General features: G+C 48.3%; 6 protein-coding genes across 15 annotated transcripts; 3 read left to right on the top strand and 3 right to left on the bottom strand.

The window, feature by feature from the left end:
* The first annotated feature begins 84,841 nt into the window (after positions 1-84,841).
* TOP1 (DNA topoisomerase I) lies at positions 84,842-151,150 on the top strand. 2 transcript variants are annotated; one of them, XM_014884016.2, is made up of 21 exons: positions 84,842-84,983; positions 85,482-85,506; positions 113,933-114,035; positions 123,566-123,692; positions 124,225-124,283; positions 126,943-127,038; positions 129,965-130,040; positions 130,996-131,093; positions 135,438-135,553; positions 138,805-138,926; positions 139,625-139,747; positions 141,154-141,341; positions 141,968-142,112; positions 143,143-143,286; positions 144,306-144,491; positions 146,008-146,076; positions 146,678-146,792; positions 147,496-147,623; positions 148,685-148,779; positions 149,465-149,614; positions 149,748-151,150. In XM_014884016.2, exons 1-21 carry the CDS (start codon positions 84,951-84,953, stop codon positions 149,848-149,850), a joined length of 2,301 nt encoding a protein of 766 aa, XP_014739502.1. In that variant the 5' UTR covers positions 84,842-84,950; the 3' UTR covers positions 149,851-151,150. The 2 variants fall into 2 exon arrangements, with proteins under 2 accessions (XP_014739502.1, XP_088031188.1); XM_088175062.1 differs by lacking the exons at positions 84,842-84,983; positions 85,482-85,506; positions 113,933-114,035; ... (1 more) ...; positions 124,225-124,283; positions 126,943-127,038 and adding an exon at positions 127,958-128,149.
* Positions 151,151-155,727: 4,577 nt separating this feature from the next.
* Positions 155,728-197,139, top strand: PLCG1 (phospholipase C gamma 1). Of its 4 annotated transcripts, none has more exons than XM_014884006.2 (32): positions 155,728-155,944; positions 173,523-173,675; positions 174,011-174,104; positions 174,530-174,577; positions 178,915-178,999; positions 180,051-180,134; positions 180,305-180,327; positions 181,401-181,473; positions 182,462-182,563; positions 183,230-183,348; positions 184,084-184,169; positions 184,506-184,626; positions 184,994-185,162; positions 185,580-185,702; positions 186,580-186,681; positions 186,910-187,097; positions 187,394-187,594; positions 187,972-188,091; positions 188,385-188,565; positions 188,835-188,912; positions 189,346-189,449; positions 189,650-189,746; positions 189,839-189,908; positions 190,130-190,287; positions 190,793-190,889; positions 191,296-191,520; positions 192,323-192,471; positions 194,219-194,333; positions 194,603-194,764; positions 195,260-195,348; positions 195,956-196,140; positions 196,462-197,139. In XM_014884006.2, exons 1-32 carry the CDS (start codon positions 155,743-155,745, stop codon positions 196,502-196,504), a joined length of 3,846 nt encoding a protein of 1,281 aa, XP_014739492.2. In that variant the 5' UTR covers positions 155,728-155,742; the 3' UTR covers positions 196,505-197,139. The 4 variants fall into 4 exon arrangements, with proteins under 4 accessions (XP_014739492.2, XP_088031181.1, XP_088031180.1 ...); XM_088175055.1 differs by having other exon boundaries at positions 195,953-196,140; XM_088175054.1 differs by having other exon boundaries at positions 189,836-189,908.
* Positions 197,140-197,553: 414 nt separating this feature from the next.
* ZHX3 (zinc fingers and homeoboxes 3) lies at positions 197,554-244,408 on the bottom strand. 6 transcript variants are annotated; one of them, XM_088175056.1, is made up of 4 exons: positions 244,323-244,408; positions 226,857-226,963; positions 204,451-207,352; positions 197,554-203,154 (listed from the first exon to the last, which is right to left on the bottom strand). In XM_088175056.1, the coding sequence occupies exons 3-4, from the start codon at positions 207,200-207,202 to the stop codon at positions 203,144-203,146; spliced, it is 2,763 nt and encodes a 920-aa protein (XP_088031182.1). In that variant the 5' UTR covers positions 207,203-207,352; positions 226,857-226,963; positions 244,323-244,408; the 3' UTR covers positions 197,554-203,143. The 6 variants fall into 6 exon arrangements, with proteins under 6 accessions (XP_088031182.1, XP_088031183.1, XP_088031187.1 ...); XM_088175057.1 differs by lacking the exon at positions 244,323-244,408 and adding an exon at positions 243,713-243,916; XM_088175061.1 differs by lacking the exon at positions 226,857-226,963 and having other exon boundaries at positions 244,323-244,365.
* Positions 244,409-244,532: 124 nt separating this feature from the next.
* On the top strand, positions 244,533-261,511 carry LPIN3 (lipin 3). Its single transcript, XM_088175051.1, is given in 21 exon segments — positions 244,533-248,538; positions 252,683-252,883; positions 253,223-253,318; positions 254,071-254,306; positions 255,073-255,190; positions 255,351-255,777; positions 256,359-256,458; positions 256,577-256,740; positions 256,823-256,916; positions 257,093-257,162; positions 257,267-257,359; positions 257,930-257,991; positions 258,130-258,234; positions 258,428-258,557; positions 258,798-258,946; positions 259,085-259,171; positions 260,081-260,233; positions 260,509-260,620; positions 260,700-260,803; positions 260,915-260,983; positions 260,985-261,511. Coding segments are annotated over 20 exon segments (2,646 nt in total). The 5' UTR covers positions 244,533-248,538; positions 252,683-252,691; the 3' UTR covers positions 261,070-261,511.
* A 2,086-nt stretch (positions 261,512-263,597) lies between these two features.
* On the bottom strand, positions 263,598-266,672 carry LOC148221824 (uncharacterized). The gene is made up of 2 exons (XM_088175050.1): positions 264,441-266,672; positions 263,598-264,352 (listed from the first exon to the last, which is right to left on the bottom strand). Exons 1-2 carry the CDS (start codon positions 264,531-264,533, stop codon positions 263,654-263,656), a joined length of 792 nt encoding a protein of 263 aa, XP_088031176.1. The 5' UTR covers positions 264,534-266,672; the 3' UTR covers positions 263,598-263,653.
* Positions 266,673-266,810: 138 nt separating this feature from the next.
* On the bottom strand, positions 266,811-278,189 carry EMILIN3 (elastin microfibril interfacer 3). The gene is made up of 5 exons (XM_088175224.1): positions 277,993-278,189; positions 275,424-275,702; positions 274,864-274,986; positions 271,752-271,999; positions 266,811-271,258 (listed from the first exon to the last, which is right to left on the bottom strand). Exons 1-5 carry the CDS (start codon positions 278,187-278,189, stop codon positions 269,364-269,366), a joined length of 2,742 nt encoding a protein of 913 aa, XP_088031350.1. The 3' UTR covers positions 266,811-269,363.
* Positions 278,190-283,593: the final 5,404 nt, after the last annotated feature.

The raw sequence follows: 283,593 nt of genomic DNA, 5'->3' as shown, positions 1-283,593 counted from the left end.
ATATTACCAAGCACCCTGCAGGAAGAGCCTCGGCAGGCTGAGATGAGAGCTTATCTGCCTGGTTTCTGTGTGTGCATGTCTCTCTCTGAGAAAATCTCTTGCAAAACTGATGCAACAAATGTCTTTTCCCATTCTTGTGAACTTCTTCAGCATATTAAAAACAAAAGGTGCAGACTACTAATCAGAGATTGACTTTCCAAGTGCCATTTGTTTGGGAAGAGAATCAAACCTGCCGTTAAAATCTCATCCTGTTCCTTCCTGGGGCTGCTGGGAGATGTAGTCTTCCTCTCTGGCACTCTGGAGAGAGCTGCAGGGTATTTCTGCTCATAGGGAGCAGAAATAGAGCCATAGAGAATAAACCCATAGAGCCTCATCAGCCTGCTAGGACTGCAAGAAGGCTCAGACCTCATAGAAAAGTCATCATCCAAAATGCAGACTATTGCAAGAGCTGATGATACTTCCTATGTCAACAAGTCTGGGTGGATGGAAGGGGAAAATACTATATGAAAGCAAGAATTGCTTCTTCTCTATGAATTGTGTGGCTTGTACATCACAGTCTGTATGGGACTGTGTCTCAGGGTATGATCCTCTTTCTGAAGCAGATTACCCAGGCATTCACACTTGAACCCCACATGAAATCCTTTGTCCTTCATGAAAGCCCTTCAGATCCCAAAAAGGCCCTGCCTATGGGACTGGTTGGCTGGTCCAAGCCCGGGGGTGTTGGCCATCACTTTTATCCCCTCACAGCAAAAGTTCCAGTGATGGCAAGGATATTAAATTCTTTAAAGCAGCAATCTGCACACTCCATGGAAAGAATGGCCCAGCAGAGCACAGGTACCAATTCTTCATGTGCTTTTCTGCAGAACTGGTGGGGATGTGTCTGCCCACCACAACTTCCTTCTCTGCCCAGCATCTGGTGACAGCGTGCAGCATCTTCCTCACATTATGCCTCATTCAAAGAGGAACTGATGTGTACCAGCCCTTTTTTGTACAAACCTATTAAAATTCCAATGCAAATGACCGGATTCATAATCTGGGCTTCATTGAGAAACACAGTTTCCTGCTTTCCCCAGTAATGAAATTATTGGTTGTGCAGATGCTCCATTTCTAAGCTAATTCAATCTCTGACTGTTTTTTTTCAGACGGGATGTGCGAGGGCAGGGGAGTGAGGATGTGCAGGCTTGTGTGTGTGTGCACACAGCCCAACACATCTGCACAGCGTGTCTCCCAGCACACAGATCCACAGGCTATTTAGTTAGATAGCCAATTATAATTATAAATGCAATGGGAATACCAGCAGTATATTGTATAGACACGATTAAAAATAAACTGGGAAAGCTAAAAGCAGCTTAGTCGCCAGAAACTAATACACTACTGGGGCAAGTTGTGGAAATGCCTGATTATTCTCTCTTGCTCACTCCATCCCTGGGGGATCTTCCTGAACTGTTACTTTAACTGCTCAACTTGCCTTTTCCACTGTGATAGTCAGCAGATGAAGCCCTTCACATTTAAGTGTAATAGTGCCAGAGAGACCAACTGCTCCTAAGAGTTACGACCTATAAATGTCGCTTCTGTGTCAGAATGAGAATGGGCCACTGAAGATGCTGAAGTCTGCAGAGGGTTTGCTTGACAATTCATGCAGGCCATTAAACTTACTCCTCCCCTTGTCCACCCAGCATTGTGTGTGCTGGGATTTCTTGCTTGCTTTCACAGCTTTCTGAGCGGCTCTTCCAAAACTGGCAACAACTGAGCAATTTATCCCTAGGACAGAGTGTACGGCACAGCATTTGTTCAAGCTGCACTTCTCTTCACCTGTCACGGCTAATGAGAGCTCCAGGACACTGCACTGGCCTGTATCACATGTGGGTATCCTTACCCAGGGCAGAGAGAAAACGGAGATGGACTTTAAGTGATGCCAGGATGAGACAGGGAGCCCTGTAAAGCAGATATAAATAATCCCCCCATCCCAGAGGACTGCCAGGTGCAGGTGGTACTGCCCTTTCCCTTTGCATAGGAACACACACACAGCCTTCTCCACCCAGTCTCACTCTTTCCTGGAGGTGTTGTGGGAGGTCTGTAGGGGGAACAAGAACTATTTATATTTCTCCACCTTACCGAGATGTTTCTGGCCAGCTGAATAAGAGAGATCTCAGTCTGACTTGGTCAGGAGCATGTGATTACATTTTTGGCTGAAATGTACAGCAAGAATAACAATAACTGAGCACAGGGTTGGGGATTTTTTACTTATAACCCAGTTCTGGCCCTAGCTGAAAGTCCAACTCACCACAGCCATAAGCACAACTCAGAAGAAATGCAGGAGTTCACACCACGTTAACATTTAGCCCAGTATCGACATTTACACAGGTACAAGATAGAGATATTTAATATTTACTTATTTTGATTATCACTTAGACCCTGACAGCTGGTCCCCAAGGCAGGTTCAGGTACATCATGGTGTGCACAAGCAGTGTAGGGCATGGACAACACAGCTCCATACACTCACTAGTGCTCCTGCCCCTTTTCCTTCCAAGAAAAGAGAGTTTTTGAGACCTTGGGAAAGGAGGAAAAGCACCTCTCTGAGAGGAATGATGGTGCAGAAAACCCCATGGCTTGGTGTTGCTCACTGTTGGGGGTGGCAGGGCAGAAAGGAAAGGCAGGGACAGCAAAGGGGATGAGGTTGGGGTGAGTGAGGAGCCCTCTCTGTGGAGCAGGCCCAGGCAGGGCTGTGCAGAAAGGCTGGACCACAGGGACAGTCTGGAGAGGGTGACAGACCCTCTACAGCAAATGGAGGTGGATCATATGGACAGCTGCTCTCTGGATGGGAAAGAGAGTAGCACAGAGTACTGAAAGGCTGACAGGCAGGACTGGCTCCACTTGGGCTGTTGTTATGCTCCATATCAGCTTGAAATCTGCAGGAACGAGGTTGTCACAGACCCCCCTGGGGATGGTCAGATGCTGCCATCCCCACTCCCACTGCCTCCCATCCCAGGGTCCCCATGGGGCTCCCTGCCCTCCCCAGCACCTCTCCCACCCCTACCTCCATCCCCATCCCCATCCCCATCCCCACCTCCATCCCCATCCCCATCCCCATCCCCATCCCCATCCCCATCCCCATCCCCTGCCCATCCCCATCCCCATCCCCATCCCCATCCCCATCCCCATCCCCATCCCCATCCCCATCCCCATCCCCATCCCCTGCCCATCCCAGCACCTCTCCCATCCCCATCCCCTCGGTTCCAGCGATGCCTGCCAGTGCCACCAGCTCACAGGGAGGAGGCAGCAGCTGATTTTGCAGCCACTTGACCAGAGATGTTGGTTGAATCCGAGCCGGGGAGGGGGAAGAGCTGAGGATCCTTTTGAGGCCGCCACCTGGGACTGGCGGCACTTCTACTAATGCACAGTGAACAGCTAAATCATACATTATTGATTTGTCAGACGTATTTGCATATAAATAAGCATGATCATTCATACAAACCTTAATGTTGTTGTTCTCCCTTTAGTGTTGTGATCACAGATGAATGACTCTAGTTAGACACAATTCAGGAAAGCTTGTACCACTGCAGCAAAGTAAGCTGCTGATTTAAAACTACATTTATTGGAGCATGTAAGTGTGACAGTCTATTGGTGAATTTGGAGATAATTAGTCTAAAAGACAAGATAAATGAATCCTGAAAGTGGTATTGTGATGAAGAAATGATCCCTCCATGCTAGTAAAGCTTTGATGCCAGAAATATTGTAAATGATAATTAACAGGGAAACACAGAGGAATTATATTTCAATTGTGTTTTCAAAAGGACTTAGAATTTTACAGGCAAATTGATTCGGTTCTCCCCCTCCCCCAGCTCTGTGATTATGAAAGATTGTCTAATTTACAACATGAACTATGAAGCATATGACAAATCACTGGCTTGCTTTTATGCATCTTGTTTGTACATTTCTCCCTGGTAGATATCTGCTTATTGTTTTTAAGCAAACCAAGACATGTATTTTTCAATTAGTCTTTCCCTAGGCCTAATCTAGACAGATCTGCAGGCCAGCACAACACAGTGACCCATGAAAATTATATCTGCTGTATTAATTCATTAAGCATTGCAGGATCAAGCTGCAAGATCTCACTCCCTGATAACATCAGCAGCGTGAGCAGGGTTAGTCTGCATCCCTCCCCTGAAAAGAAAATATTATAGATTGTGCAATGCAGGGGAAACATTGCTTGCTAACACTTCATTTTAATTGTCCTAAATTAGAGCTGAAGACTTACAAAACTGTGCGTGACAGCCAATGAATACCAAATGAATTCATTAGGATCAAGGCTGTTACAATGAATAACTAACGAATCTATAACAACAGCTACATCCTTTACACCTCGGCTGGGCTGCAGCAGGCAGCCCTGGAGGGAGCCACCCTGACCCCGAGCCAGCACCCTGTGCCCCATGCCAGCCTCTAATTGCAGCTCTAAGGGACGCTGGTGTCACTTGGGCTGCTCGGGGTTAGGGGAACAGTGCAGGTGAATGGAAAAGGGAAACAAACAGGACTTTGCAGGTGAATTGCAGGGGCAGGGCACAGCCACCAGCCCCTGAGCTTCAGAACATCCTGTCTGGACTCCACAGGGCCAAAATGCAGCTTGAGTCACATCCTGCCACTTGTTCCAGGGTATCCCAGCATTGCTGCTACTGAGTCCAGCCTGTCTGATGGTATTAGCAGAGTGAAACCCATCTATTATCACCCATAACTGCTGCATCGAGCTCAGCACATGCACTCTGATCCACCCCAGAGGATGCTAGTGTCCTGTGGGACACATATTGAGAAAATAAGAAAATTACAGCCTGAAAAATATTCCAGGCTGGAGCTTTTCAGCTCTGTTCCCAGCCGATAAGCTGGTCCAGCTCAAGGCTAGGGAGAGTTTCTCCCAGGGTGATAATCTGGTCAAAATAAAAAGGAATTAATAACAAAGATAGAACCCCTGTTGTGGTGTGTGCCCAGGCCCTGGCAATGGGGTGTCTTCTCTCTGAACCAATCACCTTTTCTCTACTCTTGGAGTTATGAGTCATGCTATAAAAAATCAAGTGTGTTTCTGAATAAACTTGTCTCTTTCTTCCTGTCATGAAAGACGACCATGTAGCTGTGCATCTTATTTCCACTGCACTTAAAGGATTAAAACCCCTTTCCACGGCTACAGTGTCCCATGATGGTTTGGTCTGTTCCTGTCTGTGCTCTGGGGCAGTGTGTCCCTGCTGAACACAGAAAGGTGTTGTTGAAGGAGGGAAAAAAAGAGGAGAAGCACCTTCATCTGCAAGGAGTTTGCACCTTGTGTTTCACTGGTGGGACTCACCATAACTCATACAAGATTCAGTGAGTTGGGATTGTGAAAGAAGTGGGGAAAAGGGGCTTTTATTACTGCGGAGAGGTTTTATATGGCATTGTCTTCCTTAGCAGAGGATGTTAAATTTTTGGGTGGCTATTCAATGAAAGAAAATACAAAAGACAATGACTCAGCTAAGTGGCCTCTCAAACCACTGCAGCTGTGTCAGGGAAGAGAGCCTTGGAGCAGGAAGGCATGAAGACCACCCTGCCAGGGAGCATCTCAGGACACTGCAGATGATACCAAACCATCACCAGGTTTCTATCAACAAGAAAGATGAAAACACTGTACCAAAGAATTTCTGCTAATTGGATGCTCAAGGAATCACACGGAGAACCAGGGGAAAGCTTTGTTCTACATTGCTACATCAATGCTGTTTGTCCCCGAGGGATGCTGAATTCCTCTTCCTCTGGTCAGGGTTCCCATATATTTTTGCAGAGACTCGGTGGTTGTGAGGAGGAAGGAATATTTCTGAGTTGAGGAAAGATCTCCAAGGAGCCCAGAAATTTGCCAAAGGTCTCAAGCTAAGGGCATTTATTTCTTTCAAAAAAAGTGTCCCAGTGTAAGTAGAAAGGTGTTCAGCCTCCCTGCCCCTCTGGGCTCAGGGCAGCCTTACAGGTGGAGGTGATGAAAGCTGGCAGGTGAACTTGTCCCATTGCCTCCAGCTTTCTGCCCCACTCCCTAAACAATGGCTCCTGTCCTCAAAAGGGAACAATTTTCTGACATGAACTCCAAAATACCTTCACCAGCACTTTCCATTTCCCATTTGCAGGGAAGCTGCAGGGATTGGGAGACAAGTGTCTGTTGCTTGGAAGTGGAGCAGGACAGACAGCAAGGGGCAACTGCTTCCTAACCTGACTACAGCAAAGCTTCTTGAGCCAGCACATCTTGGACAATGCTCCCAAGTAATTTTGAGGTCTTGGAACAAAAAGCCTGGGTTTTGTATGAAAAATTGTTTGGATTGTAAGGAAGAAAGTATTGGAACCGTGGGGAATGAGTTCTAGACAGGAGACAAGCAGAGCTGGGAAAAGCAGGGACAAGCAGTAATCATTCTTTGAAGTCCAAATAGCAGGAGCAGGGCCCCTGGCCTTGCTGATGTGCTTTTGGGAAATGTAGCTCATCCTGGAAAGAGAAAGCAAAAGCCCAGCATGTGCAGGGAGCCTCTCTGGTGTGCAGCCTCTGCCTCCGTTCAGGCTGTTTGCAAACTCTCTCTATGCTTATCATCATGTAATTGAAATAACATGTATTGACAGAGACTTGAAAACAACTGCTCAATTTTCCTGAAAATTCAATTAAACTTCGTTTATTCTGGGGATCGATCCAATTAAAAGGGGGGAAATTTCAGATGGTCCAAGCCTTACAATCCATCTTAACACACTGTGTCTATCACCATGATGTAATAATTCCCCCAATCAATGCTTTAAAAGCATTTAGCAGTCTTGATAATGAACTTTTGTCAAAATAGCCTTACAAAGCAATAAATGAGAGCAGATTAATATGTAGTCATAAAGCTATGAATGGTTTAACGCTTTGAAAGGTTTGCTTCATAAATTAGACTTCTTTATTTATTTCTTTATCATAATCTCTCTCTCTGATACTATTGCCCAAGGTTTTGGTAGGCAAGAGGGACCTGGGGTGAGTCCTTGTTATGAGAGGATGGATGGGTATGAACTAAGGATGTCATATCCAGGCCTGGTTTATTGGCATTACAGACAACTCCCATGGCCACCATGGGCAAAACCAGAGCAGCTGTAAGTAAACTTGCCACAGCACTGATTTTCAAATCCTGAACAAAAGGATCTCTGTTCAAACTTCCAGCAAGGCTCGTTCCCACCCATTCAAGAAGGTCCATCTGACTGCCCCAGGACTACCATAACTGCATGAGTCTTTTCACAGCCACTGAGGATTGAGAAACAAGCCCCATTCTGACACTGGGAGGGGTTGTGCAATGGCTCTTAACTGTGGAACTTTTGTAGGAAATGCTCAGTTTCAATATCTGCCTTCCCTGGTACTGATTTAAGATATTAAATCATCTTCCTAATGTTGTAGCTTCAGGCTGACCCCAGCAACTCCCATCCTGCTTTATAACATCTGTGGATGCCATGCATTTTCATTCTCAGCTAGGATTAGTTCTTGAACAGTTTTCTGCTTCTTGTACATAACTGTGCTTAGGAGAGTTACCCATCTCCCCTGCTGCACTCTCAGTGTGCTGTTCACAACAAGCAGGTTTTCTTAAATGTCTGGTATTCACTAGAAGAACCAAAATTAGTAAAGACACAGTTTAGAAATGGGAACCTCAAAGAGTACATTACTGCTGGAGACAGGAGCAGGGAAAATGCATCTTCTCCAAAAGAGGGCATGAGGTCCTAGTTTAGAAATGCAGATTTACATTTTAATATTAATTTTTAGTGCCCTGGCTAAAACTCTTTCCTGGCAAAGTCTAATAGAAAGTAACCTGGGTGCAAGACCCCGTTGCTGGAGAGGGCAGATGGTTTCAATCATTTTTATTCTACTCAAGTGCCACGAAAAGTTGCCTGCAGTGTGTGTGTGTGGTGTTGGAGGGTGACAGCTCTCAGGAGACAGGCAGAGAGCAGCTTTGCCCCTTCCTCCTCGGGCTCTTTTAGCACATTGTTAATGCCCTGGGCAAGCTGCCAGCTTCTGGAGAAGAACCCAAGGGTCACAGACCTTCAGCTGCACTGAGGGTTTCAGTCCTCAGTGTCCCTCTGGAGATGAAAACACTGTGAGGAGAACTGGTCTGCAGAGACCTCACCAAATTTTAGCAGCATTCCACATTAGAAAGAGAACTGATGTGGTTTTCAGGGATGCTCTAGCCACTCTGCACTCACTGCACTTGCTGTGAAAACGCAGTTCTCCTCCTCCCATGAAATGTGCCCTTCTCTGCAGGAGCACAGCAGCCCTTCTGCACCTCAGAGCAGCAGCTCGGTATTTTTGGAGACACCAAGTGCAGGGAGAAAAACCCATTGCACTGAGTGGGAGCTGCAGGGAGAGCAGAACCTGCATCCATCTCCCCCATGCTGTCAGTCAAACAGGTCCCAAACTATTCCATTAATCCCTGTGACTTGCTAGTTCCTGCAAACTGGATGTATGCCGAATCCATACAGGGTTGATTTACAGACATTTTGCCAGGGCTCAATAACTGTAAAGCACACCAGCATTGCATGAAAAATGCTATCTGCAAGAAACCTTTTAGCTCAGCAGAGATGGTAGTAAGTGGCAGCATTTCCCTTTCTGCAAACTTCCAGTGGAAACATTTCATTTGCATATGATATTAATTGCAGGAGAAACAGGCATGCTCCTTCCCATCTAATCCACACAGTTTTTTATGTGCTCTTTTCCTACAAGAGTGAGGAGCTGGGATGAATAGTGTAGGTGCAGCCCATTCCTGAGCAATCTGCAAAGGAGGTGACCTGCTCAAATTGTTGCTTTCTGAAATAAAATGTGCTAATTGCACCCAGTGCCCCGCTTTTTGGCTCACTTTAGACAGCAGGTTTTTCTACTGCATCAGAAAAATGTGTGTCTTTTTCTCAGCATGACCTGGAGTTATGCAGATACTCGGTTGAACAGCTCCTAAGTACGTGCCCAAAATTAATGTGGGGAAAATATAACCCAGGGAAGATCATGGCAGAGATACGTGGCCTGTTGACCTGGATGGATCTGACAAAAGTCCTGCTATGCCCTTGGTATGTAGAGGATTGACATTTATGAGATATTTCATTATTTTTTCTGACCACCCAAACCTATAGCTGGGCCCTTCACACAGAAAAAACTGCAAGGTAAATATCTCCCAGGTTTATCTCACCAACCAAGACAGCCACTTTTCCCCCAGGCTTGTTTTCTCTACAGCCTGGCCATGCCCCATGTCATTCCCTCAAGACCTATTTCTCCCTAGGGATTTCCACCAGCTCCCCTTCCTTTTCCTGTGCCCCCAGCTGAGGCACCAGCCCAGGTGTTCTCCAAGGGCACCACTGCAGCTGCAGTGGCAGGGCTCACAGAATCCTGCAGCAGCTCACTGCCACAGCACTGACTTTGCTCTTGGGCCCTTCCTTCCTTCACCTCAAAGAGTTTCTATTTCATATTTTCATTTCCAGTGCCTTGGTATTTTGGGGGAGGATAAGGGAGGACTACAGCATGTTTCCTATTCCTCAGCATTTAGTCCCTCTTGTCTCTTCTGCTGGTCCTTTGAAATAAAGTATTATTCAAGCAGAAGAGAAGAAAAAAAATTATGAAAGAATCCTACTAAATCCCGGATAAACATATGTAAAAAAAATAATTCCAGGTGGAGCCATTACAGGTTAAAATTAAACTTATTTCTTCTGAGTGTCACTAAAAAAAAATTACCTCTCCTTCCTGGCCCCCCCCACCCTTAATAAAAAAGAGATCATTTTGATACTAAAGGTATAGCAGCAGCTTTAAGGGACTCACAGATCAAACATCATTTGGGAAATTTCAAAGGGTTGTTTCAACAGTATCACTTTCTACCATTTCCCACTCTGAATCCCTTCTTCTTATATTTTGGTTCCTGATGAAGTTTCAGCTGCTCCTGAAGTCAGTCCTTGTGTTCTCGGCTATCAAAGAGCATTGCAACATCAACGTCAGAGTTAAACTAAAAAAAAAAAAGAACCTCTAAAAAAAAAAAAGCATCCCTTTTCCTTTGGAGATCAGAAAGTCAAATAAAAAGGATGCTGATTTGTGGAATAAAGGGTGGGATTCCCTGCTGAGACGATAGGAATCTTCTGACTTAACTCAGTTAAGATTTGAATACATTTGGCCCAGACAAGGAGAGAAAAAAAAAATCCATTAGTTTTGAGAAAAGCCTCACACAGTTTCAAAAGGAAATATGTTAATATAAAAATATTTTTTTTTAAGGGGAAAAAAAAAGATATTTGTGTGTGTGTTTCGGAGGCCAGGAGTTTAATATTATCAGCCAGAAGCAAAGAGAGAAATTAAATTACATGAGTAGCACAAAGTCTTGTCTGCTGCTGCCAGGACATGGATGATGGAACAAGAGACTCCTCTGCAGCCCTGCTGGATCCAGGCCCTGTGGCCACTGGAAAACCACCCTGGCCACTGTGACCTGCCACCAGTGGGGCACTGTCCAGGCTCCATGGCAAGAGCTGGCAGCTGCTCCTTGCTTTGGCTCTGCCAGTGCCTGGGTCCCAAAGCTGCCCACACTGACAGGATTTGAGCCTCTCCCACCTGTGCCTCAGTTTCCCCCTCTCTGCAGGGAGCCCAAACTGCTGCTCTCTACTGTGCAACACCCCAGAACCTCTGATCCCACTGGGAATTTTTGTTCCCCCTAACACCACAACCTGATTTCCACTAGCCAGACTGCCCATCCCTCAGAATCCCCATGGCAAATGAACAAGAAACCCCTGACTTCATGGAGCATTTCTGATGGTCCAGGTGCTTATTCCTCTGGCATATCCCTGGTGAGAACAATGAATTCTCTACATCCAAGGGGAGCTGGCAGGGGAGCTGTTCTGCATCACAAAACACTGCTGCCATTGCTGTCCAGGAGCAGGGCAGGAGGCTCCCACAGCCACTTCTGGCTCCAAAAAATGGGAATTTTCTCCCCTGCAGCAGCCAAGGAGAGCAGACAGCAATTCATGCTGGTTGTGGCTGCATAGCTCTTGAAATGTCCCACGTTCATCAGCAGCCTGGGAGAGATATAGGTGCCATGTCCTTTCCTCCCCACAGAACTTTCCTGTTCCTCCATGCCTGAGCAGTGCTAAGACATGTGAGAACTCACCCAAAAATAACCATAATAGCCTGAGACTGCCCTTCTTAATGAGATCCTGGGAAAAGCTGGTGGCTGGGGAAAGCTTCAGTCCAGCCATGGAGTGGCTGCAGGCTGTAACGTGGGGCTGTCAGAAGAGCAGCTCAGTATTAAATCCTTTTGATGGTTCTCCTGCTGAGAGAAGAGATGATATCTCATCATTAATGGAGTTGAATTAATATAAATTAGCCGAACAGCTCCTCACTGCTTCCGTTCAGGCAGAGAAAAGGGGTTTATTGGGGAGGCAAAAGCAACGATCCCTTTCACCTCACATTCACTCTGCCATCCATAAAGATGCTGCTGACCTCGCAGTCTCATCCCTCCTCCTCCCCTCCCCTGGCAGGGCCGAGGCAATGTAAAATAAAATGATTATGTGACATCCCCAGAACGTGGGGACTGTCCACGGCACAGACCTCTGGTGACCTTTACACAAGTGACAGGTGACCTCTCTAAATCAGCCCTGGGGAGACTTGAGATTGCCAGGAGGGCTGGAGCATCCACGAGCTCTGCAGCAGCAGCACTGCCAGCTCAAAGACTGTAACTCATGGGCAGACCAGCCTGGGGAACAGGGGACACATCTCTGGAGTTCCAGGTAGGGCTCTGAGGGCTATTTCATCTCCTCTCTGCCTTCTATCCTCCTTCTTCTTCCACCTGGACTGTGAGTTTCATCCTTTTACACCCCTCACACGGAGCAGTTTCTGCAGCCCTGTCCAGATTTACTCACAGGTTTCCAGCCTGCGTGGCCAGAAATGAACTGCAGAGAAACAGCCGGGGAACTGCCCAGCTCCTGAGAAACAAAGACTAAGAAATTACTAGTGCAAGGTTTTGAAGGCAAAAAGGGTTATTTCTTTATTGCATGGGTGATAATTATTTAAGAGCCAGTGTAAACCTTACAGGGTGTTTCAGCAAGTGCAGGGAGGTGGCAGAGTGTCTGTCTGTGTGTTGGGGTGGAATGGATCCATATGTCAGAGCATATACCTGATCCATTTTTTAAAGCTATAAAAGACAGACAGGATAGACAATGTATATTATATTACTCACTTTTAAAAGCTACATTAAAAGAACATCATTAAGGCTGCAGAGCCAAGCACTCAGACAGTAGCTATGTCATGCTCAAGGCTGCCTGCCCAGGTTCATTTGAATCCCTCCAGCCTGTGAATGTGTCATGGCACAGGCTGATAGTATATTGTCCAGGTATTTTCTCCTTCTCCCCATGCTGGACATGGAATGGATGACTTGTTCCATCTTAGAGCTTTCTCTAGCCTGTTATTGTCTTATTGCTGTAGCCATGGACTCGTTCAACCACAGCCCAGCAGCAGCTGCAGCCCTGGCTGGAGTGGATGTCTGTGCCACCTCCACACCTCCACAGGAGCCAGGAACTCTCCTCTGTAAGCAACTCCACTGCCTGCCCTGTGAGCCCAGGCCTGGGGCAAGCCCCCTGGCAGAGGACCCTGGCCGGGCACCCATCCTGCAGTCTCCAGAGGCAGAGACACAAATTCCTGCTGGTGCCACAAGCCGGTGTGAAATCACCTGCACGGTACCAGAGGAGGGAGAGCTGTTGCTGCCTGGCTTGAAGAAGGAAAAGAGAGAGAGAGGGAGAATTCAAATGAACTAATTTCTTGTTCTAAGACCTTTTTCCCCCTTTGCAGCTGCTTCTGATACAAAGGCAGAACCTTATCTCGCTGCTGCACGGATCCAGCGCTACAAACAACTGCCTCGTTGTAATGCACAGAATGTGTGGCATCTGAGGCAGCCTACACAGAGCCAGCCACGTTCCCGTCCCATTTCTGACCAGCTTTTTATTTTCATTCCTGCTTCCTCTTCCTCCTGGAGCCTGCAGTGAGCTGGTTTGTGTTCAGCATCCTCCCCCTGCACCCTGCTGAGGCACAGCCCCACGGTGTGTGTAGGCAGCAGCAGTGGAAGGAGCCTCATCTTCCACTCTGCCAAACCTGCTCTTGTCCCATGCCAGGCACAGCAAACAGCCCCTTCCACCCTGATCCCAGCAGGGAACAGAATGCACATCTCTTCCCACATCACTGGCCTAGGTTCAGGCAGTGCTAGGGAAGGAGGGGGATGACAAGGTTACAATCCATCCCAAAAAGCAGATTCTAATCAAAGGTGTTGACATTTGAGCCTGGACTCTGGAGTCCTACCCTAGCAGCTCTGCTGTCCAGGCCTCTAGCACTGAATTATAAGGTGTCTCTAAGGCCCCTGTCACCACCTCACCATCTTTACAATTTTCAATGTGCTTATATTCAAGTTTCACTTTGAGGCAGAAAAGGACTACTTTAAAACAGAGGGGAAGAGTTTTGTCAACCCCAGATGTCCAAAGTAGAGTCTGAGCCTCCCTGTATGCACTTTACCTGAGCAGAAGACAAATAGCTATTTTTACTCTATTTTTACAATCTGAGTTTTGTTTACTATCCATACTGTCCCACAAAAACTACTGTAGTTCACTGAGGAAACAGAGTATTTTTTAAAAAGAGAGAAGGAATACAAGAACCTAGACAAATATAGGAAATTTATTGAAATTTTGCAGTTGTGCAAGGCCTTAGAAGAAAGTTTGGAGGAGAGAATAAGTTAATACTGGAGGTAAATGAGAAGTTCAGACAAATTCAACATGATTTTATGCTGCAGTAAGAAGGAAAGGAAATGTGTTAGAAATTGGATGGATTCCAGGACTACTAATAGTGAGAGCTTCAAATTTAACCCAGCAGTTATCCATGGAGGGGAGAACTGGGCTCTAGAGCTGACCCTACAGGGCAATGCAGAGACTGAATGGGGGGAATTCCCACTAGAAAAAAGCTGGAATGTACATAAATTTACACAGCATTTCAAACCTCATCAGTTACTGCTATTCAAGAAGAGAAAATGAAGCAGAGACAGAAGAAGAAAAGTTTACTGGGATGCTGAGAGCCATCAGGAACATTTCTAGACAAACACAAAGAGGTTGGTTTGCTCAACCAGGATTTTAAAAAAGAGACTGAGAAGTGATACAAGTATCCCAGGACCTATCTACCCAGGCGGGAAAAGAATTAATTAAATTGAAGGGGAAACCTGGCAAAGATCATCTCCACAGGAACTGGATATGAATACATGTAGAGCTGGCTTCCAGCCATCAGAACAGGGATGCTTTTGAAGACCTTTCAAACATAAATAGTAGAAGAGAGAAAACATGCTGCTCACACTTAGTTTGAAGCCAAAGCCTCTGTAATACTGGGGCTCAGGCAGAACATCCCTCTGTGGGACCAGCAGGGCTGCAGGTCACAGCACTGCACAGAAAACCCTGTGATCTGGCCAACATGTGGTCCAGGAATGCAATGGGATCCAAGATCTCCATGCCTGCTGAAGAGGGAAACACTCACAGGAGGTATCTGGATAGATCCTCCTGAGCATCCCTTCACTCCTGGCATGAGAACTCTTTAAGGAGTTAAACTGGAGCTGGTCACCACCACCTCCTCAAACACCAACATCAAGCTCCCACAATTTACAAGCTGGTGATTGTAAGACAGGAGATGGGAGGCATTTTTCTCCTCTAAGGGAAGGGAAAGTTTTTTTGAGTTCACTTTTTCCAGGTAGTTTGGTAAAATTGTCGCTTTTCCTGCCAAAATCCCACAGCTGCCACAAATACCTTTCATGCCACACAAAATTCTTCCTAAATGCCCCAGATCTGTGTAGTGGGGGGAAACAGAGAGAGGGAGAAGGAGACAATCATAGCTCCAGCCCACTCCTCTGCATTGCAGGAGCAGGAATTTGCTTTCCAACTGGAATGTGGTTGCTTATTAGGGCCACAGAAGCGAAAAGTCTGCATCTGTAATGTTTCTGTCAAAGCAAATGAGGTCATTAACAGACGAGTTCAGTGATGGAATTGTCTCTTGTAGTATTTATTATATGGTCCTTTTCCTGACACCTCCCACTGAGAGAATATTAAATATTTAATGCACACCAAGGCTCTGCTCATTTTTCATTCCCACTTCAGCATTTCAAGTTGGCTCCAATCTGCTGCTAGCTATAAAGTTGACTGGACAATGGACCATAATGAATTAACTCTTTGGAAGCCACTGTAGCATTTACAGGACTGCCAAAAGACTGGGTGCTTTATCATCTCTGACTCAAGTGTGTGCTCCAGAATTCAATCCTCAATTCATTAAGACAAAGTAGGGGAAGGAGGGTGAGGGTGGAGAATTTGGGAAATAGGTTTCAGGAACCATACATAAATAAATAATGAAGGGGGAGATGGAAATGTTAGCCTGTCAAGGTGACAGGGTTTATTTACTCATTATTTCAGGAGACACTATCTTCAAAAATGAAGGCTGCTCCTGTGCAACAGTCTTCAAAATCCTGAATGAGCCACTGACCCTGAGATAAAGTGGAAGCAAGAGCTTTGAGAAACAGCCCATGGTCATTACAAATCTAAAACAGATCAGCCAGAAAAGCAGAGCAGGATGTTTCCCAGTGTATGGTGGTTGCTGCCCATCTGGTCAAGCAAAGACAAAGTTGGTCTTGCCTGGTAGCAGAACTCTCCCAGGATGTCTATACCTCAAAATGTCTAAACTTCCAATTGTGTCTCCAAAAATCCATGTTTGAAAGTTTCCTTAGGTGGTGCATCAAGAGGAGAAGGTCTCTGTCTACTGAGGACATGCTGCTCTGTGCAGTTTTCATTAGATGGTTCTGGTAGTTAGAACTCTTTACCAGCCCTTTTCCCAAAAAGGGAAAGTCTAAGTATAAAACTATATGGACATCATGTCTACAGGCTGCTGGAGATTCAGTTATGTGTGGAAGGGACCATCGAGGTGCCCTCTGTCAGGGCTTCAGCTGTGAGATGAGGCTCCAGCACCTCAATTCCCTCCCAGATAAAGCCATTTACAGGTAATATTTTTCCAGGACAAATATTGCATTTATTTACTGCTCCTCTTCCAACTTCCTACACCATCAGCAGGTCTGTAGAAACTCTCATCCCTGTGGTACCAGGACCACACTGGGCAGGGAAAGACACAAAAGCACAGTCAGGCTGTTTTCATCCACAGGGTAGAAATGTCAAAGAAATCCAACCACCACTTTTCCTTGAAAAGAGATCCCCTAGCAAATTAGTCCTGGTTTTAGGCTTCCAGGCTCCCATTTCCTTATCTGGTTAACACTATCTAGCACTTTTACTGAGATACCAGGAAATCTGATTCCCACTCATGGTGTGAAAGCAACCTGTATGTGCTTGACCTTTCTAATGTTTTTTAATTTGATTGGGTGGCTATTCCCATATTTCCTTGTCACCAGCCTTAGTAATCTGAGAGGCAGAAGTGTAAAAGACAGCCAGTAAAAATACAAGCAAACACAAGTGGGAATTACTTGAGGTCTTAGGATCGCAGAATTACTCAAGGCTACATCCTTGCTCAAAGCCAAAGCTCAGCTCAGCTCACAGCCAGGGCTCTCCACAGTGACCTTTCCTTGTCACCCCAGTATTCATTCCAGGCTCAGATCCTGGGTTCAGGTTCGGGCTCTTTGCTAATGAGCTTTCAGAAGTGTAATTTTTAATTTTTTTAATTTTTTTTTTTACTGTTGCTCTGTCCAGTATGAGCACAGTTACACCAGTATAACCCTGTGCATTCCTCACCTTAGGGATTAATCCCATAGGAAAAGCTACACTGTGCATTGGTAGCAGCATCCTAATACAACAAACTTCCAATGACAGAAGTGCCTTAGGCCTGGCTTCTGACCATTCTGCCTTTAAACTGGGACTATTTAAAGGAGTAAAACAAACTTGGACAGGAACAGGTATGTCAGTAAAACCACTTCTAGGCTGCTCTTGTTCTGCCTCCATGTGCTGAAGGAAGCTTGAACAAGTGCACAGTCCTTCTGCAGAGATATTGCTCTTCCTCACCAATGGACTAGGAACAGTGATGAGGGGAAAGTAGAACTTGGTACCTGAAGGCACAAATGACAAGTTCATAGAGAGCAAGGTAAATTTAGAAAGTTTATTTCTGAACTTTCTTGTAAGTGCTTTCTGCTCTCCAAAACTCGAATTCCTTGTGTGACTTTGTGCTGAATAAACCAGTTCTCTACAATTAACATTGTTTTAGTTCCTGCACCAGGAATCCAAGTGAAATGCCACACAGGTATTTCACTTCTTACAGCCACAGGCTCTGGGTCTGTGTTTAAAGCATCTCCTGCTGCCCCTGCCAAGGGAAACATAACCAGCTGTTCCTGACAACTGAGCAGTGTCATCCCAGAAGCAGAAGCCCCATTTGTTTTTGTTTCCTTTTCAGCAAACCTATCCCCACAGATCGATTCCAGCCAGGCTCAGAGTGCTGGTAAATAAGCCTGCAGTGGCTGTAGCAGTTGGCATTTTCAAATATTCATCTTTTCAGATGATGGCTTTTTCTCCCCCAGCCCCTTAGCAGAGAGATTTGCTCTTCCCTGTACCCAAATTGTCTGCCATAGATACTCAGTTTCTGACTTAAAATATCTCCTTTTCATTCCAGTGACTGTACACAGAGAGACAGCAACACAGAACCACCCAAATTAGTGCACATCATGGCAGCCATTCAGTTTTATTTATTTATGTGGATTTGGCCATTTCTTTCTCCAGTCATTAATAAAGTGCAGTGAATTTGAATGTGTGCAACTGAAAACGGCTCCTAAAGGGAATCTTCTGCTGGTGGAGAGGCTGCTGGGCTTCCATTGCCTTTCACTCAATGCTTAGAGTGAAAGAGTAGTGAAAAGGCTTCTTGTCCTATGGAGACAGGATGAGAGTAGGAATTGTTCAGCCTGCAGAAGAGAAGGCTCCAGGGAGAACTTAGAGCCCCTTCCAGGGCCTAAAGGGGCTCCAAGAGAGCTGGAGAGGGACTTTGGACAAAGACAGGGAGTGACAGGACAGGGGCAGTGACTTTAAACTGCCAGAGGGCAGGGCTGGATGGGATATTGGGCAGGAATTGTTCCCTGGCAGGGTGGGCAGGCCCTGGCACAGGGTGCCCAGAGCAGCTGTGGCTGCCCCTGGATCCCTGGCAGTGTCCAGGGCCAGGCTGGACATTGGGGCTGGGAGCAACCTGGGACAGTGCAAGGTGTCCCTGCCATGGCAGGGGGTGGAACAAGATGAGCTTTGAGGTCTTTTCCAACCACTCTATGATTCTATGACAAGTAAGTATTCTTCATTTCACCCCAAAATAGCTTCTAGATCAGTCCTGCCAAGGAGGGGCAGGGAAGTGACCTGTTCTCACACAGATCAGCAGCACATCTTTCCTCCTCTCTTTCCCCAACCCCTTTTTTGCTTTTTTCTTTTTCTTTCTGGCTCTTGAGCACTGATGCAAGAATTTCAAGCAACATCAACCCTGATGCAACTGCATTTGATTTACTGGCAGCTGGAGGCTATTCTTTGCCTGCCATCATCTGAATGGCAGATGTTATGAAGGTTCTGTTCCTGCCTTGACAAATCTCAGGTTAAAATAAAGGTGGTAGAGACCTTTAGACACAAGAGCAAGTCAACAGGAAGGAAGAACCTAGAAAGTTCCTTTTGAATTTAAACATTAGGGACATTTACCATGGGCTGTATTTTAGTAAATAACAGCACTCGTTTAGTAAAAGTTATTAAAACTTGGCATAAATTTTGACCCAAATATAAAAGTCCACATTTAAGGGAGTAAATGAACAATCTTTAATTAAAGACAAGAATGTTTCCACCTAAAATACTCTGGCTTACCTGCTAACAGGCTTGCTCCTTGATACTCCCTTTCACAAGTAACCTTATTCATGATCAGCCCTTCCCAGCTCAATGTTTATACCGTTTGCCAATGGTTTCTGGCAGGATCAGTGCTGAAGAAACACAGATTTGTTACTAAATATTGTTCCTGCTTTTTTCCCCACATAAACCTGCAAAACACTTTGCAGGACTCATTTTCCTTGGGTGTCTGTAACAGAGACAACAACCAGGGGCTGTGATGCTTGGATTTTCATCCTGTTTGAGGAATCTCAGTATTGTCCTCACTGAAACAGTTGCATTTGGAAGCTGGCTTCTCTTTCTGTTTCATTTGGACAGCACCAGGTCAGCTGGTGTTAATGGTCAGAGCTCCACTCCAAACCTCAGCTGGTGTGGTGCTGGCTGAGGATCCTCTCCTACATCTGCTCTCTGGTTTCTCAGCATCCTAAAGCATTGCATGGAAAGGTGGCCAAGTACAGAACATGTGACAGAGCATCATAAAATGATTTGTGACTTCTGGAGAGCCCTTCCAGGACCTCAGGGCTGTGGCTGAAACCTTTGATCAGCTGTATCACTTCTCAGAAAAGAGGGACTGGTGCAGAGGTGGGGACGGTGGCAGCTCCAGTGCTCCCAGTCCCTTGGCTCCACATTGACCTTGTCTGAGTCAGACCTCAGTTGTGATGGCTGTAAAAGACTGATAAGAGTATTTACTGCGAGGTGCTTGTGTATGGAAAGTGTCAAGGATCACATTGATTAATGACAGGGTGATGTCAGAGGGGATATCACTGCATATAATAAATCTGATTTTTTGCATGGGTTCATTTGGGTTACAAGCTGCAACTTGGCAGAGCCCTTTTGTGATTTTACGTGACAGGAAGTGCACTTTGAGCTGCTGAGCTTTATAGAACAGGTGCTTAGTCCACTGAATTGGAGAAAAACATATTGGGACATCAGATGTGGCAGGAGACTGCCCAGGGGTCTGCACACCCAATCCCCTTTGGTTCCTTGTAGAGTCAGGTGGACAGAGAACACCTTCCCGTGACTGAGAGATGAAGCTTTGGAACACCAGGCAACCAGCTCAGCCTGGGTCAGCAAATGGAGTGTGGGGATGAGCTGTAAGTAAATCAAACAGCTTTTACAAAAACCAGCTGTGGTCCAGATGCAAAGCAGGGCATTTCTGCTGGGAGCCCAGGCTGGCACTGGCTACAGTGCAGCTCAGCTGGACACCTCGTCTGTAAGAAAACTTGCAGACCTGCTCTCCCCAGCCCCAGTGAGATGTGATGTTTGAGTTGACCTTGCCTTGGTTTTCCTGCTGTTCCCACTGCCATTTGTACCTGGAGCGAGTGGAGGCAGGACACCACCGGGGTGGTGCAGCAGCATTTTGCATCATCCTTTGCGAGGATGCACAAAGTGTTTTACAGTTTCACCCACCCAAACCCAAACCTGGGGACTTGTCAGAGGGGATGTGGGAACAGTACTTGGTCAGAGCTTCCTGAAAACCAGTTAAACTGTCCAAATGTATTGGAAGGGAGGAACAAACCCACCCAGAGCATGAGCCCATAAGAGCTTGCAGGAAGAGCAAGTAATTATTTTAAGTCCAGCTGATATTATCAGAGAAAACTTTCAGGAGCACAACTGCTTCTATTGTGCACAAAGCAGAAAATGGGAGGCTTTAGGCAATGGAATCAAACCTTATCCTTAGGGCAGGATTGGGCCCCTGAGCACCCTGCTGTGCTCTGAACTGGCTGTGTGATGGTTCATTGTTTGCCTCAGGATCCCAGTATAACTCAGGGAACCATTTGGCTTTGCAGACTGAGAAGGGAATCAAAGAGTTGAACTCTTAGTAAACATGAAAACACAACTGGTTGTCTTTGATGATTTGTTAGCTTGGACCTGAGCCAGTAGACCTGGGGATTGCAGTCCAAGTTCCTAGAGCTCCACAGCTGACATGCAGAGCAGCAGATCACAGTTGGGATGAGTGAAACTTGCTATCAGTCGGAGAGGCAGCCAGCAGGTGGAATCTCCCTAAAATATCTCTTGCTCATTTCCAATCTGGCAATCTTGGCTGAACCTGAGTCACCTACTTAATAAAAATTCCATATTCAGTCCATAGAAATGCTTCTAGCACACTTAGATCAATTTCCTCTAAGCAGCAATAAATGTGTTTTCCTTTAAAAGGCCAACACAAGCACATTATCACAGCCTATAATCCCCATTCTCTCTATTAGCTCAAAGTACATCCTAAAGGCCAAGGGTCGCAGCTAAAGACTAATCAGTCTCATTAGCCTGTCTAATTTATCTTAACTAGGGGGACACAAACACACTAAAACTGTTAGGGAGACTTTTTGATCAGGATATGGGAGTCATTCATCAGGGTCCTGTAGCTTCCAGAGACAGGAGGGAGAGAAACAACCCGGGGACAAAGCCATTCTCCAGGGAAGCTCTGCACCACACCCAAGCAGGGAGGATGGGGCAGAAACCCTTCCAGGGGCTCCTGCTGTCCCACCAGGCAACATCACAGCAGGATAGGGGGAGAGATATGGAAAAGCATCTCCTTCTTGTTCTCACCCACACACCATCCAGCAGCTCAGCATCTTCCTTGCTCGACTCCGCTTTGGCACTGCAGGCACTCGCTGGCCCTGGGGAGGGTTTGAGCCCAGCTGGTTAAAGTTTAACATCTGCCCAGCTGTGTCAGGCAGCTCTGTGGCTTGGGAACACGAGCTGCCCCTCCTTCTCCCATGTGCATCACTGTCCTGACAGCTCCCAGCTCATCCCCTCCCTGCTGCCCTGCCAGGCTGGAGAAGGGTGACAAGAGACACAGTGCTCAAATCCAGCAGGAAGCAGCATGAAAAGGAAGGAAAATGAAGCAAAAATGAAGTCCTGTGGAATTGGTTTTGTCTCTGGTTATCCAGATAGGTGTTTTAGATGCTCCAACAACAGAGTCCTGTTCCTGAACCTCACAGTGACCATTAGTGGACAATGCAAATGTCCTTGCAAACAGTGCCCAGAATTATTGCCCAGACTCTGGGCTTTGGTAGCCCAAAGCAACAAAGCAAGCCCTGAGGCTAATTCCAGCCCCAAGACTCCAAGCCACACTCTCATCCTGGAGGCTCCTGGCTGAGAGGAATTTCAGAATTTGTTCTGCTTGAACATCTTCATTGGCTATTAAAAGACAAGAAGATTTTCTGCTAAGAAAAGAAGGAAAAGTAGATTACTAAAGAGCTTTCAGTATGAGGAAGCTGGCCAAACTCTAAATCAAAATCACCTCTTGAGACTCTTCTGAGAGAAAGGAAAAGGTTATACCTCAGATCCCTACTTCTGTCTTGGAAATGTGCCTCCAGAATAGTCCCATTTCCAGAGACAACCAGCCATAGAAAAGAAAGCATTGCCATTGCAAGCCCTTTTCCTGATGCACAACCCTTGTTTTCATATCACATGTGTGTCCCTACCCTGCCCTTTGTGTCACTGTGATGTCACAGCGCTTGGGACACAGAGCTGAGCTGATTAAACTCAATCCAGCTTCGAAAGTGCAAACTTTTCCTCACCCAGCCCAGGGGATGCTGCCAAGGACAGCAGGCATGGCAGAACCTCCAGGGCACCCACGTCCCTCCCTCTGCATGGATGACCTGCCATGCATGGGTCACAACTGGGGGAGCTCAGGGGCTGCCAAAAGGTTCATGGGCTGGGATTTCCCCTGGGGAGGGAAGTTTGAGGCGTGTATCATACAAACAGGTTAAATTTTGAAGGTGAAATGACTCCAACAATAGGATTTATAAAGTGTCACAGTTCATCAAAGCAATCGAACACATGTTTAGTTTTCATCACAAACATGCACCTGGTTAAGCCCAACACTAATGAATAAGTGAGACTTGAGTGGTCATTTAAACCTGTATTTCAAATGTTTATGAATGTTGTGTCTGTGTTTTCTCTTTTTTTGTTTTTCTTAAGACAATTGTGTGACAAAAACCATAAGTTTTTGACAAGGAAGATTTAGGTCAGTCTCACTCACATGGCCAAGCTCCTTTGAGCAGGTTCAACTCACCTCACATAACATGTCCAGGCTGGACACCTTGTCTAAGTTGGCAGCTCCAGTTTCTTCTGTAATCAGGATCAGAAATGGCCACCTCTGAGGGAGGATTCATCCTTTCTGTCTGGGGCAAGCATTTTAGGGCAGATGAATCAGTTTGTGGAGAATCTTGCCTTTTTCCCAGGGCAGCTGAGGAAGTCTAGACTGTAAGCTTGGATTAGTCACTTAACTTCTCAGCAGCAAAAAACATTGCACTCTCGACATTTTTCAGACCGTAAGGGTGGGTGAGATGAATCCAGGTCTCACTCTCAGAGCCACACAAGCTTTGCAGTGAGTTATTGGGCAGTTATTTCCCAAGAACCAGGATGGGAAGTGCCCACCCTTGTAGCCAAGCTCTGCTCACAGCCATCCATACATCACTAAAGACACAGCTGTGGAATTAGAAGAAATACACGGTCAGGTCCTTGTTTCCCCCACAGGCAGAAACTTACAGGGACAGATTTCCAGCTGAAGGTCCTGTACCCCAACTCTCAGGCAGATTTATTCCAGCATTAATCAGAAGGTTGGGTAGAAGCATTCACAATAAGGCAATAAGGAGAAGTGGAGGAGATGGAGGGGAGGGAGGGAAATTCATTTGTAGGGATGATGGAGTGACTCCTTCAAACAAAAAATTACTAATGATTAAAACAATGCTTGAGACTGTCTGTTTACATTTTAAAGGTGCATTATCCCAACCAGAGGGGTTCAGTGCTCGGCACCTCTTCCTACTGATTACCATCTAGCTTTCTATTTTCATATAACCTTGAAATAAAGTAAAGTCAATGTATGCACAGGGATTCTCTTTTTCTGATGGCTCAAGTGATGCAAATAGATTTTTTTTCTCTTTACCATTCTTTACCTATAATCTAAGTCCCACCCTGCACCATTTCCCCTTCAGAGGAAGACAGTGTGTCCACCCTGTGTGTTTTGTGTATCTGTCATCAGAGGTAAATCACAGAATTACAGACAAGTTTGGGTTGGAAGGGACATTTAAGGGTCAGCCAGTCCAACCCACCTGCAGTGAGCAGCAACTTCTTCCACCAGATCAGGCTGCTCAGAGCCCCATTCAACCTGACTTTGAATGTTCCCAGGGACAGGGCATCCACAGCTCTCTGGGAAATCTGTTCTGCTGTTCCACCGAGCTCACTGTAAAAAATTACTTCCTTGTGTCTAGTCTATCTATTGGGATATCTTCCACCCCACCTTCTGATTATCCTTATATCCAGACTATCCCTATTCCTAGTCTCCATCTAGTTTATCTCTAGTCTAAATCTAATGAGAACAGGAAAACATGAAAGAGATTCCTCTTTCTTTGATGTTATGTCTGACTTGGTAGCCGGGAATGTGCAAAACTCTCGACTCCTTCTCTGAATGAAGATGTTTTATAGCCCTGAATTCCCAGAGCAGCAACTGATGGCTCAATTCTGCCCCCTCCTCCTCCCCCTCATGGCACCCACGCTGTTCTTTCTACAGCAGCACTGCAGCATTTCCTGTGCTGGAGATCACACTGGCCACTTACTTTGCAATGCAGATAAACCTTCCCTGCATTATTTCCAGGGGAGAGAAAGAGAATAGAAGATCCCCTTTTGGAAATCAGCTTTTTCTCTTCTTTCATGCTGCTTTCCACCCTCACAAAAACATTGCACACCCTATCCTTCCATTCCAGATCTTATATCCAATAAGCTTTTGCTGACTACATAACCTTCACTAACCTGAAATTCCTGAGTAGTCCCAGGAGTTCAATGCATCTTGGAATAAAATTTTTGTAATGTCATTTAAGGGTATTCCTAATCCAGAATTATTGAGGAGGCCTGGGTCATGGGAATTGAGTTTGACACTTGACAAATACTTGGCTTTGTGTAAATGGACAGGCCACTGAAATAACTGCCTTTGGATGTCACATGAAGAGAAATTAATTCTTTATTAACTTCCGCAATGATAATCTAATAAACTCATTTGGTCTACTAGTTTCAGCACTTAAAGAGCTCAGTCGATTGGATGCAAATAGATTTTTTTTTCTTCCCCTCTGGAGCACTGCCTCTGTGGTGTGCAAAGGGACATCAGTGTGAAAAGTCAGGTCTGCATGTCAGGACATGGTGTCCATGTCCAGGGCCTGCTGCTGCTTAGCATGAGAGAGGCAGGCACAGCAGAAGGACAAATAGCAGGGGCTAGAAAAATACTCTATTAGGAAAGAAAATGGGGTTTTATTAAAAATTTATATTTTAAACAAATTTGCTATAACTTGAATTCAGATCCCTTTTCTTCTTAATCAGGTATTTTAAAATAATATACAAGGGACCAGTATATTAGCTGTTTCCTTTTAGAATTATAGCACAAAAAATTAGTCCAAGCCATGTTAGGACACTTGGCTGAGCACTGTACAAACACAACAAAAGCTGGAGCTCCCACCCTAAAATTTTACTGGCAAATGCTAAAAATAAAAATGGAACTATGTGGACGAAGCAAGCCTCTAATTCTAGGAGCCAACTGTGTCCAACAAGAAAATAAGGCTGTCATATGTGACCTAAGTATCCAATCAACCCAGCCATAGGCACTTAGAGGTTGAATTTCAAATGTCAAGCCACAGGCTGCTGCAGATGGACCAGGAGCCATGTGCAAAATAAACAAACAAAAAGGCTCTACAACACAGAGAGAAACACGACCTCACTGTGCTCATTTCAGAGCTCCCCACCAAGAGAAGAGTGACACAGCTGATCAGTCCAATTTCAGGGTCATATTTCTATATATCAGACTGTCCAAGTCTACTGCTCTGCCCATCAATAAGTTCATGCCACTGTGATCTTTTTCATGTTAGTGCAGACTGGAACCACCAATAAACCTGGCTTTGATGGGAATATTTATACCACACCACTGCTGCTCGTCCTACACCCACACAGCACATCCCACCAGCCATGCAGCCCAATGGGAGGCAGATTTAAAAGCCAAACGGGGCATGTTCCTGCCAGCAGGCATTTCTTACCCTGCCTGATGGTGCACACATAAAAGATGTTTCATTTGCAAAAGCCAAATATTTATTAGCATTTGCTAACTGAGTTGCTCCATAATGACATGAAAAATGGTGATGTCCAAGTCTGTCAGCTCCATGTAAATATATAATTTGCACAGGAATGTATAAATATATGTATGCATGTTTACTTCTGATTAGTGGCAATTATCCTATGCAAGAGATGCTGGAAATAGAGCATGGGTTTTCTAGATTGCTTTAAGTATCTGTGTCCTTTCTGCTGCTCTCTTTTCAGAGGCAATGTGGGGCAGAGCTCACTGGGGCCTCCTCTCTGCCTTCCCCTTGGAGCTTCCAGGGAAGTCAGGTCATGGTCCAAAATCACCAAATGGGCTGATCCCTCTGAGGGCTTACACAAATGATGGAAAAACAGATTCAGGAAGATCCAGAGTGCCCAGATGAGCTTCCAGCTCTGAATCAGCCTCAGTAATAATAACATCAGCTCTGCTTCCTGAATATTTCTGAGATCTAAGTAATCAGCTGCCTTTATTTTGGGAATCATTCTCACAGGTAGTCAGATACCCTAGAGGACTTGAGCCTTGTTATCCACATAGCTTCAGAAATGGGATTTTGGCTTCTTCATGGAAAGAAAAGTCTTTTCAAATCCACCATGGTGAGTGGTGTGCTGGAGATGCTCCCTAGGCAGCTTCCCTGCCCTCACTGCAGAGAGCAGCTCTGCATCCTGGGCTGCTCCCCCACCACCTATTCTTCAGAGTTTGGCACTGAACCTAATTCATAGGTGCAAGTTGAACAGATTCCCAGAGTCACAGAAAATAACCTGGAAGGCATCACCAAAGGTCCTACAGTCCTTTCCTCCTTGCCACACTGTCAATTCTGCCCCTGCTGCTCTCAGCAGACATTTGTCCAGTCTAAAATCAATGCTGCATCTGTTAATGCTCCAGAGGAATGCCCTGCAGTCCACAGATGTGGGCTCTACCCAGAAGCCAGTTTGTGCTTCTGTCAGGGTGGCAAACAAGGGTGTGTGACACGTTCCACTGTGAGCTGAGCTCTGGCTTGCTGCAACCTCAGCCAAGTGAAGAGCAGCTGTTATTTATAGGCCACTCTCCATTTCCTCCTGATGTTGGATCCAGAAGCAATGAAGAGGTAGGGACCATCCCCCTGTTTATGATATATTTTCATGTGTCTCTCCAGCAGCAGCTGATGGGGAGGGACACCTCAGACGAGAAGTGAGAATCTGCTCATCTCACTCACAGCCCTGCTGTTACTGCTCCCCAGCACTGAGATATTCTTGACATATAGCAGTGGGGATGGTGGATGCTGAGCTCTGCAAAGGCCATAAATATGCTGGCAGGTTTGGCGAGTTGTTTGGGTTTTTATTTCACGTTGCAGAACTTCTTACAGAAGTAACAGAACGATGATGTTCCCCTCAGCTGTACAGTTTGCTGCTCATTCCTCCTGGATGGACACCTGGTTCCAGCGACCATCTGCTGCTTTCTCCAAAGCTGATGCCAGAAATATCTCTCCAGCTGAGAAGTGGGTGGGTGCCTGAAGTCAGCCTGCAGGTAAAGAGCCAGGACATGGGCCAGGTACAACTGCTGGCTGCAGTGACATCTTTGGCTGGTGTGCAGGAGCACAGTCCTGTCCTTTCCCAGAGAACTGAGGACACTCAGCCCTTCTGGGGAGCAGGGGTATGGCCATGGGCTCTGGAGACTCCCCAAACCAAGCTGGCACTGTGCTGCTGTGCAGACCTCCTGCTTTTGTCCACCACCTAAAGAGCATTTCAGAGAAGAAATTCCAGGCTGGCAATACTTTTCAGAGCTCAGTTAGTTTTGCAATCCTCTGGGAAGCAGTTTAAGTGTATGAAAATCATTTTACCAAGTGAATCAGGACATGGGCATAGCAACAGCTTAGCTTAAGCAATGTAATGTACCAGGGAGAGTGCAGATTTACAACATTGCCATGAAAGCAACATTAACTTCCATGGAAGTAGCCTGAGCTCTTTCCAGTTCAAGAGGCACCACCCCAGCACCTCCCCAGTGGCTGGACAGTGTGACAAACCTGCTCCATTACCGGAACACTCTTGTTGTCACAAAGACTAATGAGAATCAGAACAGCATTAAAATCAAGAGCAAAATTCTCTTGCATTAGTAAAATAAACTGCTTCCTCCAGGCCCAGAGAACACTCATTCGTTACCGGGTCTTGTTTGCAAAGAAATTTTAAGCAAATGTTGGTAATAACACGACACAATGGAAAATGATGGTCCTGCACGGTTTTCATATTGCATTAGTTCAGATCTACTTGCAACACCTGCTTCATTTCACCTTTCTCCCATTGATATCTCCTGGAGATTTCAGGACTACCTCCCTACATCTATTTTTGGGTATAATTTGAGTGTAATTTGATACGTAATTAGGGTAGAATAGAAGACCGAGTATTTAACTACCCATACATCTCTCCCTAATTTAAATAATTCCTGATCTATCTAACTAGTTTGCCTCATCCTGCACTGATGTGTATTGAACTGGGGATAATGAAATAAGAAATGTGAGGGGGGAAAAAATGTTATTTCAGAGTCGGAAGATCACCAATTAATGACATGAGAGGCCTGGTGGGAATATTTGTACATTTAATGCCCCTTCTGCTTCCCGTTCTGCACGGTCACTGTGCGTGCTGTGAGGGCTCTCAGAACAGTCCTCAGGACAACCTTTGTTTCTCTGAGCTGTCCCAAAGTGATCAGCAGCTTTTGGACAGGACTTAAACATACAGAGTGTAAGAAATAAAATTAATTTAATTCTCAGCTAGCTTCAGCCATGACTTAGACCTTGTGTAGCAGAGGGGAAGAAAGTCTCTCTTGCAGTCGTATCTCCCTCTTTCCCTCTCTTATGTGCAGAGAGGAATCAGATTGTTGGCTTAAAAAAGAAGCTTAAATTTGAAATGGTTTGAGATAGGTGAGTTCAGCTCTTTGGCATGTGACTGCACATCCCTTGCAGCTCAGTGTGCCGTGTCACACTCAGGGAATTGTTTAGCTGTCAAACAAGGGTGGCTGGATTTTGTTCGGGTGAAACAGCACTGCTGGATTTTGTTCTGAAACGTGGGAAATATTTTAGCACATTCCTCTTTTTAATAATACAAATTGTCCCACTCGTGCTTCAACAGGGACGAGTGCTGATGGATGCACAGGCAGGGAATGTCAGATGTGGTTGCTCATCTGAGATTTCAAAATATCATCCTATCTTCATCAAGGGAGGGGGAAATGGGAAATTCTGAAGTTTTTGATGGGAAGAAAAGGTTTTATTATGATATTGGTTTGTTTCTTTCACACAATGTAAAATACAGCCACTTAAATAGCATAATTTTATCTTGCAAAATATTGAAAATACAGTACAATTTAGCCTAATACCAGCTAGTTATTGGGGAAAAAGCATAGCTGTGGAAGCTGTTAACTACTCCATTGAAAATTTCAATGAAATCCACTCTTTGTGGTGAAATGCTTTAATTTAGATAGATCATTATTCTCAGCAGAAAATTATTTCTTCAGGGAATTGTCAATCCACTCAGGAGTATGGCAAAAAACAACCTGTGCACAGGGTCCTGGCCAGCCTGGCTCCTGCCTGCCATGAGCTGGTGCAGAACCAGCACCTTTCCCCATAACAAATTGGGACAAAAGAATAATATCTCAGCTGAATGTTGCTGGGGGATATTTTCATGGGGTTTTTTTCCCTTATCATAATCTCTTCTGTTTCTCCCAAACAATCTATAGGGATGCCAACACCAGCTCTTGCTGTGTCCTGCACCACAATACTGCATTTTCCACTTCTTTCCATATCCACTGCTGCCCACCCTCCGTGCACACCCCAGAATGTCAAGTCACCTCTGTGTCCAGCTCAGGAGCATTGCTCCACGGACTTTCACACTTCCAGCGTGAAAGCAGCAGCTAAGGGTGGGTGGTGAGATCCCCAGTGCTAATTTCCAGCCTCTCCTGGGGGGCAGCTCCCAGCCCTGCTCCCATCCCATCTCCCCATGGCTGTTATCAATCCGGGAGCCCCCAGCCTGCTGGCTCACACGCTCCCTCCCCCTGCCTTGTCAGGCCTTCTTTCTGTGCAGAACAGATGGGCACAAGCTGTTTGGGAACCACGTCCCTTCCCTCCCCCAGCCCCATGGAAAGATGCATCACCGGAGCAGGGAGCAGTCCCCTCCCGGCTGTGTGCTGCTCCCTTTTCAGAGGGGCAGGTAAAAGTTTAACCAGGCTGTCTTTCAGCGCTGGAGGCAGAGCCGCCTTTCATAGCCATGATAAATTGCTCCTGTCAAAACTACATGAATGCTCATATTGAAAAGCTCTTCTTTCTTTCTTTTTAACTTTCCCCCCTCTCCAGTCTCACGGTGTCTCTCGGTTGTTAGCCAACATTTAATGCCCGCTTAGTCAAAGGGCACTTCCACTCCTCGTCTCTCTGTCCTGTCCCCTGGGGCTGCTGGGGCTGAGTTGTCACAGAAATACTGATGGTGAATAAAATAAAAAAAAAAAAAAAAAAAAAAAGACAGGGTGAGGAAGAAACCCTTTTAGTGTTTTTAGGGCTTTTGATTTCAGCCAGGTCGTTCTACCAGCAGCTCCTAACCAAAGCAATTGTAGGATGGAGGTGGACAGACAGATGTCTTTCAAGGAAGTTTCCAATTGTTTATATTTCCTAAGTTTATAATAGATTAGCTAAAATTTGTAATATTTTTCAAAGGCGAAAATTAACACTTAACATAAAACAATCCACTCCACCCCTCTCCAGCAGTTGAGCAGCAAGGCCAAAATGTGCTGTAGATGCTCTAGGGAAATAGAACTTGCCCAGCTCTCAATACAGTCTGAAGACTGAAGACCCTTCCTCACCTGTCAGCGAGGGCTTTCACCCCATGGGTGCCACAGAGAAGGAGCCATGGCTGGTAAAATCAGGGCCAGGTGCTTTGGCCATGGAATTGCCCCTGCTTCATCCAAAATTGCCTGGTTTTGTCAGTCTCCCAGCCCTGCTGCAGGACTTCCCTGCTGGGGCTGGTCCCATGACTGCAGTGGTCATGGAGCCCTAAACCATGTACACTGATCATAAAGGAATGGATGGGAGCATAGCTGTCACCAAGAAAATCCTGTGAACAAATTGTCTATTCTAGGGTTTGAGATGAGTGGAAAGCTTAAATTCAAAATGGTTTAGGGTGCCTGGTGAGGACCAGGCCAGCTAAGCCCAGCCTGGCCAGTCAGTAAGACCCTCAGAGCTGCACCTCCAGGAGAGGCATTGAAGTCCAACATGCAGAAAATTGATCTGAGCACCCACCCAGAGCACCATGAGCTGGCGTTGGTGCCATATTTGCACATGTTGTGGTCACAAGCTCCTCATCCCCTCCCTGGAAGTTTGCTGGCAGGACCTTGCCCTGTCCCCAGCTGTGCTGCTCTGATGCCTGTCCCTGGCCAAACCCAGAGTCTGAGGGGATGGGGACACTCAGCACACCCAGCTCCCTGTGCTTCACCCAACCTGGCTGCAGGAAATACCCAAAACTTGCAGTGCTGCTCCCATTTCAGAACATCTCTCCTCCTCCACAGCACTACGTGGTAAAAGCTCCCCACAAATCAAGGCAGGCATTCAATGCACATCTCCCAAGAAGAGGTTTCAGACCTGTTCCCACACTGCACTCTAATTCCTCTCTCTCCTGTTTTTCTGTCCATGCTGATATCCAGCCACCACCCAGTGCTCCCAATATATCCTGCAGACTGTAAATGTCACAATGTACAGCAGGCAGTGACAGCAGTGCCTGGCACACACACACTGATCTGCCTGGGGTGCATCTTCCCAGTGACAAATATTTCTGCTACAGTCCTTGTAGCTGGTTGCAGTGTCACTGCCCTTATCACTATCAGCCTCCCTTAGGGTTCAGCACTGTCCACATCTATATATGTATTTTGGGATATTAATACCTTCAGGGCACTCTTGTTATCCCACTCATTAACCCTTGTTACACCTATACATACATAGTACACAGGCGAGGGAGGCTGCACAGCTCTGACTCTGTTTCCACTTACCTGTACTCCCAGATATTTTAATAAAGCTCTGTGGCTGAAGAAGATTGAGATTTTCCCATATGTGCAAATAATTTTAAGGGCTGCATTTATTCTGGCTGCAACAGAGTCACTGGAAAAGATTTATCCTCCATTGAGCAAAAGAAAAGGGATGTTTAAAGAACAAACTGAGTACTCTCCAGAGGCTCCTGCTTAAGTACCATATCAGCACAGTCTGAAAGTCAGGCCTGATCCTTCCTCCTGCCAGCTGCCCTCTCTCTCCCTGGCTCTGGAAGTGGTCTGCTGACATGTCATCCATCATTTTCTCTCTCACTGCCTCAGTTTCTCCTATCCATGTGCTGGGAAGCTTGCTGTTGATCCTCCTTTGCAGAGGGCTTCCCAGTGCACCACCAGCAGTGTTGGAGGGACTAAGCACTGGTGCTACCAGCCTTGCTGATGCTGTGTGTGCTGGTCCCTGCTTGCACAGAGCCTCTGCAGAGCTGCCTGGGGGGCTCCTGCACTGCTGCAGCTGGCAAGGGTCAAGCCCAGCAGCTTTGCTGCAGCCAGCTCTTCCCCCCTCCATGTAGCACTTCAAATCAGCCACGTTGCACTACAGTTACTAACTGGTTTTGACTGACTTCTTAAGTTAATTATAATTTCACAGTGTAATATCAAGCATGATTAAAACAATTAGGTTTTCCACCCCCTTGCAATGCCTCCCTCCCCCTGCTTTCCTTTTTTCTTTCCCTTCCTTCCCCTGCCTCCCTTCACCCTTGAAGTTTTTAGATATGCTTCTGCACCACTGCAACAAATTGTGTGGTAGGATCTGAAATTATTACCTTCTTAAATGCATTAAACTGTTCATAAAGCAATTTGCAATGCCAGTTACCAAACTGTGGTGAGCCTCCCAGCCTGACACCTCCCAAATGCAGGAGGATTCTTGGCAGCCGTGCCCTGCTGCAATGCTCTCTCACTCACCAGAGTCAATGCCTGAAACTTAGGAGAAATCAATGCAATTATAGATATGAAGGTCCAATTACTGCGTAATGTGATCAGTCTTTATCTCTGAGCCCCTTCAAGAAAATCAGGGAGGCCTTTTCTTTTTTCCCTTGTGAAAGGAGTTGCAATATAATGCAAAATTATCTTTGAAGAGAGGGCCAAAAGTGAGGGATGCCCATCACTCAGTAATCAATCCCAGTGTTGGCCAGTACTGATTTCCCCTTCATGCTGGTGAGGTTATTCCTGATTTACACCTCGGTGCATCCATTGTGTCTGATGAAATCAGTCCCTGTTGATGCTACTATCAGGTTGCCAGCCCAGTACCATGCATGCAGCCCCTCTAGATTCCTTGGGTAATTTTTCCATTCGCTGCCAATTGTGGCTGCTCGCCCCTCACTCCTCCCTGTGGATCTGAGGGAGGGAGCAGGATGTGGAAAAAATTTATCCTCCATGCCTGGCTGCCCCATCAGCACCTAGAGCTCATCCCTGCAGCTGGGTCATGCCCCAACATGGAGGAGTGACTGGGCTCCTCAAGGGATTGAAAGAGCCTTCCAAAGAAAATAATTTGCAATCCCTTCTGGGCAAGAGTTGATCCTTGTACCTGCCCAGATGGGCTGATAAACACCTGGAGGGGGCAGGCCCAAGGAATCCTCATTTTCTTGGCACATATAGGCTGGTTTCAACATTCCCAACAACCAGAGAGGATGGGCTGCACTCACCATGTCTGGGCTGGTGGAGGGTGTCCCTGTCCATGGCAAGGAATTAGAACCAGATGAGCTTTAAGGTCCCTCCCAACCCAAACCGTTCTGGGATTCTGCAATAAGGTTCTGCTCAGTCACACACACCCCAATAAGGTGATTTTAACAGAAAAACTATCACTCCAAAGAGCTGAGTTCTGTCACAGATCAACGAGAGGGACTTGTGTTTCTCTGTGCTTTACCTCTTTACCTTTTATCCAGCAGAGCAGGATCCAGATCAAAGCCAGGACATGACTGTAATTATACAAGTAGAAATAAGTAACCAGCTGCACTAATAAGGAATACAATCCTTTATCTATGTTAATTAGAAATAAATTGGAGAGAAAAAAGATATACACATTAGCTAATAGTTAATTACTGCAAGTATATTGAGAATTACATGCATATATAAAGTAAAAACTATATTCCAAATTAACAGAATATTGAGGTTTATTTCTAGAACTTCAGAATAGCAATGTGTTTGAGACCACATCCTAGTGTGAGGAAGGCCATTAATCACAAGCCTCAGAACACCTTGTCCAAGGATCCCAAAGTGCTCAGCAAACACTGATAAATAGACCTTGATGTATTCCCAAGGGGAACCATTATCATCATGGTACAGCAGTGCCAGGCAGGAGCTCAGGAGTCTCTGTTCCTGCCTGCAGAGCTCCAGTTCAACTTCCACTTCCCCAAACCTCTAGTTTGCAGCCAAAATCTGTAGGAGCCAGATTGTCACCAAGCTAAGATTTGGGGACAGTAGATCTATCACAGAGTCATTAAGGTTGGAAAAGAACTCTAAGATCATCAAGTTCATCTGGGCTGGCTTCAAGCTGTTCAGCAGAGCTGACCCTCAGCACTTGGACTCCTGCCTTTGCCCTCTGATATCCCCCCATAAACACACAGACACATCCAGGACAGCACCAAAGGGAGGAGAAAATGATGGGAACACGGTGCTGCAATGTCCATGTGGTCCTTGGGTGTCTGCTGCCCTCTCACTGCTTTGTCATTTGAGGAGAGAGGAAGATCCCTGAGTGAGCAGGGATCCATGGAGCCACCTCCCCACATTGCCCTCAGGTGTTTGTCCCCCTCCAGCTGCCCTTCTTTAATAGGGAATCTTAAATGGGCTCTGTCCTCTTTGAAACAAAGTTCCTGTTGCATCTTACCTGGGGAGTGGACAAGGAGCTGCAGAGCAGGTTGGAATGTGCTCGTGTGGGCAGGAGACATCTCCGTGCTGGCAGTTCCCAGGTGCTGCAGCATCCTGGTGGGGATGGAGGCAGCTGAACACGTGCTGCCTGTCAGCACTCGCTGCTGCTGGCCCAACACAGCTCCTCACAGCCCAAAACGTGTGAAGAAATCCCAAGAATGCTCTCCACACACTGGGACATGGACTTCAGAGGCCTGAGAAAATAAATAGTCATAATATATCTGAAAGTGGGTTTATTTTCTTTCTGTATTCTGGACCTGACTCCACATTCCCAAGGGTTTCCAATCACTATTTCCTTCTCCTACCTTTGGTTTTCCATTCAAATTTCACATGTATTTTCTTTCCTCACTCTGCCACAAGAATTACAATACGTAATTTGCTTATCTGGGGGTACAAAAATTGTGTTACTGTACAGACTGGTTTTGCAACACAGAATGAGTATTGCCTGCTAGGGGTGTAAACACAGAGTTAATCCTGCCTTTCATGGCCTGCACTTTCCCTGTACTTGTTTATTCCACATTTTGTGTCTGCCCCAGGACGGATCAAACAGTTTAACCTTTGACAGCAAAGTCAGAAGAATGATTCACTTGGAAGCTAAAATGTAAATATATATATGCATTGCTAAATAAATCAACCGCTAATGTCCTAATGCAAGGCTGATAAATATCCTGATTGAAACCATACTTAAATAAATGGGGCAAATTATCAAACAGGGGGTTTAAAAATTATAATTTCAGGGCATAACTCAGCACAGCACCAGCCATAATTATAAAATTGTTTTAATCTTTGATTTTTCTGTGCTGTATAGAGTGAAATCTTTTCTACAGCTGTTTAGTGAACCCTGGTATTATCACAAATGTTGCAAAAGGAGACAGAATATGGTTGATTAATTGATAAATTTAAAAAATTCTCCTTGCTTCCATTGACTGAAAAATGCTCCAAAGCTCTTCAACCTTCCACAGCACAGAAAAGTGTGGAACTGCCAAGTGATCTCCCCTTTTACCTGTATTCCTGCCATAACTCTGTGTGCCCACAGAAAAAAAGTTCATCTCCCATGCAGGTACCTTCCCCTCGGGCACTGAATCACTACCCCGGTTACAGTCTCTAAATCCATTAGCAGTTCAGAGAAAATAATCCCTGCAATTTGTGCAGCAGTCAGTGTTCTGTACGACGGAGGAATATGCAAAGAGCAGAGTGTGGATGTGCCAGAGGACGAGCCTCAGCTCAGGACTGCCACCTCCCTGCTCCTCACAACGCACAGAGCTGCTCCCAGGAAACCTCTTCATTTCATTTCTTTATTTTATATTTCGTTCCAGCCCGTCCTTACGGAACAGCCTCAGCACGGCGAGCCTGTCTGCAAGGGCTCGCTAGCACATGTCATTTTTTGGCTCCCTGAAGGAAAAGGAGGTGTTTGACTCCCACGTTGGATGGAGCCCTCTGAACCCAGTGTTTCCACATTCCTGATTGCCCTGCTGTGTGTGAATCTCATACCTACTTTAGAGGAGTCCTTTAGATCGCCTTCTGAGCTCGGTTTTTTTACCCCCACATGCTGACTGAAAAGCAAATGAATTTTTTTTTTCAACCACCAGTTTCCTCTCTTCATGTACCTGCCTGCACTTCTTATTTCTGAGGAATTTTATCAAAGGAGCAACAGGTTGCTGAAGTGATGGTTTGGCCCCCAGATGATACCAGTGGCTGACAATTTACTAAGGGTTGTCTGCTAGAGGAAAATTGCTCTGAAGTGCTTTGAGCTGGGCACACTAGAGGGGATGGAACAGAGAGCATCCTCCCCTGCCAGCCCAACCCAGGCATGGCTCAGAGGAGCAGGGTCTTCTGGAACCCACCAGCAAGATTTTGGCCTTCTCAGATCAGACACTCAGCTGTTCTGCTTGTCAGCCTGGGATTCTCCAAAGAGCAGCTGTGGTGATGTGTTCTCCTGGCAGTGCAGCTTCTGTGTAAAGCAGCCCCTGTGTTTCAGACACTCATCTGACACTGACCCTTCAGACTCTCAGAGATGAGGACAGAAACTGATGAACCAGGGTCCTAGAATTCAACCTGGATCCATCATGGAGTCATGCCAGTGATGCAAAGGCCTGAAGTGAAAAAAGGAGGATCTGTAACACCCTAAACATTGCAAGAGGAAGGCAAGGATTCAGGCATATACTTGAATTTTATTGGAGTGGTGCAATCCTGGATCGACATGCATTATAAGTAGGAGGCCTAAATAACTTGTATTTACTGATAAACCCTTCCCCTCACTGCCCTTGTACATGTAGGATGTGATCAAGGCAGCTTCCAAAATTGCAAAATTTTGAGACTAAATTCCAAACCACACCAACGTTCTTCCCAGTGAAGACACTGGGGTTTGGCAGAAGAGTTTTACTGAGTTTTCTCATCCCAAATCTTGCCTTTTCAAATACACGTGTGCTGATACTGACACCAAGAGACAACTTCATTTTGGAGACCTTCTGTTTCACCTGCTGCTGCCAGCCCATGAAAAGAAGATTATCCTTCAGCAGGACAATTCCAATGGTATAAAAATGGATTTCTTTTTGTCAGCAATTAGCTAGAAAGGTTTACATTCCCTACTGGAGTTATCTAAATAGAATAGATTGTGTTGCCTGCACAATGTTATTGCCTCCCATCCAAAGCCAGTCACCCACACCCTCCCTGAAGCTGAAAAAGTTTTCCCACCCTCCTCTCAGCCTTCAAACTTTGATCACAATCCCAACAGATGCAAAATATTTGCAGTAAGAGGTGCCAGTGCCGTCAGCTCACCACGGTAGCTCCCAGTCAAAATGTTTGCACGCACACTTCAGAGCATCATTTATCTTGAGGGATGTCAGCTCTAAAAATGTTAGCACGTGTCACTGTCAAAGCAAATGCCAGAAATTAGCTTTCTTTCATCTCAGAGAAGAATAATTAACTTTGCAACTGTTTCCAAAAGTGCTAATTAATGGGTTTCAACAACTTGACTTGTCAGGATACATCTTGATTGGAACAACAGCTTGCTCTTCCCCTTGAGGATTATGGCTCTTCTTTTGGATTCTTTTCCTCATCCACCAGTTTAGTGAGTTGGGGGAAATGGATGTCATTTATAACACAAAAATAAACATGTGGAAAGAGGAAAACCGTGGGGACTAGTTAACATTTATTAATTATTGGTGTGCTTTATTAGCAATAATGTAAAAACACAACCTCCCACTTAAACTGAATAATCTTTAAACAAGATGGGATTTTGTTTGAGGTTTATGTTCTTGAAAAAACAAGACAAATTTTCACCTTCATGTCTCTGCATGGGTATGGCTTGGGCTGGGCTGAACAGTGCATCTCCCTCTCTTGCCTTGAAATTTCCTTCTGAACCCAAGTCCACACTGCCTGGAGATCCACTCTCTCTCCACTGCTTCGACTGCTTAAGTTCTTCCAGCAGTTTACAGAATGCATTTTCTTCTCCCAGCTTTCTTTGAGGCAAGAAGTTGCCTGACTCTCAATACTGAGCTCCTTCCCTGGTACTTCACGTCACTGTTTGGATGCATTCCCTCCTCCCACCAGGATGAGATCTGCACTTTAGCTGCCCAGGCTGAGATGAAAAGTAAAATGCCAAAAAAGTGTTTGACAATGGGATTCAGCTATCCCCATCCCACAGCAAGTATGTGGAAGTCATGTCACATAGCCAAAATCTCTAAGACCCCTTGAAAACCCAAAAGCTTGGATGCATCTAACAATTTAAAACACTCTGGCCTGAAGAACCAGAGAAGGTCATGGTCAGACTTCATCTAAATAGCCTGGTGAAGTCTCAGACCCTTATAAGTGCTCCTGGAAATATAAAGCAAATCAGGAAATCAAGTGGAAAATCCAGGAGGTTGTTATTAAAAACCCACAGCTCAATTATCATTACAATAAACCTTACACCAGAGGTCATTTACATTCATGGCAATTAGGGAGGGAGGTTATGGTTTGAGAATAAGGGCATATCAACTAAAGAAGAGTTTTTGTGCAGGAAACCTGTCCTTAATGCTGCCACCTAAACTGGCCATGCCAGGCTGGAATTGTGCTCACCTGGGGTGGGCAGAGCTCCTGCAGACACCCCAACACCCCCCATCAGCTGCTCCCAGGAGGTTTCCTGCCCCTTCCAGGTGAACAGAGGACAGGGATGATGTTAAAGGAGTTCATGGAGCAGGAGGAGCTGGTTTGTCTCGGGGAGCAGCTGGAGGAAGGACAGACCTTCAGGAGAGCCAAGTGTTTGTGGGATGCTGCTCTCTGCAAGGCTGAGGGGGTCTGAGGGCTGTGTGTCCCCTCTGGTTTCTTTGGAATGAGGTGCCTCCTCTTGTCTGAAAGCAGGAAAAGGGGAGGATATTTAGCAGAGCTATGGCCGTGCTGGCTGATTGCTTTCCCAGAGACTTGTGCCTGGTTTTTGGAGTGAGGAAAGGAAGTCTCTGAGCTTGTGTACCCTCTGAGAGGGCTCAGGCAATGATCCCTGCCTTGTGTTTGTGCAGGACTTGATGGTGGCAGCTCTTCTAAAATTTCCTGTAAGAACCTGGGGGGATGTGACCTGAATTCAGTCAAGAGTAGTGGATCTCCTTCATGGGCTGGTGGCTCCCCAGCTTGGCTTTTGCTGAGCTGTGCCTTGTGTTCAAGCTCTGGTAATACAGGGTTAATAAATTACTACCTCTGGTTACAAACACCTCAAGACTTAGGGAATAAGTGATTATCTGTGCTTAAAAGCACACCTAGGAGTAGGTGAGGTGGCTACAAACCATGTGTTAGTGCTTTAAGTTCCCAATACCTGATAGATTGGTAAATTTTAAGCAACTTCAAGTTTTTGAGCTGTTCATAATTTCTCAGTTGCTGTGTCTGTAGCCTGAGCAGAGTTTTGCACTGTCCTCTCATGGTAGTAAACCCTAGGAAATGTTTCGCCTGGCATTTTTATTGTAGGGGACTGAAAAGGGGAGAAGTGACCTTTGGCAGAAGAGGACAAATAGTGTCACTTGCTGGGAATGTCACCAGAAGGAAATCCATTATGATGGTTAAATTAAGTCTTCCTGCCACTAGTCAGAGAGCAGCCTGTAAGAGTTAAACATGAAGGAACTTCACTTTCAGAGTGTCAACATTATTTAATAGGTAGTTCTACTTAATTTGTTACTATATTTACACTTACAGTAGAGGTTAAAATCTTGTGTTGCTCCATGCTTATGTGGCATTTATTTTTATCCATGAAGGAAGGGAAGAATTTTGGTATTTACTGGAAGGTGTGGGGTCATCACAGCTCTGGAAGAATAAATATCCTGAAAAAATGAAAAAAATGAAAAAATGATCTCTCATCTACTTATTGTACTCTTAGAATTTCACTTGTAGAGCCCAGGCAATTCACTAGATTAAATTTAGAGCAAGGGAAAAAAATGTTTAGGACACAAATTTATATTGGTTTTCTATTTCAAATGACCTTTTATTCTAAGAAGTTGATGGGAGCACATTTTGCTGGTTCCTCATTCACCTGGTGCTGAATATGGAAGAATTTCTGCAAAAGTTGGCCAAAAGGCTAGTGGTAAGAATATTTGTGCAATAAAAATGAGGAAGAAAAAGTCCTTTATACAGAAATCAGTATTGTGTTTAGGTGCATACCAGGGCAATTCAGGTGTTAGAGTAAGGACTGGAAATGGCAGAGAGCTGAGCTTGAGTCTGCAGTGAGGTCAAAGGAGTCTTTGAAGGAAAGCCTGTGGTGGTTTTCTGCTTGTTTGTAAATGTGAGGGGAGCTTTTTCAAGTCCTTCGAGGTCTGATGAGAAGAACAGCCCAGAATATTTCAAACCTGGGTTGTATATGGATCTCTCAGTGGTACATTAAAGCACTGGCTCTGGCAAAGGCTGCTGCCACATGCTTTTTGTCTTCAAAAAAATCTGGTGGAAGGGAGAAACCTTCAAGGTTTGAAAGAAGGAGGGTGGATAGGAAGAGGAGGTGGTAGCTGTTCATGCACATGTGGACTGGTGTCCTTGCTGTAAGGCATGGGCTCCTGGCTGCCAGCATCCCCTGGACAGGGGAGTGAGCAGCTGGGAAAAGAAGGGACTGGGGCACAGGAGGAGTGGGACAACAGCTCCAAGCCAGCAGGATCTGAGGGAAGTGCAGGACTCGTGGGCAGTGTCATTGCCCACCCTGTGCACCTGATGAGTTATGACATGAAAACCTCTCTGCTGCAGGTGGGACAGGCTGCAAGTCCTTCAACTCCTCTTTATTCTGTTTTCAGGTCCCCCCACAAATGCTATGGCAGCATTTAGGGGAAAATAAACACTGTCTGCATGCAGAGGCTTGGCATCTTCTCCCAGCAGCACCTGGTCGGGCTGCCCTGGGCTCTCCTGTGCATGTCCCCAGCCCTGTTGTCCCCGTGTCCCGGGGCAGGGGACACCAGCCCTGCTGGGTGCAGAGCAGCTCCTGTGCAGGTGCCAGCAGCCAGGGTGGCAGTGTGGGCTGTGCCCAGGGGCCGCTGTGCCGATGATGGCTTTGTCTCTGTTCACTGGAGTGCATCCTGTACCCAGAGTCCTCCCCAGTGCATCTCCCCCTTCCCACCTCCCCACTGCCAACCCCTCCGGATTGGGCTCCTTCACTAAAAATTGGTTGGGAATGAAGGAGGGGGGAGAAACTTTATTAGTGTTATACATTATTTTCCTTCTCTGCCTTCTCCCCCCTCCCTTCCTGCATGATGAATTGCCTGGTACTGAGCTGGTAGCTCCAGCCCAGGCACTTAGCAATCTCCTCCTGGTCCCTTGCACAGACAGATGGGACGGCCCATGTCTTGACCGTGATTGATTAGCTGGAGAAAGCCTGTTGAGTGGAGTTCCATGAAGATTGATGCTTTCTCCTTCTAACAGCATTGCCAAAAAGTTTCTATTACATTTTGATTATGTTTATAGAATCTCACTGGTCTCCAGGAAGATTCAATCTTCTTTTTCCCCCTCTCCCCTCTGTGCAATGTGTGTAACTTCCCTCCTGTGCATATGCTGTTCATCCATCTCTTACCTTTATTCTTTTAGGGGTGCTCCCAGAGGCCTCTCAGGACATTTCCCTTCCCATGTCCCTCCTGTCCTTGCTAGTTAGTGCCCTCTGACTTGTGGAGGCCACAGGCAAAGCAGGAGCTCCCCAGCACGAGGCCTCTCAAAGCTGCAGAGCAGGAGGAAGGAGTGTTGTTATCTGGGATAGTTTGCTGGAGAACTGAAAGGTGAAGAGCCCTTGTTTCCCAGCACAGGAGGCTGTGGCTCCTACCTGCTCACAAATCCCTGCTTTGCTCTTGATTTCTTGCAGCTGGAGGGCTCTGCCTGTCCCAACTCAGTTCATATCAACTCAGATGAAAGTCTTTAAAAGCTGTAGGACCCTTTGAACCTGGGGATTAGTGTGTTTGGCTATGGAGGGGGTCAGAAAGATGAGCTATTTCAGCATTGCAAAGTGCCCTGTTGCAGCTGGGTGTGTGGAGAGGGCAGAGCATTTGCTAGTGCTGGCTGGACTTCAGCATCACTGTAAGAAGAGAATTTTGTTATACAAGGGAGGCTGAAGTCCTGGCTCTGGGGTTGCCCATCTGGGAAGGCTGATATATGTTTTCAGTAGCTCCACCGCATGTGTGCGTGATTTTTAAGTAGTAACTACAGTACAGTGCTGAAAAATGTGCTCCCTGCTGCACAGAAGCAAAGATAACTCTGATCCCTGGCATTAGACAAATGAACTTTCAAATGCTGGGCTTCTCCAAAGTGCTAGCAAGGAACCTTTTCAGTTGGTTCCTAATTGTAGCAAACAATTATATTACCAAAGCCTTTTAAGGAACTGGCTCTTCTGGTCTGTCTTTCTTATTTAATTAAACATAGAGCTTCTTTGTGGAACAAGTCTCGGGCAGCCACCTTGCCTGCACTCTGGTGTCCTCTCTAGGAAGCAGAGCTGCTTCCCTTGGGCCACCTCAGCAGGAGTGGCATGTCCTGAGCAGTGGGAAGAGTCCCCTGCAGCAGCCCCAGGGCTGTGTGGGTTTACCTGTGTGGGCTGGGCACACCTGCAGCCTGGGGAAGCTGCTTGTGGCTGCCTGTCTGCTGCTGTCCATGGGGAGGAGGAGGATGCAATCTGCTGCCTGCTGCTCTCTCTGTCTCCAGGGACCGTGGGTCTGTGTCACAAAACCTGGGATTTAGGAGTGAGAGAAGCAGGAGCATCTCCCAGGAGGTGTAGGTGTGATGCTGTGACCACTGTCACCTCACAGAGACCCCTCCCCAGCTGGCATGGCACAGTTCCCTGGGGCAGGTAAATACAGACAGAGAGCACCAAGCCGGGGGTGCAGGCGGAGCCCCGATGTTTGGGGTAACCCGGGAGAGGGCAGAGGCTCCCTAAAGCTCTGGGAGGGAGAGATGCAGGGGATGGGACTGCCTAAGGCTGTGTGGCTGCTGTGATAGCAGGAATTACTAGCACAGGTGTTTATTCATGTCCTGGTGAGCTTCTCAGGGCTGGACAGGAACTGTGACCTTGTTTACACCTGAGAAATTGGGCTCAAAGGAATAATAAACAGTAGCTTTATACTCAGCTTGGTCTCTGCTTAAATGTCCCTGGCTGTGTGCTGAGGTGGCAGCTCTGCTGGGCAACCTTGTCAAGGCAATGCAGGGACTAACCTGCAGCTTGGGGGTTTTGTTCCTTGGTGGGGTCAGCTCGTCCCAGCTAAGCTTCATCCCCATCCCACAGGCTGGAGCTTGGCAAAGCTGGCTCAGGTGTTCCCCTGCTGCTCAGCAGGACAGACACAGCCTGCACGGCTCTTGCAGAGGGGATTTTGGACCCCCATCATGAGCAGGGAGGCCACAGGCCATGCAAGATGTCAGCTGGGCTCCCAGTCCCACACACTGGGGGTGCTGAGTGCCAGGGTTAGTGCAAGCACTTCTGCTGTCATTTCTTGTGCCCCTTCTCCTTGTGTAAAATCTGCCTGGGCAGGCAGCCCGTGATGTGTGCAGGGGAAGCCTGTGTGTGTTTCCCCTCCCTGTGCAGGAGGATGTGGTGCCCTGGGATGCAGCCCTCAAACCCCTGAGAGTTCTCCCTCCCCATTAGCTCGCCTGCCTGCCCCTGCCATACCAGGCTATTCTTTAAAATATGGCCCCCATTTTTTATTCCTGCATTTATTACAAATGCAAATTACAGATGAAAGCATCAACTACACAAACCATTACTCAGAGCAGCATCTTTCCAACTGCTGGACTTGGACTGAACAGCTTGTGGTTAATTTGCTATATAATCACTGCCTGCAACAGGAAAGCAAGTGCTTCAACTGTGCTAATATTATGAAAGGGGAAGTTAACCATAGAGATAAATTCTGAGGAGCTGCAGCTGGGATGAAAGAGGGAAATAAATGTAGCTGGAGTCCAGGCTTCAGGCTTGCTAAAGTGGCCGCTTGGATATTTAAAGGGATAAAAGATAAGAGTTCAGGTTAAACATGTGGGTTTTTGAAGTTGCTTTTAGCCTGGATATATTTTCCCAGAGGCAGAGGATCCCTGCAGCTCCCACTGACCCATGATTCAAGCAGTGGCCTGGCCTGTGCACAGGCATGCCAGTGGAACACAGTGCCTGCACTGCCCCACTGCTGGGAGGCTTCCCAGGGCAGCTGCTGTTGGGAAGCAGGCACTGGGATACAAAGGAGATGAACACACAACAATTTAGCTGGCAAAGATTTTTACTGGGGAGGGGGTGGCTCTTCCCTGTCACTCAGGTCAGGTTTTTGCCTCTTGCACAGAAGGCAGGGACACTCTGTGGGCTGGTAGAAGTGTGTCCCCACTGCATGGCCCTGTGGAAAGGGGTTGGTGTATCTCCAGGAGCAACCTGTAGTAGATAACAACACGTCCCCCTGGCAGAGGGATGTTGAACTCACTGCAGCAGAGCCCTGGCTGCAGTCTGTTCTGCCCTGGGACTGAAAGTGTTCCTGTGTTGTGCTGTGGCAGTGCTCTGTGAGTGCACTGGCTTCACCAGAGCTGCCCTAATACCCTATGCACAATCCTGAAATGATATTTGAACTTTCCCAAGAACACAAACCTCCTCACCCTCTCATTCCAGTGCCTCCAATGTAATTGCAGTACAACACTCATGCTGTTTTGCAAAGTGCTCTAGGGATTAAAAAAACGTTCCTGGAGATTATCTTTAGGGACAAATCTGAAGTCTTGTCTAATTCTTTTCTCTGGAGGCTTGGAGAGGCAAGAGCTATAGATTATCAGGGATAGGAGTGGGAGAGTGAATCAGCTTAAGATGGGTGAGCTGGCTCTTATGAAGCAAGAGCTCCAGCAACTCTGCAAATTTACATCCACTGCAGACACCTTTTCTGACTCTGAAATGTTTGTTTGATTGCTTTTCACTGTTTCCCAGGTCTGGAACAAAATCCTGGGGTTGGGGAGAGGGCATGAATTGTCAGGGGATGATTTGTACCTGGGAGAAGCTGTCTGAGGTTACTGCTGAGGGAGCTGCAGGGCTCCCTGCAGCAGACCCCATGGCACAGGGATGCTGGGGGGGTGCTCAAGCCCCCTTTCAGTCCCACCACTATGAATAAATTTTGCTGGCAGTGCAATACACTTGGCAGTGGCAAGAGCCTGCTCTTGCCAGAAATTTGGCAAAACAACACCAGTAGAAATTGCCACTTAGCTTCCCTGTGCTGGGAATTGATTTTCAGACCATGAGGGCATGTTCCAAAGCTGTGATGCTCAGTGTAGATGGTGTTAGCCCCAAAAACTGGAATTTTGAATGACTATAACAGGGGTTTTTTTCCAGTTCTGAGTTTGATTTCTGGACCTTCTTAATCTTAGAACAATATCCATTGATGTTTTATTTTTAAATAGACAACATTTTATCCAGCCTTTGAGAGAGGAGCATTTCTCTTAAGCTGATGGCTAAAAGCGTTTTGCTCATCCCCTGGTTATTTACTACAGGACAGGGGTAACTCCCAGCTCTAAGAACTGCAGCTCCAGGAGTTAACCATTGAACAGGCAGGATGGGGTGCACATGTAAAGAACAGCAGGGCCAGAGCCCCGTGTGGGCAGGGGAGTGGGAAGGGGGAGCTATTTGGGGAGAGAGGGAAGAGAGAGCATGGGTGTCTGGACAATGGCAGGACTGTTGCATCAGTGCTGGCCTTGCAGTTTGGCTCCCCAGTCAAAACAGATGAGCCATGGAGCTTTGTGCTCAGTCAGGAGAGGATGCTAGGAGGGGATATCACAGCAGGGATCACCAAGGCTCAGTCTAGCAGAGACCATTCTGAGCTGTGTGTTATGGTACATGGTGTGCAGTGGTGTTACCTGCTTGGGTTAGGTTATGCCAGCTCAGCTTGACACAGCAAAAACTGTAGGGGAAAAGCACTCCCAGCAATAAAGCCCCGTTCCCCCTGAGAACACCTCAAGGATGGGGTGCATTTCTTGAAGGGAGCATTGCTGGAATTACTTATTAGCCTGGTACTCAAAGAGCTACAGCTGGACAGAGCAGGGGCTGGCCCCACCTCCCTGTGCTCAGACCCCCCCAGTTCCCTTCCCCTGCCATGCAGGAAACCCTCCTGCCCTGCTGCTGCTCGCTGTGGGCAGCCCTGAGCAGGGGGAGGCTGGTGTGCACAGGGATGTGCAGCACTGCCTGGTGGGACCACGGCAAGAAACCCAGAGTTTGTTCGGGCAGCTCACCCTGAGACTGACACGCAGAAGACAGGGATGGGGGAGAGATGCTCTGAGGAAGGCATTGCAGGAGGCTGCTGGCTGCTGTTGTCAACCTCTGCAAAGAGCTGCCCAAAGCTGCAACCGGGGAAATTCCCAGTGCAGCTGTCAGCAAAGCAGGGCTGTGCACAGGCTGATCCCGGAGCATCCTGCTGCCAGGGGAAGGGAAGGAGCTGCAGACAAAGCAAAGCAGCTGAGAGGCTGCTGGTAATGCCAGAGCCTCCAGAGCTGTTGGTGTGACTTGGGCACCCCAAGGTGGTGTTTCCAGTGCTGAATTTTGGGGCACAGATCTCCAAATGGTTTCAGAGAAACTTCAGTGCATAGCAAAGATGCTCCAGGCTACCCTTGCAGCAGCACAGCAGGAGCATATCTGCCTTCTCCAGCATGGGAAATGAATGCAGAGGCACTTGGAACACAGATCTTGTTCTTGGAGTGTGAACTTGCAGTGCTTTTCAGTTTAAAGCTCCTTTTCCTTCAGCCCTTGTAGAGCTAAAACTCTTAGGACTGAGAGAAAAAGATTGCAAACACCTCACAGATTGGAAGAGCCAAAAAGATGTGAAGAGAGGGATCATTTATTTTAAACTATTCACTCTGCAGTCCTATAATGGGCAACTGCACAACCTGGATGCATTGTATATTAAGTTTTTGTTGGCTTTCATAAGTATTTGTTTTGCCCCAGCCTTTCAGAGGTGCTAATTTGCTTTGTCACCAGGCCCTTTGGTGAAAGTAGCTTGTTACTTTAGGGTAACCTGCCAAAACTCCCTTCTAGGAGGAGAAATAAGTTGTGGTTAGGACACGGGCTCTTCTGTGCACAGCTCTAAGTGCTTGGGTGCTAGCATTAGAAAATTCAATAGTGTTCTAGTGAATAAAAGGGAAAATACAATAAGCCATTAAATAACTTTCTAATGTTTCAAAAGAGAAGGAAAGCCCGTGGTTGACAAGGTTCCTCCATCAGCTTTGCACATAAGGTGAATCAAACAATCAAATTCCAAAAAAGGGAAGAATTAATCAATGTATGGGACATGTAAGGGACAATTTCTAAAAGCAATTCAAATTTCCTGGAATTTTTGCATTTAAAAATTGCTTTTACTGGTGTAGAAAAAAGGCAGGGGCTGTTCAGACTATGAATTGCTGAAGCAAAAATTGCAGCCATAAATTGAGAAGCTGCTTTTGGTACCTTTGCCCAAAGACTAAATGCTTCAGAGCAAGATCAAAATAAGTGATTTAAAGAATAATCAATAACATTAAAATGAACTGGCAAAGAAAAGACCCTGCATCTATAATGTATTTTCTAGATATTTTTAAATAATACATCACAAGCAAACTCCTGAGTGATGAATTTGGCAGCTGTTTGCAGCAGGTGGTAAACCCAGGTGCTCTCCAGCCTCTGCTTTCCTCCTGGGGAGGAGATTCCCTGTGGAATGAGTCTCCTTCCTCATGGAAAATGGTTGTTAGGCAGACCCTAAGGGTGTTTTGATGCCAAAGGCACATCTTTCAAATGTGGCTGAGCCTTGGGGTCATGCTGGTCTGCAGGAAGGCACTAACCAGGCAGATTTTCTTATCTCACCCTGAAGGGCTGTGTCTGTAGGGTGCTTGGTGCCTCCCTGCTCTGGAGGGGCTCAGCTGGATCCTGGGGAGCAAAAAGCCCCTGCCTGAGAAAGCAAGGGGGCTGGAACAGAGCTCCAGGGCATGGAAGGCTGGTGTGGAGGAGCAGGATGGGGTTTGTGGCTGCAGCAGCTCAGCCCCTGCTTGTCCCAGTGCTGTGCTCCGTGCTCAGAGCTGGGGCTTTTGGATCTACCAAAGTGTGGGCTGAGATCTTCATCTCCCTGAGCACATGGATTTTGCTGCATCCTCTGCCTCTTATCTGAGTGGAATAGGAGTTTTTAAAAACTACCATTTCAAGTTGTCCCCTTAAAAGTGGGAGTAGTGGTATCCAGACAGGCAGAGCTGCTGTTAGTCTGCCAGGGGACAGTCTGGCAGTGAGGGGGGAGGAAAGGCATTTGTCTGGTTATTCCCTTTTATCTAGTTACACTTCACCTATCAAAGAAAAGCCTTTCAACATAAAAATTCGAGAGATACTCACAGTTTTGTGCCTTTGTTTTAAAACTGAGGCAATTTTTTTTTTGCCTAGGGATACGACTGATCTTTTACCTTTGGTTGGGCTGTTTGTTAAAGGGAAGACAAAACAGGCTGTCCATTGATCTGTCCTGGCCCTGGACTGCAGAGTTAGTGAGGAGGGCAGGATTAACTGTTGGAGAGCAGCATTTCCAATCCCAGTGCATGGACTGGTTTTTTCCAGGCACCACACTGCTCTTGCAAAGCAATTCCTGTGCTAGACCTGGCAGCTCTGGCACCTTCTTAGCCTGCAGTAAGTGAGCTGAAGGTCCCAGCCATGTCCCCAGCCCTGCATGTTGGGGAGATGGATTGTGGGGTGCTGCCTTCCTCCAGAGACTGAGCTGGGGCTGGTGGAGCTCAGCCCAGCTCAGCTCCCTAACCACGGTGGCCACTTAGGAAGCTTCCAAATGCAATTAGACAAATGCATGGGAGAAATAGCCAGCCATGTCCATTAAATAAAATGATCCTTTCTGGCTCAGGGAGGAGTCCCTGAGCTGCAGAGCTGGAGGCTGGAAGGATTGCTAACTTTGTATTCTATAAGCAACTTCTGCTTGCCACAGTTGTGGAAGGCTCACTGGTGAGGTGTAATGGGCTTGAATTTGTCTTTGTGTCCTTACTTGGTGCACGAGTGTTTGTAACCAACAATCAGAAGTTGCAAAGCTCTGTAAATTGTCATTAACCAGCTTTACTCTGATAGACTCAAAGAAATATTTCTACTCTGATTTTGAGTGAGCTGCAGTAACAGAGTGTAATTTTGTTTTGGTAGATGCTTGTGTGGTTGAAATCTGGTTGACAAGTTTGCTCAAACTTAGCTGTGAGTGCTCTTTGAAGTTTAGGCTTCCTTTCCAGCACACCTGGAGAGGAGTCAGCAATACAGAGATACTGGCAGAGGTGGGATCAAAGCCAGGCTGTTTTAAAGGGAAAAAAATTGCAAATAAGGAAGGGAAGCTACACACCAACTTCCTTTTAACAGAGGAAAGCACATGACTGTTCAACAGCCACTGCTGTTGTATTGAGAAATTATTGTATCTGCCCTTAAGACTAGACATATTTGAAATAACCACCAAATGATGCACGATAGCATCAGTGTCTTCTGTGAATAATGGTTGATCACTATTTCAACCGTTCCTGCCTTGATATGAAATATCTTGGATATGCAGGCAGCAGGAAAAGCCCAAGACCCATTTCAGTTTCTGCACTTGAGGGTACCTTGGACACCATAGTACCACCATCTTGGATATGCTTAGAAACTGTGCAGTTAGGTCACTGGACCCCTAAATTTTAAGACTTTGGTTTTTAAGACTTTAGTTCATTTTAGCAGCTTTCGGTACTTTGTTCCAGTTTTCAATTTCTTGGTCTTTAGCAGTAGAATCTGACTCCACAGGAGCAACAAATTCAGGTGATGGGTAAAATATGACTCATTTGCTTCACACGTTTGCAGTAGGACAACATCACCAAAGCTTCATGTGGAACTGTCACTGCAACACCTAAGGGCGCTTTCTGCAGTGGCCTGCTTGGAACTATTTCTCAGACAAGAGTAAAGGATACATTTCAGCTGGATGTGACCCTTAATAAAATAAAAAGGTGTCTTTAACACTCCTGAAGGGGACCATGGGCTATGTTGGCACTTCCCTTTAGGTGATACCTGGGTTACTCTGAGCAACTCCCTGGATGCAGAAAGGAAAGATGGGAAAAGAGCAGGGTTTAGAGAATGGGGTTGGATCCTCTTCTCCAGGAACATAATCACAGCTATGGTCTGCAAACTAAAGCACTGCAGGCACTTCTCCTTGCATGCACTCTCCTAGGCTTGGCTGGTGGCTGCAGAGGGAGCAGAGCTGGCTGGTGAGAGCATCACTCTGAGCAGGCTCTGTGCCCAGACACCATACACCAGTCTGACAGACCCTGCATGGAGAATAGACCTAAACTCTCTCCTCAAAGTACTCATGGAACAGAAGCTGAAGTGCTCCTCAGTGTGGTCACTCCAGCCTGTGCATTGCACAGACTTATACTGGAGGCCTGGTGTTCAGCTCTGCAATAAATTTGTCAGTATAGACACACTGGACATTCTGGGAACTGGTTAGATTCCACTGTTGTTAAGTTTTATAACACACCAGAATCTTACCTGACTTATAGGAAGAGAACAACAATTGGTGGCTATAGGTTCAGGACTTTCTAACAAGACAAGTGCTCTCTCCTGTGCTGCAACCATCCTGAAAGCTGCTTCTTATGTGGTCACCTTGGTTTTCTAATATTTCATAGAGAAAATGGTTTAAGTGATAGCAGCAGCTGCTGAGGGAGCAGATGGTGCCACCTGCATCATCAGATGTTTTATCACATTCTCTGTTTTATCCCACAAAGAGTGGCTGGAAAGCAGAGGAGAGCGTGGGAGCTGGTGTAGGTTGTGAAGGTGTGAAGAATCACAGGTAGCTGCACTGCTTCCCTGCCAGGCTGCTGCTTCCCTCAGTGCTGGGTTCAGAAAGTGCTTGTGCTTATGGGAAGGCCTGTGCCCACCTGTGCTGGAGGCTGCAAGGCTGCATTTGGGAAGCACAAGGCTCTGGAGCAAGCTGGCTACCCCTGCTGCCAGCCAGGAATCAGGATCCAAAGTAAAGCTCCAGGCAGGTTTGGATCACGGGCAGATTTGTAGATTCACCTCTGCCATGACCAGCCTGGATACTGCTTTCTAATCACATCTCAAAGAAAGCTGAGACTTGTGACTGTATTTGGTAGAAGCCCAACCTGTGAGCAACACAAGGGCTGGGTCTTGGGTCTGCAGGAGGCAGAGGATTTATTCTCTTGGTATGTGCACTGCACAAACCCAAGGAGCAAACTAGTCCAACAGAGCAGCTTTTAATGTCCTTTCTTGTAAAAGACCTGCACCAGAGCCCAGCAGCAGCACTTGTGAGTAGAATAAATACTAAAATATAGTAACCCCTAACTGCTGTACTCAAGGGAGCACAGCTGGGCAGGGGGGGCAGTAGTTTGCAAGGAACACAGGAAAAGGAGTCAATAATGATGTTTGATCCAGCAAAAATGACAGGGCAGCAAGTGGAGTGGCAGGGTGGGCTGACGAAGACCTGCTACCCATGGCCATTTCTTCCCCTCAGCTTTGCTCCAGCTCCTGTTCTCAGTTTTTCTCCTCTTTGCTAGCAGCTCTGTCTGTCCATTTCCCTGCTGTCCCAGCAGTCTCTGAGGGGGGATAACATTCAGATGTAAACAGGGCTGATGCTGTGGCAGAGCGGGAGCTGCACAACACTTGTTTATGTATCAGTCAGCAAAGCCATTCACCAGCTCAGGTTAATATTTCAACAGAGGGGATGGATGGGAGGGTGGGGTGGCAGGAGGGTGGGTGAGGAGGCTGGAAGTGATCAAGCCCAGGAGGAAGAGGAACGTGTGTGACTACAAAAGGGGAGGAAGCCCATTGTGTGGGAAACAAGATGGAAGATGCCACCCAACGACGCCGGGTAACTGGTGATTAATTAGAGGCACGCTTTGAATTCTGAGCCTGGTTTAGCATTAACAGCATTTCCGTGTCATGCAGTGAGTTGTCTTGCTTGGTGGTTTCATTGTCTGGGCCCATGTGGGGCAGGGAGTGGTTTTCTCCAAAAAAACTTCGGGAATTGAGAGAATAAATGCAACTATCAGCTTCCGTTGGAGGCAAAAAAATAAGGAAAAGAAAAATCCCAGAAAGCAGAACAAGTTCCTGAATTTCACAGATGAAAAGGGGATGAATAGAAAATAAGCTTGGCTTTGTCTGAGGTATGGAGGAGACTCATGGTTTTGAACGCTGTAGTAGTTGTATTGCATTAGTCTGGACTTTGTGAGCCCAGCCCAGCCCCTGGCAGTGTCTGAGAGGTGTGGGTTGTATTCCAGGCATGTCTGCAGGTCTGTGGCTCTGTATTAGTGTTTATAGGAAGTCAATGAGATGGAACTCAATAGAGAAAAGGAAGACTTAAGAGTCACTGGAAGACAAATGTGAAGGCCTGGCACTCAATAACTTTACTGAATCATATTGTTTGTTGCTGTATGTTTCTGGGCAGCAGGATTGCAAGAAGGGAGAGCGGGGCTGTGTGTTTCAATAGGCTGTTCACCTTCCCTGTTGGAGAGAGGTTTATTTCTCTTGATAAAGAGATATCCATCCTCTGCTTGATATGAAGTCAAGCAACACCATGAATCAGGAGGAAGGCGCCAATGGAGATGAAGACTGGACTGCTGGAGGCAGAGGAGGGAAAATGGGACATTGCAAATAAACTGCACAAGTGTCTGTGTGCAGCCCAGCTGGGATGCTGGAGCAGACTCTAAAGAGTTGGTCTAGGCTGACTCAGCTTGCAGCTCTGGTCTAAGGAGAAAAGGTGTTTTGTCTGAATGGCCTGAGCATCCCCATGAGTGTGTCCTTGGCAGATGCAGGGAGGGCTCAGTGCAGGCTGAGTTTCCAGCTGAAGCTGTGAAGCCTTTCCCACCTCCTCTGTCTTATGAAAAGGGTGATAAGATGGACAAGCCTTTGGTGACAATTATGAGGTACAGTAGCCAAAGACTTTGTCACACCAGAGGTGGATAGGGCCTGCTCAGCTGCAAAGTTATGCAAAATTCTAGTAATTTCATTTTTTTTCTTTAAATAGGGAAATACTTCTCAAGTGGCTTTAGTTGCTAAATGAAGCTTGAATTTATTAGTGCAAATGTAACAAAAGTGCAAAGCAAAAGGCATAGAGTTGGCTACCCAGCCTGGGATGGATTCCTGGAAGAGGCAGGAGTGCTTGAGCACAGGTGCCTTTCTGAATTTTCACAGAATTTCACTGAAACTTGTCACTAAACGTATGAAAACACGGAAAATGGCAGTATTAGAAAGCTGCTTTGTTAATTGATAAATATAATTAAGGGTACCATATTAGTATGAATTTATATGGCTAATTAACTGAAGCAATTTATACTAATGCATAGTTTTGTTATAACCCTGGGTAGCTCTGCTTCCTGAACAGTACATTTTTGGATACTAACCCTGTGTGGATTAAGCAAACACTTCTGAGCACCTAAGTACCAAGTCTCTTGGAACTGCAAGACAGGTCAGCAGAGATGATTTGGGGACATTTGGGTGTCACAGCCGTGTAGGGAGGACAGTGTGGCTCCCATCTGAGGATCTGGGCTGTTCCCCTGCTGGGGGGGAGGATGGATGGCTGTTCTTCTCCCAGTCCAGCAGCCTAATCCAGGAGGATGTGTGAGTGCTCTGACCTCTTGCAGATGCTTTGAACAACACGAGCCGTGTGCTTGGGAAAGCCCAGATTGCAGCGAGTGCTCACCCAACAACTTCCCCCCTGCAGGCTGTGGCAGTGGCACTTTGCCACTGAATTCCCAAACCAAGCAGATCTGGGCTGGTTTCCCTCCTGCCAGAGGAAACACGAGCTGCATTGCTTCCTCCTGCAGGCTGGCTCTGCTCCAGCTCCAGAGCCCTCCTCTGCCCTGGTTCACAGGCACTTGTGGGCTTGTAGTCGCCAGGGGATCACTCCCTCAGAGCGTGGAATTCTGCTGAATCCTGCATTTTACAGGGAGCAGGCCATAGGCACAGTGCAGGTGTGGATATGGTCACATCCACACTGATGTGGCTGAACTCCCAGGGCAGGAGATTCATCCCCTGCTCCCACAGAGGCTGGAGCACCAGCCCAAAGCCCAGCTACAAACCCAGACCTGCATCCCAACGCTCCAAAGGGACCCTCTCTGTGCACACCCCCACTGATAGGTGCTGAGCTGGCACTAATTACAATTCTGCTAATTGCTCCAAGCTCCATTGCCTTGCTGCTTTCCACAGGCAACGTTTGGCCACAGCTTTTGCTGAAGTGAGGGCTCTGCTTGGAAGCTTGATAAAATCTGCAGGGAGACACCTGCCAATCTTCACACACAACATCTTTATTTTAATTTATTGGCAGCATTTAGAGAAATTGGCTTCTATGAAGCATCAGTTGAACTTCATTAAAATAATAAGAGAGCTAAGTTAGTAAAAACAAACCTGGCCAGCTGGCAACCTCAGACTTTTGTCAGGACTGATCTATGCTGGAAGATAGAGATTTAGTCCATCTACAGTAATAAAGTCCCATGATCCCATGGTTAAAATGTCTTTTTCCCTGATAGCCGATGCAATTCATTAATTATATGACATTTCCACAATGATTTCTCCAGAAGACAACCCTGGATGCCAAGGTTTACATTACATTTTCAATTACAGAGACATCCATATGGTGACTCTGCAGTATGTACAACTGCTTAACATGCATCCAAGCCCTGCTGCAATGCTAGAAGGGCTTGTGATCTGCTGGAAAATCCCTTTTGGGACATGGGGCTCTTGCTGGGTTCCCAAACTGATTGTGGGATGGGAGTGGCATTTAGGTGTGCCCCATAGGAAAATTCCTGGAAATTGAAACACAAATCCTTGTCGGTTTTTTTAGGCCACCAGGCTTTTTTAATAACCTCTTGAGCTGTAAAGATGAGTTTAAATCAGTATTACAGACCACTAGTGGCCTGAAATCCAGCAGTGACATGAGCAAGTTTTAAACTGAGGCAAAAGGGCTCAGCCCAAGCACGGATGTTCCAGGCAGGTCTGAGGAGCTGGTGAAGGTCAGAGCCCATCTCCTGCTCCCTGCTGGGATGTGTGTGCTGCCACTGGCACAACTTTTGCTCCACACAACAGGATCAGGCACACAGACACCCCAAGGAGGGGCAAAGCTGCAGGGTGAGGTGCTGCCACAGGCACACAGGAAGGGGTCCAGGGCTGCATTGATGTTTTTTTCATAGGAGCAGCTGGTGCTGTAGAAGCTGCTTAACCAACCCTCAATTTAAAAAGTACAAGTTGTGATTCAAGTACTACATGGTGTGAGGGAATATACTGATTTTCTCCAAGGGACAGAACCTTGGAGACAACCTCACTCACAGTTCTCAGGTGGTGTGCAGAGGTTTGATGTTCAGCCAGCACCAAGCTCCTGCCTGCCCCAAACATTGTGATCACACAGCTGGGCCCAGAAGGGAAAGGTTTTCCTTTGACAGCACTGGTGTGTCAAACAGCAGAATTTCAGGTTTCTTTTTCCCAGCTCTGGGCAGGGGATGTGTCCATGGCTTGTGCTTTGCTTCTCCCTGCTCTGAGGATGCTCCCTGCAGCACCAGAGTCAGGAGTCAATGCTGTTTGCACAGCTCACTCTGATTATCTCTGCAGTGCCTGTGCCCTCAGAGCAGTAAACCAGTGGCATATATATAGTTGAACAATTATATGTATTGTGACTAAATTTCCCCCAAAGATCTCATTCAGGATGTTAGAGTGAAAGGATCATAAAATGAATTAATAGCTGATTCACTGTATAATTTCCTAGTTCAATATACTTTAGTGTACCAGCTAAATGAGCCATACACAGCATTCAGCTCAGCCAGTTAACAGCTTTATCATTGAGATCTCAGGCTTAGAAATAAAAGCAATTCTTCTGAAGTAATTGCGTCTAATTAAAAGAAACATTTAAAAAGTGTAACCAAAAGGAATTCATTTCAAATGGAAAATTAATGCTGAAAAATAGCCCTGAGCTCTCTTGTCTTTGCTAATAGCTAAGCATTCTCAGAATAATTAAACTGTTTTGAGATGTTGATACCTTTCCCTGTTCAAAATTATAGCCATGGCCTGGCACAGAGTGAACCCTGAGCGTGGCCCTGGCTGGAGAGGAGCGTGGGGTTGGGGTGGGCAGGGGAGGAGGATTCCCACCCTGGGGCTGCCTTACCCTGCCATGAAGCAGGGTCTTTGCAGCCTCCTTTGAAAAAGCAGGATTGCCCAGCCAGAGGAGCTGAACTCAGCATGGCACAGGGCTGGGAGGCTCTGCCAGATGCTGGGACTCCCCATAAAACAGAGGAATTAAAAGAAAATAGCTCTCTTTAAAAGTGTGTGGATTTTGTTAAGATATTTGCTCATCTCTGCAGCACCCAGTTAACTGATGGGTCAGGGTGCATTCCCAGGTGAAACCTCCTCGCTGCTCCTCTGCTCCTTTTTCTGTGAGCAGAAACTGCAGCATTTTAACTGCACCCAGAAAGGTACCACAGTAAATACCCACAGTCAGTTCCTGGATGGTGTCTGTGCTGTGTGTGTGCCAGCCTGCCTGCCCCTGACAGAGATGATCCTAATTCCTGCGGGTTCTTCACCTGCTTCTTCATCACTTACTCCTTTCCTTGGGCTTGTTTTGGCAGAGCTGGCTGTGCTGTGAAACCCCCCCTTAGAGGTTTCTGCAGCTTCCCATCCCTCCACCTAAGGATTTGTTGGTGTTGGAGCAATAAATGTTCCTCCTGTGAAACTGGGGATGAGCACAAAACCCCCACTTTGAGCTGGAGCTGTTTTTAACCCCCTGTGCTGGGCTGGGAGGGCTGCTCTGATTGAGAGCCTGTCTGGGTGCACCAGGAGACCCAAAGGGTGCTTGTTGGGGTGGTGAGGATGTTTGGGGCCTGAAATAATTGTTATAATGCCTCATTTGCATGGATTGAACGGCCACCAGCATAAGGGACCTGCTGCAGTTGGTGCTGCCAGAACAACCATCATCCATACATTGCTCTAGCACCCAGAGCACTGGGAAGGGATCTCAAAAGCTGCTGCTTTGTCAGGAAACACAGATTCCCAAGATGTGCATCTTTTCCTGGAATTTTATTTTTTTTTCTTGAGGAGTGAATGCAAAGGCAGGAAAAAGTTTTGAAAATGTCAGTGTTTGGTTTCAGCATCTTTGTTAGTGTTTGACTCCCATATCAAAGCAAGTTCTCATTGGGAAGCAAACACTGACAAAATTCATTCATTTAAAATGTAAAAAAGGTCAAACCCAAAATCTTCTGACCCTAGTGACTTTTTTTGCTGGGTAACCAGGACATAAGTGCTTTTGAGACTTCAACTTTGTACTAGTTGAGGGAGGGAATTTGTTCTCTTAAAATCCTTGTGGGATGGGAATGTAGTTTCTCATGCTGCTGCAAGTGGGAAGCTCAGGGAATCTTTGGGGGCTGTTGCTCATTACAGACAGTACCTACTGAATTTGCTTTCATTATGTCATTTGGTAACTATGACAGAACCAAGCATTTTCCATCTGAGACTTGTTTAAAATATTCCCAGCAAACTCTGTGAATGTACAATAATGTGGTATGTGAATACACAGTTATAGCATTGACCCTACAAAATAACCTTTGTCTCTGCTGCCTTGTTTTCCTTTCCACAATGCTGTGCTGCTTCATGTGTTTCCTTGATGTTTCTCTTCGAATTGTAGAAAATCAAAGTTTTCTCCCTTTTATTCTGGAGGCAGAGCAGAAGAGCAACATCTGAAGACAGGATTCTGTGACATGTATTGCCACATGTTTTTCTTTTACAAATAATTCTGAGAATATCACAGTTTCTCAGGGAATAGGTAAAGCTGGTCTTGGCCTCTGCAGCAGGTCAGTGAAGGCCCTGCCCTGGTCCACTGGTTCAGAATTTTGCCATTTTGCCTCTATATTCTGGATGATCCAGAACTTTCTTTTTTTCCTTTCCCCCTCCTTTTTTTTTCTTTCTTTTTTTTTTTTTTTTTTTTTTTTTTTTAATTCCTGAGTGTTTCTAATTGAGCTAACATTATTAGAAGGTTCTTAAAAAAAAAAAAGCCCTTTCCCAAATTCCCTTTGCGTTTCAGTAGCTCTTTAATATGCAAGGCAGCAAGAGATGAACTGGGTCTAATTACGAGTCCCTGGAGTAGCCAGTCAGAAAATGAATTGATGCCTTTTTCCTTATGAACAATGCATGTACCACAAATTAGAGGCGCCATCACCAGAGATTTAATTACAAAATATCATTACTTTCACACATCATTTCAGATTTGGCCTGATCAAATCAAAGTTGGGGGAGAGGGAGACGGGGGGAGGCTGGCTCAGGGAAAAACTGCACCACTAGCAGGGTCATTCGTTCAGGGGTACTTGAATGCAGGAGGGAATTGGTGTTATTGAAGCTTCCCAAAAGGCAATTCTGCAGAGAAGTGGCAGCCAGGAGGAAATTCATTTCCTTTTCCAAGGAAGGCTCCGGGCAGTTCAGCTGTCCAGGGAAAACATGGCATGAACACAGCAGCCAGGGCAGGCTGGGATTCACTGGGAGGATCTGCCTGAAGGCCACAGGCATGCCCAGCTCCAGGGAGAGTCTGACCCTGCTCGTGGAAAGGGGAATCTTTTGTCAAGTGGGAAAAATGTGATGAAAGCAGCATTTAAACTATCACTTGGCTTCAGATGGGCTGCCCCTGCCTCTGGCAGCAAAAGCTGTGTATGGAAAATAAGAGGTTTAATACCAAGATGTATCTAAGTGCACTCCAGACATGTACAGTGTGCATTATCCGGTGTCATTCCTGACAAGCCTCCCCAAAAGCAAATCCTGGAACTAGCTGCTCAGGCCAAAGTGCATGATGGATTTTGTCAAGGGGAATGACTGCCAAGAGAGGCCTGGAAACTCATTTGCTGCAGCGTTCAGCCCACAATTGTGGTTTAAAGGTCACAGTGGCTACCAGAAAAACGGGGTCTAGTGTGGTTTGGGAGGGAGGGTTGGCTGCTTTTGCTTCCCTGGTCTCTATTCTGTCTTGAACAATACCAGAGTGAGCAGATCACCTGCTTAATTTTAATAAGACAAGTCTATTCATGTGGTTGGGCATCTCTATAGCTTCTTCCTACACAGAGCAATTAAAATGGCCAGTGGTCCTTGTTCTGTGAGTAAATTCACATCTCCTTCAAGCTGAGCATCCCAAGTAAGAAGCATCCTCCCTTTTGGTCCCTGCCCACTGAAAAGGGATAGCAGCTTGGAGTGTGACTCTTGGGTGCAGGAAGGTCTCTGGACTCCATGGACCCGAGACAAAATGGAAAATCTGGTGAGCATTCAGAAACTGAGTGGTTCCAGTGCTGTGTACTCACCACTGCAGAAGGGGAAGTGTCAGAAACAACCCAGTAAAATAAAAAGTGATAGGCTGTTAGTGTCTAATGTGTGCCTGAGTGCTGCTTGCTGTCAGTGGATCAATGCTGCAGCATCAGAAATCTTCTCTTTCCATCCCAAGGAAGAAGTGAGGCACCTCTCCACACAGACTGACACCTGTCTGGTGCTGATTTAAGGGCTGGCAGTGCAGCAGGGTCACCCGTGCTGAGCTGATGCCATAAAGCCAATCAGCAGCACTCAGGGGCTCGGGAGGGGAGGGCAGGATGGCTGCTCAGCCCTGGGGTGATTTACAGCCCTGCAGCCAGCCCAGGCCACGGGCTGTGATTATTTCCCAGCTGGACACACAAGCCAATCGTTTCAAGAAGGTAAAATGCTCCTCAAAATTTATGAGGAAAATGATGGCTTGTTGAATACATGATGTAGCGAGATGTAGTTTCACATTAACTTAAGAGGCATTTATGGGGCAATATTCATCTTCCCTGTATTATGGCAAGTATAATATGAGAGGATGCTATGTCATGGGGATATGAGACCTGACAGATATGACAGAGGGGAAACTATGATGAAACAGAAAAAGGCAGGAAGAGCCAGAGCCAGACTGAATGTGGATAGGGCAGGAAAGAGGCTTTTGTGAGAGTGGGAGATGCCACCCGTCTCCTCCACTTGTGGAAGCTCCATCAGTCCCATGGAGTCATGTGGATGCCCACCAGTTTGGGGACATGATCAGGTGCTCACAGCCCTGAAGATCCACTTGTGACTCAAGGTCAAGCCCCACTCCCCACCAACTCCATTGTAAGAGCTGCTCAGCTTTGGTTTTTGTTCAGTGGACAAGTGAAATCCAGGGCACGAAGATACCTGGTAATTCCAGTGGAATTGCACATGTGGCATCAAGGGCTTCGACCACCAGGAACAAGCTGTGAATGTATGGCCATGTTGCAAAGAGAAAACTGATTGCTTCCAATAATATCCAAAAGTATCCTGGCTATTAGCTGGACTCTGCCATGCGAGCATATGGGCTATAAAAGGTGGTGGGGCCTTATGGAGGAAGTAGCAGAGTCCTTTGGGTGCAGGGCACATATTTCACTGCTGGATAAATATAGCTGGGTGCTCACAGAGCTCTCTCCAGCTGGCAAAGCACACAGCTCCTGTCTGCTGCACATCTGACTCCTCAGAAAGTGCAGTGCAGGCCAAGCTCTCAGCCTGCTCCAAGTAAGCTTCCCTGTTTTAGTCTGGCAAAACTGTAGCTGAAAGTAATTCCTAAGCACTTTGTTACCACCTCTGCATTGAGCTACAAGTAGAATTTTGCACTAGGAAGTGTTTGACTTGGTAAAGGGCATCAAACCACTGTCTAACTGGAGCTGTAGGTTAAAACAGCATCCTTGGTGCAAGCCCTGTCCCTGTGGTGTCTGATCCCAGGCATCCAGGGTAGGGCTTAGGCCACCTCCTGGTCCCCCCTTACTTTGTATGAGCACAAGCTATAGCAACAGGAGACACTGATGTGGCCAAATCCTACAGTAAATGATGCAGGAGAAGGCCCTTTCCCTGAAGCCAGGCAGATGGCTCCTGATCTCTGTAGATAATCCTCCCTGGCCATTATGTGCAGGAAAAGGGGGTAAATTCCGAGTTTTCTCCTTTGGTATACTGAAGAAATCAAAAAAGACCTGTGAGCCCTGCCTTAAGAAAATAACTATTTACTTTTTAAAGTGTTGCCTAACCACCAAGGGACCAAAAAAGCTTGTGCAAAGACAAAGGTTTCACTGCATATCTGGTTCACCCCCTTCCTCTGAGAGCTGCAGTGCTTTTCCCCTATGCCTGACTTGTTTGCTCCTTGGGATGAAGGGCTGTTGGTCCCTTTTTGCCAATTTCTCATATTACATAATACAGGTCAAAGCTGCTAGACTTTGATTCACCCTGGGGTGAACACCTGGATGGGTGGCAGGACCCAACTTAATCTGTTACCATCACTTCTCCACAGCCTCTGCCTCTTAAAGTTTTACCCAACCTTTATCAGTGAGGCTTGTAGCTCTGACAGAGTGATGTTATTAGCAAAAATAAAACCAGAAGGTTGTGTGGGGGCTGTGTTGGCCTTTGCTCATATCAGGTGGGGTCAGAGCCCAAAAAGCCAAGAGCAATGCAGGGTTAGTTGAAGGGTGAAAGGCTTTGCAGGAGCTGCAGCTGCCGGGCACAGGAGATGGCCTGAGGCTGGAGGAGATGCCTGGAGAGGTGCCTGGTTGTGCAGGAAAGGTTGCAAAAGCCACGGTGAAGAGGCAGGAGAGCAGGATGATGTATAACACCCATTACATCAGAGAGAAATTAAAAGGATTGATTGATATCAATTATCAGGTGCAATTTGTTGCTGCACAATTGACACGTTAATCACCTCCCTGCTGCATTTCAGCATTGCAAGATTTTTGACCAATTTGAAAGGTTTACAGCAACAATATGATGCTGATTTATCTCTCCTTAATAAAAAAGTGATCAACTGAAACCTGCATCCATCATTCTGTTTATCACTCATGGTGATTTATTAACTAATTATACTTACAGTGGGTCTTTTTCTATAAGTATGGATAACAGAGTGATGCAGTGTCAGTGCAAGTCATAAATAATGCTACAGAACAGTATATTTAATACTCACTCCTAGGACCAGCCCATAACAAGATGCCTTGATTAAGGTAAGCAGATGGCTTCGTTTGTCAGGAATGGTCCTGAAATTGCACATCGAGGAAGCAAGTCCATTTCTCATGTTTTCAGCACTGGACATCACACAAATGTCTCAACCATGTAATCCAGATCAGGAGAAACATTCCCAGATTGGCTGTTTTTCCACAGGCATCCAGACCTCACAGCACCCTGAGACTGAGCAGCAGCGTGGTGTTCAGGGTTGAGCTCTGCAGAGTAAGAAGCAGCTACAAAGACAAGAAGAAGGGGCTCCACTGTGATTTTAAAACTGAGGTAGGGAGCTGACAAAAACCAGAACTTCTCCAGCCATCATACAAGGGAAATTTTTTGTTTGTTTATTTTGAATTGACAAGTTATCAGGCCCCTAAATCAGTTTCATCCATCAAAAGTACCTTGCACAACACTTGTAGGTTATGGTAATTGGCTAATCTAGACTCCTAGGATTTCTGCCTTGACAAAGAGATGTGGTCAGTCCCTTGCCTCTCACAAGAGGACAATGATGTGACTCTATTAAACAATTACACCCAGTAATTGTGTAATCTCAAGGAGAAAGCAGAGTCTCAAATGACACAGCAGACAGCTCGGTGCTGCCTTGCCAGGCTGTGCAGGTCTGTACAATCCTCTCTGCAGAGAAGAGAGGCTATGAAAGTGTCACTGAGCTGATGGCACTGCCAAAGCAGCTGTGCAGTGACTGGGCTGGCTGTGTCTTTTGGGATTTTTCCCTAACTAATCCTACAGAACCAACCAGCATTTTCACACTTGCATTAAAGAGCAATGCAAGACACCCCAGGGCTGCTCAGCTTCAATGTCATTTTTCTCTTCCTAAAATCAGCTGGAAAGTACTCTGCAAATCCCAGCCTTAAACTTCTAAGACTCTTTTCTGCTTGGAAAGCAACTACAAAAGAGGCAGAGATTCTCTAAACCCCATGACTGGGCATGATGCTTCCTGTTCTGGATCACAAGTGCAGCAGGAATCCTTATTTTCCCTTTTTTTCTCTTACACATCCTTATTCTCCTGCTGGGGTGCAGGTGCTGGGGCATCAAGTCTTCTCTGCCAGACTGCAGCTCTATTCAGCCTCAGTCCAGGCAGAGCCAGTCCCAGCTTTTTCCTTTAGTATCTGAGGATGGGGTGAAGTGCCAGTTGCAAAGCCAGGGTGGCTCTGGGTGCAGGGGTGTCCCTCACCCTGTCATTGTGCAGTAAATTCAAATGACTCAACCCAGTTTCCAAACTTCTGAGCTTGGACTGAAACCATCCCCAACTTTTTCACATTGATGTCTGCCCACAAATGCATTTAGAGTCCATTCTTTTTCATGATCTTTTGCTAAAAATATGATTTATCTTAGCAAGAGTAATGTCCTATTACCTTAAAGAAGCTTTTTTGATCTTCTTTATCCATCACTGGCCTAAGTCCATTGTGAATATTCTGGGTCTGGACTCCCTTGTCTCTTGGTTTTACATAGCTATAGATCATATGAATTTTATTTTTTATCGACTGATATCTGTAATTAAGAACCCCATGTAAATGCAGTATATAATGGCTATTTTCCCATCATGCTGGTACTTTGCTCCCAGTCCTGTTATTCATTTTGCTGACGTGTCCAGATCTCATTGCTCTGCTACTCTGAAAATATTAGGTGAAGCACAAATGTTCTTTGGGAGAGTATCTTATTCTCAGTTTGGGCATGGTCTGTAAAATCTCAAATTAAACCTCTCTTTTTCCACCCCAATAATATGCCTCTGCTTTTTGACTACAGCTTGCACTTCTGGCACAGAGCAGCAGTGGCTGAGCACCATCCTGGAGTACAGGAAGCCAAACAATAACACCATCCTAGATTACAGGAGTAGAGAGAATTGAGGGGATGGAGGTGGGATAGGTACATTAACAACAGGATCCATAACCAAGAGGGAGCACTCAAACCAGCAGCAAATAATTGTTAAAATATTGCACAATTAATAGTTGTTTAAAAGAAAATCAGGAAAAGATGCAAAACAAAAAAAAAAAAAAACCCTTTTTGAGAATTCTTTTGCAGAGCTGATGGGCCCAGGCAGGTTTGCAGCTGCAGAGGCACTGAAAAAATTACCCAGCACCTCCTGGGGGAACAACACACTGTGACAGATCATAATTTATAGGGGACAGTCAGTGCTCAATAATTAGGGCATAATTTACCCTGAGTGGGTTTGGGTGCAGGGAGGAGAGAGGAGTTTTGTTTGTTGTCCTGTTCCTTTCCTGGGAGGATGCTCCTGCAGGCAGAGCTGGCCTGGCCCATCAGCCAGGTACATCCCTCCCATCTCTCCATCGGGGTGGGAGCTAACAATGACCATTTTGGTGCTTTTTCAGATGGAGAGGTCAAATTTTTCTGCTCTGATCCTTGGCACAGCTCTTCCCCAGTTGGTGTTTAATCCACATCATCCCTCCCACACCAGAGGCTCCAGGCATCCCCACAAGCCTGTACCTCAGCTCATGCATTGGAACTGCCTGTCCCAGTGGCTTGAGCCCATCTGTGCCCTGTTGAGGGCCTTGGTACCTCGAACCCATCATCATCCTCGAGGCCTGGAGCAGTGGGAAATGCAATGCAATGTTTGTTCAGCCTTTTGGCCATGGAGATGCCTTGCCCCTGTCCTCAGGGCTGCCCTCCTCCCCTGCCCTGCCAGGGCTGGCAGGGTTTAGGATGAGCCATCTTTGCTTGTTTGCAGGTTCATCTGGTCCTCGGGGACACTTTCCCTGCCGGGACATGACTGTTCAGAGCAAAGCTAATCCACTCCCACTGGGGGACTCAGCTCTGCAGGACTCGAGAGAGATCTCAGGTGGAAAAATTCTTAATGTAACACAGGAGAAGTTAAAGAAGTCCTGGGAGTTTTGGGATAGTTGCTTCCTGATGTGTGTGAGGAGGGAGATCGCCCTGCAGACTTCTCAGTAAACCTGTGCCCAAGCTGTCAGTGTGAGGAATAACAGGAGCCCAGTATTTATTCTTAAACTTAAAGCTAAAGTGTGTTTCTAGAGCTGATGTGTAAACGAGACTAAGGACCTGCAGATCTAAATTTGAGAGGGGGATGGTAATCACCTCTTCCTTCCTAAATTAGCCCTGCCCTGATCACTAAATCATTAAGGTTGGAAAAGACCTCCAAGATCGTGGAGTCGAGGCATTAACCCAGCCCTGCCAAGCCCATCGGTCCCCAGGCACCACATCCACACCCTTTTGGAGCATTGCCAGGGACAAAAATTCCACCACTGCTCTGGGCAGCCTGTCCCAGTGCTGACCACCCTTGCAGTGTAGAATTTTTTCCAAATTCCTCAAGTAAATGCTGATAAGGGATAGAAACTTCGCTGCCTGTCCCATCCCATGGGTGCAGCATCAGCCAGCTCTGCCCTGTGAACAGCAGTGGGGAGGGGAAAGGCGCGGGTGCCCCAGCAGTGTGACAGCCACCACATGCAGTGACAGTTCAGGAAGGATCCAGCCCCACCTGGATGCTGCTGGGGCAGCAGCAAAGAAGTTAAATTTGATTTCCTCACGGGGAAGAAGCTTGCAGGAAAGCAGGTAAAAAATGGCTTGGCTTCATCTTTCTCCCATTTTAGAAAAATTAATTTTTGAGAAACCTCCACAGTTTCACTATTTCTGGTGCTTAAATCAGGCTCCCTGACAGCCTGTCCAGGGCTATTTATGGGTTCCCTTGCCATAGCCATCTTCAGCGAGTGCGGCTCCATCCGCAGACCACGAGTGCCATCTTCTGGGAGCCTGCATCCCGCTCTCCTTCCCCGCAGCCTCCCCGAGCTGTGCCATAAATCTCCATTCCAGAGCAAAGTTTTTTCTGCACTGAGCCTCACCCTTGGGGCTTTTTCCACCTCTGAGTACCAAGGCATGGGCAGCTGCAGGGCAGCAAGGGGCTCCTCGCTGTCCTGTGGGGAAACTGAGGCAGCGATGCTGCTGTTGTGCATGCCCTCAGATGCACAGAGGGGTCTGGGATGTTCCGTGGCCTCTGGCACAACCAAAAGGCTCAGGATCAGGAGGGGCTCTTGTGCCCCACGGTCACTCTCAATTTGGGGTTCTTCTCTAGCATTAAGTAACAAACCGAAAACTCCCTTCTCCTTTCTCTGTTAATATTCTATTAAGGAGTGATCATTTTCTTTGTGCACCAAGATTTAACTCCAGAACTGAGCACTGTAAGATATTCTTGGTCTATCACCTGCACCTAGCCAAATCTCAATGAATTCCAAGATTAATTGGAATTAATCTTTTTGCTTAAAATGAAGGAATTGCCTGTGCTGGAGCACAAAGCTGTGAGGCTGCAGAGAGAGGGTGGTCAAAGCACCCCAGGAAAGGAGACAGAGGCCATAATATGGGAACAGTGCCCCTCTTGCAGAGGTTTACAAAGGCTTTAGCTTCTTTTTCTGTAAAACTCACCAGAGCATTTTGCTCAGGTCTGATTTATGGCAATGGAAGTGATCAGGCACATCAGCCAGCAGTGGTGGTGACACAGAAGGGGCTGCCAGACTGGCCCAGAACAACCATGCCCATGAGAAGCCAAAGAGCTGGCCTTTTGAGTGAGTGTGGATCTGTTTGACTCTCGTACAGCAATTCCCACGGTTAAAGGTGGGGCAAGCACTCCTCTGGTGGCTGGCACAAGTGGACGAGTGGGTGTGTGGGTGATAGGATGTCAAAACAAACTGCTGCTGGTTATTGCATCCCTAGAGCAGGGCACAGGTCAGCCTGTACGGCAGCCTGCAGCCATCACAGCAGCTTGGTGTGTGCAGTCCAGCAGCAGTGGAACGAACAGCAGTGTGTGTGTCACAGTGAGAGGATGTGCAGTGTGAGATGTTCAGCAGTGTAGGATGTGCAGCAGCAACAGATACGCAGTGTGGGATGTTCAGCAGTCACAGATGTGCAAGTGTGGATTTTCAGCAGTGACAGATGTGCAGCAGTCACAGATGTGCAGTGTGGGATGTGCAGCAGTGACAGATGTGCAGTGTGGGATGTGCAGCAGTCACAGATGTGCAAGTGTGGATTTTCAGCAGTGACAGATGTGCAGCAGTGACAGACGTGCAGTGTGGGATGTGCAGTGTGGGATGTGCAGCAGTGACAGATGTGCAGCAGTCACAGATGTGCACCAGTCACAGATGTGCAGTGTGGATTTTCAGCAGTGACAGATGTGCAGCAGTCACAGATGTGCAGTGTGGGATTTGCAGTGTGGGATGTGCAGCAGTGACAGATGTGCAGTGTGGGATGTGCAGGGTGGGATGTGCAGCAGTGACAGATGTGCAGCAGTGACAGATGTGCAGTGTGGGATGTGCAGTGTGGGATGTGCAGTGTGGGATGTGCAGGGTGGGATGTGCAGCAGTGACAGATGTGCAGCAGTGGGAAGTACAGCAGTGCTGTGTGTAGAGCTCATGCCAGCACAGTCCGTGCCACACGATGGTGCTCGGAGCTCTCACTCCTGCTTTCCCCACAAGCCAGCGCTGCTGGGTCTCTCTCCGTGTGCTCAGAGACTTCTCCGGTGCCTTCCTGGGCCAGCGCAGAGACCAGCGAGTGGAGAGCGCTGGCCGTGGCATTGCTCTCAGTCTGGCTCTCCCTGCTGCTGGCTTTCAGCGTGGCCCAGGGAAGGGTGGAACCTGCCGAGTGGCAATGCCTGTGGCACAGGAGTGTCCTGGCACATCGGGCAATGGCCTCTGCTGTAACCCATTCCATAATGACACCCATCCAGTACATCCCAGCTGAGCACTTTGGACAAATATACATGATGGGGCTCATGGCTGCAGAGGGGGGGGGATTTGGTTAATGCTGGGACTGAGCAAGGTCGTGGTTTTCAAAGGAAAAAACAAGTGTCAGGTGTTCAGAGGCCCTCCTATCAGATTTCAACATCTGTTTCATTAACCTCTGCAAATATCCTCTTAAGTGATAAAAATTCATTCTTTTTAAAGCTAAATCTCACCCTCTCTTAATATTCAGCACTCAGCTCTTTGCTGGGGTGGGTGTAGAAGCATGCAATAAAATACTGCTAAATGTGCTGTGTCCATGCTGACTTTTGATCCCAACACCTGAACTGCAGGTGGGTTTCTTCAGGGAATAAAACTGCAGTCCTGTGCAATCTCTGCTGGAAAAAAAAGAAGAAACAGCCCAACTCAGTCTACTTGTGGCTCAAACCCCAATTTACCAAACACTGTGGGGAAGCTGGCAGTGCCCCCTGTGAAATAGTAACTCCAAGGATGTCTGCAAAGGACTTTGGGTAAACTTGGTGAGGTTTTCATAGGAATAACCACTGCCAATAACACCATAGGCAAGATTTCAGAACAAAGCCTTTTTCTCATGAGTTAGCAGAAGCAATGCTGGCTATCAGTGATTTCTGGCTCCCTCATAAATTACATTTTAAGACTAGGATTCTATGTCATCAGAAAAGATACATTTTATTTTTATATAGCATATTTAGCACACACTTAAGGAGAATGATGGTGCTGTCAGGGGCCCGGGGTGATAGAGAGGGTATTTTTATTTTTGCACCTTTTTTTTTTTTTAAGCCCAGAAAGGTTTCAGCCTGTGCAGGGGAGTTATGGCAGGGTCACCAGCTGGCAGATTTAGGGGAGGAGGCAAAGATCAAAGCGGGGGGCACAGTGCACAAAATGTGTGGGAAGAGGCTCCCATGGGAAAGCCATGGTGGATCTGGCCCTTAGAGATGTCAGGTCTCACAAACAGACCCAAAGAGCCCTTGCCATGGTCTCTACACTCCCCTCTGCTCCCTGCCCACCCCTCACCCAGCTGTGCTTGAAAGTGTTCCAGAGTTCATTTGGGTGCCCATGGCTGTATCATCTCCATGAGATTGTCACAGTGGCACTGACAGCTTCTGCCTTGATGCAGGATATGATCATTAAATTTGTCACTGTGAATTGCTCAAATCTGACCTGGCTTATCCAGGAATTTGGTCCATTTCTGTAGTGACTCTCAGGGTCCCTGGGTTGTGTAAGAGCTGCAGTTTATGTGGGTATGGGGTTCATCCTTTTTTCAATGACAGGTGCATCTATCAGAAATTGGGAAACAATAAGCTGGTTGGTCATGTTTAAAAATGAGAGTCCTCTTACACTGCAATTCCAGCTGCACATTGTGGTCACTGGGAATCTGTGCTAGTGTATTCCAAGCCTTCTTTCTTCCCCAGAGTTTCCAAGGTGACTTGTAAAAGTGAGGAATTCATCGGATAATGATCCAGCAGCTATATTTTTCTGTCATTCCTCTCATGTTTTGTCCCTATGAGCTAGCACATGGCCTATCCCAGACATGAGCAGAGCTGGTCATTAGTTATCAGCCCCTCAGCAGATGTCGTCATGACTTTTGCATGATGTTTTCTCCCAAGGTTGGATCATTCCTTTTCACTGCAGAGCCTGCAGGGAAGCAGCTGGGCAGGCAGCAATATCCTGCTGGGGTAAACCCATGGATGTGGGTCACCCCTGACTTCCCTGGGTCACCTCAGGCATCAGACGGGTGTTCCCTCTCCTTTGGTCTTTCCCTTCCTTCCAAGGGCTGAACTCCCTGCTGGGCACTGATTTAACACCCTGGGGTGAAGCAGAGGGTGGCCCTGAGTCTCTACATCTCCCTTCCCAAAAGAATTTTTGCAAGCTGGATGTTCAGAGATCCGGTTTTAACAAACTTTCTCTGCCTGTGCAGCAGGTTCAAGAGCTCTGGAAGAGAAGGAGGATTGGGTCATCTCCATGGGAACATCGTGGGAAGACTGATACGTGCCCCGAGAGGCAGGAGCAGTCACTAGCATGCTCCAGATCCTTTCCTGCAGCTTTTTTTTTTTTTTTTTTTTTTTTTTTTCCGTGCTGAGGAGGAAGAGCTGGAGTGTTTTCTAGGAGAAAAGAATGTGACCATCTGAAATAAAAGCACCACTGCAGATCCCAGCCCCTCCCAGCAGTGGGTCTCTGTTGCTCATCACAGCACAGCTGAGAGTTCCAGCCACGCCAAAGTGTGAGGGAGCCAAGCAGGTTTGCCCAGGAGAGGACAGCCCTGCTGGCAGGGTGGCACAGATGGTACCAGCCATCATCAGCTGCATGCAGAGCCACTTGGCAAGGCCTGGGCAAGGAGAGTGGGCAGAGCAGCTCCTGGTCTGGTGGTCACAACCACGGCGTGCAACGGGTTCTTGTCTTCTCACTGCCTCACCAACACAACTTCACATCACAGCATCACCTGAGACAGAGAGATGGACTCCAGCTCACTTTGGTGAGCTGAGCATCGATCTGAACTCTCAAATATTTCTGGGGTATCCAGGACAGTCAGAGCAGGCCAGGTCACCTCAGTTTCCTCCCAAAGCCCTGCTCTCCCTGGCCAGCCCCAGGGACTGCCAAGAGCCCTCACATATGCTAACCATTTCCAGGAGTGATGGTGGGCTGAGACGAGCCCTTCAGCCTTGCTGGAGCCAAGAACAAGAGACCAGATGGTGCATGACCTGGTAAAGCCCCCTGTGATCTTCTGTTTGTTATTCTCCTACAAGCACATTGCACTGGGAAAAAATCCAAGGGTTTGTTTCCAGGACCCAGACTCCTTTCATGTGTAACAACTGCACCTACTCTGGCCACACGCATTGCTCACATGAGACTGTCTTGCTGCTGCAAGAAGGGTTTGGGTGCAGGGGATCTGGTGAGGTCTCCTAGAAAAAGCAGGATTTAGCTTCTCATTCAGCTCCTCTAGGATACAGTTGCTCATAGAGCACCTAAAGAGAGAGGGTCCCGGCCGTGCCAGCCCTCCCATGGGTGTTACTCCAAAATTACCAGCAACGAGAGTATCTTTAAAATAGAAACTTCTGCTCTGGACTATGAAGGAATTAATCAGAAATAAATCACAACACTCAGGAGGAACTTCATTGTTGCCAAGCTGATTGTATCAGTTTGCTAAAGTGGACACGAGTGCAGAAGCAGAAATGTAACATGTTCCTCAGGTGAAGAGCGCCTGCTCTGGACTATGTAGGAATTAATCACAAATAAATCACAACACTCAGGAGGAGCTTTATTGTTGCCAAGCTGATTTTATCAGTTTGCCAAAGTGGACACGAGTGCAGAAGCAGAAATGTAACATGCTCCTCAGGTGAAGAGTGTATGTTTCTCTCCCACCCCCTTTAATTTCTGCTTGCCTCCTACTCCAATTAATTTCTGGCTGGCAGTGAAATTTGGATGGCTGGTCTCTGCAGAGCAGGAGATCAGTCCCAGTATCCCTGTGTGCAGCACAGTCAGGACTGCAAAAATCAAGGCATGCGTTTGCAGTAACAATAATAGTGAAGTCCCCAGAGTGACATTTCAAATGCAAATGAAAAGAATAAAAATATCAGTTCCTGTTATAACTTTGTTGCTGCTGTAACCATCCAAAGGAAGGCTTGAAGTCATTCCCTCTGCCTGACTGGCAGCAGAGCTGTGAGTCTGTTTATTTTCATTCCCCCAGCCCAAGGGTATGAGGACTCAGCCACAATCTGAGGAACAGGGTGAGGAGCTGGGGCTGACCAGACAGTCTCGTTGTGGCACTTGCCAGATGTTAATCCCACCTCAGGCATGCAAAGTGCAGGGTGACAGCAGCTCTCTATGGTGTGACTAATAACTAACCCAGCACCCAGAGAGCTCAGCAGAGCCCTGCAGTGAGCCCCTGAACCTGCCCTGCCTGGGCCCCAGGGGCTTTGGCTTTCCAGGAGTAATGCACTCCAGCCCTGGGATGGGAAATGCTTGTGGAGTGGGCCCAGCAAGAAAGGTTTCTTGCAGTTTGGATTTGGATGTTCAAATATGCAATGGCATCCCTTCACTCTTCCTGCATTAACAGACACAGCTCCCTTCCCTTCCCAGATGCCACAGTGCTGAGTGTTTGCTGCTGTGTTCTGTGGCCTTTGCACAAATGCACGTGGATATCTAAATTTTATTCTGAAAACACAATATCACTCAGTTTTCATTTTTAGTTAGATACCTCGTGCAGTTTGTGTGTGTCCTGGGAAGAGGAGGGGGACTGGGGTGCAGTGGTTTGGGTTTGTGTGAGCCCAGAGCCTCAGGGCTGCCTTCATCCCGTGCACAAGGTAACCCCAAACATGCACAGCCCCACACCCTGGCCCTGTGGAGAGTCTTCTGGAAATTCAGAAGCACAACATCTAATCCATTTTTTAATTGTAAAAATAAGCCCTTTGACAGTGATCATTCAGGATCAGTGGAAGAAACTGGCAGCCAAGGAGCACAGGTGGGATTTATGGTCATAGAGCACATAGAGGTGGCACTTATGTGGGCCATTCTACCAGTAGATTTTCAACTAAGACAAATCTCTTAATCTGAAGACACATTTATTTTATTATTTTTTTGCAGCAAAGAGATTGTCTGAGAAAGAAACTGATGATTTAAAAAACAAAGAAGAACAAAAAAAGGATCTGAAACTGCTCGGGCTATTTTCAGTCACACAGATGAATGAAACGTAAAAAAATTAAATGGGCTGCAACTTTTGAATTCTAAAAACGACCAGTCTGAAAACATGAAAATCCAAGCAGGTGCTGTCAGCTGCAAGCACTGCCAAGGCAGGTTCCTCTGCTGGCAAGTAGTGGAAGATTTCAGCAGGCACACATGAGACAACTCAAACCTGCTCGTCTGCAGGGCTCTTTAATTATCAGGGGAGACCTGAGACACATTAATGCTTTGTGCTGTTGCTCCTTATTCCTGGTTCCCAAGGCTGGAGGCTGCTGATGGAGCTGCTAACAGGGCAGATCAGGCCTGCAACCCTAACACAGAAGGGTGCAGCAGAGAGCAGCAGAAAAGGGAGAGAAGGGGATGCAGCTCAGCCTTGTGCCCCCACCTGCAGCCCCATCCACAAAGCCTCTCCCTTGTCCTGGGATTTTTCCTGTCATTTACCTTGGCAGCTGGGAAAAATGATCAGGGCTGTGAGGACAGCCTCACCAGTATAATAAAAAAATAGTAATAAATAATTTATACTCTCCAGAACCACCACCTCCTCCCACAGCCCCCCACCCCAATTCAAGAGAGGAAGCCGTGCACAGTGCTTCAGAAACAAATTTAAGCTGCCCATTTCAAGATGTGGCCCTGAAAATTCACTTTCTAGTCCGTAGTGCCACCATGGGATATGCATGGGTGGGTGGACGATGGAGGGAGGAGCTGTGGGTGCACATCACTGGTGGCTGAGCCAGCTCGTGGTGCCATCCATGGCAGGAAGGAGCTGCTCCAGCATGGATGGAAGTGCAGCACTCACCCCATGGCAGCACTAGGACCCAGCAAAGCCCCTTGCAGCACAAAGCCCATGCTAATCAGAGGCTGGAGGCCCCAGAGGTCATGGAATTGAGAGCTGAGGAGATTTCCAACCCACTGCACTTGCATTTGGGGCATGTCCTGCCTTTGTCGGTGCCTGTGACCATCAGCTGCTCCCAGGGCCATGTCCCCATCCCTGCATAAGGACAGGGTGTGATGGGGGACAGTCACACCAGCACTGGTACATGAAACAGGAGCAGAGTGAACAGAAAGGGCAAAAGCACCTTCTCACCCACAGATGTGGATTTATGCTCAAGGGCCAGCAGTAATTCTTCTCTGGCTGAAGCAGAAAACTCTTCCCAGAGCCCTTTCTCTCTGTTTCCCTGCTCACAACAATTTGGGTTGCTGCTGATGAACTTCATTATATTTAAATTACCTATCAAGCAGTTGCAGTACACTGTCCTAAGCACTATGACCATGTCTGACTGGCCCAGGGGTGCCTGTGTGGGCCTGGATGTGCTCTAATGCTGAGCCCTGGTGACCATACAGACACACAAACAGAGCAACGGAGCTTCCAGAGGCTTTGCTGAAGTTTATTAGTTTTTATAATGGTCATGAAAATAATTGGATCTCAGACACGCACCAGCAATTTGGTACGAAGGAGAAAAAAAAATGAGGCCAGATGAGGTGTAAATCAGGAGTAACTGCAGGGCTGCTGGAGTGGTGTGAGCAGAGCAGGGTGAGCAGAGAGGCAGAGTACAACAGCGATGTGGTGGGGTTTGGGAACATCTGTGATGAAATCAGTTACCTGGCCCATCTCAGTGAGGAGGGGGATGATGCTGGAGTGCCTGGGCCAGGTGCAGGCCCCAGTGACTCCACTCATACCTTGCAGGTGTCACAGCACCGTGTGTTATGTGGATTCGATCCTTGGAGGCACTCTGGGCACTGCTGATGGCAGTGGGCAGTGGCAGCACTTGCCCCACGGTGTGCCCAGCTCCCATAGACACCCACGAGCTGCTGCCAAGCTCAGGGCTGCCTCTTTCTACCAGCTGGGACCCTCTCACCTTGCTCAGCACCCATCCCCAGATACCCATCAGTAATGCTGATGGCAGCTCCTGCCCTTGCCAGCTTTTCCTGCAGGATTTTCCCTCTGAAGCACTTCAAGGAGAAAGCATCACCCTTTCCCTTTTGCAGCTGGGGAAACTGAGGTCCTGAGGAGCACCCCCCAAAGCAAGTAAGCAGCCAGAAGATCCTGCAGTCTCTGGGGCTTGTCCTGTGTGCTGGCATAAGGGGGTTTTCCCAACACCATTCCCTGCTGTGAGCCCTACTGCCAGGCCTGCTCTGGGAGGAACAGGGCAGAGTTTGGGATGTGCTGACCCCAGGCAGGAGCTCAGGGTGCTGCTGGGAGCCACGGATGGGCTGAGCCATGCCATGAGCAGTGCAAGCAGCAGCTGACCATGAGCTTTCAACCACAAAGCCACCGATCTTCTTCCCTCGGCTCCATCCATGCACACATGCTCTCCATGCCAGCTCCGTCCCAACAAAGCAGTCGCTGTTTCCTGCTCCATTCCCAGCTCCTCCCCTAAGCCTCATCCTGACCAGTGCTGGATTTATGAATGAGTGCCCTGCTCTGGTGACAGCCAGCCTGGGGTGTCTCACTCCAGGGAGGAGGCACAGCAGGATTTTGCTGATATCAGGAGCAGCACAGGATGGGGATGGCAGAGCTTTGGGGCGCACAGCCTGCACCCCACAGGGGGCACAGTGCCATGCTCCCCTCCCAGCCCCAGCCTGGCCCCATGCCCACTTGTTGGGAACTATTTTGGATTACAACTCGTGAGCTGCCTGTGCCAGGTTGCCAGCTGGCACCATTGCATGGGAAACAGCTCCTGGGTCCTCATGTCCTGGTGCAGCAGCACAGGCTGTGTTGGTGCTGTTTCCCTCTGCTACGCTGGGCTGGAAACTCCAACTATCCGAGGGCTTTCCTGGGGGAGAGGCACCCCCACTGCAGTGCTGGGACCTCGGGCAGGCAGGCAATTCAAGCAGCTGGCCTGCAGCCCTTCTGCATCACCACGCTCAGCACTTTGTGTTTTTACCACCAGCTAACACATCACAGATGAAGGATGGCTGATTTCAACACACTCCATGCAAAACGAAGACATGGAACTGGCAAAGCACTCGGCAGCATCACACGCTCAAGGCACATCGTGTAAACCTGACAGTGACAGCTTGTTCGCTTGCCCAACACCTTGTGTGCCCAAGAGCTCTGCCCATACTCCTGGGAAAACCCTTCCAGCACCTCTCTGAGCCAGGTCAGGGCTCATCAGGATCCTGTCACTTAGACACTGAGCTCTCTTACACCTCAAACATTTTCTGCTGGTGTTTATGCTCAGCACCCACAGCTTCCCAGGAGCCAGGATTTCACCCTGTGCTTCCAGACCACACTAGAAGTGAGTAGCTGGTCTGGTGTCATATGTCCCCTCCCCTCTGCATGTCTGGCTTGGGACTCTTCCTGGAGCTTTGTGAATCATAACAAATTTTGCCTGCTGCTTTCAGAGTGGCTTTGGCTCAGCATTGGGCCAGCAGCTGGCCCAGTGTATTTGCATTTATTTCTTCTGCATCGTGATTGCTCTAAGTATGATCATCAAAAAACAGTTCCCAGCACTGCAGGGGCTGTGGTCTTCATAGGCAGAATGAATGGAAATTGCTGCTCTGTGGCACTTCGTGGCTTTACAATCCCATCTCCAGCTCTTCCTTCTGTTACATCTGGAAGGTCTTGGAAAAGGAAAGGGGGGCAGCAGCACCCAGAGCTGAGGCCCAGCTTGGAGGTGAGAAAGGAGCTGGTCCCACCTGGGTGGGTTCTCACTTCATGCCTGGCAGCAGACAGCAGTTGCATCTCCATCCTCTCCAGAACCTTTCTTCCTCCTCCTGTCTTCCCCACAATGTCCCTGCTGGCTGCTGCCCTTGGAGCCACAGAGTCTGGCTGCAGCAGCTGCAATGGGCTCCTGGAGCCTCTCCTGTGTGCCTGGAGGGAAATATGTGCCCCAGTCCAGAGTAGCAGCAACTCAGCGAGACCAAGAGCTGAACAAAACCACTATTGCTGTCTTCCCACTCCAGCTCCAGGCTCTGAAGTGACACTTTCCCGTGGGCTCTTTGTTACTTTTATTTATTTTTTTTAAGGCTTCTTCATATCCACGTGGCTGGGTTGTGATACAAGCTATGCTTTGCTTTGCCACCAGGCTGCTTTCCTACAAACACACCGCTTATACCAACCCTACAGAAAGATATTTAAGCCTATATTTCAAAGCACTTACTTAGAGCTGGCTAAGCCTCTCCTTATAATTGCATCTGCACATCCTTACTTTATTACCTAGAGTTAATACTCACATATCTCCGTGATGAATTCAGAGGTGCACTACCCTGATAAAAGCCTTAGGAAGTCATCTGCTGTCTGTCACAGCCTGCTGCCAGGAGGTCTTGGGGCTGCATGCAAGAACCCCTCAGACACACTAAGAAAAGCTTCCTGTCTAGAGAATGGCTGATCCTGCTGCCAGCTGCCTGTGTGTGTGCCCAGACCCCTTTTCCAAGCAGACACCAGGGGCTTGTTGTCCTGGGAGTAGTAGCAAAAGATAAGCATCCTCAACAGTATCAGACAGAGCCTTAGATTAGGTTAAATACCATTTTAGATAGCTGGTTATCCACATCTCTGGGCTGTCTCCACCGCATCTCAGCCCTCTCAAGCAGTGACGATTTTTGCCTCTCTCTCTATTGACACAAATGTTGAGTCAGACACAGATGGTACAGACCAAGGACTCGATCTACTGGACAATCCTTATTCTAGTTATGGTTTGTGTGTTTTGCCTTGCCCCATCTCGCCAAACCAGATGGAGACATGTTGTTGAACAGGGTTTAGAGGTTACCACCATAATAAGTTTATCCCACCACCTTGACACAAGGGGTGATTGCAACTTCCCTCCTCACCACTTACCTGCCCCATTTTCTGGCTTCATCAAGAAAAAAAATCTGTATGAAAGGAAAAACGTTGTTGTTGTTGTCATCATTGCTATTATTAGTGTTGTTGTTGTTATTATTATTAAGCCAGTAGTTTGTTTCTCTGACCCAAAGATGTAATTCACCCGCAGTGTAAGCTTCCCTTAGCATGGAGGAGTGTTCACATAAGGTCTAATCACTGATCTAATTAAACTGATTTGCTACTGTGTTAAATCAGTGCAGCTATATTGAGCAGATCAGGTCTATGTCTCTATTTCACCTCATCTTAATAAATGATAATAAAAAGCACCTTCAAAACATCAGTGCAAAGAATTTAAACAGAAAGTTACATTTATTATTTTAAATCTAGTCTCATTATTTCTAGGATAAGGATTTTTGAAAGGAGGTATGAAATCCTTGGCCTTGACAATATTCATCTCACATTTTTCAAGAGCTCTACAGGACATGGAAATATTTCTTAATGTTCCAGAAAGGTTTAGAGAGTTTGAAAATCTAAATTCCAATGAAGATAATAACCCCCTTTTAAAAATAAAGGAAAAAAGGCATGTCAAAAACCTTGTTCTTTTAAAAATCAGTGTCATCATATTTTCATTAATTATATGAGATTGATTATTGTTTCTTTATGAAGTATCTTCATTGCTTCCTCCTTGACAAAATTACATTAAAGTAGTTATTTCCACTTGAGGTTTTGGTGGATTTCCTGATCAAGGGTTCGTGCTTTGGCTTTTGTAGCTCTATTACAATACGAACATTGCAAGCTATTTTAGGAAAGATTTATGTTCCAGCAAAAACCTTGATATATATATTTAAAGCCATGGACATTTTTAAGCAGGGCTATGATCATTGAATTTTCAGAGCCAACAGCCCTAGGCTTAGACACAAACATCTCTCCAAAACCTCTCCAGCCTGTTGTGATGCTGCCTGTCATATCCAGCTGTGACATGGAATTCATGGTTAGCAGCCAGGGTGCAGGTGCTGCTGGCTCGTAGGTTTGCTCTGTGGGGTGAGCCGTGGCAGTCCTGCCCCAAATGAGCAGCCCTGACATGTTCTGCACTTGCCTCTGAACTCTGATGGTTCACCACATCCTGACATTAATCCAAGGATTTGCACCCAGGCTGGAGCCAGGCACAGTTTGATGCCTGCCAGGGGATACTAAAAGCTAACCCACCTCCAGGGAGAGGAGGGACCTTAACAGACCCCACCTCGAGCTACAGCTGCTCAGTAACGGCAGTATTAATCAGGCTGATTAGCTCAGACCTGAAAATGCCCCCACTGCTTTGGATTGCTCTCACTTGATCAGCAGAGGATCCCACACCTGCATTTCTCATCCCATCACCTGCACTGGCAGGGAGGAACTGTGAGCCTCATCTGTCAGATGATGAGTTGAAAGACAGAGAGCAAAAGGAGAGTAACCTACAACAGGCCCTCCTTAGAGTAGGGGGTTTGCAGCCTGGTCTCCATCTCGCTTTTATCAAGTGTCAACTTGCAAAAGACCTTCTGGTTTATTTTATTTTTGTGCCAAGAGGGGGCCAGGTCTCTCCAGAGCCTGGGAAGAGCCGCAGAAGAGAGCTGAGGCACTCGAAGAGCTGCCAGTGCGGTTCTGGCTGTCCAAGGACTGTACTGGAAGGGGTGCAGGATGGGACCCCCAGGCAGCTGGGTGCACCAAGCAGGACACAGCACTGCTGGGACCATCCCTGCCGTGAGGAAGCAGCGGTTCAGTGAGCACAGACACCAAGAGAAAGCTGTGCCAGAGCAGGAACCGAGCAGCCCTTAGAGCACAGGCTCTCCCTCCCGCTGGCCTCAATTGCATCAAAGCTAATAAAGCCATTAATGGGGCCACATGTCACCTCCTGACTAAGGCGTGAGCAATTCACACCTCATTCGAGCTTTCAAGTCAGAGTTTGCCCAGTTTGGCCGGACTCCCCTCCAGCTTAGAGGGTGAACCCGCTTTTGGTTAGTTCCTCACATTTTGGGGGCTCTCTTCCACAGAGTTTTCCAGGCTAGGCTGAGCTTAGGCTGTCTCAAAGCCCTCGAGCTAAAAGCAGATTTTTGGCACGGGACAGGAGGGCGATGGCACTCTGGCACGTCACAGGGAAGCTGTGCCAAGAATCTCTGCTGAATTTTCAGTGCTTGCCACTTACTTGAGGAAAGTCTTTAAAGGCTCCTTTTCTAAAGTGTTCCTGAGTTCAGCAGGGCCGGTCTCTGGGATACGTCTGGGCTGGCACTTGGAGTGACGAGTATCAGAACTCCCGTGGATTTTGGATGGGTTTAGGCTGCTTGGATCTCCTGGAGCTGGGCCCAGCATTCTCCACGTGGCGCAACTCCAGAAATGGAAACACTCCAAGTGAGCAGTTTCTTTCCCAAAATGGGGATTCTTCTCTCCTTTGGATAGAAAACAGTAGAGACAGGGGAAATATTATCTCATTGTACTGTGAAGGAGAGCCATTTATTAACTGTGGGTACCAAATTTAACTCTGGGTATTTTTTTAATAGCAGTTCTGATGTGAATAGAAATGCTTGGACACTTTCCTTGCAATGTCAGGAATCTGCATCACAGAATTATGTCATATTGTGAGAAAGAGCCACTGAAATCAGCTACAGAAGATAAAAGTGAAACCAGCTAGCCTAAATTCACAAGAAATTCATTCCAGGGGCACAGATTATATGAAATGGCTCCTTATCTCAGCTATATTTGCAACATGTGAATGCTCTAAAAGAGCCATCCTATTGCCTCCCACGCCTGCCACGTTATGCAAGGGTGGCTTTTCTCACGTGCTCTGGGGCTCCCAAAGCGCCCACGCTTTGCTGCCGGGAACCCCGGGGTGGGGTAATCTCCAAACACTGGGCACTGACTGCCTGCACGGCAAAACGAGGAGGCCAGGCTGAAGCAAGGTGTTGTTTATGGGCTTCTCGTTGTTTTCTCAAGCAGGAGAGTCACTTTGATTTGCTAGGAGCAGGAAGGCAATGAGGCACAGAGGGATATATGTGCCTGACTGCGTTTGGTGTTACACACTGGCCATGCAGCAGCCACAAACCATCACGGCAGATGTGTGTGTGTGCTTGGGAACGTTAGCTGAAAATCCAGGTACGTGCTCTTTGGATTTATGATCCAAATGTTCTCCTTTCCATTACACCAACCTCTCTACCACTGCTGGCTCCCTTAACCAAGACAAACAAGGACATAATAAAGTTCAAGTGATATCAGCTATTGTTTTCTAACTGCTAATTTCCCAGGACTTCTGCAAGCTTCTCCCATCCCAGGTGAAACTCAGTAATTACGACTGACCTTTGAAAGATCCCACTTACAATTGTATCTGCTGGTTCTGCTTAATTTGCTCCCTTGCCTTACATATAAAACTGTGAATAATTGCTGCAGTTTATTAAAGTGCATTTCTTTCAGAGCACTGAGATCATTTTGTTTCAATGCATCCGACAGTACATAATAAGTATGAGTGTTTTGAGCAGGTCATGCTAATGAAAAATGAGTGGGGAGTCGTGTATCTGACTGTTCCTATTTTGTACCAGTGTCACTTGTTTCTAGAGACAGCAGGTTTACAGGATGATGCCACTTGGGAATCCTGCACATCAGGCAGGTCTCTGGCTGTGAAAAAAATGTACAGTAGTGATAGAAATAACCAAACCATAGCTCTTACAAATGAGCTAAGACTGAAAAAATCATTACAGGCCTTTAAAATTAGATCTTTGGGTTTAAGTGTGTTCTGTAACTTGTTCTTTTTTACCTCTTCACAAGTAAAATGCACTTGTTACTTGTTATCTATTCAGATCTAGGGGGTTTGTTGCTATTTTTTTCTTCTAAAACATAAATACTAGGAACTGGTTGCTGCCTCTGACAAAAGTAGAGATTTTTACAAAATTATATAAAGGAAAACTAAACAAGTGAACTTGGATCTGTGGGACTGCTAATAAAATTGAATGAGTTGGCAATGTTGTGCTCCTCCTTCTGCACTCCAAAATAAGCTCTAAGGCCTGATCTTTCGATATTGTAATCAAAAATACCAAGATAAGAGCATATTTAATTACCAGTTTTGTTTCACTTTCAAACTTGAAATGCATCATATAATCAAATTAAATATGAAGGCGAATTAACTGAAGGAACACAATGTAGATGACTTCACCTGAGGCTAAGAGCAAGGCTTGGAAAGAGGGGTATGGAGGGTTTAGGGGTTTGGATGTCGAGGTTTCTTGTCTCGTGTTGGTCCACGCACAAGAGTGGGGACTCAGGCTGGAGCATTGTGTAGGATCCCATCCTGATACAGGACTGCAAAGCTGGCCAGGAAAACAGCACCCACCTCCCTCTCCCAAAATATGCACCCTGAGCACAGCATGAGGCCCCCAGTGTACCAGATAAATCAAATCTCACAATTCACCAGTATGAAGAACTGGAGGCTTTTCTACTGGTTTTGTGCCCTGGATGATTTATGATTTAATTTAAACACATAGTTTCCAGCTGTTTCTTTTTGCAGGCAATCACCTAGGCTACATTAACCCGATGGTGATGTACTGGTCCCAGGGAGCCCTGGAGAGAGACCACAGCACTCAGAGGAGTGAACTTCCCCCATTTATCTTGATGGGGTGCACAGAGCCTCGCCAGGGAAGCAGGTCCAAGCACGTTAACCCCTTCACTGCCAGCCTCCACCGTGGAAAGAACTGGTTAGAATCAGAATCTCCCCAACTGGAAGGTGTGCACAAGGATAACCGAGTCCAGCTCCCATGCAGGACAACCCCAAGAGTCCCATGTGCTTGAGAGCGTTGTCCAAATGCTTCTCTAACTCTGGCAGGCTTAGGGCCATGACTGCTTCCCTGGGTTGTAGAGTGGTGTGTCCTGTACGAGCCTCCCGTGTCCCAGGGGATGCCAGCGTGGAAGGGGGTGAGGGAGGTTCAGCCTCATGGACGGTGGTGATGCAGGTTATAGGTTTGGAGATCAGAAGGTTTTTTATCATACAGCTCGTTGCAACAGATGGGGCCACGCAGGTGTTCCGGTTTAATGTGTTTTGAACAAGCTGTATATTTCCCTGCCTCTTGGGTTCTAACAGCGGAGCAGGGACTCCCTGCAGGCTCCAGGATAAGTCTATGGAAGACCGGGGACAAAACGGATCACACGGAATGGCTGGGTTTGGGAGGCGCCTCCGGAGAACACCTAGTCCAGCCTCCTGCTAAAGCAGGCTGCACAGGTTTGTGTCCAGGTGGGTTGCGAATATCTCCAGAGAAGGAGCAGATGGGAAGCGATTCCTGGGAGACAGCTCTCTCTGGTACGAGCACGGCTGTCTCAGCTGCAGCTTCCATCCATGGTGTGAGAGGTATTTGACAGCAGAGCACAAGGTTTTTGCTTGTCACTAATGGCTCTGGCACTGCTGCCGCGGGAGTAGTCCTTGTCAGGACCTGAGATACCAAACTGGGAAGCTCCGTGTTCCTTCGGAGCTCTCCCACCCGGCTGTCAGCAGGCTCCTGCCGGCAGCAGAGCGCTAAAGCTCTCGTGTGCCGGTTTCGGGGGCTCTGCTTTGCCACCAGACGCGCTTGCAAAGGCCTGTGAAGGTGGCGGCTGCTGGAAGGGGCCGTGCTGCCTTCCCCTGCACAGGGCTGCCTGCAGCTGCAGCGTGCCGGGGCTGGTGACAGGTCCCCTTCTTGTGGCACGCACAGCCACCTGAGCAACGCTTCTTGGGGCGACAAAGACATGAGGTTTAAAGTGAAATTGCTGCTTCAAAGGAAGAGCTTTTAGGAATCTCTAATATTGGAAGCACAGGTGCCAGCCTGCTCCCAGGTTGTCCCAAAAGGCACAGCCCTGCAGCCCTGGATGGCAGCAAGGAGGGGCTCAAGGCAGGGCAAAGCCTGCTTTCACCTCATTCTTGTGAGCCAGGGGCACACACCTCTTCCCGGTGTCTGAAACAGCCCTTTCATTATGTTTATATTTAAAAAAATCTAACAGTGACTAAAGCAGTTTGCATAATAAACAGCTCCAGAGCCAGAAATATTTGCCTGCTCTCGGTAAAAAAAAAAAAGGAAGTCCTCAGATCCTCTTCTGAAGACGGTAAGAAAGTGACAGAGTTTTCCCTTTGCAGGATATAAATATGCAGTGCAAATAGGTGGCTGCTGTCACTGCTTACATTTTGATGTATCTCTTCAGATAGCCTGGCAGCGCCAGGTTATTTTAGTGTCAAATCAAAGCTCTGGTTGTGTAAAGAAGCTGAGGAAAGGTACAGTCTGTGTTGCAGCAGAGGATGGAAGCTCCAAGAAGACTGGAGGCAGTCCTGTGAGACACGTACCAGCCATGCATACTAAACCTGCCATTTAGTACACCGACAAGAAAACCCGTTTATAAGAGCTGCTGCGGAACAGAAATAAATGTCTTCAGGTTTGGGTTGAGGAAGGAGGGGTATTTTTCTAGGCAGGCATGTGCTTCATTATCACATTAGCTAAAAGAAAATAAAGCTTTGGCCCCCTTTTACCCTCCATTTCCTTGCAGGAGAAAGAATTTTAAGAGCCTGCTTATGCCAGAAGAAAAACCTTGCGGGCTGATCTCTTTTTAATGCTCTTGTGTGCAATGCACCAGTGCTGTCCTTGACTTAAACGAGTCAAGTGAGCCCGAACCTGCCTGATCTGCAGCCCCCCTCAGCATCTCCCCGTGGTTCCTGCGGCCTCTGCACTCCAGCCTGACGCGGGGCGTGCAGAGACCGATGGCGAGGGGTGAGACACACGGATAACACAGACACGGGTAACGAGGGGTCTGCGGGACAGGGGCGCACACACCGCTCGCCTCCTCTCACTTGGAAATGCTCATATTGCCCATGAACTGCTGCCTTTGGGGGACTTCAGGGGTAGCCCGAGGGCCCCATAGCCCATGGGGCCCGGCCGGGTGCGGGGGTGTCACTGCGGGGTTATCGCGGGGAGGCAGCGGAAACACCTCCCCTCACAGCCACCCGCCATGCGGCCCTGGGGGCGGGACCTGCGGGCAAGGGCGGGGCTCGTATGCAAATATAGCCGGCGGGGCGGGGAGGAGGCGCATGCGCGCTGCGCGCACGGAGCAGCACGACTTCTTGCACAATGCACCGGGCCCGGCAGCCGCGGGGAGGGGGCGGGGCTTCGCATGTAAATTAGGGCCGGTTTTTGCCGCGCCATTGGAGGAGGGAGAGGAAGGGGCGGGACCGGATATGTAAAGCAGCGAGCCGGCGTAGCGCACGGTGGGGGGCCGGCGGGTCGGAGCGGTCACGCCGGCGGGGCGTGGCCCACATGTAAATCATGCCGGCTCTGGGGGCGTGGCTCGCATGCAAATACGCGCTCGGCCGCTTCCCACCCCCTGCCCGTCAGGCCTGTCCCCGCCGCTTTAAAAGGCGCCGCGCCTGCGCAGAGCGCCGAAACCGGGACTTAGTCTGTTACACAACCGCGCTGCGCTCCCCGCGTCCCGCTCCGCCCGGCGCTCTTCTGCCCGCCGCTCCTCCCGCTCCGCCCGGCCGCCCGCGTCTCCGGCATGAGCGGGGACCAGCTGCACAACGATTCCCAGGTGAGCGCCTCGTGCCCGCCCGCGGGGCGCGCTCCCGGGAGACCCCCGCCGCGGTGCTCGCATCCCCCCGTGCCGGCCCTGGGCTGGCCGCCTCGCCACCCCCCGTAGCCCCAGCGGGGGGACCGTGCCCTGCGGTCGCCCCCGTGCGTCTGGGCAAGCCCTGTCAGCCCAGCCGTCCCCCTGCGGTGGGATGGGGGGCGGTGGGAGCAGGGGACCGCGTGTGACCCCCTGGCTGGGCGGAGGAGGGGAGGGGGGCGGCTGCCGCGCTCCCCCGGCTCGCTCCCCTTTGGGGGGCTCGGGAGGGGTCCCCCCGTGAGCTGTGCGGGGGCCGAGGGGCGCTTCACCCGGTTCCCCCATCACCTTCCGCATCGCGCTGGGCTTTCCTCATTTGGTGTTTAATTCCCCTAAAAAAAGAGGGTGAGGGCGGGCGTGGGGGTCCCCCGGAGCGCCGCGGACCCGGGCGTGCTGACGGTGTGTCCCTGTGTGCTCTCCCCGCAGATCGAGGCGGATTTCCGAGCGAACGGTGAGTGCGGCCCCGGCGCGCCCCTCGCACAGACATGGCGTCCCAGAGACTAAGTCCCGGCTCCGCGCTCACCGGCCCCATTGTTCCCATCGAGCTGCCAAAAGCGCCCCTTTCCCGCCGGGATCGGCCCCCCCCGACCCCCGCCGCCCCGAGTGGGGGCACCGCAGGCCCCCGATCCGAGCCCAGCGGCTCTGCCGGGGTCGCCTTTGGGCCCCGATTCCTCCCTGGAAAGTCGCCTTGTCGACGGTCGGGACTTAGTCTCTGCGCCATTTTCTTTTTCTCTCTCTCTCTCTGTGGCTTTTCTCTCCTTCTCCTCCTCCCCGAGCTGCCGCCGAGCCGCCTCTGCAGAGGCACCGGGCCGCCATCCCCGGCACCAGCCCCTTGTAACCGAGGGTAAAGCAAAGTTTTTAGCTAAAAAAAAAAAAAAAAAAAAAAAATTAAAATCCCAAGTCGCCTTTTTTTTTTTTTTTTTTTTTTTTGATCGCAGGCTCCCTCCCCCCACTGCTCCCCGTCTCTGTTCCTTTGAGGGAATCCCTCCCTTCCCCTAAAATGAAAGGTGATTGCAACATGTTGCTCTTTAAAAGAAGCTGCTGCATCCATTTTAAGATCAGTCTTATTTTCTTCCTTGCTGTTTAAATGATGTGACTTTACCTTGTTAGGTGGGTTTTTTTAAATTAAAATGAAAACCTACTTTTAAAAAACCCAACAGACCATAGTGAAGACAATTCCAGAAAGGTAGAGAGCATCATCACTTCAGGGACTTTGCAAGCTAACTTCATTTTGTTCAGAAACATTTACAGGAGTCTTGTAATTTAATATATATATATACTTATATATAAGTTTTTGTATATGTATATATTTATATATGAATACATATACGTATCTGTCTGTATGTATATTTATGTTCCTGTATATATACAGACATACAATATTATATTTTACAATATTGTAAAACATAACAATATTATAAAACATAACATTATCTGCAGTATTATCTTTGCTAGTTTTTTCTGATAATTTATTCATTTTTATAGGAAGCAAGTTCCTTGCAAGCCTGCTCCATTTGATAGGTATCAAATTTGAGGGCTTAAATAGGGTGAAGGGGAGTTGAGGACATACAACCAACCTTTGTGTGTGTGTGTGCTGCTGTCACTGTTTGGGATGTGTGAGGAGCTCTGAGCTGTCCTCTGGCTGCTGAGGTGGTAGAGGACAAAAAAGGTGGTTGAAAATATGTTTGACTTGTAGTTACACTAATTTTCAGAATGCTTGTCTGGATGATGTCCACGTGCCTGGTTGCTTTGTAGGCTCCTGCATGTAAATATTTACAGATCTACGCTTTCGAGCACCTTTCTTTCTGTCAGTTCGTTGGAATGTGATTGTGTGTGTGCAGCAGGAGCAGACAGTATCAAATACGCAGGTTTTGAACTCTTCGTTTCCATTCTGAATTTATAGCGGGGCTCTATGAATAATTCTTAGCAGTAAAAAAGGGTGCAATGGCTTTCCCAAGAAGTACGGGTGTTACTCTGGAAGTTTATATAGGAATGCTTGTAGCCTTATGCTGGAAAATACTTGCTTCATCTGAGGATCATCTTTATTTAGGGAAAAATACTCCCTGGTAAGCTTTAGTTATTTAGTACTGTTGTACTTAGAGAAAGTGATGTGTATTTGACCTTTCAACTCCATCTTCCAGTGAACCTTTCAGAGAGATTTTTCTCCTCTATTGTGACCATGTGCTTCTTCTAAGAGTTTAGTCATACAGCTCTTAAAACTCCTGTGGTTTTTATTTCTACCATGTGTTGAAGGAATTCAATACAGAATTTCAAAGTAAGACACCTTGATGGAAAAACTGAATTCCTAGTAAATGAAGCACACCCAACAAATCCATAGCAGTGTAGGCATCAGCACCCTTTCCCTCCTATTTTTAGTTATTTGTGGCAGTCATGTAACATCGTTGTCATTGCTCAGGGACCCCTAAACCCCAAAACGCTTTGCAGCACTGGAAGGTACGTGTAACCCTGTTAGTCTTACTAAGGGAATAATGCTGAATGGACAGTGCAGTGACCACCCCGATCTCCCTGAAAACCTCAGCGTGCTCTGAGCCTTGTTCCGTCTGCACAGGAACTCTTTGCACTCGTGCATAGGGAATTGTCACACACAGATGTGAGAACAGTGGTTCTCCTTCAGGCAGAGCGCTGAGGCTCTTGCTCTTATTTTCTTGTTTTGATCCTATTTTGTGGCAAAGATTAGGAGTGGGTGGTAGGAATCGCAAGTGCCAGTTTTTTTCCTGCCCAGATGTTTAGAATTGGTTTGTACTTTGATTATTATCAGGCAGCGCTAAACAGTAGAGCCAAACTCTCCTTTTAGGCCTCCTGCACTTCTCATTTTGGGGGAAGGGAAGTTTTTCTGGGGGCTGGTACTGACTCATTTCAAGTGTTGAGTGTAGCAGCAGTAAACATTTTTGTTAATAAAGAATGTTTTGGGTGACTTTTGGCTAGTGTATCAGTAATAGGACAGCTTAAGCACTTTGAAGCTTCCTGTTGTTATTAATGTTCCTATCTGGGTCAGTGGACACACTACCTCGGGTTGTGGTCACACAAGTTGCTGCAGCTGCAGTAGGTTGGGTGGATCTGCCCATTGCAGGTCACCACGGTGCAGCCCAGTTGTAACTGGGAGCCTGGATCTGGTTACACACCCGTTTCATTGATAGCACGGTAGTGTTGGCTATGAGACGGGGTGCCAGCAGTAAATGTGTTCCTGGCTATTTCTTGCAATTAAATAGCTAGATTACTCTAAGCAAGAGTGTTCTGGGCAAATTCCAACTTGAGTAATTGCATTCCATTTCAATATCCAGGTTGTCCCTCCTGTTTGGCCATAGTGGGTATTTTTTTCACCTTAGTTGTATTTTTAGTATCTGTATGCATTTGAAAGAATTTTCCATGTTCAGTCCTAGCAGTGCCTGTTTGCAGACTGTGCTGAGAGCAGTATTGTGCTGAGCAGCCAGCCTTTTCTGCAAGTAACATCCTTGCAGTCTTCAGCATTCGAAAGGGAAATGGAGTCCAAAACTGTTGTTTCCAACTACAGCTTGGATGCTGAAAATGTCCCCACTTCCACAGATTTGAAGTCTATTGAGTTTTGCCTTTAAGAGCTTTGTTACTCAGGTTGGATTAACAACCTCTTACTACTGAGGACAATGTTGAGACTAAAAGCAATTTATCTTGACTTTCAGCTCTCCCATTGTGTTTGCAGAGTGCAGTAGATAAAAATTACTTTTGTTTGCAAAATAATCAAATTGCATTCCAAAACTACTAAATTCCACTAACTGCTATTAGTGCCTTGGCTGCTCAGCAGCCTGTGATCAGAACTTGTGTAAAATCCAGAACTGCTCAGTGTGGAGACTGAGTACATCACCCCAAGCAGTGCTTTTTGCTTCCAGTTGATTTGGCCAGTAATGTTAAGATGCAATTTGAGGTCAAGTATCGCTGGAGTAACCATTACAGTGCATTAACAGGAGTCAAGTGTGAATTTGTCCAGCATCGCAGAGGTGGCTTCTGGAATTCAAACATGTTTGAAGGAAAGGCTTGCTTTAACAGTGAATATTTTTTGAGGGGAAAAAAACTGAAGCCCTTACTGCTGCAGCATCTTATCAGGAACTGGCAGGTTTTTTATGTTGGCCCAAGCGCTCATGGGGCGTCTGTTTATTTATCAGGCTGGCAACATGAGGGAATGAGCAAGAGGGAAATTCGAATTAAATAACAGGAGTGCTGAACCAAATGGCTTACAAGTTAAGGAATTTCAGCACGTTTTGTGTTTTGCATTAAATTCATGTTTCATGTATGACAGAGCTGTGCAATAAGAGGTGTGGGTGATTTAAATGCGAACAAACTGTAGAGCAACATAGCAGAGATCTTTAGGATTTCTCAGTGGTTGTGAAACAGTCTGTTGGAGACCAGATTTGTGCTTCCTTGCTGCTGCGTTTGCTGGCGCCTTCTGGATGGGTGAGAGTTTTTTGAAGGAGAGCAGGGCCACTTCTGGCATAGGGCTGTGTGTACCTTAGCACTGCTGTTAGAGCCACTGTGCTTAAACAAACTGCACGGATTTAGGAAGCGTGAAGGCACTGCCTGTGCTCTGTGTGTGTGTGACATGTCAGGGAGAAACTGTCTTTTAAGTTCCCTGGGAACATGTCTCAGGAATGCTTTAAATGTCAAACGTTTGGCAAGGGATCCAAAGTACAAAAGGTAATTAATGGTATTTAGGTGCAGATTGATATCTCTGCTGAAAATTTCCTTTGCCTTTTCTGTGATACGTGGAGATGAGAATCCAGAAGAATGTAGCTTGTTCCTTCCTTGCATGGCTCCCTGCCTTCCCTCCAGACTGCAGTGCTGGTGGTGAGCCTGCATTGTGGGAAGTGCTGCCCACAGCCTCAGAACAATGCTTGGGTAGTTTTAAGTCTGCAACCACTTAGTTTGTTTGTTTGTTGGTTTTTTTTCTAATTTCAGAAGTATTTTAAATAAGACGCCAATCTCTGCAGAATTTCTTAATTTTGTTTTTGCGTTGATTTTCAATATGTTCACAGCAATCCCTTGCAGGGCTTGTTAGGGTATGACAGCGTAGCTTCACTGTGGGAATCTTCAGATTGTGATAGGTGACACTACACTCAAGTAAATTTATCATTCATGACACTTCTCAGAAATGTAAATAAACATATTGTTGGTAAGCTGCTCTTCCCTGTCATTTACTACATAAGTTGGTTGCATCTATTTTCCCCAGCAGAAGCCTCAGAAGGGCTTTGCAAAAGACCTTGAGGTCTGTTGTGTTAATTGTTCTGACACATTCAGCATTTAGGTTAAAACTTAATGGGTGTCTGGTGGGAGTGGAGTGTTGAGTGCATTCATTTCTAGGAGCTGGAGCCGACTTCTGTTTTTGTTAAAACTCAGCAGAATTACTTAAATGTGCTGGAAGATGTGTTTCAGGGGTTAATGGCCCATGTGTTTCTTCCTCCTGGCAGGTTTTCTTAAGATGTCTTTCCTTTTACTCCAGTGTTAAGCAGCCTCTGTTATTAATGTGTTATCAGGGCTTCTTTGTTTACTTTGTAAAACATGAAAAATTTTGAACAAGGGGACCAATGCAAAAGTGTGCTTTTTTTACATGGCTTCATGTAAATTAGACACACAGCTCATAAATGTGATCAAGCACACATCAGATTTAATTTCATTTACAACTGTGACTTCAGATATTCGTTAGATAGTTCATTGAATTCCAACCTCTTGAATTGCACTGTCAGCAGAAAATGCAATAATATGTAATTATAGCAAGTACTTAACATCTCATTGACTCAAATTCCTCTGTTAATGATTTCACTGGATTCCTGTTAAAGCAATACCTGCTGAAATAGCACAAGCCACTGCCCTGTTAGAGGGAGGCTCCAGGTCAGATTCTTCCTGGTGTTGTAAATTGCTGCAGTTCTGCTAAAATCAGGAGCATTGACAGTGTATCTGTTTTTTGTTACTGGACTGCCGGGCTGGGCTTTAATGTCACAGTGACTATTTAAGAGAAATACAATTTAACCTAGGAAATCAGTGCAGATTTTTTTTCCTGTGGCTTTTCAAGGTGGGACAGATTCCCTTTCAAGTCCACTTGAGCTGATTGTGCTGATAGTTTCTCATATCCTTGTAGGACATGTAGTCATTCACAAATATTTATTTGTTTGTTAAATTTAATGGATTTTTGGCTTCCAGTTTACAGATTCTGCTCCTGATTTTATAGAAAACCTCATGCTCCAAAACATGGGAGCAAAATCTATTTAGTGTTATGGTTTCTGCTTCTACTTGGGTTTTTGAAGGTCTGTGTCTTAGCTTTCCAAATCTGAGAGAAGATATTCAGTGTAGAAATGAGTGTTTATCACCTTGCTGCCCTGAGACTGTCACTTTTGACAGAGCATATAACACATCTGCCTGTACCTCCTCCCTGCAGGACTCTGTTCTGAGCTGTTCAGCACTGTCAGTGTTTAAATGTGGATCATCTTTAAATTTCAGAATGGTTCCTCTTGGTGAGGGAACAGGAGAAGGGTGTGGGCTTGCTGTGGTTTCAGCAGTGAGTTTGCTGGTGTTCTGCTCCTCTGAAAAAAACAGTAGAAAATAAATTTAAAACCAGTTCACAGCTGCAGTAGGATTACTCTTTTTAAACAGTGATCCCAGTTACTGCTGTCCTTACTCTGCCAGTAGCTGCCTGCTCAGGGAGTTCCTCTGTGTCTGCTCTGGTAGCTTCCACTGTCCATCACTGGTTGAACACTGGAATTACTACAGCGTGGAAGTGCTGTTCCAGGCAGAGCAGAGAGAGCCTTTTCTGCTATTTCCTAGCTCAGCTGAACACGTTGTAGTAGTGGTTTCCCGGTGTGTATGAGACTACAGTATTTTTAGCACAGCGTTTGTTCAAAATGTCCTGGCTGACATAAATGCTAAATAGTTCCAGTGGATTTAATGAGGTTTATAGTAGGAAATATTTTCATCTTGAATGCTTGCATTTTAAAGTAATGATCTTAGTCAACTGCTGTAATATCTTGCGGTGTCACAGTGAGAGTTAGGACATTTGGAAGGTGATGTGAAAAGAAAGGGTGAAGTTAATTTTGGATTCTTGTGACCTGCGTGGTATAAGGAGGATTAAAAAATTGGCTTTGGCTTCAGAAGTATGAGCATACCTGCATATTTTCAAGTGGAAATTTGGTTTCTAAATTTGATTTCTGTTGCTGCTCAGCTGATGAACAAGTGAGAGCTCCAGAGCTGAGAATGAAAGTGGAGAATATGGAGCAGTAGTCAGTCTTCCTGAAATTTGTTCTTTTGTAGCATGTACTTATCACCAATGATTCTCAGACTCCTTTAAGGTAAAATTAGGATTTTTTAAAAAATCGCTGTCTGTGTCAGCAGGAGCAGGGGCAGGAGATAGAGTTTTGTGCCAGTCCTTGCAGCAGACAATCTGCCAGATCCTCCAACACAACTAATGAAGATCAGACTTGATGCTTTTGGAGACGTGGGAGACCTTGGCAATTAGTTCTCTATTAATACTAATGATAGAGATGGAGTTCTGTAATGAGAGAAGATGAGTAGGAGAGGGACAGTGGTTCAAGTAAGAATTGCCTCACAAATTTTCTAGTGTTGTCACAGAGTTCCCGTGATGTTTTCCATCATCTCAAGGCCTATTTCTCTGCTAGCATAAAATCCTTACTGGTGCTTCACCCTGGGGAAGTTCTCCTTCATGGCTGTTGCTTGAATCTCAGCAGCTTCTCTCGAAGGTGGTTGCAGCAGTAGTTCAGTTTGGAAGAATGACTTGCACTGGCAGCTGCTCTGGGTTTGGGATCTGCCCGTTCCCAAAATGAAGGCGTTGCAAGGACTGGCAGCAGTGGGCATGCCTTACTCCTGTCTTGGGACGCTTTGGAGGCAGGGGCTGCGAAGTGTCTGAAATGCTTACCTTGATGGGATGGGGGCAGTGCAGGCTCACTGGAGGCACAGCAGGAAAGTTAAGTGTAGGTGCTTGTCACTCAGCATCAGCAGACAGTGTCTTCTCAAGAAAAACGTCCTGCATCTCCACCTGGAGTACTTAAATCCCTTTCTAAGTTTTGACTTCTGAAATTGAGATGACGGCAGGGTAAAGAGGGACAGCATCAGACTGTTGGGAAATGGTTTTAATTGGAGGCTCCTGTCAGTCTCAAAGAGACAAAAGTTGCTTCCCACAGAGCTTCCGATCAGTAGATGTTTTTGGATTCCTTATCGATATTTTTGACGTGAGTGTATTTGTTCATATTCACAAGCTTGCCATATGCTTTGTGCAGTTGTGAGCTGTGTGGGTGTCCCTGTATGTATTTTTATCTTATACCTTCGTCAGAGAAGGAGCTTTTTAGGGAGTGTTAGCAAGACAATGGCTTCCTTTCCTATCAGTATTGCAGAATGCTGAGCCTCATGGTGCCCACCAAAAGATGGAGATTTTCCTTCATAATTCTGCCCAGCATTGATGTGTTACAGACAGATGGACATTCATGGAATTCAGCTTTGCAGCAGAGTAATTCTGCAGCTGCCTGTATCTTTCCATCACTGGAGAGAGATTGATTTCTGCCTCAGGAAAGCTTGGAGTGTACTTGTAGCTTCACTGAAATATTTTGATCAGTCTATGTAACTCATCTTTGCCTGTGTCCATTAAACACATGTTCCACGGTGGGGATGTGCTTGTGTCCTGGTTTTGGGTGGGATAGAGTTAAGTTTCTTCGTAGTAGCTGGTACAGTGCTGTGCTTTCGGGTTTAGTATGAGAATACTGTTGATAACACACTGATGTTTTAGTTGTTTGGACAGCTAGCTAAGTGCCTGCTCGGTCTCTTCAGCTGCAGTGTACAGCTGACAGTCTCTTTCACACATGCAGCATTCAGCACATAGTGCAGCTTTATTTGGGGGAGAAATACTCTTACATTCTCAATGAAGGCATAGTTCTGGTTCTTCAAGATGTCCATTTTTCTTCCATAACGCTATTTTTCAATGATTTTCTAAAAATAAGACCCTGGCAGCTTTTATTCCTTATTGCTCATTTTGTAATCTCAGTCATTGATTTGCATAGTGTTGCTAATTTTTGCAGCAAGCATCCAGGACCTCAGTAGTTGAGTATTTCACTGTGTTTAAGAATAAAGGATAAGAAAAAATTAAATAGGAGGTCTGGTGTTGAACATGCATAAGCTGCATACAGCTTTTCTGTCTTAAAACCTACTGCTTAGCTGCCCTGAAATAAGTTTTACCAAATGCTTTGGAATTTCTGGAGTGTTGGGCTCATTCTACTACTCAGTGTATGCAGCAGGAAATTGGAAATTGTCTTGTTTCCATCCAAATGTCTTGTCAGTTTGGTGTGGCTAGATGTGTGGTGGTGTCTAAAGGGAATAATTTTAAGAATTTTTAAGAACAATTTTTTTAGACATTGGCCAGAGACGTGGCTTCATAGTTAAAAAGTCAAGAAAATAATTCCTAGGAATGGAGCAATCCCCAAGTGCCGATAGCTTTTTAATTTTTTCTGGCATTTGTCACATACTCTGCTCTGTTGCCTAACACAGCTTCTGACACACGAGAGCATGAACTTGTAGAGTGCTATCCAGAACATTTTTTCTTTCATTTGTCATTTCTATACGCATTTTCAATTGAACAACATTGCAGCAGCTTTTCCTGTGTATGTAACATGGAAGAGATGACCTGTACTTTAGGGCCAGGGCAATGTACTTTAGTTGAACTTTTTATTGATGGCAATATTTTACTACGCAAGGCTTATCCTGGTATTTGAACAAGGGCCAGACTTGTCAAAGCAGCTGCTCCTCTTCCTCTGAGGTTGTACTTTCTTGTTTTGCAGAGATGGCTTAAAAAGACCTTCTAGAAGAGAAGATCCTTCAGTGTTTTTTTCCCCCTTTAAACTACAGTATCTGTTGGAGATTTTTCAGTAGCTGGAGGTAGAGTTGAGAAACGTGGTGATCTTCTAACAAAAAGGCAGAGATTTCTGGAGCTAAGGTTTAAGCACAACTTGGTATTTTTGTGGTCTGTAAAAGCAGAGTTTTAGGAGGAGGAAAGTACAGGTAGTGGCAGCAGGCAGCCACCCTGTTACATAAAGTCTCTTTGGAGACCTGATAACCAGGTGGGAAGGCTGTGTTCCCTCATCTGCTCTGCATCAGATGCAAGTGGATGGAGTTTGTGCTGTCCTTGGGGAGATTAGTAGCTGATAAGTTGGCAATTCTTACTCCAGTGTCTGGTTTGGTGCAGTGCTGCCTTGCCGGCTGTCAGCTTGTCTGGAGTGCTTGGTGCTCTGCTCAGGACATGAGGGTGAAGGGTTGAATGTGAAGAGAGACTCTTTTGAAGCTGAAGGCAGGAAGCACCGGGGAGGGACATTTTGTTACTCATGAGTGCTGTGTCTGGGTTTAAGGTCCTTTGTGCTCTACATTGTTATCTTGTCCTAAGGCCATATTGTTTAAATAGGCAACACAGCAGGGAAAGAGGGAGTACTATGCTCTTCTCGGAGCTGGAGAAACCAGAACATAGTGGGAGTGATTTTTTCCAGCACAGAAATAGATGTAAAGCTGTCTGGCTAGGATTGAGATTTGGTTCCATCTTGGACATTTGCTTCTGACTTTTAATTCCTTCTCCATCTTAAGACTGAGGTGCTTATCAAAGGGCAGCAGAAAAAAAAATTAAAAAGGAGCTTCTGGAGTTTTAGCATATTATTATATGCAAATCTCATCTCAGGAGCTAAGGTGGGCATTTTTTTCTGTGGTACTATATTATTTTACAAATGATACAATACAAATTAGAAGTGTTGTGTGGAGGGTTCTGCAATTAGTGAAATCACTGGATTTGCAGTAGGGAGACAGTGTCTTCCTGGTTTGTGTGCAGGGTTCTGGTATCAGGTACGTCACTCTCTTGCACCATACAGGCCACCTTGCTATGAGTGTCTCCTGACTGGGCCTGGAGCAATAGGAAGAGCAAATTATGTCTTCTCCCAGTTCATGAATGCTGGTGAGTGTGTGTGTAAGATCAGTTTTTGGAAAGATAAAATAGCTGGGATGGGCAGGTACTGGTTTAAACTTGCCTTAGGAAGGCACCTTACAAGTTAGACGAGCACTCTCCAGTTTAATCCCATTTAAGCCTTTTGGGAAACGGGAAGCTGGAGCTCTTTGGAGATCCATGTGAAGGGAATGATTCATTGCAACACAAGCAGCATGTACAAAATGGAGGGATGAAGTAGAGCTAGTGACGTACTCTGAGGTTTGTTCTCTAGAGTTAATGACCACCAGATGGGGAATAAAAGGCGGTCTGCTTTTCTTTTGAGGACCGGGAATGTCATTGAGGCTGTTAAAATGTGCTGTATCTGTGGTAATGCTGCATGTGCACAGCAAACTCTTTGATGTGTGGATCAGAGTTAGCTTTCCTTGCTGATGTTTCCCCTCAACACTTGGGTTTTAGCATGGGTTTTGGCTGAAGATGAGATTCTTGCAATGTGGTTTACAGTGCACCTCAGGGATACAGAGCAAAAGTCTTTGAGTGCTTTCTGCAGTAGAAAAACCGAGGTGCAGGTTGTGTTCCCATGCACAGTGTAAATGGCCAGACACCTAGGGTTCATGTGGACAGAAATGCAAGTTGAGTGAGATGAACTCATAACAGTGACCTTGATTAACTTTTGCAGGGTTGCTCAATCCCTCTGTAGGTGTCATCTCCATCCATCTTTGCAGTAAGCAAGCACTGGCACAAATCAGAGTCTGAATGTCAGTGCTGTTAACTCTGATACTCACAAGTTGTCATCCTAGAAGTGTGTAGGTGTTTGGGTTAGTTTGTCTTGTTCTGTCAGACAGGACATCTCTCCAGCTGTCCAGGATACCTTTGGACGTGAATGTGGAGAACATTTGCATTTTTCAAAAGCCTTTTACACTTTTGCAATCTTCTATCCTCCTGCCTTCTTTCTACTGCAAAACCTGGAAGACTGTCAGAGGAGCCGTCATCTTGTCTGAGTCATGTTATCGTAGCTGTGTATGTCACCTGCACTTCATTAGGGAGCATAAGCAGGCTGTCCTTGAAATACCTGTTTTTATGAGTAGATAGAGTCTTCTAATTTAAAATATGCTGCTCTCTGGATTTTGGTAGCTGTCATAAACAATGTCTTTCTTTTATCATCAAGTGGGCTTATTCAGCATCACCTCTGTCTAAAGGAAGTTGCTTTCTGGGTTTTAGGCTGTTGTAATCGTATAGATATAAAAAGTACAGCTTGGCCCTTGATGCTCTGTGCTTGGCAGCTTTAGTTGTCAGCATGAGGTCTTGGAAGGGCCCAGCTTGCTGTAGTTTTATTTGCCCCACAATTTAAGAATTAAATTACTGGGATAGCCATCTTATTGCCAGCTGAAGCCTCCATCTAGCAATAAGATGGCTATCCCAGTAATTTAATTCTTAAATTGAATCCTGGGCAAAAGGCTGAAGCAGTTGGATTGGCGAGTGCATAATTTTCATGTTTCACAAGTGAGGGTGTAAAGCTGTTGTTCTGGAAGCACTGCTTTCTGTCTAACACATTTTCCCCTTCTTTATTGTCCTGCCCTGTTGTAACTCCTGTCCACTGATGCATAATCGTCAGTTTATGGTTTTGCTCCGCATCACTGTCAAAACATGAGCTTGTCTGTGCACAGCAGAACATGAATTTACATTTGAACCACAGCCTGAGTTTAAATTCTCCTTCTCTGTGTTCATGAATAGGCCTCTCCTGCAACACTCATCCTGGGCAACGTTTGCCTCTTTCAAGAATCTGATGGATTTTTCTTCCAAGCTGCCAGTGTTGTCTTTGCACACCAGCTGAATCTGGTCTGTGTGCACTTGGGCAGGCTGGGTGCCCGGGTGCTGACAGCCAGGGCTACGAGTTCAGCAGGGGCACTGGATCTCCCAGGAGCTGATCTGTGCTTGGGCTGTGCCCATCACTGCTCAGAGTGCTTGGTGAGAATGAGAAACCATGCTGACACCATGGCCACGTTCCTGAGGGATCAGGAGCTTTGCTAAGTCTTTGTGTACTGAAGTTAGGGTGTATTTTTAAATGTTTTCCTTTGTAGGGAATGAAACTCTGGAGCATTGTTTTGTGAAATAAGTCCCCTGTAGCTGTATTTCACAATAACATGAGACAGTGTTCAAAACAGATGTGAGCCTCATTTATTAAGGGCAGAATTAGTTTGGTTTTAATTTAAGTTTTTGTGGTTTTTCTCTCTTTTTGTAAATACCCGATCCATTCACCCTAGCACAGGAGCCTCATGCTCAGATTCTAATTCAGAGTAAAGAAACTTAAATTCCAAAGGGAATTTTTTAATGTGTGATTTTTTTTCCTAAGATGAATTCTTATATTTTTGTGTGCATTAACATTTTAATCTCAGCAGAGCTCTGGAATTAGTCTTTGGCAATTAGCTCCATAGGTAACCAGAGTCAAACATGCCCTGACTTTAATTGTTTTCCCCCAGTACTAAGAAAATTATTTAAAAATTGTTTTAGTACCTAGACTACAAACAAGTATAATGGTAATTTTTATCATAGTAGCTTCAGAGGCCGGACAAGTACGTTTTCCACTGGTTTTAGGTTCAGGAAAGATGTAGTGCTCAGAAGGACTTTCTTCTAAGATCCATGAAATGTTTGAAAGCCCCAGAGTGAATGCAGGTTTGTGTCATTTCTAGGTTTGTCTAGGTCTGTTATTTCTAGTTCTGAAGGTGGTGTCATTTGGTCAGTAAGTGTCAGGGACATTTGTTCAGTTCCTCATCCTGTAAGCTCAGGCTCTCTTAAATCTTCACTGTCTCTTCCCCATCACTGCCAGGTACTCTTACAGTGTGTATATAATACTAGGTGGTGTGGTTAGCACTTTGGTAGCTACAGGTATGCAGTTTCCCAGATCTTGTCATCTGAATGGGTTTAGTTCGATTCAGATTAAATTACTTGGGGAGATTGCACCTTTTGACGTACCAGACTTAGGTTTTCAGGCATCTTTGTACACCAGAAATCAGAAGATGTTTCCTCCCTGTAGGTCACCGCAGTTTTCCTTTGCACTTAATCCACCCAGAATTACCGTTGTACATCAGATCTGCACGTAGTTCATAAAGCACTCTCTTTTATGGAACAAATGCTTGGCTTGACCTTAACTGTAGACTTTTCATAGTAGCAAAGGTAGATTTATTTTTTTTAGCATATCATGCTTCGTATTAGCAAATTATCTCCTTGTTTTACTTGTCTGTGCTTATGGCTTTCACTTAAAAAGGAAAATTGCAGTTTCTGTATCAGGGTAGCTGTCTTACTGTGAAGTGTGACAGGATTGCACTACTTGCCATAGTGACTGTCTGCAGTGACAGAAAGTGTCTTGTTTTTTATTTTGATCTCAAGTAACTCATAATCTAAAGTCTCTTCTTGTGAAAACCTAATGCTGAACAGTTTCTCTGGTCGTAGATCCTTTCTTAAGCAGACACTACTGCACTGCTTTACCTCGTAGAGACACAAACATGTCCTTAGGAAACCAGGTTGAACTTACATTGTGTCCAGCAAATTGGGGTATTTAGTACAGCATCGTGAGAAAATAAGTATTCCTGTTACAAGCTGTTACTTAATTCTCAATTTTAAACCTCTTTCTTCAGGAGTATCTTGCTCTGTTGGAGCAGCTGCTGAGTTTTCAGAGTGGCATGTGTAATTGAGTATCTCGTGTTGTTTGCTAATGGTTATTCACAATTATTCTTTCCTCTGGTATTAGGGCTACTTGTCAAGTAGTTCTTCCCACTTATGGGCCCTGCTTAGTATTACACAAACCATTAATGAAAGCAGAAGACTCCAGGCTTTCACTGTTGGAGCCTTTTTACATCTGATAAGATCAAGTAAAAGGTGATCACAGGTCGCAGTTGTGACCACAGGAAAAAGAGCAAATTTTCCCTGGAGAGTGGAGTACAGGAAATAAGAGAATTGCTAGTTCAAAAATAATTTGGTACACTTTAAAACTTGCAGAATAACGTTGCTGAAATGCTTGGAAACTCAAACAGATTAGATATATTCGGGTATTGCAGTTTCAGAAGCTGCTGGGGCTGCTGTGCACTCCTGGGTAAAGCTGAACTTGCTCAGAGGAGAGTGAGCCTGGCTCTCTGCTGGATACCTGAATAGTGCTCTCACTCCCAGATGTGGTTTTGTCTAGCACAGGCTTGAAATACTTGGGAGATCAGGATAGGAGGGAATGGTGCAGCTGCTGCTCTGGGCTCTTTGTGTAAGAGCAACTGCTAAATCAGCTGGAGTGCCTGCAGCTTCCACACTGGTATTAGTCTTTCATGTAAAATTGGTAATAAATTTTAATAGATGTATTGATCTAATTTTGACTCTTGTGAGAATTATAATAACTTTTTAAAAATGGTCTCAACATATATAAAACTGGCAGCCAAGAAACTTAAAAATATTTCATAGCATTACAGCTGAATCATTCAGGAATAAATTATGAGATTGTAAATAGTCTTAGATGTTCATCTTGTTTCCTTTGCCTATTTCTGCTGTCAAGTAATCAAATGGAAATAAATATTTCCTAATGCACTGAAATATATAATACCCCTGAAAATAAGATGTGTAACTTGGGTTTCTCACTTTAGGTTATATTAAAGAAAGAAAAATAACAGAGCCTTGAATCTTTATGGTCACTTCTGTAGTGCTCATAGTTTTTCAAGCATGTTTTTACTCCTCTCACCAGTCAACATTTTAAAAATAGCAGGTTCCATATTCAGAAAACTGAAAAGTAGACAATGTGGTTATGTTGCAGTAGCTGTAAAGCAGATCTGATATGATGGGAGCCTTTAGCTAAACACTTAGAGTTTGAAATGTAGTGATGAATGAACTTTTGATGACACTCTGCACCTGCAACCTATTTCCTTTGATTTAAACAGCTCATTTAGTGACTGTGGTAGTGGAGGGCGTTTGAAAGCTAAAAAGAAAAAGCTGTTTCCACACCTTGTTATTTCTGCATAGGTAAAGAAAAGACTGCTCTTCTAAATTGAGGCACAGGGTAACCAGAATTGATTCAGTCCTGGTTTTGAGGACTATGCTTGCTTTCTTTTAGATAGGAAATAAATTACATTTACTCCCCTTCATGTCTTATTCAAGGCAGATTTGAGTTTTTCATAGGGTGGAATCTGAAAATGTTGGCTGTGTGTTCCATGAAGGGATGCCAGCTATCAGTTTAAAAAAAAAATAAAAAACAGCAAACAAAACCCAACCAAAAGCTCACCAAACCGATAATATATTGCATAGAGTTTTTTTAATTGAAGAAGTTAGGAGTGCATCGTGCATAATAATATAACCACAGCCTTTTATCCTGTGTCAATAGGTTATGTTTTATATTCAGATATTTGTAATGGTGTGATGTAACAGTTGTCAATTAGTGAGATTTGGCATGGATTTAACATAATAAACAGATTACAGCTGCATGAAGAGATGAAAATCAGTGCCTTAAAGTAACATTTTGTAAATTGAAGACTTCCAGTGGAATTTAGTTCACCGTATCTAGGAGCTGCACTTACTGAAATATTGCAATCATAGTCTTACTTTAAAACTACTGACTCCTACACTGCTCTGCTGATCCTTCTTTCTGCATCCTCTTTCCCTTCCTTCAGAAGACTTAGGAGTACAAAAGTGCAGAAATCTCGACTGTCATTAAACATTTACCTTTTGTTTACTTTCTTGTGTGTTTTAGTGGAATCAAGATTTCTTCTTGTATGCTAATTGTGGTAAAATCCCCTTAAGGCAGGGGAATTGCATTCCCTCCCTTGACTTGAGAATGGGACTTGTGGCAAGGCAGACTAATAAAATGCTTCTAGACACTCTTGGAATTGGCCTCTTGTGGGTGAGTGATCAATTAATTCACCCACAATAGGGACAGAGTGAAATCTGTCTGTATCCATCCAGTGCAGCCCTGCACTTTAAAGGAATCATTGTAGATACGAGCAAAAAAAATTCCAAAACAAAACCCAACCAAAAAACCGTCTGGGTTCAGTGTGGGAGTTGTTCCTACAGTGAGGGACCAGCTCAAGTGTAATAAAAATAAGTTCTCAGTCTTCTGAAACATAATTCTAAGTCTTTGGCCATGCTACCCCATCAGTTCAGCTTAATAGGAATAATGTTAAATAAATAGTAAGAGAATAATCTGACTCCAGTGCAGAAAGCAGTGGTATTGCTTGGTAAAGGTGATTTACAGCTTCTACCAGCACTTTTTTTGTCTTGTGCATTCAATTTAAACTCTCAAACCGAGCACTGTAGAGGCTTGTTCCCAAGGGTGCTGCCCCTTAAGTCTTTCCTCCCTACAGCTAGCAGGAGACCAGCACTGGCCAAAGCCACACGGAGTTGTTAAGGGATGGTTAATAAAGGGCTTTGAGCAAATCCCATTAGAGCCTCTCCCTGAGGACGCTGAGCATGTACCACTCCCATGTGTATAAACTGTGTGATCCTGGCTGCTGACACAGGCTGGGCATCGGCTGCTGCAGGAGAGGCAGTTCAGTGTGACTGCTTTTTTTCCCTCCCGATTTGTTAAATTTTTCCTTGGGGGGAGCCCTTGTTCTGGATTAAACCCAGGACAGTCACACACAGCCCTGTCCTTGTGTGGTGTTGGTGTGAATACGGGCTCTGTGTGATCTGCTCTTGGGACATCACTCTTGTGCTAAGAAGGTGTCAGGCTTTCAGGTACTCCTTAAAAAAACCTTATTTTCCATGAATCCAAGTACAGTAGTGACTTACACAGCCAGCAAAAGAAAATGTTTTTTTAGCTGACATCATCGCAGGGTAATTACTCCTGACAACACAGCAGTTTTCTTGTAATCTACTGCAGTTTTTAAACTTACACTCCAAAATAATATCAACCTATTTTTTAAATACGGCTGAAGTCTCTGCTACCATCTGTAAAGACTAGGATTTGTGGTTGTTTATCCCTGTTTTCTCCTGGTTCACCTTGTAAGTTTGCATGCAGTAATCAGCTGTTGCCTTTGCATCACAAATTGTGCTGTTTGCACCTTTCCAGTCTAATGATGGTATAAAGAGCATTTGGAGGCGGAAAGAGCTTGTGCTGGGGGCACTGACTCAGTCTGCGGATGCTGTACAGAACATGAAGTTCTCTTGTCTGCAGTGCGAAGTTGTGACAGATTGCACCAAAAAATTCTCTTTGCTCTTGACCCAGTCTATTGAAGGAACTCTCAGGGCTGTTCCCAGGGCAATTCTTTGCCAAAAATCTCCCGAAGGTGATTGAGCCCTCGCCTACCTGTGTGTGTGATGAGGCAGCAGCACTGTCACTGCCTGCCGAGCTGGAGGTCTGGGCTTGGTTCTTGTGCTGCACCTGAGCACTGGCTCAGGTTCTTCGAGCTTGGAAGCAACCAAAGAGTTAAATGTATGTGCACTTGGTGTTTCAGTCCACCTGGCTTGCATATCCTTCCTGAGAAGGGGCTAATGAAAAGTAATGTGTTGTCCCCAAAATTCCGAAGCCCAAATGGTTTGCCGAGAGCTCCTAAAGGAAAAGATTCCTGCAAACCAGAAAAATAAGGGTTAATAAAATGAGGGGTTTGCTTTAGATAATGTTGAAGTAAGGGATAGGTTATCTCCTGCAGTCCATGATATCTCTGAAGTCTAAACAGGGTTGTAAATGTTGGGATTGCCCTGTTTGCTTTCTGCCCTGGTTCTCCAGAGGCGAGTGCCCCTGGTTCTTTCTCCTCAGCGACTCGTGGGTGACCCTGGCCAGTTTTTTTTGTCTCTGTCTCGGACATCCATCCCTCGGTGCCGTGGGTACATCCCTCCCTTTGTCTCTTCCTGAGAAAAGATTTTGTGTGACAGCACCGCATGACAGTTCGTGCACTAAGCTGTGGATCTGTGCTAAAGGTTGGTTTCCTTCTCACTGTGAAAATAGGATTAGTCCCCCTTGCATTATCTATTTGAATGCCCTGAAATTTTACCTTCTTTCATAATTTTAAGTTAGTTTTACACCCCTGGATGCCAGATTGGTTTGTGACCAGTTGTCCAGGCGTTCCCGGTGAGTCTGTCCTGCCGTGCTGGTTTTGTTAACTGTGTTTTGTGCAATAGGGAACAAGCGGGAGAGAATTTGGAAAAGCCTGAGATTAGATGGTGTAGTAAAAGTTTTTAGTAGATAGTGGTAGTTTAGTAGTGGTTTTTTAGAATATCTAAAATCCACAAGGAACCTGCTTTTAAAACTACTTTATCAAAGCTTTTTCCCCCTCCATTCGATTTGTAACAGCTGTTTGTGCTCAGCCACAGTCACTTCATGTACCTCTAAGTCCTTCAGGATCCAAATCCTGTATATTTGTGTATTAGCAAATGGGAGTGCAGATGGGGCTACAATAAGTGTAAGGCTTTTGAAATGTCAGAGGTAACTACTATCAAACTTGTTTCCCCTAGATCTGCTCTTGCCCTTCAGATCCCACTCTCGGTCTCATCCCAGCCTCCTGATGTGCAGGAGTGTGGGCTATACCTGTTAAATTTTGATGCAAAAGTGTGTCTTAGTTTTGCTCCTTTTTAAAAGATGGATGTGCAGTGCAGAACTTTGTTTATTCATGTGGTTGTAGACTCATAAAGCAGTAGGAAAAAATTGCTGAAACCATTTCTACCCCAGTAAGGGAAGGCATGGAACTCTAGTTCTGAATGGAGGAGGCAATGGAAAATAAGTACTTCCACTCATAACAGCGTAGCCTTATAAGAGTAAATATCACTAGGGACAAGAATGGGTTTGCTCTTGGTTCCTTAGGAGACTACTCTGGACTCTCCTCTCCCTCTTGATGCCAGCACAGCAGCATTTTAAGCTGTTCACTGACGCCGGTCATTTCCCTGAAGTTTTAATTTGCTATTCTGTTTTATTCTGCTTTGTTAGTGGAAACATACTAATGGGTTTCAGTCTCTGACTCTTATATATACAATTACAGGAGAATGTTTTACATCTTGGGAATCCCTGGAAACACATGTTTCTGTTCACATGGAACTTTTTTGGTTTTGAATGCAAATAATGGATTGAAACTTCATTGTTTTCTCTCGGTCGGGAACCCTTTGGCATGTGTAAGAAGCAGCTATTAATTCAGCCTTTCTGTACTGATCAAGCATGTATTTTCATGCTTTATAAGGCTTCCTTGGACTTGTTCTTTGTGTAATACTGTCTACTGCAATTTAACTTGCAGTGATTTTATGCATTTGTTGCAACAGCTAAGATCTGCTGTGGAATGGGCATATGTGAACATGCCACCTCATTGAGGAGAGGCCATGTAGAAGGTGCTGACAAGTCATTAAACTTGCTGCTTCTGTCTACAGCATTAGTTGTTTTGTTGCAAGATGCCTGTAGTGTAGCAGTTTCTTAAAGTCAGCATCCCTGTATGCCACACAGCTATTTCAATTACTTAAGTATTAATTACCCACAGAGTATTAGCTACTTCCCCAGCAGGTGAAAAAATGAGGTGCACAGAAAATAAGCAATTAATCCAGTGTGACTGAAAAAAAAACTTGAAGAAGGGTTCAAAACATGTGCACTAAGAGTGTCTGTCCTCTTTCTGAAGAGGCTCTTAAAGCACGTCTTGCTTTGCCTCCCGAGCCTCTGCAGTCTGGGTGAGATTGATGAAATGCCAGCAGTGACATTTGCTTCAGGTTAACTCCATCTCCCAGAGGCTCCAGTCACACAAGATAGGAGTGATCAGTCAGGTTTTCTTTCTGGCATCCTTAATGTCTTCCTGATAAGCTTTTAATATTTGGGGTATGGACAACAGTACATGCCAGCTTGACCTGTCCTGTGGCCACCATGTGCTGTCCCTGTTAGCAGTGCTGTCAGGTTGTTTTACCTCCCTTAGACTGAAGTTGTCCTGAGGTTTCAGTGGAACACATGGTGTGTTGATCTTTTGAAAACTTCGTGTTTTAAACAAGCTGTGTAATATTCTTGCTTGCATACTAAAACTGGAGCATAGAGGAACTTCTTGATAAGTTGGTGGAGCTGTTCTAAAGGACTGAGAGTGGTTCTCTATCCACCTGTCTCTAGTCACCTGTGAAGATTCATCATCAAGTCATTCCATTGGTTTCTTCTTTTCCCTCTATTCATAAGGAAGTAATACTGGGCTTTCAAATGACAAGACTAATGAAGAATGCAGTATCTAAGGGGTCTGTCTTGTTCTGAAGCCAAGTTTCCCAGAAGCCAAGTTTTCCGGTCCTTTTAAGGGAAAAGACATCATATCTGTCTGGCCCTGGAGTATCTTTTGCCTCAAGTAACTGCTAAAGTGTGGAGAGGGGTTCTGAGGTCATTGGTTTTACTCTGTTTCTATCAAAAGTACTAAGTTTTCAAGCTTTGGCAGAACTGGCTACAATGTGGTGCAGTCAATTCTGGCTCAGCCCAAACCAGGTTCTGTCTAGAGTCAATGTAGTCTGGGAAATGAATAGACTCAAATCTATTCAGTTGTGCTGCATTTCTTCATTTGAGCCCTTAGAAAAAGGAAGAATGCTCTCTGGTGGAGTTTTAGTAATAAAGTTCCTGCCCTAGAAAGGAAAAACTCTTGAGTTGTTCTGCTGTACTTCTCCAGGCTCCCTGAGTTTCCACAACTTTTTTTCCTTCTATTTCTTCTAAGATTGGAAAATAAATGACTGCAGATCTAAACTTCGTGGTGAAGAGCCACACTGTGTATTCCACTTGTGCTTAGTCACAGTTAGTTTAGTTGTTTTGCAGTAAACTATAAAACTCAGATTTAATCTGATTTATCTGATTTGTGGAGGGAAACAGTGAAGTGTTGAAGTGTCAGCATCCCTGAACTGCTGCACCTGACCCAGCAAGGCACCTGAAGTGAAATAAGCTTGTGATAGCACAGTAACTTATTTCATTTAAATTTGACTTCAAGAAGGATTTTAAGGATTTAGATTTCTGAAGCACTGTAGATTGTGGAGGCATCTTTATAAACACTGGTAAAAGGTTTTGTATCAAGTTGCTTTTGGAATGGGTGTCTTTGCCATTAAGTATGGCATTATGAAATGAGGAAGCAGAAGCAAGGCACTCTTGCTTCATTATCATTGTAATTTCTTTCCTTTTTTGACTGAAAACCCAGATTCTACTTCTGCTATTGAATTTCAGGCTTGGGTTATGGGAGACTCAAGTGGTGGTTTCACTGTTTCAGTCACTCTCATTTCAGTATTCCAAATGTTTTGCACTGAGTTATTGCAGAAATAAACCAGCGCAGCAAACAGACCTGCAATACTTTCTCAGGGTAAATGTTTTATGTGGATTCTGCAGTTGTGTAAATAGGGCTGGTAAGTGACATATCCAGTTTCACTTGGGAAGTTTATTTTAGATTATGGTTTTCTACTCCACTGTATCATCCACAATACCATCATCTCTCTGAACAATGCCTTCTGGGTATGGTTTTCTACTCTTGACACGTGTAGCTGTGTAGAGAGCTTTTCCACTTTCTGTAGCTTTCATATGTACACTTTTGGTTTTCTTTATCTGCCTGACTTTATTGGGAAAGGTGTTGTCTCCCTACCTAGATGCAGTTCTGTTTTCTGCCCAGGAGCTTCGCTTCTCTCTTTCCTGAGCTACAGCAATGTCAATCCATTTAAATAAATTCCAGAAATGCTGTTTAATTGATTAATGGAATGCCATGACCATCATGTGACTTCCTCTAACTGGAATACAAATATTTTAGAAAAGTTTAGACCTCTTCCAGATTACTCAGGTGGGTTTAAAATTGTTAAATAAAACACATAAAGTCAGATGATTTGTTCAGAGTTAAAACCTGTTTAAGAGTGAGGGTCCCAGTGCTTCTGACCATGCCACGTTCACCTTATGGTTTTTCTGAGTTACACAGGACCTGCAAATAGGATTTTTTTAACTCTGCACCACGTTTGCTTTCTCAGGCAAGATTTATAAATTGACCAGCACCTCACAGAGTGACCTTTACACGTGGGGATTACATTGCCTGTTTAGGTAATGTACTATAACCCTGTCACTATCTGTGTTAAAGATCTTGGATAATGACTGAATGTTACACTCTTTCTACTGGCTGGTATCTGTGTATTGTAAAAGTTAGTGCAACACTAGACCATTCTGGTCTGATGCCAAGGGCAAAAGTATGTGTTCTTTGCCAGGAACGTGAATAATATTTAAGACACCTTGGACTACATTCACATGTTTGAGCACTTGTAACCCTTCCTGGCATCATTTCATCAACTAAACTGTTGTAATTTTAATAGTTGTCTTTATATACAAAATGTAAGAAATTGAGACTCTGAAAGTAATATGATTTGACAAAATAAATGGGAAAAAAACCTTGGAAATATGAAGTCTTTTTCTGATAATCTGCATTTTAGGATGAATGTGTAAAAGGAGAGCCTGTGGGGGAGGGAAAAATCAGTAAAATTGTTTCATTTAGGCAATAATAAAGAGACTTTGAGCTTTCCTTACTGTTGCATCACAGCCAGGGAGAAGAATTCAGCCTGACTAGTAAAGAGACTGCTGTGGAGTGCATGGCCTGACATGAAGGTTGTGTTCCAGCTGAGAAGGGTCTGACCATTTCTCCAGTGACAGGAAGTTTTTGAACTTGACCAGCTTTTGAACCTAATCCAGTGTTAGAGTTACCTCACTTTCAGCTGCATAATTTAGCAGTGGAACTGGAGAAGTCTTTTTTAGGACTCTCTTCTCCTTTCCAGAGAGGCTGAAAAGACTCTGCTGGTTTCATCTCTGCCAATAGCAAAGGGTTTCTTGCTCATGCTTCAAGTTAAGTACAAGAGAGAGCCCTGTGCTCATATACACCAGTGATCCTGAAAGCCTTGAGAGCTTGTTTGCTTCTCCTGTAACACACAACTAACACTGAGGCATTGGATTGAACTCAGGGCAGAAATCTCAGCCACTCATCTGAAGCAGAAGTGTTAGTGGAAAAACAAAAAGTTAAAAATGTTGGTAACAAGATGGATTTTTCATGCTGTGTCCTCAGATTTTGGGTGCAGATTGTGATGCCAAGAATCCAGAAAGCTTAAATCACCTTTCTGGACGTCAGTGTAGAGAAGTATTGAGATGATGCTTCAAACTGATTAAACTCAAGCATACTCAGCATTAGAAGTATTTCTAGCAAAAGGAAAAGACATTGGGATGTTTCTGGAACCAGAAGGAAAACACAAAAAAGTCTAAAGAATCTAATAAGACATTTTAAAGAACAAAGGAACCTCTGTGTAAGCAGGTTAATGAGCTATTCAAATTGTCTCCCCACAAAAACTTAGAAGAAGGTGAAAAGAAAGACAAAGCAAATCTGAAAGGCTAATATTTATCTGGAAAAGCTACTGTTGACCAGAAATTGAGGTTACCAGGTGTTAATTTGCTGGCTACCTCACTTAATTGGGGAAAAATTAGAAGGAACCAGATTGTGCTCACACCTTTTTTCTCAGTTCTTTAAAAAAAAATTCTAGTGCAAAATGATGGAAGAGAAATAAAAGTGGGTGGTGGGAGTGGGATAAAATGGCATCTGTAGCATCCTGTATCATGTGCCAACACTACTCTCCTGACAGCTGTACTAATTGGACATACAAGAGCTTACGCCCCTCTCAGATTTCAGTAGTTTATTAGAAAAGTTGCTGTCAAAACTGAAATATTAATGTAGGAAGTAGCCCGACTTCCCTTGATTGTGACATGTAAGTAGTATTTTGGAAGGTGCACAGAGACAGGTGTTCAGAAGTGTTTCTGAGGCAAATGAATTTGGCTCATGAATTAAAACATCACAGTCCCACATAATTGTTTTGTCACCAGACTAATTAAGCCAAGGGTTGTCCTTGTTGTGAAAGGGGACTGCTCACCTCTGCCATCTGTAGGGACAAGAGCCTGCTGGAAGAGGCTTCCTTTGCCTTCATCCCTGTTCTTGCCGTGCTGCAGTTGGAGATGTCTGACCTTTTACAGCTCCGTTCCTGGATAAAGAGTAAAACTTCCCTGTTCCAGGCAGACATGTATACAAGTGTTGCAAATAGGGTTATGACTCAGCCTTTCCCCGGGGACTCAGCGCTGGAGCGGGGAACAACACAGAGCCACAGACCAAAAGTGCTTAGAATTTCCCATCCTTAAATCAGCAGCCTTGTAATCTAACAGAGTTAAAAGATGAATCAACCCTACAAAAATGCAGAGCTGCTCGTGATTTGTTGGAAGTGCAGGGGAATGGCAGGAATAGTACAGGGACTGTGGTAATCTTTTGGAGACATACCAGGCTCAGCATTAACAGACAGAGATCCAGTGCCAGAGACATCAAGCTTTCTAGAACAGAAGAGATGCCAAAAGCTCTGTTTGGGTTAGAGGATGCTGAAGGGAAAGCCTCAGGGGTAATGGATCCTTGCCCAGTGAGCATAACCCCTGTCCCTGCTGTAACCTTGTGCTGAAGAGAGACTTTGCATTTTCAGAAATATTTAAATGTCACATAAGCTTTTGGGGGTTTAAACTTTGCTCACAGTAGATGGTAGATTTTGCTAATGGTCCTGGAGAAGGAATAGTATTTATCTTCTTGCTTAGTATTAGAGGGAACAGAAACTTACTGGAAGACATAAAAGGCAGGAAACAAATCTGAATGTGTGATAATGTCGGAGCTCTTTCCATAGATGATGTGAGGCTGGACTTAGTCAACTACTAATCAGCTACAAGCTGGGAGAGAGTTACTGGAGGCTGGAAGATTCTTCTAGGAATCAATATGCTAAATATATCGAGGAAGATACATTACAGACAGGCACACTTCCCGTTGATTGCCTGTGTGCTGATGAGGCTTGGAGTGAGGTGGCCTCGTTCCCAGTTCAGGCATCTGTTGCCTGTGTAGTTCAATCAGAGGTGATGCTGCACTGGTTCCTGGCAAGTGGGTACACAAATGAGAGTGAAATGGCTTAAACTTGTTTCATGTCAGCCACCAAATAACCATTGGCATGGACTCCTAGATAAAGCCAGTCTGGAACAAAGCATTTTTGTGTAGAATGCCAAAAAAAAGAATCCTGTGCTTTTTAATGACCCAGTCTCCTGAACTTCATCCAGCTCCACCCTCTACAAAAAAAAGAAAGACCAAGAGCTTTGATGCCTTCTGAGGACATACATATGTCAGTTCAAGACTATTTAATAAACTCTTTTGAAGTCTTCGTTCTTAACCTACCTCATGGCATTGTGTCAGAAAGCAACACCGTGGAGTTTGATTACTAGGCAAATATTCCAGAATAATTTAACCCTTAGGTGATGTGCTTGGGAAGTACACCTCCATGGAAGTACTGCATTTAAAGTGTTGTTCACAGTGAGAGACACCAGGTACCTCTGCCTTGACATCTTTTTGCTTTTGATTTGACAGCATGCGCAGGACCCATTGTTCCCCAGCCACTGTGGCCTTTGAGCCAGAATAGCTCTGTGGAAGACCTTCCTATTAGCAGTGCTCTGGTAGAGAGCAAAGGAAAGCTGAGCTGTCTGGCAGCAAATCCTAGCAAGCAGAGCTAGTTTAACTGGTCAAGTTTTTTTTTCCCTCCCTGGAGTACCAAGCTTTAATTGTCTGAAAATATCAAATCATTGTAAGCAGAGCCAAGGGTTGAGGAAACAGATACCCAACTCCAGCAGTTCTAGGTATATCCCTGGAACTGCTTTCTAAGAGTAAATATTAATTTTACCTGTAAAGCACAAGTCAGCTGCAAGGAAATCTGGTGATCAAGGAAAACTGTTCTGTTTTCTGCTTTTCTTGGTGACTAGTCATCTTGTGGCTCATAGTTCTGAAGAGAGCAGCACTGAGTACAGTCACACACGTTTCCCATTGATTGGTTGATAGGAAAAATTGATTGTATGTGTGCTATGCAGTGATTTTAGATAGCTCTGTGTACAGCATCCTGCTGGTTTCTCTCGCAATTTACCTATTCATCAAGGGTAAATAGCTGCTGTTTGCTGCAGCTGGGGCTGTGGGAATTGGTGAGTAAACCCTCTGTGGAATAAACCCCAGGCAGTTTGCAAACAGCCAGAGCTTCCAGCTCCTGGCTGAACTGAAGAATCACAAGTGTGAAATGCACTGCGAAAACATTTTTGCTAGTGAAATGTGTGTTGTCCTGGTGGGAAGAAGGGCTCAGAGAAATTGCTTCTCTGCAGTTCAGAGCGTGTGGGTGTCCAGTCCCCACACAGTTTGCTAGAGATGCCTGCAGACTCTGCCTGCTGCAAAAGAGATTTTGCTCTTTAGGTACTTGAAAACTCTCGGGTGCTTTATGCTGTAACACCAAATGTTCCACGTAACCTGCCATGTTTCTGTATATCAAAATACAGAAAACTTAAGCCCTGTGATTTAAACGTGTGTACAACAGAGCACTAGGAAACATTTCTTGAGTTCAGGGGAATGGAGGAAAGGTGCAATAGACAACTTGGAGGCTTGAATGTCAGTATTCCTGTGTTTGTTTATGTTGTCTTTCTGCAGGTGTCTGAAAGCAAACCCTGAAGTTACAGAAATCATGTTCTGTGGATATGTTTCTTCTGAATCCATTTGAATGTTTTGAGGTTTTAAGAGCTGGTGTCAGTTAAGGAAAAAAATGTGGCAAAAGACTTGGAGTCAGGAGGATGAGGCTTGTTCTGGCTCTGCAGTGCATTTGCCATGTGACTCTGAAAGTCACAAAATCCTTTTGTTGCAGTTTCCTATTCTTAGTGCAGGGATAGGAGTCTTTTTAGAGGCATGGTAGCATCTTTACAATTATTTAGGCATTAATACCTTACATCCAAGATCTCTGGTGGAAATTCTAGCCCTGGTATCTGAAAAACAGTTGCTAAAGTCAGCACATCTTTTAGGTTTCCTGAAGAACTTGCTTAATTTTGGTTGAGTAGCATATTCAAAACAAAACCTGGAGGAAGTCTTTGGGAATTGCATATATTCCTCACATCACACTGACCTTGTCTGTAAGTGGTCTTTTGAAGTCATTTTGAGGTGCTAGTTCAGCCTCAGCTTCCTTTTAATATACTTGTAAAAAATGCTTGTGAATGTGTTTATTTACAATTCAACCGTGTTGCTCTTTTTGCCTGCTGAATGCATTTTCTTGGTGCTCTAAAGCACTTGATTGTACAGCAGAGTTGTCACTGAGGATGGGAAGTGTCACTCAGAGTAGAAGCTGATAGTAATAAAATTACTGTGTTCCCATAGATTCACTTGAGTGCCACCTCCCATTTCTGACCTGTCACATAATTGGGACCAGCCCTGACCTGTGTAGGTGGGTGACCACCAACACAGCTCATTACAGCTGTCAGGTTGGATTTTCTTGGTGGGGCTGTTACCGGAGGGAGGTAAATGTGACCTGCAGTAGAGAAGCAGGAGGAGAGAATTCTTGCTCCCTTTTCACCCTTTCTTTTCATTTTCTGGCATTGCTCCCCATTTTCCTTGCTTTCTGCCTGTCTTGTTATGTACTGTTGGGGGTAAGAATAAAATGGTTTTAATTCAGAGCAGGGGGAAGGGAAGGATGCTTTGTCAAGATTAAATACTTGTGGAAGCAGAAGTATTAAATTTTGGGATTCAATAGGCCTGACGCCTCAGCTTTATGCTTTGCTCCTACATTCTTTCTGTGTATTCAGCATGAATACTTGGAGGTATAGGAAGCCAGGCTGCCCATCTGCCAAATAAGGTTGAACTTGCTGTATCAATAAGTACCTAGTAATGGAAGGGTTGCATTTCTTCAGGGTCTATAAAACATCTAAAGGTCGTTGAACTAAAGACCATGTAAATGCAGCTGTTGCCAAGATGAATTAACTTGTGCTGCAGGAACAGTGAATCCATTTAGGGCCTCTGAAACCAAGATTTTTGTTACAAATTTTGAATCACAGAAATACTAGAGTGCGGTGGGGAAAAATGCGGAGGTTCACGAGGGAGGTGTGGAGTTTTCTCCCAATTTAATTTCTTTTGTTTTGCCTCTCTGCTTACAGATTCTCACAAACACAAAGATAAACACAAAGACCGAGAACACCGGCACAAAGAGCACAAGAAGGACAAGGAAAAAGACCGGGAAAAGTCCAAGCACAGTAATAGGTGAGGAAAAAGTGGATGAAGTCTTTGTAGGCTAAAACACCATTGACTGTGCAGTCTTACAAGAATTACTCTGATAATAAATGAGCATGGAATTGCTACATTTTGAGTGTGTTTTTTATGAGTGTAGGTGCTTTAAGCCTGATTTTTGTCATTGCCTGCATTTCCACGTGGGTGGCTGAAGCTGTGTATGTTGCAAATGTGAGATGATACTAATGTATAAAAGATTATTGTAGCTTAGTGTTGTTAAAGGTGTAGGAAATGAGCTCAGCTTCACCTTCATGCAGATTGATGTGTTTCCTTCATGTGGTTCCAGTTGTTTGTCAGAAATGTGGAGTTCTCTTCATGCTGGTATAAACCCCCACTGCTTTAGCATAGGGAGACCCCTATGTGGCTACTAAGCCTTCTCTTAATTAGAGGTGCCAGGAAAGAAGGTCCCCCAGAACCTTGGGCTGCCACCACAGTGGCTGAATATCTCAGCTGTGTGAGGCAGCATTGGGAAACTGCTGGGTTAGATGGATCCCAAAGGCTTGTGTGCTATTTTATGTGATTTATACAGTGCAGTGCCACTGGATGGGGAAGGTGTTTGATGCCAGTCACTTGCCAGGTCACACACATTGATGTGATGGCCTGTAGCTCTTGAGCTGCAGTCCAGTTGAGGTCCAGTTGCTCTCTAGCCTGGGCTGTGAGCTGAAGAAACCAGGACGTGGAGGTCTGTGTGATGATTTGGTGTGGTGGAGCACGGGTCAAGTATGTCACAGCTAGGACGTTACTCAGAGAAATTTTCCGTGTTGTAACTCCTGACACACGAGTGTCATGGAGCCTAAATTGCCACCAAAACTTGAAAAAACTAGTCCCTGGAGGGAAAGTTTCTAGTATGACACTTGGGGAATGACAGATAATGTTTATGCTGTGGACAGGCGCGTGTATTAAGTAATTGCTGTCCAACTGTGATAGCACTGTCTGAAAAGGAACAAAAAAGTGTGTGTTAACAATGATTTCTATTAAAAAGAGGGAGTCTGTGCAGGGCAGTGGGTTTGTTTTATTGGGCTTACACTTGATTTGAATTTTCTGTGATCTTACAAGAAGTTACAAAAGCCTACTGTTCCATAATGTGTCTTTGATGGAGAAAAAACCCTAGGCCAAATAACTTGCATTTGCTGGCTCTCACAACAAAGATTTTGTACATGTTCTTTGCCTTTGTTCACACATCTACATTGCCTTGATTTCTAGTTTTCGTTTTCCTGATCATCATGCACCACAAAACTGACTGCCTCACATGTTCATTGCTTCGCTTGAAAAACCGTTCTCCTGAAATCTTAGCAGAGCACATTCTTTTGTAAGGAGTAATGTAAGCACTGTCTTTAAATTCCCAAATTCATTAATGCTTTGGCTTCATTTGTGTAGGAGTTGGAAATGGTCAGCATGTTTTTAACTGGAAGAACTAATTATGGCTCATAACTTGAAGCTGACTTTGCAAACAATAAATACCAAAACAGTGGAAAGAAGATAGAATGGCTGTGATGTTTTGCAAGGTGTAGCTCAGGAGGTGACATTTAATCATGCCTTATCTTGAAGTACTTCCTTCCTCCCTACCATGTTGTCTTGAAATCCCTCTGGGAAAGGCATCGTGTTTTCTAGGCACTGTGCCTAATGCTCCCAGTTGTTTTCATGTCTCTTTTAAGTGCCTGTGTGTCCTGTGTGCACAGTATCTCCTGCATGCAGGTGTCCCAAAACAAGGTCCCTCTCTGTGGGTGGTGTGACTGAGTGCATGCATGTACAGGGGTTTGTTCAAAGCGTTTTTGGGGAGAGATTACACAATAATGCTTTGCCCCTCAGGTTCCTTCACAAGGGAGGGCGTCAGTCTCCCACACTGAGTGCACACTCTGCCTTTCAAAGCTGCCACCTTAAAAATGAATGTATTATAGTGCTGAATCTTGAGATTTGGTTTTGAAGATGTTTCTCTGGGAAATAAACATACATGGACATGCCTGTGATCCTTTTGAGATCACTCCTAAAGGAGTGCTCCAGAATCTTCACTATCCCATTCATGTTTAGTCATGCACAGAGTACCTGGCACTTTGCTGTGTAAAAACAGCAGACTTGTAACAGAACTTCATAGAAATAATTGAAATGTAAACATTTCTTCCCTAAATGCTTTGATTCAGCTGTCACCCGTACAATTCCATAAATGTAAGTTGCTGGGAGAATCAGATTTTAGATTACCGTTGTTTGAAAGAAAAAAAGCCTCCCTGTTTGTACTGAAGTTTCTCCTTTGACAAGGAGAAACAAGCAAAAAATAACCATGAATCCAGTAGGAATTAAAGAAAAAATTCTCCAGGAAACAAGAACGGGGTGGGGGGGTTTCAATGGTTTTTACCCGTATGAAGAATTAAAGCACTTGATAAAAGGCTGTAAATTAATCCTTTGGAAAAGTTTGTCTTAGATTTATCGAATTGCCTGTAAATCTTCACAAAATCCATTCTGTGTTTCAGAAAAGCTGCTGTGTTGCTGTATCTTTGGTAGTTCTCAAGAGAGGTTGAATGGTGCTTTAGCAGAAATGGAAGCCATTGTTTTCTGGGAGACTTGGATTGGTACCTGTGTGACATTCTATCCCTGGTGTGTGAAGAGCCCCTGATTGCATTCTGAGAAGCACAGTGCACACCGGGCACAGTTAAGAGCAGTGTGTGGTTGTGTTTGAAGCAGATCGTTTTTGTGTCTGTCTGTAATAGTTTGACAGTTTCATTTCCTGTCCTATACTGAAAAAAGGCTTTTAAAATAAAACCTGCATCAAGAAGACAGAACAACTCCAATGCAGGAGAATAAATGTTTCCTGTATCCAGACTTTGAGGGATCTAAACTGCCAAGATAAGTCTCTGAAATACCTAAAATAGACAATTTTGATTTCATATGACAGAAGTGTGTGGAGTGGTATGTAGAACTTCTTAATTTTGGTTCTTGCTTTCCTCCTCTCCCACTCACAAGATGACACTTCTGTGTCTTAACCACTCATTTACAGCTGTAGTAAACTGGGAGAGAACATTTGTGTGCCTCAGACCTCCCCGTCACCCCTCAAGAAAAGAAAAGGCAAAGCCCACTTAAGAACAGTCTGTATCAAGGAATAAATCCACATCACAATCCAACAAAGTGTGGCTTTTTGCTCATTTTCTCAGCCCCATACTTCCTGGTCTCCAAACAAAAATCTAATACACATCCATTAAATATAAATGTCAGTGGTTATAAAAATAAAATGAAACAAATCCCATGTGGCAATAGGTTTTTGATCTGTGGGAGTTGAGTGTTTCAGACAAGTAGACCACAGAAAAGAATGGAATAACAGGTCCTTTGGAGCCAAGCCTTGTCAGGGAGCGGGTTGGAGGTGTTGGCAGTACCAGGTGTGTCTGTGCCAGGTGTCCTGGGCTCTGTGCAGGGAGGGTGGGCTGCCAGGAGCCTGAGGAGGGGATGGGAGCAGAGAGGCTGCTCTGCAGCGCTGAGCTTGCTGTCAGCCTGACAAGCGCCGGAGCCACAGGATGAAAATCTTCTGTCGGATTGCATATTTCCTCCATTTACTAAACCTCTTGTGATCACAGCTTGGGATGAACTGAGGCATGGAACACAGAAGGGATTCACAGACCTGATCTTCACTGGCATCTTCTCATTTTATGGTTTTGCTAGGAAAAACACAGATTCCAGGCATTTGCTAGCCACGGATGAAGATAAATTTCAGTTCAGATTTCTTGTACACCTCCTCTGGTTTATTGTGTGATCCTGATCTGCTTGGAACAGTGTGTGTTGGGGGCAGGAAGAGGCAGGGATACTCAATGTAGGGGGTAAAGGCAATTTTAAAAAAGACTTCACACCTGCTGTTCGCTAGTAAGGCTGGGTTTGTTTTTCTGCCTCATTTTAGTGCACAGTTCACCTTGAGCAGTTTTCTATTGTGACACTGCTTTCCAGTAGTGAAAATTTTTGCTTTTTTATGTAATAGTCTACTTAATTCTCACATGTCCACAGAAAGCATGTGTTAAGTATGATCCTCATTTCAATGTGTGGATTTTGTTCTAATTCCTAAAATTTTTATCAGCTGTTGATTAGTCCAGCTTTTTATCTTACTCCTCTTCTTGAAGGCTTGATGTGTTATCTGTGAAAAGACTCCTTTCACCACTGGAAAGAATGGTTTCAGGTTATTTAATTGCATTGCCAGAAACCCAGCAAAACCTTTGGGGCTCACGTGTTTATTCCCTGTAATTCCATATGATAACCCTCTAACAGCATAATATCCTGCAAGGCAGCTGAAAACCTGTCCTTCTCTGGGGTACTGCTGCTTTGGACGTGCTCCCTGCACAAGCAGCTCTCCCTTGGTGTGCATTAGCCTGGATGTGATCACAGGTTTCCATTAATACTGAATTGCGTCAAACGAGACACGGGCTGTGTCACCTGTGCCCTGTCCCCATCGTGTTTTTAGGCTGCACTGAAATCACAACTCCCTGTTATTTTACGCTTCATTTGTGCTGCAGCAGCTCCCGAGTAGGCACAGCTCCGATGGCAGCCGGCTCTGGCACTCGCTAGTAGCAGATTCCCTGTCACGAGCTAATTACAGCAGAGAGAGGAAATAAGAGACACTTTAGAGATAGCATCCTTCCCAGCTTGTGGTTTTGAAGCTGGAATGGAAAGGGCCTGGGAAGGGATTATTAACGTACATAAATGGCACCTGAAGAATGCAGTGTTAAATTACTGCGAAGCTGTTGCAGTTTGAAGGAGGAAGCTGTGATCTGCACATCTGCTGTTCTTTGGAAACACTTTCCACTTGTGACTTTCCCATGTGATCTCGGCCTGAGCAGCTGCTGCCAGGTGTCTGGGCTCCCTTCCTCTCTCTTCTCTTGTGCAGGCAAGGGAAATGGCTTCTTCTGATGCATTTTCTGCTTCGTGTGCTTCAGCCTGAGCTCTCCACAGCCTTTGGATGTCCTTGTTTACACTAAAACTGTAAATGGAAGTCAGTAAGCAAGCTGGCACAAAGGATGGAGTGCTTCAGGAGATGTGTGTGCTCACCTGGCCTTTGTCTCAACTAAGCCATGATACACCTGTAGATGATGTAATCTCTTGTTCTGCCTGTGTTAGTGTGATCTCCTGCTGCACTTGATTACCTTAAAAATACACAAACAGTGCATTTTGGCAGCATTGAACACGTTCAAGAGGCATAGCTCTGAGTCCTGTTGTAGTGATGCAGCTGCAGTGGTCTGGGTGAGAAGGAGGACTTTACTCTGTCAGCAGGGCTGGGTACGAGCAGTTGTTATGATCCAATTGTCCTGTTTTCAGGCTAACTTCCCCTGCAGCTTCCCTCTATCTTACAAGGGTTTTGCTGTCCTACTTCCATGACTCCAAGCTGGCTTGTTGGCAGAGAGGTATATGCAGGAAAGGTAACAAAGGATTCACAGAGCTCTGAACAATGAATTCAAGATAAAATTAGCGGTGTGCATGTGATCTTGAGACCATTTTGCTTGGTTTCTTTAAAGAAAAGTGATTTTTTTTCTTCCAGTTTTGAATTGACCAGGAGGATAGACTTTTGATCTTTAAATTGTTCCCAGTCCCTCCTAATAATAGCTTTGGGATTGTCTGAAATAGCTTTCTGATAGGAGGCTGAAACTCCATCTTCAGGGTAAGGATGGCATCCTGTTGCCTTCTCTTTTCTTTTGAGATTACTGTGGTGGTTAAATTGTGTTCCCTATAGGCTCACATGTATATCTGAGCCAAATGAAAGACCAAATCAGCTCAGCTTGACTGCAGTTAATATGCAAGCTGCTTGCTTTGCTTTGAGAGAAAAAAGAAGTTCCTCTTCTAAGGATTGTTGCTTGAGGCTTTTGTTATCGGCTCGTTTCCAAGGGATCTTTTCTGGGACATGGAGATTTCCATCCCTCCAAGAGAAGAGGGGCACAAACCTTTCTTGATGCAATGTCAAAAGTTTTGTGCTGAGCTGTTGAAGAGCTGTGCTCCAGTGTCTGGAAATACACAGGGCTGGCTTTCCCTTATTTACAAATAAGGGAAAGAAATTTATGCTCTCTTTTAACATTGGAGTGAAAAGTACACGATATCAGATTTTTATCTAGGAAATTCCTTCCAGTCACCGGGAACAGCACCAAGCAGGACCTCATGGCCAAGCCACCAGTGCTGATCTTTGGAAAATGAAGCTGTAGAATGAAACTGGAGACTGAGTTTCCTTAGGTTATCTGAGCCCACATGGCTTGGGTGAGAAATTTACTGCTCATTGTAGAGCAAAGGGGAAGGATAATTCTATGATAAAAAGTTAAATCAAGACTAACAACTGAAACTGAGTCAGGAATCCAGACTTCTTGATTCTGGCACTGATGCTGAAAAGTCTGAGAAACTATGCTGAAAAATTTAGATTAGATTGCATGACAGTTTTTCAATGCTGGCCCCTTACTCTCTTTCAAGAGGGATGTCATTTGAGCTTCTGCTTAAACAAGCCTAAGTTTTTAGAGGTTTTAGCACGTTTTTGTATTCCAACTGTAGTTCTGTAGGCATTCAGCACACACAAATATTGTCTTTGCCTCCCTAGGCCAATAGGATTTTATTTCTGTTTCAATCTTAGCTTTACAGATCTAGATTATCATCCATTAGTTTGCTTTTAATCATGCTTTGTGTACATCCTAGGGCTCTTCAGTCATGTACTGAAAGCCAGTGCTTCTGGCTGCTAGTGAGGTTGAGTATGGTGCTTTGGAAAACCAAAATGTTTCTCTTTTTTGTTTTTTTTGGAGTTTTTTCGCTATTCCAAACTCCCAAGCAACAGCCACTGCCATGAACTTTACCTCAGAGCATTAACTCCAGTGATTGCAGTGTGTACCACACTTGAATGATACAAATTAATGTCTGGGTAAAACATGTTATTTCAGGTAGGATTTAAATATCAAATAAGAACATGAAAGAGTCAGAAAATAAACACAAGTAGACTTGGAAAGAACAACATGAGTCTGAGCCTTGTGTGTATTTGTTATGATTTTTTTGTATGTTAGAAGTGAAGAATCACAGAATGGTTTAGGTTGAAAGGGACCTTAAGGCTCATCTCATTCTACACCCTGCCATGGGCAGGGACACCTTTCACTAGACCAGGCTGGCCAAACCCTGTCCACCCTGGCCTTGGACACAGGGATGGGGCATGCACAACTTGGATTGATAAAGGAAGGTTGAATATTGATTCTTGATATTGAATGTTGTTGTTATTATGAGTGCTGGTTTAAATATATGAAGGTTGAGCTACCTCCTAAATTGTCAGTCTTAAATCTTTGGCAAATTGGGTACCTGGCATGCAGATACCAGTGCAAGGTATCAAGTCAGAATTTCCCGACCTTCCTGAGTTTAAAAATTATTAGCAATGTCTGGGATTTTTGCTTTTAGAGAGTCAGTGAATCTGATTGGAGCAAAGGAAAATTAAATAGGTGTCTTGACCTTGGAATACTGATGAACAAACAGCACCTAGGATGAGAGATCTGAGAGCAGGAGCAGCAGGCGTCGTGGATTTCCAGGCTCCAGTGTCAGGATGTTCTGTGTCTGTACTCGCATGTCCTGAGCACACTGTACATAACATGATCTGCTGGGTAAGAATAGTCTGCAGTTGTTGAGTCTGCTCACAGGCAACATGTGGTGCTGTGTGTCTAACTACAGGCATTCCTAGAGTGTCTGTTGTCTTTTGATGTTCAGATAGGCCTTCACTGCTTTGTATGAAGAGGCTGCTAGAGAGTTAAAATGAAACTGGTTTCTCTTGCTGCTGATCTCTGTGTCACACAGTATGTGAATATACTGATTTCCTTCAGAGATGGATTTTCATGCTTTAGCTGCTTGAGCTTGGATGGCTGGTGTGTGTTTATTCAGTTTATTCAATGTATATTTATTGGAGTGTTGTTATTCAAACCACTCTGGGCTTGAATTATTTAGACCTTTGGCAGGTTCACATGCATTTTGTCCATGCTGGCGTCTGCAGTTGTAAGCTGGGTGTGGGTTGGTGTGTTTGTGACTGTGATTGTGCCTTGCTCCTAATCAACACCGACTGTGGGAACTGGTTAATGTGCTGCTCGCTCTCTGTAGCTATCAACCTTTTTGCAGTCTGTTTCTGTACAGAAAGAAGTCTCAAAGAATCTGTAATTTTTAAAAATCATGCTCTTGCCCAGCATTCCTGGCTTGTTTTTCAGGGCTGTGTTGACCCAGATTGGTTTGGGCTTGCACCTGAGTGTTGAAATAACTGAAATAAGGAAAATGCCTTTTTCTAGTAAAGCTTTGTAGTACATTTTGTAATCCTAAGGAGAAGCACAGTGTGTCCCAGAGAACAGCAGTGATGGGAGTCAAGTGCTGAGAAGGGAGAGTGTGAACAGCCAGCATGAGGAAGGCAGCTTGGTTTGTGCCTATCCATGCTGATTTACACCATGCCTTTGACTTGCTAAAGCCCTGGGTGACCTCAGAGAGTCCACACAACCTTATAAGTGTGTATGGAAGGTCTGTAGAACTGCCAGGCTTGTTGCTTGGCTTCCACACCACTGCTGCTAATCCTTGTGGCCAGTTCTTGATGTTTCTATTCTGAGTCTCCTGAGAGTATTGCCTCACTTTTGGCTTCAAGGTTTTGTCATTCCATGAGAAACCTCATTTTCATTTGAAAACAGCCATGTGTCTTTCTAGTTGATCAGAAAAGCTTGAAAATGTGATACAAAATTATCCTAATGTCTCAGAAATCAGAAGTGGGTAGGAGCAGAATAATAAAGGTTGATTTTCTTCTCCTTGTATGCATTTTCTCCTGTGTTCTGACTAAAAGATTCTAGGTATTTATACTCTCAGTAGTGCTATTCATAACACCAAAGTAGTTACAGAGCAGACTCTCACTTGGAAACACCTTTGCTGGGTTCTTGCCCCACAGGATGGGGCTGTTTCAGTACAGCTGGCCTGGCTGTGGTGGCATCAATAGCTCCAGCTGAGGACTGCAGCATTATTCCTGCCTTTTCTGTTTGACTTTGCATAAACACAAGGACATCACATATCCTGTTTGCTCTGGTTTTCCCATCTGTTTGGGAATAATAGAGATCAGCGGTTTTCTCTTTAAGTTCCAGAGATGAGAGCTGCTACAATGACAAACTGTTGTCTGAGCAAAAGCTGACACGAGCATTGACGGGGCTGCCAGCTCTGTTCCAGTGACCTTTTATGTGGACTAGGAAAAGAGGAAAAGCAGAGACAGTGGGAATTCATCCTAAAGTGTTGAGCTTTAAGTGTAGCAGCTGTGGATTTCCTCAGCAATCCAGGCTGACGGATTTCCTGAAGAGGAGGTTTGGCAACTGGGATTTTGTGGCATCCCTCCTGTTCTTCCTCCCAAGGAGAATGGGTCATGGCTGACAGGAGACTGAGGTGGATCTTCCTGTTAAGGTGATCCCTTATATTCTAGGGCTTGTAATTATCAAAACCTGTGACTCTTTACCACTGGAAATTGTATTAGTCAAATCTCCTTGTGTTCTCCTCTGCAAACACACTCTCTTGTCTTGCAGTGAGCACAAAGATTCCTCGGAAAAGAAACACAAAGACAAGGAGAAAACCAAACACAAAGATGGCAGCTCAGAGAAACACAAAGACAAACACAAAGATAAAGACAAGGAGAAGAGAAAGGAAGAGAAGGTGGGTGTCCCCTGTGGGAGAGACAAGAGAATGGATCTGGCGTATAATACTGAATAGTACAAACTCAGTGGGTTAGATACAGCTTGTAACTTCCGAGTTTTTATCAACTTGGAGAGAATTATCCCAGTGCTAACCCAGACACTTTGTTTGTGGAGTGCTAGGTATGAACTCACAAGGGCTTTATCTGCAGGTATGTGAATAGAAACAGTTCCACTGTGGAGCTGTGTCCGCTGGCTCCACATTTTCTCCCATTACATTTCACTTTGCCAAGCTTGGGTTCAGAGACAAGGGAGAAAAATCAGTCATATCACATTCAGTCCATGCAAGAACAAACTGTATACTTAATTCCATTTTGCTGAAGAAATTGGAGGCCAAAAAGTACTGATTTGACTAAGACTTGCAGAAAATGTTACCTCTCTGTCATGTAGGTCACTAAGGACTACAGGAGAGAGTCACAGTTCTGCAAGTTCAGAAATACTGTGTGTTATATGTTGTAAAATGCTAATCAGCTCCTACTTCTTATGTTTTTCAGATGAAGTCATCTTCTGGTGATATAAAAATAAAGAAGGAGAAGGAAAATGGTTTCTCCAGGTAAGAAATCAGGTCTATGATTCGGAAAAAGCTGCAGTTTGACTTTTCCTAGGTGTTCAGTGTTTGAATCCTCTCATTTGGCCTTGAGAAAAAATTGGAGCACTTTTAAGCCCTTCAGAAGATGCATTCTTCTCAATTATGAGAATGGGTAGATCTACTTACCCAGTAACTGGAGATGGGACCTGGTGTCTGGCTGCACATACTGGGTTTGCCTAAGTATTCAAGAGCTGGATTCTGCTGAGGACAGACTAGACTATGGGAATACTAGTAGCTGGATTTGAAAGAATATCTGTTGTAAAATTGGAACTTGAACCGTGCAGACAGTCTGCTGGAGACAGGAGCCAGGAAGGCCAGTCTATTGCCTCTGTGTCTCTCCTGTACTGTGACTGCAGCCTGAAGCCTTTGCAGAGGAGTGACAGGAGTGATGTGTAAAATCAGAAGTAACTTCAGGAAATGCATGGATGTCCTACTCTGGTACTACATTCCTGCTTATAATAGAACCTCCTGGACTCGAGTGTTGTATCAGTCATCCCTAAGTAGTCTTATTAAAAACCTGAAATGAGCAATTGATAGAAGAGTACTTTTTTCTTAATAGTCAACCAAGATTTCTTGTGACTTGTTTACAGTCCAGGCATTGGTTATTTTTAAGGTACTAAATCCAGTCCACTGACTTACTGAAGGTGTTTAGTATGGTGGATGCATGCATCCATATCTGTTGGTCAAGAGCAGCACTTAATTTATGGATTCTTTCAGTTTGAGTCCACTTAAAAATCAAAACAAACAAAATTTTTCCAGTCTCACCACGTTCTGTGAATACAGAGAGATCAGGGGAAGGCACCTGCCTGGCCCATGCCTTTTAGGTATGCTTTGTTTTGAATGTGCCCTTTTGACATGAGTTCTTCCATCTGTTTCATTTCCCTGCTCTTATTTAAAAATGCAAAGGGAGGAGGCAGGCTTGGCTCAGGGCAGAGGCGCCATCTCCAGGCCCTTTGGGGAATACACTGGAAGTAGAAAGCAGTGACATTCAGGTGTTTCATGGTGCAGCAGACAGTTAATAACTCTCTCTAGCCTCTGCTAGGTTGCATGATGTGCTGTTCTCACCAGGGATGTTGGATGCTCTCATATCAAGATAGCTGAATCCTCCTTAGGTCCAAGAGCATTTTTTCACGTGTTTGAGAAAAGCCTGGAGGAGCCTTCTTCAGGGCCAAGTGCTGGCTGCAATTTTCTTTTTTTTTTTTCCTACTGAAATGTTCTTTTACAAGGTCTGCAGAGAAAAATGTTCTCACTCAGATGGTTTTGATTTTCTTCCTTAAGACTTGGTATGATGAGCAGCATTACAGTCTTGGAAACAATGCAAGTCAAGGTTCAGCTTGGTCACACAGCTCCTTTCTTTTCACAGACTCACACTTTATTTCTTCCATTACAAAAAATTGTGCAGCATTTCAGTGTTAAAATAGATAAAATTGCTAGTGACTTTACACAGAGTAGTTCTGCATTTCTGAAAGGGAGAATATATTAAGTGGGACAATTACCTTTTTTTCCATAGATGTTTTGCTGCAGGCTCGTGTCTTAGTTAATTCCAGACAATGCAACAGAAATGGCTTCGTAGAGCAGCTTGTTTGTATCTCCCCTGAGCTGCATCTTCAGCACTGCAGTGGCTTTAGAGCTGTGAAGGAGCAAACTGCTTGTTCTGCTTCATGGACACACTGCCAGCTAACATGAGACTCCCCAATGTCTCCTGCTGACTGTGGTCTGTAAAGCTGAATGCTGCTTATTTTAACTCCTGCTTCATCTAATTGCAAAATCCACACGTTGGCTTGGAAACTGAGTCAATTTGATATAGAAATTGTTGGTGGGACATGAATAAGGAAGCCCAAGATGGCACTAAGTGCTTCAAAATGTAATTTTGGACTCTCTGAGACATCTTTTTCTTTATGAAGATCAGTGAAATGCTTCTCTGAAATCTAGAAGTAATGAGTTTGTCTAATAGAATAGTCTCTCTTGCACTCATACTCTATTTTTTTCTTATTGCTAATGTCTTGGGATATTATGGCTAAAAACATTGAGCTTAACTTTGTGGTCTGTTGAAAGGGACGGGATTGTTTGCTTCCTGCAGTTTGGACAGTGAAAAGAGACTGATCTGTTTAACTTTGCCAAATCTTTGTTTCCTTTTCTGGTTTTCACATGCCTCAGTATTTAGTTGGCAAAATATTCCAGGGAATAGCTTGCAAATCTTTGTTTAGTTGATAATCTTTTTCTCTCTTAGAAGGCTCAGTAAGGATATTGAGTGGAAACTAAATAACATCCTGCATTTGACTCCACACAGGCATTTCATTTTTTTAAGTGTGTTTGAAAGTGCTGGAAGCTACAGTTGTTTTTACTCAAAACCTCAGAGAAGTAAAATGAACTTTGAGCTGTTGAAATTGAAGTTGATGTTTCTTGAGAAATAGCAAATGCGCAGACATTAAATTATTCTCCTTACACTGTGAATATTCAGAAAATGACACATCTCAAGTCTTTGGGGTCTTGTGATGGCAGCACATTCTGTAGAAGACCTGCCCATTTTGCCAATGATTATTTCTTAAAACTTAGTTGCTGCTGGTTTCCAAGAAACTTCTTCTTTGAAAGTAGAACTGTGTTTCTTTGCTTCTTTTTGTAGTCCACCACGTATTAAAGATGAACCAGATGATGATGGGTTTTATGCATCTCCTAAAGAGGACTCCAAACCCCTGAAGAGACCTCGAGAGGATGATGAGTAAGTGACGTGGGTGCTGGTGACTTGGATGTTTGCCTTTAGTTATAAAAGGAGAACGTTGAGGGAGCAGGTGGAATTTCAAATGATCAGCCCAGACTTCTTGAGATGGGTACTGGAGATCTGAGACCAGACTCTTTATGCTGTTACAGGGCAGGGATGGTATTTGTGCTGTGCAAGGCAAAGTGCCGTTACCTGCCTCTGCAGATGGTGCTGTGAAATGTTGCAGAACTAGTAAATAAAAAAGAAAAACCCCAGAAGGCAGGTAAAGACTGATGAAGACTGTAAAACAGAAATGTGAGCATGTGAGGTATTAACATAGCTAAGTAGCTACAGTGGCTTCTGTTGGGCAAGGAAATGACTGCACAAGAGGCAGAAAATGCACTGTCAGCCTGTTGGGAGGCAGGGGGAGGTTTGCCTGCTCTGCCTAGCATGGTTTGCCTGGTGTCTCAGTGTGTCACAAGTTACACTGAGGGTTGTTGTCTCAAAAAGAAACACCCATGATGCTTGCCTGACACAGGAACCCACTGAAATACAAAAATACAAGTTCAGTTCCATCTTGCCGTGATCTGCCACTGTGCCCATCGAGCTCTTCAGGTAGTTTGTCCTTGTTAGCAGTCAGGAGTGAAAGGGTTGGAAGGGTTTCACCATGGTAGCACTCCATCCCTACATGTCTCAGTTTCCAAGAGACATGGGTGGGACATCTTTTCTTTGGTGTAATCACTTGCTGCCTTCTGCTAGGTTTGTATGACTTCCCCTCTCAAGTCTGCAAAGGAAAGATTAGGAATTGGGGTGTTTCTGTACGTTAGGGAGTGTTTTGTGTGTATAGAGCTCAAGAATAGTGACAGTAAGGTTGAGTGCCTATGGATGAGCATCAGAGGGAAGGCTGGTAGGGCAGATACCCTGCTGGGAGTCTTGTTCCAGACCACCCAACCAGGATGAAGAGGTGGATGAATTGTGCTATGAGTGGCTGGCTGACGTTTCAGCATTGCCAGCCCTTGTTCTTGTGGGAGACTTTAAGCTGCCGGATACTTACTGGAAACTCAACACAGCAGAGAGGAGGCAGGCTGGGAGGCTCCTGGAGGGTGTGGAAAAGAACTTTCTGTCTCAGCTGGTAAGGACAGCTGTGGCCTTCCAGGGGTAGTACCCTGCTGGACCTGCTGTTTACAAACAGAGGGGCAGGTGGGAGATGAGGTGGTTGGAGGCTGTCGTGGGCATAACAAATCAGGAAATGATGGAGTTCTCAATACTTGGTGAAGGATGGGTGTCAACAAACCCTCTGCCCTGGACTTCCAAAAGACAGACTGGCCTATTCAGGACACTCATTCAAAGTGTCCCTTGGGAAACAGCTCTTAAAAACAAAGGGGCCTTGGAAAACATACTTTAAGACAGAAATCTTGAAGGCACAGGAGCAGCTTGTCCCCATGTGCCAGAAGATGAGTCAGTGGGGAAGAAGCCTGGGTGAGCAGGGAGCTTTTGCAGAACTCAAAGAAAAAGGGAGTGTATCACCTTTGGAAAAAAGAGTAGGCCACTCCAAAAGTGCTTAAGGATCTCTTTAGGTCATGTAGAAAGAAAATTAGAGAGGCAAAAACTCGGTTAGAACTTAATCTGGCCACTTCTGTAAAGGATAGTAAGTATTTTTACAAATAAAATAATATAATTATAAAATCTGCGGATAACACCAAGGTGGGTGGGAGTGTTGATCTGCTGGAGGGTAGGAAAGCCCTGCAGAAGGATCTGGATCAGTGGATCAGAGACCACCAACATGATGTTTAACAAGACCAAGTGCCAGTTCTGACACTGAGCACAGCCCTCTGCAGTGCTCCAGGCTGGGGGCAGAGTAGCTGGGAAGTGCCCAGCAGAAAAAGCCCTGGGGATGGTGGTCAACAGCAGCCAAACATGAGCCCAGGTGGCCAAGAAGGCCAATGGCACCTGGCCTGTATCAGGAATAGTGTGGCCAGCAGGACCAGGAGGTGATTCTGCCCCTTTGCTGGGCACTGGTGAGGGGCCTCAATTCAGGAAGGACATGGAGGTGCAGGAGCAAGTCCAGAAGAAGGCAGTGGAGCTCAGGAAGGGTCTGGAGCACAAGTGTGATGAAGAGAAGCTGGGGGTCTCAGCCTGGAGAAGAGAAAGCTCAGGGGTGACCTTATCATTCTCCAGAACTCTCTGACAGGAGGGGACAGCCCGGTGGGGGTCAGGCTCTGCTCCCAGGGAACAAGAGACAGGACAAGAGGACACGGTCTTAAGCTGCACCAGGGGAGGTTTAGGCTTGACATAAGGCAGAATTTCTTCACAAAAAGGGTGATTAGACATTAGAATAGGCTGCCCAGGGAGGTGGTGGAGTCACTGTCCCTGGAGGTGTTTAAGGAAAGACTGGAAGTGGCACTCAGTGTCCTGATGTGGTTGACAAGGTGGTGTTGAGTCCTAGGTTGGACTGGATGATCTCAGTGGTCTTTTCCAGACTCACTGGAAATGAGATTATGTTTATGTAATTTGCCAGTACTCAATTTCACTACTGTTTGAACTAAAGGGAGGTGCAAAAAGTGAGCCTTGTGTGCAAGGTCCCAGACTAATGACTGGAAAGAGAGTTGGGATAGAATGTACCTATAAGGTTGTACCCATTTATCCCATCCCATGGAATCACTGCATGACTAATAATGCTTTTGAATCGATTTTTCATCAAGGAAAATGTTTGCTTCAGCAGTGAAACTTGTGGAGAGGTATTGATAATAACATCTTGTAGGTTTTGTAGGCTGTTGTGATGGATTTGGATTATTGAGTGTTCTGAGAGAGCAGGGTATAAATTATATTCTTTAGAAATTAGAAACACCAGCTATGTTGCAAGCTTATGCGCACAAACTTTTTATGTCTATGATTTCTCTTTATTTGTACTGGAAAATGGATCATCAGCAAGTCTTTTTGTTCTTAGTGCTGACTACAAACCCAAGAAAATCAAAACAGAAGACATCAAGAAAGCAAAGAAGAGGAAACAAGAGGAAGAAGAGGTAATGTGACAGACGAGTTTATTTTTATGATAAAGAAGAGCCAGGCTTTTTGGTGTAGGATTATGCAGAGCAGGGGGAATCTGATTTTTGTCTGGAACAGAGCTGTGTGTGGCAGATCCCCACTTATGGTGCAGATATTAACTTATCTGAACCATAACGTTTAAAACGTCAGGGGAACTTTCTTTTCAGCCCTTAAAACAATGAATGGAGAAGATGCCTCCAGGACATGAACTTCCAGGCTGTTCCAGGCAATTCACAGTCCTTCTATTAAGGAGCTGGCAGGGGGCAGGGGAGCCTTGCTCACATGTGGTAATTGCACAGATGATGTGGCAGGGTTCAGAGGCAGGGGAGATGGAAAAGAGATTAGCTGCTAGAAGGAAGCTTAAAGCATTTAGACGGAGCCTAGGTGGAAATTTCTTTGGAGAGAGACTCGGAAAAGGTTAGCCATAATTTGAGACTGACAAACTACACATCTAGCAAAGACACCCATGTGACACACATGTTGCAGCACTCTTGGCTGTAGGGTTAATTCTTCCCTTCAAAGGAAGTGTCTCTACACTGAGCAGACACCAGGATAATCCCAGAGGCCACATGACTATGGTGGTTGTGCTCTGTAGCATTTGCCAGACCAGGCACACCAGTGCAGGACAGGGAGGAGGTTCTGTAATGCACCAATTCCCTTCCCATGGCCCAGACTTGCCCCTTACCAGGTATAACTGGCTGTATGCATTTAGCATGTCCCCAGTGTAAAGTAAAAGAATTTGGCTGAAAACTTGAGTGGGACCATCAGCAGACTTTAATTTAATGTGATGATCTAAGAGCACATTTATGTGGTGAAGCCACAGGAATTCAGCTCTTATATACCCCAAGAGAGAGTCTTTTAGTTTTAACACATCTTTTCATGGGAGGGGGAAATACAGTAGCTTGTTCTAGCAGATTCTTACTCATTTTGCAGGAGAGCAAAGCAAAGAAAGTCAAGAGCAAAGATAAGAAAGTCCCCGAAGCGGACAAAAGAAAGAAGCCGAAAAAAGAAGAGGAGCAAAAATGGAAATGGTAACTATATATAGTCAGTGCTGTAGGCTCCCATCTGCACCTGGACTTGCCTGTACCTCCCATGCTGGCTGAATAAGCACATCTGGCTTTCTCTTCTGTTGATTCATGAGGATTTGTTCTGAATAATTGGCTTACTTTCTGGTAAGCTCTAAATAAATCTCATTCACTGTGTTCATCCTCTGAAGTAGAAGTGATATCCCTAAAACAGGAAATAAGTGTTTTGTGGGGTTGTCTGGTTTTGGGTTTTTTTTTCCTTGTCTGTGTCATGTAGAGGCTGCCTATAATGATCAGATACCAATATTCTTGTGCCCAGAAGCTGCTGTGTGCTGACATTCTTCAGAGCAGTACGAAAGCTTGTAGGCTTGGGGGTGTCAGCAGGAATATATTGGTATGTGCAGGTGGATTAAGGAATATATTAATGTGTGCAGATGTGTCAAGCAGTATTCTAGTAGAACTTATCTGTGTTCCATAGAGGTACAGCATGAGTGGGTGTCTGCCTTTTCATTCTAGCTGGGTGTCAGCTGTGCCTCTCAAAACTGCTCCTGCCTCTTGCACAGAAATGAAACTTTGATCAAGTGACCAGTTAGCTCAGCCTGTTCAACAAATGATTTCTGAAAATTGAGTTTTAAATGAAAAACACTTTCTATCTTGCCCAGGGTCCTTAAGTAACATCACTGAAGTTGTACTTTCACCCACTCTTAAATCTTTTTTAGAACCCTTTTTAAATAAGTCTGACCTTTGTGGTTCATTTGAAGACAGACCTGTGATGCATCAGTAGTGCTCTGTGTAAGAAACCAGCTGGATTTTTTTTTAACCCTCCATAGTAATTTAAGATGTTATTTCTAGATTTGAGGGAGCTACCATTTGTGTGTTTTGAAGTTTTGGCCTTAGTACTTCCTTCATTTTAGTGCACATGTACTTCTCAAAAGCATGTGTGTATTCTGCCCACCTGTATTGTATTTTTATGACCTTTCAGGGATGTTTCCTTGATCTTTTCTCAGATAATTTGGCTGTTTTTAATAGACCTGGAGTGTTGGGGAAAGTCTTTGCAATCTTCTTCAGTCCTTTCAGGTTCAATCCTTTACTCCTTTTTTTGACACTATTATTGATTCATCTTTAGAAAGAAAATAAACCTTCTGTAGTGTTCGTAGTCTTACATATTTCTCTTTGACTCTTTGACAACTTCCTCAGAACATCAGCACTTGCAAATCTTTTTCACACTTGAATACTCCTTTAGAAAATTGGGTTTCCAGCCCCTCCCCAAAACTTGCCTTTTTCGTGAGAAATCTGCTTTTTTCTCAAATCCTTTGACAGTGTATTTTTAATGTACTGTAACATTACCAAACTACAGGGACATGAAGCAATGGGGAGCTACAGAAGGTCTTTTTAAGCCTTGACCATCTTTTTGGCTTTGTCTCAGCTCCCCTTACTGGTTCTGTCTAACTTAATATTGTCCCTTTTATTGTGGGCTGTATCCTTGAGCAGCAGACCTTTACTGGAAAGCTGTGCTGTTCTCCCCTCACCTGCCTGGGCAGCACACACCCCTGGAGTGGTGTTAAGCTCTGCAGTTTGTGCTTACTGCTGAGGAAAAGTGCCTTGGAAAGCATGTTTTGCAGAATTTGGCATGAGGTAGCTGCATCTTCTGCTGATGTTCCTGTCATCCATCTGCAGCTTTGTATAGCGTGTCTTTGCTGGACGAGGTTTCATCTGCACTTCACTTGTTTCTCTTAAGGGCATTTTATGTTCCATCTGAGTCAATTTTCTGAGCGTCTGATACCTTTTTTTTGGCTGCTTCCTCAAGTGCTTGCTGCCTTGAGCGTTTTCATCCTTCCTTGTGTGAATGCTTGATGCAGACATCCCCAAGGCTCTGGCCTCGTTCATCACTGTGTGGAGCTCTTGCAGAGGTCATTTTCACGCCCTGTCAGCGTGTGAAGAACGGGATCCAGAAGTGCACCTTAGGAGCACTTCTCCTACCTTGTGTTACAGCAAGTTCATTTCCTTGAAATAACGTTATCTCTGAGGTATGTTCTGGTTTTATCCCAAGAATGTTCTCTCTTTTCATTCCACTTGAAAGATCTTCCCCAACTTTTCCTTCCTGAGCCACCCTGGCATATTTAGATGAGTTCGATGTGGGATTTAATTAAGAAGCCTATATGACTGATGAGTTGTTGCTGGAATCAGTGAGGCAGCTTTCCTAATAGGCAGCATTCTCCCACAAAATCACATGTAGAACCTTGCTTTAGAACCAGAAGCTGCCACAGGCAGTGGTGCTGTAATGCTTTTCCTGTTCGAAACTAAATGAGGATGAAAAATGAGCTTCACTCAGGAGACTCACTTTTACCTTTTGTCTTAATGCTTATGTGTGATGTTTAGGAAGGATTGGGAATGGTTTGTGGTCTTTTTGTGGCATGAATTCTGGTAGTTTTGAGCTTAGAAACTACCCCATGAATCCCATGTTTCCTTGTAGCCTTCCCAGAAGGCACAATGTCCTGCTATTTAAACTGCTGCCTTCCTAATACTACTTTTACATGTGTCCTTTGTAAAAGAGCAGGAAGGGCTAGAGTTACTGAATTTCTCACCAAGTAAATACCAGAGGAATAAATTAAAAAAACCAAGAACGACAAACCTGTCCTGAAAAGCAGTAACTACTGTGAATGATGCCCTTATTTTGTTCTTACTGGAATAAAATTGCTCATTGTTAGAGAGAAGAAGCTTATTCCGGCTGAGAGTGGTTTAGATTTATTTTGCTGAAAGGAGCTTCTGGGTGGAAGAACCTAGGCATATGTTGGACAAAATATTTTTATATCTAGCTTCTAATTAACTAAAAAAAAAAACCAAAAAAAACAAAACACAACAATCATTAGGAATGTAAATATTTGGAATCTGTGTCAATATTGGTTTCTTATATCAACATGGTTTACTTGAGCCTTCTTCCCAGCCAGGGACTGAAGTCTGACATGCAGTTCTGTACTGATAGATGGGTTTAGGTGCTTTGCTGTTAAAGCTGTTGCTTCTCATCAAAAGAAGCCAGGTCCAGTGGTGTGGTCAAAGATGGTGCCTTTCAAACTCCAGCCAGCTGCTGTGTTGCTGCTGTTCCTAAATTGTTGATGCACAAACACGAGTGAAGCATTTTGAGTGTCTTCTAGCAGAAACTCTTGTCTCTGTACTGTGTTTATCTTCCATGCCACTTTGATCCTCGTATTGATGAAGCAGTTTGTCAGTGCATCACAAGTCCTGAGATGCAGGCAGTGCATGCACACCTTTCCTCAGCTGCTCTGGCACCTGGAATGGGAATGCTGCTCCTCAGGGCTGACACCAGACGGAAGCTTAAACTCCTTTTTTTTATTGTCATGGCTGCTCAACAAAGTTGAGCAATTCAGAGGCTGAGTGCTGTGACAGGTTAATGGTCTTCCAGCTGATTGATCGCTGAGGTGAAATAGCCTTTCCCAGCAGGGAATCCTGTGCCAGCAGCGTGTAGCAGTAATGTCCTGGTAATCATGAAAGGAGCTTGGAGGGGAGGAGTGTGGAGTCACTGGCCTGGGCACTGGGAACTGGGGGGAGGATCCTGGCCTGGCAGGACCCTTTTCTCTGCAGATGAATTGCTGACCCTGTTCCCTTGGAATGTGGGATTGGTGGCGCCTGCCTTGCTGTGTTGTGATACCAAATGCATCGCTTACAGAGCGTTTTTATAGAGCATTTTTTATAGAGCGTCTTTAAGGCAAACATGCAGTTTTCTGGGCTTCTCTGTTTTTCTTCAAATACTCTTTTCTTACCCAGAGAATTGGAATGAATTTAAAACAACTGAGCAGGTTTTAGTCTTTCTTGTCCAAGCAGGTTTGTTCTCATTTAGGTCATAAATGAACATCTGTTTCTTTATCTCTGCCCTTGATGGCATATTGTCCACATCTGAAAGCAGCTGCATAATATACCACAATTGTTTGACTTTGCTGAGCAGGCATCCTGGACCTGATGTTAGATCACAGTTGAAACTAATTTTGCATGATCCTAGCTGGTTTACAAAGGTCCAAGTCTTATTTTCTTAAGATCTAAGCAATTTCAGCTGTGTGATTTTGTGAAAAGAAGAGCAAATGAGAGGTGAGGGATAGGATGGCATCAGATAATCTATATCCCAAGGTGTTCTGCTCGTGGATATGACTATGCTTTTGGGAAAAGAAGGAGAAAAAAAAAGGAATTAAATGGTGATAGTACATTGAGTATTTGTTGTTGGTCTGTACCTGACAAAGCAGTGACTTCTTGCTGGTTTAACATACTCTCATACCCACATAGTAATAAAATGAAGGTTGGGAGCTTAAAATTGTATTGGTTCATATTTCTCTCTTGAAGGTGGGAAGAAGAGCGCTACCCTGAAGGCATTAAATGGAAGTTCCTAGAGCACAAAGGTCCTGTATTTGCTCCACCATATGAACCTCTGCCTGAAAATGTCAAGTTTTATTATGATGGTGAGTTAATCTGTGTTTCTACTTGCTAGGAAGAGAAATAAACATCTCAGGGTATTGCGATGTTCTTCTGGGGACTGAAGAGCTGAGGAGGTGGTTGTGTTTTAATGGTTCACTTAAATCAGCTCTTCAGCAGCAAAGTGAGGTCTGTGAAGGAAAGGAATTTACCTGATCCTGCTGAATTCTGCTCACTGAAGTGACACAGGGATGAACTTGCTCTCAGTCCCTTATGGTGGTGAATCTCTCAGGTTCCTTAGCAGAATGAGGGTGTCTGATGCCTCAGAGTAGCAGTGACCAGTGGGTATGTAATTGTAGCTGCCTCCTCACGGGTCACCCTTAGGCTTGCTCTTATTTTCTTTAACCTCAAGAACTGCAACTTCCCTCATCTGTGGTGAAATTCATGATCATTTCATGGTGGCGTGAGCAAAATACTAGGCAATTGTATTTGGGTACAGATGATTAGGATCTAGTAGGAATGAATGGGATGACCCTGGTCTCAAGGACACAGCTGTCTCATGTAAATCATGGTCCCATTCTCTGACCACTGCGTGTGGTAGAACTAATTGGTGTGGGATTCAGGTATCCTGGGCTGCCTGGCTGGCAGAGGCTCACGTGGAAGGGATTAGATGATGTGATGTCTGTTGGAGCCTGGACTTCATGACCTGTGTGTTTCCTTTTAGTCCTGTGATCATGTTAAATGAAGGATCAAATTAACCCAGGACTGAATTAAGTGGGAGGTAATTGAATGGATGAAAATGTAATTTTTGGTGATGGGGACATCTGCACATGGAACTCTTCCAGGAGCAACGTGCTGTTTTCATGTGACATGACACAGTGTTTTTAAATACTGAGGAATAGGTGGCATTTCATTTTCAGCAGCAAAGTAGCAAAATAAATATCCTGTAGCCTATTAAAGGCCATCTCCAAGCAGGTAGCACAGTGATCAAGGATATCTGCAGCCTTCTTTCTTAGGGTTTGATAAGAACTTGATACAAATTTGGAAATTGTTTCCCTGTATTGAAAAATGCATGATCTCTCCTGTTGTCTACAGAAGGGGAGGGGCAGATTGCACTGTGCTATCCCTTGGTGCAGACAGCAATAAGCTCCTCATCTCTCCAGCCATCTATTTCACAGAGCCTCTGCAGGGATTTTTGCAACCTCTGCCTCTGTCATCACAGAAATTCATCAATAAGCTCAACAGTCATGGACTGGGCAGGGAGCGGGTCTGGCAAATAAAGACATCCCATAAGTCTTCCTTGAGAAACTAGGCAAAAAATCAGATGTCTGATTTACACAGCAGCTGCTGAGAGCCTCTGTCTGTGCTCACAAGGCATTGTCTCATTTCAAGATTATCCCAGGGTGATTTGTAGAGCCCAATAATGAGGCTGTGGCTGGCCAGCAGCCGGCTCACACCAGAGGTGTCTGTCCCTGGCCTAGGGATTCACTGCCTGCTTTCATCTCACGGAACAACTGCTGGGGCTCTTGGAAGTGTCTGTGATACCGACTCAGGGAAGGAGCTAGAAATGCCAAAGCCATCCTTTTCCAGTGCCTGTGGGTTAACCAGTCACTGCTCGTAGTCCAGAGGTGGCTCAAACCTGCACATTTTTCTGTAGATGGAGCAAGGTAAGAGTGTAGGTGGTGGCTGTTGCAGTTGTGGCCATGGGGTTTCTTCTGCTCCTTATGTCCCCTGGTTGCTCTCTGGTTTTCAGTTTTGAAATCAGGTAACTAATATTCATGCCTCTGGAATAAATCCTTTCTTTATCAGCTCTGTCACTGGAGCCTTTTCAAACCTTTGTGGAAAAAAAGGAAATTGTGTCCAATGAAATATATTCTAAAGTGACTAGATAAAGGTGACAGAGTCTTCAACTAGCTGGGAAAAATATCAGACATTTTAGCCTCATAACATGTTACTAACTCGATAGCCTCTGTCAAGCTAAAATTGCAGCCTGGAAAAACAGTTTGCCTTGCTGTCTCTCCCTTCCCCCATTTCCTGTTATAAGCAAACAAATGATGTATTTTAGGTTACAGCTTAAAAGTTGGCAGAGTTACTGTTGGTTTAATTTAATTGTAGAATATTCTCAGGTCATTGGGAGGACCTTTTGCTAAGTCCTGTTTTACGAGGGTTTATAGATCTTAAGGCTTTATAGCTGACTCCCATGCTTTAATTTTAGAGATGATGCAACTTTTGAAAATATGTAGTAAATCCAAAGCGTGGTATTTTTTTTTCCAAGAGCATAGATTGAACAGTTTCTTGTGTTCACTTTTGTGCAGGAAAATGGTTGTTAAAAATCCCATGAACTGACTTGCCAACCATTGGAACTTTAAATATTTCTTGCAACTAAACTAGCTGGAGATGTGATCTGCATGCAGAATCCTTCAGAGGGATCACTGGCACTCCACATTTCATCAGGAATGCAATCAGGACCGAAAAATGCTCGATAGGAATGTTAGCTGTCGAGTCCACAGCCTCGATGCTGCAGCAGCCTCTTTTCCCTTGTGTTTCGGTCTTCCCTTGCAGCAATTCCACTTTGTGCTGCAGTCATGCAGAGAAGCTGGAATGTGACCCCTCCATTCACTGACAGCTCAGTCTTTCTTAAAAAAGACTGGCTTTTGAGCCTGCTTTGGAGATGCAGGAGTGCATTCCCACAGCAGAGGGAACAATTAGCAGAACCCTGACATGTTTCCCTGCAATGAAGGAGAGTTCAATGTTTGGCATCTCTTTCCAGCCTATTTGTATCCAGAAGAAAGGCTCTTCCTGCCTAGAAATAGCTAAAGGCTGGAAGGGGTGTTCCAAGGTGGAGTCTGTCTGTGCGTTGAAAAGGAATACAGGGACTGTATTTCCCATATGTCTGAGTGCTGGAATATGAAATTTAATAAAATCCCTGCCTCTGACATCAAACAGCAGTGCCTCCCCAGGAGCACACCCAGCACGGGGGTAGCTCAGCAGAGGGTTTCCTGCAGCAGGCCTTTTCCCCTTCCTGCCCTGCAGCCCAGACCTGCCTCACATCAGATTGCTGTTGCTTTTTTTAATGTTTAGATTCCAGAGGAAACTTTTTTTTCAAAATGTTTGTGGTGGAAGTCAAGCAATTGTGCTCCTCTGTTTCCTTTGTCCATTCAAGCTGCTGTATTATGTAACATTTTAAGACAAACTTCTCTGTAGTAAAAATATAATCCTTTAGGGTAGTTACTATGTTCTCTTTATGACTTTGATTCCTGTTCACCATTTTCTTTAAGAGGAAAACCTTTCTTTGTAGGTAAAGTCATGAAGCTGAGTACCAAAGCAGAAGAAGTTGCCACATTCTTTGCAAAAATGCTTGATCATGAGTACACTACAAAGGAGATCTTCAGGAAAAACTTCTTCAAGGACTGGAGAAAGGTATGCACAGTCCTGGGCTGCAGTGACTATGGACATGGCCAGTGTCTCCTCAGCATTGACCAGTGAAAAGGAGCTGCTGTTCCGTGCACACAAAAGTTGTCAATTATAAGCTGCCTCAGAGTGTAGCTGTGAAGTTTCCCATTTATCCTGTAGTTTCACCAGGAAGAGCCCTACCATAAATGCCTTTCTAAACCAACAAAGTCAGGTTTCTGTGTTGCAGCACGATGGGGTGTAGCTGACTTGCCTGTTACATGCCTTGTGTAAGAGCCAGATTTACTAGAAGGAAACCCCTTCCAAAGAACTAAAATGGAGATGTTCACCTCAGTCATCAGCCGTAACAGCAAACCTTTAGATGAGTTTGATGCAGTTTGCCTGGGTATGTTTCTGGATTATTCTCCCCACCCCTCAGCAGTCCCAGTCAGGGTATGGGAGTTCTTTGGAAAGTTCTGCAGAATTGCCCAGTGCTTGGGGAGATCAGAACTCTGCAAGGCCAGTGCTCCATAGGATCTGCTGCTTGTCCTTTCCTCTTTGACCTCAGCTGGAGTGAGCCTGTGCAAGAATTTGGGGATTGCTGTGGGGGAGTTATTGTGAGAACCTGCCTGTTGTTCCTGTTTAGGCTCTCTGGAGCAGGGCAAGCTCTGCTATGCATGAAAACTCTGTGTGTGTAGAAACTTAAAGCTGTGCTTTCTTTCTGCAAGGAAATGACCTCTGAAGAGAAGAGCACTATCACCAACCTCAGCAAGTGTGACTTCACCCACATGAGCCAGTATTTCAAAGCTCAGTCGGAAGCTAGGAAACAGATGTCCAAGGAGGAGAAACAGGTACCAGTGGGAATTGCAGGAGACTTGGTGGTTGTAAACATCTTTGTGCACTCATTCTCCTTGCTGTGCATATGTCAGTGTTTTTCACCAGCTTTCAGATTATTGCTTCCATGTGAACTGTAAGAGTCTGCACTGTGCAGCTCAGGTACTGCAGAGCACTATGTTTACAGCTGAATCTTCATCCTGACTTGAAATGATATTGATAGGGCTGATCCTGCTTAGGGAAATAAAGCTAAGTAACTAACAGCTTAAGTAAAGTTAAGTAACTGCTTAAGTTAATAAAGAGAATCAGAGGTGCTGCCTCTGGGTTCGTTTGTCCCTGGGAAATACTGAGCAGTGGATACTCAGTTAAGGATGGCATAGATCAGGATGGTGGAAAGGATGCAACAATGCCACTAATGAATAAAATGAGAGGAAGTTTTAAACATCAAGTAATGGTGTTTTTTGAATGAAAAATGAACTTTATTATCCAGTAGCATGGCTACAGTGTCTCGTAGGTTAAGAATTAAATTAACTGCAATGGATGTTGGAAGGTGGAAATTTTCCCCAAGTTCTCAGTTGATCTTCTGCAATGCTCTAGTACTTGTCCTTTGAATGAAGGGCCTGGCAGCTTGGAATTATAACCTTTGGGATCAGAGGGGTCCCATCAAAATGGAGAGCCCTTGTCTTCCTGTTGTTTCAGTTTGAAATGTGGGTGAACCCTCCAGTTCCTGTCCATGGTAGCTCTTAAAATGGAAAAGAGGTGGCTTTTTCTCTTTCTTAGCTGGTGCAGCAGTGCTCTCTGTGGGTCAGATGTTTTATTTTGAGCTGCAGTGTTTTTATTTTTCCTTCTATATAATTTGAGTTCAGTCACAGAAGTATGCAGTGAAATCTCAGCACATTCTTTCTTAGAAGACTCTGTTCTGCTTGTGAAACCATTTGCTGACACAGGCTTGACATGCAGCAGCCTGGAGACATTCCTTTGCCTGCTTTCCAATGCTGAGTTCAAACACAGAAGTCTTTTATACACAGAATTTTTATACATAAACAACAAGATAGGAAGTCCAGTGGATGTCAAATGCTCAGTGTAAAATAAAAAGTAGCAGTACTGTGCTGAGGCTACCCTTGAAGCTGATATATATGTGTAGAGATACACTCTATTGTGGCAAACAGATCTCTTTCCCTCAAATACAACTTTTGAGAGAGTTTTCACACATTCTTTCCCTTTTTCCAGTTTGTTTGTGCTGTGTGCATTTTATGAATGCTTTTCTGACCACTCTGCTACGCTTGCCATGATGGAGATCTGGTTTTTCCTTGGGTCTTCAGCATTAGTGTGGTGCAAATATAAAAATTTTTCAAGTCTTGGCATGCAAAGGTACATGTGATGCTGCGTGTGCCATATCATCTTTGCTTGTGGCTTTTCCCAGAAAATCAAAGAGGAGAACGAGCGGCTATTGAAGGAGTATGGTTACTGTGTGATGGACAACCACAAGGAGAGGATTGCCAACTTTAAGATTGAACCCCCAGGTCTGTTCCGAGGTCGTGGGAACCATCCCAAAATGGGAATGTTGAAGAGACGCATCATGCCCGAAGACATCATCATTAACTGCAGCAAGTGAGCACTGCATGCTTCACACCTTGGCCTTGCTTTCTAGAGCTCACCTTTTAAAACCCTCTATAAGCTGATACTCAGACATGTAGGGATGCAGCTTATCTTGTTCTCATATGGATAAAAAACTGAGTCATACGAGCAAAGACTGAACAAGGCAATCATGGGTTTCATGTTGAACTTTTTCAACATATTTTCTTCCTCACGCCTACAGCTTACATCTGTCTAAACTGCCTTTTCTGCTAGGATTTCCAGAAAATAATTTTCTTCTACATAGGTTTCCCTTGTCTTCCTCGATGTTAAAGGCTAAGGTTTGGAGGGCTTCTCTTCACTGTCTCTAGTCTTCATAAATGTCCACACAATTACAGTGTTCCCAAATCAGAACTGATCCTAACAATGTGTCTCACCTACAGTATAATTCTTCAGCAGGTACATGTTGGTAGCAGTTACATTCCTGATCTTTGTTCATTTTGATTTACTTGGTTTCCTGCTTGTGGAGATAATGCATTTTTGTTGCTCAGTTCCTTTCCCTTCACTTTGTTTGTGTAATGCTGTTTTTTACCTTCTCTGTTTTGATGCTGGGGAGATTTTCTTTAAATGTCTTTTATCATCTGTTTTATAATTCTCTGTAGGGATTCCAAAATCCCTGCCCCTCCACCAGGACACAAATGGAAGGAGGTCCGGCATGATAACAAGGTGACCTGGCTGGTGTCATGGACTGAGAACATCCAAGGCTCTATCAAATACATCATGTTAAACCCTAGCTCAAGAATTAAGGTAAAGATCCAGTTATAAAAACAAACCCAAGCAATCTTCCTGGTCATGTTTCCAAGGAGCAAATGTAGCTATTGGTCAGGAAAGAGATAGGAGGTAAAGCTACCTGGCTGTTTTATCCTGCAGTGGTTGAAGAACGTAGGGAAGCTTCTGTGTTCTGTTCCCCCTTGAAAAGAGAGGACACACTTACTGCCCAGGAGAGCAGGTGAAATCTGGAAAATGTCTCCTGAAAAGCAGCATTGTGTCATTCCTGTGTCATCAGGAATCCTTTAACATGTATAAACCTAAAATGAAGCAATTTATCCAAGAACAGTCTTGCTCTGGTAGATATTTCACATACATTTGGCCTTAACTTCCCGTGCCTGGTATTGTAGTGAAGTTCTAACCATGGGTTGTTAATTAATTGTTTGTAAAATTAAAAACCCAGCCAGGCTCCTGGCTGAGAAGGCTGGTAAGGAGCTCATGACTGAAGGAAAACAAACTCCTGCTGTGGGAGCAAATACCCAGTCTGTGGAACAAGTCCATAAAAGCAAGAATTTAAGCTCCTTTCATAAAGTCTTTTTCTGATTTTTTTCCTGGATTGGAAACAAGGAGTTTGTCCTACAAATAACAGGAGGAAAAAGATCTCTATTCCTGCCCTCTTTTTGCTGTGTCTTGAATATATAATAATGATGATGAACTGTTGATGTTGCTTTTGCCTTTTATGGGTATTTAATTACACAGCTGAAAGAACATAAGTACCATCTGAATAAAGCAAAGGAAACCATTTGTATTTTGAGAAGCAGGGAAGATGTGTCTTTTGTGTCTCTCTCTAGTCGCTTCCATGGAAGTATTTAATATCATGGAAATCTGAATGACCTGCAGCTGTGTGGCAGCACAGTGTGAAGCTGAGCTGTGCAGCAGCAGCAGCATCTCAGTGCTTTTGTACAGCGAGACCATTTGCCACACATGGGCTTGCAAAGCCTTGGGATGCAGATTGGAGCTAGTCCTCTGCCTGCTCTCTAGTGCTGACTCTGTTCCAACTTCCCTGCAGGGTGAGAAGGACTGGCAGAAGTACGAGACAGCTCGGAGGTTGAAGAAATGTGTAGATAAAATCCGGAATCAGTACCGAGAAGACTGGAAATCCAAAGAGATGAAAGTACGGCAGAGGGCTGTGGCACTGTACTTCATTGATAAGGTGAGGCTCCTTCCTTGGCTGCTCTCACCTTCCCTGCCCTGCTGGGAATGCTTAGGAATGCTGTGTGTTTGTCTTGAAGGCAGAATTGAACCCAGTTACTAAGGTATCCTGAGACTTCCTGGTGGGCAGGCTCCTTTTCCTTCCCATTACCTGGAATCCAGAGCAATAAACAATTGTACTAAGCACAGCTATTTCAGGCAGCATTGTTTAGTTTAGGCAAAACCCACAGCCTGGTTCCAGAATCACCCAGTTGGATTACTGGGAAGTGTGGGACTTTTGTCTCCAGCTGTTTCAGTTTCCCTGCTGGGAATTTCTGCTGGTTTGTCACCTCTTCAGTATGAGGTCACAGTTGTGAGATTTTGTAATTATGCTAATTTTTTCACTGTGGCATAAAGAAAACTGCAGTTGTGTTGATGCATTTAAAGCAACATAAAACCAGTTCCCAGAGAGCTGTTTCCTAGTAGCATATGGTGTCTTGACTAACTAAATTAACAGGTTTTGTTCAAAATAGTTTGATGTAAACCAGGGAACTTTGATGTGAATAATTGTTGTTTCAAGAAAATGACCACTGAAGATTTCAAACGTTACAAATTGTTTTAGCCAGCACTGTTAAAATACATGTTTTCATGCAGCCAAATGTAGCCTTTAGATAATTTATACAAGCCAATATTTATATAACCTGTATGCTATTTGAAATGTATTTAGTGTGCAGTGAATAGGTAGGATCATAGAAGATGAACAAGTGAACCATATGAATTGTTTCAAGTAGAGTTCACATGGAAGTCAATTTGATTTTTAAAAACTGCCACACTTTTTGAAATTAATTGCTGTTAGTCAGAACTGTCCCACAGTTACTTAATAAGCAAAACTTGGTAAAGCATTCTGGATTAAACTCTTTAAAAAAGGAGATATTCTTCTCTGGACACTGCTGGTTCTAGGCCAGTATCTGAAGGTTTGCAGCATCTCTCTATTCTGGGGACAGTTTGAATTCCTTACCTTTTGTCTTGATATAAATGTAGCTTGCCCTGAGAGCTGGTAATGAGAAAGAAGAAGGAGAGACAGCTGACACCGTGGGCTGCTGCTCTCTGAGAGTAGAGCACATCAAGCTGCATCCTGAGCTGGATGGGCAGGAATACGTGGTTGAGTTCGACTTCCTGGGGAAGGACTCCATCCGATACTACAACAAAGTCCCTGTGGAGAAGAGGGTAAGGCACCTCCACGAGCACATACACAGACTGAATAGCACAGAGGTGTGCTCAGCACTGTCTGAATGCCATTAACACATTGCTTTATCACTGCTCAGCTACCAAGCCAGAAAATAAGTCAGTTAATATGACATCCTTGTGGTGTGACACAACCCAGCAGATGAGATGTTCAGACATCTTGCAGCTCTTCCCTGTGGTCTCAGTGTGAAGAGTTGACATAACTGCAGCAGCTGTGTTAGACAAGCTTCCTGGGTCTCATTCTCATGGTCAGAGTTGGTTTTGTCACCTCTAGATGGTGGATTTGCAGGCCCATGTGATAAGTAACAGCATAAGTGGTTCTGAAATACTGCTGGCACTGCAGAGCAGCAGTTTGATTGGGACTTTGGTAATGGACACCTCTGTCACAGTGGTTTGGGTCATGTTGGAGCTGAGCCCTCACAGAGGTAGATCTTGACCTTGGCTGCTCCAGAGCCTTTGGAGAAGGTGCACTGATCCTTCTGGCCTATGAGCTTGGGTGCCTGCCAGCCAAGACTTCTTATGCCATGTCAATTCTTTTATTTCTGTCATCCACCAGTTTCAAATTTGCTGTGATTTTGGCCTCATTTCAGAATCAATCCCTATCCAGCAGCATGAACCTGGAGGGCACTATCCAAAATGTTTTTCTGAGTGTAACAGCTTTGCATCTGGCCCATAGCTCTGTGGTCTGAGTTAGATACCCTGTGTATAATATTGTGGTAATTGTCATGACAGTCAGCAGTAAATGTTGGCCCCTTGAGGAGCAAAACCACTGAAAAAAATCAGAAGTATTGCTGCTCTAGAAATTAATGTGTGCTGGAATTCTTGGTTCCCTGTGTAAAGAAGAAAACATATTTTTCTATTTAAATTTATTGGTATCTCTTGGTATTATTTTAGTGCTTAAAATGGGGAGTTGATTACTGTGGAACTAGAAATCTTTGTGTATTGGATGTCTTTAGAAGAATGCGTGTTGTTGAGAAGCTGGAGAATTGTAGTACGCAGAGCTGGGATTTGTGGTCTCTGTTATAATCAAAGATGCTTTGATTATTCTCCCTACCCCAGTGAGACATGTTTGGGATGAAATTGTATGAGACAATGCAGCAGTGAGGAGGGTTGGTTTCTTCAATCCATGGGAAATGGCTCAGGGGTCTCTTGGGCTTGAGTAATAATGGGAGAGTAAGGAAAAGGCTGCTTTGGAGTCTCTTTCTCTGTTAGGCAGCAATACCAGAGCAGTTAAGTCTCCTGACTGTAATTTTGATCCAAAGGATGAGAGGGCATTGAAGGCTCAGGACTCCTGTTGCTGGGGAGGAACCTGCAGCCTGCAGCACAAACAATGCATTGAGAGATGGGTCTTTGTCTGCTGGGAAGTAGCATCCAGCATCATCACTGTTCCCTGAAAGCACTTGAATGGCTCCCTGGCAGTCCTGCTTTCATACAGCTTAGTACTGCCCAGTGCTGTCTGATCTGTGTGCCTGACATGCCTGGTTTTCTTTTCCTGCAGGTGTTTAAGAATCTTCAGCTGTTCATGGAGAACAAGCAGCCTGAGGATGACCTCTTTGACCGCCTCAATGTAAGCACATAGTTCACGGTGAGGGTGGTGGAGCACCCTGCACAGGCTTGCTCTGCACCAGGCAGTAACAGCTGCTCTGTTCCAGAAATGGTTTCAGTGGAAGTTTTCTTCCAGAGCAGCCTCAAAGCAGAGCTTGTCTCAGACTGGTGTCTGAATTCTCCACTGTGCCCACAGGTTCCCAAAGTGATGGGCCTTGGTCCTGGTGAGCCTGCCTGGCTCTGACCTGGGGAGGTTTTTCATAGCTCAGACATGGTGAATGTGTGAGGTGACAGATTTTCACATGCCATCCCTGTCTGCACACTTGGCTCTGTGGGAGCCCTGTGGTGGTCCAGGCATGTTTATTGTTGCTGGAAACCAAAACCTCCACACCAAAGAAATCCTTTTTGGCCACTTGTTGTACTTGTTACCAATCTAGTACTTGTTGGTTCTTTGTTCACTTTTGCTGTGGTTTCAGTAATGCTGTGGCTATTCTGTTGTGGTCAGGTCTGAGTACACCAGGCCTCAGCCATGAGCTGCAAGTCTATGTCAGCCATGGATCCAGGTTTCACAAACACTGTGGTCATTCCTAGTGCTCACTGTCATCTCCTTTCTGCTTCTTTAGACCAGTATCTTAAATAAACACCTTCAAGACCTTATGGAGGGACTGACAGCCAAGGTATTCCGTACTTACAATGCCTCCATCACGCTACAGCAGCAGCTCAAGGAGCTCACCAATCGTAAGTCTTGCCCCTTGAAGCTGTTAGGGCAATAGATCTTACCCTGCAATACAGAACTGGCTTCCTTGACTGAGCCACAAGTCGTGTATCTGTTCACCACTTCCTTGTTACAGTTCCCCCAGTGCAAATGTCAAGCAGCTGAGGTCTGACCAAAAATCTGCTGTCAGACAGTTTTTTGGGGTAGTTGAGCAGCTCAGCACTGGGGCAGAACAGAACTGACTTGTGAGCACACCAGGGTGTGCTTTCCAGGCTCTGCCTATCCTTTACCAAATCTGTTTGCTTTCTGTAAATTGTAGGGTGCTGTAGATGACAGGCAAGACAGATGCATGTGTAACAGCCCCATGTTTCTTGGCTGCTCATCCACAGCCCCTGTGAGCAGTGCTGCCTTGCACTTTGCAAATTTATCAAATGGGCATGTTGGACCTGTGAAGCCCAATGGTGTCCTGGGCAAGGTGGTCCTGCTGTCCCCTGCTCTGGTTGTGCTTCCCCTCTATTGAGTTGAGATGGTGTCAGTGGTGATGGGAAACATCCAGAAGGAGTTAGGGGCTGGGAGGGAAGTGGCCAGGCTGGAGACTGTAGTTGGAGTGCAGTGTTGGGACTGGACATAGGATGGGAAGGTTGGTTCTGCAGTGGCTATAGGACACTGGCTGGGGCACCTCACCCTGGAGAACTCACTTGTTCACCACTCTCGTGTCCCTCACAGCGGATGACAACATCCCAGCAAAGATCCTCTCCTACAACCGTGCCAACAGAGCGGTGGCCATTCTGTGTAACCACCAGAGAGCTCCGCCCAAAACCTTCGAGAAGTCCATGATGAACCTGCAGAGCAAGGTACCTCCTTTTGCCCAGCTCTGGGGCAGCAGGGCTCCAGGTGCTGCAAACCAGGAGTCAGCATTCCTTTCCCTTGGGGTGAAAGCAGAGCCTGCTTTTCCCTGTCAGGAGTTGGTGGCGTGCATCAGGGATGGACCTGCTCGGAGATGAGCAGTGAGCTGGAAGGGGCTTCTATGAGTTGCCTTTTACCTGTAAAGAACAAGACCAGACTCTTTTTCTTCATCATATGACTTGTTCTGTTCCCTTTGAAACTTGAGAGCAGCAGTCTCTGGGTCTGATGTGTGTCCCCTAAAGAACCTGGAGTGGGCATCCACCCCTGTTGTGTGAATCCCAGGCCACTGTCAGTGTGTTCATAGTACCTTATGCCCCTCTGACTTGACCTCTTCCTTTGCAGATTGTTTCTGGTGAAGGCCATGAGGTCCAAAGGGGTTAGGTCTGTTCCTGGTCTGGCTTTAGAATAACCTTCACAATAAGGAGTTCTGGTTTGGCACTGCAGTGTCCCCTGCTTCCATAACACCTAACATGGCTGCCTTCACCCTAGATCCTAGAGCTTGGGGATGTTTAAGGGGAGTGGTTAAACAGGGGCTGCAAAATGCTGAATCTCCCTGAACCCCAAGCTTATTGAAGAAGAGCTGCCTGAAGTGTTAACACCTTTCAGTGTATAGGATTTGGGGCTGATTCCTGCTGAAGGGATCATCCTTCCATGTAGCTATCAGAGAGCTGGTAGTGGTGGGATGCAGTAAAGGAAGACAAGCTTCCAGGAGGGATTTGTTGGCCAGGCCAGACCAAGCCAATTCCTCAGCCTGCATGGTTGTAGCTGTGTGAGAAAGCACCAGCTTGTCTTTGGAAATGAGTGAGGCCCTGTTTTCTGAAGGGAATATCTCACCACACTTGGCTGTGCCGTGGCCAGTGGCCTGATTGCTCTGCAGGAGTGGATCTGACTGCTGGTAGATTCTGAACGTGGTCACAAACTGGCTTCCTGGGTCATGCTGCCCAGGGGTGACTGACACAGCTGTCAGCAGCTTGTTCTCAGTGCTGCCATCTGGTTTTGCCTCTCCTAGATTGATGCCAAGAAGGAGCAATTAGCTGATGCCAGGAGGGAACTGAAAAGCGCCAAAGCTGATGCCAAGGTCCGGAGGGATGAGAAGTCTAAAAAGTAAGGCTGGTGTTACTGGGCTGTGCAATGCTCCCAGAAGGGGTCCTCCACCCTGTATTCCATTTTCCTGGCCTTTGATTTGGGAAGGCTTTATTTGCCCCGTTCATTCTGTGCATGGAGAAATGGCCGCCGGCAGGGTGGTCTGACCCTGCGGTTCCTGGTGTGGTCACTCATGGCACAGCCCACCCACCCACTGCTGCCCAGGACCAATGTGCAGCATCGCTGTCTTCTGGGGAGCCAGGGCTCACACAATTAATTAATTAACTGCACAGGCACCTCCCTGAGTTCCTCACTCCCCGTTGGAAGCCCACGGCTCAGACCATGTGCTGGGGCTCCGTGTGGGCTCTGCAGAGGGGGAGCTGAGTTACAGGAGCTCTGGAAGCAGGATCACAGCATGATTACTGAGGGATAGATGGGCTGGTGGGGGAGTGGGTGTAGCATCAGAACAGTTCAGGCTGTTGCATACAACCCTTTAAAACAAAACTGCTGCTTAAGATTCCTGCTCTGCCTATTGGAAAATGTCAGTTCTTAATTGCATGTGCTGAGTGTGTTGTTGTCACCATCTGTGCTGACTCAGCTGCCCTTCGTGGCTGGTGGCATTGCTTACCTTGAGCAGAGTCCCTTTGGGTTCTTGCAGTGCTGGCAGGGCATTAGAAATTCAATGCTTTGTTCTTTGCCCCTCCAGGACAGTGGAGAGCAAGAAGAAAGCAGTGCAGAGGATCGAGGAGCAACTGATGAAGTTGGAGGTTCAGGCCACAGATAGGGAGGAGAACAAGCAGATTGCTTTGGGCACCTCCAAACTCAACTATCTGGATCCCAGGATCTCTGTTGCTTGGTAAGCACCTGCCTGGGGTGTGCTGGGGTGATCCATCCCTTCACCTCTGTCTTGTCCCTCCCACAGAGTAGCAAGGGCAGGGTCTCTGGCCTTCTTTTTATCACTAACTCTAACAGCATTTCCTCTCCTGCAGGTGTAAGAAGTGGGGAATTCCTATAGAGAAGATTTATAACAAAACCCAACGAGAGAAATTTGCCTGGGCTATCGACATGGCAGAGGAAGACTATGAGTTTTAACCTGTTTTTATTGAGATTAATTTTATGGGAAAAGGGAGTAGCCTGGTTTTTAGGGAGATTGATAAACTGTGAGCCTTACTTGTCCTTGGATGCTGGGGAAGGGGGAGAAAAGGGGCAAGTGAGCATCAGATTAAACAGCCAACATCTTGCAGAAAGCATAACCTGGAAATATCTTAAAGGAGCTGAGCCAGTTGTCCTATGGACAACTTATTTAAAAATGTTTCAGAGATCCAAATTCTAGCTGTCTGGTTTGTGTGGTTTTTCTCTTGAGGCAGGGCAAGTGGATGGGGGATTTGTCAACCTTCCGCCAGGCAAATTCACCATCACACTGAGAGCGTGGGAATCTTTAGCTACTGTATACAAAATCCAATTATATTGGTGCGTTTTTACAGTTAGGGTTTTGCAATAACTTCTATATTTTAATAGAAAATGGACTCCTTAACCCCTGCCCTTCCCCTCCCCCTCCCGCCCCATTTCAGAATTTAACAAATAAACAAAATTTAAGGAACCCAACGCACCTGTTACAGCTGTCACTATAGTCATGGAAATACCCAAATCTTTTTCAATTTGTCACTTGGAACAGTCGTGGCATTGGAACATGAATTACAAATATCCATCACATTTGTTCAGAGCAAATCATGATGGGAAATCGGCCTCCTGACTTGAGTGTTCCTATTTTAAATGTGAATTTTTATTTCTTTTTAATTATTTTAAAATATTTAAACAGTTTTCTTTCTTTATGATCTTAAAGATCGTGTAGGTTTGGGGAGCGGGTGGGGGGAGGGGGCCGTGTGATGGAAAGATGTGTGTGGAATTTGAGGACAAGTGAAATTGGAAACAAATGACATTCCCATCACCCTTTGTTCTGAACATGCTCTGTACACTTCCAAGAATTATCTACTTTTTAGGTTTGTCAGACTGTTTTACCTTCCCCCCCCTCCTTTTTTTCTAAGCCTCACTCCCCTCTTTTACTTGAAAGATTTTATTGTGTAAAAAGAAGTTTCACAGGTCAATAAATTTCGAGGGAAATGAGCATTGGTCCAAAAAAGGAAAATAATCAAGATTTTAGGGCTTTTATTTTTTTCTTTTGTAATTGTGTAAAAAAATTTTAAAAATTAAAAAGCAGAATTTTAATGTGAAACCTTTTTTTGCTATAATCATTAGTCTTAGATGCATTGTTAGCGTAGTGTGTGTGCAAGACCATTTCCTGCAGCCTTTCCTCAACAAGTATCTTCTATTTTTATCATGAATTCCCTTTTAATCAACTGTAGGTTATTTAAAATAAATTCCTACAACTTAACTGAGTGTTGGTGTCTCTGTGTTCTTTCACCTCCGGCCCTGGACGTGAGGCCCCTGTGGTTGCTGGGCTGGGGGAGATGATGGGGTGCAATTCCTGTTCCCAGCCCCAGCAGGAATTCCCTGAAGGATGTGGCCCATCCCTGCCTTGCTGGGATCGTGCTGCACCCTCCGTGGTGGCCACTGTGTTTCCATGCAGGCACAGCTCCCAGATGGCTTTGTCCTGGGAAAAGGACAGCAGAGAGCAGGAGCAGGGGGGTGCAGTGACACCAGAGCTGCTCTTCCTGGTTTCTCTGTTGCCTTTTATTCAGCCCCAGCCCTCTGCACAGAGCAGGATGGAGGGAGAGCAGCTCCTTCCCCGTCATGGCTGGGCAAGGGCAGGGCTGATGAGGCTGATGGACTCATTCTCCTCCCTAGCGTTGGGAGCAGCCCTGGCCTGGTGTCCTTGGGGACTGTGGAGCAGACACAGCCCTGCTCCTCTGCAGGCACCTCCCCGTGACCCCAGAGCTGGGGTGGGCTCCCAGACCCCCGAGGGGAGCTGTGGGGTCAGGCTCAGCCAGCTGAGGAGCCTCTGGGCAGCCAGCCCCAAGCACGGCTTCCTGCTGCTCGCTGCAATCCTCCAGGCACTTTGTTGTGGCTGCACAAACTCGGAGTTTGGCAGGAGTTGCCGTTTGCTCTCTGGGGCCTTTCCAAGGTGCAGCGGCAAAAATGCCAGCAGAGAGGGAAAGGGGCTCATTGTACTCCTGACCTGCCCGTGCCTGAACAATGCAGCCTGTAAAAATATAATTTCTATTTATACAGCCCTCCTTCCCGCCTGCAGACCTGGCTCAATTATCCCATATCTTACAGATTCCAGTATCTTACACAGTGAACAGGGAATTGTGGAATGCAGTGGGAAGGGATCCCCCACCCCAGCACTGCTGCTGGCAGATCCTTCTCCCTGGGCATGGTGGGGTGCTCCAGCCAGACTGGGAGATCTGTGCTCTGCTGGAAGAGCAAGGCCAGGCTGGTGTCCAAGGCTGAGCGTGTTGTGCCTTTCTGTCAGCAAGAAAAAGGATGTTGGTGCAAAACCCACCCTTGAAAATGCACCCAGCCCCCTTCCAGCACAGGCTCTATCCCAGTCAGGGAGCTGAGGAGGATTTAATCCGTGGTTTTGCCTGTGGCACAGCAGGGTGAGGACCACACACCCCACGCTTTCCATGGAGAATTCCCAGACCCCACTGACTCACTGTTCAGGGAAATGGCCACAAACGTGCCACGTGTCTTGCATCCCTTCACTGCAGTGCCTGTGCTCGCCTGCCCCAGTGCCACCACCCCACTTTGGCTTTCCTGTCCCACAGCAGGGCCCGTTTGGCAGCCAGGGAAACTGAGGCAGCAGTGATATGACCAGTGCAGAGGGCACGAGTGTAGGTTTGAACTGCATCTGCTGCATCCCAAGCCCATGGACAGGGCCTGGCAGCCAAGGGGAGGTGCAAAACCCTGCAGGATGCAGCCCCACCCCCCTTGAAGTCTCAAGGATTCCAGGGTTGAAAATTGAAACCAGGTGAATTCGATATTAAAAAAGTGTGCGCCCCCCGCGCAACACCGGGGAGTGGGGACGGGGGGCCCGGAGCTGCCGTGGGTTTCTCACCAGGCGCTGGTTGTCACCCAGAGGTAAATTGCCATGCCTGGAAGGGGCAGGGGCTGTGGGGGAGGCTTTGCCCAGCTCCTCGGAGAGCGTGCGGCACGGGGCCAGCATCCGCAGCAGCTCCACAGCCCCGGGCTCTGCTCTCCATCCCGGCACGGCTCAGCCCTGCGCTGTGTCTGCCAGCGCCGGCCCGGGCAGCGCATCCTGCTCCTGCAGTGCCAGGGAAGCTCTTCCCCAGCCGTGATTTCCTCAGCTGGTGATGTCTTTACCCACCCCAGGCAAGATTGAATCAATAACCCGGAGAGGGGCATCTCTCCCAGGGTCTGCACACTCGTTTGCATCCGTGCCGGGCACCTTCTCTCCATGCGTGGTCCCCAGGGCAGGAGAGGGATGCATCCCTTCCCAGACACAGCTCAGAGGGATGCTGGGCTGCAGGGACCCCCGCACCTGCCTGTGGGGTGGCCTCAGAGTGCTCTGTCCCTGGATTTTTTTGTCCCCAAGCCTTGAGCATGCCTGGGGCTGTCCTGAAGCCAGAGGTCACCTGGCCGTTGTCCTGTTCCTGGTGGGAGGATGCAGCTGCTCCATGAATCCTGCAGGATATGGGGGATGGCATCCCGTGCTGCGGAACTGTGAAGGGGGGAGGTGCTGGGGCCACTCGGAGGGGAAAATCCCCCTTTTCCTTGAGGTGTTTGCAAGGGGAGATTGCAGAACCCCCAGGCTTCCACAGATGAGCACAATCTAGGGAATTTCTTCAAAAGCAAAACAGGAACATAATGGAAGTTTTTGCTGCCCTAAGGGGTTGGGGTTTTTGTTCACAGTCTGACTGATGCAGGAGCTGGGACCACCAAATGGAGCTGTCATGCAGCAGGCACACAAAGGCTGTAAAATTTCCTATGCTGTCAAATTAAACAGTGGAATTCCTTGGCAGGCAGCATCTTAGACACAGAGAGCTAACGCAAGGCTCAAAGATGATCAGTCAGACTTGGAAAATAAAAAATATCCATCACAAACAGCTCATTGTAAACCACATCCTCCACGTGCTGGCCCCAGCCACCCCGAGCTCCAGAGCTGAGGGCACACCTTGCCGGGTGCTCTCCATCAGCAGGAACAGGCAGTGTTTGGGAGCAAGGGAGTTACCTTTTCTGATTCTTCGATGGCCACACTCCCTTCTCAGGTTTTGCCCTCAAAAACAAGGGTGTGCCCATAATGCTCAGCTATTTTAAGAGCACTAGGAGCCGGCTGCTTCCTGCCAGTCCCAAGCGAGGCCATTACACAAGCCAGGAGCAACTTCCCCGGCGGCCACAGTGGCTCACCCCGGAGAGAATGAGGCTCAGAGTGCTGTGCCAGCACCAAGCACAGGCTCCGGCAGCTCTGGCTCAGCTGAGCACATCCCCAGCATCCTTCCAGGGAGGTCACACACTGCTCATTTCTATCAGGGCAGCTTTAGGCTCTCTCCTCAGTGCCTGTCCTTGTTTGATGCCGAGACACCAGGTAGGATTCTAAACGGCTTTATAGGGCTCCTACTGTGTGTGCACATGTGTGCACTGGGGAATGTCCCTGTGGAGTCGGGGGAAGTTGTAGGGAGCTGCTCCCATGGGGGATCCACTCAGGGATGGGGCTCTCACGTAGAAAATGATGCCCCTCCCAGTCCCAGCCATGAGCTGGGGGGATGAGATAAGGACTGCTGAGCACAGGCTGCCTTGACATGAGCCTGTGGACACGTGTGTGTAGTCACAGAATCAATAGGTTTAGAAAAAAAAAAAAATCACAGAATCAGTAAAGTTGGAAAAGTCCTCTGAGATCATCAGGTCCAAGCATTATACATCTAAATGGGACAGCCTGAGCACCCAATGTGCCATGGGGTGCCCTAACAGAAAGGAGAACATGGGGAAGAAGGTCAGTGGCACACAGAAAAGGAAATTGCAGGCTTTAACCACATGAATGGAGCAAACTGGACTGAAACGCTTCCCAATTCAACCACTTATCCCCTCGCTACCCCTGCTTTTGTGTGGTCTCTAACCCTGTTTTTTTGCGGGGCCGGAGAGCAGCTGGAGAGTGTCCAGTGACCCCCGGCTCCCTGCACGTCCCCCAGGGGTGGGATGCCACAGGCCACCCTGCAAGCCCCGTCCCTCTTTCCATGCCAGCACGGATCCAGCTGGAATCTGTGTGGAGGAAACTACAGCAAACGCAGACCTGGCTTCATCAAGAAGCCACACCATGATGCCAGCAGCAGCCGTACGGAGGGGTCTGTCCCCGGGAAAAGCCACCGTGGATGCAGTGTTGGGACCCTACGTGTCCCACGCCGGGGTCCCACGCAAACCCTGCTGTGGGTGCCGGAGCCCTAAGGTGTCTTGTGGAGTGTGTGGCACACGGGGGACCTGTGGGGTGCGGGATGGTCCCCTAGGCGTGCCATGGGGTGCAGAGTGCCCCTGTCCCCCAGGAGTGCCATGGGGTGCAGAGTGCCCCTGTCCCCCAGGCGAGCGCAGGGTCGCGAGGTTGCAGGCGTGCTGGGTGGTCCGTGGCACTGGCATCCCGCACCAAGCAAGGGCTCCACCTGCCCTGCTGCCCCGGGGGCCCCTGGGTGGGGATGCTCCGGTCCCCCAGCCCCTCGGCCGGCAGGACCGGGTGCGTGTCCGGGTGCGTGTCCCCCCGGGGGTCGCTCGGTGGGGATGCTCCGGTCGCTGGGCCGGCAGGACAGAGTGTGTCCCCCCGCTTCCCCCGCGGACCCCCCGCGCTGCGCGTCCCGCGCCCGCCTCCCGCGCCGGCAGCGCTCCACCCCTTCCCCTCCCTCCTCTCTCCTCCCTCCTCCTTCCTCGCTCCTCCTCCTCCTCCTCCTCCCTCTCCCTCTCCTCCTCCTCCTCCTCCTCCTCCTGCTGCTGCTGCTGCTGCTGCCCTGCTCCCCTCCCGCGGCGGCGGCGCGGGGCGCGGCGGGGCTCGGGCGCTCCCGCTCCCCTTTGTTCGCCGCGCCGATGGCGGCCGGGCCGGGCGGCGGCCCCGGGGCGCCCAGCGAGGAGGAGGTGGTGGACCTCTGCCGCAGCCTGGAGGTGGGCACCGTCATGACCCTCTTCTACTCCAAAAAGTCGCAGCGACCCGAGCGGAAAACTTTCCAGGTGAAGCTGGAGACGCGGCAGGTCATCTGGAGCCGCGGCTCCGAGAAGGTCGAAGGGGCCGGTGAGTGCGGCGGGGGGAGCCCGGAGGGAAGGGGCGGCACGGGGGCTGCGCTGCCTCGGGCGGGGCTGCGGGGCCGGAGCCGTGCGGGGAGCGCCTGGGGCTCGCTGGCGAGGAGGAAGGAGAAAAAAAAAAAAAAAAGAAAAATAATGAACCTCCAGGCTCTCCGTGCCCGGCATCTCCCCGCGGGCAGCCTGGGGGGCGGAGAGGGGTCCGGGTCGCAGCGTGGGGCCGGCCCCGAGCGCGCTGGATGCGCGGGGGATGCGCGGGGGATGCGCGGGTCGGTGCCGCCGCTGCCCCCTCCCAGCGCCGCCTCCCAACTTTCCGTATCCCTGTTCGGCACCGAACTTGCCCTGGGATAAACGAGGTGTTTTCCCAGGTGGTGCCTTGGTGAGCAGCACCTAAGGGCTGTGGGAGCCTCAGAAGGAGGCTTAGGGAGGATTAGTGTGAGCCCTTTTGCGGTTACACCTCGGAGCAACAGATGAGACCAAACGGAAAAGGTTAAAAAGTAGGAAAACCGACCTAAAATATTGTACTGTAGTTCTGTTCTCTTCCCCATTGCCCTCACATCAGCCCGAGGGTGATGGCACAGGGTCAGGTGAGCCCCTGGTTCCCGTTCTGGATGGGGACAAGGAGGACAGAGGAAAGGATGCATAACAAACCTGAGTGTAAAAACAGAAAGATAGATGGGAAGGGGGTGAGAACTGGCATGCCCTGCACTCTTAGCCTTGGTGTTGGTGTCCCAGGTTTTGTTAAATTATCCTTCCCGCCCCCATGTGCAGCAGCACGAGGACAGGGTCTCTGTTGTGAGCTGGGTGTGAGGAAGAGGGGACGTGCACGAAGGCCAGCTGGTGGGAGAGCTGGTGCTGGCCATGGCACTGCCTTCCCATGCTGAGGGGTGTGACTGAGGCCCAGCAAGGCCAGGGAGGAGTTGTCATCTCTCCTGGCAAGTGCTGCTGGTCCGGGATGGAAAGGTGGGATGCTGTTAGTACCAGAGGCTTAGATGAGGAATGGGCATGGAGATGGTTACACATCTCTGCAGCAGGTCCACAAAACGCCAGTTTGGGGCTTTAGTTTGCCCTAAGACCCTTCGAGTCCTCTACCTTCTGCCCTATGGTGTCTCCAGGCAGATCTGGAGGGAGCCTTGGGCTCCTTTAGCATCATAAGGATATGAAGCTCCCCCATCTCTTTCCCGGAATGGCCTCTGGGAGCAATGAGGCAGTGTGAGAGGGAGGAGAGAGCAGCATTCTATTGACCTCGGGCTTAAGTTGTTCTTAAACTAAGGCACAGCAAGCGTTGGTTTTTGCTAGGGAGATTCTGGTCTCGGGCAGAGCCTGCAGACCACATGTGCCCATGGTGGACAGAGGTCCCCACAGTGTCTGCAGGGGTGATTGTTCCTGGGGACAGACCTAGATGTGACCTGGGACCTTAACTTGGGAGAAGTCTTCAGCTGCTGTACCAGAACTGTGGGCCTAACAATGATAAAGCCATGGCTGCAAGGAATTCTTGTGCTGTGCAGACATCCAAGAGCAGAGCAGTGAAGGCTAAGAGTGTGTCCCAGGAACCGAAGTGATTGTGTTTATTTTAATGGCACAGAGGAAAATTCCTTGGGACTTCTCTACTGTGCCACAGGCAAGTTGGCTGGTGGTTTTGGGCTCTGGGTTCCCCACGTGTGCCTCCCAATGCTCTTGGTGTCCCACACTAGGTGTGACCCTCCCAAGGGGCAAGGTGAGCCTTGCTGGACACAGAGGACATCAGGCTGAAGAGTTACTGTATGTTCAGCCCCATCTCTCTGGTGCCAGATGCTTTCCCCATGATGTCCTCGCTCACCGAGCATCTCGCCCTGCCCTCCTCTGGTGTCACCCAGCAGCCTGAGCTTGCAGGGCTGAGGAGCAGAGCTTTGCTGTAACACTTCCTGGACAGAACTGTGGGGCTCCAGGTGGAAATATCAGCCTGTGTACACAAATAGTGACTGGGTTTCTAGGCAGGCAAGGCAAAGCCACGGGATCGATGGCCAGCAGTACTAGGTTCTTGGCCAGCTTCCCTGTTTTTATCTGGATGTGCTTTCTGGGCAGAAAGAGGATGCCTAGGAAAAGCCAGGTGTGTGACAGCTCCCCTTCCTGTGGCAAATACACCAATGTGTTCCCCTTCTGGCTCATCCCCTCGAGGTCAACATTGCCATGGCCACGGTAGAAACCAGAGGGGGAAGTAATCTGGAGTTGAGCTCATCATTTTCAGTGCAGGGTGGTTTCAACCATGGGCAATGACTGACCCAGTTCTCCCCATGAAGACAAGCCATGCCAGCATAGGGAGCAGTAGGCTGGGGCTGGTAGGAAGGCTGGGTTTTGCTTTTTGTGGTGATACTGGTTTGGCCTCAGCATGCACTATGAGGAGAGCAGCCAGCTCTCAGGAGGTGAGATGTTCCCATGGAACAGCATCTCTACCAAACGTGTCTGGGGACTTGCAGGACAAAAATTGCTGTGTTCATGGGTCAGTAATGGATGTTCTTGTGCTTTTTGAGAGCTGGAGACCACCAGGGAGTTTTAGACCACCCTGGATACACGTTAAGTTGTCTAAGTAGGAATGACTCTGGGGTTTTATCCATTTCAGAGCAAGTGAATATCCACAGTATATCACATATGGAGGTTTTGGGCTCGGGGCACGTCTGTGTGGATGGCCATGTCTTGGAGAGGTCTGTCTCCATGGACACCAAGTATAGAGGATCCCCTGTGCTCCTTTCTCTGCTCCTGGTGGGCTGTGCAGAAAGAAGATGTGCATTTGTCCCAGGGAGGGGTGGGTGAGGATGAGGGATCTGGTGTCAGCCACTCCATGGCTGACAGTGCTGGGAAGAGCACAGCCCCCGTGGCTGCAGCTGGGGAAGCTCCTGTTGCATGGTGGGCAGTGCATGAAGGGACAGAGGGCCAGCTGGCTCATCTGCAGGTGGCCTCAAGCCCTTGGGCTAAAGCTGCACTGAGGACATGGTCTGGGCACAGCCTCTGCCATCACTCCCTGGTGTGTTGGTGCTCGTTTCAGAGCTTTGCCATCACTGTCAGTGGTGTCGTGGAGCAGCTGCTGCCCCAGGATCTGTGGGGGCTGCTCTGTCAATACTTCTGATCTCTGCTGAACTCTGGGGGGGTTGCAACAGGCAACCAGTTCTTTGCCTTAAAACAATGTTTGGGTAATGCTTGGCTTTCTGTGCACACTGATGTGGAGCTGCGAGGGGAGCAGAGCCTGAGCAGGCTGAAGGTCACCCCACTGCTGGAGAGAGGTCCAGGGAAGCCCTGTCCTCTGTGCCTTTGGTCCCTCAGCAGTGTGGTGCTGCTGGTCTGGGTTCCCTCACTCTGCCATGCTGCCCTCCCCAGAGGTGATGTGCCACCCTTTATTTCCAATTACTTACTGAAGCCAGCGGGGTCTGACTGGCCTCTGTGAGGAATTTTTGGAACTTAAGGGTGAAGACCTCTCTGCTTCAGCATCTCCTGACAGCAGGGAGGTTGGACCAGGGGGATGCTGGCTGGGGAGGAGCCTGTGTGGATGTGGCATGTGGGGACATGGCTCAGTGGTGGACCTGGCAGTGCTGGGTTAATGTTGGACTGGATGGTCTTAGAGGACTTTTCTACCTGATGATTCTATGAAGGGTTGGGTGGCATCACCACATGTGCTGTGGATGGACAGGTAACCAGCTGGCCTCAGTGGCCACCATGAAGCTGCCCAGCCTTGCCTGGAGGTGCTGGGGGACCGAGAGCAGGGAGCCCTCGCTGGAGTGGCAGCCCTGTCCTCGTGGCCTGCTCTGTGACTCTTGTGTAGTGCTTTGTGAGCGCTGCATAAAGACACTGTGTGTGTCCCCCACGTCTCCCCTGCCTGAGCAGCTCTGGCTGGGCAGCAGGCACAGCAGGGCCCCCAGCCAGCTGGGCTGCCACATGAAGAGCCTCTCCTCTTGGACAGGACCCTGCTCTTCAGCTCACTCCAGAGTGATGAGAATCTCCACGAGCTGAGGACTGAGGAGGAGTCAGTCCCCTGGGCAGGAAGCCTTTCCCTTTCCAAAGCAGTTGTCTCGTCCTGTACTTCTTAAAAACTGTGCAAAATGCAATCCTGGTTTGTGCCAAAGAACAACAAAAAAAGGCATTTTCTTTCAATTAATACTTGTTTTTATTCATAGGGTTCCAGCCAGGTTTAATTACCAATGCATTGCTTTCTTGCTCATCAACTCTGCAGAGGGCCTGGCTGCTACAATAGGAAGAGTGCTAATAATTTTCTATTCTTTTTGTTAAGCACCCAGAGCAAAGTAGAGCTAATCCCTTAAGTCAGTTGTCTTTTATGCATTTATTTTCTTTTAAACTTCCTGTGTTAACTGATTCTTTATTTTTAATAAAAAGGGGTCTCACATTCTTACCTTCTCGTGCTGGGGGGATTATAACCCAGCTTCAAATTGAACTGTTTGCCTTGAAACACGTCAGAAAATTCAGAGAGTGAGCTGAAAATTTGGAGCAGATGTTTGTTTTATAGGGGAGAGAGAGAAGAAAAAAGAACTACCTCAAAAAAATCCTGGTTGCATTCTTGCTTTCAGTGAAATGAGCTCAGTCCCTTGGAGGTGGAGAAAAGCCATCGCCTGTGTAAAAGAAAAGAAATGAGCTGTAAAATATTAATGCAAAGTGGCTCTGAAATGTGGCTCGTACTCGCCTCAGCCGTTTCAAGCACCAGCCTCTTTTATTAGTCCACTGGGGCATAGCTTTTTTAATTATGTTTTTTTTGGGGCCATTTGCTTAAGCTGAGGAGCTTGGAGCTCCAAAGAAGCGAGTGAGCCAGAAATAGTTTTCAAGGATAAAATAACTTCAGAGTGAGCTCCTCTTGGGGTGCAGGATAGCTCCTGCACTGGGGGTTCCCTCCTGCTCCACCACCAGGGATGCAGGATGCAGCAGGATGCCCTGCCATGGGCAGGAACGGGAGGAGGGTGGTGCCTGGAGCAAGGGCTGCAGAAGGGCTGGGGTGGGAAGGGGAGAGTGTGGCTTGTGACTGTCGGGGTGGTTGAAACTTCCCCTGCTGCAGCTCTGCTGTGGGAGTTTCTTGAGGGCAGGTTTTTGTGTCCCCCTTCCTGCTTACCAGGGCATTTGTGCTACACACAAAGCAAGCGAGCTCTGCTCTGCCTTCACCTCCAAACTGAAACAGCCTCTCCCCTCACTTCACACCCCTTTGTCATTCCATTTTTACTCTTGGTAGCATCTTCCAGGAGGAGCAGGCTAGAAAACCCCTCCCCATGCAGTAAGACACATTACCTCCTCCCTTGGCATCTCAAAAGCTTCTCTGCAACCTGGAGAGCAGCTGGAAGTTGCCTGGCTGGGAGGCCAGTGTTTTCCTCTAGTACCTGCACCCACGTCATCCATCCATCTGGTTCCTTCCTCTGCCAGTCAGCCACGTGGAAGGAATTGGCTCATGGGGTTCAAGCCCACTAATTAGAATGTGCTGGAGAAGTTTTGCAAAGTGTTGGACTGATTATTTCTCACCAACATCAAGGGGCTGAGTTTTTCAGGGCTTGGCTTTCCCCTTGCCTGCTGGCTGGACACCACGTGTGGTGGCAGGAGCACCTGAGGGAGCTGGATGTGAACATCTGGCCTTGCAGGGTGCGTGCCAAGAGCTGCCATGCTCAGCTCCGTCACCTCCTGTCCCCAGGGGCTGTTGTGGTGTGGGATTTTATACAGGACTGTAATGTGCCCCATCTCCAAGCTGAGGAGCTGGGCCAGCAGTTGCCCAATCCAGCCTGCCATCTCTCTGCTGCTGTTTGAGCTGCCTTGCCTGCACAGCGGGGATGGTCACCCTTATCTCAGAGCATTTGCTCCCTCTCTTATCTGATGGCAGTGGCTGCCCTGTGAACATCCCCAGGACATGCTGACTGTCCCCTGTCCCCTGTGAGCAGGCGTGTGACCTCCTGCATATCTTACAGATTGCAGACACAGGAGGAAAGGCTCTGCAGCCTTGGTGGGAGTCAGTGCTAAAGTCCCTGGCCCTGAGCAGTCCTGAGGTCCCCAAATGCTGCACGTGGCAGAGCAGGCTTGGCCATTGAGTTGCCCAGGAGTGCAGACTTGGTGTAAATTCTGTGTTCTGGGAACCTGGGCACTGCTCTTTGGCTGAGATCTTCCCTTCCAGAGAGCACGGGGGCTGTTGTGTCCTTTTGGAACTGGCCCGTGTCAAAGTGTGCTGTGGCAGGGAGACTGGTAAAACTTGGGAACACTTGGAATGGAGCAGGAGCTCTCAGAACAGACCCTCACTTGTGACTGCCTTACAGTTTTGGCTACATCACACAAACTTCTGCTCCAGTTGCAGGCTTATTGATGAGCTGCAGCAGCTCAGCCTGTGGATGGCAACTTCAGAAGCTGCTGGAAGATGTTTGACTGTGTGTCCAACTCCTCTGTCTCTGCCAAAGTGGGATCCTGCTGGGGTTGGCTTGACAGACAGTTTGTGCTGAGCATCTCATCCACGGGGCTGGCAGGCAGGAGCTGTGAGATCTCTGAGGTCAGCCTGTGATTGCTGTCCTGCAGGGCTGTAGGAGTAGCCCAGCACTACACCGGTGGTGGCTGTGGTCTGGTGGGTGGAGAGACCAACAGTGACAGTCTGTGCTTGATGCTGGGTCAGCCAAGAGCTGGGTTGGTGGCTTTGAGCTCAGAGGTGTGTGACAATGGCTCTAGGAGCTGTGTGGCCAGGCAGGGCTGCAGCCAGCCCCTGTGCTGTGTCCCTGCTCCTGAGCTGCTGCTGGTTTTGTGAGACCCAGTGTAAAGCTCACACTGAGGGAGGGTGTGGGGAGTCCAGGAAGAACTTGCAGCGTGTGGTGAGGAGGTGTGTGCCTTTGAGCACAGAAAACCCGAGCAGCTCTGAGTTTAAAAATCATTGGCTGCACCTTACCATACAGTAGAAGGAAATGGGTGAAGTCAGTGGAAAAGAATTTTTACTTTTCTAGTGTTCACTGAGGTTTAAGGGCAGTGGAAATCAGAAAATTTTGAAGCTCTTACAACGCTTTTGAAAAGTTCCCCCCCACATCCTCCCTTCTTCCCCTTGGCCAAACAGGCTTGGCAAGTGGATGGTGGAAGATGATGTTGGAAGAGAGCAACCAGAGGGATACCTGTCTAGAGAAGGATAAAAGGAGAGGGCAGCTCTGGGTGTTGCTCAGATGTGCAGCAGCTGTATGGAGAGAGCTGTGTAGTGCCTGACATCTGGGGATGCTCACAAAAACCTGTGACCACCCCAGCAAACCTGGGAGGCTCCTCAGCTCACTTGGCTGTGGGGGTTGCAGCTGCTGGTGCCCCATATGAGCTCAGTTTCACATCTAGCACATCCTCTGCCAGTGACTGTGCCCTGCCTGCACGGGGGTGGGTGGGTGGGTGATCTCATGGCTTTTCCCTGCTCATCTGTTCCGCTGAGTGTGGTTTTGCTGCTGGAGCTGTTACATCAGACAGTGCTGGGAGGGCATCTCCCAGAGCAGGGAGAGCCCTTAGGAAGGGACATGGTGACAGCAGCCATTCCTAAAGGGACTCTGTAGTGCTGGAAAAAGCTGTCCTTCTAAATGGTTTTAATCTTTCAGTTTTGAGTATTCTGATTTTGCACAAAGTGCTGTGTTACATGGAAAAAGCTTTTTGATGTTGATTCCAATGAGAAACTTCCTCATTTCTGAGAATTTCAGCCTTTCTGAAGATCTCCCAGTGCTTGGAACTCTAAGCCAGGGCTGTCTGCTTCTGATCTGCCAGGCTCATCCCTCCTGTCCCAGGAGTCCTTATCTCTGAGAACCTTGCTGCCTCTCAATCTGTCCTTATCATCTATTGAACATCTTGATACTCTGGGTGGCAGGAGGATTCAGGATTGTGGAGCACCCTGAGCACCCAGACAGCCAGGGGTTGATGTCCCTAGCAGAAGCTGGCCACTCTAAATCTGTACAAGTCAGCAGAGCTTTAGGATCCTGCCTGCCCATACTCTGAAATAATACTCTGTGATTTTCAAACTGCTTTTTAGCTCTATCTCTGCTGTCCCTGTGGTCTGGTGGCTCTTTAGCCTGATCTGGGGTCCTGAACTTGGCTGGCTGGGGAGCCATGGAAAGCCTTCCAAAATCTGGGATGGATGTCTCCCTTGTTTTCCTCTCAGGTCCTCCCTTCTGTTTGTAAACATTTGTGGCTCTGAGGTTTTGGTCAGTCCCTTCTTGTGCTGTCAGCAGGGTGCCTCAGAGCATTCCTGGCTGGCCAAGCCAGGCAACCCATGGTGCTGGTTTAAAATCATCCCAGGGAAGGTCATGGTCCAGCACACAATCTGCTGTGATGTGGGATGTTGTGCTGAGCTGTTTGCCCACTGGTCTTAAGGATGCAGGGGCCAAAAGCCACAGCAGAAGGGGCAGGACTGTGACTTACAGGTTGTGTTTTCTCCCCAACCCATTACTAGCACATATATTTTCTTTTTCTTGGAATATGACCCTTTTTTTCCTGCCTCGACATACAGAATCCCAGAGCTGTGCTGTCTTGTGTTTGCAGCTCACCTCCAGCCTTTATCCATACGGGGCTGAGGGGTGTGCAGGACTCCTGCCTTCCCACTGTGGTCCTTTGGGAAGTGACCTACTGGCTGAATCGTCTTGGGGACAAGGGTTGCCTTTTCTGCTAGCCCCAAACTCCATCCCCAGGAGCTGGCTGTGTGCTGTGTCCCCTGCCCAGCCAGGATCCCAGTGCCTGCAGGCATGGCTGCAGGAGGGCCACTGTGCTCTGGGTGCCACACAGCCATGCTGTGGATGCTCTGCTGCCTCCTGACTGTGAGCTGCTCCAGCTGTCCTGCTCTCCAGCTTTGCTGGAGCTCCTCTGATTCCCTCTGTGCTATCCTGTGCTCCTCTCCTCCTGGGAGTGCCCTGTGCAGAGCCCCATCCTGCTCCCTTGGAGCATCACCCCGTGGTAGGGCCACACCAGCCAGAGCTGGAAATGGCCACATCAAGGAAGGCTGTGCTCCACAGGGACCCTGGGCAGAACAGCTGCTTGAGAGTCTCTTTCCTGTTTACTTGCTCCCAGAAGTGCTGATGGTGTGGTGATTAAAGGACACCCCCCTGCATGTGCCCTTGCATCCTTCATCCCCCCCCTCCTCCTCCTCCTCCTCACCTCTGGTGGTGTAATTGATCCTCAGCCCAGGTCAGATAACGGGGCTGGCTGCAGGTGGGGGCTTGGCCATGCTGGGAGCAGGAAATGTCTGTGAGGACTTTCACCCCCTTGGCTCCCTGCCCTGGAAATCTGCGCCCCATAAATCTGCTTCCCAGCTGGCAGGGGGTGGGGACTGCCTGGCTTTGTTTGCTGAGCATTTGGACGCTGCCTGTCAAGATCCTCCTTGGTGTGAGGCTCTTCTGCCCCTGGGCTCATCAGAGCAGAGCACAGAGCCTGCTGCTTTGTCTCTCCAAGCTCCTGTGCTTGGATACTTGTCCCTTAGACATCACTCATGCACCTCTGGCTCCTCTTGCCAGGATTCCAGGGCACTCTGCATACCCTGCTTCTCTCCTGAGCTTGCACTCCTTGTCCTGTTAATCCCTGCCAGCTCACAGCCCTCCTCAGTTTCAGAAGACAAAAAAGCTGTGTCCCTGGTTCCAGAGCAGACCCCAAGCAGTGCCAGGACACTGGGGAGTTGGCTCTGCTTGTCTCTATGTCCCAGCAAAGCAGTAGAAATTGATTTTTTGTTGGTTTTTTTTTTCCTCATCTGTGTCTCACATGTCCTGTACTGCCTTGTGTCAGCCTGTTCTCAAGGTCTTGCTGCTAGCTGGATTATTGTCCCTGTCATCTCCAGCAGCTCAGGCTCTGGGGCATGTTGTGAAGAGGTCTGGAGGTGAGGGAATGAAATTTTTGGAGCATTGATGCATCAGGTTTGATATGAACCATGAAGTAGGTTGGAGTACACACAGGAAGAGGTCTCCAGTTCTGGGGACCTAATAAATCCCAGCTGAGGTAATTAAAAAAAAACAACAATCCCAAGTGGTTTCACACCATCACCATGAGCTTCTGCTTCTCCCCCATGAACTGAAAATGTTGTCACCTGGCAGAGGTGTGTGGCTTGGATGGTGTCTGCTCAGTGCCTGGGCATCCTCAGCTGGATGGTGCTTCAAGGAAGCTCCAGCTGTCCTGCTCTCCATCTTTGCTGGTTATCCTCCAAAATGTTGCCTTGGCATTGGAAGGTGAAACCAGCCCAGGGCTGTCCCATCGTGGTTAGTGCAGATAAAGCAGATCTGGTGGAAAGGGAAGAGGAGAGTCACTGTTTCCATTTCTAACTACATTGGGACAGGTTTGATATCCCCAGCAGCTGCTCGGGTAACTTTGTGTCTAGTTTGTGTTGGGGTGGGTAGAGGTGGAGAATCCGAGGAGGAGGGGGTGACAGGAGGGGGTGACAGGAGGAGGCGCCTCCCTGCGTGTCTTGGTTGGGATGGTGCAGCCCCTGGCCTCTCTGCAGACAGTGGCACAGAGGGAGATCCAGGGGAGGGCACACATCTGGGAGTCACATCTGTGCTCTGGCAAATACTCAGCCCTGCCAGTCTCAGAGCAGCTTTTGAATTGAGCATGGGATAGGAAGAGGTCAGGCTGTTGTGGTGACCTCGAACAGCTCAGCAGCAGATGGGATCTTTATCCCATCTTTCTCTTCCCACTGTTGGTCTCACACTGCAGAGTTCAAGCCTGGTAGGGACAGGGACAAGCCCTGCTGCCCACTGAGGATCCTGGCCAAGAGGCACCTCGGCTGTAAATTGCTGTCACAGAAGCTTGGTTGTGTCACCTGGTGGGGTGGATGAAAACTGAGTCCTAGCTTTTGAACATCACTGGCATTTGCTGCCACCATGGCAAATCTTTTCTGTCCTTTGGTTCTCATTCCTTGCCTTTGTGCCCCGTCCTGGGCACAGTGTGTGGTCACTCTTGTCTCCAATTGCTTTGTGACAGGGCATGACCCCTGGGCATGGCAGGCACCTTTGTTGAGTGCAGAAATCCCCAAAATGCTCCAAGGAGAGCTTGCTGCTGTTGGACACTCAGGTTCCCAGATCCACCTTTGCCAGGGCTTCTTCACTGGCCCTGTCAGGCTGTGAGCTGTGCATTCAGAACTGCTGGATTGCCACATCTGCCCTTCTGTCCTGCTTGGTTTCTGCCAGTCTGCTTGGTCCCATCCCCTTCCCCTCACTGGCAGTGAGCACTCTGGCTAGAGGAGAGCCTGGGGACATCAGTGACCCTGTAAGGTCCAGGAGAGGGATGCAGAGATGCTGCACAGAAGGGTTCCCTGTTCAAGCCCTTCCATGAAGGACACTGGCCCAGGGAGCAGCTTCCTTGAGCCTCTCACCCTCTTCCATGCTGAGACACAGCGTGGATTGGTGCCTCACCAATCTGTCCCTGCCCACCTGTGGATCTCCTTACAGCTGTAAGATCTTCCCTGCAGGGAGGAGGAGTGGCAGAGGCAGGAGCTGTGCTCACAGATCTTCATCCCATCCTCCCTTCAGTTTATTCTGCTCCTTTAAGGTCATTGTATTTCTCATCCAGGCAGGGCTGTGGGGGGTGGAACCTGCGATGCCGTGCAGAAGAAAGGTCACCTTGGGGGTGGATTGTGGAGCCTTCCCTAGACAGGGAAGAGCACCAGTGTTGAGCTTCCCTTTTCCAGATGAGTCAATGGAACTTTGTGCCTCTCAGACAGGGCAGTGACTGAAAGGTCTCTCTGCTGGCTGCCACCGGCCTGATTTCATCTGGGACAGGGACACCAACATCTTCAGAGCAGCATCCGTGCAAGGAAAAACTGGGGCTTGCCTTGGCTGGAGCAACTCTGCCTCTCTTTGGGGTGGAAATGTGCTCCTGTGTCCAGTGTGGTGACAGTGCAACAAGTCCAGGGCTCTCCGAGGTGCCAGCCTTGCTACGTGGGAGTGGGTACAGCCAGCAGCCCTGGATGCCCAGCTTGGGATTTGGTACAAAACCCCACAGCTCCACAAAGACAAAATTTCCATGAAGGACAAGAGGGAGCCCCAAGGTATTCCAGGAGGAGGATTGCTGGAGCCCTTGCCTGGCATTTGCCATCTGCTGCCTGTCTCCTTCATCTCCCCACCACTGGCTGTGGGCAGAGGCTGTGAGGTAGCAGCATCCTGCTTTGCTCACTTGGAGGATCAGCTCTGGTTTTTTACTCATATTTTCTTGCAGCTGAGGGTGAAGGTAGAGATGTGCTGAAGATAACAGGTCAGGCAGCTGCCAGCCCACAGCTGCCTCTGCTTCTCACATCGAGAGGATGTTCAAGAGCTCTTGAAGGCCACCTGCATGAGGCTGATATTGGCAAGGCAGCCTGGGAAGAGGCCACTGTGCCCTCTAGAAGCAATGTCTAGGCAGGACCTGTGCCTCGCTGCTCCAGCCCCTAACGTAGGATATGTGTGGGGTGGAGGAGGGAAGGGCTTTTCCTCACATCCTCTCCTCCAGCCCACAGAGCCATGTGGCAGTGCAGCATCTCCTAATCTCCCTGCACATCTCCTGCAGCTTCCTCTGCAGGTGATAAGGATTTTGGAGGGGGGAGCAGGGGAGGGAGGAAGAGGAGCTCAGAAGCACAGGACATGTGACTGGGGGGCACAGCAGAGGCTGTGACAGGAAGCCCCAGTGCCCACAGAGCAGCCAGTGTGGCCCCATGTGCCCTGCCTGGGCTGCCCAGGGCATGCTGCTGCCACTGCTGCCCATGTGCCAGTTGGTGTTTAACTCTCTGCCAGATCCTCTCACTGCACACTGAGTGACAGAGATTGCTGAGAGGTGAGCCAGGATCTGAGTCAGGATCCAGGCTAGCCCCAGTCACCCTGGCTAATCAGGAACTCCCCACTGTCCCATCTCCAGCCCACTGAGCTGTTTTTCCCTCTGGCATCTCCCCTCCCAAGGTGCTTTCTGTATGGATGTTGCTGGCTCTGGGGTAGTGATACTGAGACAGCCCTTCATAGCAAAATCCAGTGGCTTGGAGCAAAAAAATCCAGTTTGCTGACACAGGTGAGATGAAACACCTTGTTAGAGTAACCTGAGACACAGCTGAGATGAGTCTGGAGGGGAAAATAGCTTTACTGCTATTTACTATTTTATTTCATAAAATATATTTATCTGCATTTTTTCCTGAGGCGGAAGTATCACCTGCATGTTGTAGCAACAAGAGCAGTGGGACCCACCGGTCCCCTGGGCACCAAGATGTCCTGCCTGGGACAACAAGGGAAGCGAGAGGACATTTTACAGAGATTCAAGTGCTTAACTGAAAGGGCAGAGTCACCTTTTTAGTTCATAGGGGGTGAGGGATACTCTAAGGCACAGGGTTTGGTGATTGTTTGCCTCCGTGGATGCCTCAGCCATCCTCCCTGCCCTCTGAAAAACCAGTTAAGGTCAAATGAGAGACCTCAGCTGGTTTCTTGTTGTCCTGTCTGGATAAGGCATCTGTTAATGGCTCTGGCTCTTCCTCTGGAAACCTGATCGCCGGTGCTGAGCGGCGCGGGGGGATGCGGTGACCTCGTCTCGGAGCAGGGATGCTCAGTTCACCATTACTGCCTGCTTTAGGCCATGAAGGAAAGCTTGTGGCCTTGGGAGGTTGAGCTGTTGTCACTCTGAACACCGATACTGATGTGAGATGCATTCCTAATCGGCTGGGCTGATGCAAAAAATCGGAAAGGGACGCAAAGGGCAGGAGCGCCCTTGGCGCGTTCATTACGGGAGGGACACGCGTGTCCCGAGAGCCACCTGGATCCCTCCCCCAGCCCAATCCATCCCAGCCCGGCTCTGCCTGAGCCCCGGCAGGGATGGGCTGTGCAGGGCCGAACCTGGGCTCCATGAGCAGTGAGGGGCAGGGCAGGCTCCGGGCTGCAGGTGCTGAGCGCCCTGGCCCCCGGCCAGCCAAGCACTTAGAGCTGGTTCAGAGCCCACGGGGGACTTGTGGTGGGGGTTTTGTTTTCCTTGCAGGCGGTGTTGGGTTGCAGCAGCAGAGCCGAGGCGCTGGGCAGGGGCAGGGCTGCTCGGGGGATCACCTGGCTGGTGGGTACCAACAGGGACAGGTGAGGCAGGATGCTCCTGCAGGATGCTGCAGCCCCAAACAGCCACTGCTGGCCCGAAGAGCCACTGAAAGGTGGCACTGCTTTACTCTCCGTGCTGTTGCATAATAGATTTTTCTTGTATTTTACTCACATGCACATACATCTTTTTCCTCTTTCTCCCTGGGGGCCACCTGACCCTCCAGTGCCCCGTGCAGTGATGGGAAGCCTGGGGATGACCACATGGCTGTGCTCAGTGGGATCCACAATGTTAAATAGCAGGAAGACTCTTTTTTTTTTTTTTTTAACCTCTTTTTCTTTGCCAGAGTGAGTAGGCTGGAGGCTTTTCTGCTGCTCCTGGGCAGGATCAGTCCATGTCAGCCAGCCGAGGTCAGGCTGGGCTGGCAGTGACCCCTGTGGTTCTCTCTGCACCATTTCTCCCCAGGGAGACACAAACCTTTGCCTGTTGAGGGGGTGGGTGTTTGCTTGGAGGCTGTCCCTGATAAACCCATCCCGGAAAGTAATCTGGCTAAATGTTCTTTCTGTCAGCTTTTTAAAAATGTTTTTTAAATTTAATAAGTTTTCCATCTTTCCAAAAATCCTCTGGAGGTGGCGATTTTGCAACCCTCAGAGCCTGTTCCAGGCTGTCCCTATCCTTACACGTTACAACACCCTATCCATCAGCGGGTAAATGAGGCTTGGATGAAGTTTCAGTTTTAAATGACTTCAAGGGTGGATCTGGTTTTCATGTAACCAGAGGGTAATTTGGTGGGTTTTTTCTTACATGATGAGGGAGGTGGATCTGGGGTCAGCTTTTTCTTTCTGATGCAACCCACTCCTGCTGAAAGGAGGGCTCTTTGCCCAGAAATGTGACCTTTTTTTTTTTTTCTTTCTTTCTTCTTTTTTTTCTTTTCAGTGCTGGAGGCAAAGGGAGGGCCAGGCTGTTTCTTCTGGCAGTGGGCTGCAGGGAAGTTTGGGAGGTTGTGAAGGGCACAACTGTTTGTACAGCCATGGGATGTCGCAGTGTGGAACCATGTGGGGATCTCAGAGCATCTCTGGGCTGGATGGGCTTTGCTGCCTCCTCCTTCCTGGAGCCTCTCCTGGCTCCTGTCTGCACAGCCACCCGGGAGGGCTGGAGAGGAGCCAGCCTGCTCCAGGCCTCCAATCTCATCCACTGCTCATCCGTCCCTGCTTGCTGCTGCTTCTTCTCTGGGGCATCCAGCTCTGCCAGGCTGCAGCAGGGTTCATATTCCATCACAGAGCATCCCTCTGCCTCTGCCATCACTGCAGGACCAAGTTCTTCCTCTCTTGCCACATCCCAGATGGGATAAGGACCAGTTTGTCTGGGAGGCACATTCTGCCTCCCACAGCACGCCCTGCGAGAGGGCAGTTTGGGGAGGAGGAGATGGGGCTCACCTTGATGACAGAGGACTTGTCTTCAGAGGCCTTACCCCAGCTCACCTGCCCGGGTGCTTTACCCCCATGTCTTTGCCCACATCCTTGGCAAACCTTCCCCAGCAAGGACTCAAGGTGGGACACGTGGGCCGTGTCACAGAGCCCGTGCCACCAGTGACTGGAAACTCGCTGGTGCTGAGCATGGCAGAGCCTCCAGAGTGTGTCTGTGACACTGGCTTAGAGCAAAACCCCTCCACCCTCCTTTCTTGGGGGTCCCAGTCCCACAGTGCCAGAGGGAGGACTGGGAGGTTTCAGCCCTTGTGCTTGGGGACGCTGGCATTTGTGCTTGCTGTGCTTCATGCTCAGAGTCACTTCCTTCCAGGGAAGGTGTCGTAGGCAGTGGGTGGGAGAGGCTGCTGTGCTCTCTGTGGTGAGAAGAAGGCACAAACCAAACCCCAGCTGCCTTCCCCAGCACACACAGGCAGGTTTGGGAGGACCAGAGAGAGCAGCAAGCAGCTGCAAGCATGCGTGGGCTGGAGGTTCCTGCCTGATCCTCACAGAGGCTGCCCTTTGCCCTAGGAATTCCCTGCGTGCTTTTGTCCTTGATAAGCACCTCACTTGCTCCAGGGCTCTCTCCACTGCGTGGATTTTAGGTATGCACTGTGTAACAACAGCTCTGCCTCACCAGGTACCAACCTGCTGCTGCTCTGTGCAGGGAGGGGTGAGCACAGGGCACAGCCAACACTGCAGCATCCCCAAGTGCAGACAATATGCTTGCAGGGTGGTGCAAAGGCAGGCCAGGAATATCTCAGCACCTTCCTTTGGTAGTTATTATGAAGTATTATAAAGTAGTAGTGTAAATTACCATGAAAACCCACCTGACAAGTTTTCCCCCACTGAGTTGGTCAAACCCTGTATCTTCCAAGGACAGGATTAGTCTTCAACCCCACTGTGCTTGTCCTGGATGCAAAGACCTGAATTGAGATATTGGTTTTTAGGGGCTAAAATAACCTGCTGTGTCACTAAGGATAGGAGCACAGGGGTCAGGTTATGGCAGGGCTTGCTAACATTTGAACTGCCAGACAGCTCCTTTCCAAAGAGTAGGTGAGGCCTCAAAAAGTCACATTCTTGCTTATATTAGGAAGCTTGTCTGTCCTTCCTTTGCAGCCCCAAGGAACTGGGTCTTTCTATGTCTTGTAACAACTTGATGAGCTTTGGAGGATTATCAGATTCATAGAATATCCTGAGTTGAGAGGGAGCAACAAGGATCATAAAGTCCAACTCCTGGCTCTGCACAGGACACCCCCAAAACTCAGAGTGGTCAGTCTGGATATATCCTGTGCCAGGCAATGAGCAGGCAGCCACTGTCTCCAGATGCACCCACAGTGCTGCCCGGGAACAGGAGAGGGTCCCACGTTCTTTGTGCTTTGTGCTGCCCTCCCAAAGGTAATCCCTGTGTCTGCCTTGCTGTGGGGTTTGCAGAGAGCATCATCTCTGATGATGCAGTTTAGTGCTGTTGGTGGCTGCTGTGGGTGATGAGCAGGTCACATTTCTGTCTAGTTTTGAACTGCAGTAAATAGAAATGAAAGGCGAGATGATCCACAGTGAGTGCAGTAAGTGGAGTTTAATTGGGATGAATTACATGCCAGGTTTGCAGTAATCTCCGTCCTGCATTGCTCAGAACCATCATCTGCTTTGGAAATGTGACTCACAAATGTTGTTATTTGATTCCCACGAGCATTTAAGAAACTATTTTTCCAGGAAGCAAAAAAATTCTTGGGTTTGGGTTGGGTTTCTTTTTTTTCTTTTTTTTTTGCCTTGCTGCTGCTCTTGTTTTCTCTTTGTTCTATGGCAGTAGGAGTCCTTTCCCAGAATTTCCTCTGGGGAGGGAGGCTGGGAGATGCTCCCTTACCAGTGTCTCTTCAGCTCCTTCTCCTTGTTTGGCACTGATGCTCCAGCGTGCTCACAGCTGCCCCTTCCTGGGGATCCCTCTGGGGGAGACATTTGGCCATTTTTGGGGAACACAGAGGTAAATGGGGAGGTGCTGGCTGGGGAAACCTCCTAGGGAAGTAGTAAGAGGGGGCTGTGCTTACAGCTCTCCAGATGACTAAATCCACTTCATCTATACCCTTCCTTCTCCAATGCCACAGGAATTCCAAGCTATTCACTGAACCCTTTGTTTTCCCTTTCTCTTAGTGGATATTCGTGAAATCAAAGAGATTCGCCCAGGGAAGAACTCCCGTGATTTTGACCGGTACCAGGAGGATCCGTGTTTCCGACTAGAGCACTCCCACTGCTTCGTGGTCCTCTATGGCACAGAATTCCGGCTGAAGACCCTCAGCTTGCAAGGTAGAGCTCTTGTGATCCTGGGCTTGTGCCAGGCAGGGATGAGCCAGAAATTCGTCCTCACAGGACCCAAACAGCTTCGCTGCTTGGGGACAAAGATAACTCGCAGCTCTCGGGAACTGAAGGAGGAGGGAGAGGGACATGCTGGGACAAGCCAGCCCTTCCATCCCATGGGAGAGGAGCCAGCCAGCACATCTGTGTGGGGTGGAAATGTTACCAGAAAGGGGATTAAGCAAGGAATTGGAGATAAAAGGTGCTGTGGATAGTCCCAGGAGGTTTGGGTTGGTGATCAAGCCTGTATGTCCCCTCTTCTCACTTTTCCTATGCATTTTCCCCAGCCACTTCTGAGGATGAGGTCAATATGTGGATCAAGGGGCTGAACTGGCTGGTGACAGACACTCTGAAGGCACCCACCGCCCTGCAGATTGAAAGGTGAGGAAAACTTTCCTGCACTTGTTTTCTTTTTCCCCTTTCTGTCTGTTTTGACAGGAAAAGGTGAGCACAGTGACATCTCATTCCCTCTCTGAGCTGTGCTGACCCAGCACTTCTGCCTCTGCACTCCAGAGGCTTCATCCTGCTGACCCCAGAGTTTGATCTCAGGCATCAGGGAGAAGGAGTTTTACCACAAATCGATGTTTCCACGTGTGTACAGCCTGTATTACCTGTAGCACTTCAGTGCAGAGGCATTTTTAAAGCAGAACTTGTCACCTGTATGAAAGTAGGGTAGTCTGCCTCTGAAGAGGAGCAGAGGGAGGGGATGGTGTGACACTGAGCATCTTCCAGAGAGGGATTGGAGCAGGGGCTGGTAGTTGAGGAGCTGGGGCTGAGTGTGTTCCTGTTTGTGCCCTCCCACCCAGGTGGCTCCGGAAGCAATTCTACTCCCTGGATCGCAACCAGGAAGACAGGTAAGGAGAGAGAAACTTGCACTCATGTTCAGGGAAGGGTTTGAGCTGGAAGGGTTCACCTTTGACTTGAAACCCCAGCCTCTGGATTTTTTGTTGGGTTCTTTAGGCTTGTAATGCTCATTTCCAAGGAACCTTAAGCCAACTCCCAAACTTCCCTGGCTGATTTTCACTGAATTTAAAAAAAAGCATAAAAAAGCTGTCTTGTTTTTTTCCTGACCTATTTCTCAGCTGTTTAGACCCAGTAACACCTTGAGAGCCCACAGCTGTGAAACACCTTCTCCCCACCTGGCACCACCCAAGGAAGCAGACATCAAAGAGCCAAGAGGCAGTTCAGGGCACCCCATCAGGGCTGAACTGGGTTGTGTTTGTTACTCTCCACCCCTGTTTGTTCTTTTCTCCTTTTTTGAGGCCCATGAGGCCATGGGTCATTCCACTGCTTGGCTTGTGGGGCTCTTGAATACTTAGTGTTGTCCTAGCAAGTAAAATGTCACGCTTGTCATGAGGAGGTAAGGGAAGGGAATTGGGTCATGGTTCACCATGAGATAAGAGAGGGGACATTTTCCTCTTGGGGAGGTGAGGTGCTCTGCTCTCTGTCCCACTGCCATCACCAGTTTTCCAGTCCCAGTGCTGGCTGCCAGCCTGCTCTTACTGAGCTGCTGTTGTTTGCCTCCTTTCATCCATGGGCTCGTTTCTCCCCTGTGATGTTAACTGAGCCCATTAACCTTTCAGCATTGATTCCCATGTTAATGTGCTCCCCTGGGGGCATCAGCCTGTGCCCCTCCAGCTGCTGTGGAGCACATGGGTCCCACCTGCCCCTTCTCCATGCTCTGATGTCCAGAGAGGGCTGGCTGCAGAACACTGGGGTCCAGAGCATCTGCTGCTTTGTCCTTGTTGTGTCCCTCCCTGGACAGCCAGCCAGGGGATAAATTCAACCTGCCAGGAGCAGGGCAGGAGTGTGGTGCATGGGGAAGATGCTGCTGCAACTGGACACTTTTGCCTTTGCAGTGATTTATGCTGTGGCGTGACGAGAGCACTGCTGGGTGCACGGGGATTTTGTGGAGGAGGGATAAATCCTCACAGAGGAAGAATGGGAAGAAGAGGAGCTTTAATCTGTTGCAGCTGCTCTGCATAAGCCACACACCTTTCAAATCCAAGCTTGGGTTGTATAGACAGTGGTGACTGGGCACAGTATTTCCTAATTCTGCAGTGGAGAGCACTGAGGCAGGTGCAGGGGTAGCTGTGTGAAGGTTTTGGAGGAGGATTATAGGAAAAGTGGAAATAATTGGTCCTTGTTTCCCTCTGGCTGTGTAGTAAAACTGATGAAATGGCATCCCAACAGTACAAAAAGAGATTGCATGTATAGATCTGTCTGCCCAAGGCAGGTCAGCAGAGCTGACAGCCAACCTGTTGCATCCCTATTGTTTCTATTGATATCATCTTTCTATTAGCATTTAGAATTAAGGCAGCAAGATCTGATATATTCCTTACCTGTCAACCACAGGGAGAGGTTTCAGTGCAAAACCCTTAATTGTGAGAGCTGCTGCTGCAGCCCAGGCAGTGAGAGGAGCAAAACAGCAACAGAGGGGACGTGGAAAGATTTGGGGTCTTCCCATTTTACAAGCATCCTTGTGTTTTCTGCAAGGTAGAGGCTACAGTTATGGGATATACCCATCTCCTGGATTAAATCTTGGCCCTTGTGAGGAATTTCAGCATTGAATTTAATGTCACTGAGCTCTTTGCTTTTGCTTCTCATCCTGGAAGTGAGTTTTCAAAGGGAACAGTGAGTTGTGATTTTTTTTTTTTTTTTAAACCCACTTGCACACCATCCTTGATCATTCCCAGAACAGAGAGGGTTTTGGCAGCTGCAGAAATCATTCTCAGCATTTGTGTACCCCATGCCTCAGCCTCTTGTGCTGCTGGAGCCCTTTCTTCTGTCTCCTTTCTGCCTTCCCCAGCTGGGTGCCAGTGCATCCTCCCAGCACACCAGCAGATGGTGGCTGTTTCCACTGGCTGCTGGGCCTTTGGGTGTTTATTTTTCCAAGGGAGGTTAGGTAGAAAGAGGAGGATAACAGGATGCTGGGTTTTTTTTCCTAACTGCTGTGGAGACTGTTTCACCTCTGGCCAGGAGAGCTGCCCATGGCTGGGAGCAGCATTTGCAGCCCTGAGGGCTGGCAGGGAAATGTTTCCATCCCTTGTGAGAGGGCTGGGCCTCTGGCCTGTTTGTCATGACACCTTAAAAAAGATATGTAGAAAAAAATCTGTTTATTTTGTTTTTACTTTCTAGTCTGAAAATACTACCAAGTTGTTTATCCAAGGTCTCCAGCACTTTAACACGATGAATAACACACAATAAATAAAATCCTTTCGTATCCTGTCTGCCTTCTGTAGCTGAGAGGGAAATGCTTGTCACAGCTTTGACAGGCTTGCTCTTGTCACATCAGCGAGCAGGGCTGTGGTCCAGCACCTCCTGTGAAACAGCTCAGCATCACCAGGGCTGAGTTTCGGCTCCAGCACGTCTCCAGGGATGGCTGCTGCTGGTTCTGCTCTTCCAGCCCCTCCTACTCTTTTTCCATGATCTTTTTTGCAGTCTCATGCTCTCAGCAAGGAGGGATGGCTGCTGGGCAGCCTTGGGGACTCTGTGTGTCCTGTTGGGGGCCCCATGACAGCTGTTACATGCTGTGGTTCCTGACATGTGAGGGCATCTCTCCTTGTACTCCTGGCTTACTCCACGCATTTCCCTGTCATCCAGGACCCCTGCCAGGGGGGTCACACAGCACCCTGAACACGACTGTGGGTGTTGGGTGTGTTGGAGAAGGGAAAGGGCAGGATCTCCTCCCCAGAGCAGTCACTCTGAACCCCCAGGGTTCCTTCACCTGCCCAGGGAGGTAGAGGTGCAGATACTAGTGCTGTGTGTTAGTGACTGTGCAGCTGTGAGAGAGGGGGAGGCTGGGGCCATTTCCCAGCTTTTTTTTTCTTCTTCTTTTTCTGTTCTGCCAGTGAGTGTCAGGACACTGCAAAGTCCTTGGAGGGCTGGGTGCTGGCCTTGGGCGCAGCACAGGAGCTGGGCCAGGTCCTGCTCTGGCTGTGTGTGCAGTCCCCAGGGCTCTGAGCCCAGGAACAAGGGCTCTCTGTGTCCTGCTGGCTGCCGAGCCCTCTGCTCTGCAGCGCCTGACACCAGCCGGTTTCTCCCTCTCCATGGAGCTCTCTCCATCCCTCCTCCTTCCTGTGGTGTTTGACATCACCCTGCTTCCAGGAAAATGTGTAAAAACGATGTGGGTCACATGTGAATGCCAGCTTGCAGCCGGGTTAAATCTCCTGTGCAGGACATCTTCCCTGGTGTTTTTGTATTTGCACCCCAAAGCCATAAGGATTTCCAGACTTGCCCCATGCTTTGTGGGATGGAGGAGCATCCTGTAGGATCCTGTGTTCCCACGTGCTCAGTGGGGGACAGAAGCACCATCTGTGATTGCAGGGGTGGACTCCCAGGACTTGCTTTTAAGGCAGCAGCTGCCAGAAAATGATTGGACACAGACCCCTCAGCTTCTAAATCCTGCAGATGGGAGGCATCCTCATTTTTCCTTGCTGCAGGGCTGTTGCCCCATGTGGGGACAGCTCCGGAACAGGCAAGGGCAGCCCAGAGCTGCTTCCTGCCTGTCTGTGCCTGCTGGGGTGTGGGATCCTGCTCAGGGTTGACACTGGAGCTTTCCCTGGTCCAGGAACCAGCACCTTTGGTGTGCAGGGCTTTGTGAAGCACAGCCGTGCTGGCTGCTCCCTGCCTGCAGTGTGTGTGGCTGGGAGAGCACAGCTGGGCACGACGTGGCAGTGCTGTGGCTGGGGACTGAAAATGGCTTTTTTCCTCCCCTTAAGATAAAATTAGCTGAGTCCTAACCACTTAGAGAGCCTGTCCCCCTCCAGCAGGCCAGGGAGTGGGTTTTGGAAGGGAGTTGGTCACCCAGCATCCATGTTGGGGCACAGCTACTTGAAAAATGCTTCTTCCTGGTCACTCATTTAAAGCAACGGGTGCTGCCTGTGCTGATGCCATGCTCAGCTGTGGCATCAGTTCGAGTGGGCAGAGGGTGCTGGGCTCCTGGGCTCACCCTGCTCTGTCAGAAGTTGTAGCAGCAGTATTTGCAGTCCCCACTGACATGCAGATCTCTCTCTCTCTCTGCTCCCTGCATCTTCCCCACTGTTCCTGGGGTCACGCACCCATCCTTGTGTCACAGCTGATGTCCCTTTGGGCACAGCCTCTCTGTACACGTGCTGTTCCAGCCCCAGGGTGAGACCCCTCCATCCCAGACCTCCTGAACATGTCTCCCCTCTTTCCCCTGCTGAGCCAGGATCTCTGCCAAGGATCTGAAGAGCATGCTGTCTCAGGTCAACTACCGGGTCCCCAACATGAGGTTCCTGCGGGAGAGACTCACGGTGAGTGTGTGACCCCTCCACTCTCCCCCTCAGCAGTCCATTGCCTGCCTTTGAGCAAAACCTGGTGGTGGTTAAACTCCCAGGGAGTGTTTGCATACTGCAGAGCCTCCCAGCCTTTCCTGGGAGGGCCCCCACCCACGGTGGTGACTGAAGAGGTGCCAGCTCTCACTGGGTGCCACACCCTGGCCCATTTGTGGCCAGCACCCTCTCCTTACCCCACCCTGCCTCCCACACTCCCCTCGTTGCTCCTGGCTCCAATCATGGGCTGGTGTTGGTGGGGTAGAGTGCAGACCAGCTACCAGGTCCTGCATCCTGGCTCTTGAAACCCCCTGCCACCGAGGGATGCTCTGCCAGCATCACCACTGACCTGAGGGTGAAGGGTCATCTTGTGATGACCACTGTTCCTACCAGCACAGAACGCTGAGGCCAAAGAGTGGGTATCCAAAGGAGAGCACACACTTTGGGTCTTGCAGTTTCCAGACACTTCAGATACTCTGGGCAAACAAAAAATCAAATTATTCTTTTGTAAGTGTTCAAGTAAGTAGTGACGCTTTTTCAGTGTGGTGATGCCTTTGTGTGGGTGAGCTTGGGCAATCGTGGAATTCATTTTAGGATGTGCCTGTGCACTTCATGGTCCTGCCGGCCCCAGCTGAGACTGTGGCAGATTTGTTAAGATTGGAAAAACCCTCTAAAATAATTGAGTCCAACCATTACCCTGCACTGCCATGTCCACTAAACCATGTCCCCAAGTGCCACATCCACATGTTTTTTGAACACGTTTAGGGATGGTGATTCCACCACTGCCTGGGCAGCCTGTTCCAATGCCTGACCACTGTTTTATTTTTGGATTTTTTTTGATATTTTAAAAAATATCAAATCTAATCCTCCCCTGGCACAACTTGAGGCCATTGTGCAGGAGGCTAAGTCTGGATGGGTTTTGGCCTTTTTCTCCTCCTTTTTCCCCAGGGATACTGGTGGGAAGAGACATTCCCTAAGCCATGCAGGGTTCCCTGTGGCCTCTGTAAATCCTCTGGTTTGATTGCTCTTTCAGGATGTGGAGCAGAGGAACGGGGACATCACGTACGGGCAGTTTGCACAGCTCTACCGCAGCCTGATGTTCAGTGCCCAGAAAACAGTAAGAGCTGAATTCTCCAGGGGAGGAAAGGGAAGGGAGAAACCATATTTGTTACTGGGCATTCCCACTTAATTGGCTTTTTAACCCTGCTGCCCTAAGGGTGAGCTTGTCTCTTGGGAGTAAAGAAGTTACTGAGTACAAACCTAATGCTTGTGCTTCTTCTTCTGCAGATGGATGTCCCATTCTTGGAAAGGTGAATAATTCTCTGTGTTTTCTGGGGAAGAGGCTGCTTTCTTTTGCTCCATTGCATGCTTTGGGACTGCAGTAGCATATTGGGATGAGGCATTATGCACTCCTCCTGCTCCTGTGCTGCCTGTGTTTCTGTGCTCTGAGCAAGCATCATTGGTGTAATACTTTAGCTCAGGGCGGGGAGGGATCTCTCCCTCCCAGACATCCCAGTGAGATCCAGCTCAGGTCAGTTGGTTGATGTGAAGTGATCAGACCTTGAGCCATCTCCCAGGGATTGTGTTTGTGGTGGCTGCAGAGCCCTCCCCACTCAGGCAGTGCCTCTGGTGCCACTGCCAGCTGTGCCCTTCCCTGCCCTCTGCTCACCTTGGCTGTAATAGGAAGAGCTTAAATTTAGACACAGGAGCTAAAGAGTGAAAGACTTACTGATTTGTCCAGGTAATTCCCAATGGTTTCCTTCCTTTTTTTTCCTATAACCACAGAAAAGAGATGTCAGGATCCTCAGCAGACCATCTGGCTCATCCCTCTGCCCAGGGCAGCCAACACTGCCCAGTCCACCTTGGATTTTGTGGTGTTAGTGCCCAGCATGGCCCTTGGCTGTCCATTGTGACTTACAGCAGTCATGGACCAGTCTTTCAAGATTATCATCTACAAGCAGTCCCCTTCTTCATTCCCTGTGTCTTACCTCCATGAGTCCATGTTCTCTGCATACCTGTAGGTCTGTCCTGTCTGCAGTCACCCCCTAAGTGCCCTGCACCTATTTAGTTCTTTACACTCAGGTACAAGCCAGACCCTCTTTTTTTTACAAATCCGTCCCTCTAATGGCTTTTGCTGCCCTTCACCACAATTTCATGTTATCATGCCCTTGTCAGCGTGAGCCCTGTACTGCTCCTGGAGTAGTCCCTGGCTCTGAGATGTGGATATGTGTTTGCTCTCCTCAGCTCTCTGCTCATCCCACTCTGCTCCTTCAGTGCTGCATGCTCGGGGCACATCTGGCTGCACATGCCAGGGAGGTGGCAGATGGCATCTCCCATGATGTGCTGTACTTGTGACTGAAGCTTCTCTCTCTCTGCTTGTCAGGGGTGGTGAAAGGTCTGAGCACTTCAGGGTGTCGCAGCTGGAGCTGCAGAAGTTTTTGTTGGAATACCAGAGGGTGAGCTCAACACAGGTGGTGGGGAGAGACAACAGGGGAGGAACTGGTGACATTAGGGGTCCAGTGCTCTGAGGGTAGCCTTGCTGTGGAGCTGGGATGATTTGGCTGTGGCTGCTCTGCCTGGCACAGTACATCCTTCTGGACCAGGAGGTGTTGTGGGGGAAGTGCTGGCAAGGGCAAACCTGAACTCAGCCAGGCACCCTGTCCAGAAAAGGAACCAGGAGATCTGGGAGGAGTGGGGATCCCAGGAGGCAGGAACTGATCAGGGGAGGTTAACCCAGTCCCTGTGACCTCGGCTGGTTACCAAAGCTTTGCTGCAGCCAAGAAGTCATGTCCTGTTTCTCAGGTGGTGTCAGCACTTCCTGAGAAGTAGCTGATGGGTTCAACTGCTGATTCTTCAATTTCAAAGCAATCCTGGGTCACTCAGCAAGCACAACATGCATGTCCTGACATGCAGGCACCAGCAGTGCAGTTGTGGTAGCACAGACCCCTTGGCTCTTGCCAGGTTCCTGTCTCATTGCTGGTGCCCTCCAGGAGGGTAGGGCTGGCTGGCAAAAGCACTGCTGGGGCTCGTGGCTCCTGCTGTGCCCTGTCCCCCACTGCCACCTCCCTGCCTGTGTCTGCAGCCAGTAGGGAGTTAACCAGTGGGGAGATGTTTTGGTGGCTAATGAAAGAGAGCCAGGGAGAGAGAGCCAAAGGAAACTGGGTTGGCTTCTGCTGCTGAAGGAGAAGGAATGGCAGATGTGTTCAAAGGAGCTATCGGAGAGAAAAATGCATGGCATTGAGAAAATGAAGCCCACTCAGAAGCAGAGCACATTTCCTCCTTGTGTGCTATCCAGCATTTGTGCTGACAGTTGAGTTCCTGGCAGAGATGGTCTTGCATCAAAAATCACCTCCTTAATGGTTAAAGCTTCGAACTGGATGTGCATGTGGTTTGCAGTAATACATTCTGGAATGGTTTATTTTATGTCTCCCCTGGGCTTTGCAGGAGTTCTGGGCTAAAGATGACTCTCAGGTACGGGAATTCATGTTCAGCTTCCTGAAAGACCCTTTGAGGGAGATTGATGAGCCTTATTTCTCCCTGGACGAAGTAAGACACCTTGAAGGTGGCGTGTGTGGAGTGGGGTGATGCAGGGGATGACATCCCTGGTGTGATGTGTGCTGTGGTGTGACAGCTCTGCTGTCTGTGCCTTTGCTGCAGGGTGGGGGTGCTGGAAGGGTCACAGCTCCTGGGAGATGGACGTGGTTGGCACAGGGAATGGCTTCTGGGCTGCCCTTTTGTGCTGAGTGTGTGCAGCTGGGAGTACTCACCAGGCAGTTCATCTGGAGGAGGAGAGGGGCTGCCTTTGGCTTAAGGCTGTCTTGGGATTTGTAAGGATCTCTTCAAAGCAAGAGCTGAATAATGAATAAAAACAACTAGGGATGACCATGTCACTGGCACTCTGGACTAAGCCAAGGTCCCTTGACCCACATGGCCTTAGTAAGCTATTGCTGCCATGTGAGCTGCAAAATAAAATGCAGAGCCGTTAATTTGTCTCTAGCTGGGTCAGAGGGTCTGGCACACAGATTCACAGAGTGGCAGTGCCCAAGCAGTGGTCACTCAGGGCCCCTGGCTCAGGTAGCTGGTGTGCTGTGGGGCAGCCCTGCTCAGTCTGTGCTGGATGTTTGCTGGCATGGAACGGGAGATGTGTGTGAAACTAAACCACAGCACCAGCTCCTCTGCATCATTAACACCTTTCTGTTTCTTCCTGAGCAGTTTCTCACCTTCCTGTTTTCCAAAGAGAACAGCATCTGGAACTCGCAGCTGGACATGGTGTGTCTGGAGAACATGAACAACCCTCTCTCCCATTACTGGATCTCCTCCTCACACAACACGTAAGGACGAGGGGAGGGCTCTCTCCACCCAGCTGCTCTCAGCATCCTTTTCTCACGCCAGGGTAGGAGCATCCTGATTTTGCCTGATTCCAGGGATGGGTCAAGTAGGCTTTTCCAAACCCAGGCCAGTACGTCAGAGACCTTCCTCTTGGTGCCCCACTCCTTCCTCTGTCATTTAGCCATAAATGTTTTGCTCAGACATTGTCAGCAGCACACATCTGCACAGGCCTTCAGGTGCCTTCATGTCCTGAGCTGTCACTCTGGTAATTTCTCACCATTAGCAATGTCATTCTCCAGAGTCTTTCAGGACAGATGTGATAAATCCTGTCAGGATGAAATCGGCCATTTTCTGCTCTGTGCTGCTAGAATAATTTTGCAGGAAGTGCTTTCTGTGCAGACAGGCTCTGTGTGTGCTAACCCAAATTTAAAGGACTGAGGGCCTAAGCCAGCTGAGCAGCCCTGAGGGCAGGCAGTGAGATCCTGTGTGCGTGCAAGAGCTCATCTAACGCTGCTCTCAGGCTGCAGGGGGGTCTCAGTGCTGATGTTGCTGCCTGAGGTTTATCTCAGGAGCTGGGGCTGGACCTCACAGGAGTGCTGGCTGCCCCTTGCAGCAGGGGCAGAGCTGAACCCCTCACCTGCCACTCCTGCCATTCCCACGTGGCAGAGGCAGGTCCAGCAGACCCCTGTGGCCCCAGTGGGTTTGTCCCTGTGCTGATGTGTTGTCTCACCTGGAAGGTACCTGACGGGGGATCAGTTCTCGAGCGAGTCCTCGCTGGAGGCGTACGCGCGCTGCCTGCGCATGGGCTGCCGCTGCATCGAACGTGAGTACCCAGCTGGCCCTTCTGAATCTGTCATCACAGCAGCTCTGGTGGTCAGGGGAGGCTTTGTCAGGAGGGCAGAGCTGAAGGCTGATGTGGCCAGTGGCAATATTAACACCATGATGTGCAGGAAGAGCTGAGGTTGTTGGCTTTGTGGGACTGGGTGATCTGTGCCCGAGGTTTTGGTCCCACAGAAAGATCAGGGCTTTCACTGATCACCTCACTCCTTCAATGCCTTCCAGTCCATTTCCCAGCAGCACCTGGCTCAGTCCCTCTCATGTCCATGCCTTGCCTCCATCCCAGCCTTTGGGCTAAGTTTCCCCTGTGGGTCTCTTTCAGTGGATTGCTGGGATGGTCCCGATGGCATGCCAGTCATCTACCACGGACACACCTTAACCACCAAGATCAAGTTCTCTGATGTCTTGGTCACTATCAAGGAGCATGCCTTTGTCACCTCTGAGTGAGTACAGCAGGACTTCATCTAGCAGAGCAGAGAGAGGGTGGAGCCAAGGCTGTGGCAAAGTGGAGCTCACTTTATCCAGAGCTGCAGCACAAGGCCTGGATGTGGTGGGAAGAAAGCATGTCACCTCTCTTAGCCAAAGGGAGATTTTTCCCAGAAAAATGTTGTGGGAGGGAGGGCTTTGGGTAAACCCCAGTAGTTTTCCAATCCCTCACCCTGTGCACTCCTGAATGGTGGCTACACTGGGTGCTCAAGGCAGCACAGATGGCTGTTGTTGATCCTGGAGGGCACAGAGGCCAGGCTTTGAGACAGAGCTCAGAAGTCCTTGGTCCCGTGCTGGCTTTGATTGCTCTGTTCTTTCTGCCAGCTTCCCCGTCATTCTGTCCATTGAGGACCACTGCAGCATTGCTCAGCAGAGGAACATGGCTCAGAATTTCAAGAAGGTCTTTGGGGACATGCTCTTGACCAAACCAGTGGATATTTCTGCTGATGTCCTTCCATCTCCAAACCAGCTCAAGAGGAAGATTCTCATCAAGGTGAATTCCCTTGCCCAGCAAAGCTCCTAAGTGAGGGAATGGGGTGAGGGTGTGGGACTGAAGGCAGCTGCCTTTGGAAGGGGGTGGTTGGCAGTGCAGGGCTGGAAGTGGAGACCTGATGCTAAGAACAGCTGGACACAAGAAAGCACTCCTGCTTCAGAGAATCTGCTGGGAAATGAGCTCAGCAGCTGGGTGCTGCCTTTCTTTGAGGCCATGGGGGATGTTGGTATTTCTGCTTCAGGAATCACTTTTGGGAAGAAGGGGTGGGACTTCAGTGCTATTGGATGATTCCTGCGGCATGGGTCTTGTTTATTCTAATCTGGAAGACCCCTCTGCAGCAGACCTGGGCTTTTAGGGCTGTTCACTAGGAAATCTATGCTGCTTTTTGGGTGCCTGACCCCTTCTCTGATCCCACAGCACAAGAAGCTGGCGGAGGGCAGTGCTTACGAGGAGCTGCCCACATCTGTGATGTACTCAGAGAATGACATCAGCAACTCCATCAAGAACGGGATCCTCTACCTGGAAGACCCCATCAATCACGTATGTCTGTGCCCTGGTGACCCAGTCCCTGCTCTGAGGGCTCCATCAATGACCTGGTGGCTCTGTCAGGTGCTGTGTGTGCTGGAAGGAAGGGGTGTGGTGCAAATGATTGAAGAGGCTCTTGGTCTGTGTGGTTTCTCAGGTGTCGCTGAAGGCTGGGGCTGTTTTATGCTGGCTCTCTCTGTGCTCTTCCTTAGGAATCTCCTGTGGGCCTTTGCTAGAGGCAGAAGGCTGAGCTAGAGGGAGCTCTGGGCCAAGGAACTGCAGCCCAGAGCAGTGATTTGTGCTGCAGGAATTTCTGGAGATGGCTGCACTTCCAGCCCTGCCCCCTGCCAAGTGCCTGCATACCTGACACTCCTAAGCAAGGGTTTAGCTTTATAAAGCACTGAGTGTTCATCACTGTGTGCATTTACTCACAGCCCACCTTCAGCAGCTTTACTCTGCTGAGGGTCTGTCTGATAAAGCTGCATACAAATGGAACAGGGTTTTTTTAAACAGTAAAGTGCAATGGTAAATCCACATAACCATTTCTAATATCTTCACCTCAGATTGCCCCTATCCTGAGTCCATGCAGACTGTTTTCTTTTTGCATTGATTTGCTTTTCATTTGGTCGTCTCCTTTTATTAAGTGTTGGAGTGTTTGCAGTGTGATTTGTCACATGCTGGGCTTTTTGCTACTGATAAATGCATGGCTCAGATCTGGGGGATGTCTTGGAAGCTCCTGTGACTCACTGGAATCAGTGTTGGTGGCTGTCCTTCACAAACCTGATTGTCCCTCCCTGCTTGTGCTGGTCAGGAAGGGATGATCCCATGGATGGGTGGTGGGCAGTTTGGTTCTTCCCCAGGGGTCTCTTTGCCAGAGTTTGTTTCCTTGCAGGAGTGGAACCCACATTACTTTGTGCTGACCAGCAGCAAGATCTATTACTCTGGGGAGACAACTAGTGACCAAGGAAACGAGGATGAGGAAGAGCAAAAGGAGGTGAGAGCTCCTGTGTGACTGAGTTGATCCCTAAGAACAGGACTTGACTGCCCAAGAGGCTGAGCATTGCTTTTGCCAGCTGACTTCGGGGGGAAATCCTGTGGTGGGAAGGATGGGAGCTGCTTCAGGAACTCTTTGTTCCAACTGGAAGACTACTGAGCAAAGCAGAATCCAGCACCACGAGCCTGCCCTCGATAACCCAAGACGATGGCTTTCTCCCCCTGTCAGGTGAGCAACAGCACGGAGCTTCACTCCACGAAGAAGTGGTTCCACGGGAAGCTGGGAGCGGGGCGTGACGGGCGGCACATCGCGGAGCGGCTGCTGACGGAATATTGCATCGAGACAGGGGCTCCTGACGGCTCCTTCCTCGTCAGAGAGAGCGAGACCTTCGTAGGAGATTACACCCTCTCCTTCTGGTGAGGCCCTGTGCCACTCCACTGCTCTGTGTCACTACAGGGGTTGTTTCCTCGTGACATTTTCTTCAGTGGTGGGGTCCCATTCCTGGGTGGCCTGTGAGCAGTTTCTCCCCCGTTTCTGTGCCCCAGCATCATGTCAGCTCCCTGTCCCAGTGCAGAAGGGCCAAGTCTCATGGGATCCTTATGCAGTCACTCTCCTGTGGGGCAGGAATGCCCTGTCAGGCTGGAGCTGTGCCTGAGGAGGTGTCTCCATGGACAGCCCTGGCTCACCCCTGCCCTCCCTCCCCATCCCACAGGCGCAATGGGAAGGTGCAGCACTGCCGGATCCACTCCCGGCAGGACGCCGGCAGCCCCAAGTTCTTCCTGACGGACAACCTGGTGTTCGACAGCCTCTACAACCTCATCACCCACTACCAGAAGGTGCCACTGAGGTGCAATGAGTTTGAGATGAGGCTGACGGAGCCAGTGCCGCAGACCAATGCACACGAGAGCAAAGAGTGAGTGCATGTGTGTGTGTCCATTGGGCAGCCAGGACACTGTAGGAAATTCTCCCAGATCTCTCCTCAGCCATTTGTCCCTTGCTGGAGCTTTCTGGGCCCCACTTTCTTCCCATGGAGCTCTGTCACAGCAGCCATGCTGGCCAGCTTTGCTGTTCATGGAGCTGAATGTCATGGAGACCAGTGCAGAGCACAGAGCTGCTGGGTTTGGCTGGGATGCCCTCGCCCATGCCACACCTCACCAAAGGGCTCTGATCCTGCCTGCCCCACAGTCCCTGTCTTCCTCTGGAGGATTCAAGGAGCCTTTTAGGGGCTGGAGGGGAAGCCACGTGCTGTGGCAGTGTGTGACCTGTGCACCATGGTGTCTCTCCTGGCAGGTGGTACCACGCCAACCTCACACGGGCCCAGGCTGAGCACATGCTGATGCGGGTGCCCCGTGATGGAGCCTTCCTGGTGCGCAAGAGGAGCGAGCCCAGCTCCTACGCCATCTCCTTCAGGTGCGTCCTTGGGACAAGGGTGGTGGGTGCTGGAGGTGGAGCTGGGATGCTGCAGGGTGTGAGAGAGCAGGAGAGGTGCCATCAGCAAGACTTGAGCTCTCCCAGAACTCCTCTTGCTCTGGCATGGCCCTTGAAGAAGTCTTTGAGGTCCTGCTCTGCCTCCCATCCTCCAGTGGGAGATGCCTGTGCTTGGCCACCACACCAGGGGCACCTTTTCCTTGGTGCCTTTATTTTGGCAGAGACCTTCTCTTGCCAGGTGCCAAGTGGCTTCTCCCTGTGTTTCCTCCCTCCAGGGCAGAAGGGAAGATCAAGCACTGCCGGGTGCAGCAGGAGGGCCAGACTGTGCTGCTGGGCAACTCTGAATTCGAGAGCCTGGTGGATTTGATCAGCTACTACGAGAAGCACCCGCTGTACCGCAAGATGAAGCTGCGCTACCCCATCAACGAGGAGACCCTGGAGAAGATCGGGACAGCGGTGAGTGCAGGAGCCACAGAATGATGGACAGGTCATTTTTGAGCTGGTGGTGTGTGAGCCATCTCTGTGCTTTGCAGCCCCCACCTCTTGGGGCTTCCTGACACTTGAGTGGAGTTTGGTGCTGCCCCTCTGAGCCTGGGCTGCTGTGTGCTGTCTGCAGCATCACTTTTGGTCTTGGGCCTTCCTGGGGCACTCTCCCACCTACCCCAAGGTAGGGAACCTTTTCTCCTGCAGTCACTGCTGTAACCACTGTCCCTTTGCTTCCACAGGAGCCAGACTATGGAGCCCTGTACGAGGGACGCCATCCTGGGTTCTATGTGGAAGCCAACCCCATGCTCACCTTCAAGGTACACTCACTGCTTGGCACAAAACAAACTGCAGAGCTGGAGAATTTAGCAAGGGTGTTTTTATTTTCCAGCAGTATTAGTTTGCACACTCATTTCTAGACTATGAAGAGAGAGAGACAGTGGAGGCTGAACCTCCAGGTTCCCAGGCTGGGCTGCCTCTTGCTCTGAGCTCTCCAAACCAAGCCCATCAATGACTCTTGGGACAGAGGGGAGTGCCTGTGTGGGGCCATATCAGACTTGTGAGCTCTGCTTTGGCATAAATGGGGCCTTGATTTGCTCTGCAAGGTGTCACTAGGGTCTGGCAGCAGAGGCTGATGTGCCTCACAGCCCCTCAACAAACACATCTGTGGTGGGAGGTGATCTCTCATCCTGTGGGCTCGTTGTCCACGCGTCCATTCCCTGCCCAGCCTCATGGGACCCCTCCTCATTGCAGTGTGCAGTCAAAGCCCTGTTTGACTACAAGGCGCAGAGGGAGGACGAGCTCACCTTCACCAAAAATGCCATCATCCAGAATGTGGAGAAACAAGAAGGAGGCTGGTGAGTTGGTCCTGAGCCTCCCTTTTCCCTAGGGAATATGGTCAAACCTCGCTGTCACCATCCACACAAAGGTGTGTCCGCTCTAGGAGTGGGTCTGTCTGGGAAATACCCGTGAGCTGCACAGTTCCAAAGCCTCACAAACTCTAAAAGCAGATGATGGAAGAGCTGCCTGTTCCCATTACCCCTTCCTTCCCTTCCAGGTGGAGAGGAGATTATGGTGGCAAAAAGCAGCTGTGGTTTCCTTCCAACTATGTAGAGGAAATCACTAGTCCCACTAGCCTGGAGCCAGAGCGGGAGGTGAGTATGGCCATGAGTGCAGCACAGAGGGTTTGTGTCCCTGCTCTGCCCCCCGTGCCCAGCACCATCCTGCTGTGCTTCCTTCCCAGCAGCAGCTGGATGAGAACAGCCCCCTGGGAGACCTGCTCGGAGGCGTCCTGGACGTGCCCTCCTGCCAGATCGGTGAGTGCCAGAGAGGGACCATTGCAAAGGCCCCTTGAGGCTTCTCAGCCTCTCACTCGTTGCTTCCTGGGCTCCATCTGTTGCCTCCAGTGGCCAGAAATGGGAGTTTCCTGTAGCTATAGACAGCCGTGAGTCCCTGTGCCTGTCTTCTCCCTTCCTCCCTGTGCAGGGCTTGGCTCAGCCCCTGCTGTGACCTTGCCCTGTGTGTTCTGTCTCCCCAGCCATCCGCCCCGAGGGGAAGAACAATCGCCAGTTCGTGTTCTCCATCAGCATGTCCTCGGTGTCACGCCTGTCCCTGGACGTGGCAGCTGACACACACGAGGACCTGCTGGACTGGGTGAAGAAGATCCGAGAGGCAGCTCAGACAGCTGATGCCAGGGTGGGTCTGGGGACCCAGGGCAGGGGAGGAGGCATCTCCTGGCCAAGTGCTGGGTTTTCCAGGAGCTGAGGAGCAGGTGGAGGCTGGTGGGGGGCGGTGAGGTGACAGCCTGTGATGGCTGGCAGAGCAGTTGCAGAGATGGTAAAGCCACAGCAATCTTGGACAACGTGGCAAAGGGTGGTGGCTTGAGAAGTTCAGGCTGGATATTTGGGAAGATTAGACAACTGGGTGGGTGCTACAGTCTCAGGAAGTGGGGGATCTCCATTTGTGGAGGGTGGCAAGGCCACAGATGCCCTGTGCTGGTATCAGTGCCAGCCCTGCTCTGGGCAGGATGCAGGACCTACCCAGGCCCTACCTGTGTCCCACGCAGACCTGGCAGATCTGCTGGTGGTCCCCACAGTGTGGGCAGGAGCCACACCAAGCAGTGAGGGTCAGCTTATGAGTTGGGCCATCCATCACCACTGCTCCTACCTGGCCTGACACCTCTCTCACCCTCTCTTGGCAGCTCTCTGAAGGGAAGATGATGGAGAGGAGAAAGAAGATTGCCCTGGAGCTTTCAGAACTGGTGGTCTATTGCCGACCTGTGCCCTTTGATGAAGAGAGTGAGCATCTGCTGAGCTGGTGGCCGTCACAGGCAGCCACTGTGGCATTACAAACCCTGTGGTAACCCAAGGGGCTGCTTTGGCTAGATCTCAGCAGAGGCTAGGTGTCCAAGGTGTCCAAATCACCAGGTTCCCTTGGAACTCTGGGTAGCTCCAGAGGGTACAAGTCCCCTTCCCCATCCCTCTGTTGCTGGGGTCTGTCAGCACCTAGAGCAGCTGCTGAGGGAGTGGGACTGGGGAGCATCATGCCTGGTCAGTGGGAGCTGTGTTGGTGCTCTCAGTCATTGCTGTTGGGCACCTGGCAAACACCCACTGGTGGCTGCTCCAGAGGTGAGAGGATGGGCTAGGAAGGATGGTTGTGTCAGCAAAAAGATTGTGCTCCTAACACAGTGCTGTCTCCTCCCAGAGATTGGCACAGAGAAGGCCTGTTACCGAGACATGTCCTCCTTCCCCGAGACCAAGGCAGAAAAGTATGTCAACAAGATCAAGGGCAAGAAGTTCCTGCACTACAACCGCCTGCAGCTGTCCCGCATCTACCCCAAGGGCCAGCGCCTCGACTCCTCCAACTACGACCCCCTGCCCATGTGGATCTGTGGCAGCCAGCTGGTGGCACTCAACTTCCAGACCCCAGGTGAGGGTGGGCTGGCTCCTGGGGCTGCCCTGTGCCTCCTCTGAGCCACCTGCTGAGCCCCTGCTCCTGGCAAATGGGGGGCTGGGAGGGGCTCTGGGTCTTGGAAGGGCTCTGCAGGCAGCGAGACCTGGGTTAATAGGCTCTGGGGGGGCTAGACTGAGCCAAGGAGCTGGACTGAGGCTGGGGATTGTGCCATGAGAACAAGATTAAACGGGGAGGAGGCAGGGAGTTTTCCCAGGTCCCTGGTGACAAGCAGGGAAGGTGCCAAAGGGGATGGTGCAGCCCCAGGCTTGGGACACCAGCTGGTTGCATGGTCTGAGTCCAGCTGGCTGCTCCTCTTGCCTTTCCCCAGCTTCCATTCCTGCTCCTGCTGTGCAGTCCAGCCTTCCTTTCCCTGGCCTTTGCCAAACCCTGCTGTGAGCCCGTTCATCTCACCAACGCACCAGCAAAAGACCTGCCTCTTTTTTCCTGCCGACTTTTTCATTCCTTCTGTGAATTCAAGCATCTCACAGGGGGTTTGGCAAACGCTGCAGTCAGCACAAGGACAGCTGAAAAAAAGCAGGAAGAAAAGAGGGAGGTGACCCAGGAGTAGTTGGGCAAGTCATGCATGAGAGAGTTACCTCATGGCCCTGACATGTGCACAGGCTGCAGTGGGGACACGCTGCTCAGCATTGCCAAGGAGTGAGCCAGGTCCTCTTGCCAAGGGTTCCTGTGAAGCATCAATGATGGGGGTGATGATCCAGCTTGTGAAAAGTGCGTAGGATCTCCTTCATCTCCTGTATCTCCTGCCTGTGCTCTCCAGACAAGCCCATGCAGATGAACCAGGCCTTGTTCATGTCCAGTGGCCAGTGTGGGTACGTCCTGCAGCCACCCAACATGAGGGACGACATCTTTGACCCCTTTGACAAGAGCACGTTGCGGGGCACAGAACCGCTCTCCATCTCCATTGAGGTCAGTACCTCCTCCTGTGTTGGGGATTGCAGGGCCAGACCCCGGTGGTTATACCAGATTTGGGGTGAGAGAATGGTTTTTCTGGGCTCCTGGCTCTGGCTGCAGCTGCTCCTCGCCAAATGCCCTCAGCCCCAGTCCTGCAGCACAGGCTGGGAGAGCCCCTGTTGAAGAGGGGCACTCACAGGTGCCTGGAGAGGAGCAGCAGGAGCATCCCTGGGTGCTCCCCCCAGCACTCCTCCTGTCCAGGTCCCAGTGCCAGCAGGTGGCATCCACGAGCCGCACAGGTGGCATCCCTGTCCCCAGAGCCTGGCCAGGACCAAATCCACAGGCTAACAACACAAGAGCTATGCCTTGTCCCTTCCTTGTCACTCAGTTGCTCCAGGCTCAATGTTTCCATTTCCCCCAGTTGCTCATGGCCCCTCTTGGGAAGATGCTCGAGGTCAGGGCAAATTTTTCAGGCCATTTCTGTGTTGTGCTGGTGGTGATGATAAGAGGAGAGGGGCCAGAGGATGGGCTGTGGATGCTTGATGAGTTTTTTTTTTTTTTTACTTCCCTAATGGTGGAACTGAGGCTGGATTGTTCCTGTGTCAGCTCTCAGAGCTGCACAGCAGAGGCTGTGCAGGGACATGGGACAGCTCACCAGGCAAAGCTCTTGGCAGGCTGTGCCAAACCAGCTGGCTCTCATGTTTGGACCAGCGGGGTCCAATAGGCTGTACAGGCATTCCCTGTGGTCTCAGAACCAAGCTATGGGTCAACACTCTCCTTTGCCAGTCCCCTCAGCTCGTGTAGACCTTGGGGAGGATGCAGTGGAGATCCTGCCCTTAGGTGCTCACAGGTTCCCTTTGCAGCCACCTCTATTTTGGAGTGATCCCACCTAAAAAAGCCACAGCCCTTCTCCATGAGGACACCCCATCATGTACCCTCTGCACCACTGACCCCTTGCCCACCGTCTCCTTAAAAATTTCCTGTCTCATCTGTTTTCCAAGCTCTTCCTACACCTCAGGATGTGGCTGCCACCACCAAGTGTCAAGAGTCACTGTCGCCTTTAAGAGACAGGCTCAGCCTCTCGTTCTCTGGCAAAACTGCCTGCTGTCCCCACCAAAGGCAGCTTTCATGGATGGAGAAGCCATCTCGAGCCCAGCATGACTCAAAGCACATGATGCAGTGCTGGCAGCAGGTCCTTCCCCTGCAGCAGCAGCGTGCTGACAGCACACTGGAGCGACATATGGCCACGGGCAAGGGGGAGCTGTGATTGCTTTCTCCTGCGAGGAGCAGGTTGTCATTTGTGTGGAGCACAGGCTGTGCTGCAGACACGAGGCAGAGCAGTAGTGGAGAGCAGCTCCTTTTCGACCTTACACCAAGGCAGGAAGGCTGAGAAATTTCACCAAGGATGAGGGGGTCCAGTGCTCCCAGCAGGGAATAGCACTTGGCTGGGAGCCCAGCTCCAGCTTGGCTAGCTGGGGGACGGATGCTGTGGCCCAGGACTGGCTTTGCTGGCAGCAGACAGGAACCTAGAGCAGTTCACCTGCTTTTTTTATGGCTTACAAGTCAAACTGGGGATCAGCAGCTTCCAGGGGTGGGAGCTATTTCTCTCCGAGATGCTGAGCCGGGCTGGCTATCAGTGCTGCTTCTCTCTCCAATTGGCAGGGCCAGGGTGACTTAATTGGGAAGAAAATGTCTTGGTATGCAAACACATTTTTCCCCTTTGTTCCTGTCTCTTACCAAGTCTCTCCTGCTCTCTGCTCAGGTCCTGGGGGCCCGGCACCTTCCCAAAAATGGAAGGGGAATCGTTTGTCCCTTCGTGGAGGTGGAGGTGTCTGGTGCTGAGTACGACAACGCCAAGCAGAAAACAGAGATTGTGGGTGAGTAGGGAAGGGAAGGGAAGGGAAGGGAAGGGAAGGGAAGGGAAGGGAAGGGAAGGGAAGGGAAGGGAAGGGAAGGGAAGGGAAGGGAAGGGAAGGGAGAGGGATGTAGCAGCACTCCTGATCCTGGTGTGAGCCGTGGGCTCTGCAGCAAAGCCTGGCACTGAGCTGGGAGCTGCCCTCATGCTGCCTCTGAGCCCAGCATCAGCCATGGGGGCAGTGGGAAGGCTCAGTGGGGCTGCCCACTGACAGCTGTGTTTTCTGAGCAGCTGACAACGGCCTGAACCCTCTCTGGACCCCGAAGCAGTTCCACTTTCAGGTCAGCAACCCTGACTTTGCCTTCCTCCGCTTCGTGGTGTATGAGGAGGACATGTTCAGCGATGAGAACTTCCTGGCTCAGGCCACCTTCCTGGTGAAAGGCTTGAAGACAGGTGAAGCACTTGGGACAGCAGGGAGGAGGGGAGTCATGGTGGTCCTCACCAGTTCACACTGTTAGCCAGGGAGATGCTGAGTTTCATGGCAGGGTGGTGTTGGGCCCCAGGCTGGCCCTCCTGTCCCTGTGACAGGTCACGTCCCCAACCAGTTAAAGGAAGGCAGAGCCATTTGCTAACAGCCCTTGGGGCCACCTGCCTCTTTGAGGGAAATTTGGGGGTTTGGAGAGTCACAGAATCATAGACTGATTTGGATTAGAAGGGATACTAAAGGCCATCTTGTTTCAGCCCCACTAGCATGGGCAGGGACACTTTCCACTATCCCAGGTTGTTCCAAGCCCCATCCAACCTGACCTTGGACACTGCCAGGGGCAGCTTCTCTTGGCAGAAGAGAAAAAGGGTCTTGTGGGACAAGGACCCCTTTGAGTTGTGTGCCAGGGCACTGACACCTCACCTCCTGTGCAGTGAGTGACACCAGGGCTGTCTCTGCCGTAGGTCTCCGAGCTGTTCCCCTGAAGAACAACTACAGTGAGAACCTGGAGCTGGCTTCTCTGCTTGTCAAGATAGATATTTTCCCTTGCAAGGTGAGACTCTCTCACACACAAGAAGGTGACAGTGCTGCAGGGCTGAGGAGCAGAGCCTGGTCCTGCCCACTCTCTTGCTGCAGCTGGGGCAGTGAGGCTCAGTGGTGCCTGGTCTGAGTGCCTGTGGATGGGTAAATTCCCAGTGCTGCTCCATAGTGATGCCCAGCAGGGAAGCAAGGACTGGTTCTGCCTCCTGCAGCAGTCAGGGTGTTGCAGGCAGGGTCCTGCCTGCACTGTTTCACTTGCCTGGAAATCCCTTCAGCAAAAGCTGGAGGAGGCAGATTTGTCACAGTGCCTGTCTGTGCTCCAGGGACATTGCAGCTCAGGATCATGGAGCTGACTGACCTGGGGCTGTCCCTGTTGGCATAAACGGAGGGCAGGCTCCTTCTGAGACAGATGGTTCTTTTATTTCTTCATTAAAAATAGTGCTGGTGGGAGCCAACGATGGCTGTTAGAGCAGCTGCACATTGCAAACCCCAAGCCCCCCATGAGACCTGGACACTCGGCAGGGCAGGCAGGGCCCTGCACCACGACTGCCTTTACTACAGGATGTACACTTTGAAATCACAAGCCTGTGACTACAGCATTTTTTTCCTCATCCAAGCAGGAAAATGGCGAGATAAACCTCTTCAATGCTTCATCCCTACGGGAACGAGCAGGGGATGGCTCCAGCCAGCTGCTGGCAAGCAGAGGCAGAGAGGGATCCTTTGAGCTGCGGTACCAGCAGCCTTTCGAGGATTTCCGTGTGTCCCCAGAGCAGCTCGCTGACCACTTTGAGAGCCGGGAGCGAAGGTGAGGCCACTGCTCATTCAACAAGGGCCCCCCCTGCATTTAGTCTGGCTGGGGGGAGATGAATACAGCCTCCCCTAACCCAAAGTGGAGCTGCATCCTTGTTTACTGTGTGGAAATCCTAAATTTGAGCTGCAAGTTGTGCCAGTGCTTGTGGGGGTCGCTGCTGTGGCAGTAGGGTGGGACATCACAGCTGGTGGCAGCATCCCCACTCTTGGGGGATGTGGCTGAGCCCCCACTTTCCTCCTTGAGACCACCAGAGCTTTGTCCTTGGTCATCCCACGGTGAGGCTGAGCCATGTTCTCTCTCTGTGTCCCCTTGCAGGGTACTGCGGAGGACCCGGGTCAACGGGGACAACCGGCTGTAGCCCATCGGGGCTGTAGCCCATCGGGGCTGTAGCCCATCCGGGGCTGTAGCCCATCGGGGCTGTAGCCCCTGGCGGCGGGCAAAGCACCTCCAGTGCTTGTGAATCTCACAGCACGCTGTGAACTGGTTTCTATGGAAACGGCACTGCTATGGCCTACTTTCAGGCAGCTTTTCCAGTTTCTCTGCTGAAGTGTGTTCAAGTGGAGAACTAAAAAAAAAAAAAAAAATAAAAAAAAATACTGGAAATAAACCCCACCCCTAACCAACCCCAAGCACCCACCAACCTTCACCATGAAGCCCTTAAGAAGCGCGTCGGTGCGGACAGGCTGCCAGAGGTGAGACCGAACTGTGAGCACAAGAAGAGATTTAAAAATCCCCATCCAGCCTCTGCATCACTGCTCTGCCTGCACTCCAGAGATGGTGTGCAGCTGCTGGAGCCTGTTTGCAGCCATCCTGTGCTGTGTCCGTGCCCAGAGCTCTGGGCCAGGCGTGACTGCAGTGACCACAGCAGCACCTCTGTCTGTCCTGGTGACACATCTGACCTGTATAGCCACTGCCGAAGGGTCCAGTAGTGAAACTCTACATTTACAGGGCCGCTCTAGCTTTAAACGACAATAAAAGTGTCAGTATTATGTGTGTGCTGGCTCAAGTGTCTGGTGATCTGTGCCCTGCAGACCAGGGCAGAGCTGAGGGGAGGTTGCATTGCTCCCTCTTTCCTCCTGGCTTTAGGGGAGGAAAATAACCAGGAACAGCCTCAGGTTTTATGCTGTTCACTCAAAAGGATAAAGCAAAGTTGTGTTCCAGCTGCCTGTGCTGTTCTGAGGCAGCCTGGGGCCAGAACTCTGGGATGAAGAAGCACCCCTAGGGTGGAGGTGTCTGGGTTCAGGATGCTGCTGGGGCACTCACTCATGGCCTTACCCGATGGAAAAGGAGTTCTTGTAAAATAAACGAGGAGGTTGTGATGGAGCACTCCCTGCCCAGCAGCTGGAAGGCAGGCACAGCCATTCCCGGGCCCTCCCAAACCCCCGTGCAAGCATCAGTCAACTCACATTTGTCTTTTACGCTCTTTATTTAGGAACAACCAAAAATGTCTGGTTTCATTTCAACAAACTGTACAAGCAAGCTCTTCCCCTCGCCCACCCTCACATCCACATATACAAAAGGAAGGGAAACTTGCCGTTCACTTCTCAGAAGTGGCATTGTTGCTACAGGGAGTTCTTGCCCTCAGAATAAGAGCAGGTAAAGTCCATAGCACATACAAGCTACCCTAGCCCTAATAATAGCTACAGCCCACAATCACAGGCAGCTTCTTTTTTTGTTTCCTCTTTAAAACCTTTACCAAAAGTAAAAACTATTTCCTGTTTCACACGATTGCCAAGGTGACCATTTAAAATTGTGGTCTTGGAAAAAAAAAAAAAAAAAGTAACAACCCCCCTGGAACCCCCCACAGCTCCCCGGTACAAAGACAGCTTTACCCAGCAGAGCTCTCACCCTGCTCCCTCACTGCACCGGCCACCCTTATGAAAGGTCCCGTTGCAGCTACAATTACATTTTCCTTTGGATAAATCCAAGCAAAAATTCCAGGTCATTCAGCACCAGCATGATTTCTAAATAACAATAATTAAAAAAAAAAAAAAAAAAAAAAAGAGACCCCATTAGGCTGACTTTGTGGTCTGCTGAGAAACAAAGTGATCAACACACTGTTCCCAAAGTCTCTCTTTTAGTGCAATGTTAGTATGTGCAAGGGGAATCACAGCCACGTACCCATAACACCACCACGAGCCAGATGGGGCAGAAAGTGCAATTTTAGCTAGAAAATTTTCTATGCCATGGATTCCTAGCCCAACCTTCACTAGCACCAGTAAGCAAGAATCCTAACACCATCTTCCATCAGTACAGGGAAAAAGGAGTTTTAATTGTGCCATCAGAATATGCCAAACGTCAGCCAACAGAGCACTTGGGCCATAACAAAAAAAAAAAAATTAAAATTCACTGCTTACATAACAGAGCTCCCTTGCTCTGCTTTAAAGTTTTGTGATGCCAATCCAACATTCCTGGCACACACCGCTGCCAGTAAAACATACAGCAGAAACTGAATTTCCCAATAAAAAGAAGAACAGGGATAGCCTGCAAGTGCCTCTTTCCCCTCCATGTGTTGTGTTGCCTAATCATACCCTGCTGGTTTTGGGATCAGCTGAGAAGTGACACCAGAGGTTTACTGGTAAGCTGAATCACATCAAGACCTTGACTGATTTGAAAAGAACAGAGCCAAAATGATCTGGGCAACAGGGGGAAGAGCATTTTACAAGCATTTTTAAATACTGTCACCCTGATGGGAATGTGCAGCATCACATTCACTTTATCATTTTTGCCCAAGTGCTGAAAATCATCTTTTTCTTCTGATTCCAAATGAGCCAGCTTCTGATCAGGTTGCCTCTGTTTTATCTGTAAGAGAGAGGCTGCAGGGAAAAAAATACAACACTTCTGCAGGTGACCAAAATCTGTTGCTTTCCAATTAAAAAAAAAAAAAAAAGCCCAAAACCCTAAATGGAAAACCAGCCTACTACAGCTTCCTTCTCTTGAACTGTCAGGGTTCAATTAACTCAGCAGGTATCTTCCAGCTCCTGTGTGAGCATCCTCCAACCAGGTTAAGGAATCCAGTGTTTCTCTGCCAGCAGCTACTGCTTTTTGCTGGTGGCTTCTCCTGCTGACCAACTCAGGGAGGGGACATTAAATCACACGAAGTACCTGCAAGCACCTGTGCCCATCCTCCCACCAAGCTGCAGACCTAATGTGCAGCATCACTCACAGGCAAGTGGAGATAGGAGGCTGTAGATCATGGTTTGTTTAGTGTTCTGCTAAAAAAACCCAAACAAAAACCAACCAACCAAACAAAATTCAAGGATGCTAATTACAGAGCTGAAAAATAAGGTACCCAAATGAAACATGGAACAATGTCTAGAAATCTCATGGAAGGGGGTGCTGACATCAATGAATAAAGAAACTCAGTTCCTTACATCAGGAGAACCAGCAGCCCTTTCCATGAGCAAGCCAGGGCCAGAACAAATCAGGGTTTCGGGTTATTAAGCAATTGGATTGTGCCCTTAATCTAAGCAGCCTCGGAGACATAAGTAACAAGATTCACAGGGATTAAAATTGATGGTTTCTGCTGTTCCTGCCAGGCCCAAGCTCAGGCACAGAGGATGGAGGTGGAGAATTTAATTTCCCTTCCTTACTGATGCTGGCGACATCACCTCGATCTTACACCCCTTTCAAGTCAAGATAGTCATCTTTGATTAGATGATGATAAATATTCACACACTGTGAAGAATTGTGGTGACACTTCCTCTTAACACCACAAGAGCTGCTGTTGGGACTGTCAAGCCACCTCTCAATTTTTCTTTGCAGTTTCAGATGCAAACACTTTTCCAATGTCCTGCACCAAAACCCAAGTCTGTTTGGAGATGGCACCTGTTTCTCCTCCTCAGCAGAGAAACAGAAGACCACAGAGCTAAACCCTCAAAAATCTTCAGCTTATACTTTTATGACTTCAAGTTAACTAAAAAATGCAGATAACGAGGAATGTAGGAGTTAGAAAGGGAACTCGATCATTTTTTGTTTTCTTTTTTGTCTCTAAATCTTACCCTCCCCAAGCAAAGGCGTTTGCCAGCCCCGTCGCCATATCCGAGGGGAGTCTGCATGGAACCACTTTTGAAAATTCCTCTGACCCAAAAGAAAGAAAACTCCTGCTGTGCTTGTATGAATGCATGGAGACAAAGCTCAAAAACCTCAACAGCTTCCAACCCTCAAGGCTGCTTTTTCTGTGTACACCGGGAAATTCTCCCTCTAGCTCACAAGACTTCAATTTTTCTGGAAAACCGGCTGAATACAATCCAAGTGCAAAATATTTCAGCTAGTGCATTAAAACATGGTTTGAAGGGACCAGTTCATATCACAGTCCTTAAACTTTCCTGTAGATGGAGCGGGGATCACTCTTCCAATCAGCCATAGGCCCTTAAGTGTACACCAAAAATCCCACAGAAAATCACCTTGAACGGGCAAACTACACTTCCAACATATTTATATAGCAAGTAGTTAGTAAAAGTGTACATTTTTAATGTACATCTTAATGCAATAAAGGATCAATGGCATATTTGAACTGTATATATGTGTAGTTAAATAAACCTGCATGTACATAGACACTACAGAGTAAATTGACCTACCTGTATTTGTTCTCTGAAGGTGACACTGTACATACATCCATATTCTCAGGCTGCACGACTCCCAGATCTGCTTTCAGCTCTAGAACCACTCAGATTCTCTCACCCTCTCTGATATTTTGGGGTGCACAGGATTGCACCCATGAGGGTGAACCCCTGGGGCTGTCACCACACGGCAGCTGTCCCTGGTCCCCAAAGAGAGCCATGGGGATGCCACCGGCTGAGCCATCACTAGCCAAGGTGGGGTGGCTGCTGGTCATGCCTCCAACTGCGTCACGACCATCAGCAGTGCTTCCAAAGGCAAATCTAGGGAGCCTGGTGCCACACAGGCTGCTCCAGGTCAGTGCCACCCCTGCTCACAACATGGTGGGATGGTCAGTCTGGCTATGGGATGCACAGAGCGAGTGGCCACATCCACGTGGGGTGCAGGTCACCTCAGAGCAGAGCAGATGGTCACACTTGGCCACAATCTCACAACATGTGCCAGGCAAGCCTTGTAGGCTCAGGCACAAGCACCCAGCACATCCCACCAGGCGAGGGGAAGCCTCTGCCAAAGCACTGAGCAGCCACAGTCCCTTCCAGCAGCTGGGCAACACGGCCTCTTGAAAAGGAACGAATAAAGAATTGCACAAGCAAGGGCAATTAAAGGTAGAAATCAGACACCATGTTTGGAAGAGGTTCTGAAAGAGCTTTTTTGTTTTTAAACCAGATTTTTTGCAAATCTCTGGAGCCGATCCTTTGGGGTTTGCTACCCACCCTCCTAATAAATATCATTTACCACCAACAATAAAGTCTCCCACATGAAAAAGCTCTCACTAAATAAAAACCTTCTACTGAAAAATCTTGGCTGAGTTGGCTTGGCAAAAAATAAGGAGCTATGACTACTCTCCATAAATACATCAGCAGATAAACACCAAAAACTATTTAAGTTAAAAGACAATGTTGGCTCCAAAACAAACCAGGAATGAACCAGCCATGAATTAATTCAAACTAGAAATTTAAATACAGTTTCTAACCACTCAAAGGCAGTCAATTTCTGGAATAGCCTTCCAAGAGCAAAAGTGAAGGCAAAACATGGAACCAATTTGGAGTTGGGATTTGATTAGTTTGTGACAGAATGATCTGACACAACATTTGGCTGGACTATTCAGCTCAAGAGTTTTTTGACTTCTAGACTTTGTTTTCTACTAGAAAATAATATTTAAAGCAAAAATGTTCAAGCAGTTGCATCACACAGCAACCACCCACGACAACACACATTAAAAATGTACAGGTACCAGGCAGCAGGCAGGATAACTGGGAAATTTATTTTGCTCTTTTGCCAGAACTATTGCACATGGCCTGGGGGGAAAAAAAGGGGGAAAAAAAGAAAAGAAAACCAAAAAGAACTGGAACAAACACTTGAAATCACCAGTGGTGCTGCAGGAGGATCTGCCATGTAGGACTGCAAGAAGGAAACTTCCCAATGGCAGCAGAGCCACTGCCTTAGAGACAACAATGACTTGAACCACTCACAGCCACACTGACTCTGCATTTGTTCTCTGAAGAACACACTGTTCTCTCCAAACAATGAAAAGGATTCCAGGTCAGGATGCAAAAATTATTATGTGCTAGTTCTCAGAGATTAAAGAGAGACTTGGAGATTTAACAGCCTGTTACAGTCAGTCTCCAAGAGAACAGGGGAAAGTGTTCTAGCCAGCAAGGGACAAATTACAACAAACTCCATCTCCTGGGCTGCCCAGGTCTGGGAACCTGCTGCTTATCAGAGAGTATGCAATGCTCACTCTAACCTCATCTGGAGGGATGAGAATCTCACTCAAATTCAAGACTGGCAGTTTTCTTCTCAAATCCCTTCCCTTTCATAATACACTCACACTTGTGTGCCCACAAAGCCCTTCACTCCCAGGGCTTATGGACCAGAAAAGGCAGAGAGGATATATGCAGTCATGACAACCTTTAGAGAACAAACACCTTAATGGACAGATGAAAAAAAAAAAAAAGAGAAAAGAAACAAGTACTATGCCATGATAGTCCATATCTAAGCAATGACCTTGTTTACACAATGTCTGAGATTTGTTATGCTTGTATAGGCAGCTGTAGGCATCGGTATATGAATATGAAATCTGAAAGTCTGTCACTGGAAAGCAAACAGGAGCATCCTATTTCCTGGGTGTGAGCTGAGCCCTGCCTCAGCCAGCTCCCAGCCTTCTCCTCAGCTGGGCCACCAACAGCTCAGCACCGAGTGCCCAGTTTGTGCACGTGCTGTCTCGTGTGCTGTGCTCAAAGGTCTCATGGATGGCAGTGCTTCATCACCACGTCCTGCTCCTCAGGCTTGGATCAGGCCGGCCCATGGGTTTCTTAAAGATCACAGATTTCTTCTCAAGGGTAAGAGCGGATCCTCTGGGGCTGGTGGTTTGAGTTCAGTCTGTTTCTGAAAAAGAACAGAGGTGTCAGAGATGCTCCTGGCCTTGCTCCAGGTGGGGTGCTGGGTGGGGAGGAGGGGATGCAGGAGTGCCTCAGGATTGGCAATATCAGGAGCCTTGATAGAATCAGCTGCAAAGAAGGGCTAGCAACATTCAGAGGGGCTGGGAAACCCAAAATCCTTGAGGGAGTGGAGTTGGCTTTGCACCCCTATGGAGGGATGCACCTTTGCTAAGCACCTCCTGCCTCTGTGCCACGAGGGTTGACAGGACCCCTCGCTCTGGCTGGCAGAAAGCCATGCTCAGAGGGCACTAGCAGGGGCACAGCCAGCTGCCCAGCACAAAAGCTGGCCCTCCACCAGTCCCCAAACCCACCATTCCTCTGCAAAGCACACAGGATATACAGCAAAGGCAAGACCCATCCAAACCGATGCTCCATCTTCTCCAAATTAGATGGGAAGAGAAGCAATGAATTTTACTCGATTTTTATAATTATTTTTTAAGGCCTGCAGCCATGGCAGAGGTGTGTGGAAAGCTCCAAAACAAGGCAGTGGGACGGGAGAAGATCCCAGCTGGCCAGCAAGGAGCTGCATGCATGGACACCACAGGACAGGACCAGCACTTGGCCATCCCCATCTGGTGGGAACCCTACCAGGCAGGAAACAGCCAGAGCTGCACTGCAGAAAAGCCCTCAAAGGGCTTGGAAAACACCTCTCCATTACACACACACACAGACACACGCCTTCCAAAAGTGAGTTCTGGAGATTCCATGTCCCCTCCTGCCTTTGCAGCCTCCACCTTCACCACCTGAACCTTTCTCCACGCCAAACAAGGATGTTCACATCTGGAAAGCAGGGAGCAGGAGAGAGAAAGGTAGGCAGCGGTGTGTCAGCTGCTGGAGGTCAGGCAGGGACATGGAAGGAACCGGTGGCACAGGACAAGCAGCCAGGCCCCTTTCTTACCAAATAAATAAATAAATCCACGTGCCATCTTCCCACAGGGCAGGTAAAATTATCAGACACTCCTAAAGTTTTACTTCAGCTTGAAGTAACGCCAGGATTTTGCTTCTGAGTGGTGCCAGCACCCAATGACCAAGGCAGGAAAGGGCGGGCAGGCAGTGGCACTCGTGTCATCCTGCCAGACCCTCCTCACCCTCCTTTCCTTCATGCCTTTCACAGAGACATCTCCTCACCACTTCCTCAGTTAAACCTCAAACGTAACCCCTCGGCTGAACCTGCCTCCGAAGCAGGAGAGGCCCAGTGCCCGGTGCCACCCCAAGCCCTCCCCCGCCGAGGCTCGGGCCTTACCCAGCCCTGTGGCGGGCGGTGGCCCGGGGGCGTCGGGGCTCCCGGCGCTGCCCTCCTGGCCGCCCGGCTCCCACGCCTCGCTGCTCTCCGACGCCTCCGCGCCGGCTTCGCTCGACCCTTTCCGGCTGCCGGCTCCCTCGGGGCCGGAGCCCCTGCCCTCCTCCTCCGCCTTCACCGCAAACCACACCTTGAGCTGCTGGGCGCCGAGGCGGGCGCGCTCGCAGAGGCCGGGCACGTCCTCCTCCCGCAGCCCCTTGTGCTTCTCGTAGTAGTCCTCGAGCACCTCCCGGCCGGCGGGGCCGACCTCCACCAGCCCCGGGGGGAAGACCCCCCGCCGGTAGTTCTCATACCACTTCAGCTGCCCGTTCTTGTAGCCATAGCGGCTGTCCCCGAACCAGCGAATGACCTCGGCCCGCGGCAGGCCCGTCTGGGACACGATGGCGTCATACTCCTGGTTCGTGGGGCGCTGGGTCTGCACGAACATTTGCTTCAGCAGATGCCGCTGCTGGGCCGTTTTTTTGAAGTTCATTTTGGTTTTGGGAGGGGTGGGCGGCCGGCTGGAGCTGCCGTCCCCCTTTTCATTTGCGCCGGTCCCCGGTACCTCGTTTTTGCCGTTGGACTCGGTCACTCGCAGGTTTTTCAGGTTGATTTTGATGGGACTCACCTTCCGCTCCGCCGAGTTGGGGTTGATGCCGGAGGCGTCGACTGAGCCGTTTTCACTCGTGGCCCTCTGCTCATCTGAGGAGTCTTCCCCTTCCCCGCCGCCATTCTCTGCCTCCTCCTCCTCCTGTTGAGCCACCTCCTCCACTTTCTTATTCTCCTCCGCCACCTTCTTCTTCCTCCTCTCCGAGAACCAGCTGTCGATCTCCCTCCGTGTCATCTTCGTTTCCCCCCGCAGGCGGTTCACCTCTTCCTCCGCAGGAAGGGGATTTTGGGCAAAACTGCTCTCCAGGGCCTTCAGCTGCTCCGGCGCTCGCTCCTTGTACTTGGTCGGGGTGAAGTCGGGTGCCTGGTGCCAGGACTGCCGCCGTGCTGGGTGGTGAGGGGCCGGCGTGGCCGCTGCCGCTGCAGGGCTCAGCTCAGCTCCTCTGGGTGGGACGTCGAAGGTGATTTCGGGCAGGGAATCAAGAGCACTGTCTCCAGGGAACACGGCCCGGCCGCCTCTCACGTTCCTGTAGTGGTACCTCCTGTCGCTGAACCATTTTCGGATCTCCTTGGTGGACAAGCCCGTGATCTTTGTCAGCCGCTCGACTTCAGCCTGGCCAGGGAACTGGTTTCTGCAGAAGCTGCCTTTGAGGGCTGAGAGCTGCTCGTGGGATTTCTTGTTTTTGTAGACATTGGGATCCAGGAAGGTCTGCGAGGAGATGGCAGGGCAGGCGGTGAGCAGGGACTGGCCGCTGTTGACCACCTTGACCCCGGATGTGTTGCTGGAGCTCACAGTGCTGTGCTGCCCTGCTGGCTGTGGCTTGGGGACAGAAGTCACTGCCAAGGTGAAGGAGGAGCTGGTGCCCTTCAACCCATTTGCCATGATGGGCTGCGTGACCAGCAGCCCCCCTGTCCCCTCTGGCTGCCCCACCACGTGGCCTGGGAGAGTTGCCTGGATAAGATGGGGAACAGTCCCAGGATTTGCAACCAAGGGCGTGTTCAACACTGTAATGGTGGGTTGTGGCACAGACTGAATAACAGTGTTGAACATCTTCTTCCTGGCATCTTCGATCTCCTCTGGTGACCAGCTGATGCCCTGCTTCAGCCTCTGGGCAGTGAACCAGATCTTCAGCTGCTCTTCTGGGTACTTGGTCACTACGGTCAAGTAGCAGAGCTCAGCTTTGGTGGGGTAGGGGAACTTGTTGAAAGAGTTTTTCAGGAAGCTGTTGGAGTCCATGGCGGCATTGTACGTGGGAATGCTGCTCAGTGGGATCATCACCTTGGGAAGGGATTTGGATGTAGGGAGCTGCTGATGCAAGGGGGGCTGCTGCTGCAGCGACACAAGCTGTGCAACACCCGCCTGCAGAACAGGCACGTTTCCTATGATGGAGCCATTCACTATGTGGGATGACTTTGTTGAACTTGCCTGGCTGACTGGCACGGACCCATTTGGGAATGAATGCTCACCATCCTTCACCTCTGCCTCACTGCCCAACTGACTGGACACATTCTCCTTCAGCGTGTGGATTTTTTTGGCCTCGGGTTTACCCTTCATTATCTTCATGATAGGGGTTTTGGTGATGATAATTTCAGACTGGCCGTCTGCCCCTTCCTCAGGGACCTCTCCTGGCAGGTCATGGCTGCTGGTGGCCTCACAGAGACTTTGCTCCACGGTTGTACGACCATCCTGCTTCACCAGCCTCCAGACAAAGCTGGTCTCGCCGGCGTGCGCCTCGGCGTTGTGGTGCGAGAGCCCTTCGTGGCTGTTGGCCAGGAAGCTGCACCCGGCACAGGCGAATGCGGGCTCTTTGCTGAAGTCTGAGTGCTCAGAGTCCAAGTGCCCAAAGAACTGGTGAAGGTCTTGAGACCCGAAGTCACAAGGCTTGCAGATGAAAGTGTCACCGTCGGCGATGCCGCGGTGCCCGTTGGACAAAGCTCCATTATTAGCGCTGCTGGCCCCAGCGTCGCTCGATGCTGGTCCTTCTGCAGGAGCCTCTGGTTGTGTTCCTTCACGGTCATCTTCTCCAGCATCCTGTTCAGTCTCCTGAAGCACCAGTGTTTTTACTGGTATCATGCAAGGTGTTGTGGATTTCCTTTTGCTAGCCATCGCTACAATTGATCCAGAGGATTATTCTTCTTTCATTTAAATCAAACTCAAATTTAGAAAGCGCTATTGCAAGTGCTTTGTGGTCCAGATTCCAGCAAACTCATGATGTCCCGAGGAGTTGCTGACAAAGGTTCATATTTGCCACTGGACCTGAGGATAAGGAGAGGAAGGAGGGGTTAGTTCCCTTGGAATTAGACAAAGCACAACTGCTCTAGTATTTAACTGCTTCACTCAAGAAATAATTTTTCTTCTTTCATTGGAAAAATCTAACTTGACCTTGATTTACTGTATTTTCACACCTAATCCTGTGAACCGTTTCAAACCAAACACACAACCGTGCCACTTTTACAGCCCACATCAAATTCTCATTTAAGGAGGAAAACCACTGAATTTTCCCCTCATTCTGCCCCGTTAAGTCCCACCCTTGGTGTTTCAGCAGGGAAAGCAGTGCCTAGGCTCCTTGTGTGCTCAGCCTCACACAGGAGGTGACACCAGGCAGGCTGACCTGGGAAAGCCACCTGCTTTCCATCACAAAAAAGGATGAAAAATCCACATATTCCCCACAGAACATTTCAATTTCTTAAAAATCAGCATTTTCCATCCATCCCATGGGGAAGTTTCTTGGCAGCTGAGAGCACTGTGCCCATGCCAAGAGTCTCTGCAGATACTCAGAGCTGCTGCTGTGAGCGAGGAGGCTGCAGTATTTTATATCTTCTTGCTCAGCAAGCCTGCAAAGCATTTGGGAGATGCCCTTCCTGTGTACACTTCATTACTGTTCCAACAGCATGTGTGAGTCCTCATCTGGAGCCACAAGACAAGGTAAAGGCACCAAAGCTCAAAAGCAGCATCACAATGTTCCTGGCTCCCAGCCTTGCCCTCCCACCACCTCTGCAGCTTTTGGCAGTCACACCACCCCATGCACTGGGATATTCCCTAACAAAGTGTCATTTCTCGTCAGTGCAAGCCCATCTCGCTGGGCTTGGGCTAACCAGAAATTTGTTACATTTAAAACCAAAACCAAACAAAGATAAGCAAAACCCAACCAAATAACTGACAATAACTTTTTCTTTTCTTTTTTCCCCTCCTCTGAAACTAAAGCAGACCCTGAAGTGCTCCAGCCTGTAGGAGGCCAGGGCTGGCTGAGGCATTAGCTACAACCTTATTCCTGGCCTGATGGAGCTTTCCCACTTGCACAGCAAATGCTCTGTGCCTGAGATCATGACCCCAGGGCAGTAAAGCTGCTGTAGCTGGCACCAGGAGTCATCTGCTTGGTGACATCCCTCTGTCAACCTCTTCTACAGCAACTCTGCTTTTTTTTTCTCTTCAGAGGGATAAAATGGTATTTTTCCAGACTGCAAGGTCACTTGGAAGCATATGGACGCACTGATTCATATTACAAAGACACTGTGCCAGATTTCCCTGAGATTTACAGTAACAGCAACTGAGCTTTATAAAAACACTCATAAAAACTTGAACTTTAAAAAAAAAGGACTTACCATCCTATGAGATGACTCACAGAGGTAATTCCTATCAGTTACAGCAGTTGTGCACCAGCAGCTTTCTCAGATCAGATATTTGGAGCTGATCTCATGCACTGAGAAATGCAGATCAGGCAAATGGCTTGGTGGTGCTTATGCAATACCTCCTGTGCTTAGTTTTGTTGGTAGTTTTTAGAACAGAGGAATGAAAGATCCTCATAAAAAAAAAAAGAAGAAAAAAATTTCAAATGGAGGAAGTTCAATTTCAAATGACCTCCCTAACTTTATTAGATTTTTTTAAAAAGCTTGTTCTGAAAGCTGACATCATTTTTTCCAAACGGGAGAGCCTGGATGGCTGGCTCTGGCCTCAGCAACTCTCAGGCACCGTTTGAAAGACTGATGGGAAAACGTAACTTCCCGTTAATGTGGGCTGATCTGAGATTACAAAACAGTCCTGTAAACACTGTTAGTCATCACTGAACTTGGCATCAGAAAAGACTGCTTGCTATGCTAAGGCATCATGAAGAGCTAGAAGTTATAACTTAAAAAAAAAAAAAAATCTATAAATAGGTATTAAAGCCATGAGTTGGATTTAGACGGTGTGGATTGCACCTCTCAATACCTGCTTTGTGCCACTCTCATCCCACCTTCTCATGGTTAGTCCTGCCCTCTGTAGAAGGCCACAAAGTTATTCATTAGCATTAGCAAGTGGAATATTTGGATGACTATGAATGGGCTGTGCTATTCAGAGGGGAATAGCATCCATCTGACACCAATCCCGAGATCCTCATTTTTGATGCTAAGTTAAATATTATACAGTCTAGCAGGCTGAGATGACCTTTCCAAGTCGAGTCAATTAGGGAAAAAGCAGTAAGATCAGCCTGAGGGCTACAAAATACAGCTTTAAAGGCTGAGAGCAGTTTCATGTCAGGGAAGCAATGGTAAAAGAGAATACTTATTTCATTTTATCCTGCAGCTTTAACACAGGGAGAAGCTGCTGGGCCCTCTGCAAGCTTTTTTCTTTCCAGCAAACTCCAGAGTCTCCATTACTGAGACAGCTCCAGCCCCTGACAGATCTGACCCAGTGTTTATGGAGTCTCCAAATATCAAAAGAATGATTTTTATCTGTCAACAGAGTAAATTTGATACAAAGCAACAGCGACACACAAAGACCCCCATTGTGCCACATTAACAAAGTGCCTCTCCCGAGCACTCCATCGCTTTTATTTTGGGTAAATGTGAATGGCCTGACCCACCTACAGAGAACCTAAAAGCTCTGCATTTCATTTACCAGCACGTTTGTATCAAACTCTGTGCTCTCTCCAACAACTTTCCTTAAAAATGCAATCAAAGCAGCCCCAGCCACCACAGCTCTCCTGCAGGGCTCCAATATTAATGCCACCTGAGAACACAGATTGCAAATTTTAGCTGGAAGTGAATCACAGTGGCAATTTACTGGGGAGAAAAAAATTAATCAAGTGTACTGTTTGTCCATTTCATTTCCATGGAACAGTTGCATAACCACATGTTGGGAGAGTGTTTTATTCACTGCTCACCTTCTGGAATGCACCTAATACTTTAATACACCACTAATATATAAGAGAATGGATAATTCACTGATTTGTCCCTCATTTAAGTGAGGCTGTTCTAACGGATAGGGTAAATTAATGGCAGAAAAAATAATCAATTGAAAAAGATCCTTACAACTGATCTCAGTGTATATATCACCACTGCAGATGCTTCAGACCCTTCTGCACAGCCATGATGTATTTCCTATGTATTATTTTATGATTAACTGGAACAAAGAGACAAAGCTGAATGGAAGAGCTACCTGGAGCCAGGAAGACAAAGTTATTGTACTTAAATTCATGGTTCCTATTTAATTTATACCTGCTAATTTCATAGTAAGGTAGCAGAGTAAGCAGGTCAAATGTCCAGTGCACCTAAATCATCTCTGCTGCTGGAAATTTGAGGGAAAACCGACTTAAAGCAGAGTAAAACCAATGTTTTCCCAGTGATGCTCACAGAAACTAAGGCTGGAGGTAAGGGTGGCAGTTCCAGGTACAAAACCAACCCTCTGCAGAGCAGCTTTGCCTCCACTGAGGGAAACAATGCCCAGACCAGTCACAGTGAGCTCTGCAATAGCAGAAAATTTACTTCTGCAGAGATTAACAAAGGGAGGTTTCGAAATCTGCACTGCTGAGTATGAACTTTCAGCTTTTTCCAGCTTGGCTGGATATAACTGGTTTGGTTTTAAATGTTTCACTGAATTAATGAGTTAGTTCTTAATGCAAAACATTCACTGCACGCAGTGCCAAGGTCCCCAGTTAGAAGATTAATTTTTTGTGACCTTTTGCAAACCCCGCCTAGAAACAGCAACCAGAAAACCCACCAGGCAGCAGCAGCAGCCAGGATACAGCAGCTCCAGTCCCACTGCCCAGGCATGGGAATACAGGGACAGCTGCCCTCCCCTGCCCCCAGCCCTGCCAGCTCCTGGGTGCCAAGGCTGACACCAGGGACAAAGCTCCATGGGGACACAAAGGATGGCTGCGTGCTCTGTGTGCTCTGCTGAAGAGGGAATGCTCCATTAAAATAAAATGAAATTAATAAAAAATTAGATTTTTAAAAATCAGCACCAGAATAGAAGTAAAATAACAGTTTTCTCAACACTTTCAGTGCCTGCTAGGCAGGCAGACACGCTCCCCAGGTCAGAGACAAAGTTAATGTTTCTGTCTCATATGGAGCCAAACACAATATTGGCACTTTAAATAAAAGCGGTTTGTTTTTAAGTTGAAGCTCTGCAGGCCCCAGCTGATAGCATCATATGAAGGGGGAAAAAGAGGAGGAAATCAAAGGAGGGAAAAAAGTTGATGTTTATGAGTTTTTGTCTCTTCCCCTTCAGACTCTACCTCCAGCCAGGGTCAGAAGATGCAGTGCTGTCTTAGGGAGTTCCAGATGACTTCCCAATCACACTGTAATTAGCCAGGCCATTAAATAAGTAATACCTGTGACCAGCACCATCAACCCAAACCTGAGGGCTGAGCCCCCTTCCCCTTCTCACCCCCACAAACATCCCACTGTGTTTGACAGCAGGTCCCCTCAGCATGACAGGCACCCAGTTTGCCCTGGGCAGCACTGGGAGCCAGCTCAAGTAGCCTGGGACTGGGTGCATTTACCATGCTGCTGGTCCATGGATTTGGGGTACAGGCCATGGCCACCTTGTTGCCAGCCAGGGCAGGCCTGGGATTCTTCCTCTTTGCATGGGCATTAACGTTCCTTCTGCTTTTGCAGAGAAGTCATGAAGGAGTTTCACTAGTTTGAATTATTTATTGCTAAAACATAGTCCCAGTGGGGACTACTGCTAATCCATCCCAGGAACACACTGTGTGGATGGACATCTCAGCAAAGACCTCTCCAGGCCACATCCTTGTCATTCTATATGGACAGATAACTTCTCCAGAAAACCTTCCAAGGTGTGGGTGGGACCTCTTTGCCACCTGTACCAGGAGAAGAAAGGGCAAGATTTGACAGGGCAGAGCTCCTCTGTTCCTCTGTGGCTGTACATCCCAGCTAGCTGGAGTCCAGCATCCTCCCTGAGTAACCCTGCAAAAGCTGCAGCTGGGAGGAAGTCATGCATGGGAACATCTCCAGGAGCCTAAAAATGCCAGCAGCAAAGCATCACCCTGGCTACTGGCACACATCCCCATGCCATGGCCTTGCACCTGGAGGTAGCATCTGCCACCCAAAACCTGGTTCATAGTCCAGACCAAGGTCAAGACACACTTAATTCTTTTGGGGTTTAACCCCACTCAGGACTGCAAGTTCATCAATGAGCAGTTAGTGAGATTTTTCCCCTCCAGAGCAGGCACTCAAACCTCAGGTGATCTTAACGTGAACCAGCAGAGCCACCACAGTACAATAACCACAGCCCCAGAGAGGCCAGGCAGGCAAGAAAGGCTCTTCACATCTTATTATTTCAGACAGCACGAATGTACAAACACACGCACAAACTTCAGCAGTTTTGAGCTTCAAGCAGCATCACAGTCAACGTTTGTACTAAGGAACAATTTCTCTTTATGCCAACTGGTCAGGGTGCTTTGTAGCTTAAGCCTGGCTTTGAAACCACGGGTACAGTCTAAATGCAGTGGGAGCTGGTTGACCGAACAATCGTATTCATTCTCCATTCCTTGGCAGGCCTAGAGCAGAAAAGCGTCTTTTCCATTTAGACCAGTTAAACAGAGCTATTCATTAAAATTTCACCCTTCTCCAAACTGCTGGACTTCTCCATTTAAAACCTGAAAACTGCCTTTAAGAGAAGCCCTCTCTCCTCTGCCCCACTGTGCTCCTCGTCCCCCTGTCTCAAGTAGTCGCCCATTTCTGAGCCGTGTGTTTGGATTGTTCTTGTGCTGTAACAGCAGCACCTTCCTGTGTGTTGGTATCTGGGCAGAGGCTGCCTCAGCACTGGGGGACTAAGGGCAATTATCTCTGCTTTTTTTTTTTTTTTTTTTTTGTCCCCCAGACAAGCGCAAAACTGAGCAAGATGGAAGGTTAGAAAGAGCCGGCTGAAACAGAACACGATTAAAGTATAAAAATAGGTCACTGGGATAATATAACCTTTAGACTATTGGCAATGTGCCCCCCTTAGAGACAAGCCTGTGTGCTATATTTCAGGAGAATGTGAGGAATAAAAAACAACCACCACGACACACATCAAAACAAAACCACTGATCATCCCTCAGAGCTTTGCGTGCTTCTGTTTGAACATCACTAACATTAATTCACTCCTTTTCCTCTGCCTTCATCCATTTGATTGAGCACAAAATAAACGTTATGTAATCACACCATTAACATCTTCCAAAAAAGTAATAATCTCTTTTGGCACAGAGGCTTCATTACAGATTTGCTCCACATTGCACTACCTTAGCAGGGTTCACAGTTCCAGCATCCCAGGGACCCACCTCCAGAGCTTCAATCTTCAGATTCTGTCCATGCTGCAAAACATTCCCGGCATCCCCCCAAAGCAAAAGGCCCAGCAGACAGATAATCACACCTCACCAGAGCCAGCTCTGAGGTTAGCACTACCAGCAGAGGACACCAGATAGCATTAATGGAGCTTCAAGAAGTCCCTGAGCTCATGAGTATCTGGGTGTCCATCACCTCATACTCAGCTGGTGACTGCCAGCAGGTTGGTTTGTGCCTGAACAGGACAGTATGACCATGCTTGTAAACACACTGGAGTTCCCATTTCAGCACCTTGTGCTTTCTCTAGGATGTTTTCTTTGCCTGCATTGTCAGGGCTTTGTTTGTGATTTCATCTGAAACACAGGCACCTCAAACAGCCCCTCACAGGTCAGTTATGTCCTGCCACACCACCTTCAGGTGTGCCACACGCCTTGTGATCCCACTCTTAGAGCTCATTGTCCAGCATCACCGTTTCCATAGGACAAGCCCAGCTTTGGCAGATGCAGCCCTTCAGAATGTATGTGAAGAGGAATAGGTTACACCTAAAATACACTTCTTTGTGTTTTTATTATCTGAAATTGCTGAACTGGCTCCAAGACAAAAATCTACTGGGGAGCTCCGAGCAATGAAATAAGCACCAGAGGTAGATCTCTGTCCACATCAAATTTCCAACAAGGATATTTGAGACTTCCAAATCAGCAGGGAACGCTTGGCTGAGCTGGTGAGGAGCTCACACGTGTGAGCACCCAATGGCAACAGAGCACCCACAGTGCCACTATAGCCTGTCCCTTCCCAAGGAAGCCTTGGAGCCCACCTTTCTGATGTACCCCTGCTCACAACCCCACTGCCAGGCTTGCACATCACCTCCATATAGTGACCTTAATCGAGGGGCCATCACCCCAAGTGCAGGAACCACTCCAATTCCAGCTCTAATGCCAGCACAACATTTACGGTTAAAAGAAAACCAGTGTCAGCTTTTATACCAGCACCAAAACGATCCCACTGCAGACACAAACCCAAAAGCCTGTCACACAGGTTTCTCACCGAGCAGCCAAGTCCCCTGTGGAATGAAGAACAGCTTGCTGAAGCCAGGCTGATCTCCAGGCTGATCACCAGTTACCGAGCAGCTGCATAAGGGACAGACCCGCAGCAATTCCAGGGAAGTAAAGAGTGCCCAGATCTCTAAAACAAGATGTGGGTGGGAAGGACTAAACCAAGCTACTAAACAGTACCAGAGGCGCTGGAGCTGATCATCTGCAGCACAGCCTGATGACTCCGAGTGCTGCAGCCCCTTCCCAGCTGAGCATTTTTGGATTACTTCATCCCCCGTGTCCTTTTGCAATATGCAGCTTCGAGAGCCGCGTTACGTCCTGGCTCAGCCTCAGCTACCATTCCTCCACTTACAGTTGCTATAACCAAAAAGAAAACTGCAAAATACTTTGTCAGAAAGCAAAGAAACAGGGTTTGGCAGGTTGGGATCATGGATTATTTTTTCCATCCCCATGAATTCTGCTTCAGAGTCGTTCCTTTCAGACCTTGCGAGCAGCCGATGGCTTTTGCAGCTTATTGAGCCCGCTGGTTTATGGCAATGTTTTTCTGCTCACTGAACTGGCTCATTCTTTCAGCAGAACAAACTGTTCCACGTTGAGGCAGGAGTTGGCTGTGTTTTAACAAAGGATTTTTCCCTTCTGACAGTGTTTTGCAAAAGACCCAAAAAAAGGAGTTTGGAGCCAAGTTACAAAAGGTCAGGAGAGGCGAGTCAAGCACTGGGTGTAGTTCCTGTATGTCACAGCCAGACAAGGAAATGGGTGGGAAGAAGAGGAATGGCACTTCGAGCTGCAGTAATATGTATAAAGTGATATTAATGAGGAATGGGATTTTAAATGAGGATGGCAAGTATGCAAGCACTATAATTTTTGCTGTACAACAGCAGGCTTGTTAGGTAGGCTGAGGCCTCGGCAATCATTTATCCATGTGAAGCATGCATTTGAGAGTTCAAGTAGCACTAGGAGTGAGAAAAAGGCAGTCTTATTTGCTTCCCCTCCCCAAGCTGATTTCAAGGAGCTACTGCACTCTCATCTCTCGTCAGCCAAATGAATATTCAAAAGGCTTTTGCCAAGCCAACGCCAGTCAATCAGGGAAACAATGCTGCAGGGGAAAAAAACACTGGGCTGAGAGACCTGTGTGAGATAGGCACCTTGTCCCTCACCACGGCTCTGCTTTAGCATCCAAATCTTTAATGTGGTGCACTGTGCTCCTGCCAGGCCTGTTGCTCTGCCTGCTCCATGCCCTGTCACCCTGCAGGACAGCACAGCTACAGCAGATCTGCTGGATGGAGGGTGAGCATCCCGAGCCAAGCTGCTGCAAGTGGGGAAAGATCCCAGCACTGTGGTCCCAGCAACACAGCCCTCCTGATGGAGCTGGTGATAGCTTCTCCCTCTCTTTTGCTACAGGCTGGGACCACTAATGTCTTCTGCATAGGATGGGCAGGTTCCTGGTGAGGCCCCATTCCCTGCTCAGCAGCAGCAGCTGTAGGAATTGGGTCTTTCTGCTCTGTGCACTGTACATGGAGAAGGCAAGATGGACAACTCTGGCCTTGCAGATGTTGGGAGGAGGGAGCCAGGGGGATCTGCAGCAGTTGACAGTATGTCATGCCTAATACTCAAGCTTTTCCAGGCCTCAGAGGATCCCTGAATAGAAAGAAACCACCCACCACTGGAACACAGCCACTTTTGTGGCTAGAAGGGGCAGATGTTCAACCCCATACAACAATGCAACACAACAGTTGAGGCTGTAAGTGAAGAATGCTGCATCCACTTAAAACTGAAGAGGGAAATTAGGGACACCGTCTAATTCTAGAACTACCATTTGGTCCTGATGCTTAAAGTTCACATACCTACTCTGCAAGAGTGGCAGAGGGTTTTCTTCCATTGCCTTAAATAGACAATATCCTGGACTAAAGCATTGAACCACAAGGACTTCAGAAGCATATGGTCAGACTGGCAAGGGCTCAGCTCCTTCAGCTGGAACACCAGTTCCCAAATAAGTTCAATTCCTTTTTAGCACCTACATAAGTGACAGACTTCCAGGAGTCCCAACTGGACTGCACAGGACAGGCCCTGCTGGCATAGAGAAGGGCAGACCATAAGACAGCTCAGTATCTCTGACAGCCAAACCCGTTGCTGAGATGAGCATGAGGAGAAGCTGAGCTTCAGAAATCCTGCTCACCACAGCCAGCATTAAATCCTTCACCACTCAATTGCCAAGAACAGCTTGGCATGGAGAACAACACCATCCCTACCACCACACCCTCATTCACTGACCCCCAAGAGTTCCCATGGGAACAATCTTCTCCCTTTCTCTGAAATACCCACCATATGTTTTCAGATTGATAGCAAGAGAAAAATGGATTTGGGACTTGATTTTAGATCTCTCTGGGCAAAATCTGAGTATCTGGATCATGCACCTGCCACCCAGATGCAATCCTGGTCATTTGCTCCTTGGTTAGAAACTGTATTTGTTCAAAACCATTTGTCAAGACACTCTGGACACAACTCAGAGAAACGGAACAAAGTTCAGGGGTTATTTGTGATATGAACCGTGCCAGTCAGGACTCTCCTCTTCCTCCAGCTGTTTAGTGACACTTGGAATGGATTGGCCTTACTGGAGAGTCAATTATTGTTGAAAACTCACCATCCTCTAGATCAGCTGTGACCTGAAAGCATCCCAGTTATTTACTGCTGCAAGCTAAAGGAATTTCCTTACTCTCAGAAGACAGATGTTTAAAATTAGTTTCAAGTTCAGTTGTGATAAACAAATCACATTCTCTTCCTTTCCCTCTCCTGTTTTGTTTTGGGGTGAGTTTTGGTTTTGGGGTTGTTTTTTTGTTTGTTTGTTTTTGTTTTGTTCTTTTTCTGGGGGAGGGGGGGATTGGTTGGTTGCGGGTTTTTTGTTAGTTTTTTAAATCATGCCTGCTAGCTAGTCCAACCAGCCTTTCCTTAGCTGCTCTTTGCAACTCCTCATTTAAAAACTCATTCACAAGGATGCAGGGGAACTACAGACATCTTTTGAGAAAAAACAGCAAAGCCAGATCCCTGATTTCAGAGTTTTTCCTTTGACATTTGATTCCCTGAGAATCTCATTAAAAAGAAACAAACCACCATGTATTGAGGGTTTTTTCCCACTTCCTATGAAGAGCAAAAGGTTGGGAACTGGGATGGGGATTCAGGACCTCAGCTCTCTGCTGACAACCAAGATGAGCCCAGTCCACCTATCCTGCTCTAAAGCTGGGGATGTAAACAGCTCCCAGCAGACTGATGAGGAAGACAAAAGGTGTTTAAAATTGATATGACAGTGCAACTAAAGGGTTTGGGGTTTCGGACTGAGTCCTGCAAGCCTGAGTTCTTATTTATGTACTTTACACCTTGTGGATCACATGACCTTGATATAAGGAGATTCTTTTAAAAAATTCAGGCGTGCTGGGAGAATTGCCTCCTTGCCATGTTTTAGTGAGTCTGCCCATGAACTGCCAGCAATTACTAAGCTTCCACTCTGTATTCAAAGCTCTATACAATGGAGTTTATTATTTTTAAGCCTTTCAGACATCAATGTAGCAAACTTAACAGAGCTATTTGGAAGATTAAGACACAAACACCACCATATTATTCAATTTAGCTCCAACACTGAACACTTATTTCTTAAAGAATCACAGCTAATACACTGCCAACTGCCAGCAGAGACAAACACTTAAAGCTTTAAGTCACACTGCAGCATGGTCTTATAAATCAAATTTAAGATATAAGAAGAAGGAAATAACTATCATTATGCAAGTACAGCCCAATTACCCCTTGGTAGCAAACCTATCTTCAAGTTCTGGCCACAGGCTTCAAAAATCCACCCCTAGAAATGACAGCCCAAGGAAATCCTCACTTTCTGTGCATGCAGCCAGGTGTAAACCTACTAATGCATCTCCAATAGCTGTATTAAATGACTCTTTAAAGTATTTTGTATGTTCATACAAGTGCAAAGAGACTTTGTTACCCCACTGGGGTGGGGAGTTCACTAATAGCTATTCTATTTGCCAAATCAGACCTGCAGACAGGTGACAAAGGGGAGTGATAAGAGAAAACAAAAAGGATTTTTGCCTGTTTTCTATCATTACAGTGCTCACAGGAGAGCTGACTGCTGCATTTTGCCCTCCTGAAACCATCCCACCCTTCACAAACAATTGCACGAGCCTAGGTTAGACTGGGTACAGGACTAGCAGAGGGGAACAACATCCTTCATGGGAATGAGGGAATGAAATGAAATACGAGTCAATGAAAAAAAAAATCAGTTTGCCATACAAAGACTGTCATTTCCTTAGAGCTGACTTAACCTTGGAGAAAATCCATCTGTTGCAAATTTAAAATTTCTCAGCCCTTCAAATGAACATGGAAAAGTTCTCATTGCAAAGTGTCCCATAAATAACAGAAATATTCCTGGTTTACACTAAAAGAATTGCAGACTATGTTATAACTTCAGCAAGACAGAAATCAAGAATCCCTCCTGGCTTTTCAGAAAAAAATGAAGGGATGGTCTCATTACACCAGTCTAAAACATTCATTATCCTCATTAGGGTAAAGGGCACAGCAACATTATTAACTCTGTTTCACAGCACTAAGAAAACAGCAGGATAAAGTAAACTGCAGGAGTCAGCACGGGGGACAGTAAGGTAAAAACATCCATGCTGTGTCAGCAGGCAGCCTGCAAACACAGGAATGGGGATGACCCACTGGTAATGCCATGATGGAGCATTTCATTTCTAGGCCAGCAGCCCAAATCACAGTCAGGGTAGGGGAACATGTTCCCCCAGGCACCTTCCCCTCTTCTTTGGGCTCAGAATGTACAGAGTTGGGAGCGTTGTAATGATACTGCACCAAAATGACAGTGTGTCACACTGGATAAGGCTCAGGACAGCAGGAACTCCCTCCATGCACAAGCCCATAATCACCCACAGCAGAGGATTAAGGGAATAGATGCCTCCCACATCAGGGATCTGGGGGACAGCACTCACACTCTGCAGGACTTGTCCCTGATCCTGTCAGGAGCAGTCAGGGCAGCTCTGCAGAGAAACCCCAGGAGAGCAGCACCCTTGTGATAGCTCCATGAGCCATCACATTGAGCTGCTTCCCAAAGGGCCAGACAGGCAGAGCAGAGAGCAGCAGGGCTCCTTCAGACAGCTCTCCATGGATCACTCATCTCATGGCTCATCATCACAGCTGGGGATGTGCTGGCAGCACTGTCCAAAGCACTGCAGAGCTGCACTGCCACTGCCTTTGGGCTTCTTCTAGACCATCTGTTTTCACATCAAAAGCAATCAGCAACTGCAGGGGCAACACACAGAATTCATGGCCAGCTGCTCCTATCTGCATCCTTCATCCTCTCCACTCTTCTAAAATAAGGCACAAGTCTCACCATCACCTGCAAGTGCTGGTGAGTGCTGAGAAGCTGCTAGTGCAGGAGACACCCTCACTGTTTAAATGACTCAAGGTCCCACAGGATGGCAGCTCCCTGTCTCTGGGATATTCAGGTTACAGTCACTTGCCAACCCCCAGAGTACATCAGTGTTCTGAAACCATTCACCAGGGTTCAGCTCCATTAGGAAATTGCTGCCAGCCTCCTCCTTGTTGTCTGACATCTTCCCCACATCCCTCCCTTCTTTGGTCATTAGATATTTCCATGGCATTTTAAAATTTCCCAAGGGACATGTGCAAAGCCTTTCTCCAAAGCTCCAAGATCCCCCAACAGACAGCCCTAAAGACTTTTAGGAGTCACACATCCATGTGATCTTCCACACACACCAGTCTGGAGCTCACCCTCCCCCACACACAAAGTGTCTTGAACAACTAAAAGTCTCACAACTTGGGGAAAAATCCACAGCCTTAAATGTTTGTTGGCCCAGCAGGAAGATCACACAAACCATGAAAGGGAAAAACAAGAGGATTAGACAGCAGAAGTGCTTAATGATACCACATCCTGTACATTGAAAATTCAATTTCTTCCCTTTCACTAATGTCAGGTGCTGTTCAAGACATTTTTACTCCTAGTTACAGGCAGAGTCTGAGGAACAGGCAGACCTACCTGCAGCCTGAGATTTACAGTCTCTGGTGTAGAAGGAGTCCCAGCCTGTTGCTGTGCCCTGGAGGCTACATGCTGCCAGCCTTGCAGCATCCCACCCAGCAGGACAGTCAGTAACTCAGAATGCCTTGAAGTAGAAGGGGGTTGAGATTTTGGCTCTTGGGAAGAGAAGGACGGAGATGAAAGCAAAGCTTCTGTCCAAAATAGATGGATTTTTCCAGCTGCTGGGCCATGCCTCTTGCATGGTGATAGAAATTTCTATTATATATTCACACCAAAGATGAAAGAGTGGCCACAATTCACACTGCTGGTTCTCAACAGCCTGCACAAGCCACTGGACCAGCTGTGTGACCAGAGGGAAATAGAGGTAACAGTATTTTTAATATGTCTGGATAGTCAGATACTCCCCAAGAGCATTTTCCCACCCACAACCACCACGAGGCCTGATTTTCTGCCACATCCCAAAAATGATCATTTCCATCCAATCACAGCATCCCACACCAGCTGGAGCTCACTCACTGTCACAGGATGGGGTTCTCAGGCTGGTGGCTCTCCCAGACCCACCCCTGGATATGGCAAAGGGAAGAGGAGCTGCAGCCCCCAGAACAAAGGAGGCTCAGCATCACTCCTCAACTCTGCTGGACCTGAAACAGAGGCAGCTCCCCCTGGACAGCCCTCATGTGAGGGCTTCCCATAGCTTATCCCATGGGAATGGCAGGGAGCCTTCACAGCACCACACAGCAGACAGACAGCCCCTTCTTACCCCCAGATGTCTGCTCTTCCAACCACGAGGTTTTAGCACATTTCAGGCATGCTGGAAAGCTTCTCTGACATTTATGGAGTGGTAAAAGGGGTGGTCAATGCTGTTACCCCACACTGGGAGGGAGCAGACAGGGAAGAAGCAGGGAGAGATGAAATTATCTGCCCAAGATCTATCTACACACTGCCATGGGAGCAGGACCCTGTGCCATCATCTTTATCCCCAAAGCCATCACCTCTCCTTAGCATTCACACAGGTTCAAAGCAGAAAGACAGCACAGGAGCACCAGAAACCTGCTCTGCCCAAACTGGTCATCAATTTAAAGCTCAACAGCTGAGAGCAGTGCTAAGGAAGACTTTACAGCTCAAGGAGAGCTGTAAAATAAAAATAACCACCTTGCTAGTGCATTTGTGCCAGAAGCCCCAGGACCTAATGGAACATATTCTCTGGGTACCTATAAAACCCTTTAAATTGATCACCCTGTTCTGTTTTCCCCAGGACTACAGGAGAGAGGTCCCTGAGATGGTCATGCTTCCTAATCCATCCAGGTTCTTCACACAGCAGCTGTGGAAAAGGGTGCAGACACCTTCCCACTGACACAGCTCCTGGCTGGAAGGGAAATGCTGTCACCAGTGTGTTACAGAAAGGGAAATGAGGCACAAAGCAATTTTAAATAACTCGCCCAAGGTCACAGGAAGCTTACAGCAAAGTCAGTAATTGGACTCAGGACTTGTGAGTCCCCAGTCTTGTTATTTATCAGAAATCACCCTTTAATGGCTCACCTTTAGTCAGACACCCTCCTATTTTGCACTGCCACTGAATTATACTGACAGAGGGAATTATTATGAGTTTCCCTTACAGGCCAACATGCTAAAAGAGCTGTTTTGGAAATAAAATAGAACTTGCAGCATGCTCAGTGTGCTGGAACAGACAACTCCTGAGCACTGCAGACAGTTGAACCACCAAAGTGATTACAAAGCTCCAGATCAAGCTGGGAAATAAGAAGCTGTTTTTCTTCCCAGTGAATCATTTTGTTTTGAAGAGTGGCCTCCAGTCCACAGTTTGAAGGTGGTGAGTAAGAATTCACTATTTCACCTTGGATCTGCATCTTTTTTCACAAATACCTCTGATGACACAGAATATTGCAGCCTTAGCTCAGAGCCAAAGCCTCTCCCTTTGCAGCAGCCTCTCCTTGAACCTGACGTGCCACCAGTTTGTGTTGGTACAAAACAAAAGAATGGACTTTATCCAGACTTCCACAGGCACAGTTCCTTTCCTTCATAAAGAAAACCTGTTCAAGCATACCCCAGTCCATGCAGAGAGACTGGACACAGCCTCCACTGGAGCCTTCCCCAGCCTCAGGGCACCCCTGCCAGACAGGGCTGGTTGAAGGCATCTCCAGAACATCCAACCTGGCTGCTCTTGGAGCCCAGTGCCTTCCTGGGGCTGCTCCAGAGGAACAGCAGAGCCACTGCAGCACCACTGCACATCCCAAACCCCAGCACGGGGAGAAGCCCTGCAAAGAGGAGCAGCAAATCACAGATGTGGTTTGTAACACAACAGACAATCAAACCACATCTGTGGATATCTGCAGTGCTCAGATCCTTTCCAGCTGATGACAAATAGTGGAAGTGTTGGGCAATAGGTTTGGAAAGGGACATGCAGGATGGAATTTGCCTTTCCCAAAGTGCAATGTGAGGGGCAGGAGTCAAAACTGTTAGTGTGGGGCTAGCCAAAAGTTTATGCAGCATTTAGGCATCCAGTGGCCTCATCTTTCTGAGTAAAAGCAATTTAATTTGTCACGCTGATATTGTATACATGTCCTGAGCAATTAGGTCAGTAAGAAGTAAGAGTAGGAAGGAAGGAATGAAGGAAAAGGATACAAGGGCATCTGGAAAACTCCATCTGCTCTGCAAGTTGGGAATCTTTACAGTTACACATACTGATTGGGGAGATAGGAAAAGGGCAGGTAAGAGAGGCTTCACAGCTCCATGCTCAGGGCTACAGCCCCTGCCTGGGAACTGAGGGGCACTGGTCAGTGCCAGCTCCCAGCTATTACCTTCCTAGGGAGCAGCAACACCACCAGCTTAACAGAAAGAGAGAAAAGGAAAAAAAGAGAGAATTTCACCTCTTCTAAGACTCTGTTACAGAAAGAAACCCCATGTGCTACCAAGTTACATGAATAAAGGACAACCTTATTTTGCAAAGCCTCTGTGTGGAGAATTCTTTGCTTTGAGCTCTGCTGCAGATTTGCAGGTGAACGAAACTCTTGTGAAAAATTTATCTCTCAGGGTGAGGAAATGAAATCTCTTTTCCCCATCTGTTCTTCACTGGCAGAGCAGAGGCTCCAGGTGGAAAGGCTGTATGAGTGGGATAACCCTGCCCCATCCCTTTCTGCTTTAAGGCTACTCACCACAAGTCCTTGCTGTCACTCCACACCATAAACCCCAGCGAGGAGCACGTCCAGGGCTGCAGCTTCACACAGGGCACCCAGTTTTGTGAAGGCACCTCATATTTCTCCCACCACAGGTCCTGTCTTTCCCAACGCTGTCAGATCAGGGTGAACCCCTCGGCCTTCTGCAAGAACCAGCTCAGCAGAAACACCTCCAGAGGGTTATTAGCAACAAGACCAAACTAGCAGCTGTGGGCCTGCAGATCCTTGGGCCCTAAACACAGGGCTGAAGAGGCGTGACATCAACTATGTCAAAAATTTGCTTGCTTTGAAATCCTACTCCTGCTTATTTATGTTACAGGAGCACCCAGAGGCCTCAGCCAAGCCCTACAGAGCTGGGGCTGGAGAAGTGCAGTTGCACATGTAATGGCCATAGAATCACAGAATGGTTTACATTGGAAGGGACCTTAAAGATGATCTTAGTCCAGCCCTGCTGCCATGGGCAGGGACACCAACCCTACAGCAGGCTGCACAAAGCCCCACATCTGCATAGAGAGCTCCTACCCCATGGCCAGCCACAAGCAGCTCACGGTTTTCACTAGAAATAACTCACAGCCAGGCTGGAGGTGAGGAGGTGCTGTGGCAGGGCAGGCTACAGGAGAGAGCCAGCACAAGGGCTGGGAAGCAAAGCAGCAGCCAGGCATCATGGACAGGAGTGTCCCTGGGGCTTCTCCAGCTGAGCTCTGCCTCCAGCAGCCAAAACACCCCGGTGAAAACTCTGCACACAGAGCTCTGCAACCCCCGCAAGGATGCAGAGAAGATTGTTAACCTAAACAGACAGGTCTGAGATGGATTCGCAGGAAGGATGAAATCAAGAGGCAAAAATAACATTTCCAACACACCAGTGACATACCAAGCCCTTAATCCAAGGCACTATTTACAGGCAAAGAGCATTCCTTGCTGCTCTTACCTTCAGCTGCAAGGTCTGGGTCAGCAGCTGCCTTGGAGGAGCCTGTTTGAAGGTAACAGACAGCCCAGGGAACAGCCAAGCATAGAAACTGGGATTTTCAGGAGAAGATAAATAATTAAAGGGACAACTGAGCACAACTCACTAGACTTTGCTTCACAATTCAAGCGCTGAATATGGAAAACACAAAACATTTCCTCCCCGAATGCATTAAACGCCCATTTTGCTATTTCAAAGTCTTCTAATTTCTCCAGCAGCCAGATAATCACTTCCCAGATGCACTGCCAGGAATAGGGTCTTGTAAATAAAGTTTTACAAAAAAAGGAAGGTTAACACACAACATATTTTTCCCATTACTTCAATACATCCTGCAAGCTTTGCAGGCTTGGTAAAGAAAGAGTCTATTTAAAAATCGAGGGTGGGGAAGAATTAGCTCACCAAAACCATAAACAGATTTGCTTTGCACTTTCAGGCCAAGAGAAAAACAAGACAGGCCATGCACGTATTGATGCACACAATGGCAAAATCGTTTTAAAAACAAATGAAATGGGAGGGATAAGACAACACAGGAGGGTGGGGGAAAAGGAGGAACAGAGAGAAAGGGTCCAATTCTACAGCAAAGATCCTCCATTTGTTCTTAAAGCTCCCTGAAAAGATACTGAAAAGCCTTCGTGGGCCAACACAGGACCACGAGCTTGCAGGGAGGATGGCACACTGCTACAACCCACCTCTGGGTGCTGGCCCTTCAGTAATGAACAATGTATTTTTCTGCAGATGGAACACAAAGTAATCCTTCTTATTTACTCAGACACCTTCCACATGAACCATCCACACCCCTTATTGCTCACTTTCAGTGGCAGATATCAAGGGATATAAAATTTAATGCCCTTCTCCCTGCTTTCTCTCCTAAGAGATCAACCCTGTTTACAAAGGCAGAGCAAAGCTACAAAAGCTTCACCCTCTTCCTCCTGCAAAATTCTCTGTTTATAATAGCCAGACAACCAATGTTCACTGCATTTGCACAATTAGTGCCATAAGATATTGAGGACCCACCTAGATGCAATTAATGGAGGGAACTTCAAGGAGGACAGCTCTCAGGGGGCTGAGGGTACACGTGGATCCCAGCACATCACATGCTTCAGCAGGGTGCCTTAGTTTATTCCTACCAGTTTAAGAGGCTGCAGAACTGGAAGTGTGTCAGGAAAGCTGCAGCAAGCAGCATCAGTCCAGTCACTGTTCTCCCAACACTGATTATTTAATGAAGTCTAGAAACAAGCAGTCTCCAGATGCAGCACAAGCTGGGTAGGAACCACTCTAGGGTTTGAAAATCCCCATTTCCACAGGGATACTCATTTATCACACAGCCATGAATTGGGTGAACAAATTCCCCACCAGTCTGCTCACTAATGTTCAACCATGGAGCTTACTTTTTGTACAAATAAAATAGCTTGGCTCTGCTATGAGACCCAATTTCTTCTTCAAAAGCCTGGAACGGTGTAATGGAAAACTGGAGTGCTATTTCCAAGCACACTTCTTCCATCCACAGAAGCCAAAAGGAAAAAGCATCGCTCTCCTGACCCCTCATCCACACCATGGGACAGATGGATATTTATTAAGTTATATGGAAATAAAGTAAATCAGCAACTAGCACACAGATAGGGGAGCCAGCCAGGAGAAAAGTATAAACACACAGGCTGCCTGAACTCGGTTTTGTTCAAGCAAAGAAAATAAAAACTGTCCCCTTCTCAGGGACACCTGGAAGCATAAGCCAAACTTGATTTGACCACAGAGTAACCCCTGTTCTCAAGGCAATGGAGCCAATCACTGCATGATCACTTCCTTCAGCCATCAGGCTCCAACAGCCTGCACAGAGATCTCTGCCATACACTGGAATACACCACATTTCCCTGTCCAGGCTGCACAGGACAGAAAGATCCACATCACACCGAGTGGCCGAGGTGACAGCAGTGTCCTACCTGCACGGGGGACCACGTCCTGAGCCTGTCGTTCTCCTGCCCCCTCTCTGTGCTCACCCACATCTTTAAAGTGCCTGCAGTTGCCTCAGTAGGACCAGGATTCAGGGCTGGAAGAGAAGACATTACACCAAAAATTACTGCTGCACCCTGAAGGAGATGGCAGCCCTTGGTTAGTAAAGGCTAAAAGCAAAAATAAAACACTGATCAGTCTGAGGTGCCCACTCTGCCATGCTCCCACAGCACATCCCACTGAAAACCCCCAAACACCCATCTTGGGGGTTTCCCCCCCCCTCTCTCAATTAGTAAAGACATTATTTATGAGAAGTTTGCTGAATTAATCACCAGGCTCTCAACCCAGTGAAAGCAATCCCCCAGCTGCAGTGTGCTGGAAACCAGTGACACTGCTGCCCAGCTCCCTGTGGACTTGGTCCATTACAGGGCTGGAAACCTCAACTGGCCAGAACATATTTAGAGCAGCAGCCACAGCACCCTGACTGCCACTGCCACAGCAGCAGCTAAATATAACATGCAGCTCTGCTCAGAGCTGTGGCCTTCTTTTCTCCCCTTCATTTCCCCCCACTGCCATCCAATCCCTGCTCCTTTACTGCTGGAGAAGCAGCAGAGCCACCTTCACATATTTCCAAATTTCTAAACTTTACTGTCTAAAGAGATAACCAGCTGAGTAGGTTTCTGGGATTAAGTTCAGACCAGGGGAGAAAACAGCATATTGAAAAACAGAGTCACCCCGGAAAAAGGTGAACCAGAGCTTGTAACAATGATAAAACCCAGGAAAATTAGGCTGTGATTGCCCTAGTAAAGGAAAATTTAAACTTGTTTGTTGCTCCTGACTGAGCAGTGGCAGGTCCTCCCCTCCCAGCAGCATGTCCCAAGTGCCCCATGCCCAATGGCAGGAAGGCTGGAACTATGTGATCTTTAAGGATCCTTCCAACCCAAACCATTCTGTGATTCTGTCAAGTGTCCCTGTGCTTCAGCCAGATCCAGTCCCTAAAGTTCCCTACCAGAGCCTCACTGCTCTGCTTCTCAGGTTGGATCCTGCTGACCACATGCTTTGCACACAGCTGTTGAGTTTCTTGGATTAAGAAAGTAAGTGGCACAGAGAGATCTCACCAAATAACTGGCACAGATGCATTACAACTCAGGAAAGGGCTCCCCAAACCCATCCAACATCCTGCAGACAAGAAATTTCCACTCTGGCTGTAATTTTGCAGACCAAACTCAGCAGGATTTAAAGAGAAAGAAGAATAACAATAAAAAAAGAAGGCAAAGCAGTTGGACAAGGGTAGAAGGACACAAATGTTTTCCCTCACTAAGTACTCAGGTGTCCCAACGCTCCCTGCTGCAGAACCATGCTTGGAAAAAGCTTTCCTCAGACCTGCAGTGCTGGCTGCTCTATGTTATTTGTTATACATTATTTGCTGTATGTTATTCTCCCAATTTAATTCACAGGAAAAGCAAAGCAAGCCCAGAACTAGGGAGAAAAAAAATCAGGAGGCCTAAGTCTGGCAAATCACAAGACTTGAGAGAACAAGAAAAAATGCTTTAAATGCCTGCTAGATGCCACAGCTTTTTCTTTTTTCCTCGCTTTTCTTTTTTTCCTCCCCTAAAATGAAGGGAAGGCTTTCCCCTAACCAATTAGGTTTCAGCACACTTGGAAAGATCCCAGCACTGAATGCCGAGACCTTGACATAACAGGTGACAAACTTTGCTATGCCAGAAAAAATTTAACATATAATAAGAAACAAATACTAGACTGCTGATGGAGTGGGTTTTTATTCCAGCAATTTGTGTAAATGTCCTACATTGACTTGCACAACCCCAGCACCTCCCAAACACAGTGATAACAGCACTGCTTATCTGCAATTTCTCCTCCTGTAACAGTGCTGCTCCTCTCCCTCTGCCATGGTACATTTAATATCCTTCACACACTCCTTTAGGGATTCAGCATATGCCTAAGACTTTAACAAACAAGATTTTGCATTCCTTGGAGTACCCAAATTAAAGAGTGACCTCGATCACAGCAGTCAGAACAGCTTTGCGATTCTAGAAATTAAAGGTGGCTTAAATAGAAACTGAAGCTGGAGGCAGAGATAAATCTGAGTCTCCCAAAACCTCGTTCTGAAATATGGAGTAAAGCCCCTGCAAATTTGGCACCATGAGCCATGATTTCCCTGGCAGCTCCTCCCTGAATTCCCAGGAATTGCTGCTTCAAGAATAACACAGAGAGAGCTGGGGCGAGGGGGCAGGGACTGGGGTTTCCTCGGAGCAGAACATGCAAACAGCTCAGCTGCTTATCACTGAAACTGGAACAGCAACAAGGACAACCAAGGCATGCTTTTTTCCCTAATTTCTTTCAGATATTAAAATCCCAGCATCCAACAGCCAAGATACACTGAGGTCCTTCTGTCTCAGTTATTTGCAGTGTCTGCCAGAACCACAGCCATCATTCCCATCCCACTGCTGTCCTTACGGCTCCCCAAGGCTTGACTGAGCAGCTCGAAATCTGCAAACAGTTCCAGAATGGAGAATATATTTCCCAAAAAGCAAATTCAACACACACACTGAGCTATCTTACTATACCTGGAGGTTTAACACTGCAATGTCTGAGCCAGCTGGACCAGTGGGCTCATGAAAGGGGAGAAACTCCAGCCCCCCCAGCAGCACCCCTGTGTGAGATCCACTGAGGGTCACAACATTTCAAAATTAAAACCACTGCAAAGGCTCAAAAATAGAGATTATTCTGTTTTCTTTTGACCTGACAACCCACCTCAGATTTTTTTTTTTGACAGCTGTTAGCTCTCTTGGGATCTAAACAGATCTTCTTGCTCTCTTTTGGGATTTTTTTTATGTGGCTGAAAAGGGAACTAGGCTGTCCCAGAATAAAGCCTCCTTGCAGAGCAAAGCCTGGTTCAACCTGAGACTCACACAAGCAGACACAGCAGCCCCAAGCCTGCCTCTATCCTGACAGAGCTTGGGCTGAGGAAGAACAGAAAAAGACAAAAACAATTCCCCTGCCCATCAGTCTCCAAAGGGGGTGCTTTGAGGGATGCTTCACCTTTTCCTGCTGCTCTCAGAACTAGGAAATAGCTGAGCTGTGAAGGCACTTTGCAAGACTCCAGCTTTCCTCTTTCCTGAAGTGTCCACATGGACCTGGAGGAAACTTCTCAGACATGTGAGACCTTCTGACACTGCCCAGCAGAGACAGTCTGGCCCTGCAGCCTCTGCTGCTTCTGGAACACTGATTTTAAAAAGTTACCATTCCCAAGGTACAATTAAAGGACTGACAAGTTATCATTCAGGATCTCTAAAGTAAATGTTTCTATTTCTCCAGTATTTACAGAGCTGGGAACTCCACTGATATTTCTTTAAAGAGAAATAGCTGTACTAAAGGCAACATCATTCACTCCTCTCTCTGTCTCTTCCAACTCAAGTGAACCATTGTCCTGGAAAAGCTTCACTGCTGAGAGAGACAAGTTGGACTTTTTAATGTCCATAACATTCAGTTTCAGAACCAAAGAGCATAAAATATTTCTAGGCAACATCTGCTTTTCTAGGGAGGCATGCATGTTTAGTCACTTCAATTTTTTAAAGGCCTGAATTTTAAGCCACAGAACATCATTTCTCATCTCTTGCTTATTTTAGAACAAAACCAACCCTCTCCAGCCTCACCACTCCAGGCCAGGAGAGAAGGGAGCACAGGACAGCAGTGAAACAACTCCCACTGCAGGGGAATAAACTGCATCTTCCTCATGCAACAATGACCATCAAGAAATATCAGAAAGGTATTTCCAAGCTATTTCAACCTCCAACAACTGATGCTCCACAAGCTCTTCAGCCCATCAAATCCTCTTGTTACTTTCAGGGAAAGTACTGCCCTAATTTTGCCCAATATTTAATCTGAACTTTTTTTTCTCTACAATTTTAGGACTGTGACCTCTTGCTCTTCCCACTGTGTACATAGAGAGCAACCACCCCTTCCTTTTTAGGCACCTGAAGATATATTTCCTGCCTTGCTCTTCTCCCATCCAGAGCCAAACAGCTCAGGTTTGTTCAGACCACGGATTTCTAAATTTCCAGTCAATCTCCTTACAATTCTCTGCATCTCCTCCAGCCAAACTCTTCTCCTGTCTCCTGCCAGAACCAGACAAGGTTTCCCTGTCCTTATACACTCTACTACTCCTCAAGCTGATGCTCATTTTCAGCTAAATTTTATGCCCAACATCCAAGAGTTTACAAGCAGATCATGGTCCAATCCATGTCTACTGGAATATTTTTTTTCCATTGCAAAGAGAAGGAATTATGGAATATTCCCATGATGCTAAAAATTCCTCTTGTAGAGTTTCAAAAATTTCAAATTCTATTCAGCTTGTGTTTAAAAACAACCAGATAGGTATATACAACATGGAGCATTAAAAGTCAGCAAATGATTGTCAGCTTCTCATCCAAGTAAAGGAAACAACAGAATCCTACTCCTCTCCTTTTCATCTCACTGCCCAAAGGATGCTCTGAGGACCACAGGAGACACAAAGACATAAATTTATCTATTATTTGAGAGCAGTAATCACTTTGTTCCATGTTTTACTCAAGGCTCTGATCATCTGTGTGATTATCCAGTTTGAGGAAGCAGAAGAGCATTTTTGGTTTCCCTTTCATCCAAAAATCCCAGGCCTGCAGCAGGATGTGGGAAGCTGCAGCTCCATTCCTGCACTGCCTGGAGGTTTTGGCATCTTTAGTTTCAGTTCCTGCTGTGAGCTGGGATATTCTGGGATGGGGAACTCTGTCAGTCCCCCGGGATCTGCTTTCCTCACCAAATACCATATTTAAACTGTCAATACATTCAACAACACGGCTGAACAGTTCCCCTGCCCTTATCTCCAGCCCCTCCCAGCTGCAGTTACTGGTGCCAGTCACACACAGTTTTGTGGGAGCAAAGAGACAACAAAAGCAAAAATAAGTTTTTTCCAACAAAAATTCCCTTTGACAGGCAGCCCTGCCATTAACTCAAGGATAAAAAAAGCCTGGGAGCCAGCAGTGACAATGCTATTATAATACAAATTATTAATACAAGGGACCTCATTGCTCTCAGCTTCCACATGCAGCTTGCCAAAAGACAAAGGTTCCTATTTTTGGGGGTGCACAGACATTGAAAACTCCACAGTTAGCAAAGAAAAAAGCACACCGACAGTCTTTACACTGTCCATAATATCTGAGGTGACTCGCCATTTAAACTGTCAGCCTGAAATCTAATCATTTTTTAAAAAATGAATATAATATTATGTATTACAAGCTGCAGCCACTGCCAAATTCCTCTGACAGTTTTTAGAGGATTATAATCACATTCTTCTTTTAATGTTTCATTCTCTTGCTCCTGTGCCAGAGAGATGGGAAAGAGAGTAAATGGCTACTCAAGAACAATGTAGGATGATCCAAACCAAAAGTGGAAATGGAGCACAGCACCATGTTCCCCCTCCTTGCAGGCAGGATGCTCAGCAGCCAGAACACTTTCAGACACTAGTGTGATTTTAAAGCAAAATTTCCCATGAAAAATCCTTTTATTAAAGGAAAAGCACAGATAATTGTGAGGCAAACATGTGGGAGGAGAAGCTTTATGTTTGTGCCATTGAGAAATAGGCTCTTGCAGAGACCAGACACAGCTCAACTCAACAGTGGCCACAAAGGGACCACCAGTGGGACCCCGAGCAGAGACCAGAACTGAGCACACCAGAGCCCATCCATCCTCCATCACTACCCCATCTACTGCTCAGAAACCCTCCTGCCTTTTTTTCTCCTTAAATGCTCCTATTAAGATGGGCCAGATGAACAGACCCACCTTCTGAGTTTGCCCTCCACACCATGAACGGGGCCAGCCTGAGCAAATGCCAGCTGGGTGCCAGTCCCAGCTCCTGCAGGGACCTGGCTGGGGCTCAGCCTGGGGAGACTTACACAAAACAAAGATTCTGGCATTTCCTAGCTGAACCTAAATGTCTTCTTTTTTTTTTTTTTTTCCCCCCCAAAAAAAAGCCTGGAGCGTAACAGTGCTTGTTTGTACAAAGAGGACAGACAAAATTGTCTAGAAATGGAAGCAAAACCTGATTCACCCAAATTAATGGGCAAATTTTACAACATGAACACATGAAAAATGTTGGGTTTTTTTTCTTTTTTGCCTGCAAGGTCCTTTTTTCTTTTTTTTTTTTTAGGACAGTGTTCCCTTACAAAAACATTCTTCTGAAAGCATTTCTCCCGTGAAGCTCCCCTCCAACAGCTACTGTTACAAATCTGTGATAAAAGATGTATTCAGCAGGGTTTGGCACACAAATAGCACCCAAATGGGCACTGCCAAAGCCTTGCAATTTTATCACGAGCTCCAAAATACTTGGAGAGAGAAAAAATGCCCTCGCAGGGACCATCAACATAAGAGAGACTTCATCTCCTGAGGACCTCAGATTGATCAGGAAAAAAAAAATAGACAAGTGTCTACATAAAATTCTGGACAAAATCTCTCAAGTAGGAGGACAAAGTGATCCAGATTTTCAAGGACTGATGGCCAAGCAGAAGGAACCTCTAATGAATTATCACTTGATTTGGTCCATCCTCAGGATTTTGCACTGTCACACTGGTGGACTGCTTTTTGGGGAAAACTTCCCAGACCTTTCCAAGAGTTTCTGGACCACCAGAAAGCTGTACAAAGTTATCCCTAAGAATCAGATCAGCCATCTCACAAACCTCCAACTTAGTCTTAGAAGAGAAATATGAATTGAAATAAAACCCCACAGTGATTCAGCAATGTCCATCCAAACCTGGGGGACACACACAGAGCTCCTGACGGGGGACAAGGCTCGGTGGCACAGAGCAGTGACTCTGCTGTGGGAGTGTGGCTGAGCCCAAAACCACGAGCGTGTGACACCTCTGAGCCCAAAACCACCAGTGTGTGACACCTTCAGGGCACCTCTGAGCCCAAAAACACGAGCGTGTGACACCTCTGAGCCCAAAACCACCAGTGTGTGACACCTTCAGGGCACCTCTGAACCCAAAAACACGAGTGTGTGACACCTTCAGGGCACCTCTGAACCCAAAAACACGAGTGTGTGACATCTCTGAGCCCAAACACACCAGTGTGTGACACCTTCAGGGCACCTCTGCAGGACATGCAAACACACACCCAACACAAGCACGGCTCTTCTGTCCTGCTGCTCCTCCCTTTGTGCCAAAAGAACTCGCAGCCAAACTGGATCCAGCATCCACGACAGGGGGGAAAAGAAACATCTCAGCAATTAATAGACTTCAGCTGGAATCTCCCAGGAGACAGTATTAAAATGAAGGAGGGAAGAAACAAATAAACAGAGGAGAAAAGAACCAACCTAGCAGTGTCTGCCATGCCAACTTCCAAAGCCAAAAGTCAAGCCCAGGACCCCATGGCACTGTTCCCAGTCTGGGATACTGGGAAACAACCAGGCTAATGCATCTCCCTACCACTCTCTGCCCAAGAATTCCCATTTTCCAGCTTTTCTCCACAACCACAAAGCTCTGGAGGTTTTGTTTCCCTTTAAGAAGCCGAGATTTTCACTGAAGTCTCTGGTTCTGAGTGCTGGGCTGTAATCCAAGAGCCCCAAGAGGCAGACATCAGGAGGTAGCCATGGGCTGCAGGCACTGGCCACCAGCCCAACCCTTTTCCAACCAGCTCAGCTGGGGTCTGGATTTGGGAATCCACACTGCTGCATTCAGGAAGTAGTTCCCAAAATGCAGAGTTTAACCCCAAAATTGCATCGTGAAGCAGCAAGCACAACTCTCTAACACACCATTAATACATCACTGTACCACACTCACCAAGTCCAGCTCTAAATCTGGTTCACACAGAAGACACAGAAAATAGAAATATTCTCCCTGATTTCAGTGCAATATTCTCAAGCTAATCCAGAGAATCTACAAAGTCCCTAAGGTATAATTAGAGGTTTATTATAAAAGGTGTTTGGGATACCTGTCAGCACTGAAGGACACTCTGTATTTAAGGTACTCTTAACATACACAGTGGCAGTGGGCCATTTTTTGAGATTTCATTAAACAAAAAAAGCCAACTTGTTTATTCACCTCAAATGACTTTTCTTAGTCTCTGCTTTGTTTTTTTTTTCAGTCTCTAACTTGATTAATGCCATTTTAAAAAGGCAAAAAGCAAAAGCCATCAGTAAGGTGGTTTAAAACATATCTCATAACACAATTGCTATCTAAATATTGTTTTTCACCAAAAAAAAGGAGCGTAGAATATGCATATTCACTCACTGGTTATTGTAGGGTTTTTGACATCAGCTTTTTTTTTTTTTTAAAATCAAGTGTGGAGGGGAAAATGAAACAATGTGATACTTCTTTGAAATGGTCTCTAACATTAGGAAAACATGCAAAGAAAATCCCATAGTGATCCACTTGCAGACCTTCCCACAGTGCACCAATAAATAACAAATTGATAAAATAACAAATTCTGTTTCAAAGCACTTGGGCTGGCCTGGCTTTTTCAAATTGTTTTTTAAATAATATATGACAATAATACCATCCACCAGCATATCCTGAGGCTTTGGGGAAAGAGAGGACCCGAGTGGCACACACAAGAGATGTTCTGTGGGAGCTGGTCCCCCTCCTGGCTGTCACACCACAGGTGGCTCTGGGCAGGTGTCATTCCCCACACTGAAAACAGGGAGCACATGGCATCACCAGCTTCACGCCACAGCGAGCATTTCGCATTAATTAAAAGGTGGCTCCATCACACACTCCGGGATTTGTCACCACTGCAGCACAGCACGGACCCACCTCCTGTATGCCTGGGGTTTCAGCAGACCATCCCTGCACTTCTAACTGAAAAGATTTTAAGCCTACAAGCACCAAGCTCTATCACAACTTCACAAATGTTCCTAAAATTGAGTTCAAACTGGAATGAAAAAGCATCTCCAAAGTGATGCTCTGCTCCAACAGCTGGCAGCAGCATCACCTGTGCTTTGCTGTTGGAAATTAAGCCCTGAGGGTGAGGTGGCCATGGCCGTGAGGGGAAAAACATCATTAGGAGATAAAATCATCTCTGCTAATCCTGACTGTGAATTCAGGTGCATAATTAGAGCAGCTGCCAGGTACAGCTCTGCAGAGGTGACCTTTCCTGGTGCTGTCTGGATGTGACACCGTGGAGGAATCAAGGCTGAGAGAGGATTTCTCCCTCCTCAAAACACCACCTACCTTTGGGGCAGAAACAGCAAAAAAAAACCAGAAAAAAACCGCAGGAGAGGAAGGCAGAGCAGAACAGGGCTGCAGATCGCTGTGCCAAGAGGGTGTGCAGCTCCTGGATGCCCTGAAATCGCCCCTCCCCAAACACCAATTTCCATCTCTCCCTTCAAAGCACAAGAATAAAATATTTGGGAGCTGGATGGATGCACAGTAAAAATACTTCACTACCAATGGTCTCCATTGGACTTGTTTTTGAATCTTGCAGCAAAGCATGACTGCGAGAGAATGTTTTCCTCTTCTAGTAGACTATTTACTGTTAGACACCTACATAAAATGATGGATATTTGACTTACAATTCTATTTCTCTCCCCAAAAAAAGCAGGTGAAATTGAGCTAGTTGGCTGCAAAATTAGCAATACTTTCTTGCTAATTCAGTTCCAAGAACCTCCCTCAGCTCTTTTTTCTAATCACATGCAGAACAGCTACACTGCACATACCATTTTTCGCTACATTGAGCTTGACGAAAATTTAAGACTTCCTCCCCACCCCATCTTCTTTTTAATGGGAGATGTGATTATTGAAATTAATTCGGAAAACAGTCAGCATTCACCAATCAGCTCAGCAGTCTGGGTTTTCTTCATCTGCTGGTTACATGCTAATTATTGTACTGGTGAGATTATTTCCCATTCACATTTGGAATTTACAACACAGTAGGGAATTGATTAAATTAGAAGAAAAATACCAAAAAAAATAGAGAAAGAAATCAATGACATTTTACATTCAACATGTTTTTTTGGGTTTTTTTTTCCATTTTGTTCCCAGCCTCATGCCTACAATGCCCTGACAAACTCAGCCCCAGCAGAGCAGATGCACAGAGCAGCATTTCCCAGCATTAAGGACTGGAGCAGAAATGAAATCCACAGAGCAGATATTCTGGGAAGGATGCAACCCTCCCATGATGATCAACACCTCTGATGTTCCCCCCATCCTCCACTGCCTTACACCAACCATACCCTTTTCCACTTGGCTGACACTTGTAATTAAGAAGAAAAATCTCCCCCCACGTGGGAAAGGAGCCCCCATTGCCAAAGCCAAGGCTCCAGCAATGCTGAAATGCCCACACAGAGGCAGGAACGATGTCCCCTGTCCCATGAGCAGCTCTGGGGGATTGGGGTGGCTTTGTCCCCACACCAGGAGAGCACAAAGGACAGAGCAGCACCAGCCCACAACACCCAGCAGCAAGGACTACTTTATCCTGCCATCAGGCCTTCCTTATGGAAACTCTTTTTTCAGAGATCCCTAATTTCACTAGTGCATCTCAAATACTATTTACCATCTCATTTCACCTGGACAGGCACAACAATATTGTCAACAGCAGGGCTGTGAGCACACAAGGGATGCAGTGTTTGCCTTGCAGTGCTGTTTATTTGTGGTTACACCTCAAAGTAAGGGCTGTTCTCACCCCCACCCTCCCCGTTCCAACCATCCCCTTGAAAACTACAATAAAAAAATAAAAATAAAAAAAAAAATTTAAAAAACCCCAACCGAACAAAAAACCCAATCAAAACCTATCCCAGGTGCCAGAAAAGAACAAAGTAGAAGCATAAAGGCTTTAAAATTCCTTTAAACACCCCGATCTCCTGCTTGCCACAAACTGCTCTGCACCCACCCTCTGAGACCTACCCTGAAGGTAACAAGAAAAGCAATGTCCTGCAAGACTGAAGGGAAATACACAGGTGACCCCACAGCAGAAAGTAAGATGGAAAAAACACATCTAAACTGACAAAGAAAGAGAAAGGTTCCAGGAAAATCAGGAGAACATAGTGTAGCAAAAGGAGCTTGGAAAAGGGTTAGGAGCAGGTGGACACAGTGACTGTTCACAGGAGAGAGGTTTTGTAAAATTAACCCCCAGTACACCAACTCCAAAAATACCTCCCCCACAGCACCTTCATTTCTAGTGCTCTAATCAGCACTACTGTGTTCCCAGGGCCAAATTTCCAACCTCCAGAAATTATGCTGGCACACTGCAGAGCAACCACAGCTCAGCATAGGTTGAGAGAGCAGGACAGCACCACACCACCGAGGCAGACAGAACAACAGAGGGAAAATAACTGAAAACAAAGGACCTGCAAACCTGCAGCAGTTGCTACATCATCCTCAGACTCTGTCTTCCTGCCTGTAAAGACCATGGAGATGCCAGACACTGGAGCAGGGAGTGCTGGCTGCCATTTAAAACATCTGCTGCACTTCCCAGTGCATGCAGGGCTGGGGGAGCAAAGCCCAACAGGTGGCTTATGGTCTAAATGAAATATTCACATCATTTGTTTGCTCACAGCCCAGACCACAGCCTGCCTCCCCTGTGCTAGCACAGCCGAGGGGGTCTGTGCTTGGATTTTTGGGTTTAAGTCAGCTCTGCCTCTATAAAACAGAGACACTCTCCTTCTCTTAAATGCTGTCTGACATGGAAATGATTCCTAGCAAAGGAAGAAAGAGCAGGATACATTTCAGAAGAGGAGCCTGCTTTTACATCCTGTTTAACAAATCAAAGCACAACACAACACACAGCAGGCTTGCACAACCTCTGGCACAGGTGTCAGGGTGATCTGTCTCTGAGGGCCACCCCACACCCAGGAAACAATGTAAACGCCAATTAACCTTTAATGCAAAGTGTAAAACTGCAGTAGCAGGGCTGTGAAAAATGGCATCACACTGAACCCTTCAAGGTCTCCAAAGCCACCTGCTCAAGGCGCTGGTTGAGAGGTGACCACCTCTGCAAGGCTGACCAGAGCCTGCAGGCTGAAAGGGAAAGCCCAGTGCTTTCTATCACTGGAAGCTGGAATGATCCTTATGCTTCTCATGCCCCAAGGCAGGACCTGGAGCCACCAGGAAGGTCTCCAGCCACTGCAGCCTGCCCTGAGTACAAGCACCAGGAGCCAGGAGTACATTTGGATCCTTCACACAGAGACCCAAGACTTCATTAAATATGCTACACATCAAAAAAGCACCCAAGACAACCCCATTTCAAATATCCTCTCACACAAAGTATACTCCAAGTACTCCAGAGCACTGCAACACAGACCCTTGCTATTCCTACACTGAGGAAATCTGGAGATGAAGAGCTGTAAGATCAAATACCCAAGCCTATTTCTGGTCCTCTTAACTAAACTCTTTATTTTTACCATTTTAAGAGCAGACAAGAAGAATCCCTCTTTAAAGACAGCTACCAACTGATCCCTGATTATTTGGGAAGACAGGAGCTCCACCAGACAGCAGGGTACAAGCTTTTGGCAGTAACTGCACACTCCATCTGTGGGATAACCCAAACATTGGACTTACTTTCCAAAAGGACACCAGCAATACCACAGCTGGGCTTTAAGACAGGAAAGCAAGACACCAGTATAGCCATTTTCTTGAGCTTTGCTGTATTCTGGGAGTTTTAAATTCATTGCAGCAGCTGGCCTACCACTGACCTGAAACGCTTTTGGAGAGCAAAAAATATCCCAACAGCTGAGAAGCACCTGGATGTAAAGAAAAAAGTGTCACACCTTCCAATTTACAGCACTGCAATTGTAGAACACAAGCACACAGAAAATGCACAGACTCACAGATGGAGAGAGGGACGGGACTGATTACATACAATTATTAATGTGTGTCCCTACACCACTGGAAAAAAAAGAACTGAATGTGTTTAGAAAGAAACAAAGCAGTGAAAAATAAAATGACTACTCATTCAAGTATTTGTGCAACACTGGCATGACACCTTAGAAAAATAAATATTTGCTTGACCTATTTCCAAAAGAGAAGTTTTTTTAAAGTCCCATGAAAACTTCTTTATTTATTGAAGCATGAGAGAAGAGCATTTGCAAGCATCCTGCACACCAAGCCATGTTCCAGGAGCAACTAACTCCCTTCTTATCCTTTCCAGAGGAGCAAACTGATGCCTTGACACCAGTAGGACAAAACCAGCCAGAAAACAACATCAAGACACTTCTTCAGGAGAAGAAGAGTTAAACAATACCGACATAAACAGCAAACAGCCACCTTACCCCCCTGGAAGCCCCTTTCTACTGATCCATCTGCCTGTTGCTCTGTGAATTTTTTAATTTTTCAGTGCTTGCACTTTAAACCTGGGCCGCCCAGACTCTTTATTGAGGAGCCAGGCACCAGAGTTCATTCCTCACTCTATTCCTGACATGGCTCTCAAGAATCTCTATATTAAAAGAAAAAACAAACAAACAAAACCAAAAGCTGTTCCACTTCCCCCCAAGCAGCCCAGCAGCAAAGCAGGCAGGGAAGCCCCATCACTCAGACTGAATTTTCTGAGCATTACTGGGCAGGAGTGTTTGGGTGGAGCTATAATGGAAACTTTTGCAACCTCTACACCATGTTATTTTATTTCATTTTTTTCCCCAAGCAAGTGCTAAAACACATGAGGGACCTGGCTGGAACAGCAAGGGCAGCACTCGCCTGCAGTAGGAGGAACCTTACAGATGCCATGACTGCAACTGGACACAGTTTGGAAGGCTCAGTCTCCAATTCTTCTATTTCTAATTTTTAAAAAAGCAGGAATAAAGAGTGAAGAGACACAGATAAAAGGGAGTCCAGATAAATGTCCCTTTATTTGTGCCTGTAGAATGAGGAGAGGGCACCCTCCCAGTGTCCCTCTGAATGGGGAGAGGAAAGAGAAACCACAAAGCCTTTGAAGCCCCATGAGAGTGTCCTCCACGTGGAGATGAGCCACGGCTGCCATGGCTGTGACTGCTCTGGTGACAACCCAGCCCTGGGCTCTGCTCTTGTGCCATGTGTCATCACCAGCTCCTGAGCTCCACCACAGTCTGCCCCAACCAGGCCTTCACAGTCACTTCATCCAAGCTCACTCCATTTGCATTCTAAGCATTGTTATTTAGAACATTTGTCAAGAGAGGGAGGAAAAAAAAAAAAAGAGAAAAAGCAAACAAACAAAGGAGGGGAGAAATACAAGACTTTTTTCTTTTGTAATTAGAAGCATCACTCCAGCTTCTTCTTAACAAAGCAGAGGAGCCATCACAGCTGCCAGAGGGAGAGAGGCTGCTGACCTTCACCACAAAGACCATCAGGCACCAGCAAGCAGGATCTTCTCCAAAATAGCCTCCATAGCAGGACTAGATTCATTCCACCTGGAGCAGGTGTTTAACATAATCCTCCTGATCTCTTATATAGTTAATGCAAAGAGATAGATAAAAAGATACAAAAAAGATATCATTAATGCAAAAAGAAATCATCCTGCTCATCCTAAGGGTGATTTGCCCCATACAGCATGATTCTGTGTCTGCATAGAGCAAATCACTCCTAGGATGAGCAGGGTGGGGGTAGCCTGGACCTAGCTCTGGGCTCCTGCTCTCCCAACAAAATCCCTCTATTCCAGGGTGACCCAGCCCCCTGCAAGAATGAAGGCAACAATAATTTACATTAGCTGTGAGCAAACCAAGGACCTCTCCACGGGGTGAACCTCCCTCATGCTTTTTTTACATGCAAATCAGGTGGAAAAGACAGAAAGGAATAATAATATCAGGCAATGGGAAGCAAGGGACCCATTGCAGCAAAGTGGGCAGCAACAAGCCAGTCCATGGGGGTTAACTTGCACAACCTGAGGGGGCTGAGCAGGATGGGGGAGATGTCTGCTCCCACCTTCTGCCTTTTGTTTGCACAGATTTCTACAGACCCCCAGTTGTTTGTCTCCATTCCCAACAGTTTTTAGGGGGAGCTGATGCCCTGCCTGCTGTCAGCCCAGTCCCTGGAGGGGATGAATGTGAGCAGGTCTTGCAGAGCTCATCACAGCCCAGATACTGTCCCACATTCAGGAACAGCAAGAGATGCACCTGTGTGACAGCCTCACACAAAGCAGAGGGATGGATCCTGGAGCCCAGAAACCTGGAGGAAGTCCCATAGGACCAAGGCACAGCCGTGCCCTGCAGACAACGCTGCCTCCAGACCTGTCCCATCACACAGACAGGGAAAGGCTGGACAAGGGATGGACACAGCCCCGTGTCCCAGGGCTGGACTGCAAACCCAAGTTGCAGATAATTCCAAGAGCTGCAAGATGAGCTGTTTTCACGTAGTAACACCATAGTAACCAAAGCGGAGGGAAAAGCTCGTATACACAGGGGGACAGCGTTTTTGGAGAGGAGGAGCAGGAGGTCTAAATAGAAGGAAAACCCTGCAGAGCAAGGAGACACACCTATATAAAGGGAGAACTGGAGCCACACTGCTGTTTAAATCTCCCCACACTGACAACCCAGATGGCTTTCACTACCAGCCTAGCTCACCTGCTCCAGGCTGTCAGCACCACCTGCATCTATCCCTGCACCCCCCCATGAAAGCCAGCAGTCCCCATGGGGCTGGTTTTACTTGGCTTTACAACAAGGAATTTATTGATAGGGATGTGCTCCCACGAGTGACTTCAGGGCTTCAAGTTACTACAGCTTTTCTACAGTAGCAAGAATTGCGGAGGCTGAACCCTGTCAGAAAAACCTATGCTAAACCCCAACCCATCTATAATATAATTAACACCAGCTACAGATTAGGCTGTATCTGAAGCAAATCAGATCCAACAGCCTTTTCTTTCCCTCCCCCAAAGGTGGGTCAGGACTCCAGAACTGTGTGGGCATCCGTGTGCTGCAAGTTACTGGGATGCACTAAGAGGAAACAATAAACAGACTGGAACAGTCTGCTCCCTCTTCTCAGCTACGTTGTAAAATACATCAAGGTCACAAACCCAACCTAGTTAATAGAAGTTATCATTAAATTGCTGTTTTCTTTTATGGTAAATAAAATGCATCTGAGCATCTGGGTGTTTTTCTCTTCCTCCTCATCTCTTAAAGAGAGATTAGTTTAGAATAAGCTGTTCCAGATAATGAAGTACACTTCTGGCTTCCTATCCATGGACAAGTGTTCCTCAGGACACTAGGGTCCTTGTTTGGAGACTGCAGCCAGAGTAGGTGGTCAGGGAGAAGAGCAGCGAGCAACTGGAGCCACCCAACAGCACCGGGCAGAGAGAAAGCCCATGGCTGGGCAGGGTTCATGCCTTTAGTGGGCAGAAATGGAAAAATCAGATCAAGAAAGACTTGTATATGAGTTTTTCAAGGTACATCACATGGCCTGACAAGTCTCATCACCTACCTCTCCCCCAAAAGTTTCCTATCACGTAATCAGAATAGCAGAGAACTCCTTTGAAAACCCATATTGTCTGAGATTGGAGGGTGCACGCAAAGCGTGCCCCGAGTAGCAGGATGGGGCCACTTCTCACACAGGCCAGCCTGCCGAGCCAATGCGAGCAGCACACACCCAGTCTCCAGCATGGACACACATCCCATGCACAGGGACATCTCTGCTCTCCAAATCCACCTCTCGCAGCAGAGAAGCCTCGGTCTGCTGGCCCCTGGCCACATGCCCGGCTGCCACCGCAGGAGCTCTGGCTGGGAGCTGGCACAGCCCAGGCAGGACTTTACCCCGCCAGCTCCAGAGTGCGAGGTTAAACCACTATCCCCAGCCAGGCAAGAAAAGCAACGAACGGGAAATCTGGGGTTTAGTCCCGGCTGCACCGCAGATTTCCTGTGCGGCCTCGGGCTCCTCACTTAGCAGCCGCTGAGTTTTCCTACCTGTGAGAACGGGGAAGATGCCGACTGCTCACATCCCGGTTTGTCCCAGGCATCGGCACTTTCAACCTGGCACTGCCGCAACACCAAGAGCTCCAAAAATCCCCACTGTGACCAACCCTCCAAGCCTCAGCTGCGACACGAGTGGTGTCTGCTGCCCCGCTGTCCATGGAGCGAGCAACCAGTGAGGGGTGGAAAACACTTTTCTTCCTCTAAAAGCCCAGACTAAAAGAAAAACAACCCAGACCACCCCGGGGGAGCGGGGTCCCGAGCCGCCGCCCGCAGCCAGGTGCTCACGCAGAGCTCCCAGAGCGGCGGGACCCGATTTTAACTGGATTTATTTCCAATTAAATCGCTGGCGAGCGCACGGCAGCGCAGCCCCGGCGCTCCCCGGCCGGCGGCAGGGCAGGGCAGAGCGTACCGGGGCGGGGGGGTCCACGGGTGTCCCGGTCCTCGGGTGAGCTCCCGGCACGGAGCCGGGGAGCGTGTGACCGCCCCGGCCGCGCTGCCCCGCACCTGCCGGGGCTCGGCGGTACCGGGGGCAGCGGGTGCGGGCGGGAGCGAAGCGCGGGGCGCGGGACCCTCCCCGCGGCGCCAGGCGCTGGGCACTCACCCGCGGCAGGTCCGTGGCGGCTCGGCGGGGCTCGCTGCGGTCCGGTCCGGTGCGGTCCGGCGAAGGCCCCGGCCCCGAGCACGGGGCGGGCGGCGCAGCGGGGCGGGCGGGCACCGCCGAACCCAGGCATGGGCGGGGGGAGCGCGGGGCGGGCGGGCGCGACACACACCGGCATCAGCCGGGCTCCATCGCGGGCGGGGGGGCAATGACGTCACCGCAGCCGGCCGGAGCGCGCGTGCGCGCGGGGACACCCGGGTGGGTCGGGGCAGTCCTGGGACCGGGACTAGGAGTGGGATCTGGGATCTGGGATCTGGGACCTGGGACCGGGAGTGAGACGGGGACGGGGACGGGGACGCGGACTGGGACTGAGATCTGGGATTTGGGACTGGAACTGAGACAGGGACTGGGATCTGAGATCTGGGATCTGTGACCGAGACCGGGACTGGAACTGCGACTAGGACCAGGACCTCGGACCGGGACCGGGACTGGGATCTGGGACTAGATCCAGGACTGGAACTGGGATCTGAGATTTGGGACCTGGGATCTGAGATCTGGGACTGGGGCTGGGATCCGGGACCGGGCCTAGGATCTGGGATCTGGACTGGGAATCGAGATTGATCACCGGGGCTGGGATCTGGACCGGGACGGGGAACCGCGAGCGCCTGCCCCGGGGCTTTGCCCCGAGTGCTGTAGCAGTCCCCCGAGAGCCCGTGAGATGCGCGTACCGGGGAGCAGCACCGAGCACGGGGGAGGTGATGAGGAGCGTGCGGCCACACCGGGGCTGGGCACGGAGCCGTGCACACCGGCCCCCGCTGTCCCCGCCGCCTCTGCTGCTCCCTGCACGGAGCTGAACCAGCCGGCGGCGCCGGGCTCCGGTGGAACCGGAGGAGGGCGATGAGCCCGGTGGAAGCGCGATCTCCATCAGCTTTGTCAAGAACCGCGGGCGGCTCGGGACGGGCAGCGCTGCACGGTGTCCAACGCGGTGGACCCGGCATGGATGGTTGGGTGGCTGGGAGCCCCCAGTCCCTTTCCTTCCCCAGCCGCTGTCCCCGGGCAGGTGGGGCTGTCCCAGCCGGTGGGGAGGGAGGCTGCTGTAGGTGGGGGGCTCAGGGGTCCAGCCACGGGGTGAGCTGCACCTGGGCATGCCCCTCGGCACTCGCCGGACTGGAGAGGTGCTTGGGGTGCCCAAACTGCTGCACCCTAAAGCTTTGGCAGTGTCACTCCCAGTCTGCTGTGAGCAGGTCAGGACTCGAACCGAGCACCAACTATTTCCTTTAAATAAAGTATGTCTTGGAATCAGACACAAGCTTTGGACAAAAGGTAAAATATTTTCCAGCTGCCTAAATGTGTGCATTATCCCACTTTTCCTGGGTTCAGAGCTGATGGTCAGACTCTGCTCACAGTTACATTGATGCAAATTATTTATTATCTAAAGCTATTGGCTTTAGACTGCATTCTGTCTGGATTGTCGGGAGATAGGACACAAAAACTGAAGGCTCTCAGTTCAGAGACTTCATTTTTCAGGACCATGTTTTGCTCAGGGCTCTCAGCTCTCTTGGTTTGAGGGTATTGCTGGATTTCTCTGCAAGCCCTGGCTCTTGGGGCCACACAACTGCGTGGGAATTGCAGCTTCCTGGGTTTTTTTTTAAATAAGCTTGAACCCTTAGTGTTTACAGAAGAATTGTGAACTTCCAACAGGTCAGAAACTAGGAGCCAAATCAGCAGAGCATGTTTTAAAACCAGAATGGATGGTTTCAACCAGTCTTGCGGCTGTAATTCAGCTTTTTCAATTGTGAAATTTTCAAATCACAAATTGTGATTGGAGACTGAGGATGGCATTTCCTCCTCTTCAGGCAAAATGGCTTTCCCACCCACTCCATCGCATGCCAGGACAGTCTGACTTGATCTTTCTGGGAATGGGAAAGAAAAAGCAAAACCAACAATACTGTTTTCCTGTTGGATTCCTGACTCCAGGGCTGGTATGCAGAACCGCAGGACTTTCAGGAGTTGTCCCTATGCCTGAGGGAGTAGGACACCTGAGCCTTGCTCCCCTTGTATTTCACAGGATGAGAATTTGACCCTATCCAGCTGTGCTGACTTGATGTTTCTGCCTCTCTTCTCATCCTGTTTTGCTGAATCACTCCTTTCACAAGCCTCTGGGGCTCTTTGTTGATCCAGGAAAGGAAATGGGAGCCCCAGCCCAGTCAGCTGAGGGTCAGGAAGCTCTGCCAACCTTCCCGAAGCTCCCTCTCTTAAAACGCTGATTCTCCGTGCTGGGAGAAGGGGCCATGATAATGAGGAAGCCCTTTCACATCCCAGCGTCTGCTAGGGATTCCCTGGAGGGTCACAGCAGAGGAATGTCAGTCAGGGATGACAGCCCTGCCAGCAGCCTGCAGCTGCTCCAGGGAGCTGCCCGGCACATGGACCTCGGACCTGATGGCTTGATTGACTGCTGTCACCCAACCCAACAGCTCTGGCCATCCCTCACCAGACATGTGGTGCAGCATCCTGCTCAGTGCACAGCATTCAGGAAAAGGCATCCTTACATGTTTACGTTCACACCTCAGCCTATCTGGCTGCTGCCTGGATTTTGCCAGCATCTCAGGAAAACCCCATATAAAGGGGACACTGGTGAAGGTAAAGACAGTAGACCCAGGGAGAAAGGAGCCAGGCTAGTCATCATCAGAGGATTGTGCCACAGAACAGTGAGATTCTGGAGCATCCTTCCAGTGTGGGAGAGGAGAACACAGCTTCCTGGCTCAGGAGTGTGAAGAGGATTCAGATGCTGCAGGGGTTTGCAGTGTGTGCTTCCAGCCATCAGAAAGTACTGGTGTGCCCAGCTACTGGCTGAGCCCTACAGCTGGAGGGATTTCTCCTGTCCCAGACTGTTTTGCTTGTCTGAAAAATGAACTAAGACCTTTTTTTAGTCAGTTTGGTTCCCCTCCTGTCCTCTGCAGCATCTCTGGGGAGCTGAGCTGTGTCAAGTCTCAGCCAGCATGAAGGCAGGTGGGTTGGCCAGCTCCCCAAGTCTGCCTCACTGCTGTATTATTTGCAGACAGTTCAGGCCTGTGAAGAGGCATGGAGCAAGGCAGGATCCAAGGAGATGCATCCCAGGCAGCTCAAATATTAAATCAAACAATTGGGAAAATTCCAGAGAAATAATGTATTGGTCAAGGGAGGAGGCAAACCCCTCCTGAACTCTCACCTTGGAGGCAGCTGGAGAATTGGCTGTGGCCTGGCTGGGCTGCAGCAGCTGTCAAAATGTGAAGACGGGGAAGAAGAACTCTGTCCTTTTGACACAGCTTGCCCCCTCTCCCACCCTGTGACTGAAGACTTAACTTGCTTTTTGGGAGAGAGGAAAATTCAGGAGGCTCCTGGGCAGTTTGTAGGTGCTTCCAACTGCCAAGTGGATGGATGGATGGATGGATGGATGGATGGATGGATGGATGGATGGATGGATGGATGGATGGATGGATGGATGGATGATGGAGTTTTTCTAGAGAAGCCCAGGATCTCAGGATGCAGGGCTTTCAATATGACAGTCGGTGGAGGTATGGGGAGCCCACAAGGCAGAAGTGCCCCATTAGGGATGAAGACTGCCATCCAGAAAGGATGGAGAGTGCTGGGATGCAGGACCAAAACTGCCAAGTTGGATGTGTCTATGAGCTTTTTGGAATGCAAGGAGCTGAAAATACTGCATCTCAGTTGACTAATAAAAAAATCAGTCTCATTATGCAAAGGCTCATTGCAAACATCTGTGGGTTGTAGAGTTCCCAAAAGAGAGAAGAAACCTCTCGCTGCTGGAGCAGCTCCTGGGGGAGGATGTACAAGATTCGCAGAGAAATTGGGTGCTGCAGGGTTACAAGCACAGGGAGGGATGGATCTGCAAGGCTTACCTTCCAAAAAAGAGCAAATGTGAGTAAGAGGGAGTATGAAAAGCAGCTGGAAGGAACCAAGGATGATTTTATGGCTTTGCAAGAAATTACCACGGCAATTAAAAGTGCTCTAAGCTTTTTGGAGGAATAGGAAGGAAAGAAGAGGGAAGTAAAAGCCTGGATTGCAGGGAAGAGTGCAGAGAGGAACAGTCACCACTCAGAACAGCCATGGCATAGCTGAGGATCTGCTGCAGGGCATGGGGGCACGAGCAAAGGTTGATGTGTCAGGAACCAGGGGTATGGATTGGTGAGGAAAACCAGCTGGGCAAGGAGCCTTGGAGGTAAGTGATGGGGTCTGTACTTCTGTAGGGTGCCCGAGTGCCAGGAGCTCATCTCTGTGTCAAGAGGGTGGGGGCTTGGAGCCACAGCAAGGCTGAGCTGCCTCCTTGCTCCTGCTGGCATTTTGTTTCTTCTCCATGTTCATCTGTGGATGCACTCAGATGGCTGAGGAAGAAATGGTGTCCTGTGCCCCAATGTCCTTTGTTGAGTGTCATATGCAGCATTTTTTACCAGTTACCAGGCATCTGCAGCCCAGATCTGTCCTTGCTTTTGTGTTCCAGCTCTGGGGTTTGTGTTACACCCTCAGGGCTTGCAGCATGTAACCCCCTGCCCTGGGTGAGACCCACTCCAGTGGCATCAGCGAGCACCAGTCTAAGGACATCACCTGGAGTGTCACACCCAAGGTGTCTTGATGGAGGTTCCAGCAGATCCTTCTCTGCTGGGAAGAAGTTCCCAGTGACGTGGCCATGGGCTGTGGGGTTTGGTGGCAGCTGCCTGCCCTGCAGTGCCAGCCCACCCTCCTCAGGGACCGCAGCCATGCCAGGCCACCCACAATAGCTGCTTTCAGTCAATTCCACCAAGGGGCAGAGCTCTCAGAAGACTAAAATCCTAGAAAATAATCTTCATTCCTCAGCAGATTTGTCACAGTCTTCAGGAAAGTTCCCATGTTGGGCCTGGGATCTTGTGCCCAGGCCATGCTTGGCTCTGGACAGGCACAGGGGAAGTCTCTGTGCCTGCAATTGCCATCAGCATAGCTGAGGAAAGTGAGGCACTGGGTGCTAGCAGGGCTTGCCTGGGAATGAGCTGTGACATTTCTGCAGATCAACCCCTCAGCTGGGACCAACAAGCTTTGGATCCTTCTTCTTAGGGACTAAAGATGTCCTAAGCAACCACCCTCCAGCTCTGACGCTTCCTTGCTCTCACAGCACAGTGTCAGCTCCTTGAATGATGTGTTGGACAGTCTCCATCCCTAAAGTGTCACCACTCAATCCCCACCACTCCAAAGCCCAGCAGAGAGGCTGCTGGGGAATCACCAGCACAGAAGTCAGGTAAATACAGGACAGACCCCACACCAGCCACATCCTTGCACTGGAGTTATAGTATGGTGGGAGTAAATGCACTTTTTGAGGGCCACAAAAAAGCCCTGCTGCCTCAGTTGCTCATCTGAGTCCACCCAGCTATTCCCACATCACTTCCCCACTGCTCTCAGGCTCCCTGAGATGTGGAGAGCACCAACTTTCTTGAAGTGTCTGCTTTATGTACTTTCCTTTCACTGTGCCCTCTTTTCCCATTCCCATGGAGATGATGCAGGGCAGAGAAGCCCCTGGGGTTTGGCCACCCTTTATGTCTCATTAAGACTTCACCGCAGGATGTGTGTTGGAGTTTTCACAGAATTCACAGAATGACTAGCTTGGAAGAGACCTTCAAGATCATCAAGTCCAACCCATGCCCTAATGCCTCAACTAGACCATGGCACCAAGTCTTTTTTTAAATGCATCCAGGGATGGTGACTCCACCACCTCCCCGGGCAGACCATTCCAATACTTTATCATTCTTTCAGTGAAAAACTTTTTCCTAATTTTCCCTTGATGCAACTTGAGACTGTGTCCTCTCATTCTGTTAATTGCTGCCTGGTGAAAGAGACCAACCCCACCTGACCACAACCACCTTTCAGGGAGTTGTAGAGAGTGATAAGGTCACCCCTGAGTCTCCTTTTCTCCAGGCTGAACAACCCCAGCTCTCTCAGCCGTTCCTCACAGGGTTTGTGTTCCAAGCCCCTCACCAGCCTCGTTGTCCTCCTCTGGACACAAGCTCAAGCATCTCCATGTCCTTCCTAAACTGAGTGGCCTGAACTGGACACAGCACTCGAGGTGCAGCCTCGAGAAGGAAGGCTCTCCATGGGCACAAGGCAGCAGTGGCCAGGGCTGCTGGAGCAGAGGGGCTGTTGGATGGGCCTGCAGGTGCCATCCCTGGGCCTGCAGGGCCGCAGAGGCCGGGCGGGAGGCAGAGTGTGCAGCCTGGAGACAGGCCCTGCCCTCAGCCCTTCCCTCAGGGGAGAGGAAGGAAGGAGGCAGCAGGGAGAGGAGAAGCTGAGGGTGAGTGCTGCTGCCAGCACGGAGCAACCCCGGGGGTTTAGTTTTGTCCCGAAGGAAGAGGTGCTGAGGCTCAGCAGGTAACGGGGTAACAGGTAAACCCTGTTGGTTTGCAGCATGCAATGATGTGGGTGTGGGTGTGGGTGTGGGTGTGCTGCAGGCAGGGTGGCCCAGGGGCAAAGCAGAGCAGTGTCAGCAAAGCACCTGGTTTATTTTGGGTGGCTCTTTGGGTCTGGAGGTTGATGCGAGCTGTCAGCAGGGGAGGACTGTCCCCTTCATCCTCCACAGGAGCTGCGTGGTGCAGGCTGTGATCCTGGCTGTGATCCTGACTGTGATCCTGGCTGGTTTGAGCACTGAGGGCTGGAGATGCCCCATTCCTCTAGAGGGTTTATTTATTGAATATGACTTGAAGAACATTTATCTTGCCCTGTCTGCCTATTAATCTCTCTCCAGACCATAACCTACCCTTCACCACCCTAAGGGGCCTGCTCCATCCATGGTGGGGCCGAGGCCTGCAGGGTAAAGCCTCTTTCTCTCCATTCCCTGCCTTCCTCCAGCCATTCCAGGTGAGGCCCACAGGGAATTAAATTCAGTGAGCTGAAAACTGTACCACAGCCATGCAGTGCCCAGCAATGAGATGCTTGGGGAGGGGGCAGCTGCCCATTGAGGCAAGGGGGGACAGTGGCCCTGCAGAGGGGACGTGGCCCTGGCACTTGTTTTGCTTTGTGCTTGCAGTCTTATGTTTAGCTCTTGCACTCTGCTTTCACCATGAAGGTGGTACTCAGTGCATCATACTTGGGGATAATTTCAAGCCCCCCACCCCAATTCCTGTGGGATTTCTCTGCCCAGGCATTTTTCAGGTCTGTGTCAGTGTATACCTCAACTGGAAGCTCATCAGTGCTTCCCAGGGAGCATCAGGATCAGTCTGATCATTCCTCCTCTCCAAAACTGCCCCCTTGTGCAGAGAGGAGCTGTCTCCCGTTTGCTGCCAGGCCCTGCAGCACAGCAGGGATGGCAGCACAGCAGGGATGGCAGCTGGAGGGCTGCCCACCCTAGCAGCAGTGCCTGGGAAAGCTGGGCTCAGCAGGTTGGTGGGAGGCCCCATGATCCAGGCCCCGCTCACAGCAGAGCTGATGGAGCCACCGAAGCTTCGGGAGCTGGCTAGCACTTCCCCGCTGTCATACTCCAGAGAGGATCTGGGATTTGGGCTTACTGCTGGCTGCCAGGGAGAGGTGGGGGACGGGGCATGGAGCAGGAACCACATCTGCCTGCTCAGACTGCCTTCCAGGAGGGATGCCTGAGCATGGGACAGGGCTGAGCTCATGCAAAATGGATTGGAGAGGCTGGGTACCTGCTGGGGCAGAGGGTTTGTTGCATGGCACATGCTCGTCATCATCCCTTTGGGTAAGGAACCAACATCCCCACAGCCACCCTTTGGGTTGAGCGTGCACTGGGGGCTGTGCTGAGAGTCCCTGGGGACACCACACCATCACCTGGCTGCACTGCCTAGCACAAGAGTTCTGGCTTGTACAGGAGCCATGGCTGGCCAATTCTGCAATGCCTAAGTGGGATGCCTTTCCCTCTGAGAGGGAAATGTTAGGTTTGGACTTTATTCAAAGTGAATGTGTGGTATATGGAGCAGCTTGGACTTCCCACCTCTCTGCCGTGAGTTGTTTGGGAATTTCTAAGGACACTGCAGGACAGGAGGTGTCCCACCAGCCCGATTCTTGTTTGACTGTGCAGTGTTGCTGTGAGGTTGTATTTGCCCTCTCAAGGAGCAAATGTGATGGTGTATCCCAATGGCAAGGGTATCTCTCCTCCAAGCTGGGTGCAGTAACTCATGTTCTGGCTTCTGTCCTGTTTTCTGGCGCTCACAGAGGCCATGGCTGACCTTGATCAAGGCCTTCAGGTGTTTGTCTCAGTTTCTCTAGAGGCTTACCCGGAGGGGCTATGTTGCAGCCATGATATGATTCTCCTAAAGTAAACTCACATTTCCTTTAGTTGCTGGAGTTCTCTTCCCCTACCTGGGTCTATCCCCATCTCTCACTTGCAGTCTCAAACCATGAATTATGTGGGGCAGCTGGCTGAGAGCTTCCTCATCACAGTGAAGGGGCTGTACCAGGATCTGAACCCTGCCACCCTGTCAGGCTGCATCGATGTGGTCGTGGTGAGGCAGCCTGACAACTCCTTCAAGTGCTCCCCATTTCATGTGCGCTTTGGGAAGCTGGGAGTGCTGCGCTCCAAGGAGAAGGTGGTAAGTGGTGCCTGCCCTGGGGCTACACTTCCTTTCCAGTCTCCAGACCCAGGATCTTCTGTAACCCACAGGTTATGGAAAGACTTTGTTTGGGGGGAACGGGAGCCCACTGAAAGGGGCCAAGATTTGAGGGGATGCCCCCAAATGGAGCCCATCCATTTCCAGGGAGGAATGTGCTCTCCAGGAAAATTGGGAGAGGTCCCTTGACTCAAAGGCTGTGTGGCTGTCACAGCTGTTGCCCTGTGAGCAACTTCAACCCATCCCCTCCATCTGGAAGTGCCCCTGTGCTCCAGTGGATGAGGGGGTTCAGATGAACAGGCTGCTTCTCTCCCTTGCTAGGTTGACATTGAAATCAATGGAGAGCCTGTGGATCTGCACATGAAGCTGGGAGACAATGGAGAGGCCTTCTTTGTTGAGGAGTCAGAGGAACATGAGGTTGGTTATGAGGAGGTGCTGCGTGTGACTACCTGGAAGTGCAGGGTTGAGGTGGAATGACCAGGTTTGGAATGCTACTCTTCCCTAGAGTGACTCCATTGTCCTATCTTATGTTTTCTGTGTCTGGAAACGTTCCTGCTCAAAGGACCTTGCAACCCACATTATGGAGCACCCTGAGGGAGTATTAGACCAAATATCTGCATCCCAGACTGGTCTCCATCAATGGGCACACCTGCTGGCCAGACAGGTGGATCTCTTGGAGCTTGGCCTCTCAGAGGATCTTGTGACTGGGATGACAATGAGACAGATGCTGTGGCAGGCTCCCTGCTCCAGTGGGAAGTGGGATGAGACTAGTTGTGGCTTCCAGAAATCCTGGCAGCTCTTCTCTCAGGCATGCTTGTGATCACTGCTGGCTTGGGCTGGGTTTGGAAGTAGGAAAGGGCTCTGGAGTGAAATCCCATTTGCAGCCTTGGTAATTCTGGTCTTGTGGTGCCATCTCCTGCCTGTCTCTCATTGCCTGTGTTAAAAGTGTCTTTAGCTTGTGGCTGGATTGCCCGAATGTTCTTTTATTCACACGTTGTAGGTACAAATCCTTTCCTTTTGGGCCAGGCCACAAAACCACCCCTGAGCCGAGGGCTTGGTGGTGGTGGTTGTGCTGCTCCATAGTATGCTCCATAGAGAGCAAGGAGCTGCTAGGCTGAAAAGGAGTGTGCTGGAGGGAGCTGATGGGCTCTTCCCCACCCCTGTTCCAGGGCAGCATTCCCTTCTTCCTCCGCACATCCCCCATCTGCAAGGACCGGAGCCCAAAGGATGAAGTTCAGCCCTCCCATGGCCTCGAGGCCTCCAGTGCTGGAGTGATCCTGCACAAGAGGAGGCGACACAAGAGAAGGCCCAAGAAGAATGGAGTCTTGGACTTGGATTCTGACAGCTGTGATGAGACCAAAAGTGAGGTGACCATAAAAGAGCCCTGCAAGCTGCCAGCCCCAAGGTGAGCTGCTTGGTCCAGGCAGGGTGATGCAGTAGGTAAAGCCTGTGGGTTCATTTGGTGATGCCCAGCAGTACTGAAACAGGGGGAAAGTATTTGCAAGTTGGAGTCCAGTCTCCTCTGGAGTAGAAAGCCAGGGGAATGGTGAAGCTGGATATTACTAGCTTTCTGGAGGGGAGGATGCTGCTTTAGAGTAGCACAAGTTCCCTCTCTTTCCTCCTTTGCAGTAATGCAGCATGTTCATCCTTTGCTGATCTCCTTGAAGAAACTGGATTGTTGCAGCCCCAAGAGATACACCCATACTCTGATGGGGAGCTGCCTGAAAGGGACAGGTAATGGGCAGAGCCAAGATGTCCTGCTCAGTTCTGGTGACAGCAGGGCACATGTCTCATGGCAGGGAAGGAGGTAGAGAAAAGTGACTTAGAGGTGTCAGGAGAGCAGGGTTTTCCTAGCCTGATATGGTGTGGCTGGAGGAAAGCTCAGAGACCACAAGGGACACTTGTGGCCATGGTCACAGGCGTGAGAAGCCTGTGTGCACAGGGCTGTCTGCTGATGAGCTGCTCTGGGCAACTGCTGGCATAGCACTTTGCTTCCTTGGGCTTCAGTTTCCATAGACCTTGGTCCTTTGGGAGTGACAGTGTTTTAGGGTACAAGTGACTTCATGAGAAACCAGTGTTACAGGGTTCTTGACCCTAAATGTCCTTGCACTGATAGGAGAACATGGGGCTGTAGTGTAGGTGAGGCCTCACATCACCTTCTCTTTCTGCAGCTTCATGCTGAGCCATCAATTTTCCAAAAGTGATTCTGAACTGGAGATCAAACGACAGGAAAGTTTTTCTCTAGGGGCTGAATCCCACATGAAGTGGACCTGGGGAATGCTCCCTCAGGTGAGTCCCTGCTCTTGCTCTTTTGCTGGGAATGGGTGTCCAAAAGACCTGCAGAAAGCAGAAGAGGCTGTGGCCAGGCAGCCTTAGGGAAGTTGTCCTCTTCTGTGTGATGCTTTGGGCAACTTCCCATCCTCAAATCTGTTCCTGTGCTTTCTTTGAGGTGAATAAATTGCTGGGAGTTAAATCATTCAAGTCCAAAAAGAGCATTGCTGCTGCAGCAGCCACCAACTCAGCGACACTGGTCCCAGTGGATGATGAAACCCCTCTTGTTGCCACCTCTGAACATCCAGGAGGGCATTCAAGCCCAGCAGGTCCTCAGGGCATACCCCCTTCTTTGCCTGTGTCTGTAACTGAGCCAATACTTGCACCCCAGGCTGGGAACAGCATCTCCAGGCTGAAGGACTTCCTCTGTGCTGTCAGGGCAAAGAGATTTTTGGGGGCCTACTCAGTCCCACAAGAGAAACAGAAGGGAGATGTGAATGTTGTGCCAGAGGTTCAGCCAGATGTGGAGCCCTTTGAGGGAGCCGTTTCAAGGCAGGGAGGCTCAGAAGGCCCCATGTCCCAGCTGGAGAGGCAGAGGAGGCAAGGTGAGAGGGTGACTGGTGCTGCTTGAAGTGATGTTGGAGCCTGCAGATGTGTCTGACTCAGATGAGCACCTGGGTTGTCCCTTCAGTGTACTTCCAGGTGTGGTGTGTTTGCTTTGCCTTCTCTGTGTGCTACCAGCTCCTTTGCTTTGAAGAGACATCCCTCAGGTGTCCACCTTTCAGTGACCACCCAGCTCCCAGAAAGGCTTTCTTGCCTTATGTTCCCTGAAGTCCATCCTTTGATGTCTCTGCTTTTGCATATTTAGAAGATTCTCAGCAGTACAGGCCATACCTTAATTTCAAGTGTCTGACAGCACCTGGCCTGACTTGTGTCTTCATCCTGAGCTTGCCAAGTCGGGGAAAATCAGAGAAGCATTTATGTTTCCCCCTTCACAGTGTATATAAGGATCATGCATGTGTCTTGAGGCACTTCTGTTGCTGTAGACTTATAGCAGTTTTCCCAGTAGGAATATGTATGGTACATGGATATGATTGAGGAAAATGCTGTTGGCTTTCTCAATAGATGCTGGGGTGATTGGAAAGATGATTAAGTTAAGTTCTCTCTCTTCTGTCTATGCATTGAGGATCCATCAAAAGAAGTCCTCACTTGGGTCCCAGTGCCATTTACCTGGAAGATTTCTCCAAGCCGGACAAAAAGCCAGTGCCTCTCTATTTGTTTGACAGGTATGAGTTGCCCCAGCTGATCAAACTCAAAACATTTTTGAGCAATTCCTCTGGCACAAAGGTGTGGAGGTACGTTTCAAGCTATTCTCTGATGTCACCACTATTTCTTCCCTGGCAGTGACACAGAACAGAGTTGGAGGCCTGTGACAGACCCTAGCAACCCTCTGTGTATCCAGCTGCCATCCACCTTGCCTGCCAACAGCCCCATGGACTCTGGCTCAATGCCCACAGTTTCCCTGTCACTGTGCGGGGGCCTCAGGGGCAACAGGCAGATCTCTCATGGTAGGTAGGAGAGGAGGGGGAATCTGCAGCCCTGAAATCCTTTCTATCCTCCAATGGCATGACACAGCTTCTGTCCCACCAGAGAAGTTCATGGAACACATGGTTTCCTACCAGCAGTTTGCTGAGAATCCAAGGCTCATCAGTGACCCAAACCTGGTGATAATGATCAACAAGAAGTGAGTGGCCTGCTCTTCCTTCTGCTTCATCCCACAATGGACAGCATGGCCCCTTTGTCCCTGTGGAAACCCTCCTGTAGGAATGAGACTCCATCCCAGAGCATGATTGTACCAAAGTTGTGGGACCTGGCCATGCTGCAGGATGGTGATGTGCCCATCCCTCTTGCTTTTTCCAGGTATTACAACTGGGCTGTGGCTGGTCCCATAATCCTGGCTCTGCAGGCTTTCCAGAGGAACATTCCTGAGGTCAGTGGTACAATACATTTACTGGCTATGATTCTCAGCAGGGCCTGGGTTGAGGACTGACCTCAAGGAGACAAGACTCATCCCATATTCTGCCATGTTCACAGAGCATCATTGACGAATTGGTGAAGGAGAAGATGCCTAAGAAAGACAGAAAGTATTGGTTCTCCTGGAAGAGGAGAGAATTGCCAACAGAGGGGGTATGTTTGCAGCAGGGGATATGACAATCATGTCTCCAGGGGACAGGCATCAATTCTGCTGACTGTCAGGGGTGGGAGCAGGTTCCTGGGGATGGCCTGAGGTTGACTATGAGGACATCCAGGACCTGAAAAGGTGACAAGTTCTTAAGGTTGCTACCTGTCCCCTTTGGTCTGTTAATGCCTGAGCAGCAGAGCAACACCTGGTAATGCAGTAATGTGGGCCTTGTAGTGTTGAGACCTCCTGCTATGTGCCCATCATGCCAGGTCCCTGGGCACCACGTGTGCTTGCTAGTCTCCCTGCCCCACTACAGCACCAGGCTGTGCTTCCTCTTCCACCAGCAGTGTCCCTGTGAAGGCAGGGACTGCAGTGATACCTCTTTTGGCATTGCTGTTCCAACTGGAAGAAAAGCAAAGCAGCCCCTACTCTTGCTCTTAGTTTGCTCTCTGCTCAGCAATAACAGAAACATCTCTGTTACCAACACTCTGTTGAGCCTAAATCCAGAACACAGCCCCATACCAGTCATTGTGAAGAAAATTAACCAAAACCAGCACACCTCTCTCTGCCTGCAGCAGCAGCCAAGGCCAGGGAAAGCCAGCATGGGAGCACTGTGGCATAGAGGAGCTCGGCAGAGGTGAGTGCCTCCCTCTTCAGGAGTCTGGATACTCCTGGTCTTTTCTCCTATGTGACTAAATATTCCTAAGTTTACCTAATAAAAGCGGGTAGAAAGCTTTTTTAAGACTCTAGCTGACCCCTTCCCTTTTTTGTGTAGGCAGGAGGAAAAGGAGTCTTCCACTGACAATGAGCCCCAGCACCCTGGGGACATGTTCGCAATGGAGGGCTCTGCTCAGAAACTTCTGCCAGCCTACAAGATAGGGTAAGCCAATGTGGGAATGCTGCAGCCTGACCCTGCTCAGCAGAGATGAGTGTCTCCCTCCCAGGTCACCTTCAGGATTCTGGATGCTCCTGGTCTTTTCTCCTACATCATGAGTTATTCCCAAGTTTGCCCAACAGAAGAGGGTAAAAAGCTTTGTTAAGACTATGGCTGACCCTTTCCCTTCTTTGTGTAGGCAGGAGGAAAAGGAGTCATCCAGTGACAGTGAGCTCCTGCACCCTGGGGACATGTTGGCAATGGAGGGCCCTGCTCAGAAACTTCTGCCAGCCTACAAGAAATCCCTGCGGCTCTCCTCTGAACAAATTGTATGTATTTATTCCTCCATCTTCACTGTCCATGTGTGTAGGGATGAGACAACCCTTAAATAGGGATTTCTCTGCTCCTGACCTCATTTTTTCATAGAACATCCAAATATTTTTCCCTGTTGGCCACCCTGTAGAGTCTTGGGATCTCTGGCCTGGCAGGGTGGCAGTCTGACCTCTGGCAAGCCTTGGAGTGGTGTGAATTGTTGCTGGTGTAACACTTTTGCTGCCTCTCTGCCCCAGGGAAGGTTGAATCTGCAGGATGGCCCCAACGAGGTGGCATTCAGCGTGACAACTCAGTACCAGGGCACGTGCCGCTGTGAGGCCACTATCTACCTGTGGAACTGGAACGAAAAAGTGGTGATCTCAGACATCGATGGCACCATCACCAAGTAACCAAAATCCTTGTTCTCCCCTGTTAGGGGAAAGCCTTTAAGCTTGCATAAGCAGGCAGAAGGGAGCACAAACCCCATTGGGGTGGGGATATTCACCACATTGGATGGCACTAACCCAGTGTCATTTCCTTTTAGATCAGATGCTCTTGGACACATCTTGCCACAGCTGGGTAAAGACTGGACTCACCGTGGGATTGTGAAACTCTTCCACAAAATCCACCTGTAGGTACTGGATCAGCTGAGGCCAAGGGGAAGTGGGAAGCTGATGGAGTCAGAGTCAGGGCTTCTTACTGGCTGATGCAGGCCCAGATAGCTGCACTGTCTGCTGTCAGTGGTGGCTGATGCTGGCTGTGCTGCCTACATCATGTTGGAGGGTGAAAGCAGAGGGTCCCCTGGCAGCAGCTGCTGGCATTACCTTCCCTGGAAGGAGTGTGTGTCAGTGGAGGCTTTGCTGGGGCGGTACAGCTGAGCGGTGGAGGAGACAAGACCACCTAAGGTCATACCTGAGAGTGGTGGCACGGGGGTCCCCAGCACTGCGGTGCTGGTACCTCTCTGGGCACCCACAGCCCACGGGACTCACCTGCGAGGGTGACACCAGCAGCGAGTCCCTGAGGAGCCTCTACTCAGTCCCTGGTCCCTCTGGCCACTAAGAGGCACTGTGGGCCCGTGCATGGCTCGTTCTGTCCCGGGGTGGAACACGGGAGTGATGCACTCCCGAGGATTGCAGGGACTGGCACCTCGGCTGCCTCTGGCCAGCCGGTACCACCTCTGCCGAGCTGTCCCCTGCCCGGGCGTCTGCTAGGGCTGGGGACAGCCCTCCACAACTGACAGGCAGTGCTGTGGGATGGAAGTGCTGTGTGAGGGTGCTGAGCAGCAATGGGTGCTGTGCAGCTGGGTGAGCGGGTGTGTGGCTGCTGGGATGAGCATGGAGGGTGGTGCAGGGACTCCCAGTGTGGGGACAGGGCTTAGTCTGGGTCTCCAGGTAAGGGATTCTTGTTCTTTGTGGAACCACCTTGCTTACTGGAATAAGATTTGCTCTTAGGGCAGGTACATGACTACCTCTTTCTCCTCAGAGCAGGAGAATGCCTTGCCCAGGCCACAGCTCAGAGGGGCTCCCTGTGTTCTCTCTAGGAATGGCTACAAGTTCCTCTACTGCTCGGCCAGGGCTATTGGCATGGCCCACATCACCAAAGGCTACCTCAAATGGGTCAATGAGCAAGGCTGTGGCCTCCCCATGGGCCCCATGCTGCTTTCCCCCAGCAGTCTCATGTCTGCCTTCCACAGGTAGTGTCTTTCCCTGCACTTCCTGTATCCCTGGGGACAGCATCCCCTTCCCCAGCTTGACCCCGAGGGATGTCCCAGCCTTAAATTGTTCTGCCCTCCTTGGTGCACAGTGCCTTTTGTGGGAGGCAGCAGGGGAGCTGCCTGACCTTGCTGGGGCACAGTGAAGCTTCTGATGCACAAAACCTCTTACCCTTCAAATCACTTTCCTGAGCCCCAGACAGGTTTGGTGCCTACAATCCTGGCCAGCTGATGCCGCTGTGTCTCTTGTGCTGCAGGGAGGTGATTGAGAAGAAGCCAGAGGTGTTCAAGGTCACCTGCTTGACAGACATCCGAAAACTGTTTGCTACAAAGTGTCCCTTCTACGCGGGCTTCGGGAACAGGCCCAATGTGAGTGTGCAGGGAGGGTTCAGGCTGGGTGGCAGTGCCTTCCTACAGCTCTCATGGTGTGCTGGCCTTCCTTGGGCAGGATGTCTATGCTTACAAACAAGTGGGGCTGCCAGAGAGCCGCATATTCACAGTAAACCCCAAGGGAGAGCTGATCCAGGAGCTCACAAAGAACCAAAAGTCAACGTAAGCAAAGTGTTTATTCCTCAGGGTCTTTGGGATGACCTGGCTTTGATGCAGAAAAGCATCAAACAAACACCAAATGACCCCAGTGTAATTTCTTTCTTACCCCCACAGATACGAGCGGCTGTCGGAGCTGGTGGAGGTCTTCTTCCCTCCTGTGGGACAGAGGGGGAGCACTGGTCTGGCACAGCCACCTTCCCTACTGGAGATCTCCACTGCCTGATATTGACTTGGATGGCTTCTCTAACCCCATCCCTGTGGAGACCTGACCCAGAGCTCTCCTGCATGTTCTTTGCCAGGTCTAAATGCTCCAGGTGCACCTCATCCTCCCTCTTTGCTGCTTGGGCATTTTGCACTTGTGATAGAGGTCATGATACCCCTTAGAAGGAAGCCAAAGGGGGTAAGAGGGAGCTCAGACTCTACAAAAACTCCAGTTGCTAAACACAAATTCCTGAAAGCTGAGTCTCTTCCGATGTTTGTAGCTCCTCCAAAGCCTGGCTCTTTTTTAAAGGTGGTGGATGTTCACTGTTGTATTTATTGATGAGCCTCTGACATAGCTGTTACTACCTCTGGTATAACCAGTGTTCCAGACAGTCCAGCTGCAGGCAGTTTGATAGCTGAAACTGCCCACCAACTTGTGAAGGTCGAGGGAAGAAGCTGGTGTTTTGAGTGTTCTGAACTAAAAACAATAATAAATAGTGCCTTAATCCAGGCTGCCTCTTGTCTGCTCTAGCCCTGTGCATTAGAAGTGGGAGCCAGGCTCCAAATCCTCTCTAAAATGTGATTGGGCTTACTCTGCTTAAGCATTGTACCTCCCACCACAGACCCTCTGTAAAAACAGGTTTTGTATTCTAAGGGCAGATTTTCCAGGATGCCCAATGGCAGCAGTGGTCGTTCCTCGGCTGCAGAAGTGTCTCAGCAGTCTGAGGGTAGTTCCAAATCAGCAAAGCCAGAGCAGTGAGAGTGGATTCTGATGCTGTGAGCACCTGGCAGGGCTGGGCAAGTGCTGGGGGGGCCACATGTCCTCTCTATGCTCCCACAGCTGATGGCTCATCCTCCTCTGGCAGGGGAATGAGATTGTACTGCCTCAGGGGAACATGGTGTGGCTACTGGACGCAGTGATCCCCTGTGGTCCTTCCTAGCCTGGAAACATGTTAAAGGGAGCTCACCCAGATTTTCTGGGGGAGAAAAGGTGCTCAGATGCATCTGTGCTGGGAGCTGCGGCTGGTTTGTGCTAGTCAGAGCAGAGAGGATCAGGGTGCAGAAGAGCAGGGACAGCCTGTTGAGGGTGAAAGGCACAGTGTGAGAGCCAAAGGCTGGCTGGTGTGGAAGGGTTCATGAGCTGCAACGCTGAGAGAAAAATATGTTCCTCTGCTAGAAATAGTGCCAGAATTGCTGGATGGAGGCTCTTGAATTTCCTTCTCCTCCTAGTAATGAAGTGCACGTTGGCTGATCAGCAGAGGGTGCCCATGATGGGCTCCTAGGGAGAGGTGATTCTGTGTGCAACAGCTCTGTAGGGCAAGGCCAGAGCTGCTCAGGAATGAGGACAACAATTTCTAGCCTCCCTATTCATGTGAAACCAGAGTCAAGCTAGGTAAATGATGTGAGTTGTTTATTGTGAACTAAGGTGTCCTCACAGATGCCCTGCCTTGTTCCACATTGGTGTTGGTCCCAGGGCTACTGGCATCCCAGTGGCATCAGAACAGCATGAGGAGGATGCTCCTGCTCCATCACTGCTGCACTCACACCCTGGAGCAGCTGGAACTCTCCTGCCTCTCATGCTCTTCTCCATGGAAACCACTTTGTGTCCCTCCTTCCAAACCTGCAAGGCCCCAGCTCTGCAGTGCTTGAGGCACATGCTGCATTTCCCCAGCCAGAGCAAGGCTCTGCAGTTTGTATTCCCTGGGAAGGGAAAGGAGGGAGACCAGCAGCCCCTGACCCCCCAGCCTTCCCCAGGTACACAAAACACCCCAGGAACAGTGTGTGCCCTGCCAAGCAGCCCTAGTCCCCCACCAGGTGATGCAAAGCTTTCAGCCTGATAATGAGCTCCATCCATCCATCCATCCATCCATCCATCCATCCATCCATCCATCCATCCATCCATCCTCCAAGGCTCCAAGTCCTTTCTAATATGTGATTTGACTTATTCTGCTTAAGCACCATACCAACTGGGTCCTGGGAAAGATGGGACCAGATTCTAGAAAATGGCTTTTTTCCTTTTTTCTTTTTTTTAATTACTACATTTAGCTAAGGTGGCAAAATTAATTAAAAACAGAAAGCAAATCCAGGCTTATTCTGTATGTACATGGGGCTGAATGGACAGGAGACCTTGCAAAAGGCAGAGGCCCCTGTGCTGAGGCTCACTCCGGGCTGGCTCCAGCCCCTTGGGGTGGCCGGGAACAGGGGGGTGTCCACAGCCCAGCACGGCCTCAGTAGCACCAGGGACACGCAGGGAAGAGCCCTGGATGAGGCTCTGCAGGACCGTGCAGACTCAGCTCTGCTCCCTCATGGAATCCCATGGGCCAGGGCCCGCAGGGATTTGCCTCTACATTTACCACGTGTGTCCGAAGCAACTGCAAGGATGGTGTGACCTGTCAGTGGGACCCCTGTGTGCACAAGTAGCCCCAGAGTGGCCCTGCCAACAGCCCCAGGGACCTCCAGCCCCAGGTACCCAGACCAGCTGGAATCCACGACCCTGCAAATGCTCCCTGTGCCCAAAACAAATGCAAATAAGAGCTGGGATGTGACAAATAAAGATTTTTTTATTTATAATAGAGCAGCAAGAAAAACTACCTAAAGTATTTTCAATGTAAGAATCGTTACAACAACAACAATCTATAAAACGTATTAACATTACAAAAACAATGTATGAAGAAGAATAACAAACTCTGAAACATATTTAGAGATGAAAATGTAACAACAAACTCTAAAACATATATCCAGAAGGGTGGCATCCCTGCCTGGCATCTCCATCAGTCCTGGAAGAAAAGCAAGCGACAGAGTCACTGCAGTCAGGCACAGAAGGCTGTTCCCTGTGCCCCCAGGCTGGCACACGCTGGCACAGCGGGGCTCTGCTGCCAGCACTGAGCCTGGCTGGGGCTGGGGGCTGCCCCCAGGCAGTGGGACCCAAAGTGTGGCCCAAAGCAAGGGCAGGGCAGGCTGGGGATGGTGCTTGTGCCACCAGAACCCAGGAGGTCCCCTGGGCACCGTGTCCCTGAGCGGGGCTACCCCGCCCAGCCCCAGCCTGGCAGAAGGGGACCCACTCTGCCTGTGGGCAGGGCGTGGCCAGAACCTACCTGGGGTTGGTGTCCATCCCAGGACAATGTCCTCCTGCTCACCTTTCTCATCCACTTCCATGTCTTCAACATAATCTTCCATTTCCACCTCCATCTCTTCCTCCATCTCCTCCTCCACATCCACATCCAAATCCACATGCACATCCATGTCTACATCCACATCCATTTCTTCCTCTCCATAGTCTTCTGCTTCAATGTTTTCCTCCATATCAGTCTTAATGTCCACCTCCATCTCCTCCTCAGTGTCTGTGACAGGCTGAATAGGGAGCAAAACCTCAGAGTGGGGTCCCTGTGCCACACCATCCCCCAGAGCCCCAGCCCACCGCCATGGAATGGCACTGTACCTTCATCGGGACGAAAGTGAGCATGCTGCCTGTGGCGGGAAACTCAGTGACAGCCAGCTGATTGACAGCTCCTCGCTTTATGAAGGGTGTCATGTGGATAGGTTAATTATTACCATGGAGGGAGAAACCGTGCAAATTCCGTTGATTACATATGTGACTCACAGGACCACTCTGCTTTGGACTATGGCGACTGTTAAAGGAGGGAATCCTGTCATGATTTTGTTGGAAAGAGCCCTAAAGTTCATCTTGTCTCAACGTTGAGCAACCTCCCCCCTGACCAGGTTGATCAGAGCCTCATCCAGCTTGCTCTTGCATGTTCCCAGGGATGGGCATCCACAGCCTCTGTGCCCAGCCTGGGCCTGTGGTGCAGCACCCTCAGTGTAAAATACCAGTTTCCTTTGATACAACCCATATCAACCTCCTGCAGTTGAAATCCATCCCCCCTTCTCCCACCACAGACCCTGTTGAACACTCTGTCCCCATCTTTCCTATGGGACCCTTCAAGCCCTGCAAGGTTGCAGTGAGGCCTCCCCATGGCTCTCTCTTCTTCAGGCTGAACATCCCCAACTCTCTCTTCAAGGGACATTATAAAGTGAAACAAAGTCAGAAGCACTGCTGGGCTCCTTCCTCCAGTCTGACATCTACCTTCTTCCCTGACCCCTGTGTGTGAGTGTAAGTCATCTCCTTGTCTGCCACCTCTGGAAGCCACACAAGTCATTTTGATCCTGGAATCCTCAGCAAGAAATACTTTATTTTCTTCCTTTCCAGTACAAACAGTTTTTCAGCTTTTAAAATCTGAACAAATTGACATGATTTTAAAAACAACAGAACACAGTCTTTTAACAGGATCAGTTATCAACTGCCTCAGAAACCTGCCCATGCAAGGACAACCCCATGGGCACCATTTCCTTACTCTGAAAGCAATTTTTTTAAAAATCTCCAGTTTTGTTCAAAGTTCCTTTCTCTTTTTAAACATGAATAGCTGAGAACTGAAATAACAAACTGTCCATAGCTTCAAGTGACTAGTCAGGAATAGTCCAAACATAGCACCATTTTCCAGGAGGTCAGACTTCTTCCTTGTCCTGGTTTTGTTACAGTCAGTCCTGGTTCCCTCTTTTCTGGGGAAGCTGCCTCTGTTCAGCCACCCTAACCCAGCCCTGGCTGGAGAACAGGGAGCTTGGCCCTTGGCTTGGTTTTCTCTTTGGTTTTCTCCCTGCTGTGAGGGGATGGAAAGGGGGCTTGGCAGGACTCTCTCCCTGAAGAGTGAGGACTCCCCTGGCCCCTCACAAAGTATTGAGCAATTGCACGAGATTCTTTCCTTAGGCTGGAGAAAAAAATAAAACAGGATGCCCAATGGCAGCAGTGGTCGTTCCTCAGCTGCAGAAGTGTCTCAGCAGTCTGAGGGTAGTTCCAAATCAGCAAAGCCAGAGCAGTGAGAGTGGATTCTGATGCTGTGAGCACCTGGCAGGGCTGGGCAAGTGCTGGGGGGGCCACATGTCCTCTCTATGCTCCCACAGCTGATGGCTCGTCCTCCTCTGGCAGGGGAATGAGATTGTACTGCCTTAGGGGAACATGGTGTGGCTACTGGTCCCACACCATCCCCCAGAGCCCCAGCCCACCGCCATGGAATGGCACTGTACCTTCATCGGGACGAAAGTGAGCATGCTGCCTGTGGCGGGAAACTCAGTGACAGCCAGCTGATTGACAGCTCCTCGCTTTATGAAGGGTGTCATGTGGATAGGTTAATTATTACCATGGAGGGAGAAACCGTGCAAATTCCGTTGATTACATATGTGACTCACAGGACCACTCTGCTTTGGACTATGGCGACTGTTAAAGGAGGGAATCCTGTCATGATTTTGTTGGAAAGAGCCCTAAAGTTCATCTTGTCTCAACGTTGAGCAACCTCCCCCCTGACCAGGTTGATCAGAGCCTCATCCAGCTTGCTCTTGCATGTTCCCAGGGATGGGCATCCACAGCCTCTGTGCCCAGCCTGGGCCTGTGGTGCAGCACCCTCAGTGTAAAATACCAGTTTCCTTTGATACAACCCATATCAACCTCCTGCAGTTGAAATCCATCCCCCCTTCTCCCACCACAGACCCTGTTGAACACTCTGTCCCCATCTTTCCTATGGGACCCTTCAAGCCCTGCAAGGTTGCAGTGAGGCCTCCCCATGGCTCTCTCTTCTTCAGGCTGAACATCCCCAACTCTCTCTTCAAGGGACATTATAAAGTGAAACAAAGTCAGAAGCACTGCTGGGCTCCTTCCTCCAGTCTGACATCTACCTTCTTCCCTGACCCCTGTGTGTGAGTGTAAGTCATCTCCTTGTCTGCCACCTCTGGAAGCCACACAAGTCATTTTGATCCTGGAAACCTCAGCAAGAAATACTTTATTTTCTTCCTTTCCAGTACAAACAGTTTTTCAGCTTTTAAAATCTGAACAAATTGACATGATTTTAAAAACAACAGAACACAGTCTTTTAACAGGATCAGTTATCAACTGCCTCAGAAACCTGCCCATGCAAGGACAACCCCATGGGCACCATTTCCTTACTCTGAAAGCAATTTTTTAAAAATCTCCAGTTTTGTACAAGGTTCCTTTCTCTTTTTAAACATGAATAGCTGAGAACTGAAATAACAAACTGTCCATAGCTTCAAGTGACTAGTCAGGAATAGTCCAAACATAGCACCATTTTCCAGGAGGTCAGACTTCTTCCTTGTCCTGGTTTTGTTACAGTCAGTCCTGGTTCCCTCTTTTCTGGGGAAGCTGCCTCTGTTCAGCCACCCTAACCCAGCCCTGGCTGGAGAACAGGGAGCTTGGCCCTTGGCTTGGTTTTCTCTTTGGTTTTCTCCCTGCTGTGAGGGGATGGAAAGGGGGCTTGGCAGGACTCTCTCCCTGAAGAGTGAGGACTCCCCTGGCCCCTCACAAAGTATTGAGCAATTGCACGAGATTCTTTCCTTAGGCTGGAGAAAAAAATAAAACAGGATGCCCAATGGCAGCAGTGGTCGTTCCTCAGCTGCAGAAGTGTCTCAGCAGTCTGAGGGTAGTTCCAAATCAGCAAAGCCAGAGCAGTGAGAGTGGATTCTGATGCTGTGAGCACCTGGCAGGGCTGGGCAAGTGCTGGGGGGGCCACATGTCCTCTCTATGCTCCCACAGCTGATGGCTCATCCTCCTCTGGCAGGGGAATGAGATTGTACTGCCTTAGGGGAACATGGTGTGGCTACTGGACGCAATGATCCCCTGTGGTCCTTCCTAGCCTGGAAACATGTTAAAGGGAGCTCACACAGATTTTCTAGGGGAGAAAGGGTGCTCAGATGCATCTGTGCTGGGAGCTGCGGCTGGTTTGTGCTAGTCAGAGCAGAGAGCTGCTCCTTTTTGCAATCAGGAGGGATCAGGGTGCAGAAGAGCAGGGACAGCCTGTTGAGGGTGAAAGGCACAGTGTGAGAGCCAAAGGCTGGCTGGTGTGGAAGGGTTCATGAGCTACAATGCTGAGAGAAAAATATGTTCCTCTGCTAGAAATAGTGCCAGAATTGCTGGATGGAGGCTCTTGAATTTCCTCCTCATCCTAGTACTGAAGTCCACATAGGGTGATCAGCCGTGGTAGGCTCAGAGAGGTGGACTCTGTGTGCAATAGCAGTTTACAGGAAGGCTGGAATGTTCAACAACACTGACAATATTTTTCAAGCCTGCCCGTAATGGGAAACCAGAGTCAAGCTGGGAAAATGATGAGCCAAGGTGTGCTCACAGATGCCCTGCCTTGTTCCACATTGGTGCTGGTCCCAGGGCTACTGGCATTCCAGTGGCATCAGAAGACAATAAGGAGGATGCTCCTGCTCCTCCACTGCTGTACTCACACCCTGGAGCAGCTGGAACTCTCCTGCCTGGGACGAGCTGATGGAGTTCTCAAGTTTAAGCAATAAAACAGGAGAGAGCCAGAGCTGGAGGATAGGACTGCTCTATGCCCAGCTTGATCTCTGCAGAGACCTACGGATATATGTCTCCTCGGGGAAGACACGTGTTTTCCATAACCTACCATGCCATTCCCAGGTGTAACCAGAGAGCCCCCCCAAAATGGGATTGCAAAGCACAGCTCCCCCAGGGAATGCAAGGCTCTCGCCAAAAACTGCTGCCACAGTTTTAGCTACTCAGTGTGGGTCTTTGGAATATGGCAAAGGATATAGGGGCAGCATTAGGAAACTAGAATCAGATGAGCACCATTACACAATTGTTCAAAAATATATATACACATACCATATATATACATCTACATATGCATGTGTTTTCCTATTGCACAGCCTCATATGCTCCATAAGGCATGTGCATCTGCATGGAGGAGGGAGCATTATAAATGGATTTACCATACACAAGGAGGGCTGCCATCTCAGAGAAGGGAAGCCAGTTCCCAGAGGGACGTGTGAATACGTGTGTTCTTTGAAATCTACAATTCCTGTGGTGAGTTTTGTTCCCTGCAAGGACTCCTGGCTCTGCTTGAGTCTCTGGATTAAGATGCAGGTGGTCTTTAGGCCAGAGATACTATTCCTCAGCTGATAACTACAGGGTTTTATTCTTCAAGAAATTATAAATCCACAAAAATAAAATTAAAAAAAATGTTTCTGCCTCTGGTTTACTCTTGAATTGTCCTTCTGGGATCATCAGCCCAGGAGCCAAAGTAACATCTCCAGCCAGGAGGCAGTGACACTGCTGCACCAGGGTCAGAATAGTTGCTGAGCATCGGGAGGGGAGTACCAGCATGGTGGAGTTAAGGACAAGTGGGGCCAACAAGATTAGGGAAAAAAAAATGTAGCAGCTTTTCATAAAAAAAATATCCCAAGAACTGTTGTCACATTGGAGTGAGTCTGTGTGATATAATTTAATCCTGTCCTTCACAGCAGGAGAAGGAAGACACATGGCATGGCAGTGTGGCTAATGCTGCCTCCTCTCCGCCTTCTCCTCCAAGTGCCCAACCTGTTCTGCCAGCTCAGAGACCTTGGCTTGGCAGTCAAGCAAGTTGTCCTTCAGTCCTGTTATTTCCTGAGAGTGGGCAGCCAGTGTCCCGTTCATGTGGTCCATGTAGTCCCACAGACTGCCCGTGTGTTTCTCCAGTTCCTCCCTGATGCCGTCCAGGCTGCCGGTGACAGTCCCCAGCCTGCCGCAGGCGCTCTCCACCCGCGCCACCCGCTCGTCAAAGTGAGACACCTCCTGCTGCAGGCCGTGGGCCACGCTCTTGCAGGAGCTCAGGTCGCTGACAATCCTGGCTTTGAGTCGCTCCAGGTCTCCCTTCAGGTTCAGGACACGGCGGTTGCTGAAGAAAAGCTGAGAGCCTTGGTCGTTGACTTTCTCCTGGATGGAGTGGACCTCATCCTCAATCTTCCGCTCGTGCTCGTCTAGTGAGGAGTTGACATGTGTCACGGTGTCTGAGTACTGGGACACGGAGTCCTTGAGCCCCGTCAGAGATTTGCTCACTGTGTTCAGGTTGATCTTTAGCAAGGTGATCTCCCCTTGCAAAGCCCCCGATGCTTCCTCCTCGATCCGCCGCTGGATCTCCAGGATGGTGGCGTTCAGCTTGCGCAGGAGGTCGTAATTGCTGTCCATGCGGAGGAGCAGGTCCTGGTTCTTGTTCTGGCAATCCTCGATCTCCGTCCGGAAGGTCTCCACATCTTTGGAGGCAGAGGTGCAGCCCAGGGAGCAGGTGCTCTCCAGCGTGATGAGGCGATTCTGCAACACCTCCAGTGTCTCATCCATCCGTTTCCTCATGCTGGCAAGCTCCCCTTCCAGCACAGGCACCACTGCTCCGTCCATGCCCATGGGAGAACTGACATTGTTCAGCTCTCCCATGATGGTCATGAACCTGTCTTCCAGGGTCTGCATTTTGTCTTCAAAGGCAGTCCTCATGCCATCCACCTCTGCCACCACTGTGCCTTTCATGCTGTCCTCTATACCAGAGCAGCAGCTCCCTGTTTCCCTCTCTGTAGCATTGAGCCTGGCTTCCAAGTCCTCGAACCGCCCTTCAAAGAGGTTCCCTAGGGTGACAGTGGAGATTTCTCCATCCAGACGTGAGTGCAGGTTCTTCTGGGACTCGGAGATGCTGTGAAGGCCTTTCTCAAGGATGTTCATGCGATCAGTGAGGTAGTCCAGGTTGCTGCAGCAGCTTTCCACCACCGTCAGCCCTTGGATCTGTGTCTCCAGCTGAGAGATCTCTTTCTTGATCTCCAGCTCCTTCCCATCCAGTGTCTGCTGCAGCCGCAGGTTGGCAGCTTTCTCCTCCTCGCACTGCTGCCGCACCTCTTGGATGCGGAAATCACACGTGGTCTGGATCTTGCCCAGCTTCTTCTCGAAGCCGTCGAGCAGCTCTCCACGCAGGTTGCTCAGCCTCGTGTCCACATACTCCTCCAGCAGGTCGATGGAGGTGAGGGGCGAGGGCCGGGCGGATTCCAGCAGGTGCTTGATGTGCCCATCGTGGTCCAGGACCATGCCCCGCACCTCGTGCAGCAGATCTGCCTTGGTTTTCAGCACGTCGCTCACCTCCGTCACTTTGGTCAGGATCTCCCCCACGGGAGGGTACGTGGCCATGTCAGCTTTGTCTGCCACATCCACCAGGCCGTCGGGAATGATGCCGAAGCCCACGGATGAGTCTGGCGTGCCCGGGCTGTTCATCAGGGAGCCGATCATCTTGCTGGTGTCCTCCTGGATGGCCAAGCGCAGGCGGTCCCCCAGCCCGCTCACCATGGTGTGCAGGCTGTCGTAGGACTGGGACAGGCGCCTCACCTCCTCCTCCAGCCGATCCAGGCGGTCCCCAACGAGGCCAGGCAGCTTCCTGCCTGCACGGGGAAAGAAATAGAGAGGGCACAGTGGGGGCTTCCCTCCTTCAAGTCGTTTCCCATAATAACCTTGTGTCCTGCCCCCTGTTATTGCCATTTCAGCAAAATCTCAGCCCACATCTCTCCTTAAGCTATCAGGAAACCTTCTTTCCTCTTGGGATCCAGCCCTCTGTTTCCAATTTCAACAGCAGGTGATGGTAACAGCCCAGGAGAGCTTCATCTTGAGATGCACCCTATCAACCCCATAATTAATGAAAAAATGCTCTAAATGAATGAGGAAATGAGATTTTTAAGCTGCATGTTCTGAAAGAAACAAGATTTAAAAAGCAAGTGGTCCTCAAAGCAATCAAATGTCAGATCTCTGATAGAAAACATGTCACCCACTGAATTTTTACCAGATTCATGGTCTGTGCTGGAACAGAGAGAACCTGGAGGTTTGAGTGCATGAAATGGTGTGGTGACCTGGGGACATGAAGCAGGAGCAAAATCTCACCATATTGATTCTTCTTTGGTCCTGGAAACAGGTCAGGGTGGCTTTTGGGATAGGGAGGAAGTCTGGGCATTGGAAACATCTTTTGCCCTGGAGGCATTTTAGGGCTGGGATGCTGGGGCAGAAGGCCAGGCTGGTCTGTAGGGCTGTCATGGCACCCTTCTCCCATGAAGCCTGGGCAGCACCTCCAGGACAGCTCGGTCACTGTCTTGTATCCAATCTTGTATTTGGGCCTGAAGAAGGTGCGGTACCTTTCCAGAAGAGGGGAGGGAGAGAGAAGACAGTTTAGAGAAACAACCTCAACATAAAGCAATAGAGCAGAGTCATGGTCGTGTTGGACTGGGAGACCTGGGCACATGGGAAAGCCTGGCTGAAACCCTTGTGCTGACCTGCAGACCATGGTCCATCTTCTCCAAGAGCTCTTGCTGCACCATAGCTCAGTGTAGCAACATGGTGGGGTTTTGGTCAAGTGTTGATTTAGAACTGCAGCTCTAAGTGTATTGCTGCAGTCCCTGGCCTGATAGATGACCACTGTGACAGATGCCACACTGTTTGGCAACTTCTGGCCAGCAGAGCACAAGATGAAATTATGGAACTGATTTCAAAAGCCCTGCAAGCTCGCATCACTTCCAAGAGGGAAGTGGACTGCTTGTAAAAGTGGTTTGCACTTTGAATTGACCTACAGAATTTCCTAGTGGGATTAAAAAAATTCTCTTCTCAACTGTAATACTGTCTGAAAGCCCCCATGAGGGTTGAAATACTTTTGGAAATGTGTTTTCTCTCTGTGTGGAGGACATCAGTTTGCTGGGAAGCCTACAGGGGCTTAGGCTGGCCTGGTGAGGGTCTCCAGGGTGATGCTGTGATGTGCACAGAGGGATGGCTCCTTACACTGCCTCCTGCCCCAGCTGGGATGCCCTGGGAAATGTCTGCATCATGAATTTGGATACTACAGCCTTGATCCTCCCACCTTGATCCACCCAGCACACAAGGTCCAAGCCCACCTTGCACCTTGCCCCTCTGCTCTCACTCTGATGGGGTCCCAGCAGCCATGGGGGAGGATTCAGCTGCTCCCTGCTTCTCCATGGCACTTCCCTGTGAGGCAGCAGTGATGGGACAGGACTCTGCTGGCACCTGTGCTCCCCCAGCAGCTGAGCTCAGCTGTACAGGGCTGACCGCAGCACTTTTCTCACCACCTCTAAATACCAAAGCTTTAAGTCTGCCTTTTGGAAATTTCCAATCTGAATTTACCAGGGCCTGAAAATCCTGAAGTTTGCTGTTTTGCAACAACACACACAATCAGCCTCTTGTTCTTCTCCAGCATGTTCAGCAGAAGGTCTTGGAGGAGCAGCACAGCTGCAGAGGAGTTGCAGAAGGCACTTTTCCATCAGTCAGGGCAGCACACAGGGCTGATTCTCTGCCATCCATGCTCTTGTCTAAATCCACAGAGTCCCCAGCCCTGGCAGTGCTGCTTCCACACAACTCCCAGCAAGATACAGCCACCTCCATACACATCCCAGGGCAGGGGGATAAACCAAACCCAAATTCTCTGTTCTTTGAATCTCTTCAAAATTTCTCAGCATCAATTTCCCAAAGGGACAGTTTCAAAATAAGCTCTTCTAGTTACTCCTCTTCACAGACACTGCTGAGTTTCAATGATCTTTCCTTCTCTTGTAATGTGTAGAAACCTGCCTGGATGTACCACGGAAGATTGCTGCTCCAGCCACTGTCAGGGGATGAAGAAAGGAGAATGGCATCCAAAAGGCAGAGCACCTTCTCTGTGTCACCCCAGCACCTTCTCTGTGTCATCCCAGCCTCTGCAGAGGAGCTCAAAGCCCTGGGCACCTCCAAATCTTTCTACTCCTGCTCCAAACAGCAGCAAGAGGAAGTATTTGCAGCCAGCTGCACAAACATTAGCTGATGGCCCCAGCACGTGGAAAACCCATGTTTCCCTTTTGTCCATGGATGCAGCATCTGAGGCTCTGCAGAAAATTTGGCTCCATCTGCCCTCAGAAAACAGCCTGGTTTTTTTTGAAGGAGACAAACAGAAGACATCGTGGAGATGGGAGAGGCTTTGGAGATGTCCTCCATGGGTACCAACTGCTGCAGGATGTCCTGGAGTCCCTGAATGCTGCTAAAACACTTGTGATGGAAAGAACAAGTGAGTGAGTGGGTCCGGCTGCCCGTTTCTGCCAGCAGAGGATGTAAGCAGAGCCCGTGGCACCACCAGGACATGGAGAGTCCCAGCCTGCTGCCACAGGATGGGAACTAGGCTCTGACAAAAACTCCTCGCATCCCACTTTTCCTCTGTGTTCAGCTCAACTCCACTCCTCAAGCTGAGGATGATGCAGCTTTTCCATGTGGAGCAGCATCCTCAGAGGGTGGTGAAGCACAAAGCAGTGTCTGCCCTGCAGCACGGGCAGCTCCAGCTGTGGCACAGTGAAGTGTTTCCCTCCAGCACTGACGAGGTGGCAAAGAGTTTTGCAAATATTTTCTTGGAGCAGGAAGCACTGCACCATCCCCAGCCACACGCTCCATTTCCTCGTCCTCTGTCAGGTTCTCACCGAGCTGCCATCATTCTGTCACATTGCAGGTCTGTGACAAATTGCTTTCCTACACACATGCACAGGCACCTCCCCACTTCCCGTGATTTCCAGATTAATTTCTGAATCATAGAATATTCAGAATTTGAAAGGACCCATAAGGATCATTGTGCCCAGCAAGTGTATAGAACACCCTCAAAAAAAATCACATCATGTGCCTGAGAGCATTGTCCAAATGCTTCTTCACCTCTGTCAGGCTTGGTGCCATGATCAACTTCCCTGGGGAGCCTTTTCCAGGGCTCAGCCGCCATCTGGGTGAAATCCTTTTCCTGATATTCAATCTATACCTCCCAGTTTCTGAGCAGAGATACAGCTTCCTCTCCCTCCTGACAGACTCCACGTTGCCTCCTCCCAACACCACTGCCCTGCCACTGACTGCTATGCCCAGGAAAATCCTTCACTGCCCTCTGGAAAGTGGGCGCTCGTGGTCAGAAAAGTGTCACAGGGTCTCAGGAGAGAGAGGTCTTTGGGAGGGAAAGCGAGCCAGCCATGCCCCAAGGGTCCCCCATACTCACAGCACTTTCCCTGGGCACTTGGGTCCCCAGCTGCACTTGTGGTACTCAGCCTTGACGTAGCTCTCAGCCCCGTCCTGCAGCGTGCACGTCACATTGCGCTGCACCACGTAGGCACAGTAGCTCCTGGGGAGAAAAACAGCGAGACACTGTCACCCCCTGCCCAGCAGACACTGCCAGCGAGGTCTGGGGGGCAGGAGCTGGAAGGAGCCCCTCAGCTTGAGCAGCTGCTGGGGAGGGACATCACAGCTATGCTGCAGGAGCATGGTTCCTGGCACAGTCATAGCCAAGTTGTCACCAGTGCTGGTGGAGTCCCCAGAGCTGGGCTGTGCTTGGCACAACATGGGTTGTGCAGTGAGACAGGCTGTGAGGACAATAAGAATCCCAGCAGCAGCAGTAGTTGTAGGAATAGCATCCCAAAAAAAGCTCCAGCAGTGCCTGGCAGGGGTGATCTGTCCTGCTGCAGCTCCTGGAGTGCTGCCAGTGCAGGGGCCAACCCAAAAGCCTTCAGTCCTTGCTGTGGGTGCTGCCACAGATGAGGAGATGCTGCTCTGTAGGGCTACAGCATCGTGGGTCCCTCCATCATGAAGGCAGGGACACGAAGTAGATCCATGATGGAGGCTGGAAACCCCTTCAGATCTCTAGGACAGTTAGCACAGAGAGCCTTTTCCCTCCTGCCATCTGCCTGCAGCTGGGTGCCACAGGTACCGGCCAGCTTTCCTGAGCCAAGCAGCATCCAGGCGCTGAGGATAAGCTGGCTGGGAGGAAGGCAGTGTGTGGGAAGGATGTAGGACTGCTGGTAGGACAGATGGAGGCCAAGGCTGTTCCAGCTGAAGGCAGGGCTGCCGGCAGGAGCAGATGGACTTGGTCCACAGGGGCAGAGACAGCCGGGATGTGTGGTGAGGGATTAAGGACAGGGGGATGTGGCAGACGGCAGAGCGGGAGGAGAGGAGGGCACAGGCCCACAGTGCAGAGCTGAGCTGAGGCAGGAGGTCAGCGGGATGGAGCAGATGGGCCAGCGCAGGCTGCAGGTGCAGAGAGGTGTTCAGTGAGGCGGGAGGACGTGGCTTCCCCTGTGCCAGCTGGGGGCTTGGTATGGATGGGTAGGGAATGTACTTTGTCTTCACCTGTTTGCCATCACTGCTTGTCCCTTCTTCATCAATCTCTCCCCATCAGAGCGAGCCAAAGTCCTGCTGCTCTGGCCCCTGAGTGTGACACGGTGGGGGCTGGGAGAGGGCTGTGCACACCCACCCTGTGCATGCACACACACACACTCAAACAGGAGACACCACAGCCCTTTTTTCCAAACCCTTCTGCTCCATCCTGACAGTCACAGTCCCTTTCCTCTGCCTCCATCTTCCACAAGTGTCTCAATATCATCCAGAGCAGCATGGCGAGCCCATGAGAGCTGGGCTGGGGCCCTGCAGCTCATTTCTGTGCTCTCCACAGGCCATGTGATGGCCATGCCAGGGAACTCCAACTGCATCCTAGCTTGTGACCTGGCAGCTGAGCTGCAGCAACCCCAGTGCCTCCATTCAGAGGCCCTGAGCATGCTACACGATCTCCAACAGCCCATCCGAGGCAGGAGCTCTCCCCGTGAAGCAGCAAGGTGTGAGCAGGGTCATCCTCCCTCCAAGCCTCTCTCTGCTCCCTTCCAGCAGGGATCCCCACCCTCAGCCCATCCCACTTGCTCCTCCACGAGCTGCACCAGCACATCCATCCCAGCCCCTCTCCAAAAGCTCCCTCTATTCCCTGGGATGGACACACAACTCCCATTTGTGACTGGCATTTCCAGCCTGCCCAGACCCGAGTGGCTCTGCCCTGGCAAGGGGCTGCCAGGCTCAGAGCATGAGCAGGGCCCTGTGCTGCTCCCTGCTCCTCCACAAGTGAGTCATTCATCCGTGCACAGGACCACAGGAGAAGGAAAGGCAGCAGCCACTTCTCTTAGCTGGAGGCAAGGGAGTTCATGTGTGTATGTGGAAACTTAGGATCACCGTCTATCCATAAACCCAGGACCTGCTTATAAACACCATCAACAGCCTCTCAGTTAGCTGGTAGCCAATCCAGGCAGATCTACTAGCCACTACTAATAAACACTGCCTACCTGTGACTGCTGGGGTTACTGTGGCTCTGGCTCGCTCTCCCTCTCCGAACCCCTTCCCTTCTCACACACCTGTGGCAAGCAGTTTTATAGCTCCAGCCTGATGTTTTTAGAGTGAGCAGCTGGAAAATGTTATGGGTTTTTGAAAGCTCTCACTGGCACTGCCAGTATTGTTTGTCCCGAGTGCTACTTTATTCATTTCAGCTTGTTCATAACCCCACATCCTCCCTCCTTCAAAGGAGCCCGTCAGAAACTGCTCCAGCGCACAAGCAGAGAGGGAAGGGACTCCCCTCTCCACCCCCAATGTAACCGCTCTTATGCAACTGAACGGACAAAGTCTACAGTTTCTGTAAAATCCACATTCCTCAATGACTGAGCTTTCCAGGTTTTTCTAGAAAACGCATTTAAACGCCAGTATGTATGTATTTTACATGCAAATTCCCTTTTAAACCAACCTGTTTTCACACGTAGGTTTGTGCACTGCCACCCTCCCCTCCCGCACATCAGCACCTCCTGACCCCTGCGCCCATGTCCCGCAGAGCGGGTACATACACCTACCCCAAAACCACACACGGGCACCCCATCCCACACCTCCAGCCCCATCCCGCACCGTAGCACACGTGTCCGCACCGCACGCAGCTCGTTCCCTCTTGGAAATACAACTCCCGGACCCTCCTCTAGATGGAGGGGGGCACAGACATACGGACACCGCTGCGCTGCCGCCAGCCCTTGCTCAGTACCTGGCAGATGAAATGGAGCAAGGGATGCCCGCGGTCGGTGCCCAGGGACTGCTGCCCAGCCAGGGATGCCCGCAGCCGAGCCCTGGGGGAGGTACCCCTGGTCGGCACCGGGGTTTGGGTACCCGCGGCAGCCCGTCCCCCGGGGATGCTGCCCGCAGAGCCCAGACGCGTGGCCGGTGCCCGGTGGCCGCGGTCTGTTCCCGGTAAGGGATGCCCGACGCAGACCCGGCTCGGTGCCCGGGGGCTGCTCCCGGTGCCCTCCGGATGGGTTCGCGGCCGGGGGTCGCTTACTTGTGCTTGCCCACGGGCTTGCCGGGGCCGAGCTGCGGGCTGGAGCCGGCCGTGTAGAGGCTGTACCTGCCGCCGTAGGGCAGGGGGGCGGCGGGGGGATAGAAGGCACCCTTGGCGTCGGCGAGGGCCAGCAGCGTCCCCAAGGAGAGGCAGGCGAGCAGCGCTCCGCGGCGGCGCAGCGCCCGCGCCCGCCGCATGGTCCCGACCCGGCGGCGGCGGAGAGGGATGGGACGGAACGGGATGGATCGGGATGGGATGGAACAGGATGGGACGGGGCGGGACGGGGCGGCCGCGGGGCCCCGCCGGGACAGCGCTGCGGAGGGGACCGGAGCGCCGCCTGCTGCGCCCTGCCCGGCCCCTGCCTGTCCCGGTCCTTGTCCCTGTCCCTGTCCCTGCCCCTGCCCGGCGGCACACGCCGCTCCGCCGCCCGCCCGTCCCCTTTTGTAGGGCGGCGGCGGGGGCGGGCCGCGCTCCTCCTCCCGCCCTCCTACAGCCGCCGACCCCGGCCCCGCGGGCGGGGAGACAAAGCGAAGCCCCCCGACCCCCATTCTCCGCCCGTCCGGCCCCCGCCAGCGGTGCTGCAGCCCCAGGCGGAGCGCGCTGCCCACCCCCGCGGGGGCTGGAAGGGGCTCGCACCCTCTCCCGGTCCTGGCCCCCTCTTCTCCCCTTCTCCCGATGTCCTCTCCCTGCGCGCTGGGCTTTGCCCCCACGGGGTAGCAGGTGCAGCGGGGTCTGGAGCCCTCTGGGTTCTGGTTCTCCCCAGTCCCAGCTCTGCCCTGCATCATCCCGGAGCACAAGCGACAGAAAGGCTGAAGCGACCCTAACTCTGCCCCTCGAGGACATCTGTGCTGCTGGAGATTGGCAGCTGTCAATCTTAGGGCTGGCGCCAGCCTGGTGCATCGAGCATGCCCCTAGCGATCCCAGCACCTGCAGGAAGGGGGAGAGGGAAGCGATGCTATTTTGGAGCCCTTCCTGGATCTTGGCTTTGGATCCAGGCTCTAGGAGGGGGGGGGGGGAGGGGGAAATCCCTCACCTTTCCCTGCAGGACCCTGTATCTCCCATAGCCAAGCACATTTCATCTTTCATGGCTCTGGAAGGCATGTTTGTGTCTCCTTGCCATCCTGCCCTGCAGAGATCCCTGTTAACCTGCACCCTGATGTCCCCACTCACAGGTGACCCACTCCAGGGTGCACCCTGAGCACACTGCCCTGCCCTCCCCAGGCTCCACACCTTCAACCACAGCGATTCAAGACCCTTTGTGTGAGCCACAGCTGTCAGGTAGGCGGGAATGGACCCCCTACCTGGGGCACTGGGCATTTTGAGAGGGGGTAACACCCCCAGTGCTACCCACTGGGGAAGTCATATTGAAGCCCTGCAGAGGTGAAGCCATGCCAGGGAGCAGGAAATTTTGTGATATATGCAGACAGTTATATCCTTGGGCATCCCACCAAAACCTCACCAGAGGCTTTTTGACTGGACTCCTGTCTTGGCAAGCAGAAGCCAGCTTTAAGTGAGGGAAGCACCATGACAAGGTGTGCCATGCTTCTCTGAAACTCTTGGAGGAAAACAAGAGGTGGCTAAGAAAAGCTGGCTGTGTGAAATTCCAAATGAAAGAGTGAAACCTGCTGCTGGGAGAAGGAGGCATCAAGGCTTGGGCTGACATTGGCCCTGACACATCAAGGCTTGAGCTGAGACAGAGATGATAAGATACTGAGACAAACGGCCTTTTTCAGTTAAAATGAGTCTTTGGCTTGGTCTAAGGTGAGTACAGAAACATTATCAGGAGAAAAAAATCCATCAGAAGGCCGAGCTGGGAGAGGCAAGCTGGACAAACCAGGCAGAAAACCAAGAGGAGGAAGCCTGAGCACTGAAGCAGTGCATCCTCTTGGTTCAAGCTGCTGCAGGGTGTTGCTGAGCTGCCATGTGCCTGTCAGGCTGCACCCCAGAGGTGCTGCAGTGTGGTTTGTACGTGGTGTATTTGGCAGCACATGAAGCAATCCTCATCCAGCTGGTGCACTGAATTGCTCTGCTCCACTGGGATGCTGCAGGAGGGACGGTCCATAAGCAATTCTATAAAAATAAACAAAAGCCGACCGAGCCTGCCTGGTTTAATGCTGGATGCCAAAGTGGAGAACGAAGTTTGAGCACAGCCTTAATTTTTTTTCCCTGTGCGCAGGGAGTGTGAGCCAGTTCTAATAACAGCATGCTGCACGTGTGTGTCTGAGGCCTCCGGAAAAAAACATCTGGTGTTGCACGGTTTCAGAAAGAGCCCCTGGCCCTGGGCTTTGAGCCTGTGCTATGCTGAATGGGTACAACTGAGTTAAAGTGCTCGTTCATTCTCACCAGCTTGGCTGGGAAAGGGAGGGAGGTGGGAGCCATTGCTCTTGGGTGGATGTGTCTGTCTGTCTGTCACTGCTGTCCAAACCCACCTTTGTAGCACCAGATCCCTTTCTGCCAGAGTTCAGAGTGAGGCAGGATCCTCAGAGAGACTGAAACCCATTTTCTTGTTCTATTGTCTGATTGTTTATGAAAAAAGACATCTGAGTAGACAAGAGAACGCCAAACTTAGGTCCCAACTGAGGAAATAGATTCATCAACAACTCTTTTGTAAGACATCAAGGAACCTGTACAGGAGAGAGCCATTATGGGTGCCCCAAACCATGGGGAAAACTCTCATGTGCTTTATTAGCTGTGAGCTAATCCAGCCATGAGACACAGAGCAGCAGGAAACTGGGATTTGTGAAATTGCTTTTATCAGGGAGCAGCTCAGGTTGAACTCTTTGGTGCTCAGCTGTGCTGCTGCCAGTCCCCACCACACTGCAAGCCCTGGCAGGCATAGGAGGGTGCCCATGAGGACCCTGGCATGGCAACCTGGCTTTGGACAGGTCTCACGTGGAGAACAAACAGGAGACTCCTTCCTCCCAGGACATTCTTCCAACATGAGCATGTCCCAGGGCTTATAGTGAAGATGCCAAGCCCCATGTCCCAGAGCTGTGAAGCACATGCTGACCACTGAGCTCTCCAGCAGAACAGAAGGGCTTTGCCTCACTGAACTGCTGCCAAAAGGCTCTGCAGAGCTGCTCTCTGGGCAGGGAGCACCAGCCCTTGGTGCTTCCCAGAAGAGAGATCTGCTTTCTGCCCTGGCTTCACCTGGAGAGTAAAGGGGATCAGATCAGTACCCACAGGGGTGCCGAACCAAGAGGGTTGTGTCCATCAGTGATTCCATATGAACACATCCTACCATGGCTCACCATGTGCCTAGGGAACTTCTTTTGGGTTGCCAGGAGCTGATTATTTTGGTTCCACCTCTCACTCCTGCACAGCTATGATCCAGGCCAGTCCAGAAATGAACAGGTAGAAGTTTTGCCCTACCAAGGATCCAGCAGATGACATTATGCAGGACACAGGAGGCACTCAGAAACAGGAGCTGAGCAGGAAGAGGTGAGAGCAAGAGCAGAGGCACTATGGGCAGCTACTCCCCTGCTCCAACTCCTGGGGAGGGCTGGGGGAACCACCACAGGGCTAATTTCACAGGCAGATGACACCAAACAGTGACCTGTTCTGCTTCCCATGCTTTTTAATTAACACTTGCATGGCCTCTCCAGATGAGTAATTGCCTCCCTTCATGGGTCAACAAGCCAGCAGCCCCTGACCTCCCGTTCCCAGCTGGGTCTGAGGTTTGGTGCCTGCACAGGGCACAGTTGAGTGTGAGCTCTTGTATCACCAGACCCAACAAAAGTGATTGCACAGCCCAGGAACTCTGCAACTCAGCTTGATCTTGGCCAGGACCAGCTTTGCCCACCCTAATGCTGAGCTTTAAATAGGTACCACTGGTGGAAAAAACCCCAATAAGAGGGCAGTTGCTCTCTCTGTTGCCATGGGATAGGAGCAGATTGCAGCAAGTGAAATTTAAGTTGAATATTAATAATAAAACAGTATCTTCTAGTAAAAATAATATAGTGCTGGAAGAGACTGTATTGAGCCATCTGGAGATTTTAAAGGAAAGGTTAGATAAAAAAAAAACTGTCAGGACCAATTTGGGGTAGGGAAATGGATTGGATGGCTTCCCAAGAGCTCTCCCAGCCTGAGTTTTTCCAAGTACAAATTCATTTCCCAAAGTGGCAAGGCAAGAGAGCAGCTCTATTTAGAGGCAGAGCTTCTCCCTAGTGATTCCCACTGGATCAAAGGCATTCCTTGAATTGGCACTCACAGAGGCCTTTTCTCTTGGCAGCGGGTCTATGTCTGTGTGAGAGAGGGAACCTTCTGGACAGCCTGGATTTCCCAGGTGCACATCCATCAGGACCCACTCAGGGCTCCTTCTCCCATGTCACAATCCCTGAGAAAATCCCACAGCAGTGCAGTGGGATACCAGTTCAAGGAGAATCGTGATAGTTCTGCAGGTGCTCCAGTTCCCAGCTAAAACTGAGCTCAAGGAAGTGCACCATGCTTGTGATCCTGCTACAGGACTGGAAGCTCTTTTTGGCTCCCAGCACATGCTTTTGCCACATCCCTGCTCCTTGCTGGGCACGGACCACTTCTCCCATTGGTCTCAACAGGAGGGGGATGCAGGTGTGCAGGCAGGAGGCATCCCTGGTGCATCAGAAACCCAGGCAAGGTCACATTTGCCTTGTTTGGAGGTTGCCAAGGTTTTGTCCTGAGCTAGCCCCTGGCCCTATTCCCAGCAGTGTGACTGCAGTGTGTGTCCCCCAAACTGTGGGGTGGGGGCACCTGGGCTTGCCCAGGCTCTGGAGGAAGCTGTGGCCAGGGGCTGAGAACAAAATCCCTTTCTTCGTGGGAAAGTAGAGTGACTTGAAGTGGTCAGACAGCCTTATCTCTGGTTTCGAAAGCCACACGCTGATCATTTGTCAAGATTAGCGCGTGCGGTAGAAGGGATGGAGCTGTTCCAAATCCATGCTCACATCTCTTCCCTGGGCTCACAGCCATTCATAAAAATGCCAGAGCAGCAGCAGTGGCGGCAGCACATACTGGGGTTGTGGTTTGGGGAGGACTAGGAGGGGTCAACCACAGGTTATACAAGCTCTGAGCAGGGAAAAGAATACACAGGTTGCTTTATTTATATATTCATTAGTGTCTTTCCTTCAGGAAAATGTGCAGGGAGACTGGCAGTGGGAGATTTAGCAAGGATGAGCGGCAGGCAGGAGGTGATGTGCTTAAAAAACTTTTCCCAGCTATGCCAGGGATGAGAGCATTAACAGGCACAGCCATGGAGATGGAGCAGGAGCAGTCCCAGGATTCAGCAGCACACAGGTCAGGATGAAAAGGATGACGGCTGAGGAAAGGAGGGGATGACATCTCTCAGTAAACCCCAGCATGCTGATGGTGGAGTGATGGTGGCCAGCATGTTGTGGTGATGGGGTAGCTGGCCCTGTGAGCCCCAAGGAGGAGCAGCCCTGATCTCAGCTGAGCAGGAGTCTGGGAATGCTATAAAAGGCTGGTGCCCAGGGTTAGGGAGGAGTAGGGGTTTTGTTTCACAGGGTATCCAGAGTATGAGAGAAAAGGTTGCTCTGTGGGCAGCCAAAGATCTGGGAGGGATCCCTAGGGCAAGAAAAAAGTTATTCAGTTCCTGCCTACCTGAAAGGA

This window comes from Sturnus vulgaris, chromosome 17 (genome assembly GCF_052056855.1).
Source record: "Sturnus vulgaris isolate bStuVul1 chromosome 17, bStuVul1.hap1, whole genome shotgun sequence".
NCBI classification, from domain to species: Eukaryota; Metazoa; Chordata; class Aves; order Passeriformes; family Sturnidae; genus Sturnus; species Sturnus vulgaris.
Note: the sequence above shows the minus strand (reverse complement) of the source record. Positions and strands in the feature narration are given on the sequence as shown.

What these genes read in the sequence shown, in the direction of transcription:
- TOP1 (XM_014884016.2), top strand. Translation starts at nt 84,951, where the DNA reads ATGAGCGGGGACCAGCTGCACAACGATTCCCAG. An exon ending in AGACCTCGAGAGGATGATGA is followed by an intron (nt 127,039 to 129,964) that starts GTAAGTGACGTG and finishes TTTTGTTCTTAG; the next exon opens with TGCTGACTACAAACCCAAGA. An exon ending in TGTCAAGTTTTATTATGATG is followed by an intron (nt 135,554 to 138,804) that starts GTGAGTTAATCT and finishes CTTTCTTTGTAG; the next exon opens with GTAAAGTCATGAAGCTGAGT.
- LOC148221824 (XM_088175050.1), bottom strand. Translation starts at nt 264,533, where the DNA reads ATGACACCCTTCATAAAGCGAGGAGCTGTCAATCAGCTGGCTGTCACT. An exon ending in TCACTTTCGTCCCGATGAAG is followed by an intron (nt 264,353 to 264,440) that starts GTACAGTGCCAT and finishes CTCCCTATTCAG; the next exon opens with CCTGTCACAGACACTGAGGA.
- PLCG1 (XM_088175053.1), top strand. Translation starts at nt 155,743, where the DNA reads ATGGCGGCCGGGCCGGGCGGCGGCCCCGGGGCGCCCAGCGAGGAGGAG. An exon ending in AGAGGAAGATTCTCATCAAG is followed by an intron (nt 185,163 to 185,579) that starts GTGAATTCCCTT and finishes CTGATCCCACAG; the next exon opens with CACAAGAAGCTGGCGGAGGG. An exon ending in TGGAGAAGATCGGGACAGCG is followed by an intron (nt 188,566 to 188,834) that starts GTGAGTGCAGGA and finishes TTGCTTCCACAG; the next exon opens with GAGCCAGACTATGGAGCCCT.
- ZHX3 (XM_088175056.1), bottom strand. Translation starts at nt 207,202, where the DNA reads ATGGCTAGCAAAAGGAAATCCACAACACCTTGCATGATACCAGTAAAA.
- EMILIN3 (XM_088175224.1), bottom strand. Translation starts at nt 278,189, where the DNA reads ATGCGGCGGGCGCGGGCGCTGCGCCGCCGCGGAGCGCTGCTCGCCTGC. An exon ending in AAGTGCCCAGGGAAAGTGCT is followed by an intron (nt 272,000 to 274,863) that starts GTGAGTATGGGG and finishes TCTTCTGGAAAG; the next exon opens with GTACCGCACCTTCTTCAGGC. An exon ending in ACCAAAGAAGAATCAATATG is followed by an intron (nt 271,259 to 271,751) that starts GTGAGATTTTGC and finishes TTCCCCGTGCAG; the next exon opens with GCAGGAAGCTGCCTGGCCTC.